This window comes from Lissotriton helveticus, chromosome 3_1 (genome assembly GCF_964261635.1).
Source record: "Lissotriton helveticus chromosome 3_1, aLisHel1.1, whole genome shotgun sequence".
Classification (NCBI taxonomy): domain Eukaryota; kingdom Metazoa; phylum Chordata; class Amphibia; order Caudata; family Salamandridae; genus Lissotriton; species Lissotriton helveticus.
In genome coordinates, this window is record NC_136061.1 from 61,598,235 (window position 1) to 61,860,890 (window position 262,656).

Below are 262,656 nucleotides of genomic sequence, written 5' to 3' on the forward strand. Positions count from 1 at the left end.
TTCGGATACAGTTTGTATGAGAAAGTACCAATTTTATCCAAACAATATTGCCTGTGAACAGACAGGCACAATAACTAAACTTGGCACAGGTTACTACATGTTTCACTGTGGGGAAAATGTCCAGGTGTACGTGTGTAGGTGACAGAGCGACTCAACCTACCTATCTTGATTGGATTACCTGGTTTAAGGAGGGTCTGGGGAAGGCAGGGGGGGCATATCTATGCCGCGGTATGTTGCCCAACGAGACCATACTTCCTATGTTTTTGGTACAACGCAATTTCAGCCCCCATACATCTGTCCATGGCCTTTCTCCACGCACCCATTGACGGCGGGGAGGTCCCCTTTCATGTTTGGGCAATGTCCCGCTTGACAAGAATGAGGCCCAAAAATAGTAAGTGTTGTTTGTAGTGATTTCCTCCTATCCCAGAAGTTTTTGTCAATTGAAAGGAAAAAAGAGTGCTGACTGCACAGAGGAGAAAAACAGAGGAGAAAATGTGACTATGTGGGATGTGCGTTGGTGTTTTGTTTATATTGATCTGACAATCTGACAGTTTACGTGGGCAGAAAGTCTTTTTTTGATGCTTGAGGTGGATAAGTATCCAACAACATAGTGGCATTGGATTCTGTATTTGGAATAACTATTGCTACAAGAAGGGGACATGACTTGATGTGCAGATCTTTAATAGCAAATCCACCTATCTTTGTCTGTTGCAGGAATGTATTTTATGCCAGAACGGTTGAAGTGCCGCAATGCTCCACACCATGCAGTGAGTTCATTTTGTCATATTTTTCTTTCATTCACTCCAATGCCCTTTAATGAGCCTTTCCATCTCTCCCACACATTGGAAGCGATTGTAGTGTGTAGTGTTGGGCCTTAGGCCCACATGGCGCTGTAATGAGGGATGCAGACACAAGCTAGTAGGTTAGTAAAACTGGCCTCGAGCACGTGCACTCGGCCCACTTTATTGACCGGCTCACCTGACTCGTGACGCCGGTGGTGGGTGGGTGTATAGTGTGGGTTACAGGTTGCAGAAAGACTAGAACGTGTCCATCAGGACACTACATTCCTCACAAACTTTAATAAAAATGAAAGGAACAAAGTCTGAACCTGCGGGAGGAAATAAACACACAATACACTGTTGTCACAATTTTTACAAAAGTCTCTTCAGCTGCTTGACGGATGACGACGGTGGAAACTTGCAGCTGGAACTATTAGTTCACATGGGCACGACGTCCTGGTGCTCCGTAGATGTACCCTTCTGGATTTTCAGCCTCGCTCTTGGGGTGACGACAAACAGATGACAAGACGGTAGATTGGATGGATGTTGTTTTTTTACCACTCAGTCCTGGTTTCTTTAGTGTAGGCAGCGTGGCTTCTCTTTGCAAAGGAGGAGTAGTTGAAAGACATCCTTCTCACTAGGACGCCCCTCTCGCGGGTGTTCCCCTGCCACGAGATATCCCGGAGGCCCTCTTCATCAGGTTTCCTGGGCTGGGTGTTCTCCGCAGCGTTGCTCCAACTCCACAGTTTGCGTGTGAATGGAGGAGACGATGAGAGTACTACCTCAGAGTCCGTAGCTCTGCCTGGAGGGTGGTTGTTGACTCCTGCCTTTGTGCACAAGTTCCTCTTCTTCCTGGGACGTACAGGGTAGACGCCGATGGATCCATCTCTCTTGTCGGGACCCTCTGCCACCGGTGTCCCTGAGGCCTTTGCCCCTTGGATATCCACAGGCTGGTGTGGAGTGGTCAGTTCTCCTTCTGCCGGATGTCTGAGCGCTCTCCCCATCCAGACTTCCGCTCAATCCCAAAGGTGGGTGTTGCCAATGGTCCACCCTGTTCATTCCTGCAGCCGACGGGTTGTCAGAGGACTTGTAAGTAGATGCCTGTTTTTCTCCTGGTGCTACCGATGTTCCCCTGGACATGTATGTCCTTGTACTCGATGTTGTGGCGCATGTTACCTTCTCTTCTGGTGCGTGTTGGCTTGCCACACCTCTTCACAACTTCCTGGACGTTATTGTTTCTGGTGGCACCATGCCCTTCGATTCCTTTCTTCTCTTCTTCCTCGCGACGCGGTCCGGTCCTCTTGCTGCTCTTGTCCTCCTGACCAGGCTTCTCCAAGCGGCGTGCACTCCACCCGTTTCCTTCTGGTCTTGTCCCGGCTCTAGGACACTGTCTTCTTTTCACTCTGTGACTGGACCGGTCGCCGCGACCTTCTTCTGTTGATAGTTTTACTTCTGGTTCTTGATGATGTCGAAGTTCATTGGTCCATGCTCGCGGACCATGTCTTATTTGAACTCCTTGCACCTATTGCCAGTCCACTCTGCCGATCTCTGGCAGTGGTGTTGTTTGACGCAGGTGCTGATGGCTGGGGTGATGGTGGTTGCCAGCCATGTGGTGACTCGGGATGGCAGGTGTTGGTGACTTGCTGGGAGTGTTGGATGTCCGGAGAGACTTGGCACCCTGTGCCTCTACCTTGCTGAGGTAGAGTGTCTGTGGTGGTTTGACACGTAGAGTGTGGGGATCCTCTCTTGCCTGTTGTGGGGCCACTGCCGACTCCATCTTGAGGCGGTGTGAGGGTGGGCACTCAGTGCTGATCTTCACCTGTGGCATCTGCGGACAGGAGCAGGGATGCGATTGACTTAGACTGCCGACGCTCAGGGACGGGTGGTCGCCTGGGGAAGCGTTAGGATGAGACGCGGTTGGTGCTTGCTGCGGCTTACGTTCGGCTCATCCATGAGGCTGTATCCAGGGACGCTGGTCCGCCTTGGTAGCTGTCTGGTGTGTCAGGGCGTGCTCTTGGCTGGCTGTGAGTCCTCGGTCTTCTCCCTTTGTTGGCTTGTTCAGCCTACCTGTGCTCATACGGTCTTCGGGGTGACAGGGCTGTCACTTTTCTTCTTTTCTCCGAGGGCGTTGCGTTTGGACATCGAGGTGGCGCTGTCATGGCGCCGGCTTCTGCTTTTGCTCTTGCCTGCTTGTCTGGACTAGTCACTTGGTGACGTGTTCCTTGCTTGCTGGGTGACATGACGTTCGGTCTTGTGTCGCTGATTGTTAGAGTGCCTGGTGCTGTGGCGGCTTGCCACGTGGGGTGTGCGGCTCCTCTCTTGCTGGTCTTGGGTCACGGCCGACTCCGTCTTGAGGCAGTGTGATGGAGGACACCGTGGGTGGTCCTTGGCCTGCAGCAGGGCTTCTTTGTGGAGAGGTCTCCGGGGTGCTGACTGTGCAGTCAGGTGTACAGGCGCGGCTTTCTGCGCGTTTCTGGCTTGGTGTGCTCTTTGCTTACTCGGTTCTCTTCTTGGACGCCTTCCTGGCACGTGGGGTGCCTGTGTTCTGGGAGGAGCAGATGACACGAGGTCGGCGCTGCTGGTGGTTGCGTTGAGTGTCCACGGGTGGTGCTGTTCCACACCGGTCTTTCCTTGCGCTGTCGTTAGGGTATTTCCCTTGAGATATTGCCGTCTTGGCTGGTTGTCCACTGTTGCTAGGGGGGTTGTCGTCGAAGTTGATGCTTGTGTTTCTTGCAGTTCCTTGCAGGGATTTGTCAGTCACTCCCCGTACCTCGTAGAGGTGGCAGGCGGTGCTCTTGCCTCTGTGATGCTGTCTTGTGCTGGCGCAGCTTGGGGCACCTTGGGGCTCAAGTGTGGCATTCACCTGGAGAGTCCGTTTCAGCTGCGGGGCGTGAGCAGGCAGTCTTCCTGGTGATGGTGGTGCGCACTCTGTGATCTGCTGGCTGCTGTTGCCGATCAGTTAGCGGGACGCTGTGTGGTGCCCTGGTGCAGCTGGTCCATGGGGTACAGTGCCACTCCGGTGGTCGTAGGTCTGCAGCCGTTCGCGGTGGACAGTTAGTGGGCTGGGCCGCCACTTCTGGCAGGGTAGTGGGGCGTTTGGGTGTCTCTTATAGCCTCTGGTGCGGTTTGTGTTGATGGTCGCGAGGTACAACTGGCTAGTTGCTCTGGCTAGGCAGTCAGTCCGTCCCTTAGTGTGTGGCATCTAGAGAGCTGCCACGTGGTGCAGTGGTAGTCGCGGTGGCTTGCCCAGAGTGCTGCAGGTTTTGGGGTGTTGTGGGAGCCGTGCCGGGCTCAGTGCAGTAACTGTCTTGCTACTTGGGATGGAGTTACTGCAGATGCTTTTTTTTTCTCGCATTGGCACTCTCCCAGGCCTCGCAGTGTTCCTGTAGGGTGATGCAGGCGCGTGCGGGGGCGATGCTCCCCAGTGGCAAAAGCAGGGTGCCCTTGCAGTGTGGGATGCGAGAGTCTGTTGCTGTAGTGTATGCAACAGCTCTCTCCTTAGAGCGACGACCTGGGATGGGGGCTGACTCTTGCCTCCGCTGGTCCTGAACCTGCCTTAGTGCCTTGGTGTGTAGGGCTTGCTTCATGGGGCTGTATGAGGGTGCAATGTCACAAATGACCACCTGGTGCAGCGCTGTGTGTCTGTTTCCAGGCCTTTCAGCAGTCTGTTGCTGGAAGCTGCGGGCCTTTCTCCGACTGTTTGTTTCTTTGGGGGCTGTACTCAATAAGGAAAATGGGAATTCTGACGCTTCCTGCTGTCTTGCTCTTTTGTGCGGTGCAGGGCAGGTGGGACAGGCAGGTCGCTTCCTCGCCTGGCGCTCTGGTTAGCCGCCTAAGGGGCCGGGCGGTAATGCGCCTTGGTCTAGGCTGGAGGTCGTGTAATGCAGCACTTACACTGGGCCGAGATGCAGGTGCGGCGTGAGACCAGCAGGTGGCGCTGCGGCGACCAGGTCCACGTCTCCGGGTAATGCAGAGCGCTGTGTGTGTTCCAGGCAGCACCGATGGGAGGCGGCATCCTCTGCTTCGGGTGGGCCGTGGCGGCGCTGGGCAGCTGTGTTATGGTTCCCCAACCGCCCTCTCAGTCCCCACGGAGGTCGGTGCTCTCACCAGCCTCGGGAGTTCGCTGCGCCGCCTGGCGTGCGGTGAGTGTCCTGGCTGTCACACGGGGAACCGGCAGGCAGTACCGAAGTGGGACTGCCGGTGCGGGCAGTTTGCTCTGTTGGGCGGTGTTGGGTGGGTGTTGGCGGCACCGGTGAGAGTCAGTGGAACTGGGTTGCACTCGTGGATCGCCGGGCCTTATACACGTACCGGTAGGCGTGGCAGCCGGTACATCGCCAAAATAGCGGGGTTCTGGCCCTCATTAGGGACCCATGTCCTCACCTCTACCTCTGACGCCGGCGGGGGCGATGCGCGGTTGGTCTCTGGTAGTCTCTCCTCCGATACGGAGAGCAGTCACGGGTGGCCGCACACAGCTCGGTGGGGGTGCCGCTTGCCGGGCTCCTTTCCTGCCCCACAAGGAATGAGGAGGTGCAGGGCAGTAGGCACACGAGTCTGGCTACCCGCCTCGTCGCCAGTGTAGTATTGGGCCTTAGGCCCACATGGCGCTGTAATGAGGGACGCAGACACAAGGTAGTGGGTTAGTAAAACTGGCCTCGAGCACGTGCGCTCGGCCCCCTTTATTGACCATGTTAACCTGACTAGTGACACCGGTGGTGGGTGGGTGTATAGTGTGGGTTACAGGTTGCAGAAAGACTAGAACGTGTCCACCAGGACACTACAGTGATGTTGAAAACAGGCACAAGAGGTAGGTGGGCTGATCTCCCAATTACATGCAGCATTAAGGGATGACAGGGAGAAGATATCTCTGAGAGCAAGGCAGGCAAAGGATAATGACCTACAAGAACCTCTAGAAGACCAGAGAGAAGCAGAGAGTATGTGCCTTATTGTAGCTAGCAATGCTAGGTTACCACACTTTCACTTCCTACCCCGCACATACTTTACACCTGTGAAGCTGAGCAGGATATATCCGAGTACATCATCGACATGCCTGAAATGTAAGAGCCAGGATACCACATTTGTACACAGGACCTGGACATGCAGGCAAAAGAGTAGCCAGAAAATGTAAATACCCCCAACTTTGAACCAAAGCAAGTGAAGCAAGGGAACCTGACCCACTCCCACTGTAGCTGGTAAAGTGGGGGGCTTACAACGCACCTGCATGCAGGGGCATGGAGGTAGGCAGTGGTGATGAGATTACAAGATCTGTTAACCATCAGGAGAGAGACTTCTCTCAAACACTGTCTCTTCTAAGGAAAATCCCAAAGCCCAAGAAGAAAATAAGGTAGTATTGATTTGTGGTGTTGAGTTGCTCTTAGCAAAAAAAATGATCACAATACGTTGGTTATCCCCTGAGTGACACAAGATTCAGGCAGTAAAGAGGGATTTGTTGGGGTGATCTCTGTATGAGGAAAGAAGGATAAAGGAAATAGAGAAGGAAGATACAATGGCACATGATTTAGAGATATGGAACAATATGATTGGCATACTAACAGAATATCCATAGAATGACGTGTCGTCACCTAAAGATCAGGAGATACTCCCTGTACCGGAGGAAGTAACTCTGGCGGCAACAGGGCTGGAGCATGTGGCTGAGGCCTGCTGACCCAGAAAAGCCTCAAGGAAGGGTTTTTGTGGGTGATGGAAGATTTAATGGACTGAACTGTGTACGATGAAGATATTCATAAAGATGTACATAGGAGTGAAATGAGATAGCATGCAGAAAAGGCACATTTTCCACAATTACTAAAAGTATTTACATTCAAAATTTTAAAATTATAAATGAGTATTAGTAGCAACTCGATTTCAAATTATAAAACAATATTTGACTCTTTGTGCATTGGTATGCCTGAGTGTGTTGCTATGCTTATATGTGCAGATCTTTTATATGTTTCCATATATACCAATGTGTGTCTATTTGAGTGCCCCGCCTGTATCCCCTGCATGCCTTACTTTGCTTACCATGCCTCAACAAACACATTTTATGTCTGTCTGCCTGCACCTCTGTACTCATTGGTGTCTGTCTCTCTACATGCCTGCTTAAGTGAGTACGCGTCTATATGCCTGCCTGAGTCCCTCTGTGTGTAATTATGACTAACTGCCTTTGTCTTGCATGAGATTTTGTGTGTCTGTGCCTCTGTGTGTGTTTGTTTGCCATTGTATGCTCAAAGGCCTTATGCAGACTGAACAGTAATGTACTAATATGTCTTGGTATGAAAGCAAGGTTGAGCTTGTAGTTTATGCTGGCTGGAATTGATTTAGAATATACAGTAATAGCACAGGGGAAATTATTTGTTGCAATTAAGATGTTCTATTCTGCTATTTGCAGTGAGCTTTATTTGAAAACAATGATTGATACAAAGTAATTTATGGTGAACCTTTTACCTACCACAATTCACTCAAAGATCTGGTAATTTTTTATTTTGAATGTTTTATAGAGCGCGAACAAAACTAATATTTCCAAACATACCCCAACATGATCCCCAAAAAGTAGTTAGCAAAACATGGGTAAATTATTTGATCTGGTCATCATGGCTGCAGGCCCAGTTAGAAGGCAATTTTGGTTGTAGAAACGTTGCGCAGATAATTACCCTCAATCGCCCACAAACATCGCTTTATCAAAGGAATGCTCCAGCAAGTCAAGTCATAGGATTTATATAGCGCACTACATACCCAGAGGGTCTCAAGGCGCTTAGGGAGGGGAAGAGGATTATTTGTCAAATATCCACGTTTTAAGTTGCTTTCTGAATGCAAGGTGGTTCTGGGTAAGGCGAAGGTAAGTGGGGAGTGAGTTCCATGTTTTAGCAGCCAGGTATGAGAAGGATCTGCCTCCCATGGTTGTCTTGTTGAGGCGAGGTACAGTGGCGAGGGCTTGGTTGGAAGAGCGCAGTTGGCGGGAGGGGGTGTAGAAGGACAGTCGTGAGTTGAGGCATTCTGGTCCGATGTCGTAGAGTGATTTGTGAGCGTGGGTTAGCAGTCGGAAAGTGATCCTCTTGTTGACGGGTAGCCAGTGGAGGTCTCTCAGGTGACCAGAGATGTGTTCGTTACGCGGGATGTCTAATATGATCCTGGCTGAGGCGTTTTGGATTCGTTGGAGTTTCTTCTGGAGTTTAGCGGTAGTTCCTGCGTAGAGGGTGTTTCCGCAGTCCAGTCGGCTCGTGACCAGAGCATGGGTGACTGTTTTTCTGGTCTCGGTGGGGATCCAACGAAATGTTTTTTTGAGCATGCGAAGAATGTTGAAGCAGGATGAGGATACGGCGCTGACTTGTCTGTTCATTGAAAGTGAAGAATCCAGGATAAAGCCTAGGTTCCGTGCGTGGTCTGTCGGGATGGGTGCTTTTCCAAGGGCTTCCGGCCACCACGAGTCGTCCCATGCAGAGGGGGATGTACCTAAGATGAGGACTTCTGTTTTATCTGAATTCAGTTTCAGACGGCTGTGTTTCATCCATTCGGCAACTTCTTTCATTCCTTCGTGTAGGTTAGTTTTGGCGGTGTTGGGGTCATTGGTGAGAGAAAGGATCAGTTGAGTGTCATCCGCGTAAGAGATGATGTTGAGGTTGTGTTGGCGTGCGATGGCCGCAAGGGGGCTCATGTATACGTTGAAGAGGGTGGGACTGAGTGAGGATCCTTGTGGTACTCCACAGATGACTTCGGAGGCCTCGGACTTGAATGGTGGAAGGCGGACTTTCTGGGTTCTTCCGGTGAGGAACGAGGTGATCCAATCAAGCGCTTTTCCTTGTATTCCGATGTTTCTGAGGCGTTGTAGAAGGGTGCTATGGCAGACTGTGTCGAAGGCAGCGGAGAGGTCGAGGAGGATGAGGGCGACTGTGTCTCCATTATCCAGTAGTGTTCGAATGTCGTCTGTTGCTGCGATGAGGGCGGTCTCAGTGCTGTGTTTTGCTCGGAAGCCAGATTGTGAGGAGTCGAGGGATTTGTTGGCTTCGAGGAAAGCGGCGAGCTGGTTGTTGACGGCTTTCTCGATGACTTTGGCCGGGAAAGGGAGGAGTGATATGGGGCGGTAATTTTTGAGTTCGGTGGGGTCCGCTGTGGGTTTTTTCAGGAGGGCGTTGAGTTCGGCGTGTTTCCAGCTTTCCGGGAAGGTTGCGGAGTTGAGGGAGCAGTTGATGACGTCTCGGAGGTGTGGTGCTATGATGGAGTTTGCTTTGTTGAAGATGTGGTGAGGACATGGGTCTGTGGGGGATCCTGAGTGGATGGAGTTCATCAGGCGGATGGTGTCCTCCGTGGAGATTGGGTTCCAGTCGTTAAGGGTGTTCAGGGGGGGAGAATGTTCATCGTATGGTTGGGTGGGTTGGTCTCCGGGTTGGTTGTCGAAGCTGTTGTGGATGTCAGCAATTTTGTTGTGGAAGAATGATGCTAGGGAGTCGCAGAGGGCTTGAGAGGGGGTGATGTCGTTGGAGTTGGCTGAGGGATTGGTAAATTCCTTGACGATGTTGAAAAGTTCCTTGCTGTTGTGGGCGTTGTTGTCTAGTCGATCCTTGAATGCTGTTTTCTTGGCCTTTCGGATTAGTTGGTGGTGTATGCGGGTGGCGTTTTTGAAGGCGTCCTTGGTGCTGGTGGTTGGGTTCTTTTTCCAGGCCTTTTCAAGGGAGCGGCAGAGTTTCTTGGACTTCTTAAGATCATCGTTGAACCATGAGGCCTTCTTGCTGCCAGGTTTGCTTTGACGTTTTTTCAGTGGTGCTAAGGTGTCGGCGGTGTTGGATAGCCATAGGGTGAGGTGTGCGGCGGCTTGGTCTGGGTTAGAAGAGTGGGCAGGGGTGTTTAGAAGGAGCGATGAGGAGATCTGGTCGATGGTGATTTTGTTCCAGTTTCTTTGTAGAGTTGGTTGGAGGTGGTTGATGTGTTTCGGCTTGTTGTAGGTGAAGTGAACGCAGCTGTGGTCAGTCCAGAGGAGATCCGTAGTATGGCTGAAGGAGACATGTTTGCTGGAGGAGAAGATGGGGTCGAGTGTGTGGCCTGCGATGTGGGTGGGGGAGGTGACCAGTTGTTTAAGTCCGAGGTTGGCGAGGTTGTCCAAGAGGGTGGTGGTGTTGCGGTCGTTGTTCTTTTCGAGGTGAAAGTTGAGGTCTCCCAGAAGGATGTACTCTTTGGAGGGGAGCGCGTGTGGAGTGATGAAGTCCGTGATGTCTTTACTGCAGTGCAAGCTTCTGTCCCATGCAGAGAAGGGGCAGTGCAAGCTTCTGTCTCACACAGAGAAAAGGCAGTGCAAGCTTCTGTCTCTCACAGAGAAGGGGCAGTTCAAGCTTCTGTCTCTCACAGAGAAGGGGCAGTGCAAGCTTCTGTCTCTCACAGAGAAGGGGCAGTGCAAGCTTCTGTCTCTCACAGAGAAGGAGCAAGTGCAAGCTTCTGTCTCTCACAGAGAAGGGGCAGTGCAAGCTTCTGTCTCACACAGAGAAGGGGCAGTGCAAGCTTCTGTCTCTCACAGAGAAGGGGCAGTGCAAGCTTCTGTCTCACACAGAACAGCAGTGTCACCTTCTGTCTCCACAGAGAAGAGGCAGTGCAAGCTTCTGTCTCACACAGAGAAGCAGGGTAGGCTTCTGTCTCACATAGAGAAGGGCAGTGCAAGCCTCTGTCTCACACAGAGAAGGGCAGTGTAAGCTTCTGTCTCATGCAGAGAAAGGACAGTGTAAGCTTTTGTCTCACACAGAGATGGGACAGTGCAAGCTTCTGTGTCACACAGAGAAAGGCAGTGCAAGCTTCTGTCTCACACAGAGAAGCAGGGTATGCTGTTGTCTCACACAGAGAAGGGGCAGTGCACGCTTCTGTCTCACACAGAGAAGGGGCAGTGCAAGCTTCTGTGTCACACAGAGAAAGGCAGTGCAAGCTTCTGTCTCACACAGAGAAGCAGGGTATGCTGTTGTCTCAGACAGAGAAGCAATGCAAGCTTCTGTCTCAGACAGAGAAGCAGTGCAAGCTTCTGCCTCATGCAGAGAAGGGGCAGTGCAAGCTCCTGTCTAATGCAGAGAAGGGGCAGTGCACGCTTCTGTCTCATGCAGAGAAGGGGCAGTGCAAGCTTCTGTCTCTCACAGAGAAGGGGCAGTGCAAGCTTCTGTCTCTCACAGAGAAGGGGCAGTGCAAGCTTCTGTCTCTCTCAGAGAAGGGGCAGTGCAAGCTTCTGTCTCTCACAGAGAAGGGACAGTGCAAGCTTCTGTCTCACACACAAAGTAGCAGTGCAAGCTTCTGTCTCATGCATAGAAGGGGCAGTGCAAACTTCTGTCTAATGCAGGGGCAGTGCTCTTTTAGTATGTCATTCTTTTCTTATTCTAAGACATGGCAGTTAGTAGTTATGCGGCTTATTGATCTAGAACATCAGTCTAAATCCGTTTCAATCAATAAGTGTACTAACTACATGGATGGCATTGTAGGTGGCACTACTACATTGGCATGGCCACCTGCTGGGTTAGAAACACTGAGAAAGATTGTCTCTTCCCTACACAGCACAAGTCAAGCTATTCGATAATGTAAAGGTTGTGTACCCGCTATGCTATATTCTCCTCAGAGTGTATGTCTTTCTGTCTGGAGTGTATATGTCAGTCAATTCACGTTTGCCACTGATCCCTCTGTATCTACCAGTCTATTACATCTCTGCTATTTTTTAAAGTTTATATAGTCTATTACATCCCTGCCATTGTTTTATATGCATATACCAGTCTATTACACCCCTGCCATTGTTTTATATGCATATACCAGTCTATTACGCCCCTGCCATTGTTTTATATGCATATACCAGTCTATTACACCCCTGTCATTGTTTTATATGCATATACCAGTCTATTACACCTCTGCCATTGTTTTATATGCATATACCAGTCTATTACACCCCTGTCATTGTTTTATATGCATATACCCATCTATTACACCCCTGCCATTGTTTTATATGCATATACCAGTCTATTACATCACTGCCATTGTTTTATATAAATACTAGCAGCCCGTCCCGACCTTGTCCGGGAGCAATCAGGCTTCCCCGACCCCTGCCCGCCCCGACATTGTGCAGCAGCCCGGCCCCCTGCCCGCCCCGACATTGTCAACCAGCCTGGGCCTCCGCCCGCCCCGTCACCTGCCTGCCCCGACCCCCGCCTGCCCGGAGCCTTACCTCAGCCGCCGCTCCTCCCCTGCGCTCCTCATTTCACCGCACATTGTGCAGCAGCCCGGCCCCCCGCCCGCCCCGACATTGTCAAGCAGCCCGGGCCCCCGCCCGCCCCGACCCCCGCCTGCCTCGACCCCGCCTGGCCGGAGCCTTACTTCAGCCGCCGCTCCTTCCCCGCGCTCCTCATTTCACCGCTCCGCCGCTTACCGCTCCTCCCGCCTGTCCGCCGGGCCTCATCGCCATTCCGCCGTTCGTCACCGCTCCTCCCCCGCGCCATGTCCACCGCTCCTCCTTGCGTTCCTGGACGCCGCTCCTCCCCGCGCTCCTGACGTCAGCACGCAGGCCGCGGCCGGCGCTACTTCGAAGGGACTACTTTTTTTTTAATGTTAATTTTTTAAATAACGTTTTTTTTAAAATTTATATAGCCTATAACCATCTACACACCCTGGCGATTCCAACGGTGTATCGGGTGTGTGGATTGGCGCTGTGGTTCCCGAGTTTACCCGCCTCAAAGGTGCAAAGTTCTTCCTTTATAATAGTAGTATAGATACATATGTGCTTGCAGGTTAGGCCGCACCCCATGCCGCACAGAACCACCTGTGTGTTTGTACCTTCAGCCGCTGCAAGTTCGCTGCTGCTGTGAGTCAGCTCCCCCCCCCCTCAGCCTTTTGTATTTTGTGCCTCTTGATTTTTGTATTTTGTTCTGGTTTTTTACTGTTTTCAGCTGTCTTATTCTGTTTTGCTTTATTTACACTGTCCCCTTCGCCTCTGTTTCGCTCGCTAGTTCCTGCCTCCCAGCTGCTCCTCCCTCCCACCTCCCCTTCTATGGCGCACCAAAGGCAAGCCCTTCTCCGCCTGTCCGCGCCCAGCTCCAGAAGCCCTGACCCCGCGAACGCCACAATGCAAGTCTCCGCTATGATGCTAGCATCCTCCTCGCACTCAACAGCATCCTACTCGCACTCAACACCAGACGAGCACACACCTGCTTCCTGGCTGCCCCAAAGCGCACCCAAGGACCCTTCTCCTGTCAGAACTGCAGCTTCACCAGCATCCGATCTACCAATCCACCCACCGGGAAAGAACGCAACCACCTCAGATGCATTCTTCTCAACACCCGCTCCACCCGCAAACACGCCGTTGAACTCTGGGACCTACTGGACTCAACCTCCCCTGATGTCGCCTTCCTGACGGAGACTTGGATGAACCCCTCCTCCGCACCTGACATCGACATAGCCATCCCGGAGGGCTACAAGATCACCCGGGACCGCACTAACGGAACAGGAGGAGGAATCACCATCGTCCACAGAAACACTCTCAGAGTCTCCACCAGCACCGACGACACCCACAGCACCACCAAACACCTGCACTTCCAGATCCACACCGATCCTAACACGACCCTCAGAGGAACCCTCATCTACAGACCGCCGGGAGCCTGGCCACAGTTCAGCAACTCCATCGCCGACTTCGTCAGTACATACGCCCTCGCCTCCACAGACTACATCCTCCTCGGCACCTGAACTTCCACCTCTGGAACAACAATGACACCAACTTCACCACCTTGATTGCCAACCTTGCCAACCTCGGACTCAGACAGCTCGTCACAACGCCCACCCACTTTACCGGCCACACGCTCGACCCCATCTTCTCAGCAAGCTCCCACGTCTCCTTCAGCCACACCACCGAACTCCATTGGTCCGGCCATCGCTGCATCGGCTTCACCTTCTGCAAAACCACCACGCATCCAGCAGAACCCTCTCTGCTGCTAGAGCAAAGTCACCGAAGACCAGCTAACCACCACCCTCGCCCGGAGCTCACCCGCCGACCCCACCGATCCTGACATCGCCGCCCGCAGCCTCAGACAGTGAATCACCGACTGCACCAACACTCTCGTCCGATCAAGAAACCCTCCAACAGACACATCAGCAAGAAAGCCAGCTGGTTTACCGAGGACCTCCAGGCCTCCTAGCAAACCTGCCGGAAACTAGAGTAAAAATGCCCCTTTGAACAGACACCAGACAGTTGCGCAGCCCACAATAATGCCACCCGCAGATACCATCACCTCATCAGATCCACCAAAAGGGGCTCATTCAAAAACTGCCTAGACAACAACGCACACAACAGCAAAGAGCTATTCAACATTGCGAAGGAACTCTCCAACCCCAGCTCCAACACCAACGACATCCCACCTTCGCAAGACCTGTGCGACTCTCTTGCCATATTCTTCCATCATAAGATCAGAGACATCCACGACAGCTTCAACGTCATGACCGCCCCGACAGCCACTAAGATGACCGTCCCCACTGCCACCATCCGCACTGATCCCCCGCTCTCGTGGACCAACATAAACGACGACGACACCATCAAAATCATGAACACCATCCACTCCGGCTCTCCGTCAGACCCATGCCCACACCACATCTTCAACAAAGCCAGCACCACCATCGCACTCCATCTCCGGAAAGCCATCAACATCTCCTTCAAGACAGCAACCTTCCCGGAGAGCTGGAGGCACGCCGAGATCAACGCCTTACTCAAAAAACCCAAGGCTGACCCTAAGAACATCAAGAACTTCCGACCCATCTCCCTGCTCCCCTTCCCGGTGAAGGTCATCGAGAAGACCGTCAACAGACAACTGACCCGCTACCTCAAGAAGAACAGCATCCTGGACCCGTCTCAGTCTGGGTTCTGCAGCAACGACAGCATCAAAACTACCCTCATCGCCGCCACCGATGACATCAGGGCCCTGCTGGACAGTGGTGAAACCGCGGCCCTCATCCTCCTGGACGTGTCAGCCACCTTCGACACGGTCTGCCACCGAACCCTACGCACACACCTCCATGACGTTGAAATCCGAAACAAGGCTCTGGACTGGACCACCTCCTTCCTCTCCGGCAGAACCCAGAGTGTCTGCCTCCACTTTTCCACTCCAAAGCCACCAAGATCATCTGCGGCGTACCCCAGGGCTCATCCCTCAGCCCGACATTGTTCAACATCTACATGGCACCGCTCTACCACGTCGCCCAACTGCACGACCTCAACATCAATTCCTATGCCGACGACACCCAACTGATCCTCTCCCTCACCAAGGACCCCCTCACCACCAACACCATCCTCCACGAAGGAATGAAAGCAGTCGCCGAGTGGATGAAGAACAGCCGTCTGAAGCTAAACTCGGACAAAACAGAAGTCCTCATACTCGGCTCCACCCTCTCGGCCCGGGTCGACTCTGATGGCCTACCGCACTGGGAACAGCGCCAACACCCACCGACCATGCTCGCAACATGGGTTTTATCCTGGACTCCACCTTTTCCTTGACATAGCAGGTCAACGCCGTCTCGTCCTCCAGCTTCATCACCCTTCGCATGCTCTGCAAGATCTATAGGTGGATCCCCACCGAAACAAGAACGGTCACCCAGGCCCTCATCACCAGCAGGTTGGACTACGGAAACGCCCTCTCCGCAGGAGCCTCAGCCAAACTCCTGAAACGACTACAGCGCATTCAGAACGACTCTGCACGCCTGATCCTCGACATCCCTCGCCGCAGCCACATTCCACCCTACATGAGTGACTTGCACTGGCTTCCCGTCAACAAGAGAATCACCTTCAAGCTTCTCACCCACACATACAAAGCACTCCACAACACCGGACCAGCATACCTCAACAGACGGCTCTCCTTCTACATCCCCAACCGCCAGCTACGCTCCACCGACCTCTCACTCGCCACCGTCCCCGGCATCTGAAGAACAACATCCGGGGGCAGATCGTTCACCCACCTTGCCGCCAAGACCTGGAACACCCTCCCACTGAGCCTACGACTTACCCAAGACCTGCTGACCTTCAGGAGGATACTCAAGACCTGGCTGTTCAATCAGTAGCGCCCCCCCCCCCCCCCCCTCCTCCCCAGCGCCTAGAGACCTTCGCGGGTATGTAGTGTACTTTACAAATGATTGATTGAAGATATAATCGAAAGAAAATTAACACTAATGATATATTCTTCAAAGTAGACCAGTTATCCGACTCCCATAAAAAACAAAACATACATTTATTTATTTATTTTATAGTTTTATAGAGCGGGAACTAGACCCGTGAGGGTATCAGAGCGCTTTACAGTATTAAGGGTGGTGTACAAAGCATTGGGAAGGAAGGTATCAATAGGGTAAATTGGGGATACATAATGCAAGAAAACACGCGGTCTAAAGTCCCGGCTACATGTGGGAAAGAAATTAAAACATGTAGATACATTGTACAAGAAGGCACATAGTCTCAACTGTTGGGGGATGCCCAGGAGTGCAGGAATAGGTATCATCCATAAAATGATAATAATGTAATGTGTTCATTAGACGAGGTATTTACTCATTAAGAAGGTTTTGGTCTCCTTCTTAAAGTGTGCCAAGGACGGAAGTCTTCTGATGGCGGGTGAGCGAGAGTTTCAAATCCTTAGCGCAGCCCCAGTGAAGACTCGTTTGTAGGTTTTTTTTCTTCCGGAAGTGTGCTGGTTGCAGCAGTAGGTCTTTGGCATATCGGGAGTTTTTGTGCGAGAAATGTAGGGGAGTTGTTATAAAGAGCTTTGTGAGTAATGTAGGCCAGTTTAAATTGGATTCTGGCCTCTAGGGGAAGCCAGTTCAGTGCTTTGAGGTGGGGAGAGATGTGGTTGAATTTCTTTGAGCCGGTTAGTAGTCTGGCGGCGGTGTTGAGGCAGGCTTTCAATGGAGCCAGAGATTTCTTGGGTAGCCCTGCAAGAGTAGAGCATCCATTTTCTAATCTGGAAATGACTAGAGCCTGTACTGCCGTTTTAACACACAAGGAGATGACAACCTTTTTCAACACCAATGTGCATATTTAATCCATGTGTCTCCACCAATCCCTAAATCTTGATAGTGATGACAAGTGTGAGGCTTTCCACCTTTAGTGGCAGTGTGAATTGTGGGCTTTTGCCCACCACCTGCTTTTGGTGGCAGTGAAAATGATTTGCTTAACCCGCTTTCTATTCTTAGTAGAGAAGAGTGTGAAGTGGGTTGCTCCCACTGTGTGCTTTTGCCGGTCTCAAGTCTTGTACTTATTTCTTCTTCTACACTATTTGTTGATGTCAAGCGTGAGGATTTACCCATCTATCGCTCTTGTTGGCCATGTCAACTGAAGGTCTTGCTGGATCCACGCCGTGCTTCTGGTCAAAATCAACCCGGCAAATGCACTTAAATGCTTCACTTGTCCCACACTTCACCCTGGAAACTTCACCCATGTCCTGCTTCTATTGACAAAGCATCACTTCACAAATCTATAAGGAGTGGTCAATTAAGGCAAATGAGCACTCAAAGCATCCACTGTGGCAGTTGACGAGGATCAAAGGATCACCTAATAACTACTGTATTTGTTTCCTGGATAATTCGTCCTAAACACGGTCCAAGAGTGGGCTTTCTAGACCTCATGGCACTGAGAACTGTGGTAATGTGCCAACCTAAGACAGAAGCCAGTCCGGCTGCTACCACCTGACGACCCATTGAGCCGTCTGCGAATGGGATGCGTTTCAGGTAACAATCAATCCTATGGGATATCACAGGGACGTGTGCAGAACACAAACCATCTTTCATAATGAGAAGTTACACCAACCAACACTAGGAAACCAGGGGTCTAGTTTAATGATTTACTTTAAAATCCTATCCTAGTGCACATACTATGAAGAATGACTACTATGAAAGTCAAGAACATAGTGATGGCAAAATTTACCGAGATAGTGGACAGCAAACAGCACTGTCACATGCTGAAGTTACAAGATTTTTCTGCATTGAAATCTCCTTACCTGTCCTCATCTCTATGGTTTTCCCCAACACCACAGAAAAAGCCTAATTGTGAGTTTTAAGATGATTCACCCCTGCATACCTCCCCTGAACAATTAAACGAATCTTCAGATAGTAGCAATGTCTGCTATTCTTGTCTGCGTTAAAAGGAAGGCCGATAAGCCCACACAGTGAAGGTTAAGTGTGTTTCCCAAGCCTTCATCATAGGAAGGCGATAGGATTCTGTATGTACTCTGTCTCACATCTCTGGCACAGGGCCCCATCTATCTTTTCATACTCTGTTTTTAGGTTTTATACCTGCCTATTCATTGTTGAATTTTTCAGAATCAACAATTAGCAGAAAAGGCCTTGGAACTTTTTCACCAACTTACATTCTATGAAACTTTGAATTTTGTTTGAAAGCAATGAACGAGAGGCAAACTTATCAGTTTCCATGAAATCTTGGCCATCTTTCAAAACAGTAACTAGAAGAAGAAATTTGATTCACATGAAATAACATGAACATACTCAAGCAGACTTGATTATCACATGGCAATGAATAAATATGCTGTTCATATTTCAACATTTATATCTAATAACAAATATATATAATTAAAAAAGGGAAATACCTAAAAGAAATAAACATGATAATCATACCAATAGATGAGCAGAATCCGAGGACCAATCAAAGAGGTCTTAATGGAAGGCGAGCTATAGCAGACAAGGCAATGGCAGGAAGTGAGAGTGTGTATGGATGTATGAGGGAGTAAGCGATGCCTTTGTGAGTGATGAGTGAATCACTGAGTCAGTCAGTCATTGAAGATGTAAATGAGTAAGTGCACATGGAAGTAGGTTGATGAAGTAGTAAGTGTAGTGAGTTAGTAATATGAAAAAAGACTAATCAGTGAGTGAATGGTACTGTGGGTCAGAGAATATGAAGTAGGTTGGTAAGATAGTGAGCGAGTAGGTAGTTTGTTGGGTGAATGAGCAATCAAATTGTCTTAGTACACACTACAGCCTTTTTAGGTATATCTGCCTGGAAACAACCAGTGGTTTTCTCAGTAAAGTCTATTGCTGAGTCTAACTCAGAAAATGATGTAAAGCTAAGATAAACTCCTCAGTTTTGTTTCTTCTGTGATTTGCAATTGGGAGGATGATCCATCATCTACGTCTGCCAACAAACAGCTGTACAAGATTGGTTTGTCTGATGTAAGGCACCACTGGGTATCAGGTGGATCAAGATCCCGGTGCTGGCAGGTATCAGAGTGCTGGGACCCTCTCGATGAACTGCAGGTTAACCGGCCTGTCTGCAGCCAGCACAATGCGTGAGATGTGCTTCACCTCCTCCCCCGTCGGGTCAGGTCCTATTTCAAACATCTGGATTATCTGCAAGGTAAAGACAGAAGGTGTGTTATTACAGAAGGCAGGATAATAGGGCATGCTTATGGCTTGGTCCACACTGAGGTGGCATATTGACACTGCTAATCCATGAGCATCAGGCATTCCTGTGCCAGTGCTCAGCAAGGGATATCAGGCATACATGTGACAGTGCTTTACCAGGGGTTGGGCATACCTCTGACAGTGGTCATCTGTGGGATTCAGGCATACCTGTGACAGTGCTCAGCAAGGATATCAGGCATACTTGTGACAGTGCTCAGCAAGGGATATCAGGCATACCTGAGACAGTGCTTAACCAGGGGTTGGGCATACCTCTGATAGTGGTCATCTGTGGGATTCAGGCATACCTGTGACAGTGCTCAGCAAGGATATCAGGCATACTTGTGACAGTGCTCAGCAAGGGATATCAGGCATACCTGAGACAGTGCTTAACCAGGGGTTGGGCATACCTCTGATAGTGGTCATCTGTGGGATTCAGGCATACCTGTGACAGTGCTCATCCATGGGTATCAGGCATATCTGTGACAGTGCTCATCAACGGGTATGAGGCAGGCCTGTGACAGTGCTCATCTATGGGTTTCAAGCATACATGTGACAGTGCTCATCCATGGATTTCAGGCATACCTGTGTGTTAGATATGGGTTCTCTAGTTGGCAGAGGTATGCACCTTGCCCAAGTAGGGACCACCACTCAAGTCAGGGTTAGCTAGGTGCACACTAAAACATAAATGGTGCTCACCTTCTGGTAGCTTGACACAGAGCAGTTCAGACATATCTAAAGAGGCAATGTTTAAAGTATTTGTGCAACACAACACACCATAACAAAATGAAAGCACCACAAAAAGACTCCACACAGGGTTAAAAGAATATACACTAATTTTATGTGTAAAACAAGACTAAAATGACAAAAATCCAAAAAGTAAGTTATAAATGTATAAAGATTAAATGAAAATATAGTGCTTAATTAAGTTTGAATGAATTCATAAATTTTACTTTTAAGGCGCACAGCTACCCACACAGGGTTTCCCGGCGCCAAGGGATAGCTTAAAAGAATGAAAAGAGAACAAAAAGCAGCTTATTGCAGAAAAAGCCATGTCTTGAGGCCTTTGCGAAAGTTAAGATAGTTGGTTTCGGTTTTCAATGAAGTAGGCAGGGAATTCCAGATCTTTGGGCCTAAGTGGGAGAACGAGCGACCGCCCATTCTCACCAACTTAAATCTGGGAAACACTAAGTCACCCTTACAGGAAGACCTGAGAGAACGTTTGGGTGATATACATGAATGAGTTCCTGTAAATATGAAGGAGCAGTACCTTGTTTGATTTTAAATATATAGCAAAGAGCCTTAAACTTAACTCTGCTTGCAATCCTGAGCCAATGAAGGTTCAGGAGCGACTGGGAGATAGAGACTCTGCTTTCTAAGAGCTTCATGGCCTCCCCCTAGGTAAAGAACATTGCCATAATCCAGGTGCGAGATGACTGAGAGAACAAGATAGGAGTATAGAGGAAAGAAAACTAGGACGCCCTCCACTCAGGGCGGCACTGCGGCCATCATCTTATTGGACCTCAGTGCCGCTTTCGACACCGTAAATCACGATATTTTAATGCAAACTAGGAGTCACCTCTAAAGCAGCAGCCTGGCTCCAGTCCTTCCTCTCAGATCGCTCGTTCCGAGTTTGCGAGGGTAATGTCACCTCATCCAGTAAATCACTCAGTTGTGGGGTTCCTCAGGGCTCCTCCCTGAGCCCCACACTGTTTAACATATACATGCGCCCCCTTGCTGAGATAGTTCGCCCGTTTGGTGTTCAAATTGTGTCCTACGCTGACGACACTCAGCTGGTGGTAACTCTGAATCACCCCTCTTCTCAACCAAGTGATTTGAGGGGATGTATGGAGGCAGTATGTGTTTGGATGACCCAGTCATATCTCAAACTAAACGGAGATAAGACAGAGCTAATGGTACTGGGTAACCCCCCACAGAAATCCATTGACTCCATGTGGCCACCAGCTCTGGGCCCTGCACCTCCAGCCAAAGATACCATCAAGAGCCTGGGAATCTGGATGGATAATACACTGTCTCTCGGCTACCAGGCAACCAAACTATCTGCCACCTGCATGGGCATCCTAAGACTCATCCGGAAGATCCTTCCGCTCCTACCGCTCAAAGCCAGACAGATCATGGTCCAGGGCCTGATTCTCTCCCGGCTTGATTTCGGGAATGCCCTCTATCTAGGAGTCCCTCAACTAACCCTAAGAAACTCCAGTTGATTCAAAACTGTGCGGCCCGCACTCTGTTGCGCATCCCCCGCCGCCAATCCGTGAAATCCGAACTAAAAGATCTCCACTGGTTGCCAGTGAGGGAAAGAATCAACTTTAAAAGCATGTGCATTGCCCACCGTGCCTACTGGAGGAAAGGAGCAAATCTAAACCACACCCTGATCACCCCCTACCATCCTAACAGACAGCGTAGATCAGCCCAGACCTTCCAAGCTACCATTCCCAGGATCAGAAGAGAGAGGAGCGGAGGCAGGATGTTTTGAGTAAATGCGGCAAAACTCTGGAACTCCCTTCCAATCCCCCTCCGATCAGAACCCAACCTCCTGATCTTCCGGAAAAAATTAAAAACCCTTCTTTTTAGTAGATAACCAGTCCCTGCCATATACACCCGTTACTCTTAAGCGCTAGGACGCCTGCGGGTAGCTATCACGCTATACAAATATAAATCCAATCCAATCCAATCCAATGGTGGACTTGCATTTCCCATAGAGGCATCACCTTCAAGCGAGGAACATAAACCGCCTACTCACCCGTGACAGTGCCAAGTGCATCTCCAGCTCTGCGATTCGCCGGCCCACGCAGGCTCGTACGCCATATCCAAAGGGGATGGAGCTGAAGGGATGGTGCTTCATGCCACCATCCCGCAGCCAGCGCTGGGGCAGGAACCGGTCCGGCTCCGGGAAGTTGATCTCATCTCTGGAAAGTGCAAAGTGGCACATGACGAAGAGAGTCTATTGAAAAAGAACAAAATAATGACCACCATACAGTTCCAGAAACTGTGTGGCTACAGACACAGACACACTGCGTACAGAGCCAATTAAGGGCTTGATCAAGAGTTTGGCAGAGGGTATACTACACCACAATCTTAAAGAATATCTCATCCACTGTATCCTATGACACTTGTAATATGGTAGAAGGAATTTCCATCACATTTGTGAAGGAGTAGTCCATCCACTAAACTTAAATCAGGGGGTTGACCTAATTGTTTTAAGCACTAAGCCCTGGTTTATTTCAGCAATCTTTCAGTGAATTTTTTTTTTTTATAACAAATTCTATTGAGTTTTACGGTACATGACGGGCGGTGCCCAAAGCATATATTTCGGATACAGTTTGTATGAGAAAGTACCAATTTTATCCAAACAACAATATTGCCTGTGAACAGACAGGCACAATAACTAAACTTGGCAAAGGTTACTACATGTTTCACTGTGGGGAAAATGTCCAGGTGTACGTGTGTAGGTGACAGAGCGACTCAACCTACCTATCTTGATTGGATTACCTGGTTTAAGGAGGGTAGGGGAGGCATATCTATGCCGCGGTATGTTGCCCAACGAGACCATACTTCCTATGTTTTTGGTACAACGCAATTTCAGCCCCCATACATCTGTCCATGGCCTTTCTCCACCCACCCATTGACGGCGGGGAGGTCCCCTTTCATGTTTGGGCAATGTCCCGCTTGACAAGAATGAGGCCCAAAAATAGTAAGTGTTGTTTGTAGTGATTTCCTCCTATCCCAGAAGTTTTTGTCAATTGAAAGGAAAAAAGAGTGCTGACTGCACAGAGGAGAAAAACAGAGGAGAAAATGTGACTATGTGGGATGTGCGTTGGTGTTTTGTTTATATTGATCTGACAATCTGACAGTTTACGTGGGCAGAAAGTCTTTTTTTGATGCTTGAGGTGGATAAGTATCCAACAACATAGCGGCATTGGATTCTGTATTTGGAATAACTATTGCTACAAGAAGGGGACATGACTTGATGTGCAGATCTTTAATAGCAAATCCACCTATCTTTGTCTGTTGCAGGAATGTATTTTATGCCAGAACGGTTGAAGTGCCGCAAGGCTCCACACCATGCAGTGAGTTCATTTTGTCATATTTTTCTTTCATTCACTCCAATGCCCTTTAATGAGCCTTTCCATCTCTCCCACACATTGGAAGCGATTGTAGTGTGTAGTGTTGGGCCTTAGGCCCACATGGCGCTGTAATGAGGGATGCAGACACAAGCTAGTAGGTTAGTAAAACTGGCCTCGAGCACGTGCACTCGGCCCACTTTATTGACCGGGTCACCTGACTCGTGACGCCGGTGGTGGGTGGGTGTATAGTGTGGGTTACAGGTTGCAGAAAGACTAGAACGTGTCCATCAGGACACTACATTCCTCACAAACTTTAATAAAAATGAAAGGAACAAAGTCTGAACCTGCGGGAGGAAATAAACACACAATACACTGTTGTCACAATTTTTACAAAAGTCTCTTCAGCTGCTTGATGGATGACGACGGTGGAAACTTGCAGCTGGAACTATTAGTTCACATGGGCACGACGTCCTGGTGCTCCGTAGATGTACCCTTCTGGATTTTCAGCCTCGCTCTTGGGGTGACGACAAACAGATGACAAGACGGTAGATTGGATGGATGTTGTTTTTTTACCACTCAGTCCTGGTTTCTTTAGTGTAGGCAGCGTGGCTTCTCTTTGCAAAGGAGGAGTAGTTGAAAGACATCCTTCTCACTAGGACGCCCCTCTCGCGGGTGTTCCCCTGCCACGAGATATCCCGGAGGCCCTCTTCATCAGGTTTCCACCGGGCTGGGTGTTCTCCGCAGCGTTGCTCCAACTCCACAGTTTGCGTGTGAATGGAGGAGACGATGAGAGTACTACCTCAGAGTCCGTAGCTCTGCCTGGAGGGTGGTTGTTGACTCCTGCCTTTGTGCACAAGTTCCTCTTCTTCCTGGGACGTACAGGGTAGACGCCGATGGATCCATCTCTCTTGTCGGGACCCTCTGCCACCGGTGTCCCTGAGGCCTTTGCCTCTTGGATATCCACAGGCTTGTGTGGAGTGGTCAGTTCTCCTTCTGCCGGACGTCTGAGCGCTCTCCCGATCCAGACTTCCGCTCAATCCCAAAGGTGGGTGTTGCCAATGGTCCACCCTGTTCATTCCTGCAGCCGACGGGTTGTCAGAGGACTTGTAAGTAGATGCCTGTTTTTCTCCTGGTGCTACCGATGTTCCCCTGGACATGTATGTCCTTGTACTCGATGTTGTGGCGCATGTTACCTTCTCTTCTGGTGCGTGTTGGCTTGCCACACCTCTTCACATCTTCCTGGACGTTATTGTTTCTGGTGGCACCATGCCCTTCGATTCCTTTCTTCTCTTCTTCCTCGCGACGCGGTCCGGTCCTCTTGCTGCTCTTGTCCTCCTGACCAGGCTTCTCCAAGCGGCGTGCACTCCACCCGTTTCCTTCTGGTCTTGTCCCGGCTCTAGGACACTGTCTTCTTTTCACTCTGTGACTGGACCGGTCGCCGCGACCTTCTTCTGTTGATAGTTTTACTTCTGGTTCTTGATGATGTCGAAGTTCATTGGTCCATGCTCGCGGACCATGTCTTATTTGATCTCCTTGCACCTATTGCCAGTCCACTCTGCCGATCTCTGGCAGTGGTGTTGTTTGGCGCAGGTGCTGATGGCTGGGGTGATGGTGGTTGCCAGCCATGTGGTGACTTGGGATGGCAGGTGTTGGTGACTTGCTGGGAGTGTTGGATGTCCGGAGAGACTTGGCAGCCCTGTGCCTCTACCTTGCTGAGGTAGAGTGTCTGTGGTGGTTTGACACGTAGAGTGTGGGGATCCTCTCTTGCCTGTTGTGGGGCCACTGCCGACTCCATCTTGAGGCGGTGTGAGGGTGGGCACTCAGTACTGATCTTCACCTGTGGCATCTGCGGACAGGAGCAGGGATGCGATTGACTTAGACTGCCGACGCTCAGGGACGGGTGGTCGCCTGGGGAAGCGTTAGGATGAGACGCGGTTGGTGCTTGCTGCAGCTTACGTTCGGCTCATCCATGAGGCTGTATCCAGGGACGCTGGTCCGCCTTGGTAGCTGTCTGGTGTGTCAGGGCGTGCTCTTGGCTGGCTGTGAGTCCTCGGTCTTCTCCCTTTGTTGGCTTGTTCAGCCTACCTGTGCTCATACGGTCTTCGGGGTGACAGGGCTGTCACTTTTCTTCTTTTCTCCGAGGGCGTTGCGTTTGGACATCGAGGTGGCGCTGTCATGGCGCCGGCTTCTGCTTTTGCTCTTGCCTGCTTGTCTGGACTAGTCACTTGGTGACGTGTTCCTTGCTTGCTGGGCGACATGACGTTCGGTCTTGTGTCGCTGATTGTTAGAGTGCCTGGTGCTGTGGCGGCTTGCCACGTGGGGTGTGCGGCTCCTCTCTTGCTGGTCTTGGGTCGCGGCCGACTCCGTCTTGAGGCAGTGTGATGGAGGACACCGTGGGTGGTCCTTGGCCTGCAGCAGGGCTTCTTTGTGGAGAGGTCTCCGGGGTGCTGACTGTGCAGTCAGGTGCACAGGCGCGGCTTTCTGCGCGTTTCTGGCTTGGCGTGCTCTTTGCTTACTCGGTTCTCTTCTTGGACGCCTTCCTGGCACGTGGGGTGCCTGTGTTCTGGGAGGAGCAGATGACACGGGGTCGGCACTGCTGGTGGTTGCGTTGAGTGTCCACGGGTGGTGCTGTTCCACACCGGTCTTTCCTTGCGCTGTCGTTAGGGTATTTCCCTTGAGATATTGCCGTCTTGGCTGGTTGTCCACTGTTGCTAGTGGGGTTGTCGTCGAAGTTGATGCTTGTGTTTCTTGCAGTTCCTTGCAGGGATTTGTCAGTCACTCCCCGTACCTCGTAGAGGTGGCAGGCGGTGCTCTTGCCTCTGTGATGCTGTCTTGTGCTGGCGCAGCTTGGGGCACCTTGGGGCTCAAGTGTGGCATTCACCTGGAGAGTCCGTTTCAGCTGCGGGGCGTGAGCAGGCAGTCTTCCTGGTGATGGTGGTGCGCACTCTGTGATCTGCTGGCTGCTGTTGCCGATCAGTTAGCGGGACGCTGTGTGGTGCCCTGGTGCAGCTGGTCCATGGGGTACAGTGCCACTCCGGTGGTCGTAGGTCTGCAGCCGTTCGCGGTGGACAGTTAGTGGGCTGGGCCGCCACTTCTGGCAGGGTAGTGGGGCGTTTGGGTGTCTCTTATAGCCTCTGGTGCGGTTTGTGTTGATGGTCGCGAGGTACAACTGGCTAGTTGCTCTGGCTAGGCAGTCAGTCCGTCCCTTAGTGTGTGGCATCTAGAGAGCTGCCACGTGGGGCAGTGGTAGTCGCGGTGGCTTGCCCAGAGTGCTGCAGGTTTTGGGGTGTTGTGGGAGCCGTGCCGGGCTCAGTGCAGTAACTGTCTTGCTACTTGGGATGGAGTTACTGCAGATGCTTTTTGTTTCTCGCATTGGCACTCTCCCAGGCCTCGCAGTGTTCCTGTAGGGTGATGCAGGCGCGTGCGGGGGCGATGCTCCCCAGTGGCAAAAGCAGGGTGCCCTTGCAGTGTGGGATGCGAGAGTCTGTTGCTGTAGTGTATGCAACAGCTCTCTCCTTAGAGCGACGACCTGGGATGGGGGCTGACTCTTGCCTCCGCTGGTCCTGAACCTGCCTTAGTGCCTTGGTGTGTAGGGCTTGCTTCATGGGGCTGTATGAGGGTGCAATGTCACAAATGACCACCTGGTGCAGCGCTGTGTGTCTGTTTCCAGGCCTTTCAGCAGTCTGTTGCTGGAAGCTGCGGGCCTTTCTCCGACTGTTTGTTTCTTTGGGGGCTGTACTCAATAAGGAAAATGGGAATTCTGACGCTTCCTGCTGTCTTGCTCTTTTGTGCGGTGCAGGGCAGGTGGGACAGGCAGGTCGCTTCCTCGCCTGGCGCTCTGGTTAGCCGCCTAAGGGGCCGGGCGGTAATGCGCCTTGGTCTAGGCTGGAGGTCGTGTAATGCAGCACTTACACTGGGCCGAGATGCAGGTGCGGCGTGAGACCAGCAGGTGGCGCTGCGGCGACCAGGTCCACGTCTCCGGGTAATGCAGAGCGCTGTGTGTGTTCCAGGCAGCACCGATGGGAGGCGGCATCCTCTGCTTCGGGTGGGCCGTGGCGGCGCTGGGCAGCTGTGTTATGGTTCCCCAACCGCCCTCTCAGTCCCCACGGAGGTCGGTGCTCTCACCAGCCTCGGGAGTTCGCTGCGCCGCCTGGCGTGCGGTGAGTGTCCTGGCTGTCACACGGGGAACCGGCAGGCAGTACCGAAGTGGGACTGCCGGTGCGGGCAGTTTGCTCTGTTGGGCGGTGTTGGGTGGGTGTTGGCGGCACCGGTGAGAGTCAGTGGAACTGGGTTGCACTCGTGGATCGCCGGGCCTTATACACGTACCGGTAGGCGTGGCAGCCGGTACATCGCCAAAATAGCGGGGTTCTGGCCCTCATTAGGGACCCATGTCCTCACCTCTACCTCTGACGCCGGCGGGGGCGATGCGCGGTTGGTCTCTGGTAGTCTCTCCTCCGATACGGAGAGCAGTCACGGGTGGCCGCACACAGCTCGGTGGGGGTGCCGCTTGCCGGGCTCCTTTCCTGCCCCACAAGGAATGAGGAGGTGCAGGGCAGTAGGCACACGAGTCTGGCTACCCGCCTCGTCGCCAGTGTAGTATTGGGCCTTAGGCCCACATGGCGCTGTAATGAGGGACGCAGACACAAGGTAGTGGGTTAGTAAAACTGGCCTCGAGCACGTGCGCTCGGCCCCCTTTATTGACCATGTTAACCTGACTAGTGACACCGGTGGTGGGTGGGTGTATAGTGTGGGTTACAGGTTGCAGAAAGACTAGAACGTGTCCACCAGGACACTACAGTGATGTTGAAAACAGGCACAAGAGGTAGGTGGGCTGATCTCCCAATTACATGCAGCATTAAGGGATGACAGGGAGAAGATATCTCTGAGAGCAAGGCAGGCAAAGGATAATGACCTACAAGAACCTCTAGAAGACCAGAGAGAAGCAGAGAGTATGTGCCTTATTGTAGCTAGCAATGCTAGGTTACCACACTTTCACTTCCTACCCCGCACATACTTTACACCTGTGAAGCTGAGCAGGATATATCCGAGTACATCATCGACATGCCTGAAATGTAAGAGCCAGGATACCACATTTGTACACAGGACCTGGACATGCAGGCAAAAGAGTAGCCAGAAAATGTAAATACCCCCAACTTTGAACCAAAGCAAGTGAAGCAAGGGAACCTGACCCACTCCCACTGTAGCTGGTAAAGTGGGGGGCTTACAACGCACCTGCATGCAGGGGCATGGAGGTAGGCAGTGGTGATGAGATTACAAGATCTGTCAACCATCAGGAGAGAGACCACTCTCAAACACTGTCTCTTCTAAGGATAATCCCTAAGCCCAAGAAGAAAATAAGGTAGTATTGATTTGTGGTGTTGAGTTGCTCTTAGCAAAAAAAAATGATCACAATACGTTGGTTATCCCCTGAGCGACACAAGATTCAGGCAGTAAAGAGGGATTTGCTGGGGTGATCTCTGTATGAGGAAAGAAGGATAAAGGAAATAGAGAAGGAAGATACAATGGCACATGATTTAGAGATATGGAACAATATGATTGGCATACTAACAGAATATCCATAGAATGACGTGCCGTCACCTAAAGATCAGGAGATACTCCCTGTACCGGAGGAAGTAACTCTGGCGGCAACAGGGCTGGAGCATGTGGCTGAGGCCTGCTGACCCAGAAAAGCCTCAAGGAAGGGTTTTTGTGGGTGATGGAAGATTTAATGGACTGAACTGTGTACGATGAAGATATTCATAAAGATGTACATAGGAGTGAAATGAGATAGCATGCAGAAAAGGCACATTTTCCACAATTACTAAAAGTATTTACATTCAAAATTTTAAAATTATAAATGAGTATTAGTAGCAACTCGATTTCAAATTATAAAACAATATTTGACTCTTTGTGCATTGGTATGCCTGAGTGTGTTGCTATGCTTATATGTGCAGATCTTTTATATGTTTCCATATATACCTATATGTGTCTATTTGAGTGCCCCACCTGTATCCCCTGCATGCCTCACTTTGCTTACCATGCCTCAACATGCACATTTTATGTCTGTCTGCCTGCACCTCTGTACTCATTGGTGTCCGTCTCTCTACATGCCTGCTTAAGTGAGTACGTGTCTATATGCCTGCCTGAGTCCCTCTGTCTGTAATTATGACTAACTGCCTTTGTCTTGCATGAGATGTTGTGTGTCTGTGCCTCTGTATGTGTTTGTTTGCCATTGTATGCTCAAAGGCCTTATGCAGACTGAACAGTAATGTACTAATATGCCTTGGTATGAAAGCAAGGATGAGTTTAAAGTTTATGCTGGCTGGAGCTGATTTAGAATATACAGTAATAGCACAGGGGAAATTATTTGTTGCAATTAAGATGTTCTATTCTGCTATTTGCAGTGAGCTTTATTTGAAAACAATGATTGATACAAAGTAATTTATGGAGAACCTTTTACCTACCACAATTCACTCAAAGATCTGGTAATAATGAATATTGCTTCCCTAATGTGGTTTAAAATACATAATTTTTAAACTAATATTTCCAAACATACCCCAACATGAGCCCCAAAAAGTAGTTATCAAAACATGGGTAAATTATTTGATTTGGTCCTCATGGCTGTAGGCCCAGTTAGAAGGCAAATTTGGTAGTAGAAATGTTACACAGATAATTACCCTCAATCGCCCACAAACATCGCTTTATCAAAGGAATGCTCCAGCATGTCCCTAGTGCAGTTTATTTGCTATCCTCAGCTCGCTACAAATAAGTAGTTGAGTTATTACAACATTGGAGCCTGCCCCCAGTTATATTAAACCATTGGAGCCTGTCCCCAGTTATATTAAACAATTGAAGCCTGCCCCCAGTTCTATTACCCCATTGGAGCCTGCCCCCAGTTCTATTACCCCATTGGAGCCTGCCCCCAGTTCTATTACTGCATTGGAGCCTGTTCTCAGTTATATTACCCCAGTGGAGCCAGACCCCAGTTTTTATTACCCCATGGGAGCCTGCCCCAGTGTCTATTACCCCATTGGAGCCTGCCCCCAGTTCTATTACCCCAGTGGAGCCTGCCCCCAGTTCTATTACCCCATTGGAGCCTGCTGCAGTGTTTATTACCCCATTGGAGCCTGCCCCCAGTTCTATCACCCCATTGGAGCCTGCCCCAGTGTTTATTACCTCATTGGAGCCTGCCCCAGTGTGTATTACCCCATTGGAGCCTACCCCCAGTTCTATCACCCCATTGGAGCCTGCCCCAGTGTTTATTACCCCATTGGAGCCTGCCCCAGTGTGTATTACCCCATTGGAGCCTACCCCCAGTTCTATTACCCCATTGGAGCCTGCCCCAGTGTTTATTACCCCATTGGAGCCTGCCCCTGTTCCAGGCCAGTGAGAATTCAAACTAACTCTTTAGGTCGTTCCTGAAGGGTTATTTATCATCCTGGATTTGCAGGGACAGTCAGTGGTTTTTCGCCATCTGTCCTGGAGCATTTTAGTAAATTCAGCATCTGTGATGCAGTTTTAGCAGCCTTTATTAGAAAGCAATACACATATGATGACCCTATGAGTAAGAGTCGACATTAATTACCCTTAAAGTATAATTGACTGAGTATATTATATTGCTGAGTGCTGCCTGTTAGGTCACAGAATCCTTTGGTCGATGTAAAACTTCAGTCCTACTTCTATGTTTGTGGAATGTCCAAGTTTGTTTTCGAAATATGGTCACCTCTCAATTAATAAAAGAAACTCCTACCAAGTAAGTTAGCCAGCATTCTCACCACCAATTCAGAAACCCAACAATAAAAGTTGATCCCTCAGTCACTGAGGAAGAGCAGACTCATCTCTGTACAAGTTCCACCATCATTGCTCAGCCCCAGTCCTGAAGCAAGAATGAAATAACAAATAAAGACTTACATCCTTGGGGAAGTAATAATCTTCAATTACGATATCTTTCTCAATTCCAACCCTCGCGTTTGCAGGAACAACAGGATACAACCTGGTCAATAATGAAAATATGATTGATTAGAGAAATGTAAACTCATTTAGTTTCAAGGAGTGCTTGCATGTAAAATGTTTGATTCCATCCAAGCCCTCCCACTACCTAACAATGTTCATGCTGCTAAATGTCCTCCTAAACACTCACTGAACCGAGATGAAAGTTAAATTATATAAAAAAGAAATGGGTGAGTCTGTAGTGATTCCCTGAGCTTTAATAAGTTGACTTCCGAGTTGACGGATGAAAGAAGCAATGTCTAGATGGAGAAGCCTTAAGGGTGGCATCATCTGCCTGCAACGTGTTTGTATCTTGATGTTTAAATAGCAACATGATCTTGTGCAGCCAAGCTTAGCTGTCTGGTTGAATGGAAAGGCGGTAGCAGCTTGGCGAGACAGGAGGATAGAGCTTGTCCATAAAGGGACTTGTGCAAGAGTCATGTTATCCTGAATTCAATCTTCCTTGTGAGCCAATGAGGCATCTTCATAGGGTCAGCCCAATCCACTCCAAGAAAGAGACTCGCAGCAAAGAATTTGGGGCCAGATGTAGGTAAATGTCATTTACCGATTCGTAAATACCGAATTTGACCGATTCGGTATTTACAAACCGGTAAATGCTATGTAGGTATTTTTACCGATTAATTTAACGAATCTGTAGAATTCGGTAATTACCGAATCGTTTTTTACCAATTTGGTAATTGCCGTTGATTCCTATGGGCCTTGAGGCCCAAAGGAACCAATGGCAATTACCGAATCGGTAAATACCGATTCGGTAAAATTACCGAATTGACAAGGGGGACAGGGTGTCACTTTGACACCCTGTTGCACTCCTGATTAGGGCATGTCTGTGTGCCACATGGCACAGGTGTACATGCACAGATGTGCATGCACCTAGGAATTCGTTATTTACCATCAAATAGTATTTGATGGTAAATAACAAAGTCTTAAGGCCCTGTGGCACTGTTTTCAGTGCCACCTACATTTCAAATTACCGATTCAGTAAATTTACAGAATATGTAATTTTTAAGCCCCCTACATCTGAAAATCCAAATACCGGTCAGTAACGGCCGAATTCGGCCGTTACCGACCGGTATTTGGTGACCTACATCTAGCCCTAGGTATCCATGGTGTTTGAAGCTGACTTAAGTAAAGAGACAAGAAAAAAAATACATTGCATCATAAATTTTATAGATAAGTAGTACAGGCGGGACAGGTTGCTATGGAGTGAAATGTGTTTCCACCGACCTTATTCACTTAAGGATGCATTTTTGGCTTCAGTCAAGAAGTGGACCCAGATTATTGACATTATGGGTTTATTGGGGCCCATGAATGGAAGCCATTGAAATAGGAATGGTGTGTTGTTTGTCTGGAGCTAGAGGCAATATCCTAGTGTTAGAGGCGCCGACGAACAGCCAGTTGGGTGCACCCAGGTTTAAGATTTTCAAGACATTCTGTGACTTCTAGGAGATTTGCTGGATCTTTGCAGACTCTGATGTGAATCTGTAGATTCTCAGCCTGCTTGTGGTTACCCAAATTGCAGCCCTTGAAGATTTTTTCCAGTAGTAGCATATAGATGTTCAAGAGGGTAGGAGACGCAGCTGACGCCTAGGGGACTACGTTGCACATATTGGTTAAGAAGGATAAAGAAGAGTCTGTTTTACCTGGTAAGGCCTGTTTGTTAGGAATGAGTGAGGCCATTTGAGAGCCCATTTCAATGATGCTGCAATCAGATGGGCATCACCCCAAGTGGGTGCTCTATTTGACCATGGTGAATACTGCTGCGACATTAAGGCCTTCCTTGTGAGTGGGACGGTAATTGGTACAATATTAACACACCTGATACAATCTGACTGCACTGAGTCAGACTTTATCAGGGCTCATAAATTCCATACAATTGCAAGTTATTTCCTGATAATTGCGAATAATATGTGGATTTTTTGCGCACTGTACCAAAATGCACTTGTCCTGGTATTTACAGGGCATTTTCCCCCCAATAAATATGGGCATGTTTGACCTGCTGATATTTATCTGGGGTTTGCTACTTTTATAGCAGTACTCTTAATTCCAGTGTATGCAATAGCATGAGTTACCACACAGATCAGAATTGAGCAGCTAAATATCAATGCAAACCTCAGAAGAAACAGCGCACAAGCTTGTCTTCCATACCAATATAATAAAGAGAGAGCCCAAACCTTTGAGGCGGGTAATCTCAGTAACCACAGCACCAATCACAACACCCAATACAGCGTTGGAAAGGGCAGTTGCAGCAGAAGGACATAGGCTATGCAGACGGCCACCATATATATATATTTTTTTGCAGAGTTTTATATAGCGCGAACTTGAGCAGAACTGAATCAGGTATCAGAGCGCTTTACATAGCACCAGTTACGTTACATGAGGACACACATTCATTTTTGTTAGGCACGGGGAGATTCAGGGCCAGATGTAGGAGCCCAAATACCGGTCGGCAACGGCCGATTTCGGCCGTTACCGACCGGAATTTAGGATTTGGCATGTAGGGGGCATCTCATTAACAGAATCTGTAAATTTACCGATTCGGTAAATATACAGAATCGGTAAAATACCGAATCGGTAAATTTACCGATTCTGTAAATGAGATGTAGGTGGCACTTCAAAGAGTGCCACAGGCCCTTAAGAGTCGGTATTTTACCACCCAATCCTATTGGGTGGTAAAATACCGAATTCAGGTGTGCATGCACATCTATGCATGCACACCTGTGCAATGTGACACACAGACATGCCCTTAGGGCATGTATGTGTGCCACATGTCAAACATGCCTGTACTTGGGGTGCTAGAGGGTGTCAAAGTGACACCCCCTTCACCCTTGCAGGATTCGGTATTTAACGATTCGGTAAATACCGAATCGGTATTGCCCATTGATTCCTATGGGCTTCAAGACCCATAGGAATCAATGGGCAATACCGAATCGGTATTTACCGATTCGGTAAATACCGAATTTTACGGAATCGGTTATTCACAATAAAAATTTACCTACATCTCCCTCCTTCTAATTTACCGATTCATAAATACCGAATCGGTAAAATTCAGTATTTATGAGTCGGTAAATTAGAATTACCTACATCTAGCCCTAAGTGATTTGCCTAGAATCACAGGATATTTGGCGTCGTTACCAAGACTTGAACCCAGATCCCCAGGTCCGAGGTCAAGCGCCTTAGCCGTTAGGCCAACTCCTCTATACATTTAAAAGGTGCCAGCAAAGTAGTCCCTTGTGGGCGTGTCTGCGTTGTGCTGTGGGCGTGGGCTGGGGGCGTGACTAACGCTGGGGGCGTGTGGTACGGCCATCACATCGTGGGCTGTGGGCGTGACAAACGCTCTTCATGCCATGTGAGTCGTACATACAAGCGCCAATTACGTTGCTGCGCAGCATCAAGGGGCACGCTGGGGGCGTGTCACGCTGGGGGCGTGAGAAATGCTGGGGGCATGTGTCCGACCTTCATGCCATGTGAACGCAATTGCGCCGCATCAAGGGGGCACGCTGGGGGCGTGAGAAACGCTGGGGGCGTGTGCTACGTTCCGCCCTTCATGCCATGTGGGTCGTACATTAATCAGAAGATCGTCTGCTGTGGCCGTGTGCTGGGGCCGTGACAAACGCATTCACCTGGAGGCCTGGTAAGTAACATTACTGCAGCCTCTCCTGTGCGCTGTTACTGCACTCTCTCATTCAGCGAAATTACACGCGCCTGCTACCATCAACCAGGGCTCTAGCCGGGCTCAGGCGGCGGATCAGTACACTAATTACACCCGCCTGATAACGTCAACCAGGGCTGCAGCTGGGCCTCAAGCGGGGGAACATGCGCCTGCTAACATCAAACAGGCCTGCATCTGGGCTTCAAGTGGGGGAACACGCAAATGAGCATGTCTGCGGGGACAATTACTGCAGCCTCTCCTACTCCCTGTCACTCAACTCTCTCATTAAACGGATTTACCCGCGGCTGATAACTCTCTCATTCAACGACATTACACGCGCCTGCTAACATCAACCAGGGCTGTAGCCGGGCTCAGGCGGCGGATCACTACACCAATTACACGCACCTGCTAACATCAACCAGTGCTGCAGCTGGGTCTTCTCCGTCCCTATTCTAATGAAACAAAAAATTTTGTCTACGGCAAGATTTTAAAATAAATTGCCCTTGCCAAATACACACATTACACTCATTCTATTTCATACCCGGACAACGTCGGGACGGGCTGCTAGTTGTTCTATAAAGAGGGTAGGTTTTCACGATGATCACGCGCAATAGTGTACTAAGTAAACATCGAATGTTGTCCTGTTCACAGATTGTAGTATCTTCAAAGCAGGAAGACCACACATTGGGTGCTTCTTGGCAAAAGGATCTGAGTCAACACTGGTCTTCTTCAATAGGGAAGTAGTGGTGAAGTGTTTTTTCTGCTAAGGGACTGCCTTCCACTGAAGCAACAAATGGGTACATTTAGTGATGAGGGGGTTGGGAACTGGTTGACAGCATTTAGTGACCTTGCACATCCTGCAGGATCATGTGCAAGTGACCCAGCACATGACCTTGCTTGTTTCCAATTGTTGAATGTAGGAAACTTGGATGCATTTGATGGAATAGGAAGTTGTTGCTCTGATTGGACTTGGGAAGATGGGGTGCAGCCATTTATGTTGAATCTGGGGGTAACAAATCTGTCATGAAAATAAGGTAGTCACCTAAAAACTGAGATGAAGCAAGAGAGGAAGGAGTGGAAGGATATGTCATCAATCCCTTGTATGCGTTTAGGAGCTCTTTGGCTGAGGTCTGCACTTTATGCAGGTTTGGAAACAGGCATCTTTGATGGTAAAAGTTTGTGTCCTGTGTGGTGAAAACGGGACGAAATGTGATCGGAGAAAAATCTAGATTTACTCCATTATCTATCCAGGGATCTGCCTTGGCATTTGAGAAAGTTACGGTCATTGGAGAGTAATGTATGATATTTCATTTATTTTTATTTTATTTTTGGAGATTTATAGAGCGCATGGCTGCCCGAGAGCGTCCCAGCGCTAACAGAAATACACTGTGATCTCCAGAGGAGGGGACCGGAGGGGAAGGAAGAGATCAAGGGAACAGCCATGTCTTCAGGGATTTGCGGAATGCTAGGAGATTAGGTTGGGACCGAAGGTCCGGTGGAAGAGTATTCCACATCTTGGAAGCCTGAAATGAGAATTGTCGACCTCCAGAACGTGATTTTTTAATCATGGGTATTTTGGTCAGGTGGGCATTAGTAGAGCGGAGGGTTCTGGTTGTCGTGTGGGGAGTCACGAGGTCTTTCAGGACCGGAGGGGCTTTTCCATGCAGGATTTTGTGGGTTAGGCACATGGCCTTGAAGTGCACCCTTTGTTCCACAGGGAGCCAATGGAGTTCTTTAAGTGCAGGTTTGGCAGAGCAGCGTTTTTTGGTGCCAGTAAGGATTCTGGCAGCCGCATTTTGCACCACCTGAAGCCTGGAGATGACTTTCTTTGGGGATCCAAGATATAAGGCATTGCCATAGTCCAGTCTGGACAGTATGAGGCCCTGCATGACCAGTTTTCTTGACTGGAATGGTAAGAGTGGAAGAATTTTGCGGATGGAGCGGAGCAGGCCATTGACTGAGCCTTTCATGTGGCAGAAAGAGTCATTATGGCAAGGGTGGAATTCACAGAGCATTATGAAGAGCTCAGCAGGGTTCAGAAGACCTAGTAGTTTACCTTGGGACTCGATTTACAAAGCTTTCTTCATCGGTACATTTTTATTACTTCGGGAAATTTAGGAGCATATCACACCTAAGGGGCAGATTACGATGGAGGACAGTCCGTCCGCCATTGTGGTGGTGACCGGGACCGTCTGCAATACATGCGGCGGTTCCTCACACCCAATCAGGATGCGATTGCCACCATGGAGGTAACATTTTGCATTTTAACATTGCGGCGGGTGCTGCTGACAGCAGCACCCGCTGCGATGTTAAAATAGCATGTTGTGCCAAATGTTGAAGAAAAACTCTTCTGCTTTAAACAGCTATGCAGTGCAACATCTCAACATAAGCTAATTGGTTAATCAAATAAATCATTACTCTACAAGAAATACTCTTAGCAGACAAATCCAGACTAGTTAGTACGGTGATATTTGACAAATACTATTCCACCAATAGTTGGTGACTGAACTGTTAATGATTGTACTTAAATACTTAGGGCCCGATTCACAGAACTAATTTAAGACAAAATCCTAAACTTACTACCATTTTGGTATTCACAGAAGGCACCTCCTCATTTTGGTATTCACAGAAGGCACTTACTCATTTTGGTATTCACAGAAGGCACTTACTCATTTTGGTATTCACAGAAGGCACTTACTCATTTTGGTATTCACAGAAGGCACCTCCTCATTTTGGTATTCACAGAAGGCACTTACTCATTTTGGTATTCACAGAAGGCACCTACTCATTTTGGTATTCACAGAAGGCACTTACTCCTTTCAGTATTCACAGAAGTTAGGACTCCTAACTTTACGACTCCTAAATGCCTTCTGTGAATACTGAAAGTCTTAAAGTTAGGATTTTTCTCAGTTTAGGAGTATACCTTTAAGACTTTCAGTTTAGGAGAATAACTTTAAGGCTTTCGGTATTCATAGAAGGCATTTAGGAGTCCTAACTTCTGTGAATACCGAAATGAGTAAGTGCCTTCTGTGAATACCAAAATGGTAGTAAGTTTAGGATTTTGTCTTAAGTTAGGTCTGTGAATCAGGCCCTAAGATCAAGCATTGAAGTCTTCAATTTCTCTTTGAACTGCATTGCAAGCATGTTATTCTATTTCTTCATTAGAAAGATTTAGGAAAGTATTGTGTAACCTGTTTGATACATGTCTGACTTTGTCAACAATATCTCATACACACAGTGCTATTCTAGGAATAATATCCTGATCTCCTTGCTTCTCTTTCTGATGGCTCCCAGTTTAAACATGTACTTGCCCAGGACTGTAGTCTATTTTCTTCATACTGAGAGTTTACCGTAATGTCTCTTTAATAACTGCCTTCAGCAGGGGCATTTTGGAAATATCCTCAGCGGTAGGACTTTGGTCACCTGGTACCACACTGATCACCTCCTTGTACAGGTCTTTCTGAATCTCTGGCTCCCTGGCTAGATGGTATAGGGTCCAAGTCAACGTGTTGGAAGTCTAGGAGAAAGGAGCAACATTTTGAAGTCACAACGTGATCTGCTGCTTTGAGCGATTATATACTGACATGCATCCTGGACTGAAGACAACACACTGTTAAATGTTACCAAAATATGAGTTGTTCTCATCGACGTTTGAAAATATCTCAAACTCAACAGGCCCAATTGTTGCATTGTGTGTGCATTATTTATTTTCATAAGTTCACTTTGTCTTGTTATTTTCCAAATGTCTTTGTTATGCCAGTTCCCCTCCCTTAGTTCTAGACCATTGTTGCAATCAAAGAATGATCCTCTGTAGGCAGGTCACATTGGTTTTAAGATGACGTTTATTAGAAGATAATAGTCTTTGTTACAGGTTACAGATGTCATATAAATGAGGAAGAGGTGTGGCACAGCGGCCAGTGCGATCGATCCATGGCGGCAGCTCAGCCTCGTGTGACTCTGGGTAATAACTCACTTAATCACACTGACCGCCCCATCGCCCTGATACCCTTAAGGGGCTGATATTTTTTCGCTTTACAAATAGGAAGTATTATTATTATTTAAATGAGATATGAATGCCATACCAAAGCCTCCTGCTGCTCAGCTAGCTCCCCAACTCTCAATTAAGCATTTGCTCTTTACACTTGGAAGGTTTAACAGCTTCACCTTCTCAAAGCCTATTGTGTGTAAATAGCAAAATAACATTACTTGGAGTCAAGTTAGCCAATGGCTGGAGTAGGCCTGCCCTCTGTCCCTTGCTGTGTAATGCAGTGGGTGGACGGAAACTGTGAGTATTTAATCTTCCCGACGGCCACCAGCGCCTAGACACCTACGGGTAATTGTTTGCGCTTTACTAATACTGGACATTTACATTTACATTTACATTCCTGATTGTTCAAACATAGTGCAATCCCCTTCTCTATGTCACTTTCTGAACTACACACACACTTGACACACGCCGTTTCCTTACTATTGAACAGAGATACTCCTTTCTTCCTCTCACTCCTACAAATACATGAAACGTGTCCTTTGCACCCACAATTGGTACACTCTTTTCCAACAGCAGGGCAGTGAGGTGATAAAGCCCAATGGTCGACACTGCCACACCTAAAAGATGTAAAAAATTTGTCATGCTTGTTCCCAAATGGTACATTTTTCCGGTCTGCATTGTCCATCACAGCACACACCTCTTCTGAAGATTTAACTCTCTTCACAGCGCTATCTTGCACAGATTTCCTCCAAATTTCTGACTGTTCTATGGCTTTAGCAGTGGCAACTGCGTCTTGTAAATCTGGGTCTCCCATAACCCATAGACGTTCTTGTACTTTTTTATTTTTAACATTCACTATAATCTGATCTTGAATCAATTCCTCAGTGATAGCTCCAAAACTGCTGTGTAAAGCAAGACCCCGCTACGCCGTCAGAAAATCATCAAACGACTCGCATTCCAGTTGAGCTCTGGTGTAAAACTTAAATCTGTTCAATGCCAAACTAGAGGAAGGCTTACACCTAAGTTGCATTCGTAGCAAGGCTTCTTCAAATACATTACGCTCCCCTTCTCCCTGAGGAGGAAATGGTGGCAAAGTTCTAAAAGCCAACAGGCCTTCAGACCCTAAGCAATGAAGAAGTATGCTCCTCTACCTCTCCGCACCCACACGAGTCCCATCAATGGCTTTCATGTATATTGAGCTTCACCTTCCACCTTGCCGGAGGTAAAGGAACATGCCCTTACATTGTAAAAACTTTACAGGGGGTTCAGACTGTATATTTCCACCCACAAATTACAGTAGAACGTGCAAAAATATAGGTACTGAGAAGAATAAAGGAGGCTTTGGAAAATGGAAAATAACACTAATAAGCCTATGCCTTTGCCCATGTACAAAGTAAAAAGTCTGCTGTGTACATCAGCGGGGAAGAATACTACAATGTGCACATTCTAAATAACAAATGAGGGGCTTTTTTATGCGTCTTAAAAGACTTGGATTATATGGTGAAGGTGTTAAACCTCCCAAGTGTAAAGTGCAAGTGCTTAATAGGGAGTTGGAACTTATGGCAGGCTTAGGGGCCCATTAGGATGACGGGCGTACTTTGTCCAACCGCCATCCCATCGTAGAAAGTGACCGCCCGCCATAAGGGCGGGGGTCCCGTGCCTGCAATTAGGATGCGCCCGCCACAGTGGCCGGCGCATCCAGCATTCCTGACATTGTGGCGGGTGGTGCACTCAGCACCGCCCGCCACAATGCCAGGAAGGCATGCTGTGCACTTCCTTGCACAACATGGCAGGCACCGCGCGGTACCTGCCATGTTGTGCATGGAGCTGCTGGGGGGTACCATAGGTACCCCCCATGTGCACCCACACCCCCGGAGTCCCTGGGGCCCACAACGGGCCCCCAAAGCAGACTCCGCATGCCTTTCCGTGGCGGCAATGCCGCCATGGAAAGGCATTGTAAAATGCCAATTCTAATATGGCTGGCGGTGTTTGATAGACACCGCCACCATATAGAACCCTTTACTGCCCGGTCAACATGTCGACCGGGCGGAAAAGCGGTGGACGGTCTTTCTGTCCGCCGCGGACCCCCCAGCCATAATAATATGGTGAGGGGTCATTCCGGCACAAATGGCGGGCGGATCGCCCCCGCCAGGCCGGCGGGGGCAATCCGCCCGCCATCCTAATAGGGCCCTTAGTGTCTCCTTGGACTATAATTATTGAGGAGTATTTCCTACAAAAGTTTGGAGATATTAGAACTGTAGATGGACTAAACGAATCGGAACTTTGGTTTTCATGGGTCTAATATTGAAATGACAGGGTTTATGGAAGTGGAGGTGATGTTTAAGGGTACCACAGCTCATATTAAGTTGTATGTAGGAAGCTCGTCATTATAATAAATCCTCGCAGTAAAGATCTGTACTGATGGTTGGTGACTCAGAGGATTGTCCTGAGTGTTTTCAGGAAAGTTGGGCAAGTTCCAAGGGTACTCTCATTGAATAAGCTTAAAAGAAGGGCTCTACCATTGAACCAAAAGCTGTAGGGTGTACCCATTAACGTGAGAGAGGAGCTTAGTAGTACTCTTAAAGAGATGTTAGTTGGAGGAATTACAGATGCAGAGTCTTCTGAATGGGTATCTTCCCTGGTTTGGCCCGCAAAGCTGATAAAACTTGGAGATTATGCATCGACCTAAGAGCATTAAATGCAAATATTGTGGTGGACTGCCATCCTCTTCCCAACATCAATGAGGTGGTTAGTATATTGGAGGGGGCAGCTGTGTTTTCTACGCTAGATTTACATTCAGCTTACCACCAAATTGAACTCAGTGTAGACTCTAAGGGCTAGATGTAGGTGAATGGTATTTACCGATTCGTAAATACCGAATTTTACCGATTCGGTATTTACAAATCGGTAAATGCTATGTAGGTAAATATTAGGTAAAAATTACCGAATCGTTAAGATTCGGTAATTACCGAATCGGTATTTACCGATTCGGTAATTGCCATTGATTCCTATGGGCCTTGAGGCCAATAGGAATCAATGGCAATTACCGAATCGGTAAATACCTATTCGGAAAAATTACCGAATAGTCAAGGGTGGCAGGGTGGCACTTTGACACCCTGTTGCACCCCTGATTAGTGCTTGTGTGCCTTTAGGGCATGTATGTGTACCACATGGCACAGGTGTACATGCACAGATTTGCATATACACAGGTATTTGTAATTTACCACCAACTTATAGTTGGTGGTAAATAACGAATCCTTAAGGCCCTGTGGCACTGTTGACAGTGCCACCTACATCTCAAATTACAGATTCGGTAAATGTACCTTTTCGGTAATTTACCGAATCGGTAAATTTACCAAATTGGTAATTTTTAAAGACCCTACATCTCAAACTCCAAATACCGGTCGGTAACGGCGGAAATCGGCCTTTACCGACCGGTATTTGCCTACCTACATCTGGCCCTAGGTCTCTTACTGCCTTGTGGTTTATATTAGTTCAAGAGGATGCCGTTGGGCCTAGTGTCGGTGGCATATGTTTTTCAGAGACCGGGGTTTCAAATTTTCAAGGGAATGGAATCTTTTGTCAAATGTTTTCAAGATGACACATTAATCTTTTCTAAAAACAATTGAGGACATTTGGAACATCCAAGTTAAGTTTCCATGGCATTGAGTAAACAGGGTTTGACCTTTAAGGAGGGAAAATGCAAGTTATTCAACAAATCAGAAGAGTATCTGGGACACACATTGTCTAAAGAAGGTGTGGTACCGAAGCAGTCGTTGGTAGATGTCATTGTCAACGCTCCGGCACCTGATAACAAAGAGCAGTTGCTCTCGTTTGCTGGACTCTGTGAGTACTACAGCAAGTTTATCACATTTATCAAGGATTTTGCAATGAAAATGGAACTGCTTAGAGAGCTGACACGGAAGAATGTGGAATTCACATGGTCGGATAGGCAGCAGCACGTGTTTGACTTAGTGAAATCTGAAATTGAGGTAGCACCCACTCTAAAGCCTTTCTGTATGAACAAAGAAGTCATAATTACAGTGGGTGCTAGTCTGCATGGGTTTGGAAGTGTTTTGTTACAGAAGTGTGGATGTGAAGAATGGAATGTGACATTTGCTTCACGCACCCTTGGGGAGGCAGAAAGGAAATATGCTGTGATTGAAAAGGAGCTCCGATCGTGTGTGTGGGCAGTGGAACACTTCCGTAATTATGTGTGAGGCTCACATTTCACTCTTAGGACTGAATACAAACTGTTGACGGAGGTCTTGCCTCCTGGTGGGGAAGTTGTGCCACTGCGCGCATTGCTAGGTTGATGTCTAGGCTTCAGGAGAATAACTTTAAAGTCGAGCGTGTACATTGGAAGAAAAATGTTACAGCAGATTGTTTGTTGAGGCTTCCATGGGATGGTATGGAGGAAAGCAAAGAAGAAGGGGACACTGAAAATGTTGCCAGTATTGCTGAGGTCATGTCTGAAGATTTTAGGGGTATTGATGAGGATATGTTGAACATTGCAATTGAAGAGGATCTGTTGTTGAAGAAAGTGTTTTTGTGCGTCAAAGAACGTTGGCCTAAGAGGTGGAAGATTCCGGCAGAATTGTATCCTTATTGGAGAGTTTCCAAGGAGCTGGAAGTGGATGGAAAAATGTTGTTCAAAGAGGGAAGTGAATACCACCTGATGATCACATTTTGCTGTTAGTTCAGGAAGGACATTTAGGAATTTCATCTAAGAAAAGGTTGATCAGGGCTACCTTTTGGTGGCCAGGTTTAGATAGACTTTTGTGGACAGAGTAGAGTGAGATTTCAGAGTATGTGCAAACAGTGAAAAGATGCTTAAATTGGTACCGGCTCCTTTGAGTGGCCTGAGTTTCCCTGGCGATTATCATTCGAAGTTGCCAGAGGTCAAATGTGTGCCTCATGTTACTACCGCTTCAGTGGTTGAATTCTTCAAACAACTCTTTGCAAGGGAAGGTTATTATGAGATTCTTATCATGGAAAATGGTATATAATTAAAATTACAAGAGATGAGTAGTTCTTTTAATTTTGCAACATTCGTCAAGTCACCACCGCACTGTATGAACTTCGTAGTAATGGTCAAGTGGAATGGTTCAACTGTTTGTTGAAGGAGATTATTTTATGGGCATGTGGTTACGGAGGAGAGTCGAAGGACAAGTTAAGGGAGAAGCTGTGGTCATATTGCATCACATCCCATACCACCTCAGAGGTTAGTTCATTTAAACTCCTTGAAAGGAGAGATCCTATTTCTAAGCTGTGTCCTTGGAGGTTCCAGAGGAAGCAGACTAAAAACGTTGAAGAAAAGGTGAAGGATGAGATAGCGTTGAGGGTGGAAGAGAAGCAGGAAACATCCAACATGCTTATGTTACCAAGTGGAAGACTAAATTTAGGGAGACATCGTTTACCACGCATCCATATCAACGTGGTACTATTACATTGTGGTCTTCACAACGCAAGTCGCTACACCGACTTGCACTGGAGGGCGCTGTTGACTAAGGAATTGTGTAAATTACTGTTTCCAACACCTTCCCTACTGTATGTAGACTGGAGTTGGAATAGTAATTCACACTATTCCTAAGTCCAGCGCCCTCCAGCGCAAGTCGATGTAACGACTTGCGTTGTCAAAACCGCGATCTAACAGTCCGCGTTGAAATGGCCCTAGTTGTATCGTCATACATCCCTAAATTTACTGATTTTGTTGTGGGAGACTGGGTAAGGATGTGCAAACCAGGAGGTTTGTCCAAAAGTGAGTCTAAGTTTGATAAAGCTATTAAAGTGGTTATTGTCAACAGGAACAGTGTGGTCATTCAAGATGGGAAAGTATGGAATGTTAGGAGGGCGGCTAAGTGTAAAGGTGGAGAAAGCATGAAATGGTTGGATGATGTCCATGAGAAGGAACTAGTTGAAAATGTGGCTTCAAGGATCAAAATTAGTAGTCATGTCAAGAGGACTCCTGGAAAATGTGTTGATTTTGTATAGATTGCAGTTTGCGTGTGTTCTTGTCTTTTTGTGGTGTTGTGTCAGTGTTTGTTTTGTAAGAGGATAGGTGTGGTACATTGAGTGTACATTAGTTATTTTCATAAGTTCACTTTAAGAGCCTTGTTATTTTCCAAATGTCTTCTTTATGCCAGTTTCCCTCCCTGGGTCCTGGATCTAGAATGGTAGTGACAGAGGAGTTTGACTGCCAGGCTGAAGGCTGGTACTGTGCTGTTTCTACAATAAAACTTTAAAAATGTTTCCTGCATTGGTAAATTAACTACACCAGTTCATAAAGGTTTGCGTGTGTGTTTTACTCCGTCTTGGTTGTGAATGACATCTTAACTTCTAGGCCTGATTTACAAACCATTTCAGACAACTACATTACAAATCATAAACGATGCCTTCTGGACCACAGACATACCTGCCTCCATCAGGACCTCCACAACCCTGCTCCAATTTAGGAAAGGGCTGAAACTAAATGAAGATGAACTTACAGTTCACCTCCACTCTCAGGATCCAGAATTCTTCCAATCACTTGTTGACTGTATCTTTGCCTTTCACCCTGTTCAGTGCTACGCAGCCATTTAGCTAGGTTCACGCTATCCAAATACCAAGTGCATACATACGTACACATATATTTTATTTTAGACTTTAGAATGATGCACTCATTATATTCCAAGAATCTGAAATTTCAACGAGAGGTCAAATAGGATCTGCTAGTAAATGAACTAATAGTGTCCTATTGAGAGCATTTGTTAGAGTCACTGTTAAAATTCAGATGACATTATAGAGTTTTTCTTCTCTTGATTATGTCTTCATATAAATGAGAATGTTTCCACTGGCTCCAGAATGTCTTAGCCAGGTTGCCTTCACCTCTCATTCTCCCCAACCTTCAACATTGCTCAATTGGCTACCTAGAGTGAAGTGAGCACACAATGTTCAAAATTGCATTATCAAAAATAATGTGTTAGGCAAACAATTACAGAATCCAATTCACAGATATTGACCATGGGCTTGACACAGCTTTTTAATCATGCCTGTAACTTTAGAAATGGTTGGTAGAGGAGATTATCACTGTCTTGAAAGCCGGGGTGGTTCCACAACCTTCTTTTCCTTCTTTATTGTGGTAGTGGCCTAAGACACTTTGTGATATTGTGCAAAGTTCTGCATCTTTTAACAACTTAACGAAAACTGGCAGTGTCACTAAACATTTTATTTTACATTTCTATTAATATCTCACTCTATATTAATTTGAGAATAATGTTATTTATGCACAATCTGCTACAGCTTGCCTGATGCATAGATTATCAGAATTCAATAGCCTATATCATATTCAAGCTTATTAGCATAGAGGGCAATTTATCCATTGATACGTCTGAGACGTGATGATTGACATCTCGCTGGCTATCAAACTTGATTCAGATGGATGTAGAGGGAGATGGAGCAGGAGTAGTGGGGCACTCGGTTTAGGTGATATCACTTGGAAACAGATTGGATTTCATTCAGCCCTGAGGTTCTCTGCTGAAACTGTCTACTGGGGAGCCAGGGAGACTCTAGTCATGTAGCGTGGGCATCTGCTTGAAGGATAATCAGTCATGGCCAGCATCTCTCAGGAAGTGTGTTACAGAACAGATGCTATCATGGCCATGGCATAGGACCTGAATGTGGGTGATACATACCGTGTCCACTCCAGCCAGAAGTAGTTCAGCCATACTCCCACAAATCTCCTTGAGGGTCAGTTTCCCGCTTGACAGCAGGTAGGTCAGGTATTCAGCTTCCACCTCTTCTCCTCGTGCCAGCCGCTCTTGGAGTATCTCCATCTTGTCATCAATAAGTTTTTTCCCTGCAAGTTACAAAATAGGGAAGCTGTTCAAATGCTGTCATTTCATATATGGACACTGTTGGACCTGGGGTCACCAGACCACATAGGGTAGCCTAACACAGAGTAGGTAGGTCTAGTCCAAAGGCAAAACTGTTAAGCTTGAGTCACACTCTCACAGGAACTCAGCGTCCATCCACTCAAAAATGACACTACACCAGTTTTTCTAGAAAAGTAGAAAAGTTTATCTTTTCCTCACAAAACTTATTCTCAGTTGTATTTTTCTTTGCTTAGCATCTCATTACTCCACTTTGTATTCTCATCCATTAGAAGTACACAGCTTTAAAACATATGTTACCCGTTAATCTGGTTTAATTACATCACTATTCTGTTGCTGGGTTGTAGGTCAGTTCTTTTCAACTCTGACTTGTGGGATAACTCATCATCTAGAATGGCTCCCTGGAATATTCAATATTGAAACACTACTAAGCTTAACTCAGCAGTGCACAACCTTCTAAAGTGACTACTAACTCTTAGAGCAAATCACCCTGGCTTCACTTAATTATCGAACTCAGTTCAGTAACCGGAACATATTTTTAGCCAACAATGGGCCACAGTGCATTCACAGATATTTTACCTGATGCTAATACATTTCGACACTCACAATTGCGCTGTTGAAAAATTAGTTAACACATGTCAATTACAATTTTCTTAGATGTTCCTGGGTTTGTTGACTCTTTGCTCAAGAAAGAGATAATTCCTCTCTTCAGAACTGCCCCTTTCACCACTTCTCTACTACGCTATACATACACTTCGGCCTTGATAGATTGGCCCAACTCCCCAGGCTCAGTGAAAGGATCTCTGTGCACCAAACCTCTCCCCTTCCTGACCTTCCAACCCACGATCTCCTCTTACTTCACTCCTCTTAATTGGCAGATACCAGACCGTGAAGCTGCGCCATTATTTCTCACTTCCCTCCTCGGCAATCTTCAGGGCCCAGTTCATAGAGACAGAACTCCAAGGCCGAGTTTCTTTCAGGGATGCGAAGCGCTCCCCGCCGTCAGTTCTCTGCGCTCTCACCTCCCACCACTCGCTGTCGGGCTCCTCCCTCGACAACGCCTCCAGGCTCTCCTCAGCTCCTCTGAGCCCGCCTCTAACCAGCGCTGAGGCGGGGGCTGCTCCTTCGCACTTCCTGTTCCCTGTGCCTTGCTACTTGGGATCGGGCACCCTTCCCTCTCCGGGGAGAATGAAGTTCCCTTCGGCGCCGGACCACAGGCGGGGCTCAACTCTGACTCCCTCCCCTCGTCAGTATACTAGGGCATTATTCCATGGACGCGGCAAGCTCCGTCATTCGAGCCCCGCGTCCCCTTTGATCTCCGGTGACTTCTCAGTCTAACAGCGGCAAGGCCACATCGGCGCAGGGAGGATGCCAGAGATTCCGGAATCACAGCAACGTTAGTAGGTGAGTTTTCTTTCCCGCTTTTGTCACCAGGAAATGCCCTGACAATTCTCTGATTTCATGTGTAGGGTTGAGCATGAGAGCGGGGGCCTACGCTGCCGGGGTCTTATCTCTTCACAGTAGGAAGCCACCAGCGCTCTCACCTGTCAACTCCCTCACAGTTCTAGACTTCACTGCCCCGTTCAAGATGGTCACTTGCTCCTCTCACGCTGACAGATTCAATGACCTATCTTACTGCTTGGCCAGATCAATGGGTGAGGGACAACCTCAGAAGGAGGGTAGCAACCCCGAAAGGCAGTCAGTTCCCTCACAGTGTGTCAGCCTCCTCGCCCCACAGCCTTTACTCAAGCTGGGTCAAGCTTCATTACCGCAGTCTGATCTGAACTTCACCAAAAACTAAAATGGCCGCCCACCATTCCACCTTATATAGGCTGTCCCTAGAGTGTCCAGAGAGGTCCAGAAGGTTCTGGAAGCCCTCACAGTGTCCTATGGCCCTAGATCCTGAGGTAAACAGTTATGGCAGTTACTAGCCACCATTTTGTGTGACTGAGTTTCCACCATTGTAGGAGTCACCTAGGCCTAATAAAAACAAAAAACTATAGGGTCAAGGAGTACCTAACCCCTAGGACAACACCTAAAAATTCCAGTGGACATAAAAATGAAAGGAATTGAGAGGCAGAAAGGGGACAAAAATAAATAAATAATAGGAGGGACCACCCAAAGGGCTGACAGGTCTAACACGCGTCCCCCCCAGCTGAATGTGGGGAGAGCTACCCAACCCCTTGGGAGTTCTCATCACTAAGGCGGAAATATCTGGAGACACCGTCTGCATTGGCGTGGTCCACTCCTGGCCGATGTTACACCCGGAAGTCCATTCCCTGTAGGGCGATAGACCATCTCAACAACTTGGGATTTTCCCCCTTCATTTGCATCAGCCAACGAAGGGGTCGGTGGTCAGTCTGAACCAGGAAGTGCGAGCCAAACAGGTATGGCCGCAGCTTCTTCAGAGCCCATACCACCGCAAAGGCTTCCCGCTCAATTGCACTCCACTTCTGTTCCCGGGGAAGCAGTCTCCTGGACAGGAAGACAACAGGTTGATCCAGACCCTCGTCATTGAGTTGCGATAACAATGCCCCAATGCAATGCTCTGATGAGTCTGTCTGGACAATGAATTCTTTGGAAAAATCCGGGGCCCTTAGGACCGGTGCTGCACACATTGCTTGTTTCAACTTATCAAAGGCTTGCTGACAAGCCTCCATCCAGACTACCCGTCGGGGTTGCTTCTTAGATGTAAGCTCAGTTAGGGGTGCCACAATAGTGCTATACCCCTTCACAAAGCGACGGTAGTATCCTGTGAGGCCCAGGAAGGCTCGGACCTCAGTTTGAGTCTTGGTGGGCTCCCAGGCCATGATAGCCTCAATCTTTGCCTGGAAGGGCTGCACCGTTCCCCTGCCCACCAAGTGGCCTAGGTACACAACCGACCCCTGCCCGATCTGACATTTGCTGGCCTTGATTGTCAAGCCAGCTTGTTTCAGGGCCTGGAGAACAGCTTGTAAGTGACACAAATGGTCCTCCCAACTGCTGCTGAAGACAGCAATGTCATCCAGATATGCAGCGGAGAAAGCCTCCATCCCAGAGAGGACCTGGTTCACCAGCCGCTGAAAGGTGGCAGGGGCGTTCTTGAGCCCAAAGGGCATTACGCAGAACTGGTAGTGGCCCTCAGGCGTGGAGAAGGCTGACCTTTCCTTTGCTCCTTCTGTAAGGGAGATCTGCCAGTACCCTGAAGTGAGGTCAAAGGTACTCAAGTATTGGGCAGCTCCCAGCGGGTCAATAAGTTCATCCGCCCTAGGGATCGGATGTGCATCAGTCTTGGTCACTGAATTCAGTCCCCGGTAATCCACACAGAACCTTAGTTCTGGAGTGGTGCCCGGTGGGGCAGCTTTTGGTACCAGAACCACCGGACTGGACCAGGGGCTACTAGAAGGTTCAATTACTCCTAGCTCCAGCATCTTAGTGACTTCACTGTGGATGCTGGCCTTCACCTTGTTTAACAGCCGGTAGATCTTAGACTTCACAGGTGGGCTGTCTCCTGTGTCCATATCATGGGTACACAGGTGGGTTCTTCCCGGGACAAGGGAGAACAACGAGGAGTACTGCTCCAGGACCTGGCGGCAGTCCTCTCGCTGCTCAGGAGTTAGGGATGGTGAGAGAATCACTCCCTCCACCGACCCATCCTTTTCCTGAGACGAAAAAAGATCAGGGAGAGGCTCGCTTTCCGCTTCCTCTGCTCCATCAGTCACCATCATTAAGATGACCTCGGGCCTCTCATGGTGGGGTTGAGACGATTGGCATGAGGTACCCGTAGGGGCTGCCTAGGGGTCTTAAGATCCACTAAGTAAGTGGCCTTACCCTTTTTCTCCATCACCTAAAAGGGGCCTGTCCAGCGGTCCTGGAGGGCACTTAGCTCTCCAGGTTCCATCACCTACATTTTCTGGCCAGGCTCCAACTCCACAGGGTGAGCGTTGTGGTCATACCACTCCTCCATCACTGCTTGGCTGGCTTCCAAGTAGTCTGAAGCCTGCTTCCACAACTTAGCCATTTGGCTCCGGAAGGCCAGCATGTAGCTCACCACATCCTGGGTAAGCTTCCTGGGAGTCTTTTCCCATCCGTCTTTCACCAGGCTGAGAGGTCCATGCACTGAAGCCCACTCCCTTCTGTGGAACTTCCCTGTAGGAAAACAACAGACAGGGTAGGAGGACGTCCCATTTCCTCCACAGGCTCTCAGGCAGACTTCTTATCATGCCTTTCAAGGTCTTATTGAACCTTTCCACCAGACCATTGGTCTATGGGTGGTAAGGAGTGGTGAACCGGTAGGTAACCCCACACTCCGTCCACATAGCCCGCATGTAAGCTGACATGAAGTTGGTCCCCCTGTCGGACACAACCTCTTTGGGGAAACCCACTCGGGTAAAGATCCCCATCAGGGCCCTAGCCACTGCAGGTGCAGTAATGGTCCTCAGAGGAATTGCCTCTGGGTACAATGTGGCGTGACACACCAGAACCAGGATGAACCTGTGACCAGCTGTAGTTGGTGGATCCAATGGCCCCACAATGTCGATGCCCACCCTTTCAAAGGGGGTGCTAACGACAGGAAGTGGTTCCAGGGGAGCTTTCAGCTTCACCCCTGTTTTCCCACTGGCTTGGCAAGACACACATGTCCGACAGTACGTGTCGGATGCCACCCTCATCTGAGGCCAATAAAAGTGGGGGACAAGCCGGGCAAAGGTCTTGTCCTGACCTAAGTTTCCTGCCAAGGGTATTTCATGAGCCAGTTCTAAAAGAAAGGCTCGGTAACGTTGAGGGACAACCAAGGCCCGTGATGAACCGTGCACGGGTGCCTTAGGTTCACTGTAGAGGAGTCCATCCTCCCAGTAAATATGGTAATTCCCAGTAACGTTTCCTGCTGCCTGGGCTTCGGCCTGTCGCCTCAGTCCCTCAAGGGTAGGGTATTCCTTCTGGCCCTTACAAAACTCTTCCCTGGTAGGCCCTCCTTCCACATGCCACTCGGCAGGGATAGGTAGGTTCTCCAGGGAGACAACATCCCCCTCCACGGACTCCTGGTCCACCACCGCAGGTGGCCTATCTGACTCATGGGGCGTGGATGCCGAGGCAGGCTTCTCCTGTCCTCGGTTCTTTCCCTTTTTGGCAGCTGGCTGGGCCTTTGTTCCAGGCTCCAGCCCAAGCGAACTCCCCCTCCGGGTAGTCGCGGACCTTGTGCTAGCACAGGCCCAGTCAGGTGTACTCAGCATCTCAGAATGAGTCCGGTATTCCACCTCCTTCCAAGCATTGTGCTCCATATCATTCCCCAGCAGACAATCAACTGGCACGGCAGGGCTTACAGCAACTCGAAGTGAACCTGCAACCCCTTCCCACTCAAATGGAACCTCGGCCACAGGGTAGTGGCCCAATCTGCCGTCAGCCATCGCGGCGGGGTGGAGTACATGTGGAATCACCTGCTCTGGAGACACCAGTTGATTCCTTACCATAGTCATACTGGCTCCTGTGTCTCTCAGAGCCTCCCCTATTTGGCCATTGATGGTGACCCACTGCCCATACTTTGTAGTATTTGAGGGCACCTGGATCTTAGGTACCATCTCCCGATCTCCCAGGGATACTAAGGTGACACCCGCCCACTCCCCCCCCTTATCTAAGGGCAACTCCTCCCCGAGCACTACACTAGCTACTCCCGGGGCTTTTCCTCCAGTGGGAGGGGGTGGTCTCTTTGGGCACTTGACATCTCCCTTATAGTGTCCAACGCCACCACACTCAAAGCAGTGGACAACCCTTGGCTGCTGACTTTGGCCAGGATGAGGGTTTCTGGGCGGGTTAGCCTTAGGGGTGAATCCTGTTCCCTTTCCCTGGAAACTGTTTTGGGGGCCTTTTGAGAACTCCCTTTTTTTATCTCCCCCCTCTTTCTTCTGGGGGCGCCCTGACCGGTCCTTTGGGAATCCCCTCCAGTCCCCTTTGAGGACACCCGGATACTAGCCCAGATGTCCGCCTCCTCAGCAAGCTTCCGGGGGCTGGTCAGCTTACTGTCCACCAGATGTTGTCGCAGCTCGGGAAAACATTTCTCGAGTAGGTGCTCCTTGGGAATAAGGTCATACAACCCCTCATAGTCCCTCACCTCGCTGCCTTGTACCCAACCCTCTAATGCCTTCTTTGCGTAGTCCATAAAATCCACCCAATTCTGTGTGCTCAGTTTATGGCTGCTCCTAAATTTCTGCCGGTATTTTTCTGGAGTCAACCCAAACCTTTTTATCAGCACCACTTTCATGGTAGGGTAGTGGGTCTGCTCTCCCTGCTCTAGGGCCAATAGTGTATCCCTTCCTGCAGGAGGCCTGTATTTATACAAGCCACCCCCCCCAGTGTTTCTCCAGTATCCCATGGGCTCTTAAGGAGAACTCATAGGTATAGCTGGCGACTACGTCCTTTGGTAAATAGGGTCTGGGTTCCCTGTTTGTATCTTTGGATTCACTGCCACCATTAGGAGTACTGGGAGTCCCTACTTGCAGGGCCTTAAAGCCTAACTCTCTGAGACTCAACTCATGAGCTAGCCTCTTCTCCTCCCTCTCCTTCTCTAATTTTGCCAACTCCCATCTTAACTGCCTCTCCTCCCTCCTGTCCACTAGTTCAGCTTCAGTTAGACTCCTCATGGAAACACTGCTGCCCTCCCTTGAGAGTGTTCTGGGACCTGTCAGTAGGTTCTCCTCCTCAGGTCGGTACAATACATCTGCCCCGATGACAGTGTCCCGCTCCCCCTCTTCCTCCTCCTTCCCATCTGGGTGCGCTGCCACCCACGCTCTCAAGCTGGTTTGGAGTTCCCCCTTTTTAGCACCACGCTTGAAGAACACTCCCATATTTTGGCAAAATTCTCGGAGTTGAGCCACAGTATAGGTCTCCAATTCTTACAGAGCAAATTCCATTTTGCCAATGAGAGTCAGGGATAGCCACTTGGAAGAAATTAGTGAAGAGGGTAATTAAAAGCTACTTCCACCCACCACCAGGAGAAAAATTTGGAAAAGCAAAAATTTAAATAGGAAGTCCACTTAGAGAAAACTCCAGGTGTAGGCATGTGGTACACACTGCGTTACTATTGAGTGGACGCAAGCACAAGCTCTATCCCACCGCTGGACACCAATTATGTTGGACCTGGGGTCACCAGACCACATAGGGTAGCCTGACACAGAGTAGGAAGGTCTAGTCCAAAGGCAAAACTGTTGAGCTTGCGTCACACTCTCACAGGAACTCAGCGTCCATCCACTCAAAAATGACACTACACCAGTGTTGGAACCTGGGATGTCAGGTCACCTAGGGTAGCCTGGCCTAGGGTAAGACACAATACTAGAGGCACAAGTGTGAAGGTTGCAAACCACCCAGCAGTAATTCCACGCAATAACACATAAAAAGGACACTACACCAATGTTGGAAAATTAAGTACTTGTTTATAAAAATAATATCTTTGCTCTCTTGGTTCTAGAATTCACAGTTCAATATAATACATTCTGTCAGGAGAAGAAACAGTACTTTTAAAATTGCCAAATAATGTCAACACACAGTTCTATGAACTTATCAGCACATTACATTTAGATGTCTTGAAATCAGTAGTCCTGCTTTCAGAGCTGCTAACTTATTTCAGTAATTATCATCGATAATACATTTACTCAGACACCAACATTGACCAGATTTGACTTCAATGAGGTGCCCTAAACTCTTCTCATCAGCACCATTACCTCACCAACCAGGTACACAAACAATGAGGAATTTCAGTTAAACCTGAAGTTTACTTAGACATCAGCAACCTCTATGAGGAACTTATGCCTTTACTTAACCAGCAGATTGCTTCAGCCCTCTATTCGCAGTTGGTTCCCTCAAGCTACTCCCCACCTTGTATCATACAGTGGAGAAAACGACCAGTGTCTGAGTTACTCCTTTATGGGCTCTAGCGCCACTTTCCCCTTGCAGATCACCTCCTTACTTGTAGAAGATCTGGCGGTTGAAGTCTTGGTACACCAGGAGATGGGGGGGTAACCACCTGGCAAGTCAAAGGAACCAAGCGCTGGCAAAGCTCTGTAAGGCTCACGAGCGGAGAAGGACAGAGTAATCAGAATTCCCCTGCCGCTATCAGGCTCCTCAGGTTTCCCTTCCCGCTCACGCCAGCTCCTTCAGGAGGCGCTCGAGCAGGGAAGAGGTGACACCACACGCTTTCAGCCGCCGAAGGGTTTCCGGCGCTCCTCCTCAGCTCTGATCAGGGGAACACTACACCTTCAGGCATGCGCGAGGCGCCCGCGCTGTCCCCGCCTCTCACCTCGCTGGCTCCGATGGTGAGACGCTGCTCTCACGCGCTAACTTCCGAGGGCGAGACGCTTCTCTCTCGGGCCTGCTCGATCCTAGGCCCTTCCTGAACTGTGGAAGTGGGAACGCTGGGGGCATGCGCGATAGCGTTCAAATACCTTCAAAACAATGGCACATCCACCACAACGCGGCCGGTGCCCCCGGGGTCCTGTACACGGCGAGATCAGCGCCGCTTCATAAGAACCGGCACCCCTTTCCTTCCTCTGTTTCCTTAAAAGAAATAGAGTGCTGTCGCCTGCGTTTTAGGTAAGGTCCCACAGGGACACACTGGCCAAAGTCTGCTTTACACCTAAGGCGATGGAACCTAGAGCTATATCTCTTCACAGGTCAGCTCCCAATCTCTATCCTTCAGAGACTTCTTAACCCTTGGTGCTGGCAGGGATTGGGGATGAAGTGCACCCTTTCAAAGGTCTCCCTCACTGGGCAGAGGACTGCGCTCCGCAGCGCTGCAGTCTCCTTCTCCTTTTGACACCCCGCTATGCCTAAGCTAGGGGTTGGTCAGGCGCCCAGGGTCTCCAGCCATCCAAAACAGCAGGGTCAGGACAAATAACCCAAGGGAGGAAGGGTGGTGAATCAGTAAGGCAACCCTCTGACTATCCTACCCCCACCTTTTGCTACAGCCTGTCCTCCAGCTGACTCACTCTGGTTAGACAAAATGGCTGTCCAGCATTCCGCCTTTTATAGGCTGACCCTCAGGAGTCCAGAAGGGACCAGAAGGTTCTGGAACGCCCTATTCTACTCTATGGGACAGGTTCTGGGTTTGGCAGTTAGGACAGTTAGTAGCCACCATTTTGTGACTCCAACTATTTTCCTGTCAGAACAGGCCTCTAGGCCTGAGGTGAAAAACTATGAGGGGGGGAAAGAACACCTATCCCCTTGACCAACACCTAGAAAAAGTTAGTGGACACAAAAATTATTAAAGATATGAGGGGCAAAAAGGGGACAAAATAAATAATAAATTGGAGGGACTACGCAAAAAGCCAGACAGGTCTAACTACCAGTTTTTCTAGAAAAACTTATTTTCAATTGTATTTTTCTTTGCTTAGCATCTCATTACTCCACTTTGTATTCTCATCCATTAGAAGTACACAGCTTTAAAACATATGTTACCCGTTAATCTGGTTTAATTACATCACTATTCTGTTGCTGGGTTGTAGGTCAGTTCTTTTCAACTCTGACTTGTGGGATAACTCATCATCTAGAATGGATCCCTGGAATATTCAATATTGAAACACTACTAAGCTTAACTCAGCAGTGCACAACCTTCTAAAGTGACTACTAACAGACCGGGAAAGGGTTAACTTCTCTTAGAGCAAATCACCCTGGCTTCACTCAATTATCGAACTCAGTTCAGCAACCGGAACATATTTTTAGCCAACAATCGGTCACAGTGCATTCACAGGTATTTTACCTGATGCTAATACAGTTCGACACTCACAATTGCGCTGTAGAAAAATTAGTTAACACATGTCAATTACAATTTTCTTAGATGTTCCTGGGTTTGTTGACTCTTTGCTCAAGAAAGAGATAATTCCTCTCTTCAGAACTGCCCCTTTCACCACTCCTCTACTAGGCTGTACATACACTTCGGCCTTGACAGATTGGCCCAACTCCCCAGGCTCAGTGAAAGGATCTCTGTGCACCAAACCTCTCCCCTTCCTGACCTTCCAACCCACGATCTCCTCTTACTTCATTCCTCTTAATTGGTAGATACCAGACGGTGAAGCTGCGCCATTATTTCTCACTTCCCTCCTCGGCAATCTTCAGGGCCCAGTTCATAGAGACAGAACTCCGAGGCCGAGTTTCTTTCAGGGATGCGAAGCGCTCCCCGCCGTCAGTTCTCTGCGCTCTCACCTCCCACCACTCGGTGTCGGGCTCCTCCCTCGATAACGCCTCCAGGCTCTCCTCAGCTCCTCTGAGCCCGCCTCTAACCAGCGCTGAGGCGGGGGCTGCTCCTTCGCACTTCCTGTTCCCTGTGCCTTGCTACTTGGGATCGGGCACCCTTCCCTCTCCGGGGAGAATGAAGTTCCCTTCGGCGCCGGACCACAGGCGGGGCTCAACTCTGACTCCCGCCCCTCGTCAGTATACTAGGGCATTATTCCATGGACGCGGCAAGCTCCGTCATTCGAGCCCCGCGTCCCCTTTGATCTCCGGTGACTTCTCAGTCTAACAGCGGCAAGGCCACATCGGCGCAGGGAGGATGCCAGAGATTCCGGAATCACAGCAACGTTAGGAGGTGAGTTTTCTTTCCCGCTTTTGTCACCAGGAAATGCCCTGACAATTCTCTGATTTCATGTGTAGGGTTGAGCATGAGAGCGGGGGCCTACGCTGCCGGGGTCTTATCTCTTCACAGTAGGAAGCCACCAGCGCTCTCACCTGTCAACTCCCTCACAGTTCTTGACTTCACTGCCCCGTTCAAGATGGTCACTTGCTCCTCTCACGCTGACAGATTCAATGACCTATCTTCCTGCTTGGCCAGATCAATGGGTGAGGGATAACCTCAGAAGGAGGGTAGCAACCCCGAAAGGCAGTCAGTTCCCTCACAGTGTGTCAGCCTCCTCGCCACACAGCCTTTACTCAAGCTGGGTCAAGCTTTATTACCGCAGTCTGATCTGAACTTCACCAAAAACTAAAATGGCCGCCCACCATTCCACCATATATAGGCTGTCCCTAGAGTGTCCAGAGAGGTCCAGAAGGTTCTGGAAACCCTCATAGTGTCCTATGGCCCTAGATCCTGAGGTAAACAGTTATGGCAGTAACTAGCCACCATTTTGTGTGACTGAGTTTCCAGCATTGTAGGAGTCACCTAGGCCTAAAACAATTCAATAAACTATAGGGTCAAGGAGTACCTAACCCCTAGGACAACACCTAAAAATTCCAGTGGACATAAAAATGAAAGGAATTGAGAGGCAGAAAGGGGACAAAAATAAATAAATAATAGGAGGGACCACCCAAAGGGCTGACAGGTCTAACACGCGTCCCCCCCAGCTGAATGTGGGGAGAGCTACCCAACCCCTTGGGAGTTCTCATCACTAAGGCGGAAATATCTGGAGAGACCGTCTGCATTGGCGTGGTCCACTCCTGGCCGATGTTACACCCGGAAGTCCATTCCCTGTAGGGAGATAGACCATCTCAACAACTTGGGATTTTTACCCTTCATTTGCATCAGCCAACGAAGGGGTCGGTGGTCAGTCTGAACCAGGAAGTGCGAGCCAAACAGGTATGGCCGCAGCTTCTTCAGAGCCCATACCACCGCAAAGGCTTCCCGCTCAATTGCACTCCACTTCTGTTCCCGGGGAAGCAGTCTCCTGGACAGGAAGACAACAGGTTGATCCAGACCCTCGTCATTGAGTTGCGATAACACTGCCCCAATGCCATGCTCTGATGCGTCTGTCTGGACAATGAATTCTTTGGAAAAATCCGGGGCCCTTAGGACCGGTGCTGCACACATTGCTTGTTTCAACTTATCAAAGGCTTGCTGACAAGCCTCCGTCCAGACTACCTGTCGGGGTTGCTTCTTAGATGTAAGCTCAGTTAGGGGTGCCACAATAGTGCTATACCCCTTCACAATGCGACAGTAGTATCCTGTGAGGCCCAGGAAGGCTCGGACCTCAGTTTGAGTCTTGGTGGGCTCCCAGGCCATGATAGCCTCAATCTTTGCCTGGAAGGGTTGCACCGTTCCCCTGCCCACCAAGTGGCCTAGGTACACAACCGACCCCTGCCCGATCTGACATTTACTGGCCTTGATTGTCAAGCCAGCTTGTTTCAGGGCCTGGAGAACAGCTTGTAAGTGACACAAATGGTCCTCCCAACTGCTGCTGAAGACAGCAATGTCATCCATATATGCAGCGGAGAAAGCCTCCATCCCAGAGAGGACCTGGCTCACCAGCCGCTGAAAGGTGGCAGGGGCGTTCTTGAGCGCAAAGGGCGTTACGCAGAACTGGTAGTGGCCCTCAGGCGTGGAGAAGGCTGACCTTTCCTTTGCTCCTTCTGTAAGGGAGATCTGCCAGTACCCTGAAGGAGGTCAAAGGTACTCAAGTATTGGGCAGCTCCCAGCCGGTCAATAAGTTCATCCGCCCTAGGGATCGGATGTGCATCAGTCTTGGTCACTGAATTCAGTCCCCGGTAATCCACACAGAACCTTAGTTCTGGAGTGGTGCCCGGTGGGGCAGCTTTTGGTACCAGAACCACCGGACTGGACCAGGGGCTACTAGAAGGTTCAATTACTCCTAGCTCCAGCATCTTAGTGACTTCACTGTGGATGCTGGCCTTCACCTTGTTTAACAGCCGGTAGATCTTAGACTTCACAGGTGGGCTGTCTCCTGTGTCCATATCATGGGTACACAGGTGGGTTCTTCCCGGGACAAGGGAGAACAACGAGGAGTACTGCTCCAGGACCTGGCGGCAGTCCTCTCGCTGCTCAGGAGTTAGGGATGGTGAGAGAATCACTCCCTCCACCGACCCATCCTTATCCTGAGACGAAAAAAGATCAGGGAGAGGCTCGCTTTCCGCTTCCTCTGCTCCATCAGTCACCATCATTAAGATGACCTCGGGCCTCTCATGGTGGGGTTGAGACGATTGGCATGAAGTACCCGTAGGGGCTGCCTAGGGGTCTTAAGATCCACTAAGTAAGTGGCCTTACCCTTTTTCTCCATCACCTAAAAGGGGCCTGTCCAGCGGTCCTGGAGGGCACTTAGCTCTCCAGGTTCCATCACCTACATTTTCTGGCCAGGCTCCAACTCCACAGGGTGAGCGTTGTGGTTATACCAGTCCTCCATCACTGCTTGGCTGGCTTCCAAGTAGTCTGAAGCCTGCTTCCACAACGTAGCCATTTGGCTCCGGAAGGCCAGCATGTAGCTCACCACATCCTGGGTAAGCTTCCTGGGAGTCTTTTCCCATCCGTCTTTCACCAGGCTGAGAGGTCCACGCACTGAAGCCCACTCCCTTCTGTGGAACTTCCCTGTAGGAAAACAACAGACAGGGTAGGAGGACGTCCCATTTCCTCCGCAGGCTCTCAGGCAGACTTCTTATCATGCCTTTCAAGGTCTTGTTGAACCTTTCCACCAGACCATTGGTCTATGGGTGGTAAGGAGTGGTGAACCGGTAGGAAACCCCACACTCCGTCCACATAGCCCGCATGTAAGCTGACATGAAGTTGGTCCCCCTGTCGGACACAACCTCTTTGGGGAAACCCACTCGGGTAAAGATCCCCATCAGGGCCCTAGCCACTGCAGGTGCAGTAATGGTCCTCAGAGGAATTGCCTCTGGGTACAATGTGGCGTGACCCACCAGAACCAGGATGAACCTGTGACCAGCTGTAGTTGGTGGATCCAATGGCCCCACAATGTCGATGCCCACCCTTTCAAAGGGGGTGCTAACGACAGGAAGTGGTTCCAGGGGAGCTTTCAGCTTCACCCCTGTTTTCCCACTGGCTTGGCAAGACACACATGCCCGACAGTACGTGTCGGATGCCACCCTCATCTGAGGCCAATAAAAGTGGGGGACAAGCCGGGCAAAGGTCTTGTCCTGACCTAAGTGTCCTGCCAAGGGTATTTCATGAGCCAGTTCTAAAAGAAAGGCTCGGTAACGTTGAGGGACAACCAAGGCCCGTGATGAACCGTGCACGGGTGCCTTAGGTTCACTGTAGAGGAGTCCATCCTCCCAGTAAATATGGTAATTCCCAGTAACGTTTCCTGCTGCCTGGGCTTCGGCCTGTCGCCTCAGTCCCTCAAGGGTAGGGTATTCCTTCTGGCCCTTACAAAACTCTTCCCTGGTAGGCCCTCCTTCCACATGCCACTCGGCAGGGATAGGTAGGTTCTCCAGGGAGACAACATCCCCCTCCACGGACTCCTGGTCCACCACCGCAGGTGGCCTATCTGTCTCATGGGGCGTGGATGCCGAGGCAGGCTTCTCCTGTCCTCGGTTCTTTCCCTTTTTGGCAGCTGGCTGGGCCTTTGTTCCAGGCTCCAGCCCAAGCGAACTCCCCCTCCGGGTAGTCGCGGACCTTGTGCTAGCACAGGCCCAGTCAGGTGTACTCAGCATCTCAGAATGAGTTCGGTATTCCACCTCCTTCCAAGCATTGTGCTCCATATCATTCCCCAGCAGACAATCAACTGGCACGGCAGGGCTTACGGCAACTCGAAGTGAACCTGCAACCCCTTCCCACTCAAATGGAACCTCGGCCACAGGGTAGTGGCCCAATCTGCCGTCAGCCATCGCGGCGGGGTGGAGTACATGTGGAATCACCTGCTCTGGAGACACCAGTTGACTCCTTACCATAGTCATACTGGCTCCTGTGTCTCTCAGAGCCTCCCCTATTTGGCCATTGATGGTGACCCACTGCCCATACTTTGTAGTATTTGAGGGCACCTGGATCTTAGGTACCATCTCCCGATCTCCCAGGGATACTAAGGTGACACCCGCCCACTCCCCCCCCTTATCTAAGGGCAACTCCTCCCCGAGCACTACACTAGCTACTCCCGGGGCTTTTCCTCCAGTGGGAGGGGGTGGTCTCTTTGGGCACTTGACATCTCCCTTATAGTGTCCAACGCCACCACACTCAAAGCAGTGGACAACCCTTGGCTGCTGACTTTGGCCAGGATGAGGGTTTCTGGGCGGGTTAGCCTTAGGGGTGAATCCTGTTCCCTTTCCCTGGAAACTGTTTTGGGGGCCTTTTGAGAACTCCCTTTTTTTATCTCCCCCCTCTTTCTTCTGGGGGCGCCCTGACCGGTCCTTTGGGAATCCCCTCCAGTTCCCTTTGAGGACACCCGGATACTAGCCCAGATGTCCGCCTCCTCAGCAAGCTTCCGGGGGCTGGTCAGCTTACTGTCCACCAGATGTTGTCGCAGCTCGGGAAAACATTTCTCGAGTAGGTGCTCCTTGAGAATAAGGTCATACAACCCCTCATAGTCCCTCACCTCGCTGCCTTGTACCCAACCCTCTAATGCCTTCTTTGCGTAGTCCATAAAATCCACCCAATTCTGTGTGCTTAGTTTATGGCTGCTCCTAAATTTCTGCCGGTTTTTTCTGGAGTCAACCCAAACCTTTTTATCAGCACCACTTTCATGGTAGGGTAGTGGGTCTGCTCTCCCTGCTCTAGGGCCAATAGTGTATCCCTTCCTGCAGGAGGCCTGTATTTATACAAGCCACCCCCCCCAGTGTTTCTCCAGTATCCCATGGGCTCTTAAGGAGAACTCATAGGCATAGCTGGCGACTACGTCCTTTGGTAAATAGGGTCTGGGTTCCCTGTTTGTATCTTTGGATTCGCTGCCACCATTAGGAGTACTGGGAGTCCCTACTTGCAGGGCCTTAAAGCCTAACTCTCTGAGACTCAACTCATGAGCTAGCCTCTTCTCCTCCCTCTCCTTCTCTAATTTTGCCAACTCCCATCTTAACTGCCTCTCCTCCCTCCTGTCCACTAGTTCAGCTTCAGTTAGACTCCTCATGGAAACACTGCTGCCCTCCCTTGAGAGTGTTCTGGGACCTGTCAGTAGGTTCTCCTCCTCAGGTCGGTACAATACATCTGCCCCGATGACAGTGTCCCGCTCCCCCTCTTCCTCCTCCTTCCCATCTGGGTGCGCTGCCACCCACGCTCTCAAGCTGGTTTGGAGTTCCCCCTTTTTAGCACCACGCTTGAAGAACACTCCCATATTTTGGCAAAATTCTCGGAGTTGAGCCACAGTATAGGTCTCCAATTCTTACAGAGCAAATTCCATTTTGCCAATGAGAGTCAGGGATAGCCACTTGGAAGAAATTAGTGAAGAGGGTAATTAAAAGCTACTTCCACCCACCACCAGGAGAAAAATTTGGAAAAGCAAAAATTTAAATAGGAAGTCCACTTGGAGAAAACTCCAGGTGTAGGCATGTGGTACACACTGCGTTACTATTGAGTGGACGCAAGCACAAGCTCTATCCCACCGCTGGACACCAATTATGTTGGACCTGGGGTCACCAGACCACATAGGGTAGCCTGACACAGAGTAGGAAGGTCTAGTCCAAAGGCAAAACTGTTGAGCTTGCGTCACACTCTCACAGGAACTCAGCGTCCATCCACTCAAAAATTACACTACACCAGTTTTTCTAGAAACACTTATTTTCAATTGTATTTTTCTTTGCTTAGCATCTCATTACTCCACTTTGTATTCTCATCCATTAGAAGTACACAGCTTTAAAACATATGTTACCCGTTAATCTGGTTTAATTACATCACTATTCTGTTGCTGGGTTGTAGGTCAGTTCTTTTCAACTCTGACTTGTGGGATAACTCATCATCTAGAATGGCTCCTTGGAATATTCAATATTGAAACACTACTAAGCTTAACTCAGCAGTGCACAACCTTCTAAAGTGACTACTAACAGACCGGGAAAGGGTTAACTTCTCTTAGAGCAAATCACCCTGGCTTCACTCAATTATCGAACTCAGTTCAGCAACCGGAACATATTTTTAGCCAATAATGCGTCACAGTGCATTCACAGATATTTTACCTGATGCTAATACAGTTCGGCACTCACAATTGCGCTGTTGAAAAATTAGTTAACACATGTCAATTACAATTTTCTTAGATGTTCCTGGGTTTGTTGACTCTTTGCTCAAGAAAGAGATAATTCCTCTCTTCAGAACTGCCCCTTTCACCACTCCTCTACTAGGCTGTACATACACTTTGGCCTTGACAGATTGGCCCAACTCCCCAGGCTCAGTGAAAGGATCTCTGTGCACCAAACCTCTCCCCTTCCTGACCTTCCAACCCACGATCTCCTCTTACTTCATTCCTCTTAATTGGCAGATACCAGACGGTGAAGCTGCGCCATTATTTCTCACTTCCCTCCTCGGCAATCTTCAGGGCCCAGTTCATAGAGACAGAACTCCGAGGCCGAGTTTCTTTCAGGGATGCGAAGTGCTCCCCGCCGTCAGTTCTCTGCGCTCTCACCTCCCACCACTCGGTGTCGGGCTCCTCCCTCGACAACGCCTCCAGGCTCTCCTCAGCTCCTCTGAGCCCGCCTCTAACCAGCGCTGAGGCGGGGGCTGCTCCTTCGCACTTCCTGTTCCCTGTGCCTTGCTACTTGGGATCGGGCACCCTTCCCTCTCCGGGGAGAATGAAGTTCCCTTCGGCGCCGGACCACAGGCGGGGCTCAACTCTGACTCCCGCCCCTCGTCAGTATACTAGGGCATTATTCCATGGACGCGGCAAGCTCCGTCATTCGAGCCCCGCGTCCCCTTTGATCTCCGGTGACTTCTCAGTCTAACAGCGGCAAGGCCACATCGGCGCAGGGAGGATGCCAGAGATTCCGGAATCACAGCAACGTTAGGAGGTGAGTTTTCTTTCCCGCTTTTGTCACCAGGAAATGCCCTGACAATTCTCTGATTTCATGTGTAGGGTTGAGCATGAGAGCGGGGGCCTACGCTGCCGGGGTCTTATCTCTTCACAGTAGGAAGCCACCAGCGCTCTCACCTGTCAACTCCCTCACAGTTCTAGACTTCACTGCCCCGTTCAAGATGGTCACTTGCTCCTCTCACGCTGACAGATTCAATGACCTATCTTCCTGCTTGGCCAGGTCAATGGGTGAGGGACAACCTCAGAAGGAGGGTAGCAACCCCGAAAGGCAGTCTGTTCCCTCACAGTGTGTCAGCCTCCTCGCCACACAGCCTTTACTCAAGCTGGGTCAAGCTTCATTACCGCAGTCTGATCTGAACTTCACCAAAAACTAAAATGGCCGCCCACCATTCCACCATATATAGGCTGTCCCTAGAGTGTCCAGAGAGGTCACGAAGGTTCTGGAAGCCCTCATAGTGTCCTATGGCCCTAGATCCTGAGGTAAACAGTTATGGCAGTAACTAGCCACCATTTTGTGTGACTGAGTTTCCACCATTGTAGGAGTCACCTAGGCCTAAAACAATTAAATAAACTATAGGGTCAAGGAGTACCTAACCCCTAGGACAACACCTAAAAATTCCAGTGGACATAAAAATGAAAGGAATTGAGAGGCAGAAAGGGGACAAAAATAAATAAATAATAGGAGGGACCACCCAAAGGGCTGACAGGTCTAACACGCGTCCCCCCCAGCTGAATGTGGGGAGAGCTACCCAACCCCTTGGGAGTTCTCATCACTAAGGCGGAAATATCTGGAGAGACCGTCTGCATTGGCGTGGTCCACTCCTGGCCGATGTTACACCCGGAAGTCCATTCCCTGTAGGGCGATAGACCATCTCAACAACTTGGGATTTTCCCCCTTCATTTGCATCAGCCAACGAAGGGGTCGGTGGTCAGTCTGAACCAGGAAGTGCGAGCCAAACAGGTATGGCCGCAGCTTCTTCAGAGCCCATACCACCGCAAAGGCTTCCCGCTCAATTGCACTCCACTTCTGTTCCCGGGGAAGCAGTCTCCTGGACAGGAAGACAACAGGTTGATCCAGACCCTCGTCATTGAGTTGCGATAACACTGCCCCAATGCCATGCTCTGATGCGTCTGTCTGGACAATGAATTCTTTGGAAAAATCCGGGGCCCTTAGGACCGGTGCTGCACACATTGCTTGTTTCAACTTATCAAAGGCTTGCTGACAAGCCTCCGTCCAGACTACCCGTCGGGGTTGCTTCTTAGATGTAAGCTCAGTTAGGGGTGCCACAACAGTGCTATACCCCTTCACAATGCGACGGTAGTATCCTGTGAGGCCCAGGAAGGCTCGGACCTCAGTTTGAGTCTTGGTGGGCTCCCAGGCCATGATAGCCTCAATCTTTGCCTGGAAGGGCTGCACCGTTCCCCTGCCCACCAAGTGGCCTAGGTACACAACCGACCCCTGCCCGATCTGACATTTACTGGCCTTGATTGTCAAGCCAGCTTGTTTCAGGGCATGGAGAACAGCTTGTAAGTGACACAAATGGTCCTCCCAACTGCTGCTGAAGACAGCAATGTCATCCAGATATGCAGCGGAGAAAGCCTCCATCCCAGAGAGGACCTGGTTCACCAGCCGCTGAAAGGTGGCAGGGGCGTTCTTGAGCCCAAAGGGCATTACGCAGAACTGGTAGTGGCCCTCAGGCGTGGAGAAGGCTGACCTTTCCTTTGCTCCTTCTGTAAGGGAGATCTGCCAGTACCCTGAAGTGAGGTCAAAGGTACTCAAGTATTGGGCAGCTCCCAGCCGGTCAATAAGTTCATCCGCCCTAGGGATCGGATGTGCATCAGTCTTGGTCACTGAATTCAGTCCCCGGTAATCCACACAGAACCTTAGTTCTGGAGTGGTGCCCGGTGGGGCAGCTTTTGGTACCAGAACCACCGGACTGGACCAGGGGCTACTAGAAGGTTCAATTACTCCTAGCTCCAGCATCTTAGTGACTTCACTGTGGATGCTGGCCTTCACCTTGTTTAACAGCCGGTAGATCTTAGACTTCACAGGTGGGCTGTCTCCTGTGTCCATATCATGGGTACACAGGTGGGTTCTTCCCGGGACAAGGGAGAACAACGAGGAGTACTGCTCCAGGACCTGGCGGCAGTCCTCTCGCTGCTCAGGAGTTAGGGATGGTGAGAGAATCACTCCCTCCACCGACCCATCCTTTTCCTGAGACGAAAAAAGATCAGGGAGAGGCTCGCTTTCCGCTTCCTCTGCTCCATCAGTCACCATCATTAAGATGACCTCGGGCCTCTCATGGTGGGGTTGAGACGATTGGCATGAAGCACCCGTAGGGGCTGCCTAGGGGTCTTAAGATCCACTAAGTAAGTGGCCTTACCCTTTTTCTCCATCACCTAAAAGGGGCCTGTCCAGCGGTCCTGGAGGGCACTTAGCTCTCCAGGTTCCATCACCTACATTTTCTGGCCAGGCTCCAACTCCACAGGGTGAGCGTTGTGGTCATACCACTCCTCCATCACTGCTTGGCTGGCTTCCAAGTAGTCTGAAGCCTGCTTCCACGACTTAGCCATTTGGCTCCGGAAGGCCAGCATGTAGCACAGCACATCCTTGGTAAGCTTCCTGGGAGTCTTTTCCCATCCGTCTTTCACCAGGCTGAGAGGTCCACGCACTGAAGCCCACTCCCTTCTGTGGAACTTCCCTGTAGGAAAACAACAGACAGGGTAGGAGGACGTCCCATTTCAATTCAATTCAATTCAAATCTTTATTCGGTTTAAAAAACCTTGTAAGATACAAACATACAATCATAATACATCATGTAACAATATAAACTCATCATAATACATAATGAAACAATAGCAGCGGGTAGAAAATCCAAACATTTCATATCAACACATTTCATTTGCATAAATACCTAAAATTCGGTTCATTTTCCAAGCCATCCATTTGATTGACTAGCTCGTGGTTGGCCCCTCCAGTATACAGAACACTAATATTCGAATTTAATAAAAAATAATGTAACTGTTTTGTTAAAAAGAGAATACACATCAGGACAGTAAGCAACAACATATAGCAGCTGACTAATAACATGGAACATAACAAGGTAGCCTGTTTCATTAGGTTTTTAAGTTTTTAGGTTTTTCATCCTCCTAATCAGAGCTACACACAGGAGAAAACGACTTAGGCTGAACACAATCGTTTGTGCAGTGTCACCCTTAAAAATTCTAAGTCCAACCTTGATTTGTCTGAAGCCTAGCCTTTTACAGATTGGCTTGAGCCATTTTTTCCTGGCTCTTAGATAAGCTGGGCATATAAATAAAACATGGGACTCATCCTCTTTCAACCCCATCTCGCATAGCTCACATATATCAGAGCCAGCGACCCCGGCCAACCCCTTATTACAAGTCCAGCTGGTTGTTCTCTCTTTTAATTGTAGAATACCATACCGGAACTTTAGATATACACTTTTGGCAAGTGGGGGATAAATTTCATCCATAAGGGGCTCTAAATACATAGTCATTTTAATCTCGAAGAATTTCGAAGTTAGAGTCCCTATTCTGGGGTTTAATAACACTGAGTCTCTAATATAATCCCAGTACCTTTGCTTCAGAATCTTTTTTGAACTATTAGTGAGGGAATCAGGGTCAAACCAGAAGTCACTTAGTCCTAATTTTTCAAACCATTTCTTGACGTACTCTAACCATGGCAAATACATGCTATTCCTTATGGCCAATATCTCTTTCAAAGCTTCTCTATAATCTGTCAGCTCCTCAACGGACCATAGACGGATCCAATAAAGGAGCGGACGAAGAGAAGCATAGTCATCTGTACGCCTAAAATTAAGGTCCCATAATACTGGTGTCAGTGGTGTTGACCCTGGAATCCCTAAAAGTTGCCTAATAAACAAGTTTTCCCTCACTCGAAAAATATCCTTTGAGGCATAGGCCCAAAGGTCCGCACCATAAAGTGAGGATGATTGTGCTTTATATTTGAATAGTTCAATAGCTGGTGAGACCGCTTTAAAATGGCTATTCTTATGCCTCTTTAAAATCGGACACTGATTTTGGGTCAGCCTTAGTTTTGAGTTCTCCAATTGCGTCTTCCATGTGATATGACGGTCTAAAATGATGCCCAGGTATTTAAAATTTGGGACCTCATCAATAAGTTCATTATTTATCATAAAGACCTTATTGAAACCTTTATGAGGGTTGATTGTCATGATTTTTGTTTTAGAGGAATTAATTTCCAATCCCTTGTCATGACAATACAAACTAAAAGTATTTAAAAGGTTTTGGAGTCCCCTAGGTGTCTGGGAAATTAAAATCGTGTCGTCTGCAAACAACAGTGCCGGAACGGCTTGCCCGCTCAATTTGGGAGAGTCATGCTCGCAGCCCAAAAGAGTTTCGGGGATGTCATTAACGTACAAAGAGAATAAGGTAGGTGCCATTACACACCCCTGCCTTACCCCTTTTGCTATTTTTATTTTCTCGCTAACTTCACCATTAGGTCCCCATCTGACTCGTGCATAATTATTCTCGTGAAGTCTAATTAAAATTTGAAGGATATTTGCAGGGACGCCCATCTTACTTAATGTCTTCCATAGGGCTTCCCTTGGTACCATGTCAAAAGCTGCCTTCAAATCTACAAATGCCACGTAAATATGGGAACTTCTTATAATCGTGTATTTCCAGACTAAACATAAAAATCTAAAAACCTGGTCTATAGTGCTTATCTTTGATCTAAAACCTGCCTGATATTTAGTAAAAATAGAGTGTTCTTCAATCCAAGAGGTAAGCCGACCCAGAACTTGTCGGGCAAAAACTTTTTGCAGCACGTCAATTAGGCTGATAGGCCGATAATGAGAAGGGTTTGACCTATCCCCCTTTTTGAACAGTGTCACAATCTCCGCCCCCTTCCAGGTTTCTGGGACAGGAGCTCCACAAGTAATCTCATTAGATAGTAAATTAATGTAAGGAGCCCAAATATAATTTTCATGTTTCCATAAATCACCTGGTATTTTATCAGGGCCTGGAGCTTTCCCTGTCTTAACTGCCTTGATTGCTAAAATTGTTTCTGACAAAGAGAAAACAAGAGATGTATCATGGGCTACAAGGGGAGGCTGTAGGCCATCCCAACTTTCAATCACGCTTTGACCTTCACAAGAATAAAGTGAAGAAAAATGCTCAACCCATGTTTTCTCTTCTAAAAATTTGTCTTTACATTCCGTAGCCCCCTTAGTACCTCTAGCAATGAGGCTCCAGAAGGAAGTCTGGTCTCTGCACTTGCATGCATCCAACAAATCTGACCAAACCCTTTCATCCCACTCTTTTTTGGCCATTTGCAGGATTCTTTTATACTGAGCTCTCTTAGTTCTCACCATATCCGCTGAGTCCCCCCTAACTGCTTTGATTAGATCTGATTTGGCTTTCCGGCATGTCTGGTTATACCAAGTAATCCCGGCTTGTTTACCTTTTTGGGCGTTTTGTGGTCTCTTTACCGCCCTACTCAAGATCTCGCCAAGTTGGTTGATTAAACATTCATGGGATCTTACCAAAAGCGGTCTTTGAATAACAATGCTATTCCCTAAGAGAGCAGACATGTGCCTCACAAATACATTGTAGATTTGGCTAATAGTTTTTTTGTTACCTAATACCACTGGCCATTTCAGGGATCTACGATTATTTGCCACTAGAGGATCCTGAGACAAGGGTACTGTGTTACTAACCCTTTTATCAGGGGTTATAAAAATCTGGATCTGTACAGATAAAATCAGGGGATAATGGTCACTCTCTGTACGATCATCCACCATTAAATCGATAATCATAGGCCATATGTTTACAGAAACCAACAAATAATCTAAATGGCTATAGGTCACCCCTCTAGTGAAAGTTGGTTTACTGGGTGAGTCTGAAGGCAGCCGCCCATTACAGGCACGTAGGCCCGATTCTAGGGTTAAATTCAATAGTTGTAGAGCACTCACTGTACAGGGTGCTTTATAATTTGTATCAACTAGAGGAATGTTGTTGGCACCGTCCTCCTCCTTGTAGATGTCTTCTAGACCTATAATAGGTTCAAACCCTCTATTGAAGTCACCTCCTATAATTACTCTTGCATTTTGATCAAACCCTGTCACAATATTACTCAAGTGGGTTACAACAGATGATTCTATACATGATCGATGTGGTCTACTATAGATATTGATCACGTAAATGCTGCAGCCCATAGTATTTTTTAGCTCAAGCAATAACAGGTCAGGGTTCTTTGTATCAATTTGCTTGAAAGACAGGCCACTTGTAATTTTTACCCAAATTGTTAGGCCACCAGAAGGTCTTCCCCCGTTTGTATTTACTGCGGGGATAAAAAAGGATCCATAATTGACCTTATAGAAGTTCTCAAGCCCCCAGGTTTCCTGAAACATAATTATATCCCCACTGGTCAGATAGTCGTGCCAGGCCGGATCTGAAAGATTCTTCTTCAGGCCCGCAATATTCCAACTGATGATGTTAATTGAATCCGAAACCCCTGGTTCCATTGTTACCATCTGCGAAATTGTTGGTACATTAACATCTAAATGTAATGTTTGCACCATTGAATCTGCAGAATGCATTGGCTGATGGGGGTTTTCAGCAAATGCAATCTGTTTTGGTGTAACTGCAGGGGACAGACCAGGGTATATATGATTTACATCACATGGCTTTATCGAAATCCCACCATCAAGTCAATCGCAATCAGATAGACCAGCTAGAGCGTCAAACCTATTAGAAGTGCTAACTCCCCAGTTATAAGATGGAGCCCCAAAACCCCAACCATTTGTAGGTGCATTCCATCTAGGTGTAGGTGTGGTAGGGAACGGTGGGTTCAGATAAGTACCCGGCCATCCTCCATTATAATTACCATTACCTATGCATGCTGGGGTATTAGGGTACAATAGACGCTGTTGCATACCTGGCCATCCTCCATTGTAACCAACAGAACCTAGAATCCCACAATTGTTTGGTGGTATACCAAGTCCTTGTCTACCCATTAAATTCGGATTTTGTCCTGGGGTAATGTGACGGGGAATATTATGTTGGTTAACATGCCATAGGCCAGTCCTGTCTATGGAGACATGGTTTGTGTCGCACATTTTAGGTCCCCCATCCCATCCATTTTCTCTCGCTATCCAAGCTGGTTTCAGGGGCTTACAATTGTTGACTTTTTGCAAATCATTATAAAAGAATTCCAAGGTAAGGGGAATTATAGAACTACTTCTTTTTTGTGGTGGTAGTATATTGGATAGAATGTCAGGAAGAACGGATGGAGTTGTGAAAGTTAATATCACACAATCGCCCTTCCATTTCTTTTGTTTTTTGCCTATCCATCCAACCCTCCTTGCCATTTTGATTTCGTTGGCCAGCCGTTGTTCCCCCCCCTGTGCTATCCGCAGATTTTTTGACAGCCAATATAATGCCTTACTTGTTAGCGATGAGGTTGACTCAATTTGACCCGGTGTTAAGATGGGTGTATTAGCTAGCACTAACACTAGTGGTGATGCTTCAACTACAAATTGTGTGGAGTTATCTTCAATCGCCAGGGGCAATACATCATGTGATGGCTCAACAAGTTGGACAGGGGGGGCTTCTAGTGGCAAATCATGAGTATTTTGGCTGGTTTGTGGGCATTCTAAAGGAATTGGCCCTGATGGCGTAGTATCTGATGTTGACCCAGATTCATTATCTTCCTTTGAGCAATCAAGGCCGTTATTAACATTATTTAAAACATTTCCTATGGCATCTGACAATACATTTTGAGTACCTCCCAATTTCTTTATCTCTGCAGAAAGTTTATCAATCTTGCTAATAAGTGGTTTGATAATTGTCTGAATTTTGATTTCTAACAGCTCCGCTATTCGTGAGAATAGGTCCTCGTCCATTACTTCCCTCGAATTGTTCGAATTGTTCTCCTCATTATTCTGATGGGTACTTTGTGGATGTTGCTGAAGTATAGCCTTACTTTTTCCTGAGCGTGGTCCTCCACGTTTGTTTTGTAATCTGCGACAGGCTCTAACTGCCCTTGCAGACTGCTTCGCAGGAACTTCATCCACCACTTCCTCTTTTTCATCATTATCTACAACCTCAATGACAACCTGTGCCTCTGACTCATTTTCCACATGTTGTTCAATGTCCGACGCATTCGTTGTACTGATATCAATACCAACATTTAATGAGGGAGCAGGTTCAAGTACATCACTGTTAAAGTCCAATAGCAGGGACTCGTTTGACTGTGAGGATGTAGGTGGGCTTAGAGAATGGAGAACAGGTGACTGGGACAGACCCAATGATTGTCTGCGCTTGCTGTTTATCTGGTTAACCACTTGAACAAGATAGTTTTCCATAGTGTTTTTAGGAGTTTCAGGTACCAAACGAGGAATTTTTTTAGGCATTATTATGCACAATGTGTGATAGTTCTACACCCGCAACCCAATAAAAAAAAAAACAACAAGGTATTGGTTCAAATAAAAACAAGCAAATCTTACGTCAATACCTTGTGTAAATCTCCAATGGGCTTATTTCCAGATTCGAAGAGATGTATTATCTGCTGACCGCTTTGCAGAAAGGAAATGGTCCCTGGAGCACAAGTGTAAAATTTAGAGGATTGGCCTAGCCTGGCCTCCTAGTGCCGATGAGGGCCGTAGAGGGCCCGCCCTTTGCCCGGGCTTAGCCCCGGCCGTCCCGCTCGCGTCCCGCGACGCGGGGGTCTCGGGGCTTTATGTGCGCCTCCTTCGCGCTCTCCCCGCCTTCGTCGTCAGTTGCTCAGCGCCGCCGCGTGGCCTGCCGGGATTAGTAGTCCCCGGAGCGGCGGCGCGGTAATTTGACCCTTCGTGACTCCTGGCGGCGGCGGCAAGACCCTGGTTCCACTCTGCAAGACTCTTGGCGGTGGCGGCAAAAGGTAAATGTCCTCCCCCGCTCTGCCGGGGTCTCGGGGCTTTATGTGCGCCTCCTTCGCGCTCTCCCCGCCTTCGTCGTCAGTTGCTCAGCGCCGCCGCGTGGCCTGCCGGGATTAGTAGTCCCCGGAGCGGCGGCGCGGTAATTTGACCCTTCGTGACTCCTGGCGGCGGCGGCAAGACCCTGGTTCCACTCTGCAAGACTCTTGGCGGTGGCGGCAAAAGGTAAATGTCCTCCGCAGGCTCTCAGGCAGACTTCTTATCATGCCTTTCAAGGTCTTGTTGAACCTTTCCACCAGACCATTGGTCTATGGGTGGTAAGGAGTGGTGAACCGGTAGGTAACCCCACACTCCATCCACATAGCCCGCATGTAAGCTGACATGAAGTTGGTCCCCCTGTCGGACACAACCTCTTTGGGGAAACCCACTCGGGTAAAGATCCCCATCAGGGCCCAAGCCACTGCAGGTGCAGTAATGGTCCTCAGAGGAATTGCCTCTGGGTACAATGTGGCGTGACCCACCAGAACCAGGATGAACCTGTGACCAGCTGTAGTTGGTGGATCCAATGGCCCCAGAATGTCGATGCCCACCCTTTCAAAGGGGGTGCTAACGACAGGAAGTGGTTCCAGGGGAGCTTTCAGCTTCACCCCTGTTTTCCCACTGGCTTGGCAAGACACACATGTCCGACAGTACGTGTCGGATGCCACCCTCATCTGAGGCCAATAAAAGTGGGGGACAAGCCGGGCAAAGGTCTTGTCCTGACCTAAGTGTCCTGCCAAGGGTATTTCATGAGCCAGTTCTAAAAGAAAGGCTCGGTAACATTGAGGGACAACCAAGGCCCGTGATGAACCGTGCACGGGTGCCTTAGGTTCACTGTAGAGGAGTCCATCCTCCCAGTAAATATGGTAATGCCCAGTAACGTTTCCTGCTGCCTGGGCTTCGGCCTGTCGCCTCAGTCCCTCAAGGGTAGGGTATTCCTTCTGGCCCTTACAAAACTCTTCCCTGGTAGGCCCTCCTTCCACATGCCACTCGGCAGGGATAGGTAGGTTCTCCAGGGAGACAACATCCCCCTCCACGGACTCCTGGTCCACCACCGCAGGTGGCCTATCTGTCTCATGGGGCGTGGATGCCGAGGCAGGCTTCTCCTGTCCTCGGTTCTTTCCCTTTTTGGCAGCTGGCTGGGCCTTTGTTCCAGGCTCCAGCCCAAGCGAACTCCCCCTCCGGGTAGTCGCGGACCTTGTGCTAGCACAGGCCCAGTCAGGTGTACTCAGCATCTCAGAATGAGTCCGGTATTCCACCTCCTTCCAAGCATTGTGCTCCATATCATTCCCCAGCAGACAATCAACTGGCACGGCAGGGCTTACGGCAACTCGAAGTGAACCTGCAACCCCTTCCCACTCAAATGGAACCTCGGCCACAGGGTAGTGGCCCAATCTGCCGTCAGCCATCGCGGCGGGGTGGAGTACATGTGGAATCACCTGCTCTGGAGACACCAGTTGACTCCTTACCATAGTCATACTGGCTCCTGTGTCTCTCAGAGCCTCCCCTATTTGGCCATTGATGGTGACCCACTGCCCATACTTTGTAGTATTTGAGGGCACCTGGATCTTAGGTACCATCTCCCGATCTCCCAGGGATACTAAGGTGACACCCGCCCACTCCCCCCCCTTATCTAAGGGCAACTCCTCCCCGAGCACTACACTAGCTACTCCCGGGGCTTTTCCTCCAGTGGGAGGGGGTGGTCTCTTTGGGCACTTGACATCTCCCTTATAGTGTCCAACGCCACCACACTCAAAGCAGTGGACAACCCTTGGCTGCTGACTTTGGCCAGTATGAGGGTTTCTGGGCGGGTTAGCCTTAGGGGTGAATCCTGTTCCCTTTCCCTGGAAACTGTTTTGGGGGCCTTTTGAGAACTCCCTTTTTTTATCTCCCCCCTCTTTCTTCTGGGGGCGCCCTGACCGGTCCTTTGGGAATCCCCTCCAGTCCCCTTTGAGGACACCCGGATACTAGCCCAGATGTCAGCCTCCTCAGCAAGCTTCCGGGGGCTGGTCAGCTTACTGTCCACCAGATGTTGTCGCAGCTCGGGAACACATTTCTCGAGTAGGTGCTCCTTGAGAATAAGGTCATACAACCCCTCATAGTCCCTCACCTCGCTGCCTTGTACCCAACCCTCTAATGCCTTCTTTGCGTAGTCCATAAAATCCACCCAATTCTGTGTGCTTAGTTTATGGCTGCTCCTAAATTTCTGCCGGTATTTTTCTGGAGTCAACCCAAACCTTTTTATCAGCGCCACTTTCATGGTAGGGTAGTGGGTCTTCTCTCCCTGCTCTAGGGCCAATAGTGTATCCCTTCCTGCAGGAGGCCTGTATTTATACAAGCCACCCCCCCCCAGTGTTTCTCCAGTATCCCATGGGCTCTTAAGGAGAACTCATAGGCATAGCTGGCGACTACGTCCTTTGGTAAATAGGGACTGGGTTCCCTGTTTGTATCTTTGGATTCGGTGCCACCATTAGGAGTACTGGGAGTCCCTACTTGCAGGGCCTTAAAGCCTAACTCTCTGAGACTCAACTCATGAGCTAGCCTCTTCTCCTCCCTCTCCTTCTCTAATTTTGCCAACTCCCATCTTAACTGCCTCTCCTCCCTCCTGTCCACTAGTTCAGCTTCAGTTAGACTCCTCATGGAAACACTGCTGCCCTCCCTTGAGAGTGTTCTGGGACCTGTCAGTAGGTTCTCCTCCTCAGGTCGGTACAATACATCTGCCCCGATGACAGTGTCCCGCTCCCCCTCTTCCTCCTCCTTCCCATCTGGGTGCGCTGCCACCCACGCTCTCAAGCTGGTTTGGAGTTCCCCCTTTTTAGCACCACGCTTGAAGAACACTCCCATATTTTGGCAAAATTCTCGGAGTTGAGCCACAGTATAGGTCTCCAATTCTTACAGAGCAAATTCCATTTTGCCAATGAGAGTCAGGGATAGCCACTTGGAAGAAATTAGTGAAGAGGGTAATTAAAAGCTACTTCCACCCACCACCAGGAGAAAAATTTGGAAAAGCAAAAATTTAAATAGGAAGTCCACTTGGAGAAAACTCCAGGTGTAGGCATGTGGTACACACTGCGTTACTATTGAGTGGACGCAAGCACAAGCTCTATCCCACCGCTGGACACCAATTATGTTGGACCTGGGGTCACCAGACCACATAGGGTAGCCTGACACAGAGTAGGAAGGTCTAGTCCAAAGGCAAAACTGTTGAGCTTGCGTCACACTCTCACAGGAACTCAGCGTCCATCCACTCAAAAATGACACTACACCAGTTTTTCTAGAAAAACTTATTTTCAATTGTATTTTTCTTTGCTTAGCATCTCATTACTCCACTTTGTATTCTCATCCATTAGAAGTACACAGCTTTAAAACATATGTTACCCGTTAATCTGGTTTAATTACATCACTATTCTGTTGCTGGGTTGTAGGTCAGTTCTTTTCAACTCTGACTTGTGGGATAACTCATCATCTAGAATGGCTCCCTGGAATATTCAATATTGAAACACTACTAAGCTTAACTCAGCAGTGCACAACCTTCTAAAGTGACTACTAACAGACCGGGAAAGGGTTAACTTCTCTTAGAGCAAATCACCCTGGCTTCACTCAATTATCGAACTCAGTTCAGCAACCGGAACATATTTTTAGCCAACAATGGGTCACAGTGCATTCACAGATATTTTACCTGATGCTAATACAGTTCGACACTCACAATTGCGCTGTTGAAAAATTAGTTAACACATGTCAATTACAATTTTCTTAGATGTTCCTGGGTTTGTTGACTCTTTGCTCAAGAAAGAGATAATTCCTCTCTTCAGAACTGCCCCTTTCACCACTCCTCTACTAGGCTGTACATACACTTCGGCCTTGACAGATTGGCCCAACTCCCCAGGCTCAGTGAAAGGATCTCTGTGCACCAAACCTCTCCCCTTCCTGACCTTCCAACCCACGATCTCCTCTTACTTCATTCCTCTTAATTGGCAGATACCAGACGGTGAAGCTGCGCCATTATTTCTCACTTCCCTCCTCGGCAATCTTCAGGGCCCAGTTCATAGAGACAGAACTCCGAGGCCGAGTTTCTTTCAGGGATGCGAAGTGCTCCCCGCCGTCAGTTCTCTGCGCTCTCACCTCCCACCACTCGGTGTCGGGCTCCTCCCTCGACAACGCCTCCAGGCTCTCCTCAGCTCCTCTGAGCCCGCCTCTAACCAGCGCTGAGGCGGGGGCTGCTCCTTCGCACTTCCTGTTCCCTGTGCCTTGCTACTTGGGATCGGGCACCCTTCCCTCTCCGGGGAGAATGAAGTTCCCTTCGGCGCCGGACCACATTCGGGGCTCAACTCTGACTCCCGCCCCTCGTCAGTATACTAGGGCATTATTCCATGGACGCGGCAAGCTCCGTCATTCGAGCCCCGCGTCCCCTTTGATCTCCGGTGACTTCTCAGTCTAACAGCGGCAAGGCCACATCGGCGCAGGGAGGATGCCAGAGATTCCGGAATCACAGCAACGTTAGGAGGTGAGTTTTCTTTCCCGCTTTTGTCACCAGGAAATGCTCTGACAATTCTCTGATTTCATGTGTAGGGTTGAGCATGAGAGCGGGGGCCTACGCTGCCGGGGTCTTATCTCTTCACAGTAGGAAGCCACCAGCGCTCTCACCTGTCAACTCCCTCACAGTTCTTGACTTCACTGCCCCGTTCAAGATGGTCACTTGCTCCTCTCATGCTGATAGATTCAATGACCTATCTTCCTGCTTGGCCAGATCAATGGGTGAGGGACAACCTCAGAAGGAGGGTAGCAACCCCGAAAGGCAGTCAGTTCCCTCACAGTGTGTCAGCCTCCTCGCCACACAGCCTTTACTCAAGCTGGGTCAAGCTTCATTACCGCAGTCTGATCTGAACTTCACCAAAAACTAAAATGGCCGCCCACCATTCCACCATATATAGGCTGTCCCTAGAGTGTCCAGAGAGGTCCAGAAGGTTCTGGAAGCCCTCATAGTGTCCTATGGCCCTAGATCCTGAGGTAAACATTTATGGCAGTAACTAGCCACCATTTTGTGTGACTGAGTTTCCACCATTGTAGGAGTCACCTAGGCCTAAAACAATTAAATAAACTATAGGGTCAAGGAGTACCTAACCCCTAGGACAACACCTAAAAATTCCAGTGGACATAAAAATGAAAGGAATTCAGAGGCAGAAAGGGGACAAAAATAAATAAATAATAGGAGGGACCACTCAAAGGGCTGACAGGTCTAACAGACACCTTCTAAACCAAGGCGCCTGAAAGATCTTTCTAAATGTTAGCTGATGTGCAACTCAATGACAATGTAGTACGGCCGGCTACATACCATCAGTATATGGAAATACACTCCAAAACAGTTGCAAGTATTACTTAAGCACCTCCTCAACTGTTCATGAGGAATCTGGAAATATGTTCCCAAAAAAAGTTGACAGATGTAATGGAACCAAAACCCCAAAGTTCACTTCAAAGCAGAGTCATGGATTTTGCTGCTTCAGAGTAGGCACCGACCCCTAATTCAAGAAGCGCAGAGAAGCAATGCAGTGTATGGTCATTGTGTACAAATAAACTCACATTGCCACACTGGGAGTACCTTATGTAAACATCCAACTGTTTCACATACCACATACCTGCATCATGCCCAGCGCTACGACCCCTGGCCCCCCTGCACCCTTAACATACACCATCACTGAGCTCTACACGCTCGACCTTGGACACCGCAACAAACACTGCCACCACGCTGACCCACACTCCACGATAGGACCTTTCACATGCACCCACTGCCACTTCACCTGTCACTGCACACACACCAGACCAGGGACCAGCCCTACCCCATACACACCACAGACACCACCTGAACAAAAAAAACAACTCGCTTGTGCCCTAATCAACACACGCTCACTATTCAAGGATTCCACTGAATTATGGGACCGCATGGCCACCCTCGGACCCAACATCGTCTTCCTCACTGAGACCTGGTTCAAACCCACATCTGCTCCAGACATTGGCACAGCTATCCCCGACATATAAAATTACTCACCAGGACCGCACCAACAAGAAGGGAGGAGGAACAGCCATCACCCTTAAAGAGACCAAGCAGTGTACCACCACCACCGACAATACCACCACCCCCAAGGAACATCTCAACTTCGAGCTCCACACCGATGACAAGACAACCATCAGAGACACCCTCACATTCTAACACCCAGGCCTTCTTTCCAGCTTCTGCAACACCATTGCAGTCTTCATTGCGGCTCTAGCCATAGACTCCAAGGACTACATCTACATCTTCTTCAGTGACCTAAGTTTTGACATCAACGACCCCAATGACAACAACACTGCACACCTCCTTGACAAGATGAGCAGCCTCAGATTGACCCAGATCATCCACGACCCTACACACATTGCAAGACACACGCTGAACCCAATTTTCAATGTCATAGAACTCACATGGACTGATCACTCCATCATCCACTTCAGCATCTCCAGCCCCCACACAACTATCCCAAAGATGACAAACGCCCCCCACCAGAGGTGGAACAAAATCTCAGAGACCAGCTGGCAAATGCCCTCAACACCTCCAACCCTGATACCTCCACCAACCTCGAACAGGGAGTGAAAAACTTCAACGCCTGGATAACCAATTGTGCAGACAGCATCATCCCCATCCTGAGCAATTCCTCCAAAATCACCAGCTGGTAAACCTAAGAACTCAGAGCAGCAAAACGAGACAGGAAAGAGTTGGAGAGGAGATGGCGCACCAGCACGGACACCTCCGACAGGGCAGCTTTCAAGACCTCCCTCAGTCTCAAACACCGCTTACTGAGGGTAGCAAAGAAAACAGCCCTTGCTGCACACATAGAAACAAATGACAACAACACCAAGGAACTTTTCAACATCATTAAGGGTTTCTCCAACCCAGCAGTCAGCAAAAACAACATCAAACCCTCAAAGGGGCTGTGCGACAACCTTGCCCACTTCTTCCACAACAAGATCGCAACCATTTGCAGAAACTTTGAACCCCAAACCACACCTACGGACTGTGTCAACAGATATGCTGACCAACATGAACCACGCACTGACCACGTGTAATATCCTCTCCACCGAGACACCACCTCCACATGAAATCCATCCACTCGTGAGCTACCACAGATCCATGCCCGCACCACATCTACAACCTCGGAAACCAAAGAACTGGCCAGGAACTCGTCACCCTACTCATCACCCCTATCACCACAGCAACATTTCCCAATACCTAGTAACACGCTGAAGTCAGACCACTACTCAAGAAACCCTCCACCGACTCAAGTGAACTCAAAAACTACCAGCCAATCTCCAAGCTCCTATTACCATTGAAGGTACCTCAAAAGATCATCAACAATCAACTCTTGACGCACCAGGAGCAGAACCAGCTACTCGACCCCTACCAATTCGGCATCCGCAGCAATCACAGCGCAGCGCCCTGATCGCAGCCACGGATGACATCCGAACCCTCCTCATCTGAGGAGAAACAGCAGCTTTGATCCTCTTCGACCTCTTGGCTGCCTTCAACACCATATCCGACCACACACTGATCGAAAGTCTCCACTACATCGGCTCCAAGGGGACACACTCAGATGGATCACCTCCTTCCTCACCGGAATAACCCAGAGGATCCACTGCCCACCTTTCATCTTTGAACCCGGAGAGATCACCTGCAGTGTGCCCCGGGGCTCATCCCTCAGCCCCAAGCTCTTCAACGCATATATGACCCGGCTGGCCGATTTCGTCAGAACCCACGGTCTCAACAACATTTCCTATGCAGACGACGCCCAACTCATCCTCTCACTCACCGACAAGCCCACCACCACCAGAACCAACTTCCACAGTTCAATGACTTAACACAGACAAAACGGAAGTACTGATATTTGGCAACAGCATCAACACATAAGGCTCATAATCGGGAATCTGCTTAACCTCATCTCTCTGCATTGGTTGCCGGAGGCCGAAAGAATCTTAAGGCAGTTTAAGGCTCTGTGCATTGCCCGCAAGTCTTTCTCTTCTAGGGCTCCCCCGATTCTCTGAATTATCAACCATCCATGCCTCCCTAAAAGAGCATTAAGATCCGAGAAGCAACACCTGGCAGCCGTACCCAGAGTAAATTGAGCTCTGAGTGGGGGACGGCTGTTTTCATTCATGGTGGCTAAGGTTTGGAATCATCTACCAGACCACGTTCGGCTCGAGGCTATCTGTCCCGTAAATTCCTAAAGACTCTGTTGTTCCCTTAATTCCTTTGTTGATTTTCGGTTGTTGGGTCTGTCTCTAGCGCTGGGAGGCCTTTGGTAACCATGCGCAATATAAGTGTACATTCATTCATTCACATGGCACGATTCCTGGTGGCCATCAAACCTAGAACCCGCACCCAATCACTCCAACCATGCCAGGGACTTTGGAATCATCATTGATAACAAGTTCACCATGAAATCACATAGCAACGCTATCTCCTCCACCTGCTTCCTCACCCTATGCATGCTACGTAACATCTTCAGGTGGCTATCCCTACACACGAGACGCACCGTGACACAAGCCCTCATCACCAGCAGATTGAACTATGGCAATGCCCTCTACGTAGAAATCATGACACACCTTCTACTGAGACTTCAGACCATAAAAAACGCTGCAGCCAGACTCCTCCTTGGCCATCCAATACGAACCCAGATACCACTCCACCACAGGAAACTCCACTGGCTCCCCATACATAAGAGATGCCAATTCAAGCTGCTGACCTACGCACACAAGGCTCTACACAACCAAGGACCCTCCTGCATTAACCAGCGCCTGAACTTCCATCAACCATTGATAAGACTGGGGGCGCTAAAGGGCGGGAGCAAGATGGCCGCATTTTAGCGCAGCTCGGCCGACTGGAGTGACCATGCTTAAAGTATCCTGCGAATCCAGCAAGTAATCACCGCTGAAAAGCACGGAAATTGCCAACGATCTGCCGGCGCCATAATATTCGCCGTAAAATATCGGCATTTGAACAACTGCAAGCGCACCTCTCTGCGGGCCCTGACTCTCAAAATGCCGGCCTAGACATTGCAACGGAGCCTGGGACATTCATTGCAGTGGAGCTGGGCGCTGCGATCACTGTGCGGCATCGGAGACTGGGGGTCCGGCCAGAGGACCTTGTTGACTGCGGTGCGCTGGTGACTTTTGGGCTGTGCAGGCGTGAGTGGACTGCCTGCTGCGCTGCCTCTCGGCTGCCAGGCGCGGCTGGCCCCCTCGGTGATTGGGCGCCCGTAAATGGTGAGGCGCGCTGCCCCTCTCAGTCTATGCTGCTGGCGAAAAGTTACATCGATGTGCCCGACGACATTGCTGTTGTGCCTGGTGGTGGCGCCTTTGGTCTAGCGCGAGTGTGGGCTGCCGATCCAGAGCTACATTTGACGGGCTGCCTCTGGGCCTAAATTGGCCTCCTCGGCCAGCTCTACATGTGAGGAACTATATTGTGCCCATAAATGGTAGGTGCTGCAGACTCCTCATTGCATCTCACATTGTCGGGTGCTAGTGGATGCTTGCCCCCCGGACGGCCCCTTGGTGTGCCCCATGGTTCAGTAGCCTGCAACAACGCTACAGAGGTATACTATCCTGCTGTGAGACTTGCTTGCTGGCGCACGGTGCTACAACTGTCCATGGCCCTTTGGGAGGACATTGCTGTGGCACTGCTGGCCCAACTGGATGTCAGTTCGTGTCTGTGTGGGCTAGAGCACCTCGAGGCCCTACTGGTGACGCTCTTCAACCTCAGTCACTCTGAGGGTTGTGCCTGAGGGTTGTGCCTGCTCTCCATTGCTGTTGACTCTCTCAGGTATATTGCCTCTCCTCCCTTCATCCTTGTACAAGAAGTGTATGGACTCCAGTTGCAAGATGGGCAGGACAGAGCGCGGTCAGCCCCGTCTCACTTTCGAGCCTCATAAATCCAGCAAGTCACAGCAGCGCGCCACCTCTAACTTCGAGGTGGACAGCCATCAAAAAAACCCTTGTTTCAGTCCAAAACAGTCTAGTCTAGTCTAGTATAAACGGCAAAATTGATACTCTAAATGTGAGAATGGACCATATGTCAACTAAACTGGACAAACATGCTCTGTATCTCGGTGAGGCAGAAACACGCATATCGGACACTGAGGACAGCTTTCAGTGCGTGACGGCGAATGTGGCGACAATGGAGAAGGTGCTCGAGGTTATACAGGCCAAGAATGAAGCTCTTGAGGCTCGATCGAGGCGCAACAACCTGCGCATTGTGGGGCTGCCGAATCCACGAACACGGAGTGCCTTGAGACGTACGTAGAGTCCATCCTGCAGGCGATTTTTGGCGCACAGAAACTGTCACCTGTGTCGATAGTTGAACGTGCTCATCGCACCCTGTCTGCCCGACTGCCACCTGGAGCTCCAACACGCCCCATAATCGCGCGTCTCCTCAATTATAGAAACCGAGGTGCAGCCCTCCGGATGGCCAGGGAGAAGGGGAGCATTATTCACGAGGGCAACTCTCTGGCTTTTTACCCGGATTTCACCGTGGTGGCGCAGGCGTCAGGTAAAGAATTCCAACAGGCAAAGAAAATATTATTGGCAGAAAAGTTACCTTACGCAATGCTATATCAGACCAAACTACACATTGAACTACACGGCAAGTCTAGATTTTTCACCATGCCGAATTCTGCACTGGACTATGCCAAAAAACTTAATCGCAAACCCAGGGCCTCTTCCAATTAAGACGGTGATGGCGCCGCTGCAGGCTGGCAGGGCACCAAGGATTGACAGCAATGCTGGACAACTATGGCTCTAACTGAGGATATCGGTGCGGCCCTACCCCCTGGTACTTGATCGTGGGCAAGCTTGGCCTTGAATTGCAACCATATTTCCATTTGTCTGGCGGCTTGACAGAATTTTTTTTATCTTAACTGTTTTGGGCCCTTTGGTTGTTATTCCTGTTTTGTGGTGACTCCCTTATCATTCGGGACTGGAAAGTGAAAGTGAAATATATGACTCCAGTCACCTCCCAATACATCGGGGAGGGTCGTTGCGCTCCTGCACTTCCCCAGTGGGTGTTCGTCATTGTTGATATGACAATTTTTTCTCTTTGCAGGAAACTGTTTGGGGGGTTTTGGGATGGCTTTGGCTGGTTGGGAATACTGAAGTGGGTGGGGGGTTTGGGTGGGTGGGGGGATAGGGAGTTTGGGGCGTTGTGGCTGACAACAACTGTGTTAAATTGGTACATGCTTTGTAATGGTACAGTAATTGCGAAATGTGGTACTTATCACCTGTTATCTGTGCGCAAACTGGATGGCCCATGAGAAAATCGTTTGTCTAACATGGATTGTGAGGGGGCTCAACTCTTCCCAAACAATTTGACAGACACTAGCGTACCTTGACCGCCACAACATCAAAATTGCATTTCTGCAAGAAACTTACCTCACTTGCATCCAGGGGCGCAACTAGGTCTTCATTTCGGGGGGGGCTAACATGGCAAAAGAAGGGGCGTGGCTAATGTTAATCAATGGGGCGGAGCTAAAATGGCAGATAATCAGGATCGGTTAATGCCCCCTCACACCTTAAAACCCATACCCGCCCTGAACCCTAAAATTACCCCCGGCACCCCAAAACCCATACCCATCCTGATCCCTAAAATTATCCCCCCCTGGCACCCCAAAACCCATACTCACCCCACACCCTAAAATTACCCCCTGGCGCCCCAAAGCCCATACCCACCCTGAACCCTAAAATCACCCCCCTGGCACCCCAAAACCCATACCCACCCTGAACCCTAAAATGACCCCTGGCACCCCAAAACCCATACCCGCAGTGATCCCTAAAATTACACCCTTGCCCCCCAAAACCCATACTCACCCTGAATCTTAAAATTACCCCTGACACACCAAAACACATACCCACGCTGAACCCTAACATTAACCCCCTCACACCCTAAAACCCATACCCGCCCTGAACCCTAAAATTACCCCTGGCACCCCAAAACCCATACCGATCCCTAAAATTGTCCCCCCGGCACCCCAAGACCCATACCCACCCCACACCCTAAAATTACCCCCTGGCACCCCAAAACCCATTACCACCCTGAACCCTAAAATCACTCCCCTGAAGCCCCAAAACCCATACCCGCCATGAACCCTAAATTTACCCCTGGCACCCCAAAACCCATTCCCATGCTGAACCATAAATTCCCCCTGGCACCCCATAAACCATACCCAACCTGAACCCTAAAATTACCCCCTGGCACCCCAAAACCCATTACCACCCTGAACCTTAAATTACCCCTGGCACCCCAGAAACCATACCCATGCTGAACCATAAATTCCCTCATTGCCCTCCAAAACCCATACCCACCCTGAACCTTAAAATTACCCCAGGCACCCCAAAACCCATACCCATGCAGAACCATAAATTCCCCTCTGGCACCCCATAACCACCCTGAACCCTAAAATAGCCCCCTAACATCCCAAAACACACACCTGCCCTAAACCCTAAAATTACCCCTGGCACTATAAAACACATACCCACGCTGAACCCTAAAATTAATCCCATGGCACCCCAAAACCCACACCCACCCTGAACCCTAAAAGTATCCCCCCCACCCCTAGCACCCCAAAACCCATACCCACCCCACACCCTAAAATTACCCCCTGGCACCCAAAAACCCATACCCATGCTGAACCATAAATTCCCCCGGCACCCCATAACCCATACCCACCCTGAACCCTAAAATTGCCCGCTGACACCCCAAAACCCACACCTTCCCTGAACCCTAAAATTACCCCTGGCGCACCAAAACACATACCCACGCTGAACCCTAAAATGACCCCTGGCACCCCAAAACCCATACCCACCCTAAACCCTAAAATTGCCCCCTGGAACTCCAAAACCCATACCCGCTCAGAACCCTAAAATTAACCCCTGGCACCCCAATTTGTAACCCACCATGAACCATAAAATTACTCACTGGCTCCCTAAAACCCACACCCACTCTGAACTCTAAAGTTACCCACTAGCACCCCCCAAAAAAAAATTAACACTACAAACTTACATTACAGTTGCATATTTGGAGGGGACTGTCCTCTTTGACGTTTCTATGCATGTAAGTCAAGAACAACATTCACAGTAACCTAGATATGCAGGCAGTATGTAATGATGTGCTGAAAAATGCATTAAAGTTACTAGAACTTACATAAAAAACTGCTGCCTGCTCCTCTGATACTATACTGTGGAGTCGGGCTGATCAGCAGCACTGCGTCCTGGCATCCAGCCCCTCGAAGGTCTCAGAGTAGATAGGTCTCCTGGATTCTCCTTGCCTGGGTCCCCTCTGCTTCTTCGCTGCTGCCCTTGGATGCGAAAATAGAAAGATCCATGGCCCTGTTCACCATTGATCTAGTGAGCAGTGCAGTGGATGTGAATTCCATCCAAGTGCACAGACAGCAGGGTGAAAGGGATGGCCAGTGCAGGTGCTGCTTATCCTTTGTAAATTAATTTCTGCTGGCGGCATAGCCCAGGGTTTGCTGTCTGTGCACTTGTATGGAATACACATCTATACAAGTGCACAGACAGCACACCCTGGGCTATGACGCCAGCAGGAATTCCCATACAAAAGAAAAGCGTCACCTGCACTGGCCATGCCTTCCCCCCTGCTGTGCACTTCACACCCCATGCTTATAACCCATCAAGTGCTTAGGTGAAATCCCTGCCTTCAGGCAAGGATTTCACCTCGGCGGCGCCACTCTAAAGGAAATCAAGAGGTGAGGGCAGGGGGCGTTCACTCGAGGAAACTGTTCAGAGGCTGGCTGTCTGCTCGGGCTGCTGGGCCTCTCAGAATGCATAATAAAAATCACATTCTCGGCTCCGATGCGCAGCGTTAGTTAATGATTTCAGTGCGTGTCATCTTAGCCCGGGCAGAGGAGGCGAGGGGGGGGGGGGCTGAAGCCCGGTGAGCCCAATGGGTGTTGCGCGCCTGCTTGCATCACTGCAGCACAGATAAGAACCAGATGGGCAGGTTACCCCCAGGCCTCCTCATACTTGCCCTACGCTAGAAGGGTCCTCACCCTCATCAAGAGAAACTTACCCTTCACACTGATCTGAAGCTGCACAAATGGGGCGGGCAGATACGCAATAACACACGGTAAACTAGCGGGGTTGCTCATTACATTGGTGAACGTGTATGGTCCTAATGTGGAAGACCCTGATTTTTCTCCATTCTATGGGAATGGCCGGAAGCCACCATACTATGGGGCGGGGACCTGAACACTCATTTAGACCCGAGCAGGGACAAGTCAAGTGGGGTAGCTGGTCACTCGCCTATGTCTGCAGGAGTTATCAATGAAGGAATGGCAGAACTAGCACTGTCTGATGTATGGCGCCTGCGTAATCCAAATAGTCTGGCAGGTACACATGTGTCTACTGCTCACGCTAGCTGGTCCCGCCTAGATTACTGGCTAATGAGCAACGTCAGTACCACCTGGGTTTTGGATGTGGAAGTGCTTCCCAGAACACTGTCTGATTACAATCCTATTAGACTCGAATTGCACATTCCACAATCCTTTGCCCGGCAGTTCACGTGGCGATTTCGCAGTGATGCACTGCTAGATCCTCTCTACATGCACACTATACGTGAGGCGATCACACAATACTTTGCATTAAATGAGGGATCAGTAGATAGCGGCACCACTCTCTGGGAGGCCTTCAAGGCCACGATACTTGGGGTGTGTATTAGTACGACCGCAGGCATTCTAAAAGACTTACGTGGACAATTACCTCAGACTGAACGTAGGCTGCAGTGTCTTGAGCGTGACTATGACCGTTCCCCTAGACTGGCACTCCTCTCCCATATTCAGGAATCCATCACCGGATATAATAAACTAGCAGGTGATGAAATTCGTTACCTGTCCAAGCACCATGTTGCTTGCGTATACAGCAAGGTGGGCAGACCTGGCCACACACTAGCGATTAAAACCAAAACCAGTGAAAACACACATACCATTAGAAGGATAACTGACGACTCTGAGACAGACCATTATTCCACAAGAGACATAGTCCAGCAGTTCCAAGCTGCTTACACTGACATGTATACATCAAAAACTGGTGCACAGGCTGCGGAACTCGACGACTATCTCTCCGATGTTGTGCTGGCGTGGCTATCGGACGGTCACAGAGACTACCTCCGACTGAGGACAATATTAAAACTGCGATAAAATCCCTTCCAAATAAAAGAGCCCTGGGTCCTGATGGACTCACCAGCGAGTTCTATAAGGAGTTCGCGGAGGAATTGACACCCTACCTCTTTGAAATGTATGCTGAGGCATACGATGCCGGCTCCCTCCCTGCGAAACTCAGTGAGGCCCTTATTATAACTCTGCTCAAAAAGGATAAACCACCTAATCGGTGTGATTCCTATTGCCCGCTCTCCTTCATAAATACAGATGCAAAACTCTTGGCAAAGATACTGGCTACTAGACTCTCACCATTGATGCCCCTTCTAGTGTTACCGAACCAGTACGGCTTCATACCTGAGAGATCCACTTCGCACAACCTTCGTATGCTGTTTGCAATGTACCACATTCTCAACCCCGATCTTCAGGCTGTGGCTGTGATGCTCGATGCTGCCAAAGCCTTCGACTCCATAGAGTGGAGTTATCTTTTAGCATCCTTGGACAGATGGGTTTTCCACCGCTGTTTACTAATTGGATAAGACTGTTATACGTCGCCCCGTCGGCAAGGATCCATATTGAAGGCTTCACCTCAGACCCCATTCCCATTCGCAGAGGGACAAGGCAAGGCTGCCCCCTTTTGCCATTTCTCTTTGCACTAATGTTAGAACCAGTCGCTTGTATTATCCGGCAGTGGCGTAGAGCAGCATCGCTGCAATCCGCTCACCGCTCTTTGAGCATCTCGCTGTATGCAGACGACATGCTGCTGTTTGTAAGGGAGCCATGGACTTTTCTATCCACTGTGCTTAGAGAATATATCCACTTTGGTCGTTTCTCTGGGCTCACCATTCACTGGTCTAAGTCACTCGTTGTACCACTCACTCTTTCCACCTCTCCTCATGTGCTGTAATTCCCTCTATCGTATAGTGTATGTTATCACCTGGATCATCTTGAGGCCCTTAAATAAATTGCTATTATACATTTCATTGGTGACACCTTTATCTTCCTCAAAAGACTACAATGCTGAACTGACCACACCAGGCTCTGAAACCAACCCAGATGTAACAGGCACTTCAACTATTTAATAACAATGAACTTTTTGGTAGCGCGTAATACAAGGTCCAAGTTGACTTTAGCTGACCTGACCCTGCTAAAAGGTTTAATCGGGGGATCACCATCGATCACTATGGAAGGCAACAGGAAGAGTTTAACTCACACCACCATCTTAGCAGCTTGTTTAGCGGCTATTTTCTTCGCTTTCTTGCACTTCCTCCATGGACCCAAGCCAATCTCCTTCCCTTTTGTATCCACATAGCTGGCAGCTTGAGACTTACCAAATGCAAAGATGGTGTCCCAGCTCTGCAGATAGCGTTTCCAGAAGGGCAGGATGTCACGGGTCCAGGTGGGCAGCAGCATGGTGAAGATAGAGTTCCGCATCATGCGGGCGATGGAGTCGATGAAGTTCTGCGTCTCAGGTGGGATCCGCTCCTCCAGGCAGCCCAGGCGCGTCTCAAACAAGATGGCTGAGATGCCTAGAATGGAGGCAATACATAAGAGAGGTGTGAGGAGGGCAGTAGTGGACATATGTTTTCCTTCATCAAGACATCCCGCAGAAGCAACAACGTAAATTTTAACTCCTGAACACCTTTTCCTGGGTAATTGTGAGCACTACAAAATAGCATTCATTCATATTTTCCATTTGTTTGTTTTTTATTTTTCCATACCAAAAGTAGTACTATTATTTTCTAGTTTTCTATTGCAAATCCTACTTTTTAGAGCAATGGCAGCTAATTGTATTTGCAGATTAATGATGCACATTTATTTGACGTTAGCAAGCCTTTCTCTCGTTGTCTGTGTACTTCCATCTCAGGAAAACCATTGAAAATGAAGCCTCAACCGAGGCGTCTGGAGAAACATAAACTGTAATATCTGAGTTCTCTCCAGGAAGCAATGCTCAGGATGTTCCTTTATTTTGTAACTTACCAAGGTTGGCTGACAAGGTCCTATGTAAGTCAATCATTCGCTGAAATAGCCATTGTATTTCTTTGTTACATAGAGTGTCGATTTGTTTCCGTAATAAGTTATGCATAACCCAACCAATGAAAAGCATTGGGAAGTAGATGTCTCAAGAATCATGGTCATCAGAATAATTATTGGTCTCTGTGTTGGTAACATTACTAGCCCAACCCTGTTATGTCATATCATCCCATAAAATAAGGGTGGGTTCTGTACCCTGAAACATGATAAATGCAGTGTTATTCTGGAGATGACCCAGTTGTTTTTAGGCTTCCTAATTGAGCAGACCCTGCCCTAGTCTGTTTATTGATCTATACTTAGACTCTTTGTGTCTTTTCACACTTGCATAAGGAGCAGCCTTCACATTAATCTGTTTACTGATTTGCACTTAGTTCGTTCCTCAATTTTATGCAGAGATAAAACCTTATGTTATTCTTTTTGCAGAGTTATACTTTGATGTTCATTAGGGTGTTTCCTTCATTGACTAAGTAATTACTTTTTACTTTCTGTAATGACCATCGTCTTGAATAAACCCATGAGGTTTTAACCTGAATCTTGACAAATGAAAAAGAAAGAAAAATGCTAACTAAAAGAGAAGCCATTGTATGTCAATTCATCATACAAAGACCCGGGTACCTAGATGCAAGAGAGAAAAATAAAGCATTGCAATCTTTTCAGAAATACTTTAAATTTGTCTCTTACTACAGACCAGGTACAAGTTAGCGTGAAGTTCTGCCTGCTGAGTCAGACAGTTGTTCATCACGCTGGGCTGATGCAATTATAGTGCTACGGGGCATATTACCAATGGCCGGCAATACAATTATCGCTGCTTTAGCGTCTGTTTTTCGGCCGCAAAGCGGCGATAAATATATTGCATTATTTACAAGGACGCGATAGCGCGTGTATTCTTGACTTAGCTCCCGTTTTTCACATGCCTCGCATCGCATCGATAATGAGATGCAAAGTAGGCGTGGCTGTGAAAACAACATGGGAAAATATCACGAAGGCAGCTTTGCGATATTAACAATGAGGCGTAGCGATAATTTAAATCACGCTAACTCTGCCTTAACTCAGGAATTTAACGTCTGTTAAATTCCTGACTAAGGCATACCTAACATGGGAGGTGGATTGTGGGGCTAAGGCCATTGGGCCTATCATCAAACTTGTCGCCGTTTTCCATGGAACATCGCTGGAAAACCAACGATGTTCTATGGAAAACCCCGCTATCGCTGGAATATTTATCGCCATAGCGCTAAGCGTTGATAATACAGCGCTAGTTGGGCGATATATTCCAGCGATAGCCGGCGATTATTAAAAGCGACCCAAGCGCACTTAGTGATAATTATCGCTGGGGCTTGATAATATGCCCGTGGTTGGCGGGGCAGCTCCTCTGTCCCTCCCCCCCTGGCAATCTCCTTCAGCCGGGTGAGTCCAGCCTCAGCTCTCTGTGACTGACCAGATCTCCCGAGGCTCTGCCGGGAGCAACAACGCTGCCTAGGCGTGGCGCAACTTCGCTTTTTAATCTGCTACAAGACTGAATTTTAAATACCTTGCCTTCACTTGTTCAGGGGCTGCGCTCTGGATATCGCGCACCCCTTGTCGCCACCTGACTCCCTTGGCTGCCGCCGCCTAAGCGCCCCAAGCTGATCGTTCCCTCCCCCTCTGACGGGCAGGTCACGAGGGCGGGGACGGGCGTGGCTACCATCTCGGGCTGCTCTGTGGTTGGCGGGGCAGCTCCTCTGTCCCTCTACCCCCTGCCACGCCCCTACTACTTCTGGTGGCCTATTTCATGGCACTGCTATCCCGGCCGCGCAGCAGACGAGCGCAGCGGGCGCGACGAAGGCGCGCCGAAGTTGCGCCTAAGTTAAGCCCGTCTGCGCCCGTCCGCGACAGGCCGGGACCTGGGGCCACACACCCTGCCCCTTCAGTGGCATACACATCTGCACAACTACTCTCCTGCACTGCTGACGTGCCCCTATCTCACACTCTTACGCAGTACCTTACTTCTTTAGGTATCTATCTCCCCCACCTAGGCTGTACTACTTCTCCGCGGCCTACTCTTTCCTTGCCCATTCAGGACACTAGGCTTTCTCCCACTACAACTGTACTACCACACATTGCCTCTGCCTGCCTTCTCAACACTCGCTCGGCAGGCAAGCATCAATTACAACTTTTCAACCTTCTTACCTCAGACTCCCCTGACATTCTGTTTTTAACGGAAACATGGTTCTCTGAGGCTTCTCTCCCTGACCTCCTGGCCATCCTCCCCGATTCTTATTATGCCATCCGGGCAGACCGCCCTGACGGCAGGATCGGGGGGGGTGTAGCCATGATTGTTCGGACTAGTCTCCATTTCCAGCTTCTTTCCCAACCTTCTATAGCTGGGGTGGACTTTCTGGTTGCCCGCTCCACTAATCTTCCTGCACCTCTCACAGTCGTCCTTGTCTATCGCCCCCCCCCTGAGCATGCCTCTGTTTGTGGCTTCCCTGCAAGAACTCCTTGCTACCCTCGTAGTTAATAACTCTTCGGTTCTCCTGCTGGGCGACTTCAATTACTGGCCTGGCGACCCCAGGGAGGACTTGGCGTCCAAGGACTTCACGGCCACCCTCTTGTGTCTTAACCTTAAGTCTTATGTATCTGCCCCTACCCATAATCTTGGACACATCTTGGACCAAGTCTGGTCATCCCAGGACATAGTCTCCCCCCCCCAGTATCCTTCCTTGCACTTGGTCCGATCACTCCCTTATCTTCTTCACTATCAACCTTGGTTTCCCTCACAAATCCCCTCGCCCCAAGAACGTTTTTGCACGCAGTTGGAATCACGCGGACCTGCTCTCTCTTTCTCATTCCCTTGCCTCTTCCTCACCTGACCTTGATGGCATTCCCCTTGATTTACAGGCCGCTGCAGTTAGCACTTGGTTATCTTCCGCCTGCGATCAAGTTGCCCCTTTTAAGTTAGTCAGGTCCATTCGTCCACACGAGGCCCACAGATGGTTCAACTCTGAGCTCAAGGTCCTCAAACTGGAACTTAGACGCTCTGAGCGCCTCTGGCGCCGCAGCTACTGCCCCGACCTTAAGGCCAAATACAAATCCCTCCTTAATGAGTACAAGAAAGCCATCCTTGTGTCCAAAACCAAGTACTTTTCCGAGCAGGTAGTTTTATCTGCCAACAAATCTAAAGAGATCTTCTCCTTGGTTAACAACTTGGCCACTTCTGATCGCGCTTGCCCTAACTTTATTCCTTCCCAAACCCTCTGCTCCTCATTAAACGACTTCTTTATCGAGAAGATCGTCAAAATTAAATCCAACATTTCTATCACTCCCTTTATCCCACTTCATCCTGCCCCCTCTGCGTCTAATTTTTCCTTTTCTTCTTTCCCGCCTCTTTCCTTGGACTCCTTCCTAGCTCTGCTCACAAAAATCAAGTCTGGCTCTCCCACCGATTGTGCCCCCGCTTGCATCTTGAAAACTCTTTTTTCTTTCTGCCCTGCCACTCCTCTTTCCCTTCTTAATGCTTCTCTTTCTACTGGTTTGGTTCCTTTGTCATTTAAATCTGCTATTGTTTCCCCCATTCTTAAAAAACCTGGTCTTGACTCCTCCCTCCCTTCTAATTTCAGACCTATTTCTCTTCTCCCCTATCTTGCTAAAATTCTTGAAAGCTACGTCACTTCTTGTCTTTCCTCTTATATCGAGCAGAACCATTTCCTTGCTTCCCATCAGGCAGGTTTTCGTTCGGGCCATTCGACCGAATCAGTGGTGCTCGCCGTCCTCGACGAGCTGAAAGCTAAGGCTGACACCAACTCCCCTCAAGCCCTGATCCTCCTCGACTTGTCCGCTGCGTTTGACACGGTCGACCACAACATCCTTCTTGACCGTGTCAGCGCAGCGGGCATTCGGGGCCCCACCCTCTCTTGGATCACGTCCTTTCTAACAGGACGTTCACAAGCTGTCCACCTCCCCGGTTTTTCTGCTCCCCCCCTCCCGGTGCCCTGTGGGGTCCCCCAAGGTTCCTCCCTCTCTCCTCTTCTCTTCAACCTTTACATTCACCCCCTTATTTCCTCTCTCCTTGAGCTGGGGGTCTCTGTGTATAATTACGCAGATGACCTCCAGCTCGTCTTTGATCTTTCTTCTTCTTCTCACTCCCTATCTTTTTTTCGTTCCACTATGGTTTTCATTTCTGGGTGGATGAGCGCCAATCACCTCAAGCTCAATCCAGACAAGACTGAGCTTGTCCTGACTGGCGGCTCATCCAGCCCTTGGTCTTCCGCTTTTTGGCCCCCTATTCTTGGCCCCCTCCCACCCCCGTTCCTTCCGTTAAAAAGTTGGGCATTAAGGTCAGCCAGGACCTGTTTATGCACGGCCAGGTCAGTGCTGTAGTGTCCTCTTGCTTTCTTTCCCTCCGGCTGATCCGAAAAATCTCCCGTTTCTTTTCTCTTGACTCTCTTAAAATTATCATTTCTGCCCTCATCACTTCCCGCCTTGATTATGGAAATAGCTTGTTCGTAGGTATCCCTGCCTACGAAACTCGCCGTCTTCAAGCAATCCAAAATCAGGCTGCCCGTCTTATTTTTCACTTCCCCAAAACTCACCATATCACTCCTGTCCTCAAATCTCTCCACTGGTTACCTATCCTGCAGAAATCCTTGTTCAAACTAGGGTGCCTTGTCTTTCGGGCTGTTGACCGCTCTGCTCCGGCGTTTATCAACTCCCTGATCTCTACTCACACCCCTGTTCGCACCCTCCGATCATCTTCCTCTGCCCTCCTCACTGTTCCCTGTTTCCGTAAAACTCGCACTGGTGGAACCAGATTCTCTGTCCTTGCGCCCCGGTTTTGGAACTCCCTCCCTCTTTCTATGCGTTCTATCCCCATCTTCTCACACTTCCGTAAAGCGCTAAAAACATTCCTGTTTGCCCAGGCCTACCCCTGCTAACTCCTTGGCCCTGTCTGTTCTGTTCACTAGAGCTCTCAGCGCCAGGAAGCCGTTTGGCCACCGTGCGCTCTATGAATACTTTCATTCATTCATGCCCCCAAATCTTTACTGCGGGAGGAAATACAGGCATCAACCAATAACTTGTAGCTCCAGTCAATTCTGAAAGCATAAGGATAAGATGATTACGACCCAGACATGGCTAAAATCGCTTTAGTTGGACTACTTAGCACATAGTTAATAAAATATACCAAACTTGGTTATTCAGTCCTACTTGGGCAAACTTTTTTATCAGGCATTTGTCACAGCCAATTGCATACAAACCAAAAATAAATACCTAGGCTGCATTAAGTACATTTTGATATAGGTACATTTTGGTAATTATGGAAATGCCGTCACAGGCTAAGCCTCCTGCATCAGTACTGTTACTAATGTCATTCTCTGAGTTGTAGAAAGAAGACAGATATCCTACTCATACATTGGACAGGATGATCTTTACTTCTAGCTTCTGAGAGTTTCCGCCTAATCTAGTTTCAACTGTGCCTGAGTTGATAAATGTCATGTACCCTTTGGTTTTTGGTGCACTGGCACAAATGTTGTAAACCAAGCGATGCCAAGCATGGGGATCTGAGGTCCATCCCTTACCTTCAAAAGCAAATCTGTAGAGCACGTTGACCATGTCGTCCACCATCACACCCGATGGGCTTCTCTTCCTCACCTCCTGGAGCCGGGTCAGCAGGTCCGTCACCACCTCGTTGATGACCCCGGTGTACCGCATAGCCTCCACTGGCTTCAGCATCCTTTTGTTTAGGACGGTGCGGAGCTGGTGCCATCGCTCGCCTTCTCTGACCCAAAAGGAAAAAGAGTTTGATTCAAGCCATCTTGACGGGGAACATCACACGCTCCTTATGAAAGGGAACCCACTGCATTCTAAACACAAGGTACCATACACAGAATGCAGCTGCATTTACACAGTGCCGTCCAAAAACCAATGGGTAAGACCAGCAGAGGCGTGAGTGCATGCATAAATATATACTATTCATTGGATGACACTTACAATACTGATCAGCATTAAACCTGCAGGTCACAGGCTTGAATGCTGAATCCTCAGTCTTTCAACCAATATTAATCGGTTGTCTATTCCACCATTAGTTCGCCCGATGCGATTCTCTATTCCATTGTATAACAGATTTCAGTGCTTGACTAGGATGGAGGATAATGATTGACACAAAAACCCAGAGGGGGTATCCTATAGACTTCAATATGGTGTGTAAGAATGCTGGTACCAGTGAGATTGGCAACCCAACTATAATAAAACCTGTCGAGTTCTTGGCGAATGTGGGTGTGTCCACACATTCAAATTTAAATGACAATCAGGGATTAGAAATTGTAACGCAGGTAGGGTACACACTAACAACCTGGAATATTGCAGGTTTGAGAAAAGAATTGGATACGCCCTTCTGGCAGGATTTTATCACTCATGGTAGTGACATTATCTGTTTACAAGAAACTTGGAGTACAGAGGTGGTTGCAGTGGAAGGTTATACATCTTATTGTTTAAATGCTGTACCCTCCCCAACAGGAAGAGCTAAGGGTGGATTGTTGTTACTTATATCCACCAAGCTAGTTGGGTGTAAAATTACCAGCTATTCACCTATTGATAATTATAGCCAAGTTCTGAGACTAGCGTTCCCAAAGGGCAAGGATTTGGTTCTAATTAATCACTATAATAATAATTTTACTAAAGATAGGGAAGCTCCACTAGATCCATTAGAAAAAGAGCTAGATAGGGTATTGAAACTCTCCAGTAAACTGGTAGTTATTCTGTGGGCTGGCGATTTTAATATTCGAGTTTGCCCAGCGATATTGTCCAATTCATGTGGATTTATAAAAGCCCCTATTACTACCACTGAGACTGACAATGATATACTACATTTTCCACATTGTAGCTATGGCATGACTTTAAATACCCTTATGGCCAAGTTTGACCTTGATCTGTTAGACTGTTCCATGAAGAAGGGCCATATCAAATGTCCAACTTTTACTGGGAGGAATGGGAACAGCAATATAGATCACATTTTAATTTCGAGGAACAGTTTCTTTTCGGACCTCTGGATATCAGAACAGGTTGTTAGTGACCACAATAGTAATTCTATAGTACTATTAGACTGGGGCAACAAATTATCTAACACCGAGGACCGACTTCTGGATATTCTCCCTGTTAGGCCTAACGGGATGAGAATTAAGTGGGATGGTGTAGACCCACCAAAGATTCAAACAGAAGTGGTCATCAGATGTAGGGAAGCTATTGATTATTGCCTTAGTGAAGAGGTCATCCCTGACACTTTATTAACTACCTTTTCTGATATAAACAGCGTAATTAAGAATGTACTAACAAGGAATACTAAAGGGCAGAAACAGGCTGGTAAGAGGTGGTTTGATCCTAAATGTACCCAGGCATTACACAAATTGAAACTGGCACTGGGGACCAAGCCTCGTAACCAATTGCTTGTTCATGAGCTTCGAATTGTTTATAAGCAAGCCTTGTTGGCACACAAAAAAGAGCTGAGATCAGACGCTTGGAATAAGTTAAATATGGCAGCCGACACTAATAATAGTAAATTGTTCTGGGAAACTGTTAATAGCCCTTTTTTAAAGGATAATTGTACTCCCGAATTGATGTCTTATGTGAACTGTACCGATTGGATTGAACACTTTTCTAATATATTTAATCCAGATAGGTTGCTTTTAACTCCTTTTTTAGATGATGATTTTACGTGGCCTATATTACCACTGTCAATTAGTGTTGAAGAGGTGCAGGAAGGGATGGTAAATAGTAAAGGGGGCAAGGCACCTGGACCGGACAGCGTCCCGATTGATTTATATAAGGATGTAATGGGTTTATGGGCACCAATCCTGACAAGGATTTTTAACACTGCAGCTCTGGGGAGTTTTCCCACATCATGGGCCCAATCATTAATTGTCCCATTACACAAAAAGGGTTCGCGTTCTGAAGCTTGCAATTACCGCCCAATATCGCTGCTGGACTCTTCTATAAAGGTGATGAGCAGGGTGCTTTTAAAAAGACTGGAAACATGGGCCTCAGATTTTAGAGTTTTAACTCCAGTCCAATATGGATTTAGGAAGGGCCTAGGCACTATTGAACAATGTGTAAATCTGGATCTACTTCAACAAAAGAGGGGGGGACCAAGGAGCTTTTTAAGGTCCAGTGTCCATGCTCCTTAATTATAAATGTATACCAAAAAAGGGAACACTGTTCCTAATGCAAGGTGCAAAAGTCACCCATGCAAAAGGGTGCAAAAAGTCACCCGTTTAAAAACAGGGGAGAAAAGAGAAAGAACAGGGATCCTAGGTAACAGTCCCCACTAGTGATAGGAAAACCATATTGTTGTCCTCTGTTGCCCTCACACACCCCGAAAGGTGTCATGCTTCATCATTGGGCAGTTGCTCCTCGTAGGGCCGGCGCTGCAATTCCCTACGGGTCCCCCGAAGGGTCTCTTTATCGGAGATCTTTTTATAGGACTGCCGGTTGATGCATGTGGGTGTGTGGGGTGTGGGGAATGGGTTTTCCATGTTTAATTGAGGGTAATAGATTGACGTGCAAGTGTGATATAAAAATAGGGTCACCATGCAGCGAAGGTAAATTGGTGTACCCAAAGTAGACTCAACTACTAATTAAAATCTAGCCCCACTGGCATACTATGCCCGGGAATAGAACAACATAGGTCAACATGTTTCGCGCCTGTATTGCCATAAGGATCGTTGGCGCTTCTTCAGGACCAGAGCTATAGTGTGTAAGGTGCACGTGAAAGAAAACTAAAAAATACCCTCACATAAATCAGGGCGGCGCAGTAACCTGTATGCCCAGCTTCTGGCTACAACTGCATGATGGAACCGCTCCTGATCAGTACCTAGGAAAGAAAACCAGTACAGGGTAGGTCACATGTATTAACATCAGGAACACCTTGACGCTACATAGTGTGCCACCATTGTGTGCACATCCAATACATTAAAACAAAAAGAACTACAGATACATGAGAACCAAATACAGCTGCCTACCAAACAGTATCCGTGCCCCGACATAACATAGTTAAGTACAAGTGTATAGGCCCCCTAAGAAATGAGAGGAACTCCTTTTATATCAAGGTGCAGAGTCACCGAGGGACATGCTTGCACCTCTGCTTGATCTGTAATCAGGGCTAAAAAGCGCTCATAAACTTGAAACACAAATGGTTCCAGCAATGGTGGGTGCCCTTAAGGTATAATCTCATGATGGGCGCTTACCTCGTCATGTCGAGGAAACCAACGCTGGCACAAGCATTGTACACCACCAATATGCCGGGCTGTAAAAATAACAGAAGTCAGCGGGAATTTAGCTGTGGGGACCGGGACAAGTCTTGTGAAGCTTTCAGTGCGGGCGTATAGCCCGTTTCAGTTTGGCGAAAGCTACTCACGTATTCCCCGCGTGCTGATGCCTCCGCACCTACCCCTCCAATGCGTCTGCCGAGAGAGTGAGATGGAGAGTCACGGCAACTAGTTAAAAAGTGATCACTGAGGTCAGGTGTGCTGGGCGTTACCCCCTTCCGGAGTTCCCGTCTGAACATGAATATAACCGCGCATGCTCAGGAGAACAGACTTGCTAATCATGCGCAATGTTAGAGATAGTGCTCCCCAACACATGCGCGTTAGAGGCGCTTATAATACAAGCGTGGTAAAGTAAAGAACGCTGTTCAACCATGATTATGGTAGGTCTGGAATACTCAAAGAAGTATGGTGTACTGTTTATCAATCTAGTTAGAACAGAGGGGTCACATTTAGTGAGGCCTACACATGAAGATATTGGAAATAACAGGTTGTTCATACTGTTACGGTGGTAGGTCTGGAATACTCCTTTGAGTATTCCAGACCTACCATAATTATGGTTGAACAGAGTTCTTGACTTTAACACGTTTGTATTATAAGCGCCTCTAACGCGCATGTGTTGGGGAGCACTATCTCTAATATTGCGCATGATTAGCAAGTCTGTTCTCCTGAGCATGCGCGGTTATATTCATGTTCAGACGGGAACTCCGGAAGGGGGTAACGCCCAGCACACCTGACCTCAGTGATCACTTTTTAACTAGTTGCCGTGACTCTCCATCTCACTCTCTCGGCAGACCCATTGGAGGGGTAGGTGCGGAGGCATCAGCACGCGGGGAATACGTGAGTAGCTTTCGCCAAACGGAAACGGGCTATATGCCCGCACTGAAAGCTTCACAAGACTTGTCCCGGTCCCCACAGCTAAATTCCCGCTGACTTCTGTTATTTTTACAGCCCGGCATATTGGTGGTGTACAATGCTTGTGCCAGCGTTGGTTTCCTCGACATGACGAGGTAAGCGCCCATCATGAGATTATACCTTAAGGGCACCCACCATTGCTGGAACCATTTGTGTTTCAAGTTTATGAGCGCTTTCTAGGCCTGATTACAGATCAAGCAGAGGTGCAAGCATGTCCCTGGGTGACTCTGCACCTTGATATAAAAGGAGTTACTCTCATTTCTTAGGGGGCCTATACATTTGTACTTAACTATGTTATGTCGGGGCACGGATACTGTTTGGTAGGCAGCTGTTTTTGGTTCTCATGTATCTGTAGTTCTTTTTGTTTTAATGTATTGGATGTGCACACAATGGTGGCACACTATGTAGCGTCAAGGTGTTCCTGATGTTAATACATGTGACCTACCCTGTACTGTTTTTCTTTCCTAGGTACTGATCAGGAGCGGTTCCACCATGCAGTTGTAGCCAGAAGCTGGGCATACAGGTTACTGCGCCGCCCTGATTTATGTGAGGGTATTTTTTAGTTTTCTTTCACGTGCACCTTACACACTATAGCTCTGGTCCTGAAGAAGCGCCAACCATCCTTATGGCAATAAAGGCGCGAAACATGTTGACCTATGTTGTTCTATGCCCGGGCATAGTATGCCAGTGGGGCTAGATTTTAATTAGTAGTTGAGTCTACTCTGGGTACACCAATTTACCTTCGCTGCATGGTGACCCTATTTTTATATCACACTTGCACGTCAATCTATTACCCTCAATTGAACATGGAAAACCCATTCCCCACACCCCACACACCCACATGCATCAACCGGCAGTCCTATAAAAAGATCTCCGATAACGAGAACCTTCGGGGGACCCGTAGGGAATTGCAGCGCCGGCCCTACGAGGAGCAACTGCCCAATGATGAAGCATGACACCTTTCGGAGTGTGTGAGGGCAACAGAGGACAACAATATGGTTTTCCTATCACTAGTGGGGACTGTTACCTAGGATCCCTGTTCTTTCTCTTTTCTTCCCCTGTTTTTAAACGGGTGACTTTTTGCACCCTTTTGCATGGGTGACTTTTGCACCTTGCATTAGGAACAGTGTTCCCTTTTTTGGTATACATAAATCTGGATCTACTCATTAATAAATATACAGTAGCTAAAGAGGGTAATTTGTTTTTATGCTTCGCTGATTTAAGCAGCGCGTTCGATCTAGTGAACCATTCCCTTCTTTGGACAGTGCTGCTGGAATCTGGGGCTCCAAAAGAGATAGTGTTCTTTTTAGCACGGGTATATGAGAAATTATTCTGCAGCGTACGATATGGGCCAACAGGCGAGCGAACCCCATTTTTTGCTGTGCAAAGAGGTATTAGGCAAGGGTGCGTACTGGCCCCTCTTTTATTTTCCCTCTTTATTAATCAAATAGCTACGGTATTAAACAATATTTCAGCAGATGCACCAATAATTGACGATATGGTTGTGTCGGTATTGTTATATGCCGACGACGCTGTTTTAATCTCCCGTACCCCATTAGGCCTTCAACGGCTTATTGATGAATTCGCAAATTTTATCAAGGGTAGGAAACTTTTAATTAATAAATCGAAGACCTATACTATGACATGCGGGAAGAAAATGAAGTCATCAAGGCAGTTCTTTTTAGAATGCTCAAAAATACAAGCTGTAAAAATATTTTGTTATCTAGGGATTACTTTTGAAGGTAATGGCAAATGGGCAGATGAGCAAGAGAATATTAGATATAAATTGACCAGGAATAGCAATGGCATTTTTAGTTTTGCAACTAAATTAGGGGACCGCAGAATAAAGGACATGGTGGCCATATACAATGCAAGATGTGTTTCTGCAGCCTTGTATGGAGCTGGATTATGGGGTTATTCCTCAACAGTTCAAGTCCAAAAAAATGAAACAGCTTCCTCAAACGGTTGCTGTGTGCCCCTGCCTCGGCATCCATTGTTTTAGTTCATCAAGAAACTGGCCTTAATTATAAATCTTACCTGGCAGCCTTACGGCCATTACTCTTATAGCGTTCTATTTGGCATAAGAGTGAAATCGAGTTTACACAGTCTATAATTAAAGATTGCCTTAAATTAGATTATTGTTCCCGTGTTCCATGGTTGAGTTATATTATTTATTGGTTCAGCACATTTGATTTTAATATTCTTAAGGAGTCTGAATATGAAATAACTTTTTCTAAGAAAGAAATAAAAGACTCGTTCCTGTTTTATAAGAGGGAGGAGCGAATAAAACTAATCAGGACCCAAAAGACCTTTGCTTTTTATAGGCAACTCGAACTCAAAAGTGGGTTCCAGGCATATTTGGTGGACGTGTCAAGAACATCACACCGATTCGTATTAATACGTTTAGGGTTAGGCATTGTCCACCACCTTGTATCCTTCCCAGTAATGGGGGAAGGCTCTACTATGAAATGCCCTTGTGATGATACCTCCAAACAGAGTTGCTGTCATTTTCTACTATTTTGTAAATTCTTTTCATCTATAAGGAAATTTTATTTGAAGCCTATCCTTTTAAAATATAACACTCGTTTAACAGTAGATGCTATGAATTTGTCATGTTCTCTTGAGAGCCCAGATATTTGCTTCCATGTTGCACTCTTTATACTAAAATGTAGAGCAGCTAGGAAAACGATAATATTGTGACATTTTTGTTATATGTCTGGCTAAATTTGCACTTATGCATATGTCACTTTATATTGTGCTAAACAGCTCAATGGATAACGGTCGAGTTGCTAAGATGTGCACATTACTTTGAAATTCCTGTTTACGGCTAAAATTTGTACTTATGCACAAGTCACTTTATTCCAGGATGGGAATATCCTCACGTACTGTAAATCTAATGTTTACTATTTTGTTGAAAACTGCAATGTAACAAAGCGCAGAGTAAATGTATAACGGATATTTCTGTGTTTTTCTCCGTTATAATTAAATTGTAATTCTTGAACTTATGCATACGTCACTTTAAAAAGAACTATTTTAGTTCGCCAATTATTGGAAAGATAACTATTTAACGACGGGGTCTTCGCATTTTTGGATTCTTGCACATGACACCTTTCAGCACTACCCACTTTTATATGAAGTATTAATATAAGTTGTACTCAGATTATAACTGATTGCTGCAACAACTTTATCTTTTTAAAGTATTTATATATCATGGTGTTTCTCCATTCGAGTATAAATGTCATCTTGAGAGCCGGTTCATGGAACAATTCCTTTTAATATGTTGTGTTAGTGGAGCTTAATATATTTGTGTTTATGATGATTATTTTGGAAATGTGTAATAACATGTTTTCTTGTGTTTTTATTGTTCTGCTTATATGGTTGTGTAATACAAACCGAATAAAGCTTTTGAACTGAACTGAATGGATTTCTTTCTTACTTTTTAAATTATTTTGTTTGTTGTAAAATTATGACACTGATACAATCAGGGCCAGCTTTAGGGCAGAGCGACCTGTGCCACCGCACTGGGTGTCGAGCTCGGGGAAAGGGAGTGGTTCTCTGTTTGAAATATCTTATATGTTTAAAAGCACCTGCTGTGAAGTTCCTTGTGTGCCCAACAACTTTTCGGCAACAGTAAAAATCACAACATAACCCTGGTGATTAAAAAAACTGCTGAAGACAGATCAGATTTGACTCATAATAAAGTAGTGCAGAGAGTTAATGAGCCTGTTGCAATGAATGTCTGCTATGCAGATCACAGAATTGTATTTTATGTGGGTAGCTCAGTGGGTTACTACTTTTGTCACAGAGCTCTTTTTGTGACAAACACTTCATAAGTTACGATCCTAATATAGTACAGTGATCTATGAACTGTCATCTATGAGCTGCAGGCAAATTGCATGATGTAGGTTATAACATTTTGTTTTTTCCCCAGTATTTTATTATCCTATAATTGCTAAAAAAAGGTTTGTATGAGTAGAAATAAATGTGAATTAATAAAAATAACCTCAACCACTGTGGTACGTTTTAAATGCTGAGTTTGTGGTTCTCCAGACCAAACACTCTTAAAATATACTGCCTCCTAGTATGGATGACATACGATTCCGACACCTTCTAATCCTCATTGTTTTATGTAACATTTCCTATACACGTGTGATTTACTGTCTCTACTTAATGTGTGTGCAATGTGAAATGCTCTGACACCCTACACTGGTATAAGTGGTGCTATAAAACAAATGAAATACATGTGAGAGGGGGGCTATGGAGAGATGAGGGGCACTGTTAGAGGGGGGTAGTGAGGAAATAAGTGGAGAAGGGGGAATCTGCGGGCACCAACAAAGATATGCTGCACAGGGCACCCCTAGTGCAATAACCGGCCCTGGACACAATCTATTTCCAATATACAATTCATCACAGACGAGTTTAACTGAGTGACTGTAACATTACAACATCTGGGATTATCAGTCTAAGCTTCGAGAGAATAGCTCATTTGATTGATATGAAAACAATGTTCATTGAGGCTGTCCTATAGTTAACGGATGCACCAGATATAGAAAGTGCATCCGGAAAGCCAAAGGATAATAAACAGACCAGGCTCTGAAAAACTGTATTTATCACAAACATGGTAATCTAAAGGAAGTAGAGACTAGACAAAACCAAGCCAGGCATCTCAGAAATGAGAGAGTTATTTCCTGCATGGGGTGTGAAAGATTAAACATAGAACAGAAATGTAAAAAATGCAGGGCCTCATTTATGAGGACTTGTGACACTTTTGTGCCGCCATTGTGTCACTTTTGTGATGCATCGGTGGTGTAAAATGCACCATGTTGCGCCATATTTACAAAGTGACGCATCTAAGCAGATGCATCACTTTGTAAAAACAAGCGCTACATTATACCTGTGTTAGGTATAATGAATGCAGGATGGGTGTTCCCCCGTTTAAAATCTATTGGATTTCACTGTGCCACTTCTAGGACGCCATTGCGTCAAAAACTTAGGCCCGCCTCACGACAGATGCAAGACTGACGCAGGCACATATAACATGGGACTTGCACATGTGTAATGACGCATTGCTGGAGTTGAGTCACTTTTGAGACACTCCAGCAATGCGTCATTACTGCACCTACAGATACGTCAGACATACTGACGTATCTGGAACCCCTTGCGACATTGAGCGCCGTACATTAAATACGGCGCATTCATCGTGTCGCAAGGAGGGCGCAGTGAAAACTGTTGCATCGCTGTTTCCACTCAGCCATGCAACACTTTTCATAATTGTGGCCCTGAAAGTGAGAACTGGAAACTGGCAAGGATAGGTTGCAGATTTTCTTTGCCACCTGTAACCTCTGGGTATGCTAGAAAGTTGGTATTCAAAAGTACACAAGTGGTTTGGGAAGTATCTGGCTGGGGGCTGGTGGGTAAATCCATCCGGGTGGCAGTAAGTGAGAGCATAGAGCAGGAGCGGCCCGTGGTGGGAGTGCTATCGGGTGCTGCATCGCATTTGCCCCTCACGAACAGTGTCTGTCAGGCTGACCTTTGTTCAGCCTGACAGACACTGTTCACATTCAGTGCAAGCAGCCAGGAGCCAGAAATGGACATTTAGCGCTGGCTCCTGGCTGCCTTGGCTGAACTTTGCTGGGCTGAGGAAGTCACAGCTCCCGTGGAAGTGACATCCTCAGCTCAGCAAAGGTCCCTGAGGCCCTCACCTTAGTGACAGGGGTAGCGTCACTGATTGCCTTGCACCTGGGTGCTTCAGTGTTAAGCCCTGAAATGCCCAGGGTTGAGTGTCTGGATTACCTGTGCCGCCGACGGAGTCACATCCACCAAACCAGCCAAAACGCACAGACCTAACAAACGAACCTACACCCCAGAACTCAGCGCTGTGATATGCAGATGGAAATAACTGGAAAGAAAATGGTGTTCCAGCAGAAACAATAGTGAACAAGCCATCTTGAAGTCTGCCACCACCACCTTAAAACCGCGAAAGAGAGAGCCCTGGCACACTGCAGCAAGGCCAGCTCTAACCAGACCAAGGAACTCTTCGATATCGTCTGAGAGTTCACCTGCCCTTCAGCCACAGAAAGCTTGACTCACCCCTCACAGGAACTCTGCGAACCACTTTCACAACAAGATAGTCACCATATATAGAAATGCTGTACCCCAAGCCTCCAATCTCCTCAGCATCTCCACTCCCTTGAAGACAGCCACTGACCACCCACTCACCACATGGAAACAACTCAGCACAGCTAACACCAAGGCATTAATTAACTCCATCCACTAAAGAGCACTTAATGACCTGTGCCCCTATTGCTTTTCCACCTCAGAAGCAACAAGATCATCCACCGGCTCACCACCTTCCTCAACTCAACCATCTCTACAGCCACCTTCCCCGACACCTGGAAACACTCAGGGGTCTGACAGCTCCTCAAGAAACTCTCTGCAGACCCCAAAAACCTCCAGAACTACCACCTCATCACACCGCTCCCATTCCCCACCAAAGTCCTGGAGAAGGCCAGCAACCTACAACTCACGGAACACCTGGAGAGATACAACCTTCTCGACTCCTTCCAATCAGCATTCAGAACCAACAACAGCACTGAGACGGCTCTGATCGCCGCGACAGACAACATCTGTACCCTACTCAACAGAGGGAAATCAGCTGCCCTAATGTTTCTCGACTTCGACATGGTCTCCCACCACACACTCATCAACTGTCTGCACCAGATCGGCATCAAGGACGACACTCTTAGATGGATGGAATCCTTTGTCGTCGGGCGCACACAATGGATTTACCTCCCTTCCTTTACCTCAGAGCACAAGCACACCATCTATGGCGTCCCACAAGGCTCATCCATCAGTCCCACCCTCTTCTACATCTACATGATGTTGTTGTTATGTTATGTTATGTTATGAGGTATTTGTAGAGCGCGCGGCTACTCCAAGGAGTGTCCCGGCGCTGTCTCAAAATCCTTGACAAAGCAGTGTAAACAGAAACAGCAGACGCCTCCTTACTGTTGGAAGAGCCAGGTTTTTAAGAAGGCACCTAAAACCAAGAAGGTCGTGCACCTGTCTCAAAGACGGAGGCAAGCTGTTCCAAAGCTTCGCGGCTAGTACCTGAAAAGAGCGTCCCCCCTTTCGATACCGAACGAACTTTGGCACGATTGTCAGGTGCTGTGTCGAAGACCGCAAAGTTCTAGATGGAGTGTAGGACTGAATTTTATTCCTGATGGAGGGAGTTCCAATATTGTGTAAATCCTTGAAGGCTAGTACCAGGGCTTTAAATTTAACCTTTTTTTCCACTGGGAGCAGGGACTTTAGGCAGGGAGTCTTGTGTGTCCTAGAACCGACCCTAAGTGCGGCCCTGGCTGCCGCCTTCTGTACAACCCGTAGGCGGCTTAATAGGTATTCCGGGAGGCCCAGGTATAGCACGTTAACATAGTCCAGCCTTGACGTGATCAAGGCCTGGACTACAGTCTTCCTATGCGAGATGGGAAGCATGGGGAGAAAGTTCCTCATCTTTTTTAGCAGCCCAAAACAGGTGCCTGCCATGGATTGAACCTGGGACTTCATGGACAGATCCATGTCCTGTTTCACCCCAAGGTTTTTTACAGTGGTAACTGGGCTTACAGGGGGAGACAAATTCTGGGGCCACCATTGTCGCCATTCGTCGCCAGGAGTGTAACCAAAGAATATGATTTCAGACTTGTCAGAGTTACATAACAGTTGATTTTGTTTGAACTAGGCAAACACCTTAGCCAAGCACGTGCTGATATCATTTCCTCTTAACCACTTGTCTTTCTTACAGGTAAACAACAACTGGGTGTCGTCGGCAAACGATATAACTTTAGCTCCGTGCTGTTCTGCTATGAGTGCAAGGGGGCCATATAAACATTAAACAGGGTTGGACTTAACACAGAGCCCAGTGGTACTCCTACATTCAACGGAGGGATGATGGCCGAGAAGGGGGGGAACAAACTGTTTGCTGATGGCTATCCAAAAAGGAGGAGAACCACCTAAGAACAGTGCCCCCAATGCCTCAGTCCTGGAGTCTGCGCAGAAGTAGCTTGTGGGGCACGGTATCGAAAGTTGCTGATAGGTTTGATAGTATCAATACAGCCTTGCCTCCTCTGCCGAGAGTCACTTTGATCGTCTTCAAGACTTCCAGAAGGGCTGTCCATACTAAAGTTGGCTCTAAACCCTGACTGGCTAGGATGTAAGACCTGGGTAGTCTCTACGAAGTCAGTGATGACGACATTGACATACTTCTCTAAAGCCTTGGAGAAGTAAGGCAGCAGTGATATTGGTTTGCAGTTGCTGGCTACAGAGGGGTCCGCTGAGGGTTTTTTTAGAAGCGAGAGGATCCTCCCATGTTTCCAACTGTCTGGCATCAGACCTTCAGATAGGGATAGGCTCAGGACTCTGTTGACGGCTGGGTTTAATACTTTGGCAATGGATGCCAGAGTTTTAACCGGACAAGGGTCCGCTGGGGAGCCAGATTTCAATGCCTTCATAATTTTAAGTGACGTGGCCGTGGGAACGGGAGGAAACTCCAAGAGAGTCTCCTCCAAAACAGGGCAGGTGGGGGAGGACATATCAGAAATGCCCTTGTTGACAGAGGGCGAATCGCCAAACGAAACCTGGATGGTTTTTATTTTGTTATAAAAGTATTGCGCGGTTCGATTCGTCCATTCATAGGTGGGGGTGAAGGGACTTTTTATGGCATTAGGGGAAGAAAAGTCCTTTACAATCTTGAACAGGTCCCTGCTGCGTTTCCCGGCTAGTTCAATTTTAGAGGCCAGAAAAGATTTTTTTCCCTCACGAACTTGGACATAGTGGGCTTTCAGTGCAAATTTGTAAGTGGCTTTGCTCAGAGGATTGGAGTTTTTCCTCCAAGAACGTTCAAGAAATTTACATGCGCTTTTACTCTTTCTTAGCGCCTCCGTAGACCACGGTGCAGAGGCTCTGCCTTGTTTGGCTACTCGGGTTTTGAGCGGGGCTAGTTGCGTCGGCCACTTCTGAGTGTAGCGGCTAAAGCCTCCGGCGTTAGCTGCTCAAAGGATCGAAAACTACTGGCCTGCTAATTGCAATGGGACTGTGACCTTCCAAGTGCCTTGCCTATTTTAAAGGTGAGTAAAAAGTGGTCTGACCAGGTAATGGGAGGGGGCACAGCTGTTTCAATCTTGGCTGTTGAAAAGATCTGGTCCAGAGTATGGCCCTTTTCATGAGTGGGGAGCGAGACGTAGGGAGTCAGATTGAAAATACCAAGGGTACTCACACAACTTTACGGATTCTGAGTCCGCTGATTGATCTAAATGTATGTTAAAATCCCCTAGCATCAGGCACTGACTGAACTTGGCCGCAATAGGGGAAATAACATGGCCATGGGATTCCAAAAACTGACCAGCTGGCCCTGGAGGATGGTATATTACCGCCCCAGCAATACACTGGTGAGCGGAAACCGTCATATGGAACCCAGGGCTTTCAGCCCCCTCAAGCTCTGCAATGGGTAGTAGCAAGCAGGGGAGGGAGTTCTTATGTATAATCACCACACCGCCTCCCTGAACACAGGGTCTGCCCTTCCTCATTATCATATACCCCAGGTAGGATGGCAGTGGTGATGGTAGGGTTAGAGCCTTCATTGAAACATGTCTCAGTGACAAACATAATATCTGGTTGAGTCTCACTGAGAAGGTCAAAGAGCTGGAGCTCATGTATTTTTTATAGACCTGTTATTTAGAAGGACTGCCTTCAAATGATTCCCCATTACAGCATTTCGAGAGGGGAGAAGGCACTCCATGGGATTACTCCCGCATGAGGTCCCACCCACGTCGGGTTTAGGGCGGGTATTGTTCCAATTACAATCACCACAAGAAAGTTGGTATGAATCTACCCAGAGAGCAAAGAGGGAGCGGCAGCTGGCACTCTTACCCATCGCTAGTAGGCTTTCTCTACTGTAGCTTACTTGATGTTTTTAGTGATGCGGGTGTGCTTCTCCTGATGATGCATCGGTAGCGTTGCCGGCACCGGCCGCCTCCGGGACGTGAACGGGTGCAGACGGGCTTGCCTTTGGCGAGCAGCGGCACGCCCGCTGCGCACTAGTGCAGCGTCCATTTTAATCTCCCCCAGAGTGACAACTAGACCACACCCCTGGCGAAAATGGTGGCCAGGGAGTGTTTGGTCCCAAGAAAACCAGGATCGAATCCCGCCAGCCCCCACAAGTAATTTGAATTTAAAATACAATTCCCCACAGTAAAGTTAAAAAGAGGGTCTAAAAATCAACCTTCACATTAAAACGTTAAAAGAGGAACCGTGTCACTGTTTAAAATTTCCCAGGTTATGGCAAAAAGTGCAATTCAGAACAGCGTTTTAAGACAGAAGCAGAGTAACTGACAACTGCTCTGTCAAGGGTCGAGCGTGCAGCGCAGCGTCCCTTTTAATCTCCGTCAGAGTGACAACTAGACCACACCCCTGGCAAAAATGGCGGCCAGGGAGTGTTTGGTCACGAGAAAACTGGGATTGAATCCCACCAGCCCCCTCAAGTAATTCAAATTCAAAATGCAATTCCCCACAGTAAAGTTAAAAAGAGGGTCGAAAAATCAGCCTTCACATGCCGCTAGCAAACATTGTCAGAACTCACAACATCAACATCATTTCCTATTTGCTATCCTGCTCTTCCCCTCAGTCTCAGTGGACCACACTATGATGAAATTCAACTTTCACAACTGCATTGAGAACATCTTAGCCTGGATGAAAGAGAACTGCTTGAAGCTCAAAATGGACAAGACCGAAGGGCTGATTTTCAGCAGCCACACCTCTTTCTGGAATGACTCCATGTGGCCTCAGACCCACCCCCACTCTGAAAGATTACACCCACAAACTCAGCATCAACCTCAACAGCTAATTCCCCATGAAATGACAGGTCACCAACATATCCTCAGCCTGCTTCCACGCACTCCGCAGAATCTTCAAGTGGCCACCCACCAGCACCAGGAGAACAGTGACACAGACTACTGCAATGCACTCTATGCAGGCAACACTAGTGGACCCATGAGAAGACTCCAGACCATCCAGAACTCAGCAGCCAGGCTGATCCTGAACCTGCCCAAAAGAACCCACATCTCCCAGCACCTGAGAGCTCTTCACTGGCTCTCCATTCAGAACAGATGCTACTTCAAGCTCCTGACCCTTGACTACAAAGCCCTCCATGAACCACCGCCTGAACTTCCACCAGCCATCTAGAAACCTCCGCTCCACTCATCTCACCCTCGCTCAGACACCGCGCATCTGCTGCACTGCAGGATAATCCTTCTCCCACCTCACCGCAAAAATCTTAGAATGCCCTTCCACTCCACCTTACGAACAGCACCCTTGTTGGCAGATTTCAGGGAGGGGCTCAAAACCTAACTCTTCGACTGAGATCCACAGCCCAGTGCATAGATACCCTCATGGGTGATAAGCTGTGCTTTATAAGTAAAGTTTGAGTGATGGTATGATTGATTTCTGATTTTGATTTAGGCAGAGAAGATAAAGCGATGCATCTTCCCAGTTAACTTCGAGGGAGAGGAGGGTTAGCAATACTTTTTACGGTCTGTAGGAACCTTAAAAAGTTTGCATTACAGGAATTTACTGGTGCTGTGTTTCTAGAATTTTCCCTTCAAACAACTAGTTCCCACACACTAACAGGTATTATTGGTCACTGACCATCCGGTCTCAGAGGCAGATTTTGTTGAGCTACTGGTAGATTTTTGTTATAATTATGTATTGGTACATTCCATTCCCCCTTCTGTCCTTTCCCAGTGGTATGTACCTGGACTGTTGGGTTCTGAGAGTGTGTAGGTTGTTGAACAAGAAACTCCACTTGAAACTAAGCTGGTATTCCAATTGTAGAATGGCAATGAAGCAATGGGGTTCCCTTCTTGTAATATAACATTAGACAACAAAATAGTTAAGATGTTAGCAGACTCTTGCTCCCCTATACCTTGGTGGATGTGAACCTTTTTACTAAATTGTTTCCTGATTTGCAGAAGAATTGACAAACTCAGGACATCAAACCAGGTGGTTACAATGGTGACCCCAAACCATTATTGGGTTTGATAACCATAGAAATTGGCTTTAAAGGGAGAAACACTGTGGGTAAAATGTATGTCACAGAGAATTAATTTACTAGGTTGAAGGCACCAAAAGGAGCTTGATATTAAATTTGACCCTAACAGTCCCGGTCAAGTTCTTTTGGTGGATCGGTCAGTGGGGGGGCAAGGATGTCTGCAGTGATTTTCCAGACGTATTCACTGACAAGTTGGGCTTGCTAAAGAATTACCAGCATTGCATTATTTTCAAATCGAAAGCAAGTCCCGTTTCACATAAAGTAAGGCCAACACCTCATATGATGCATGCCCCTTTGAGAGATAAATTAGACAGATTGTTGGCTTTGGGTGTCATTGAGCCTATTGAAAGCTCACATCAGTTGGCTCCAGTAGTTCTTGAAGCTAAAGCATTCAACAAGGATATACAGCTTTGTATAGATCCTATATATCTCAATGATAACATGTGGGTGGCTAGGCATCCCATGCCAAGTATGAAATACTAACCTTAATTAAGGGCACAAGTTGTTTCAGTGTTTTAGATTTCTCCTCTGCTAATCACAATGTACAGCTACATCCGGATTCATGCCATCTGACTTCTTTTATCACTCCTGTTGGTGCATTCCAGTACTTATGCATGCCTTTTGGTTTGGCATCCACAACGGCTGCCTTTCAGAGGGTCATGCAACATGTTTTGAGAGACATCCCTGGAACGTTATGTTTCCAAGATGGCATCTCATCTATGACAAGAATGTGGATAAACACAACTTAATGCTTAGGAAGGTTTTGACAAATCTACGGAAAGCAGGGCTCCCTTTGAAGAAGCGCGACGCAGCTCCAGCAAGGCTTGGGGTGCCCCTATGCCTAACATGCTGCGTCAATCCTTACGCCTGCTTCAAGCAGCCACAGGGTTTTGACGCAGCATGGCCGTAAAAGTGACTGAGTGAAAGCTTGTAGATTTCATTCAGCCACTTTTAGGAGGCGTTCCTGTGCCGGAACGCCCCCCCCTCCCTGTGCATGAACGCCCACATGTGGCGCAGGGCTTTACAACGTGAGCATTTCCCTAGATGCGTCACGTTGTAAATACCCCTCAGCATGGCGCAAAGTGACGCAACGGCGGCGCAAATGTGGTGTACGGCGCTTGTAAATCTGCCCCACTATATCCCTAGACAGCACAAAACTTAAGTTGAATATTGTTAAAGCGATTCAGAATACGGTAGCCACAGCCAATATTGGGGATCTTCAATCCTTCTTGGGATTGTCAGAGTACTATTCAAAATGTGAACGGAACTATGCCAGCATTATGGAACCTTGGTGTGGATTACTAAGATCCAAGTCCCCATTCATTTGGAATAAAGAGTGTTAGGATGCTTTTAATTCTCTGAAAGCTGGTATTGTAGCATCTTCATCCCGAGGTAGATTCTATCCTACCAAATCTACCCTTGTGAGCACTGATGCTAGCTACAAGGGGTTGGGTGCTAGTTTGACACAGCGGGTGGATGGAAAAGAACAAGTTGTAGTTTTAGGCTGTAGGACCCTACAGGGAGCTGAGAAGAACTATTCGATAGTTGAAAACAAGGCCCTAGCATGTTTTGGGCAGTAAGGCATTTCAGATTTTTTTTATGGGGTATACAATTCACCATCAAAACTGACCATAAGATTAATGTATGCTTTCACCACGAAGGGGTTCCCTTAGAACTACACCCAGGACAGCTAGATGCATCCTGGGGTTGGAATGGTATAACTTTAAAGTGAAATATTTACCTGGGGCATAGAACGTGGTTGCAGATTTTTTGTCCCATTCTCCTACAGTACTGGACGAAGAAACTGACATTGAGGAAGACAAAGATCTCATTCTTAAATTGACAAGTTTGAGCAAAGAAAAGTGGGAGGAGTGTGTTAAATTTGACATTGTAATGGGATCATTGAAGGAATACATAAGGAATGGTTGACTAGTTGTAACAAATGAAGTTCCTGTGCTAGTGTCCAAATACTGGGATGTGAGGTTGGAGCTCAGTACACAGGATGATACTGTGTGTTGAGGCGAGAAAATAATCCCTCCAGAAAAACGCAGGGAGAACATTTTCAAACTGGCACATGTGGGCCATTTAGGACGCAGCCATATAAAAATATATATGCTTAGATTACTGGTGGCCGGGAATGGATACCATGGTTGAGACCAAAGTGAGAGATTGTATGGAATGCAGGATGAGTGAGAAAGTCCACCAAGCCAGGAAGCCACCCCTTTCTCCTGTGGAGGTCCTGAATAGCCCATGGTCTTAATTAGCACTTGACATAATTGGCCCCTAAATCTGGAAATGTAGAATGAACGTTAGATTCATGCGTTGGTGGACTATCACACTTGCTGGGTGATGTTCAAATGTGTACATCAAATTAATACTAGCTGTCTTATCAAGTTCCTGGAAGGGGTATTTTTGATGAAAGTATTTCAGATATTTTGGTATCGAACAACGGTGTGCAATTCACCTCGGAACCTATGAAAGAATTTTTGGCTGATCTCAAAATCACACGCCACAATACTGTGTTGTATTGCCCTCATGCGAATGGTTTAGTTGAAAGAATGAATCAGATGATTGGAGAGTGTTTGCAAAGGGCAGAAACTTTGGGTACCCCCGCTGTAACTGCCTTACGTGACAGTTTCTGGGCGTATCGCACCACACCAAACTGTGTTATGGGCATTGCTCTTTTCACATCTTTAAAGGGTAGAGTTGCTAACACCAAGCTATCAACTTCATGGTTAAAGAAAAAGGATGTGTGTGCAGTGGACAGAAAGGACATCTCTATGAGAGTTGCCATGCACCAAGACAAGTACAAGAACAGATATGACTGGACCAAGCATGTGAAACATTCAAACTTCCAGGTGGGGGATTGGGTCGGCATAGACTTTCCAAAACCACAGTGGAAAGGTGCCATCAGGTATTCTGAGCCCTTCCAAGTAACCAAGGTAGGCAGAAACGTTGTTCATCTAGAGAATGGTCAAACCTGGGTATGGACAAAATTGTTCCACACAGATCCGCTTGTGTGCCCAAGGTACACCCTGTTTCAGGAAATGTGAGTATGGATGCATTTGCTGATGTTCCCAGGAGATCCCCAGGGAAAGAAATGACCTCCGGTTTGGCAAAATGATTACAGTATAAGGTGAATTGAATCTAGTTCTACAGTATAAAGGGTATATTCTGGTCCTGCTCAACCTATTTCTTTTTCTGCCCCCTATCCTTTCCTTTCTCCTCTTCTCAGGCAATCAGCTACTTATTGTTTACCACTGCTGTGTATCAGTTTCCCTGTTAGCTTTACCTTTGTTTTATTGCTCTCCTGTGTATGGGAGGTGTGTTATAATTATGTATTGGTACATTCCATTGCTCCCCCCATCCTTTCCCAGTTGGTATGTACTTGAACTGCTGGGTTCTGAGAGTTCCACAGCTGTCTGGAACCTGTGGTGGTGGAGAGATGGGAAAAAGGTTTCACCGATGTTTTCCAGAGTCTTCTCTTATGTAACAATTGTATAACTCTGTTGCTCCTACCACTCTGGGCTTTATTACTATTAGCTGGCTTGAGCGTTTTGGGAAGGCATCTCTGCTGTCTCACAGGCAGAGGATTTAACAATATCAGTAGCTGACATAGGACTTGATAATGTTTTCACTGGCCTGGCACAAAGATGCTCAGTTGTTAGGCTTAATTTTTGGTACAGCTCATTCAGTGATCTTAGATGGCAATTCACCTCTGGCATTGACAAATAATTTCCACGTCCAATGCCGTATACATCCATCACCTGGATGTCCACAACCTTGGTCTGAAAAAAGGCAACCCTGTTTTCGTTCTGCCATTGGCCAAATTGGGATCTTTTATCCTAGCGAAATCCCTGGCCCGCACAGATCTCCCTCAGCCTATGACTAACGGGTCAACTAAGCCCCTGACACTGTTCTCCCCATAAAACAGTGTTGTCCACGTAAGCGACCATCAGCCCTATGTTGCAATGACGTGTTGAGATCCCAGAGTTTTTGCAAAGTTATGAATAAACGCTGGTGCGATAACTATCCTCACAAAATTAAACTGGAGTTCAGGTCAGCTCTAAAAACAAAAAAAAGTCTTGTGCTCCTAAAATTGTTTATGAAGTTAATCCGAGCTAAAGACAGTGGCAGCCGGTGAATTTTGAACATGTTGGGCGTAAAAGTAATTTGTGGCTTCCACCTAGAGAGCAAAGTGAGTGACACCAAGCGACCCAACAGGGTGTCTGGCTGAAGAACATTTTCTCCACATTCAACAGGGAGGCAAATTAATGCTTATGTGATCAACATTAGCACAAACACAACAACATAACTCAGAACTAGTGGAGGCAAATTGTAAGTGTTAGGCCAAGCTGCATAAAAAGGGAAACAATGAAATACATTTAGCATTTTGTAATAATTCACATGGTTACTGCAAACATTTGCCAGTCTATGCTATTATTTGCAAATTCACTCTTTACCATTCTGGCTACTGAAATCAGCTGGCAGCAAGCGAGTCGAACCTGGTAGGAAACGGCAGCCTGTGCTGTAAACAGCAAAATCAGCCGGTGTAATTACAAAAAGTAACTGATCATCTCAAACTTTAAAACACATGAATAGATGCCAGCTGTAAGTAAAAACAAATGGCCACATGTTTTGCGTAGCTCGGAAGTTCACATCTGGAGTTCTGAGTTCATTTCTGAGGGCCACGTAAAGAGCATTATGTGCAGTTCTAGGCGCCACACCCAGAGTACTGTGTCCAGTTTTAGAGGTCATTTGTATTTGTATTGTATTTTGTATTGTTTATTTGTAGAGCGCAGCTATCGCTCCGGAAGGAGCATCCTGGCGCTGACGAGACAATGTGCAAACGGTTGCAAGTGCAATACTAGATAGTGGCCATTACGTAATTATCTGGTAGATTAAAGATCCAGGTTTTAAGATGCTTCCTAAACTGGTTTTCCTGAGTCAGAAATCTGAGGTTCTTAGGCATTGAATTCCAGGCTTTGGAGGACAGGAAGGTTAAGGTCTTACCCCCCCTTGGTTTTGTAGTTATATTTGGCCAATTTTATCAGGTTGTCACCTGAGGATCGTAACGTCCTGGAAGGGTTGTAATGGAGGTAACGCCTGATGAGATACTTCGGGCCTGTGCCATTAAATGCCCGAAAGGCGACGATCAGGATTTTAAATAGTATCCTCTTATGCAGAGGCAGCCAGTTACAGTATGGTATGGTGTACGTACAACCTTATGCAGGCCCCGAAGATCTGTTTCAAAAGCATGGCTAAGGTTTTAATTCGGTTTACTGAGACAATATAGCGCCCGAAAGCAGACTTTCTTAAATGTGCTCCAACCTTGAACAAACTTTGGCATAGCCAATAGGTCTCGCCTTTGGTACCTTATAAGTGTTTAGCCGTGCAACAATTGATGTTGTTGCACCAAGGATATTGTGCTGGATAACTAAATACTTATAAGGTCCCAAAAGCAAGACCTATTGGCTACGCCAATGCTTGTTGAACATTGTATCTTTCAGGAAAACTCCAGTGGCATAACAAGGATGCGATGCAAGGGACGTGGTGCAAGCACGTGGTAATCTCTACAATACAGACATCATGTGGTGCATTGGACCCCTCATGCCCCTTTGCCCTGGTACCACTGCGCCTGTTGCACTACTGATCGCTACTTCCCTTGAAAAATCCTCCCTTTTTTTGTATTTATAAGTTTACTCTGAGGTTGGTTCTGCCTCTGTGTACTCGGAAAACTTTCTTCACTTGTATCCCTTGAGACCAAGTTGCAAGAGATCCTTCACAAACTTCCTGGCATGGGAGTTACAGGCCTACTACAGCTCCTGCTGGCCAATGAGCTAAGTCTGGTCGAAGATTCCCCGCGCGACACAGGTACCCTACGCGCCTGCGCAGACCCTCTGCACTGTTGCGCTGCTGCCATCTGTTGCTGCAGGATTACGAGAGCGAGCGCCGGGCCCTGCTAGTACGGGGGGCGGGAGGGGAGAGACTCTCTGAGACCACAAAACGAGGTGTCAAGGCCCGAGCCCGCAGCTCATGGAAAAACACAGGAAACAAGCTAGCATGGACGCTGAGGAGAAGCGGTGACTATTTTTCAGGTTTTAATGAGCAGTATTCAGTTATTTGTGCCTGAGCAGGAAAGCTAACATTCTGTACAGTAGATCACTGTTTACATACAGCTGGTGAGGGCCGCGGATGCACTGCTCCCCCACGCATTGGAAAAATAAGGTCAGGCCACAGTGAGGGTAGGAAGAGACAGTAGCGAGGCCAGAAAGATCGACCACAGGGGGGTCGGCTGGAACAAGCACGTCATAGAAAAGCCAGATATGAGAGCAGGATAAAGAGAACAGACATATATAGGAGGAAGAGAAAATCAGGTTGGAAGAGAAACTGCAAGGAACCCGAGACTGTAGTAGATAGGGGTGGGAGGATTCCAACAGAGAGAAAGAGTGGGCCTGAGAATACGTGGCAGAAGATATGTTGCATTGAAGCCGAGCCGGTGAACGAGAGATTGGACGACATGAGGCTAATTTGAAACAGATGGCCCCTGCGCGCCACTGCTCGCAGCTTCTCGCTCCCGCAAGATGGATGCCGCCGCAAGCACGAGTGCTTGAAAAGTGCAGACCGATTCCAAAAGGTCATCTCGTAGAGCAGGCCATGTGCGATGCGCTAGGCTCAGCCTAAAAACCCAGACAATTCTATTGGTGGATAGAATTGCTAACACAGAGCTGCACAAATTAGCTTTTGAATACTTATACATTGTATGTTGCGTTAAAGAATTGGATATCTTCTGAATTTGAATACCGTTGAACTGTAAAGCGCTCTGACACCCAAGTTTTGGGCCTTGTTCATGCTATAGAAAACACTGAATGAATAAATAAATAAATAAATAAAATATCTCGTGGAAGCTGGAAGTTCTTACTCTATCTTTAAAGCTAATGTCAATAGTTGTCTAAAAGTTATTTCCTTTGAAGAAGAATAACACATTTTTTGTACATGTGGTTGATTGGCTTTTTAAGCCAAGATAGCTGTTTCTTGACGCTACACCGCTGATAAAAAACAAGCTCATACTCCTTGATTTCGGCCACAAATCAACATATACCTTTTGCCAATGTGGAAGGATCTCCTGGGACAAAAATCACGCAGATAATGTAAATACAGACTTGGGTCCCTTACTCAGATTCTGTACAATTCACCCATTTTGTCGCCGCAATGAAAGAAATAGCCCGGACACTGTTTACAAAGTTTGAGCTGCAAAAAATGAACTGTATGTACAGCATTCAAACTGTTTCCTTCTGTTTCAAGGGAGGGGCTGTTTCAGGTTGTGGCAAGAGTCATGGGATGTATGAACATAGAGCTAGGATATTTACGTTAGCCTCAGATGAATAAAGGGATGGTGCTTGGAAGTACCTTTAAACCAAGAATCCGCGGCAAGTATAATGATGAAACGGTACAGCCAATACCAAGAGGCGCAGAGACAAAAAGAAAACTTTAATAAAAGTAGCCGTGGCAACAATAACTAGTTTATTGGCAGAGAAGCACCTCCTTGGATCTGGTTCTCTTCATGGTGGGCAGCCACCAAGTTAGGATGGACATATACTGTAAGGCAAACGTCCCCAGAAGGTGCTTATTATAAAAAAGTAATATTCTCTAGAAAGATGAAAGTGTCTATGGGGACCTGAATATTTCAGTGAGCAGTACTGGAAAAGGTTACCATGGCCTTCCTCGTGAAACCCACTGTGCTACCTTGAGCACCCACAGGGGGGCATGGAAAGCCTGGAGCATGCAGGGAAGGTGACAAGACTCTGCTACTGTTGGAGATGTCCAGGTCTATGGTGATCCCAGGTGCCACACGCACACAGCAGACAGAGAGGAAGGACTATCCTCATTCCATCTGCCAGGTACCACACAGTAAACACAGAGGAAGGACTGTATAGAGAAGATCCTTCTCAGGTCACAGGTAGGACTACCACCTTTCCCAAAGAACAATGCTGGCCATTTGCTCGTGGTTTAAGACTCTGCAAGGGTTGAGGATGACACGTAAATAGGATTTTAGGTATCATCCCCTATATTTGTCTCCAACCTGTTTTTTTCTGTCTTTCGTTACTTTAATTATCATTCGGAGACCATTGAGCAGGTCTAGAACACGTTTTAAAGCTTTGACTATGTACTAACCAGGGGAAAAATTCCTGCTTTAGGTCATTTCCCTAAATTTATTTTTACCAACTCAAACAGTAAAATGCTGGTCATGCCAGAAAAAGCAAAAATAGGCAGGTGACAACCCTTGCCACAGGAGAAAGAGTGGGTGAGATGATGCAAGGAGGAATCAAACCATTGACAAAAACAAAGCAGTGGGAGGAGGTAACGAGGAACAGACACACCACGGGGGGAGGGGGGCGTGAAAGGATTGGAAGGAGCAATGAGGAGCAGACAAAGGGAGCAGCAGAAAGATGTAAAATAGTCCCTATTGAATTGTAGGTGAAAGGATACATCCAAACAGCCAAAAGAATGAGGTGAGAGAAACACTGCTCCGGACTGCGCCAAGATATTTCGGCAAATTGTCGAGCCAATGAGTGAAAGAGGCGGGCTGAAAAAGCCCAATGGTTGAAGGGAGCTCACCCAAATCCTACTCTATATACATTTTAATAGCACATCTAGTTACCCTGCTGCGCGGTTAAACATGTCAGACATATAAACACTCAGCATAGAGAGTGGAAGGGATAGTGAGGATACTGGTGAAGACTATGAAGGGTCAGGTTGTACGGGTGTTTAGTTTTTCTGTGAGTTCTCTGAATTGGTTAAAATTCATCAGTTGAGTCTTAGGGCCTGATTTAGACTTTGGCGGATGGATTAACTACCGTCGCCATAAGCTGAGTACTTTGCTCCTACCATGACGAGGTCACTCTGTCTGCCAAGGTTGGCGATGTCCGCCAGCCCAGTGGACATGTATTGCATTTGCAGGGACCGCCATCACAGCGGTGCCTGTAAATGCATTGACAGTCGACATGATGGAGATGTACGTCAAACTTTTAATATTTTCAAAAAGAAATTCCTAAAGCAGGATTTTCGTATTGAAAAAACAAACAAACACTAAACCTCTCATCATTTCTCACATGGCGTGGGGGTTGTTGCGCAGTTTTCACTGCCTGTTACTACTGGTTCTACCTGGCAGTGATGTACAGTGAAAACCGTCCTTGTTTATGTAGGCGGTGGAGACGGAGTAGTCTCTACCATCTACTTACTGAAGTTCCACCCAACTTTAAATAGGGCAGAACATTGCTTTGGTGGAGAGAGTACCATTTCCCTGTCTGAATAAGGTCCTTAAACGTCATGACTTTGTCAAGTTTAACATCACTGAAACTCTTTATTTTTCTCACTGGTCAAAAGTAGATTGAAATTGATGCCTTTGTCTTTTGACACAATACTATAAGCAAATGTGATGTGCTGTTGTGACTCCGTAATATCTTCTTTAGACAGTAGCTACCTCGACCCGTACTGTATGACTTTTGTGTGATTGTGGTTTGTAGGTTTGTGTGTGGCGTACCCAGTTCTGATGATGGTCCAGTTGAATGACTAATGAACCAAAAAGCTATTTTTGGGCTACAACTACTTCTATATCTATTGTGCCTCACCCTTTTATGACTCACTTAAAACGTTGTCACATGGATCAACAATGATTTTCATCTTAACATTTATTTTATGCTATTACTGAAAATATTTTCAGATTTTTTGTGTGTAGCTTGTTAAATTATATATTTGTTTGAACATATGTTTGAAATAAGTGCTGTGCTGATTACATACTTTCTGGGCTTCCCTCCCTGTTATTTCTCCTTCTCTGGTCTATTGTGCTATTTATAGTTTAGTTTCATGTGATTTTTTATTATTTTAATATTAGAGTACTCCTCTTAGGGATAACCTTGTTGATTATTTGAAGATCATGACAGGCCAATGTTTAGGCAGGAGGTTGGAATGACCAGACTGGATGGGGCATAAAGGTCTTATCTAAGGCCACAGTGCATGCACCTGTGGGGGTAAGATCCGGCATTCCCTTTCTTATCCTTTAAAAAGCAGTAGAGAGATGACTAGCATTATCTGGCATACAAATCCCACTCTTACTCAGTCAGGGGCCCATAGGCAAACTCTCTCAAGTCCCTGTGTTCTTTCCAGAGGGCCATGTCATTCCTCATGGGGTATTTCCCTTCGTGCCTCAGCACCCACTCCGCAATCTCCGGCGACGCGATGTTCATGTTCTTGTACTGTCCGAATGTGGACTTCCACATGGTCCCGTACATCTTCTTATAGACCAGCTGCAAGACACAAGCAAGTCAGTGGACAATCAGTGGCAGAGCCCATATGGCTGATAATGGTAACTTTAATACATTGTGTAATTTCTGAGTGGTCTAAATAGCAGGTTTTACTCTTACCCAATTTAATGGTACTCAATTTCTGAAGCCTGGAGAATGGAAGGCTAAGTGGACCTTGCTAGCATTTAAACTATTGGCCACCCGAAAGGTTTCTGAAAATATTTCACCACCCTTTAGAAAAGCAATAAGACATAAAAATAGACAGATTCTAGAATCAAGAACTACTGTCCAAGTATGAAGACAATAGAGCCAAAACTCTAAATGAAGCCAAAGTAAAGGGCGGGATGTTACAGTTTACTTTCCGCAGACGGTAGCTGTAATTGCCAGTTGTTTTTAGTGGAAGTTATGAGGGCCTGTGCTGCTCCTACTACTGCAGTGTATGAGTGCGGAGTATGCATATGGACTCTTTCAATCTTGTTGTGCTGAGGAGTGTACACAAGTGGTGAAGAGGATGGTACCACATGCTATGATAAATAGTTTCTTCAGCTCCGAGAAGTAGGTGTTCTAGGAGATCACTCGCTAACTGGCGAAGAATCAAGTAGAAACTGTGGAATGTGTCCAAAGAAGCCTGATTGAATGCTAATTGGTGAACTGGCAAGTCCCCAAAAATATATTTGATGAAAAACTAAAGTTTTGTCATCAAAGGCATATATTAAGTGATCCTCAACCACTGATTGACCCAATAATTGACCTACAGAAAAACAACGTATTGAAAAAACAAACAAACACTAAACCAATGATGCCTATAAGTGAGGCAGTACACAGAAAGGATGGAGCGAAGTGGAGTGATCAGTGACACTGCTAAGTGCAGAGACAGCCTTTGGCGCGGAGTGGAGGACTTCAACTTTAGGAGGCTGAAGGTATGAGCTTTGGTGCCGTTATGGAAAGTGGAAAGTGGAAAAGGATGCTACAGGGCAGACACACAGCCATAATTCAGATGTGTAGAGTGATGTACAATGTTTTGGAACACAGTGGGATAGGGGTATCTATTAACACTTCTTTTTTTTGCCATTGCTATAGAGCAACTAGCTTGTTTACAGAGGTAAGCAAGGGACAAGAGACAGATATGTAGCAACGATTTGTTGGTTAATGTGGCCAGACCAGTCGAGATTGTCAACCACATCCTGGAGGAAATTGAAACATTTGGAATGATTTTAGGGGTTACAGTAAATTGGGTCAAATGGTACATCCCAGCTCTATTTGAAAATCTCTTCCCTCAAAGACTGCAAGAATTTTGCTAAAGACCTTTCTGGCATCTAACCCTGGGTACAAGACTTAAAACCCAACCCACCTACAAGAGTTCCTTTTAATTTCTTCATTTAAATGCACAATCTAAGTTCAAACCCGGCCTAATACTCTGTGCTAAAGTTGCAGACACACATTTTGAAAGAAGCTAAAGCACTAGGGGCCAGATGTACTAACGTGTTTTGCGGGTGCAAACAGGTTTTAGAGGCGTTTGCTACCGCAAAAAACATGTAGCCCAAGTTATTACTAATCCTATTTTGTGAGTCGCCAATCAATTTACAACTCACAAAATAGGATTAGCGACTCGCTATTAGGAAGGGGCGTTCCAAGGGCATCCCTTCCTAATAGCGACTCCTGAAGCTATGTATGACTGTGCAAAACAGTTGCAATTTACCACCCTTTAAAGAAGGGTGGTAAAAAACCACTTACAAATGGGGAGGGGTCACCAGGGGACCCCTTCCATTTGTGAGTGGCTCTCAAAATAGTTTTAAGGGCAGGCAGTGGTCCCAGGGACCACTGCCTGCCCTTAAAATATGAAACTGAAAAGTTTCCTTTTTATTTTTTAAATGCCTCCCATTTTCCTTTAAGGAAAATGTTCTGCATTGAAAAAAACTGCTTTATTGCTGCATTTAAAAAAAACTGCATTATTTAAAAGACATGGGGCCATATGTAGGTGGCCAGATAATTACCGATTCTGTAAATTTACCGAATCTGTAAATTACCGAATCAGTAAATGTACAGAATCAGTAATATGGGATGTAGGTGGCACTGGAAACAGTGCCACAGGCCCTTAGGAATTCGTTATTTACCATGAAATACTATTGCATGGTAAATAACGTATCCTGTGTACATGCACATCTGTACACATGTGGCACACATACATGCCCTAAGGGCATGTATGTGTGTCACATGGCACACAAGCCAGAATCAGGGGTGCAACAGGGTGTCAAAGTGACACCCTGTCCCCGTTGACAAATCGGTAATTTTACCGAATCGGTATTTACCGATTCAGTAATTGCCATTGATTCCTATGGGCCTCAAGGCCCATAGCAATCAATGGCAATTACCGAATCGGTAAATACCGATTCGGTAATTACCGAATCTTAACGATTCGGTAATTGTTACCGAATAATTACCTACATGGCATTTACCGATTTGTAAATACCGAATCGGTAAAATTCGGTATTTACGATTCGGTAAATGCCATTTACCTACATATGGCCCATGGTGGCTTGCTGACCCCTAGCAGGCCACCATCCCTTGCAGTGGCAGACATTCCCAAAGGGGTCGAAAATTGCGACAACCTCCTTAATATATGCATGAGGCATGCAATTTGTGGCCCCATTGGGAATCACAAACAGTGTCTCAGACACTGTTGTGCATCCGAGTTTGCGAGTCACAAATTGCGAGTCGCTAATGCGATGCAATTTGCGACTCACAAATTGATGGGTCATACATTTGGCTCTAGACGTCTTCCTTGATAAAAAATATTAAATCTACAAACGGGACCAACGAGTTTGGACTCCTGAATGGTATCAAATCCTTCATCCCAGAAAATCATTTCAAACAAGTTATTCATGCACAGGCTCGACTGCGTGAAATCAGTTCTTCTAGGAATTCCGGAACTTCTCCTCGCCTTCTCCAACTTGCATTACAAGCAGCGGCCAGACTGTCCACTGGTGTCTGAAAGTTTGATCAGATCTGTCCAAACTTCATCACAATAGACTGCCTTTCCTTTGAAGCAAAATGAGTTACCAATTAGGCTGCATATTGACATGGCCCTATTTATCTGGGAACTAGTCATTTCCTGATTTATGGCGATCCTCCATCTACCCGTGTGCGCCTGTGTGGCCCGTCCGTCCGCTACCCCTGCCCGCTCTACTCTTCTCCACTTTCCTGCTACTGACCTCTGTCCTCACCTGTCCTGGCCCTTAGTCCCTACCCTGTTTATCTACAAATTTTCCCTCGTCAATTGAGATCTAGCTATTTTGTCTGATGCCCGATGGAGCTACCTAGTTTAGCTATATCGGAGACAGGTCGGGGATTTCCCTCCTTGGATGTCACCTACCCAGTCGGTCTTTAGCCAGACTTCCTTCGTCTCTCCTGTCGTCTCTTCCCGCATCCTCCCTCTATTTAGGTCTCTCCTTCCCTCCTCTCTCAAAGTATTGAGACTGAACTATTTTGTCTGATGCCCGATGGAGCTACCTGGCTTAGCTATAGGGGAGATGGACCGTGGATTCCCTCCTGGTCGTCACCTACCCAATCGGTCTTTATTATTATTATTATTATTATTTTAATTTATAGAGCGCGTAGTCACCCATGAGTATCCCAGCGCTAAGATCAATACAACTGAGGTTCACCAAGGGGGGGGCCTAGAACGGGATTAGGGGAAGAGGTGTGTTTTCAATCGCTTCCTGAACCGTAGGTAGTTGGGTTCAGATCTTAAGTCGAGGGGAAGGGCGTTCCAGATACGTGCAGTGTGAACCGAGAAACGCCTTCCACCTGTTCGGGCTTTCTTAATTCTGGGGATGATGATGAAATGTTCCTGGTCGGATCGAAGGGATCTGGGGGCTTTATATGGCTTAATGAATTTTTGTAGGCTTGGGGGGGCCTTTGTTTTGGAGCAGTCTGTGCGCCAGGCAGAGGGCCTTAAATTTCACACGCTCTCTTACCGGGAGCCAGTGGAGGCGCTTCAGCGCTGGTTTGGCTGAAGCTCTGACAGAGGTGTTAGTAAGGATCCGGGCAGCTGCATTTTGGACCCTTTGTAATTTGTTCAGAGTCGCCTCCGGCGCTCCTAGATAGATGGAGTTACTGAAGTCGAGCCTAGAGAGTATCAGGCCTTGGATCAGCAGTTTTTGAGAGTTGGGGGGGAGAAGGGGCAAAATCTTACGCATTGACCTGAGGAGCCCAAAGCAGGTCCCGGCTACCTTCTTTGCTTGTGTTGCAAATGAAAGGTCCTTATCGAGCCAGACACCCAGGCTTTTTACCTCTGGTTTCGGGTCTGGAAGCAGACCCAGAGAGGATGGCCAGATGTTCTGAAGTAGAGAGGGCCCCTTCTGGCCAAGGAGGAGAATATCAGTCTTTGAACCGTTAAGTTTCAAAGATGATTTGTTCATCCATCCTTGTATCTGCGAGAGACAGTTGTACAGATCCGCAGGTTGTTGGCTAGGGTGAGAAAGAGACACCACTAGTTGTGTGTCGTCAGCATAGCTGACGATGCTCACCCCGAACGGAATAACAACCTCCTCCAATGGGGACATGTAGATATTAAATAAAGTGGGGCTCAGGGAGGAGCCCTGAGGCACGCCACATTGGAGGGGCGTGTCGGGGGAGCGGGTGTTATTTTCCCAAATTTGAAAGGAGCGGTGACTCAGAAAGGACAACAGCCAGGAAAGCGCGGTCCCTTCAACACCTACACTCCTGAGTCGTTGAATTAGGAGCTGGTGGTTGACGGTGTCGAAGGCCGCACTGAGGTCGAGGAGGATCACTGCCACTGATCCTCCTTCGTCCAGAAGTGCTCTGGCCTCCTCCACCGCCATAAGGAGGGCGATGTCAGTGCCCTGTCCAGGGCGGAATCCCGTCTGCGAGCTTTTAAGCCGGTTATTGCTCTCCAAAAATTGTGAAAGTTTCCTGTTCACAAGTTTTTCCGCGATCTTACTCGTTCCCGGAAGGAGGGAGATTGGTCTGTAGTTTGCCAGGTCGGCAGGGTCGAGGGAGGTTTTTTTAATAATGCTTTGACCACTGCCGCCTTCCAGCTGGGTGGGACAACTCCCTGTTGAAGAGAGGCGTTAATAAGGTGGGTGAGGGGGGGAGCAATCGAGGGTGCGACCTTTTTTAGAATCCGTAAGGGGGCAGGGTCCCTAGGTGATCCGCTTTTAATAATATTCAGCGTATTTTCGACCTCTTCTTTTGTCACTTGTCCCCAAGAGGTGAGACAAGGGGGGGTCGGGAGGTTATTGGATTCTTTTTCCTCGTTCAGGTTTGTAGCCGGGATGGAGTCGAGGATTTTTTGGATTTTCTCCTTAAAGAAGTTGGCTAGCTTGTGGCATTTTCCTCGTCTGCCTTGGGATCTGGTGGACCTCTCGATCCGGGATCGGGGACTTTAAGGAGTTCCTTTAAAATGGTGAAAGATTCCTTACTGGAGCTAGCGGAGTGTTCTATTCTTTCTTGAAAGAACAGACTTTTGGTGTTACGAAGGGCGGTTTTATAATTTTGTAGTGCGGTATGGTAGGCGTCCTTTTTTTCGTTGGATTTATTCTTCCTCCAGGAGCGCTCGGTTCTCTTGCATTCGTGTCGTAGAGATTTGAGCGCCGGAGTATACCAGGGAGCAGGGGTCACTCTTTTCGTTTGTTTAAGAGTGGTGGTATTGGGAAGGAGTTTATCCAATGAGGATATGATCCAGGAATTGAATTGTTCGTCAGCCGCCACCGGGTCCGTGGGGAGCGCAGGTGTGGAATCTGAGAGCATCCTGGCCCATTCAACTGGTACAAGCTTATGCCAGCGTCGGTCTGTCACTCGAATTTTCGGGGGTTGAGGGGGTGCTATGACTAGGTGCCAGGAGAAGGGGACTAGGAAGTGATCTGTCCAGGGGAGAGGGATGGGGGGGCCCGAGGTAATATCCATGATGTTGGTCAGGACGGGGTCCAATAGGTGCCCCTTAACATGGGTTGGTTCGTTGTTGATCATTCGGATGTTAAATGACCTAAGGTCCTGAAGGAGATCCGACGCTGAGGAATCTGTGGGGTCATTAAGGTGAAGGTTGAGATCGCCTACGAGAAGGAAGTTCGAGGCGGAGGATGCTAATTGAGACACCGTATCAGTGAGGGCGTTGAGGAAATTCCCTGGTGTCCCCGGAGGAGGGTAGATCAACAGTCCTGAGAGGGAGTGTGCCGGGGAAATTTGAAAGGCGAAGTGACAGCTTTCGCAATCCTCAACATTGGCATTACTAGTCCTACAAACCAGGTGTTCTCTGTAAATGATTGCCAGCCCCCCTCCTCTCTTTTTGGGCCTATGTAGGGTTTGAATGAGATAGCCTGGGGGTAGGGTGTTGACAATATCAGCGTCCGTGCTAGCAGAGAGCCAGGTTTCTGTGAGAAACAGAGCATCCAGGCCGTGATCCAGTATCAACAAATTGATTTCATGCGCGTGCTTAGGGAGGGAGCGGCAGTTAAGGAGGCCGAACTCAAGTCTGGGTTTTCGCGAGCAATGTTCGGCTGGGTTGCATCGTGCACAGTTAACAAAAGGTTTACCTTCAGCATGGATGTAGTGGCACTCCTGATTTTTTTCCTGATGGAAGGCCCAGAGCATGTCCCGAGTGTACACCAGACGAACGTGTGGTAAATCCGGCAGAGTACTTGGGCCTGGGTCCGGCTGGGCCCGGACGGGCCCAGACGGGCTTGCCTTAGGCGCGCCTTCGGCGCGCTGACGGCGCGCCCGCTGCGCCCGTCCGCTGCGCGTCCGAGAGTTGCACATGATTTTATGCAGGGAAAGGGCGTGGGGGGGGGGTGGCCTCAAGAAGTGGGCATGGCCTGTGAACAGGCTCGCTCGCTAATAGTGATGCTGGCGCTTTCTTACCCCGTGGCAGCGTTCAGGTCAGCTGCCCGGGTGTTAAGATACAGAATGAGTGCCCCAACCAGCCTAGCAGGTGAGGAATAAGGGTGAAATTCGTAAAATCAATTCACACACAAAGTTTTAAAATACAGCAAATTCAAACAGAGCTCCCGGCTGTGCCTCAGGAGTATAGGATCTGGGGAAGGCTGGGCGTCGGCGCTTTATATAAACAAAGGGGGCGTGGCCTCACGAAGTGGGCGTGGCCTGTGAACAGGCTCGCTCGCTAATGGTGATGCTGGCGCTTTCTTACCCCGTGGCAGCGTTCAGGTCAGCTGCCCGGGTGTTAAGATACAGAATGAGTGCCCCAACCAGCCTAGCAGGTGAGGAATAAGGGTGAAATTCGTAAAATCAATTCACACACAAAGTTTTAAAATACAGCAAATTCAAACAGAGCTCCCGGCTGTGCCTCAGGAGTATTGTTGTCTCTTCTCTTATCCTCCCTTTCCCACCTCCCCCGCCCCCTCCAATACTTTTCTCTCTCCTTTCTCCCCTCTCCTAATGTATTGTTTGATATATTGTGTAATTGTTGATCTTGTCTGATACATTGTTGATCCTCATGTAAAGCGCTCTGATACCTTCGGGTTGAGCCAGCGTTATATAAAACTCTATAAATAAATGTGAGAAGTTGGCCTGATGTATGATGTCTCCAGTTCTGGGGGCACCTTATATCAGTCCAAACAATCCCTTATGGTGGTGGTTGTAAGTCAACCTTAAAGACAAGCTATCCTAGAGGTAGCATGGACTAAGCAGCCTAAAGGCTTAACTCAAGAGGACATGTGAAGCCAGCTGTTTTACCATATGCAATCCTGTAATATCAAATGAAAGGACACCACACAAGTTATATATTATAAAAATATATGTATTTATTCTCAGAATAATCCCCACTACTTTTTAAGAGCAATGTAGCACAAGCGTTTAAACAAAAGCACAGTATAACATATGCAAGTTGCACAGTTATGGATGAGGCCAGTGGCCACTCAAACCATATATAAAAAAATGGTATAACAATCACTAATCGATCAGGGGTAAGGCCTAGGGCCTTGAGAATCGCTGGGACTACACTGGACTAACAGCAGTTAGGACGGGAGTAGCCCGCGGGATTCGGGTGCAGTGCAGAAAGCACACGCATGCACCAATGCAAAGTCAATGGTGCGTAAAAGTTATCGAGTTACAGTTTTAAGAGTCTTCCGACTGGACTAGAAGGACAAAACTTTAGACTTAGACACTAGAGGTGTAAACCACTACAGGAGCACCGGCGTTCAAAAGTTACCTCACCCACAGGAAGCGGGTGCACAGGTGCAAAGATGTGTCGGGTTTCGTCACGAAGATCTAGGGGGCCTGGAGATGAAGATGCTGCAGGCGTCCAGAAGAGAAGTGTCCGGTGTGATCCAAGGGTGGATCGAAGATGTAGAGTACCTGAAAGCAGAGGGGACAGAGTCTGGGTTACTAGCCAGTGACCAGGAAGGAACCAGGAAGGAACCAGGCAATGTCGGGCGCAATCAGGTGCTTGTCGTGAAGCTTGTCTCCGCTGCCATTTGGACTCTGGGGCACCGAGGATGTCCTGGAGTGAATCACGAGCTGTCCCACAAAGGCTCTCGCTGTCAGCGGTGTCGGCTTCCGGATCGGAGTCAACAGGCCTTGGCAAAGGCAACCCACGCAGGATTCAAAGATCGCTTCTCACTCGGACCAGCAAGGTCTGAGTGGGTGCTCCTTTTCAGGGGAGCGAGGGCCAGTCTGGAGCAACCAGACTAGCAGAGCAAATTCAAAGGTTCGTCGGTACCGGGGCCACTAGCCAACGGGCAAGCAACCGGACCAACGCGTCGAGCAGGAAAATGCAAAAGGGCCCCATGCAGCACTCGATGAGTGTGGAGGGGTGAGCTTCGGTGCAAAAGCTGCTCGGGGCTGGAGCTTCTCAAACTCCAATGCACAGCTTCGAGGGAGCCTCGGATGCTGCACGGTCAGCGCTTCGTAGTTTTTCCAAGATAGCCGGCCCCACGCTTCAGGTCGCCTCCACGGGTCTCAGCTCTGCAGGGACTGTGGATCGGGCTGTTAGAAGGCAGGCACGCTGGATCTTGTCGATCTCTGTCGCTCGAGTTCTGGCGGGAACTGCAACAAAGCAAACGTTGAGGTGCTGGATGGTGCCTGTTTGCACAGGGTGGTCATTCCTTGACCACAAGGGAGATTCTTCAGTCTTCCACTTCGAGTGGGATGTCGAAGGGTCCAGAGTTTCGTGTCATAAGTTTCAGTCAGGATAATCTGATGTGCATTGGCACTGCTCCCACCTTTATTCCAAATCTGGGGGCTGGATTACCTGCTAGGTCCCTCCTATGGGTGGGACCCAGGAAGGGGGTGGTTACACCCCTTTCCCTTTGTCTAGTTTCGCGCCAGGACTGGGGCAGGATGGCCCCAGAACTGGTTTGACTGGAATCTACCCGGGGACACCTTGTGCGCCCCAGGCAGTGTCTAGTTTCTTTCAACCCTCCCTGCTACAATTCACTATCTCCTGTCTGGGGTGGTGTGACACCTCCCTGTGACAGGAAACCCTTTTGTCCAGGCGTCCTCTGCCAAGTTTCGGTCAGCAGCAGGAGGCCAGACATGTGTCTGTGGCAGCAGCATCCATTTTATGATGCTGGGACTCTGGTGAGGATTAACCGCGTTTTCAGTAAAGTAACATGTCTTCTCCCTCTAGAAAGGTGGAATGCTACCCCCGTCGCCAGAACTGGCGAGGGGGTAGTATTCCAAAGTGTATGACACCAAACACGACATGTTTTGATAAAGCCAAACCAAAGTTAGCATTAACCGCGAGGATTATAATGCACTTAAGAGTATATGGTATGGCAGTATCACTGGAACAGCTGCACGGAAATGGTTCCGACCTCTGCAGACAGGCTCAGCTCATTCTAGAGCACCATCTCACATAAAACCAAGCACTCTGCCTCCAGGATTGTTAAGGCCTGCCATAGGAGTGACTGATAGGTATATATGTGTCCAGATAGGTTTAGATACAGGTATACTATATCTAAGCAAGGGGTGATTACACCACCTTGCCCCAGCTGAGGGATCAGCCAGTTGTGTCGATTTAAGTACTAGCCAGGGGTGGCAAAAGATATGCTGCAGCCCCTGGTAGGCCTTGGATGCACCTATGCCCTGAGCACCTATAGTGCATGGTACAGGGGCTGACAAGGTGTCCAGTACCAAATTGGTGATGTACCTATAGTACATGTCTGTGAATTTAGAGAGAGAACAGCAGGCTGTGGGTCTGATTAGCAGGCCCACAGCCACATTAAGTCGAAAACCAGTGAAGCAAAAAGCAAAAATTGGGGTGACCATAGGATAGCAGACCCAACTCTCCTACAATAAATAAATAAATAAATAAATAAAATATCAGTTTCATAGAATCACATCTTTCAAAAGTTCAAAACTCTAAAGCAGTTCTTTTCCGAGAGTGGACCAATGATCTGTAACTATACTTTTTTGTGGTGAAAAATAACAGTGGGCCGTAATACCGCCCTGGGTAATTACCAGTAGCTGAAATAAATGCAAGTAGTACTACAACACGTTTTTGTACACTTCATTGCAACGTCTTAAGTGCAACGGGTATGCCCAGCCAGAGTTAGAAAAGGCTGTAAGTGGGTGTATATCTTACTTGGGGCATCGGAGTTTGAAACAATACCATCCCATCTCAAATTTCTCCTGTTTTTAGAAACAACTAAGGCCCCTGAGACCGAATCTTTGGCCAGGTTTACCTGTGTAAGGCTGCCCCCAAGAGGTAAGAGGAAGGGGAAGTGGCCACTCTCATATCTTATCTCAACCCTCATGTCAATCAATGTAGCCCAAGAGTAAAGATCTAAGAAAAAGTAGTCAATATTATTTCTCTCAAGGCCCCTTCTGACAGTAGGATGCCTCTTTAGGCCATTTCAGGTTCTCGGTTGGCATGAGAGTGATATGCCACAGCTGCATCTGCCATTAGGGATTTAACATCCACTGCTGACTATAATCTGTTTCACTTCCCTGCTCTTTTGTTATCTTATCTATACCCTCCTTTTCCTTTCATCAACAATGGTTACATGGGATGTAGTGATCCACCCGGACACATGACATTACAACCACGCGGCACGCCCCCGAGGGCTGGGTGCAGCCCGGTGGATAAATAAAGAACGCCTGGGTGGGCTCCATATATGGCTGCGGGTAGACCTGATCTACTCTGAGGGGCCCAAGGATTAAGGCCGCCACCACATGAAGCTAAGCGCTAGACTACAAGGCTCCCTGGAGAGAGAAGAGAGACCCAACATAGCTCATCTGATCAGCTTATTAATGATGAAACTTGGTAATAGCATTGACCTCATTCGCCCAAAGTACATTTTAATGGCAAACACGGATCAATGATAAAACGTCAAGAGTGGATAAATGAAGCCACAATTTCTCCTGCATCACTGAGGACTCAGGAAACTGCCCAAGCTAAAAATAGTGTTCAGAGTCAATGTCAAAATGTCTGCAGCACAAACAAGAACAAACAAGGGCACCAACAAATGTCACTTAAAGAAGATCCGGCATTACACCCAGTCGCAAGATCTCAGATGGAAACAAGGGGCTGTGGCGGATTGTGAAACGGGGAGAATCCACTGCGGTCAGCATTCGAGGCAGCGGAAAACAAACCAAAGGCCTGATTACGAGTTTGGCGGATGGGATACTCCATCACAAATCCCGTCCGCCGTCTTACAAGTTCGATAGGATATCATGGAATTGTAATACGGCAGACGGGATCTCCGTCACGTTTGTGACAGAGTAAACCAGTCCCCCAAACTTGTAATTAGGCACTAAGTGATTCCACACTTGACTTCCACCCGACCAAAACTAATATCTTGCCATCAGCACACGGCATCAAGCAAAGCTGTCCTGGGGGGCTGCAGGGCTTCGACCTTATATGATCGGCCACCATGCAGAGGCTGTTTGATTCTCTTGGTTTAAGGGTTGTGCAACTAACATGTGGAGTCAAACATGCAGCTAAACGTCCACAAGTCTCTGCATGCTCAGTGCTGTTGTCTAGAAAGCCAAAACTGGGTAAAGGGGTTTCTGACAACACCAGGATCAGTTGACCCCTAGCCTTTCATGCATTAGATGACAATACCGTAGAGGTTTGGAAGTGGATTCTGGAAATGGAATTTAATGGTACCGGATACATCGTTGAGACCTAATCTTATATGTGGTTCTGCTTTGGGGTGCCCTGTGTCAAACGTTACCCCAATTTTTTCTTGTACTACCGTGTGTTAGTCCCCAGGGAAACATCAATCTAGTTCTTTGCCCCACTGTGAACCTCACGAGTTCCAAAGTTTTGGCCTGATGTACTATCCATGTTTGCAAACCAGGAATGTGCAGATTGCACACAAATATTTGGCAAACGGGGATGTAATTTGTGAAGCGACAGATGTACTAATAAATATCATCACAAACTGCCCAATCAGAGAGGGCTGCACATCGAACTGTGTCATGAATATTAATTAGGGAAAACGTTTAGCGTGGCTGGACAGGCGAGAGTGGGCGAATAGACTAGTCCTGGTCCTTCATGATGCTTCTGGAGCCGATATAAAAGAACCTCAGGAAATAGCCTCTCAATTCGCCACATATCGGGACTGTCTATAGTACTGGGACGCCATATACTGAGCCAGATTGTTGACTGATGTTAACTTACCCACTCTGGCACCGGACGATAATCAATTATTGGACAGCCCTCTGAACGCAGATGAAATCGCTCAGTCCATTAGATCGCTTCAATCCGGTAAGGCATCAGGCCCAAATGGTTTGCCTATAGAATTATATAAACTCTGTCCGGAGAAATTATCACCATACCTCAAGCCATGTGTGAGGAAAGTAGGGAATAAGGGGAGCTCCCACTTGACCAATGAATAGTAAACATAGTGGTAATACACAAGGACGGCAAACCAAAGACGGACTGCGCATCATATCGGCCCATTTCTCTTCTGAATGCTGAGCTGAAAATCCTTGCAAAGGCCCTCGTCAATCGCTTAGCTAAGGTCATATCTAACCTCATACATCCAGATCAATCCGGCTTTATCCCGCACCGGAATGCGCACTGATTCTCCACCGTGTTCATGGGGTGCTCGGTAGGGCAGATACGATACGTGAGCCAGCGTTCCTGGTCTTCCTTGACGCAACTATGGCATTTGACATAATCGAATGGCCCTACCTCTTCGCAGTACTCCAGAAATTGGGATTCGGCCCTGAATTCACCAGCTGGGTCTGTCTCCTTTACGCATCGCCTTTGGCAAAGGTCGTAGTTATTAATAAACAATCAGACACATTTACCTTAACTCGGGGTACCCGTCAGGGTTGCCTGCTCTCCCCTCTCCTATTTGCTTTGGCAATAGAGCCACTAGCAGCGTGGATTCAGCAAGATTTGATGATCAGGGGCTTCCGTTGGTCAGTGGATTGGGAAGATCGAATATCGCTATATGCTGTTGATGTCCTACTTTACTTAACAGATCTACGGAAGTCTCTGATTGCCTTGTCAGATATCTTAGTGGTGTTTGGGAGATACTCCGGATTCCGCATTAACTGGACTAGGTCTTATCTGTATCCCCTCTACGGGGAAATACCGGCATTACCCTCTAATTGCCCGATCCAAATTAGTACATCGGGCTTTAAATACTTAGGCATATTCATATCCGGGAACCCTACACTTCGTTATACTAATAATTTCCTTCACCCTCTCCATCGTCTGCAGAGAGACATTGCCAAGTGAAGAACTCTCCCGTTGTCCCTTCTCGCGAGAGCCGCTCTCTTCAAAATGGTGTCCCTCCCCTGCTTTCTGTACGCCCTACAAAACTCATTAGACGTAGTCCCCCTGACTTACTTCAAAGAAATTGAGAAACTGCAGAGGAATTTACTGTGGGACGGACCGCCGCGCATAACCCTTACTAAATTGACTCTGAAGTGGTACGACGGAGGTATTGCCTACTGGGCCGCCCATCTGGCTGCCATTAACCATGGCACTTATGGCATACCAGACAACCCTGGGTATAGAATGGAGAGATGGCTTCTTCCGAGTGGGAATTATATTGTACGCTAAACCTGTTCGACCTGCTCTAACGGGTCCTACCGTACACTCTATAGCTATCTGGCACACTGCCACCAGATCGTTGGGATGGGAGGGCAAACTCACATTGGCCACCCCCTTATGGGACTTGGAGAAGCTAGGGAACCTGTGGCAGACGAAGCGATTTCATAACTGGGACTTAATAGTATCTCCCAAGTTCAGGACATGTGGAAAAAAGAGGACATAAAAACTTTTGCTTACCTGCAAGAACAACATGAACTGGCTGACTAAGAGCACTCCTGCTACATACAAGTTAGGCATGCCCTCCGAGCTACTTTCCCAGTCGGTTCCTCACCCCGAGTCCTCCCCACTGGAAAATAGAATACTGGACGGACACATTCTTGAGAAGGCTATATCCCTGATCTACAACAAGCTGATAAATAATATGGAAGAGCCCCTCACACAGCTCCAGCAAAAATGGGTAGCAGATGGTGTTGAGTTAGATGATGTGGACTGGCGGGAAGCCGTGTCATCTCCCACAGTTGTGGCTATTCTTTCACGACAGAGACTTGTCCAACAAAATGTTTTACATAGAATATACATGACAGGGCCAAGGCTGGTGTTAATGGGAAGGGCACCGACTGGGGACTGTCGCAGGCGATGTGGCCAATTGGGCACGTTTCTACATATCATCTGGGAATGCCCGCATGTTCAGTCATATTGGAGGGAGATCCATGGTCTGTTGGGGATGGTCTTGGCATTCCCCCTACTCCCAGAGGCGCGGAGATGTTTGCTTAATATATGGGAACCTACTGATCTGACCGTAAACCAAACACAGTGGGCCAATTTAGGATTTCTGGTTGCTAAAAGGAACATTAGCCAAGCATGGGGGACGGCTGCCCCACCAACGCTGAAAGACTGGAAGATGTGCTCGGACTGGTGCATGTTCCGCGAAAAGACTCTATTTGTGGCCCGCGGCTGCCCTGGGAAATGGTCCCGAGTCTGGGGACCCTGGAATCGATACAGAGGCAACATATGTATGCAAATGCAGGGATGGTGGCCCCAAATGCACAGCCGGCTCCCCGGAATGTCCATTAGAATTCTCAAAGGGGAGGCGTCCCAAAGCAACACTTCTCCTTTAAGAATTAGATAACATCCATTTGAGGAGTTGATAAACGTCTTTATGAATTGCAGCTAGCAAGACCCCTTCTAAATGTGGTTCGTGAAGACTCCAAAATGCCTTTTGGCGGTCGGGGACGCTTTTATGACTTGCACAAAGGGTTTTATAATTTCAAACCCCTCTTTTGTCGTTTTTATCCCAGTGATTGTGTACGTGGTTCCTGTAGACCCCGATCCTGTCCGCTCCCTCCTCCCTTCCCTGGTGGGCAGCGGAGCAGGCTCCGACCACCCGCAGCACCTGCACGGACGCACCCCTTGGGCAGGCGGAGTGACAGCCAGGCTGTGCAGGCTTCAGGCCGCATCAGTGGTGGAAGGTGGGGTCGGCCAGAGAGGCGGGATGGTGAGAGGGGCCTGTGTGATGCAGGCTGAGGTCAGCCCTGCAGCCGGCCTTAGAGAGCTCCATGGAAAGCACACAATCAGATCAGAGACATCAGCAAAGCAAGCGCCCGACCAAGCTTCACTCATGCTGTGGTAACAACCCCCTGGGGTTGGCTTTGTTGTGAGAAAAGGCTTGCCAAATGTCTGTGCCACACACACAGCACAGCACAGCACAGCAAGAGCAGAGTAATCAGTAGTGCACTATTCCCTCGCATACATATACGAGGTAGAGCACACACATATTCAGAGGCAGAGCGCTGATAGATGTAGTGCAAGCTTCCCTCACACACATACTAAGAGGTAGAGCACTGGTAAATGTACTGCAAGCTTCCCTCGCACACATATAAGAGGTAGAGCGCTGGTAAGTGCACTGCAAGCTTCCCTCACACACATATTAAGAGGTAGAGCGCTGATAAATGCAGTGCAAGCTTCCCTCACACACTTATTAAGAGGCAGAGCGCTGATAGATGCAGTGCATGCTTCCCTCACACACATATGAAGAGGTAGAGCGCTGGTAAATGTACTGCAAGCTTCCCTCACACACATACTAAGAGGTAGAGCACTGGTAAATGTAGTGCAAGCTTCCCTCACACACATATAAGAGGTAGAGCACTGGTAAATGTACTGCAAGCTTCCCTCGCACACATATAAGAGGTAGAGCGCTGGTAAGTGCACTGCAAGCTTCCCTCACACACATATTAAGAGGTAGAGCGCTGATAAATGCAGTGCAAGCTTCCCTCACACACATATTAAGAGGCAGAGCGCTGATAGATGCAGTGCATGCTTCCCTCACACACATATGAAGAGGTAGAGCGCTGGTAAATGTACTGCAAGCTTCCCTCACACACATACTAAGAGGTAGAGCACTGGTAAATGTAGTGCAAGCTTCCCTAACACATATAAGAGGTAGAGCGCTGGTAAATGTAGAGCAAGCTTCCCTCACACACATATTAAGAGGTAGAGCGCTGATAAATGCAGTGCAAGCTTCCCTCACACACATATTAAGAGGCAGAGCGCTGATAGATGCAGTGCATGCTTCCCTCACACACATATGAAGAGGTAGAGCGCTGGTAAATGTAGTGCAAGCTTCCCTCGCACACATATAAGAGGTAGAGCGCTGGTAAGTGCACTGCAAGCTTCCCTCACACACATATTAAGAGGTAGAGCGCTGATAAATGCAGTGCAAGCTTCCCTCACACACATATTAAGAGGCAGAGCGCTGATAGATGCAGTGCATGCTTCCCTCACACACATATGAAGAGGTAGAGCGCTGGTAAATGTACTGCAAGCTTCCCTCACACGCATACTAAGAGGTAGAGCACTGGTAAATGTAGTGCAAGCTTCCCTCACACACATATAAGAGGTAGAGCGCTGGTAAATGTAGAGCAAGCTTCCCTCACACACATATTAAGAGGTAGAGCGCTGATAAATGCAGTGCAAGCTTCCCTCACACACATATTAAGAGGCAGAGCGCTGATAGATGCAGTGCATGCTTCCCTCACACACATATTAAGAGGTAGAGCGCTGGTAAATGTAGTGCAAGCTTCCCTCGCACACATATTAAGAGGTAGAGCTCTGGTAAATGTAGTGCAAGCTTCCCTCACACACACATACTAAGAGGTAGAGCGCTGGTAAATGTAGTGCAAGCTTCCCTCACACACATATTAAGAGGTAGAGCTCTGGTAAATGTAGTGCAAGCTTCGCTCACACACATATACTAAGAGGTAGAGCGCTGGTAAATGTACTGCAAGCTTCCCTCGCACACATATAAGAGGTAGAGCGCTGGTAAGTGCACTGCAAGCTTCCCTCACACACATATTAAGAGGTAGAGCGCTGATAAATGCAGTGCAAGCTTCCCTCACACACATATTCAGAGGCAGAGCGCTGATAGATGTAGTGCAAGCTTCCCTCACACACATACTAAGAGATAGAGCACTGGTAAATGTACTGCAAGCTTCCCTCGCACACATATAAGAGGTAGAGCGCTGGGAAGTGCACTGCAAGCTTCCCTCACACACATATTAAGAGGTAGAGCGCTGATAAATGCAGTGCAAGCTTCCCTCACACACATATTAAGAGGCAGAGCGCTGATAGATGCAGTGCATGCTTCCCTCACACACATATGAAGAGGTAGAGCGCTGGTAAATGTACTGCAAGCTTCCCTCACACACATACTAAGAGGTAGAGCACTGGTAAATGTAGTGCAAGCTTCCCTCACACACATATAAGAGGTAGAGCGCTGGTAAATGTAGAGCAAGCTTCCCTCACACACATAATAAGAGGTAGAGTGCTGATAAATGCAGTGCAAGCTTCCCTCACACACATATTAAGAGGCAGAGCGCTGATAGATGCAGTGCATGCTTCCCTCACACACATATGAAGAGGTAGAGCGTTGGTAAATGTAGTGCAAGCTTCCCTCGCACACATATTAAGAGGTAGAGCTCTGGTAAATGTAGTGCAAGCTTCCCTCACACACACATACTAAGAGGTAGAGCGCTGGTAAATGTAGTGCAAGCTTCCCTCGCACACATATTAAGAGGTAGAGCTCCGGTAAATGTAGTGCAAGCTTCCCTCGCACACATATAAGAGGCAGAGCGCTGGTAAATGTACTGCAAGCTTCCCTCACACACATACTAAGAGGTAGAGCGCTGATAAATGCAGTGCAAGCTTCCCTCACACACATATTAAGAGGTAGAGCGCTGGTAAATGTACTGCAAGCTTCCCTCACACACATATGAAGAGGTAGAGCGCTGGTAAATGTACTGCAAGCTTCCCTCACACACATATTAAGAGGTAGAGCGCTGATAAATGCAGTGCAAGCTTCCCTCACACACATATTAGGAGGCAGAGCGCTGTTAGATGCAGTGCATGCTTCCCTCACACACATATTAAGAGGTAGAGCGCTGGTAAATGTAGTGCAAGCTTCCCTCACACACATATTAAGAGGTAGAGCGCTGGTAAATGTAGTGCAAACTTCCCTCACACACATATAAGAGGTAGAGCGCTGGTAAATGTACTGCAAGCTTCCCTCACACGCATATAAGAGGTAGAGTGCTGGTAAATGTACTGCAAGCTTCCCTCACACACATATTCAGAGGTAGAGCGCTGGTAAATGTACTGCAAGCTTCCCTCACACGCATATAAGAGGTAGAGCGCTGGTAAATGTACTGCAAGCTTCCCTCACACACATATTAAGAGGTAGAGCGCTGATAAATGCAGTGCAAGCTTCCCTCACACACATATTAAGAGGCAGAGCGCTGATAGATGTAGTGCAAGCTTCCCTCACACACATACTAAGAGGTAGAGTGCTGATAAATGCAGTGCAAGCTTCCCTCACACGCATATAAGAGGTAGAGCGCTGGTAAATGTACTGCAAGCTTCCTTCACACACATATTAAGAGGTAGAGCGCTGGTAAATGTACTGCAAGCTTCCCTCACACACATATTAAGAGGTAGAGCGCTGATAAATGCAGTGCAAGCTTCCCTCACACGCATATAAGAGGTAGAGCGCTGGTAAATGTACTGCAAGCTTCCCTCACACACATATTAAGAGGTAGAGCGCTGGTAAATGTACTGCAAGCTTCCCTCACACACATATAAGAGGTAGAGCGCTGGTAAGTGCACTACAAGCTTCCCTCACACACATACTAAGAGGTAGAGCGCTGACAAATGCAGTGCAAGCTTCCCTCACACACATATTAAGAGGTAGAGCACTGGTAAATGTACTGCAAGCTTCCCTCACACACATATAAGAGGTAGAGCGCTGGTAAGTGCACTGCAAGCTTCCCTCACACACATACTAAGAGGTAGAGCGCTGATAAATGCAGTGCAAGCTTCCCTCACACGCATATTAAGAGGTAGAGCACTGGTAAATGTACTGCAAGCTTCCCACACACACATATAAGAGGTAGAGTGCTGGTAAGTGCACTGCAAGCTTCCCTCACACACATATTTAGAGGTAGAGCGCTGATAAATGCAGTTCAAGCTTCCCTCACACACATATTAAGAGGCAGAGCGCTGATAGATGCAGTGCATGCTTCCCTCACACACATATGAAGAGGTAGAGCGCTGGTAAATGTAGTGCAAGCTTCCCTCGCACACATATTAAGAGTTAGAGCTCTGGTAAATGTAGTGCAAGCTTCCCTCACACACACATATAAGAGGTAGAGTGCTGGTAAGTGCACTGCAAGCTTCCCTCACACACATATTAAGAGGTAGAGCACTGGTAAATGTAGTGCAAGCTTCCCTCGCACACATATAAGAGGCAGAGCGCTGGTAAATGTACTGCAAGCTTCCCTCACACACATACTAAGAGGTAGAGCGCTGATAAATGCAGTGCAAGCTTCCCTCACACACACATTAAGAGGTAGAGCGCTGGTAAATGTACTGCAAGCTTCCCTCACACACATATGAAGAGGTAGAGCGCTGGTAAATGTACTGCAAGCTTCCCTCACACACATATTAAGAGGTAGAGCACTGATAAATGCAGTGCAAGCTTCCCTCACACACATATTAAGAGGCAGAGCGCTGATAGATGCAGTGCATGCTTCCCTCACACACATATGAAGAGGTAGAGCGCTGGTAAATGTAGTGCAAGCCTCCCTCGCACACATATTAAGAGGTAGAGCTCTGGTAAATGTAGTGCAAGCTTCCCTCACACACACATACTAAGAGGTAGAGCGCTGGTAAATGTAGTGCAAGCTTCCCTCGCACACATATTAAGAGGTAGAGCTCTGGTAAATGTAGTGCAAGCTTCCCTCACACACAAATACTAAGAGGTAGAGCGCTGGTAAATGTACTGCAAGCTTCCCTCACACGCATATAAGAGGCAGAGCGCTGGTAAATGTACTGCAAGCTTCCCTCACACACATATTAAGAGGTAGAGCGCTGGTAAATGTACTGCAAGCTTCCCTCGCACACATTATAAGAGGTAGAGCGCTGGTAAATGTACTGCAAGCTTCCCTCACACACATATTAAGAGGTAGAGCGCTGATAAATGCAGTGCAAGCTTCCCTCACACGCATATAAGAGGTAGAGCGCTGGTAAAGGTACTGCAAGCTTCCCTCACACACATATTAAGAGGTAGAGCGCTGGTAAATGTACTGCAAGCTTCCCTCACACACATATAAGAGGTAGAGCGCTGGTAAGTGCACTACAAGCTTCCCTCACACACATACTAAGAGGTAGAGCGCTGACAAATGCAGTGCAAGCTTCCCTCACACACATATTAAGAGGTAGAGCACTGGTAAATGTACTGCAAGCTTCCCTCACACACATATAAGAGGTAGAGCGCTGGTAAGTGCACTGCAAGCTTCCCTCACACACATATAAGAGGTAGAGCGCTGATAAATGCAGTGCAAGCTTCCCTCACACGCATATTAAGAGGTAGAGCACTGGTAAATGTACTGCAAGCTTCCCACACACACATATAAGAGGTAGAGTGCTGGTAAGTGCACTGCAAGCTTCCCTCACACACATATTTAGAGGTAGAGCGCTGATAAATGCAGTGCAAGCTTCCCTCACACACATATTAAGAGGCAGAGCGCTGATAGATGCAGTGCATGCTTCCCTCACACACATATGAAGAGGTAGAGCGCTGGTAAATGTACTGCAAGCTTCCCTCACACACATACTAAGAGGTAGAGCACTGGTAAATGTAGTGCAAGCTTCCCTCACACACATATAAGAGGTAGAGCACTGGTAAATGTACTGCAAGCTTCCCTCGCACACATATAAGAGGTAGAGCGCTGGTAAGTGCACTGCAAGCTTCCCTCACACACATATTAAGAGGTAGAGCGCTGATAAATGCAGTGCAAGCTTCCCTCACACACATATTAAGAGGAAGAGCGCTGATAGATGCAGTGCATGCTTCCCTCACACACATATGAAGAGGTAGAGCGCTGGTAAATGTACTGCAAGCTTCCCTCACACACATACTAAGAGGTAGAGCACTGGTAAATGTAGTGCAAGCTTCCCTCACACACATATAAGAGGTAGAGCGCTGGTAAATGTAGAGCAAGCTTCCCTCACACACATATTAAGAGGTAGAGCGCTGATAAATGCAGTGCAAGCTTCCCTCACACACATATTAAGAGGCAGAGCGCTGATAGATGCAGTGCATGCTTCCCTCACACACATATGAAGAGGTAGAGCGCTGGTAAATGTAGTGCAAGCTTCCCTCGCACACATATAAGAGGTAGAGCGCTGGTAAGTGCACTGCAAGCTTCCCTCACACACATATTAAGAGGTAGAGCGCTGATAAATGCAGTGCAAGCTTCCCTCACACACATATTAAGAGGCAGAGCGCTGATAGATGCAGTGCATGCTTCCCTCACACACATATGAAGAGGTAGAGCGCTGGTAAATGTACTGCAAGCTTCCCTCACACACATACTAAGAGGTAGAGCACTGGTAAATGTAGTGCAAGCTTCCCTCACACACATATAAGAGGTAGAGCGCTGGTAAATGTAGAGCAAGCTTCCCTCACACACATATTAAGAGGTAGAGCGCTGATAAATGCAGTGCAAGCTTCCCTCACACACATATTAAGAGGCAGAGCGCTGATAGATGCAGTGCATGCTTCCCTCACACACATATGAAGAGGTAGAGCGCTGGTAAATGTACTGCAAGCTTCCCTCACACACATACTAAGAGGTAGAGCACTGGTAAATGTAGTGCAAGCTTCCCTCACACACATATAAGAGGTAGAGCGCTGGTAAATGTAGAGCAAGCTTCCCTCACACACATATTAAGAGGTAGAGCGCTGATAGATGCAGTGCATGCTTCCCTCACACACATATGAAGAGGTAGAGCGCTGGTAAATGTAGTGCAAGCTTCCCTCGCACACATATTAAGAGGTAGAGCTCTGGTAAATGTAGTGCAAGCTTCCCTCACACACACATACTAAGAGGTAGAGCGCTGGTAAATGTAGTGCAAGCTTCCCTCACACACATATTAAGAGGTAGAGCTCTGGTAAATGTAGTGCAAGCTTCGCTCACACACATATACTAAGAGGTAGAGCGCTGGTAAATGTACTGCAAGCTTCCCTCGCACACATATAAGAGGTAGAGCGCTGGTAAGTGCACTGCAAGCTTCCCTCACACACATATTAAGAGGTAGAGCGCTGATAAATGCAGTGCAAGCTTCCCTCACACACATATTCAGAGGCAGAGCGCTGATAGATGTAGTGCAAGCTTCCCTCACACACACACTAAGAGGTAGAGCACTGGTAAATGTACTGCAAGCTTCCCTCGCACACATATAAGAGGTAGAGCGCTGGGAAGTGCACTGCAAGCTTCCCTCACACACATATTAAGAGGTAGAGCGCTGATAAATGCAGTGCAAGCTTCCCTCACACACACATTAAGAGGTAGAGCGCTGGTAAATGTACTGCAAGCTTCCCTCACACACATATGAAGAGGTAGAGCGCTGGTAAATGTACTGCAAGCTTCCCTCACACACATATTAAGAGGTAGAGCACTGATAAATGCAGTGCAAGCTTCCCTCACACACATATTAAGAGGCAGAGCGCTGATAGATGCAGTGCATGCTTCCCTCACACACATATGAAGAGGTAGAGCGCTGGTAAATGTAGTGCAAGCCTCCCTCGCACACATATTAAGAGGTAGAGCTCTGGTAAATGTAGTGCAAGCTTCCCTCACACACACATACTAAGAGGTAGAGCGCTGGTAAATGTAGTGCAAGCTTCCCTCGCACACATATTAAGAGGTAGAGCTCTGGTAAATGTAGTGCAAGCTTCCCTCACACACAAATACTAAGAGGTAGAGCGCTGGTAAATGTACTGCAAGCTTCCCTCACACGCATATAAGAGGCAGAGCGCTGGTAAATGTACTGCAAGCTTCCCTCACACACATATTAAGAGGTAGAGCGCTGGTAAATGTACTGCAAGCTTCCCTCGCACACATTATAAGAGGTAGAGCGCTGGTAAATGTACTGCAAGCTTCCCTCACACACATATTAAGAGGTAGAGCGCTGATAAATGCAGTGCAAGCTTCCCTCACACGCATATAAGAGGTAGAGCGCTGGTAAAGGTACTGCAAGCTTCCCTCACACACATATTAAGAGGTAGAGCGCTGGTAAATGTACTGCAAGCTTCCCTCACACACATATAAGAGGTAGAGCGCTGGTAAGTGCACTACAAGCTTCCCTCACACACATACTAAGAGGTAGAGCGCTGACAAATGCAGTGCAAGCTTCCCTCACACACATATTAAGAGGTAGAGCACTGGTAAATGTACTGCAAGCTTCCCTCACACACATATAAGAGGTAGAGCGCTGGTAAGTGCACTGCAAGCTTCCCTCACACACATATAAGAGGTAGAGCGCTGATAAATGCAGTGCAAGCTTCCCTCACACGCATATTAAGAGGTAGAGCACTGGTAAATGTACTGCAAGCTTCCCACACACACATATAAGAGGTAGAGTGCTGGTAAGTGCACTGCAAGCTTCCCTCACACACATATTTAGAGGTAGAGCGCTGATAAATGCAGTGCAAGCTTCCCTCACACACATATTAAGAGGCAGAGCGCTGATAGATGCAGTGCATGCTTCCCTCACACACATATGAAGAGGTAGAGCGCTGGTAAATGTACTGCAAGCTTCCCTCACACACATACTAAGAGGTAGAGCACTGGTAAATGTAGTGCAAGCTTCCCTCACACACATATAAGAGGTAGAGCACTGGTAAATGTACTGCAAGCTTCCCTCGCACACATATAAGAGGTAGAGCGCTGGTAAGTGCACTGCAAGCTTCCCTCACACACATATTAAGAGGTAGAGCGCTGATAAATGCAGTGCAAGCTTCCCTCACACACATATTAAGAGGAAGAGCGCTGATAGATGCAGTGCATGCTTCCCTCACACACATATGAAGAGGTAGAGCGCTGGTAAATGTACTGCAAGCTTCCCTCACACACATACTAACAGGTAGAGCACTGGTAAATGTAGTGCAAGCTTCCCTCACACACATATAAGAGGTAGAGCGCTGGTAAATGTAGAGCAAGCTTCCCTCACACACATATTAAGAGGTAGAGCGCTGATAAATGCAGTGCAAGCTTCCCTCACACACATATTAAGAGGCAGAGCGCTGATAGATGCAGTGCATGCTTCCCTCACACACATATGAAGAGGTAGAGCGCTGGTAAATGTAGTGCAAGCTTCCCTCGCACACATATAAGAGGTAGAGCGCTGGTAAGTGCACTGCAAGCTTCCCTCACACACATATTAAGAGGTAGAGCGCTGATAAATGCAGTGCAAGCTTCCCTCACACACATATTAAGAGGCAGAGCGCTGATAGATGCAGTGCATGCTTCCCTCACACACATATGAAGAGGTAGAGCGCTGGTAAATGTACTGCAAGCTTCCCTCACACACATACTAAGAGGTAGAGCACTGGTAAATGTAGTGCAAGCTTCCCTCACACACATATAAGAGGTAGAGCGCTGGTAAATGTAGAGCAAGCTTCCCTCACACACATATTAAGAGGTAGAGCGCTGATAAATGCAGTGCAAGCTTCCCTCACACACATATTAAGAGGCAGAGCGCTGATAGATGCAGTGCATGCTTCCCTCACACACATATGAAGAGGTAGAGCGCTGGTAAATGTACTGCAAGCTTCCCTCACACACATACTAAGAGGTAGAGCACTGGTAAATGTAGTGCAAGCTTCCCTCACACACATATAAGAGGTAGAGCGCTGGTAAATGTAGAGCAAGCTTCCCTCACACACATATTAAGAGGTAGAGCGCTGATAGATGCAGTGCATGCTTCCCTCACACACATATGAAGAGGTAGAGCGCTGGTAAATGTAGTGCAAGCTTCCCTCGCACACATATTAAGAGGTAGAGCTCTGGTAAATGTAGTGCAAGCTTCCCTCACACACACATACTAAGAGGTAGAGCGCTGGTAAATGTAGTGCAAGCTTCTCTCACACACATATTAAGAGGTAGAGCTCTGGTAAATGTAGTGCAAGCTTCGCTCACACACATATACTAAGAGGTAGAGCGCTGGTAAATGTACTGCAAGCTTCCCTCACACACATATAAGAGGTAGAGCGCTGGTAAGTGCACTGCAAGCTTCCCTCACACACATATTAAGAGGTAGAGCGCTGATAAATGCAGTGCAAGCTTCCCTCACACACATATTCAGAGGCAGAGCGCTGATAGATGTAGTGCAAGCTTCCCTCACACACACACTAAGAGGTAGAGCACTGGTAAATGTACTGCAAGCTTCCCTCGCACACATATAAGAGGTAGAGCGCTGGGAAGTGCACTGCAAGCTTCCCTCACACACATATTAAGAGGTAGAGCGCTGATAAATGCAGTGCAAGCTTCCCTCACACACATATTAAGAGGCAGAGCGCTGATAGATGCAGTGCATGCTTCCCTCACACACATATGAAGAGGTAGAACGCTGGTAAATGTACTGCAAGCTTCCCTCACACACATACTAAGAGGTAGAGCACTGGTAAATGTAGTGCAAGCTTCCCTCACACACATATAAGAGGTAGAGCGCTGGTAAATGTAGAGCAAGCTTCCCTCACACACATATTAAGAGGTAGAGCGCTGATAAATGCAGTGCAAGCTTCCCTCACACACATATTAAGAGGCAGAGCGCTGATAGATGCAGTGCATGCTTCCCTCACACACATATGAAGAGGTAGAGCGCTGGTAAATGTAGTGCAAGCTTCCCTCGCACACATATTAAGAGGTAGAGCTCTGGTAAATGTAGTGCAAGCTTCCCTCACACACACATACTAAGAGGAAGAGCGCCGGTAAATGTAGTGCAAGCTTTCCTCGCACACATATTAAGAGGTAGAGCTCTGGTAAATGTAGTGCAAGCTTCCCTCGCACACATATAAGAGGCAGAGCGCTGGTAAATGTACTGCAAGCTTCCCTCACACACATACTAAGAGGTAGAGCGCTGATAAATGCAGTGCAAGCTTCCCTCACACACATATTAAGAGGTAGAGCGCTGGTAAATGTACTGCAAGCTTCCCTCACACACATATGAAGAGGTAGAGCGCTGGTAAATGTACTGCAAGCTTCCCTCACACACATATTAAGAGGTAGAGCGCTGATAAATGCAGTGCAAGCTTCCCTCACACACATATTAAGAGGCAGAGCGCTGATAGATGCAGTGCATGCTTCCCTCACACACATATTAAGAGGTAGAGCGCTGGTAAATGTAGTGCAAGCTTCCCTCACACACATATTAAGAGGTAGAGCGCTGGTAAATGTAGTGCAAACTTCCCTCACACACATATAAGAGGTAGAGCGCTGGTAAATGTACTGCAAGCTTCCCTCACACGCATATAAGAGGTAGAGCGCTGGTAAATGTACTGCAAGCTTCCCTCACACACATATTCAGAGGTAGAGCGCTGGTAAATGTACTGCAAGCTTCCCTCACACGCATATTAAGAGGTAGAGCGCTGATAAATGCAGTGCAAGCTTCCCTCACACACATATTAAGAGGCAGAGCGCTGATAGATGTAGTGCAAGCTTCCCTCACACACATACTAAGAGGTAGAGTGCTGATAAATGCAGTGCAAGCTTCCCTCACACACATATAAGAGGTAGAGCGCTGGTAAATGTACTGCAAGCTTCCCTCACACACATATTAAGAGGTAGAGCGCTGGTAAATGTACTGCAAGCTTCCCTCACACACATATAAGAGGTAGAGCGCTGGTAAGTGCACTACAAGCTTCCCTCACACACATACTAAGAGGTAGAGCGCTGACAAATGCAGTGCAAGCTTCCCTCACACACATATTAAGAGGTAGAGCACTGGTAAATGTACTGCAAGCTTCCCTCACACACATATAAGAGGTAGAGCGCTGGTAAGTGCACTGCAAGCTTCCCTCACACACATACTAAGAGGTAGAGCGCTGATAAATGCAGTGCTAGCTTCCCTCACACGCATATTAAGAGGTAGAGCACTGGTAAATGTACTGCAAGCTTCCCACACACACATATAAGAGGTAGAGTGCTGGTAAGTGCACTGCAAGCTTCCCTCACACACATATTTAAAGGTAGAGCGCTGATAAATGCAGTGCAAGCTTTCCTCACACACATATTAAGAGGCAGAGCGCTGATAGATGCAGTGCATGCTTCCCTCGCACACATATGAAGAGGTAGAGCGCTGGTAAATGTAGTGCAAGCTTCCCTCGCACACATATTAAGAGGTAGAGCTCTGGTAAATGTAGTGCAAGCTTCCCTCACACACACATACTAAGAGGTAGAGCGCTGGTAAATGTAGTGCAAGCTTCCCTCGCACACATATTAAGAGGTAGAGCACTGGTAAATGTAGTGCAAGCTTCCCTCGCACACATATAAGAGGCAGAGCGCTGGTAAATGTACTGCAAGCTTCCCTCACACACATACTAAGAGGTAGAGCGCTGATAAATGCAGTGCAAGCTTCCCTCACACACATATTAAGAGGTAGAGCGCTGGTAAATGTACTGCAAGCTTCCCTCACACACATATGAAGAGGTAGAGCGCTGGTAAATGTACTGCAAGCTTCCCTCACACACATATTAAGAGGTAGAGCACTGATAAATGCAGTGCAAGCTTCCCTCACACACATATTAAGAGGCAGAGCGCTGATAGATGCAGTGCATGCTTCCCTCACACACATATGAAGAGGTAGAGCGCTGGTAAATGTAGTGCAAGCCTCCCTCGCACACATATTAAGAGGTAGAGCTCTGGTAAATGTAGTGCAAGCTTCCCTCACACACACATACTAAGAGGTAGAGCGCTGGTAAATGTAGTGCAAGCTTCCCTCGCACACGTATTAAGAGGTAGAGCTCTGGTAAATGTAGTGCAAGCTTCCCTCACACACAAATACTAAGAGGTAGAGCGCTGGTAAATGTACTGCAAGCTTCCCTCACACGCATATAAGAGGCAGAGCGCTGGTAAATGTACTGCAAGCTTCCCTCACACACATATTAAGAGGTAGAGCGCTGGTAAATGTACTGCAAGCTTCCCTCGCACACATTATAAGAGGTAGAGCGCTGGTAAATGTACTGCAAGCTTCCCTCACACACATATTAAGAGGTAGAGCGCTGATAAATGCAGTGCAAGCTTCCCTCACACGCATATAAGAGGTAGAGCGCTGGTAAAGGTACTGCAAGCTTCCCTCACACACATATTAAGAGGAAGAGCGCTGGTAAATGTACTGCAAGCTTCCCTCACACACATATAAGAGGTAGAGCGCTGGTAAGTGCACTACAAGCTTCCCTCACACACATACTAAGAGGTAGAGCACTGACAAATGCAGTGCAAGCTTCCTTCACACACATATTAAGAGGTAGAGCACTGGTAAATGTACTGCAAGCTTCCCTCACACACATATAAGAGGTAAAGCGCTGGTAAGTGCACTGCAAGCTTCCCTCACACACATACTAAGAGGTAGAGCGCTGATAAATGCAGTGCGAGCTTCCCTCACACGCATATTAAGAGGTAGAGCACTGGTAAATGTACTGCAAGCTTCCCACACACACATATAAGAGGTAGAGTGCTGGTAAGTGCACTGCAAGCTTCCCTCACACACATATTTAGAGGTAGAGCGCTGATAAATGCAGTGCAAGCTTCCATCACACACATATTAAGAGGCAGAGCGCTGATAGATGCAGTGCATGCTTCCCTCACACACATATGAAGAGGTAGAGCGCTGGTAAATGTACTGCAAGCTTCCCTCACACACATACTAAGAGGTAGAGCGCTGGTAAATGTAGTGCAAGCTTCCCTCGCACACATATTAAGAGGTAGAGCTCTGGTAAATGTAGTGCAAGCTTCCCTCACACACACATACTAAGAGGTAGAGCGCTGGTAAATGTAGTGCAAGCGTCCCTCGCACACATATTAAGAGGTAGAGCTCTGGTAAATGTAGTGCAAGCTTCCCTCGCACACATATAAGAGGCAGAGCGCTGGTAAATGTACTGCAAGCTTCCCTCACACACATACTAAGAGGTAGAGCGCTGATAAATGCAGTGCAAGCTTCCCTCACACACACATTAAGAGGTAGAGCGCTGGTAAATGTACTGCAAGCTTCTCTCACACACATATGAAGAGGTAGAGCGCTGGTAAATGTACTGCAAGCTTCCCTCACACACATATTAAGAGGTAGAGCACTGATAAATGCAGTGCAAGCTTCCCTCACACACATATTAAGAGGCAGAGCGCTGATAGATGCAGTGCATGCTTCCCTCACACACATATGAAGAGGTAGAGCGCTTGTAAATGTAGTGCAAGCCTCCCTCGCACACATATTAAGAGGTAGAGCTCTGGTAAATGTAGTGCAAGCTTCCCTCACACACACATAATAAGAGGTAGAGCGCTGGTAAATGTAGTGCAAGCTTCCCTCGCACACATATTAAGAGGTAGAGCTCTGGTAAATGTAGTGCAAGCTTCCCTCACACACATATACTAAGAGGTAGAGCGCTGGTAAATGTACTGCAAGCTTCCCTCACACGCATATAAGAGGTAGAGAGCTGGTAAATGTACTGCAAGCTTCCCTCACACACATATTAAGAAGCAGAGCCCTGGTAAATGTAGTGCAAGCTTCCCTCACACACATATTAAGAGGCAGAGCGCTGGTAAATGTACTGCAAGCTTCCCTCGCACACATATTAAGAGGTAGAGCGCTGGTAAATGTACTGCAAGCTTCCCTCACACGCATATTAAGAGGCAGAGCGCTGGTAAATGTAGTGCAAGCTTCCCTCACACACATAATAGGAGGTAGAGCGCTGGTAAATGTACTGCAAGCTTCCCTCACACGCATATAAGAGGCAGAGCGTTGGTAAATGTACTGCAAGCTTCCCTCACACACATATTAAGAGGTAGAGCGCTGATAAATGTAGTGCAAGCTTCCCTCACACACATATTAAGAGGTAGAGCGCTGGTAAATGTACTGCAAGCTTCCCTCACACACATACTAAGAGGTAGAGCTCTGGTAAATGTACTGCAAGCTTCCCTCGCACACATATAAGAGGTAGAGCGCTGGTAAGTGCACTACAAGCTTCCCTCACACACATACTAAGAGGTAGAGCACTGACAAATGCAGTGCAAGCTTCCCTCACACACATATTAAGAGGTAGAGCACTGGTAAATGTAGTGCAAGCTTCCCTCACACACATATTAAGAGGTAGAGCGCTGGTAAATGTAGTGCAAGCTTCCCTCACACACATATTAAGAGGTAGAGCACTGGTAAATGTAGTGCAAGCTTCCCTCACACGCATATAAGAGGCAGAGCGCTGGTACATGTACTGCAAGCTTCCCTCACACCGTTACAAGCAAAGACTGAGTTATCATCACATACACAGACCTCGCACAGGAGGAGCAGCAGTGCCAGCTATCCTGGCACCCCGAAAGGGTACAGTACTTCCAGCCTGTGTACCATCTCCCCTCACTCACAGGGGGGCGACTGCACCGCTTAGCAGCAGTGCAAGCTCCCAAATTCTATAAATGACATATTTTAGTGGTAAGTGCTCTTTTGCGGTGATTTGTGCTGGTTGTGTGATAGAGGCACACATGGCTAAACCACGCTGGCCTCTAGACTGCTGCCCTAACCACAAAGGTGTCTGAAAAACGCATCCCTTTACCACACTTGCCTTTACCATGAACACCTTTACCTACGGGGAAAAGGCACGCGTGGCTGAACCTGCGCTGTAAAGGATGCTTCTGATTTGGGTCACGCTCTACGCGCCGCTTAGGTGCACAGCACGCAACAGCATCAGAAGGCAAACGTTGTAACAGCATGGAGCTGAAAGGTGAATGGAAAATCACTGCCTTAAAGGGCTGTCACTGAATTTAAAGGGATGTACGTTGTTACAACGCATGCTTTTTCCACGCATGCCTTTACAACGCAGGTATTACAACACAAGTCGTTACAACGACTTGCGTTGGGGGGCGCTGGATAGTGAATAGTTTAATTTACTATTCCAACTCCAGTCCCCGTGGATAGTAGGGAAGGTTTTGGATAGTAAATTAAACTATTCCCTATCCTACAGCGCCCTCCAGCGCAAGTTGTTATAACGACTTCGGTGTAATTCCTGCGTTGTAAAAGTACTGCGTGGAAAAAGTTTCGTTGTAAAGGATGTTTCCCAATTTAAAGTAGTAATCCATCTGGAGGGGACTTGTGGGCAGTGCAACTCCCTCATCATAATCTTTGCACCATTTGCTCGGAGCTTCCTTCGTCCACCTCAAAGTGTCAGCGAGACAGTGGTGGGATCCCGCGCCCCCATAATTTCGCCTCCGCAGCTTTATCACTAATTGTCATCAGAATACATCTGGGTGTCCCACTGCCATCACTAAACAAGATGGATCAAGCAGCCTTTAAACAAAGGGGCGGGGGGGGGGGGGTGGGGGGGCAGTGCTGAGTCGTGTCCACAATTCAAGGTGCACACTTCTGACAGGAACAGTCAAGGGTTTACCTCTTGGGACAGGTCTAGGCTGGTCAGTGTCATTAAGAGTATCTCAGATTCCTAGCTCTGTCTCCAGTCCATCCAATAGGATTTGAAGTAGAAAGCATCCAGCACGTGCAGTAGCCCCACTCAGATCAGGTCTACTGCTCTGAATCATTAGCCCATGAGAGTCTTTTTAGACTTCAGAGAAGGCCGACTCTGCTATGACCTGAGCAGACACCTCCCGAGTGATGCTCAGACAGGCCTGTCTCCTTCAGATGTTTCCAAAGCTGCTCTTGCACCAGGCTTCCATTACCGAAGGGGGATGTTTGATATTGATAAACTGTTTTCTATGCATTGCATTGAAGGCACTTCATACCCCTGACCAGGCACCGAGGCGCTTGGATTTGCATTGTTTCCTGGGACCCTTCCAGGGTGTGTGGTTGGAAGGGTGTTGGGTGTCGTATGTCCTACATGGAGGTGATGGTTGAAATGGTGACATTTACTGATTTGCTGTAACCGTGGTGCAACAATGCATCCCAGTGCATAAGCAGACAGTGATGCACGGAGTGTGAGAACAGATGCAGCTGCGCATACTGGGAACGTTTTGTACAGGTCACACTCTGCAACTTGTGTTTATCATGCTTTGTGGAATAGCTGCTAGTAGTCAGTTCTCCTGATGTGAGTAAGTATACAGTCCCAGAGTTGAACTGGCTGATGGAAAAACAGGTTCCACCATTTGTTGACTTTTAGAAGAGAGGTACAGCCAGCAATGCAATGGAATGGAATGCACTTCTTACACGCACATTAACCAACCCATGCTTCTTGTTGTATGAACAACTGTCAAGAAATAAAAACATAGGAGAGCGACATATAGTACAGTTTGCAGAAGAGATTTTAGGAACGTTTCCAAAAGCTAGATGAGCCTGGATGGATGTAATACCAAGATGGAGACAACTCCAGGGTTGAGGACCAGGTGCAGGCAGGGGGCAGGACCACCAGGCCTAGAGGCTTTGAAGTACAGGAGAGAACAGCCTTTGGGAGAAGAAGTGTAAATGTCTTTTTGAATTATAGTGGAAGAAGTGCTGACTAAAGAAAAAATGTTTCACCCCACTTGTGCTAAGAGGTCAGGGGGTCCTACCCTGCCCCCTTAGAAGCTATTTTTACATTATCAGGACACAGGGATCAAGTCCCTAATCCTGTAATGACAGCTACAAACACTTTCTCTGGTTTGCAGCCAGCCAATCAGATCGTTCACTATTGTCAGAGCACTTTATATCACACATATTACACAGAGACAATCAATCATATGTGTGTATAGGAAATGTTACATACGACAAAGGATTAAAAGGTGTAGGAGTCACATGACAACCATACTAGTAGGGAGCATAGTTTAATAGTGATTAATCTGGAGAAACACAGACTCAGAATTTAAAATGTAATACCATGGTTGGGGGTTCTCTTTAATAATCAGAATTGATTTCTACCCAAAAGAACCCTATTTTGCAACATTAAGATAATCAAAGACTGGGGGAAAAAACATAACGCTCTCATTAATACCTTGCAGGTTGCATGACACTTAATACCTCAATGTTCTATGTTAGGATTTTAACTTATTAACTGCAAGTAACAATAGGGTCTCTCTGATAAAGCAGTAACCCACTGACCTATTTACATGATGTGCACTTTGTGATCTGCATGGTACATGTTCTTAGCAGTTGGCACATTAACCGTCTGTGCTTCCATTACATGAGTCAAAACTTCCACTAGACATAACACCATCTCACTCTACTAAGTACATAAAACACTGGCGTTATCATGAAATTTTTATTGTTGCCAAAACTTGTTGGAGGCCAGGTGGGAGTCAGCAAGTGCTTTTAAAACCATATTATACTTGCTAACACGACGCCCCCACCTGAAGTCAGTGCCGGGTGCGGTCGCACTGCGCTGCAGCCACCCTGCTCAAGGGTCCTGTGACCTCAGTGACAGAGTCACTGTCACTTTAAGGTGTGCTGCTTCATAGGCCTGCCAGCAAGACTGGAGGTGAACTTCAAAATGAATTGTGGTGGACAGTCCTTCAAGGTTAACCCACACTTGTCACTGCTAGGGTCCACCAGGTGGTGCTAAGACACCAGGGTTTTTAAGATCTTGCGAAGCCTTCTAAGGTCCAGCATTGGAATGTGCTCCCTTAGGGGGGAGTGGTCTGATGGACTGGTCATGACGGCTGAACCTGGTTGCCCAGTTCCAAATTCAGCAGCTCTGACCATAGTGCCACATCCTCTCCCCCAGTGAACACCATACTGCCCCACTGAGAGAAACTTGCACTGCACTGACCCGCTATAAACACCTGGATGTGACTCAATTCAAATTACGCACTAGACAAGAGAAATATGCTGCCTAAAAAACAATTAATAATATCCTGGAAAAAGCTAACACTCATAGGGAATGCAAGATTAAGTAAAGCATGTGAAATGTAAGCATGGACAACATGGTTACCTTTATCCTTTTACACTCATTATTCAGAAATTAGAGAGTGCCTTTGCCTGAAAAGTTAAGGCAATGACTACAGGGCCCAGAAGGGACCCTTTTCAATGCCCATTGCTCATATCGTTACAATACAATACAATAAAATACAATATCCTTACAAAACATAAGCAGTATGGTTTAAAAACACACAGCCACTGCACACATTTTGTTTTCCAATTCACCCATCAAGCAGGTATTTCAGTACCTCCAGGAATAGTGCACTTTCCCACTCAGGGAAAACAATGTTGTTCAAAGAGAGACTGGAATATAACTAATGCCGTTTCTTGACGTCTCGGTTTTCACAAAATGTGGAGGAGCGAGAAAGAAAGAGACAGAAGAGGGGGACACAGGGAGGGAGAGAGGTGGGGCAGCTGCCAGCGGCAATAGAACTAGACACTGTCCTTGCCTTCTCGGGCACGAGGAAGGAAAAGACAGAGTCCTTTTCCTTTTCTGCCCAACCCCAAGAGCCGAGCCTTGGTGATTTCTGCCATCCGGGACACATATTTGAAATAAGAAAGTAGGGGAACGGATTTTATAAAATTGAAGAAGTAGGGGCACGTCGTGCCCTGCCGATCCCGCCCACTTTGACCACTGGTTCTAGGGTACTGAAAGGCTGATGGGAGAAAAAGCAATCTCGGCCACCCAGAGGGCCCGTACTATGGAAGTCCTGCTGAACCAACTGCCCTGATATACCTAGCTTTTTAGCCCCATCCAATCCAACCTGAGCACTTCTTTCTCGAAAACAAGTGAACGGATATACAATTAATAATAATATAAAGTGCACTTTCTGGGTAAAGTTCCAGGCGCTTCCAAATTTAGTGTCATTTTGTTCAATCATCTTTTTTCTGTACTGCTTCCCAAAATTTCCTTTAGGAAATAACATGGGAAAATGGTGTTTTTAGAGCCCCTCCTCCCTTTTGTCCTTGGACCCTGCTTGACAGATCAACACAAAACTTTCCATGAAGAAGTCAAGGTGGATGAACTTTTTATTTAGACAGTTTCATGCAGCTTCGTCAAATGGCACACAGTTTTTAGCAAACCTATGGAAACACTGAAAAATCTATAATGACACAGTGGTGGCTCCCATTGTGTAATGCATATTTGCACTTACATTTTCGTGGGCTCAGTATGATACCATAAAGCACTTAGAGCATGCCAGAAATATCTGGTTTTTAGGTCGAGCATTCGAGACCTCTTGTATATACTTTAGTAAATACTTCTATGTGTATGTACTTTGTGGGCTCTGGAGATTAGCCCTAGGACTTGTCTGCTTCCGCTTAGGGACTTTTTTTTTCTGTTCAACTGCCTCTATTTAACTGTCTTGATAGAAAACGATCAGCAGAGGCCAGTAAAATACCAGAATTGCTTTCTGCTTGTTCAACTGCCTCTATTTAACTTTCTTGATAGAAACGACCAGTACAGGTCAGTAAAATACCAGAATTGCTTTCTGCTGAGGGACTTTCTATTTTTTATTTTTCTGGCAACTGTCTCTATTTAACTTTCTTGATAGAAAACGACCAGCAAAGGTCAGTGAAATACAAGAATCACTTTAGCATTCTCTAGATTCCAGTCCATAGAAATTGTCTTCCACGAGCACCCATTGACAATAATATTTTTTTTTAATCTTGTATTTTCAGTGATATGACTACAGAAGGCCATGATTTTATATTAAAAACAAAGCTTTGGACTATACCATTTCCAGCTGAAAGGCAAGATTTCTCTTCCTGTGTTTCCATACCTGACGTGTCAACCAGTTTGGAGCTTACTTTCCCTCCATGTTAAAGAACAGTAGTTGTTTCAGCACCCAGGCTAATGTGCTGCATAGCTAAATGCATATAACGTCCCAAATGCGACACTGATTACATTGCAAATGCTTGTTTATGGATGTAGTCAGTTTCATCCCCTATTAAGGAGGTAATGTCCCTAAACACGGGGAGAAGCGTGATCCACTGGTAAAACTGAGGAGAAAGAACGAGTAAAAGCGGGACTTGGATACAGTCAGGAAGTGAAGGTTGGCCGATCAAAGTGATCACATTGGGCGGAAGTCAGCAATTAGTGAAGGAAGAGCAACGCCATGTCTTAAATTACAAGAATATTGATGTGGGAGGGCGGGCTTGATAAACAGGCGCGGAGGCTTAAGTATGGGTTTAGAAGTAGATTTATTAGTAAAAGTAGAGGAAGTAGATTGTTGTGATACAGTTATCGGTGGCTCTTTCTCTTCATCTGATGATTCCCGTGAACTGGTCTGGTCTGATGAGGATAGGGGGTTTGTCCGGTCTTCTGGTGGTCCTTGGCCGTGGTGTTCACCCCGGAGGCTCATAAGAGAACAAAGAGATGGAGAAAGGGGCTGTCAGAATGGTGTATGGTACTGTTTCGGTGGTATACTTTAATCACCACACCAGGTGCACTGGGATTGTTTAGGGTGTCTCGAGCGAGAAAAGTGCCAACCACCAAGAATAAGACAAATATAGTGCCAACCACCAAGAATAAGGCATCAAATATAAGGTTCTAATAGGAATAATGTAATCTACGAAAACAATGGCATATGTCTGTATGGCATTCAGGATAGCAAAGCCACGTTCCGTGTTCGACTGGAAAAGGGAGGGTGCACGTTCTCAGGTTGAAAGTTCGAAAGTACGGGATCAATTAGGCTAGGGCGTATGTATTCACAAGGAGTAGCCCATGGGATGGTCCCTCTGTTATACGCTACCGCAAAAATCCCTCCCGCTCCTTCTCCACCCTCTCCTACTTCGCTCCCAAGCCACAGACACTAACCTGCCTCCGCCGTAACTCTCCTGAGTCACGGCCGCTCCCCAGCCACCTCCGGACACCACCAGTCTTCGGACCAGGTTTCTTCACCGTCCTCGGTGTTCTCCGGCATCCAGGTCTTCTCTGGGTCGGGTCCCGCGTCTTCTCTCCGCTGGTCGAGTCCCGCGTCTTCTCTCCGCTGGTCGGGTCCCACGTCTTCTCTCCGCTGGTCGGGTCCCGCGTCTTCTCTCCGCTGGTCGGGTCCCGCGTCTTCTCTCCGCTGGTCGGGTCCCGCGTCTTCTCTGTCTGCCTCACGCTCTGTTTCCCCTCCTGTTATTGGTCCGGCGGCTCCTCTTCCGGTTCGCGAGGCCGGGACTTCCGGGTTACAGCTCTGTCCGCGATCCTGTGGAGACAGAGCAGAGGAGTCTGGATCTCGGGGTCTCGTAAACCGGTATGGAACCGTCATCCCTTGGGTAAGGATACCCGCTCCGCTCGGTATCCGTCTCACAATGGAGCACCAGCTCTCCAACCTCCGTCCAACCGCCCCTTGCTTCTCCTCTTGCACTGCTCTCTGGAATGTTCACCCCAGAATTTTAACACCCAAACTTCCATCATTGAATAGTCACGGTTCCACATGAATATAGCACTATGTTTCGTTTTGGAGACCAAGGTAGGAATTTCGAGATGTGTGCTGTTGGCTAACGGACAACCGATATAAAAAGTCTAGGACACAGATTTCAGCAAAGAATGCTCTGCATGATTATATTGAGTAAAATGAATTCCATAGGCATAAGGCGATGGTTCTGTTAATACACTCAGGTGCTTGCCTGTCAGGTCAATGTTTTCAAAACATCCAATAAAACGTTCTACCAACCTCCAGGAGAAGACAGGCCACACTGAGTATATCCGAAACATATAGAATTGGAAGGATCTAATTACATATACTTCAAGTGACAGGGAGTGGTAGAACACAAAAGAAGACAAAAACTAAGAAAGCAACTTCTAGCAACCAAAGCAACTCAAATCTTAATAAGAATCCTGTTTAGCAGGTGCTCTTTTGTTTGGATGTGGAAAGGGGTGTGTCCATGTGGCACAATCAACGGATTAAGTTGACAGCAACCGGAGAAAATGGATTAAGTCTAGAATTTCTTGCACACTACAGGTTTAGAAAGAAGGAAAGTCGACCCATCATAATCAGACTAAGCTGAAATTAAATACATTAAATGGTTTGGAGTTCTATAGAGCTGCAACGAGGCCTACAAAGTGCAAACCGTGCTGGGTTTGCAAACCTTCAGAGATGCATCGGACCCTTGGATGATCACTTTGTGTATTTTTGAAAGAAATTAATAAAAATCTTTAAGTGTTAAAGACAGCTTTTGAAAGAACATGGCCAGATAGCATTCTGGAATGAGATCCTTAAGGAGATCAGTTCGAAAATTCTTCAAGAAAACGAATTAAAATTGGATACATGCATTCAAATAATTGATTGTGATTGAACAAAGAGGCAAAAACCACAAAATGCTGTATTGTGCATCTGCTGGTCGTTGCTGGAGATGCATGTAATGAGTCAAAGGCTTTTCTGGTCAATTATCTGTCATATACCCAATTATGACACGGATTTTAGTAGGATTTATGCAAAAAGAGAAGTCTGGTTTGTGAATCTCTCTCAAAAAGCAGTACAAAATTATGTTTATTGATCCTTTGCAATAAGATCAAGCAGCACGAAATATATGGTGCTTACCTATAGCCTAGATAATTGTGAAGAAAATAGTGCTGTGTAGTTTGAAGACTAAATTGAAGATAGACTCATCTAAGAAGCGTCAAACCTGGCCAAATGTAGGTAAAAGCTTCCTGGGAAATATGAATGATTTTGGTGGAATTTCCTATATTTTTGCTTTACCAAAGAGATGTAAATTTCAAATGACTAGTTTTAGAAATGAGTCTTAATTTGAGGGTGTGTCGTTATAATGTACAGCCACCAAAAATCTCTGCGAGTAACAACCTCTCTAAAATCATCTTCACCCTGCTCAAGGTTATGAAGAGCTCGGCGTTGAAGGTGGACTCTGCTATCGTCTCTAATTCTCAGTGTGATGACTTGGCCCGTTATTTTGTGAACAAGGTGGAAAAGATTTATAAGAGTCTCCCTCTGGCCACTGGCAGCACGGTTCCTATGGAAAGGCACGGGAATACTGGATCCACTGGGATCGGTGTTCTCTCGTCTTTTCCCTTACTGTCCCTCTCTGATTTTCAGTCCTTCTGTCTGAAAATTAAATCTGGCTCTCCAGCCGACCCTTTCACACCTGTTCATTTTCGCCAGTATGACACTCTTATTGCGCCAGTGAGCAGGGATTTGGTCAATTAATCTCTAACCACTGCGTCTGTACTAACTGCGTGGAAACACAAGTCATACCCCTTCTGAAGAAACCGTCCCTGGACCCAGCAGAGCTTGGTAACTACCGTCCTATTTCTCAGCTGCCCTTTCTTGCTAAGACGGTAGAATCTCACGTAAATACCATCCTTTATAAGTTTATCGAGAGAAATAGTATTCTGGACTCCTCGCAAAACGGTTTCAAGTCCAGCCACAGTACCGAGTCAGCTCTGTTGGCAGTGACAGAAGAAATCCGTGGTAACCTTGATGTCAGAAACTCTGCAGCCTTGGTTCTTTTGGACTTAAGTGCCGCCTTCGACACTGTCTCCCATGGGATACTTTTAAATCGCCTCCAGGAAATAGGAATTAGAGGATCAGCCTTGGCCTGGCTGCGTTCTTTTTTGGACTGTAGATCTTTCCAGGCCCTGGTGCCCCCTTTTCGCTCTCGGGTTTATGCCTTGCAACAGGGGTGCCACAAGGCTCAATTTTGAGCCCCTTACCTTTTAATATATATGTTCAACCTCTCCCTGCGGTGATTAAAAGCAAAGGGTTGTCGTTGGTGTCGTACACCCAATTGGTTATCGCCTTTTCAAAGAAATGTAACCACAACCTTATGAAATTTAAGGAGGACTTGATAGTGATTGCGGACTGGATGGCTTCAAATATTTACAGCTGAATGCCAGTAAGTCTGAAATTCTGCTGTTTGGGAGGGACCATGATATGTGGTCAGAGCAATATTGGTCAGATCAACTAAAACCAGCACCCTCACCGAAAGAGGCAGTTAAGAATCACGGTGTGTGGTTTGACAGTGGTCTCTCCTTTGATACCCAATCAAAGTCAGTAGCTGGGACCTCTTTTGGGCTCCTGCAAGGACTAAAACCTCTACTAGGCTTCTTTGATTCTAAAATTCGTCAGACCATTGTGCAGGCTACGATCTTATCTAGATTGGACTACAGCAACTCTCTTTATTTAGGCGCCAATAAGTCCAGCACTCGACGTTTGCAGAGAATACAGAACGCAGCAGCCCGTATTCTCCTGGCACTCCCCAAATCCTGTTCTGTGTCTAAATTTCTACCCAAACTCCACTGGTTGCCAGTGGAGCAAAGAGTTCAGTTCAAGACACTATGGGGCCCATTAGGATGGCGGGCGGATTGCCCCCGCCTAGCTGTCGGTAGCCACCGCCAGCCTGGCGGGGGCAATCCGCCCGCCATCCGCACCTATATTCCCCCCCCACCATATTAGGATGGCAAGGGGGACCGCGGCGGATGGTATTCCGCCGCTTTTCTGCAGGTTTAATATGGTGGCGGTGTCTATTATGATGGGCTGCTTTGGATGCCTTTCTGCGGCGGCGATGCCGCCACGGAAAGGCATGCGGTGTTCACTCTGGGGGCCCCCTGCGGGCCCCCAGAGTGAAGGAGAGGTGGAGGGTGCACACGGGGGGTACCTGTGGTACCTCCCTGCATTTGCATAGACAAAGCGGCAGGCACCACGCGGTGCCTGCCGCTTTGTCTATGCAAATGCATTAATGCATTTTTAGCATTGTGGCAGGCGGTGCTTAGAGGACCGCCCGCCACAATGCTAAAAATGCAGGATGTGCCCGCCACTGTGGCGGGCACATCCTAATACCCCCCACGGGACCCCCGGCCCTTATAGCGAGCGGTCCAAATACCCATGAGGATGGCGAGCGGGCAAAGTCCGCCCGCCATCCTAATGAGCCCCTATGTGTGGCCCACAGGATTCTAACTCAGCAAGCACCTCCGGGGTTGGCCTACCTATTGGTTCTCTATGTACCTCGACGTTCTTTACGCTCAGCTGACCAAGGGCTGGCGTGTGTTCCCTGATTTTTAAGAGCCAGAGCTGGTGGCCGCTCTTTTAGAGTGCTTGCGGCCAGACTATGGAATTCACTTCCTGCCTCAATCAGAGGGATTCAGAATCATCTTGCCTTTCGCAGAGCCATAAAGACCTGGCTTTTCCCGGCCTAAATCCCACTCAACCTGCTACAGTCTTGAGTCTTTGGTTGCCCTGGGACGCCCCGTTGCTGGGGCAGCCATGGGCACTACAAATCCGAAAATAATAATAATAATTTACAGAAGCCATGTATAATCACGGTGTGCTAGTTAGAGCCTGCATAGCTTTCCACTTCAAAGATAGGCTGCAGATTAATTTTCAAGAATATTTTAGTATTTGTATAACTTTTTGAGGGACAACTTGATGACCAGGCCTCTCTTTTGAATATTGTGGGAACTGTCATGAAGGCATCAGAGGTTTTAAGAAACAGGATTATAAATTACCAATAACTATCTACACATCACTGAATAACCTTTCCACTTTTTTATACTGTAATCTAAGCAGAATTAAACCCTTTATATTTTTGATTGTTGTTATTTAAAAAAAAAAAAAAAGATATTTGTATGTGTAACAAATACATTTCTGTTGTAATGTCCATTGTATTTGGCATAATTTGTGGCTATTTATACATACATCTACACTACAAGTGACCCAACAGATCTGTAAATAAAGTGATATGCAGGCACATTCATTTCTCCACCTTCCTGCTGAGCGCCCCACAAAATATTAATTGTAGATCCCATTTATCAAGTGAAACCCACACTGTGGGCCTATGACGGACTACCCTCTCACCCAAGCACTCGCCTCTCCGCCCATCTGATTTACAGCGTAGTTCGGCTCCATCGCTTACCTACTCCTCTTACAGGAGTACCGCAGCGGCTGCCGGCACAAGTAAGCACTGTGGGGTGGGGCATCGTGCGGCGGGGGGAAGTCGACAGACGATGGAATAGGTATTATTCACCCCTCCCCTGCCCTGACTCAACGCGTTTCCCTGTGCCGGCCGCCGCTGGATGGGCCATTGGAGGTTTTTTGGGTCGTTTGACCGCCTGCCTCATTTTGAGTAGGGGTCGAATGGCCAATTTTCCCTCTCCCTCTCCGCTGTGAAAAACCTGGCGCTAAGGGGCAGTGAAAATGTTTAAATGACTCCCACACCATGGGACGGGGTGGGCTCATAAGTTTTTGTTTATTGTTTCGTCCTGTTTGATGGAAGCCTCCATCAAACTTTTAACACTTTGACAGGCACCGCCGTGACATCTGTTCCTAATCCTGCCACTGATAAGAGATGCCCGCCTGGCTGGTGCATGCCTTTTAATGTTGAGGACGGGCACTTCATCAGGGCGACAGAGCCCTGGTCGAGTACAGCCTGTCCTCCTCGATTCAAATCAGACACTTAGGGGCTCATTAGGATGGCGGACGGACCTGCGTCTGTCCGCCACCCTAGAGGAGGAGGGACCGTCCGCAGGGGCAGCGGCGGTCCCTCCAGTGCAATTAGGATGTGACCGCCAGCCTGGCGGTCACATCCTCAATATTTAACATTGCAGCGGGTGCTGCTTAAAGCAGCACCCGCCGCAAGGTTAAATATGCATGCTTAGCATTTGCATGCACAAAGCGGCAGGCACCGCGCGAAGGAGGGACCGTCCGCAGGGGCAGCGGCGGTCCCTCCAGTGCAATTAGGATGTGACCGCCAGCATGGCGGTCACATCCTCAATATTTAACATTGCGGCGGGTGCTGCTTCAAGCAGCACCCGCAGCAAGGTTAAATATGCATGCTTAGCATTTGCATGCACAAAGCGGCAGGCACCGCGCGGAGGAGGGACCGTCCGCAGGGGCAGCGGCGGTCCCTCCAGTGCAATTAGGATGTGACCGCCAGCCTGGCGGTCACATCCTCAATATTTAACATTGCGGCGGGTGCTGCTTCAAGCAGCACCCGCCGCAAGGTTAAATATGCATGCTTAGCATTTGCATGAACAAAGCGGCAGGCACCGCGCGGTGCCTGCTGCTTCGTGCACGCAAATGCAGGGGGGTACCATAAGTACCCCCCATGTGCACCCCCCTCCCCCCCACTCACCCTGGGGGCCCGCAACGGGCCCCCAAAGAATTCACCGTATGCCTTTCCACGGCGGAGAATCCGCCGCGGAAAGTCATCTGTTTTTCGCCATCCTAATATGGCTGGTGGTGTCTGAGAGACACCGCCAGCCATGTTAGAGCTTTTCCGCCGCGGTCGGAAGGCGACCGTGGCGGAAAAGCTGCGGACCGATTTTGAGACCCACCGCCATCCTAATTTGGCGGTGGGTCTTTTGTGCCTCCCCAGCGATTTTCCCGCATCCTCCGGGCCGGCGGTGGCTACCGCCGGCCCGGAGGATGCAGGAAAACCACGATCCTAATCGGCCCCTAAGTTAGAGTGACCTCTTCCGGTCTGGCCTTGGTATCATACCTAGGGCCATGTGGAATTTGAATCAAGCCCTTTTGTATGAGTGATTTTGGGGGAATTTTGTACTTTGCCTCAAGTGCTAATTTTCCCAGATCTGTTCCACTATGTGACGTCATTACAATCTGGCAATCCCTACAGCCTGATGTTCCCCCCACCAAGACAGGCTGTGAGTATTTGAAGGCCATATTGTGCAAAGGTATTTGTTCCCTGCTGCTGGGGTCTTGTTCCACCTCCCTTCCAGCTGCTAAGCAAGCATGGCATCTGGGCATTATATTTGACATTAATCTTTCATGCACTCCTCTGATCTTTCTAAACTCCCCCATCTTTACTGCATCACACAAGGAACTCTGCACATGATTCTTCCTGTGATTTGCTATTGGAAATCAATCAGTCAAGCACTTATTTAATGGAAGTAGACGACGGAAATGCAGTCCTCCGCGACCTCTCATCTCCCCACTGAAACGTAGACAAGTTCTTCACAGGATGCGGCACCGCAGGCCCTGAGCCTCCCAGGCAATATCATGCTGTGCGTCACCTTGTCGCCCTCCATTGGCTCCCTATTAAAAAACAGATTTGGATTCAAGCCCTGTGAGTTTCTCAATTTTTATTTGTAACAAACTTTATTGAGTGTCGCATGGTATTGGCCAATGGTTACAGACATTTCACTTTGGTATTTCTCGTTTTTATACATCTATTTCGTGATAAAGTTACTACTTGATGTGGATGGAATTGCACCTAGAGTTCAACATTGATGTAGTAACAGTACTTATGTGACTGCTGTACAAAATAAATATTAACTTATAGAGAGCACACAACACATCTATGAACAATTACCCATTCACCCCCCCCACCCATCACCCACGTTCTGGTCCGTGTGGTCTGCTAGCTGGCGTATTAGTTGCGCAGTTGGATAATAGTTGGCGTCCCGATTTGCTGTGTGCAGGGGAGTTTACTCTCTTCTACCCTCAGGTTACACTGCCCATTGTGGCACAGAGCACTAGCTATGGTGTGACTGGGATAGCGTGTTGCGGATGAAGGTCTACAGCCTTAAAACCCTCTAGTATGATATCCCACTCCATGGAAATTGGGTGTTTCCGCAGTCCCCGAGCCTCTTCATGTCTAATTACCGCACTTTCTGCTCTGCCCCATCGAATCACCTCGTCGCTCCAGGTGGATAATGCAGGGGTCTAGTAGATTTCCACCTCATCGTTATATTGCGTATAGCTAGACCCAGTGCGTTCCTCATAAGGCCATCAACAGCTTGGGATCTTAGTTCCTCAGGTCTCGCTTCTATAGGTACCAATCCTCAGGGTTGTTGAGAGTGACCTTGGCCCTTCTACAGATGCCCTGCATTGGAAGATCTAAGACAGGAGGTGGGACAGTCTTCCATCGTACACCAAAGTACCTGAGACTCTGAATACCTCCATATACAGCAACTTCGACCCTCAACTAGACCCCGTTACTTTTGCAACTCAACTTCACATCACAGCTGATGAATGTGGACTGTCAACACCACTGCTGAAATCACTGTTACCAAAAAGGCCATCCACTCCAAGGCTCCATCGACCTTTGGCCCATTACTCCTACAAATCAGTGAAGCACTAACACTCATCCTCAATGCCTGCATCGACTCACCTGCATTGCTTGGCACCTGGAAACTTGCCTGTGTCATGCCCCTGCTTAAGAAACCATCCTCTGACCCAACCACGTTTTCCAACTACAGACCAATCTACCCATAGCCATACCTGGCAAAGGTCTTAGAGAAACTAATCAACCAACGTCTCACTGACAACCTCAGCAACCACCAGCTTGTTGATGCCATGAAGTCTGGATTCAGGCCCAACCACAGTACAGAAATAGTACTTATTGCTGCCACAGAGGTCATCCTCATGATCCTTAACAGAGGAGGCCCGGCAGCCCTCATTCTCCTGGACTCTCTGAAGCATCCCATCCTCATCAGCCTGCACGAGATTGGCATCCAAGAATTCACTCTCCGCTGGATATGCTCCTTCTTAACGGATGGAAACTAGGCTATCAGCCAGGCACTTTACTCCTCAAAAGCTTGCAAAGATCAAAGCACAAATGGGCTCAATTTAATCTCCTGACACACACATTCAAGGCACTCCAAAAATCAGGCTACAGCTACCTGAACAGTTGCCTCTACTTCACCAACTATCCAGACACCTGCGCTCTGCAGGACTCCTACTCGCCAACATCCCACGCATACACAAAACCAAAACCAGTTTCTCTTACATCACTCCTAAAGCATGGAACGACCTCTCACTCCACATCGGAGCCTCCTCCTCTCTTCTTGAATTTCACAAGAAGTTAAAAACTTGCCTTTTAATTAACCTATCTACCATAGGCAGGGATAGGCACATAGACCTCCGCAGCGCCAGGATACCCTGGCAGGCGATAGATTACTTTATGAATACACATAGCATAACATAACATTAAAAAGAAAGGTTTAGGCCCCGTAAAAAGTTTATTTTGCGGGGCGTGGTTTAGGCGCTGTACGGAAGGGCCGCCTTCCTTGGAGGCTCGGAGAGTGCGTGAGGTGATGGGACTTCTCCAGGCGCTCGCAGTGCCCGCACGGCCGTGAAACTGCTTCTACATGCGGCTGAACTACTACTCCGGGCAATGTCAGTGGAGCGGAGGCATGGGGTGATCTAAGAAATGTTTGTTTGGCGATTTCTACCGGCCGCAGCTTGGTATTAAGTTGCGGCCGCCATCTTGAATTCCTGAAGCTCCCCATGCATCCGTGTCTGCTTTTATTAATCCTTCGCCCTGAAGCGACAGAAAGCATTAATAGAGGATTATATCAGAAATGCTCCCATCAACTTCTGTACTTTGTGCAAAATCTTGAGGAAAAACGCATTTTCTGGCTTTAAGGAGACCTTCTCCATGTCTCCTCAGCATAACCATTTTATGACTCCATTTAAGCTTGGCAGCTTCTCTTCTCTTCTTTACTTACCACCATATCTGCTGCAATTTAACCTGGTCTTCAGCTTATTTATCCTCGTCAATGAACTTACAGGAGTATATTTTGGGAATACATTTTATTTTTGGCTCTTATTAACTGAATTTTCGTTCACCTCATTTCTAAGACGCCATTTTGAATCCTTGTACTTGCTTGCCTACTTATTTATTTATTTATTATTTTCCTCATTCACAATCATGGTAAGGATGGCTCGCTCTAATCGCAGCAATTCTCATCATATTAATGCTAACTGCGTGCCCCCAAAAGACATCAACCCATTCAGTGTTTTACAGGATACTATGGATGAGACAGTTAATGACTCTATCGGCGCAAAAAAATCCTCTTCTTATTCTGCTTGCGCAAACACTAAATCTAGCTCCACGATACCTTCCACCTCAGGAAAGCGGGCAAAGACAAATCCTCCATCTCCCACTAACACACCCTCGTCCATTTCCATGGAACTTCTTCTTGAGGAGATACGTTCACTTAAACCATATATGGTTGAAACAAATGCTCGTCTTTAGAGTCTAGAGGATAATTGGTCTCATACTGAACAGCAGGTTTCGGACCTTGAAAGGAAAGTGACCTCAGTCCAGGTAATCTCTGACCAGGTGCCAGGAATGCATAAAGAGATTCTAGCCCTTAAACAACAGGTCGAAAATTTGGAAAACCGTAATAGACGTAATAACCTACGTATTTACGGTCTTGCGGAAGGCCTTGAAGGTTTCAATCCTATATCTTTCTTCCAATCCTTCCTGCCGACTCTTCTAGGTCTCCCGAGTTCTCCTCCTTTGAATATTCAACTAGCACACCGTCTAGGTCAACTTTCTCGCTCTGCCAATTTCTCTTCTACCCCGACAAAACCTAGAGGCGTCATCATGTATTTCCTAGAGTATACAGATTTGCTTAAAGTTATTCAAGCTGCCAGACAAAAAGGGAAGAACACATGGAATGGCTCTAATCTCTTCTTTGCTCAGGATTACGCTAAAGCCACTGCAGACCGTCGCAAACAATTTCTAGATATGAGGCCTGCTCTTCGCTCCCTGAATGCGCGTTATGGACTGTTTCATCCGTGTCTCTTTAAAGTGACTTATACCAACAAAACAACAAACTAAGAAGATCCTGCACTTCTTCAGCAATTCCTCAATTCCTGCAGAGATGACTCTATGGACACTCCCAGTTTATAATTGAACTGATTGTTTCATAATGTCTTGTCTATCATTGTCTATCCTTATTCTCACTGCTATGGCAGTTGTGGCGTCTTGAAACTCCCTCTTACTGGTTTTTCCTTTTTTGTTACCAGGTGCAGTTTTGTGTCCCTTTTGCTGTTGAACTACTCAACTCATGCCCGGAAGATGTCCTTCCCTTTGCCGCGTCCTCTTGGGGTCTTCCGTTTGGTGTGTTATTCCCTTTATGAGGCTCCTCCATCCCCAATCTCATTGTCCTTTTGTGGTATGTCTTTTTGACATTTATATGCTTCTTCACTCAATGTTTGAAATGTGTTGTTTTCTTGTTTTGTGTTCTCTTCTGTCCTACTTTCCTCTCCTCCGTTCTTCCTTCTTATTCCCCCTTCTTTTCCTTTGCTCTTATTTCTTCTTATTTTTGATGACAGCCTCTTTATTCCAATTTCTTTTCTCTTTTTATCCTGGCTTTCTTATTCCACTTCTTATTATTCTAGTATCTGTAACCTTTTCAGAAATACATTCAGTTTTCTTAATGTTCATATGCAATTGTTTTGAAGTAATTCTATTCAGTTACATACTTGTTCTGATTTTAAACGATTGTCTAATAATATGATTCGCTTTATTAAAGTCTGCATGCTAAGTGTTCAAGTTTATCTAGCTGGTTTTATTTAGAGTTGTTACATGGAACGTTAAGGGAATAAATAATCCTATAAAAAGACAACACATTTTAACCCATTTAGCTAAATCAAATGCGGACATAGCTCTAATACAAGTAACTCACCTATCTGACATTGAAACATCTAAACTGAAAAGAGGTTGGGTAGGTAATGTTTTTTCCTCCCAAGCCCTAGGAAAGAAAAATGGAGTGTCTATTTTATGTCATAAAAAATATCAAATATCGGAGGAGGAGCTACTCAACGATCCAAGATGGCTGCTTAAGCTCCCGGCTCCGTCGACCTCCGCCGGCAGCTCGCATATCCTGTCATTTATCCTTTACCTACGCCGGACTCCCGTGTGTATGAAGCTCGCCTGATACCGGTGGTTCAATCCCGGACTCCCTAACATACTGGGTGGTGGAGTTATGTTGTGTTCCGTTTTCGGCCTACTCCAGGGCTGAAGCCGGGACCTCGATTTCTAGCCCATCCGGGCTGGAATTGATCAACAGCGGCTGTGGAACCAGTGTTTCGTCCGGTCTTCCGTACTCGGATCTTTTTCTGCATCTCCGATCTGCAATCCAGTTACCAGCTGGCACTGAGGACTCGGTCTCGTGACACAGGGTGTGCATCGTGCGCCGCGGTCGGGGGCGCTCGCCCGGAGACCCTGCTGGGGACGGCGGTGTTGAAGGGGGGGGCCCGCGGCCGGTGAAGGTGTCGTGATCACCAGCTGAGGGAGCGCCTGCTGTTGCCATCGGCTTCGTGTGTGCCTGGAGCCTCGGAAGTGAGTCTGGGGCTCGAGTCCTGCTTCGTCTCTTTGGGGGGGGGAGATGGAGAGGACCGATGGCGCACCATCGTTGAGGTCCGTGATGGCAGCCATTGGGGCGCTCCACTCCCAATTCACAGTCACGTATGACCTAATGTCAGAAACGCTGGGAAATATCTGCTTGCGACCGGACGATGATGCTGCGACACACGATCAGCATTCTGTGGTTCCAGTGGAAGATTTGGCCTACTGTTCTGAGGTTCCCGCGCGGCAGCCTGATTCAGCTCACGTCGATGATTTTGGCCTCGTGAATGTTGCACCTAAGACCGTAGTTAGCTTTCCCGGTATGACTCCTGCTCGGCGAAACATCGTTGCCGAAGGTTTTGATCGCCAAGAACAGCTCTTTAGTGACCATCGGAGAGGTCTGCTTATCTCCTTCATCTTTCCCCGTTGGTCCTGTGGATGCCGCCATCTTGTATCCTGTCCTCGGTCCGATTCAGCTGCTTCGAACTGCTATGGACGTTTCGATTACCACATGAATACTGTGGCTTGGGTGGCATGGGTTTTCATAAAGAATCGCACTGGTCAGGGCTGACTTCATCTTGTATCCTGCCCTAGATCCGATGCCACTGCTTTGTACTATCTGGGACGCTTCGCTTTCTGCGAGATTGCTGGCTTTGGCGACGTAGATTATCGTGAAGAACCGAACTGTCATGGTTGTCTTTGACTTTTGGGGTTAGCTCCGCTTTGTGATCTATGCCGGGATTGTACTGTGTATCTCACTGGGAGTCGGGTGGTTTTGGTTGAGGTCCTCCCCATATTGGTGCTTAATACTTGCTTTTAATAATGGACAATATGTTTTGGGGAGGTCGCTAATGGCGGGGGGTATAGGTGGCCGGGAGTATGTTTGTTCTTCTCCTCCTCCGCTTTCTTTATTTCCCTTCTTTGGGTTGTTCCGGGGCGACAGGCACGCTGTTAGTGGGGTAGGCCGTAGCCATTACAGGGGTGCAGGGTGGCGGGTGTTGGGGGGGTTTGTTATTTTAGTTTGTTTTGTTCTATGGTCCCCTTTCTTTCTTTCCTCTTTCTTTGGGTAGGGTTTTTCCTCCCTTACAGTAGGGTTGGCTGTCTCTCCTTATCTTTTTTCTTTCTCTGTTTGGCGTCTATACTTGCCTATACCTTACTGTCTCCGGAGGGTGGGTTTTCGGGAGGGTGTGCTCGCTAATCGCTTGCTATTACATTGTCTTTTATTCCTCGTCAGCCTCGGCGGGCATAGTGTGCCCAAGGTTCATATTGCTCATCACCTGGACTTGTTTGCACTGCGGGGTACCTCCCCCCCATCTCTTCTTAACTTCATGTTATGGTGTGACGCCACCGATAGTACAGCCACTTCTGCTTCTTTATAACTTTAAAATTAAACCTTTGATATCCTTCTGCGTTGAGGCATATACAATCACATGCTGTATCTGTATTGTCGATATTATTTGGTCGTATATACGTGCATGACTCCTGATCTGATTCCTGTGTTTGCGGCCGGCCTCTGTGGTTGTAGGCCTGCGCTTGTCATACTTTAATTGACTCAATAAAGGTTTTAAAAAAAAAAAAATATCAAATATCAATTACTCATCAGGAATGTGATTTGGAAGGTCGTTGGGTTATAGTTAAGTTCCTCATAAATCAAAATACTCTTAGTCCTTTTTAATGTCTATGCATCAGTTATAGTTGACAACACTTTTTGGTCTCATATTTCTGAGAAACTCCTGTTGTTAGATGATGACTATATTATCTTTGGGGGCGATTGTAATCAAGTTTTAGATCCCATATTGGATAGACATTCATCCGTTATATTTTCTAACACCAAGATGCACTCTCAATTTACTTCCACTATCCAACGCAAAGCTTTGGTTGACATTTGGAGGCTTTGTAATCCTGATACTCAAGAATATCGTTTTTAATCCCCCTCTCATCACTCGCAATCTCGCATAAACGAACTTTTTCTTAGTAAATCCCTATCCCAACAAGTTTCCCATTCCCAAATTGGTTCCATTCTAATTTCAGACCATGCCCCAGTTTTTGGTGATTTTGATTTGTTACCCCCTACTCCACATTCTCGTAGATAGCGTTTCAATAATATTTTATCATCTGATCCCAATTTTACCAGTCAATTCAACTCTTTTGCTTCTGAATTCTTTTATTTCAATTCTGTTCCTACTTCTTCTCCAGTTATGGTTTGGGACTCATTTAAAGCAGCTGCCAGAGGTTTTATTATAAAATATGTCTCTCATAAGCGGAAATCTTTTCAGATCAAAACTTATCAAATGCTTGCAGACATTAAACAACTTGAATATATTTATTACCATTCAAAATCGGAGTCTTCATTAAAAAAACTTATTGACGCAAAGTTCAAGTTTAACAAGTCCTCCACTGAAGCTGCTTCTACCTATCTTTTAAAGAGTAGTGCTCGTTATTATGGTGGTCAAAATAAAATGGGGAAGTTGCTGGCAAATTATTTGAAAATATGACGAGATCGGACTAAAATTGAGTCCATACAAAACAATGCTGGCATTTCTTTATTTAAAGATTCCGACATTTTAAACGAGTTTGTCTCTTTTTTATAAAAATGTATATACTCCCGAACAACAACCGACTTTAACCAATCTTTCCTCTTATTTTCACACCATCCCTCCTCCTTCATCTCACGATGCTGACTTTTCCTCTTTAGAAGGAGATATCACTCTTTCAGAAATTACTCATGCTGTCTCAGTACTAAAAAGGGGGAAAGCCCCAGGTCCAGACGGCTTTACCATTGAATTGTATGCACACTTTGCTAACATTCTTTTTCCTCGTCTTCTATCACTTTTCAATTTTTTTTATCTCTAGTGGCACTTCTTCAGGCACTTTCCAGGAAGCCATGATCTGCTTAATTCCCAAGGATGACTAGGACCGCTCTTTTTGTAAAAATTATCGCCCTATTTCTTTAGTTAACCTTGATTACAACATTTTTGCAAAACTTCTTGCTCTTCGCATTGATCTCATCTTACCTGATCTAATCGGATCTGAGCAATCAGGTTTTGTAAAAGGTCGTTTATCCTCAGATAATTCTAGAGTATTTTTTAATATTCTTAGTAAGGCCTCCTCTCTTGATTATCCCATAGCCGCCATTGCGTTGGATGCTGAGAAAGCATTTGACAGGATTGGTTGGGATTTTATGTTTCAGGCACTTAAATGGATAGGAGTCCCCCCTAAAATAATATCCCTTATTTCGCTACTATATTCGGGTCCTACAGCCTCTATTTTTGTTAATGGTAACATCTCAGACTATTTTCCTCTTCTGAGAGGAGTACGTCAAGGATGTCCTCTACCTCCTCTTTTATTTATAATAGCTTTAGAACCTTTTTTAACTAAAATTAGGCAAGATACTCAAATTACCGGATTTCAACTTGGTACTTCCCAAGTTAAAATATCTGTATATGCAGATGACATTCTTCTATATTGCTCTAATCCCGCTACCTCTATCCTGGCCTTTATGAAACAGGTTGAAATCTTTTCTCAATTATCTGGCTACCGTCTTAACTCAGATAAATGTGAGGTACTTCCCCTGAATGTACTTTGATTCAAACATGATTTCATCTTTACCGGTTTTTGTTGGCAAACTTCTAAGATAAAATATCTAGGTTTGTGGTTTTCTTCAAACATTCCGGACACTCAAACTTAACTTTGATCACATAACCAAGACTTTATCTGATTCTATTGATCGCTGGCATCCACTTTTTCTCTCTTGGTGGGGTCATCTTGATTCCATTAAGATGATGCTCTCTCCCATAATTCTATATATAATCTCTATGATTCCTATTCGCATTCCTAGTTTTTATTTTTAAAAAAATTGATACTCTGTTAGCGAAATTCCTATGGAAGAATAAACTTCCCTGAATAGCCTTATCTTCTTTAAAGAAAGACAAATCTTCCGGCGGTCTCAAGTTTCCAGATTTCAAACAATATCATCATACGTTCTCACTAAAACAATCTTCCCATTGGCTCACTCCTGATCAGATTATACATCCACCCATTTGGTTGACTATAGAATGCCATTTTTTATCACCCTTACTTTTAATGAATCTCTTGCTTTTACCAAAAATATCTCTTCTTTACGGACTCCAGTCCTTTCTCACACTCATAAAATTCTTGCTTCATTTTTACCCTCCTCTTCTCCTTCATTTTCCTCATTGAATCAACAGTCCATTTGGCATAATAGTCTATTACGTATTAAGAATCATCCCTTTTACTGGAAAGCCTGGAGAAATAAGGGTTTGCTTTGGATTTCACAATTTACACTAAATAAAACTCCTTTACCCTTTTCAGTTCTTCAAACACTATTTTCCTTACCATCTTCTTGTAGGACTCAATACGATCGTTTATATCCTGCACTTTGCCAATATCTTCTTTCCTTACCGTTGACTTCTACACCGTCCTCCAGTTGCTCCTCGCTTTACCACTTACTATCTGGTTCTTCTTCTGCCTCCTCTATCCATAAATGTCTAACTCTTTCCACTGATAGGAATACATCAAGGGTTGAATTGGCTTGGGAAAATGATCTTTTGGAATGTTGGCCAGTTCCTCTTTGGGATAAGCTATGGCTCAAACTCAATAAAACGTGACGTCCAGAGCTGCTAACACTTCTCAAACCCTGTATTTTGTTTGCCAACGCATTTTATTCACTCCTGCAAAACTATCCTCCTTCAATTCAGATGCTACTCCTACCTGTTGGTCCTGCTCTTGCTCAAATGCTGATTTTCTTCACATGCTTTTTAACTGCCCCCCTGTAAAATGTTTTTGGCAGTCAGTTTGGTCTCAAATTAACAAGATTTTTTAATCGAATATCCCCTTTTCCCCTTTTAATGTTTTTCTAGGCTCTTTAACACCACTTTGACCTCAATCACCTTCTCACTTTAAGTTGGTAGATTTATTATTAGCAATAGCTTTTCACTCAATAACTTCTAATTGGAAACATGCAGATAAAATCACCTTTAGGGCCTGGTGGAATGCAGTCTGCTTTCATCGCAAACTTGACACCAATTTTGTTACCCCTGTCTCTTTATCAATTAAAAGGGACCTTTTGTGGCTCCCCTTATCCTCTTATGTAACTTCTATTACCCCACGTAGCACTTCAATTATCCAAACCTCTGATGATGTCCGGAAACCTCCATGATACATTTGTTGTCTTTTGCTTACTTTAAACAATGCTCTTGATGATTTCCCTTTGTTCTGCTTTTTCCTATTACTATTTGATTAATAATATTGCCTTTTCTGTATGCAGAGATTTATCATATTATTATAAAATATTTTTTCTTGAATTTTATAATAATGTTATTGGTTAGACTAGTTTTTTCTTTTGTCCCGCTCTCCCCCCTTTTTCCTCCCCTTTTTCCTCCCCTTTTTCCTCCCCTTTTTCCCCTTTTTCCTTCTTTTTCATGAACTATTTTATTGACTTTCTTATTATTTCCATGTATTTCTTTTTTTTTTACTTCAGTATTATTGCTGTTTTTTAGGTCTCGCGACCTATCGATGCGCGCATGCGCATCGAGCGGAGCGAGAATTCAAGCGGCGAAAACATCATGAAACCACCAGCTTTTTGCTGGCGTTTTCATGCAGTTCATGTGAACCACGTGTTCAAACATGAACGCGCATCAGCCTCCCTCCATTTGCCGCACAGCACATCACAGGGCTTCGCCCAGCGTGCGCTCTGCGGCTTCTCGGCTTCTCCTCCCCTAATTAGTCATTTTCGCCGCTCCCCTGCCCGCCGTGTCGCATTTCTCCTCCCCCCTCCCCTTCTCTGCCTTCTGCCTTCCTTTCCCGGCGCATTCTTCTTGTTGGTTTTGGTATAGATTAAAGATGTGTCCTGTTAATTAAACTGTTACATGTAAATCAAGAACGGCATTCAAAAGACACTTAAACACGCTAAAGATGTGTCCTGTTAATTAAACTGTTACATGTAAATCAAGAACGGCATTCAAAAGACACTTAAACACGCTCTCTCGCAGTGCTCCTTTCGACATCCCGGACACAGAACGGGTTACTCTCTCTCACTAAGGCGCAAGGCTGCCCACTGCATTTTAGACGCAGAGACAACCCCCTTCTCCGTTCCATCTTAGGCGCACAACATCCCGATGTGCTGCAAAAGAAATTTGCATCCAAGACGGAATCCCAGCTGTGGTGCAAATTGTGCACTAAGGGTTTCTACTTGTTGATTGTAACGAGTATTCAACCAGTTTTCAGTAATTGGAAAACATCTCTGTAGCGAACATCAAAGCTCGGTGTTGTGCCTGTGTATGTGTGCGCATCTGTGTGTGTGTGTGTGCATCAGTGTGTGTGTGTGTGTGTGCACTCTGGGACGTGTGCGTCCCAATGTGTGTGTGCCTGTATAGGTGTGCGCATCTACGGGTCAATCTAGCGCTATAAACAACTTTAAAAATAAAATAAATAAATAAATCTGTGTGTGTGTGTGTGCGTGTGCGTACCTTGGCCTGTGTGTGCATGCCTGGGCGTGTATGCGCATCTGTGTCTGTGTGCGTGCCTGGGGGTGTGTGTGTGTATCTGTGTGTGCATGCTTGTGTATGTTTGCCTATGTATGTGAAAGCATCTGTGTGTGTTTGCCTGTGTATGTCAAAGCGTTTGTGTGTGTGTGCGTGCGTGCATGTTCCTTTACTTTCCACTTTTCGTGGCCACCAATTCCCCCCCACCCCCACCGCCACCCCCGAAGTTTCTCCGCTTTCTTCTTCTGCCGCCTGGGTGTTAATCTCCCCTCCGACCGTAAACACCGGCCCCCCATCAGTTTATCTGTGGCCTCATAGGAGCCCCTGTAAAATTCGAGAGCGAGAGGCCTTTTCCACTCGATGCGTCTGTATTTTGTTTACCATCTCTCCAGCACCCATTTTGTTCCACAGCAAATACGGAGCCTTTTAAGTTGTTTTCCACATATTCATCTGCGAAGCGGCCATCATGTCAGAAAGCTATACACGGGTGAGCATAATAGCATTGTAGTATGCAGTTAAATACGTAGCACCAGTGCTGAATCGGGAATTCTTTTTAAAAGCGTTTGCGCTTTATGTGGAGTATTTTCAATGCACTCGACTTGCTAATTCAAAAACAAATCAATGCAGTCCACAGGAAGTGGGGTCAGCTTTCATGCTGACTGCAGGCGCTCTTTTTGGAAGCGCTTCAGCCCACTGGCGCGTACACGTCACCAGCCACATCCCATACCATTTGTTGTCTGAGCCTCGGCACCAGACTTCAAAGGGTCCGCTCCGCTCCCCCTACGCAATGCAGAGAGCTTGTTCTGAATAGAGTCGAGATGCCCACTTGACCGGATCGGTGCATAATAAAACTACAACAAGCATTGGCATTGCCAATAGGTCTCGCTTGTGGGACCTTATAAGTATTTAGTTTTGCAGCACAATATCCTTGTTGCATAATCGGATATTGTGCTGCAAAACTAAATACTTATAAGGTCCCCAAGCGAGACCTATTGGCAATGCCAATGCTTGTCTTATCTTGTATTTTATTGGATTTCTGACAAATAAAACTTGATGTTTATTTTGCCGGGTCAAAATAGTAGTTTGAGAGTGCACACACAGGCTGTAATGACAGACCTGTGACATGTTTAAAAGGCTATTAAAATGATTGGCACAATCCGTGCTGCAGGCCCACTGGCAGCGTTCAACTTACAGCACTGGGTATATGTAGTACCGTTTTACTAGAGTAAATTAAATGTGCCAATTGGGTGTAAGCCCATTATACCAGGTTTAAGGGAGAGCACTGTAGCACTGGTTAGAAGTGGTACGGTGTGCAGAACCCTAAGGAGAGCAAAAATGGGGTCAGCAAAAACTGGAGGATTAAAGACAAAAGGTTGGGTGGAAACCACGCCAAGAATGTCAGGTCCAACAGTCTTCCTCCTTATTTCGCTGTTTTACATTTTTCCTCTCACTTACTCTGGGTCAAAGTCTGTTGAGGAGAAATAAGTGCAGGTCCCCAAAAATGATGCGCCAGTACGCCCCAGCTGCAACCACTGAGGCACATTAACCACTGGGTTTGTCCTTTCTCGCTGTCTCTTGAGACACTACTCATGGTGTCTGGTCTTTTTAGCATTGCTGGTTTATTGTTTTCACAGAGGTTATCTCTTCCCCCTCGCCCACTGGGAAGTTTAACTCGTGATTGCCTACAAGAAACAAGGCAGAAGATCAGGAAGTACATTTTATTTTGCATTTCACTAATCTGCCAAATGCCACAATGACATATGAAACCATTAGCTATTCCCAGCTCTTCAGTCAACAGTATGTTGCATTGTGGGGCACGTGGTTTCATTTTCAATGCTGTTGTTATTGGTTCAAACCCCCAGCATGCAAAGTGCTAATATGGCAGAATTGGCAAACGGTGGTTTTTTCATGAAATTAAACCAGTTGACTGCTGTGTTTTATCATTTTACAAAGTCATCAGTCGATTTCAAAACGTATTGTTCGACAAATAAAACTAAAGTAAAATCTCCTCCCATATTTTGTGAGAGTTCACTTTCATTCACATCATTTATTAAAACAGGCACTGGCAAGTCAAAACGTTTTGTCTCTTGTGTAGTTAAGTTTTATACTGAGCTTCAGAACACAACAAAGATGCACCAAGGAGAGCTATAGTACTACTTTTCCTAAAACAATGAAGAAGGGTCAGGTGGCCCTGACAGTAGGAACATCACTTGATCCTCTCACTCAATCAAAGGAGATACAACTCAGGCAGATAACTCACTTATGAGTCAGCGGGAAGAGTTAAACGACCATTGTACACTCTCTGTAAACAGATATAAATTTAAAAAAGCATAAATATTCTGGAATAAACATCCATGCCTCTAATGGAACTACCAAAGATCCATGTACTCAGTTACGCTGGTGAACCCTTAACTGCATAAGGACTGATTACGAGTCTGGAGGTCTGAGGTCCGCCAGACTCTCGGTGGTGATCCAGCCACCAGCGGAGTTGACCACTGCGTTATGACTTTGTCGGTGGGACTGCCTTGGGGTTGCCGCAGCGGCCAGGGAGCCGCCGTTCCCTGGAAGTGGCGTGGTGGTCAAGAGGCCGCAATATTGTTTGTGGGACAGCCGCGGACCCGCCAAGCTTAGTAGGAGTTTCCCCACCGCTGGAGGTTTCATGGAGGTTCCACCTCCTTATAAGCCTTGGCGGAGAGGAAGCAGAGGGGGCCCTGGAGGGCCCCCGTGCCTCCTCCACATAGGGACGAATGCAGGCGGTCAAATGTTGTGCCCCCTGTGTGCATGCTCCCCATTTCCTGCACTGCATGGACTTTTGAGTCCATGCCGTGCAGGAACCTTGTTGAGCCGCCCCATTGCAGTGCCTGTTTTCTAAGGCACGGCAATAGAAAACAGGCACGCTGCCCACCCATCAGACCACTAACGACTTTCCCAATTCCTTTTAGCTAAGCTATCCAGAATCAGAGATTGGCTCCTCCCCGGATAGAGAGGTGGGCAGTGCAGCTACAGGTGTTTAGATTCAAGGTGATATTCCGTCCTGGGGCACACAACCCAGCGGATTACCTCTCGAGACACCCTGAAGCGATGGCCATGCAGCACTCACATTGAGACGAAGAACACACCAAAGCCCTGGTCCGGAGGATCACTCGGGAAGCGTGCCCCAAAGCCATAACACTTGAAGAGTTCAGGCATGCCACCGCCATGGACGAGAACCTGGCAAGGGTAAAAGAAGCACTCCTCGCCATAGGGTGGACTCACTTCATGGATGGCGTGCAGGCGCTCAATACCGACGACCAGCTAGCGTGACAGCAGCTCTGGAGAATTTGCAGTGAACTCAGCGAGGGAGAGCACGGTGTCGTGTTAAGAGACCATGTGATCGTAGTCCCGAAGAAGCTGCAAGACCAAGTCATGAGTCTAGTACATGTGGGTCACCAGGGTATGGCAAAGACCAAGGTACATCTACGGTGCAAGGTGTGGTTCACCAGCATGGATACTGCAGTAGAGGAGATGATCAGAGGCTACCACTCATGTGCCACGGCGCCAATAATCATGGAGGAACCCAGCGAAGCACCCTGGTCTACAGTCAGCATCGACTTTGACAGTTTTCCAGACGGACACTACACTCTGGTGCTAATGAACTGCTACTCAAAATTTCCAGTAGTGGAATTGGTTACGTCCACAACATTCACTCCAGTACAAATGGCACTCGACAGGACTTTTGCACATCTGGGCTTCTCGGAGGAACTAAGATTAGACAACGAATTCCATTTTCAAGGGCGAGAGTTTCAGGAAGATCACACCCCATTGGCCCCAAGCAAATGGGGGGGTCGAGCACTTCATGAGAACGCTCAATCAAATACTGCGCATTGCTGTGGAACAGGGAGAAGATGCTGAAAGAGCCCTGCATCAATTCCTAGACGCCTATCGGCAGACACCTCACACCACAACTCACTGTGCACCATCTCATTTACTTTTCAGGAGAGCCTCACGAGACAGCATTCTGACAGACGCTGTTTGGAGGCCACCTGAGAGGGACAACGCAGTAGTCCAGGCCCGGAGAGAAACAACGAACAAAAAGGCAAGACTCACCGAGGTACTAAAACACCATCCATCACCATGGGAGACTACGTGGTAGTCAGAGACAGACACCTTGGCTGGAAGTTTCGGACACCCTACGAACCGGAGTTGTGGAGAGTCACTCATGTCTGAGGTACCATGATCTCAGCGAGAAGAGGACAACAAACGGTCATGAGAAATGTGTTGTGGTTCAAGAGGGTGCCAGGACCCTGCCAGGCCACCATGAGAGATCCAGCCCCACTGGAGGAAGGAGGGAATCCAATGCATGATGAGCCACCAATGCCCTCCACTCCTGATCGAGACTCTGAAGAAACACCGGTGGGCACAGCTGCGCGAACCCCAGGGGATCCCAATGCATGCTTGCCGAGCGGGACGAGAAACCCCGATTTGGAAGAAGCAGGGACCAGTTCCAGCTCCCGGAGCCAGAGGCACGGTCTCCGGCCGAACCCTGCCCCCAGTCAACGGTTCAAAGACTTTATGTGTGCATTACCCTAATAAAAACGTCTGCAGTGTTAATGCGAGCTAAAGAAAAGGAGGGATGCAGAAAGCCATCCAGGCTCCTCAATACATTGTAGCTAGTGCATGCACTCCTCTGGGCAGGCTCGTCCCGAGAAGATAAACAAGCATTTACAATGCAACGGTTTCGCCTTTGCAAAAGTTAGAGCTATTGGCATTGTAAATGACAAATTTTTTATTTATGTGTTGGTTTTGAAAACAGATAAATAAATGGCATTGTCATTTACATTGCCAATAGCTTAATCTCTCGCAAATGTGAGACCTATTGTACCCTACTGGACGAGCTCAGCAGACAGCAAATACTACCACACACACACACCCAGAGCCACAGACACCCAGAGCCACACACACACAGCCAGCCACACACACCCAGAGCCACACCCACACACACACACACACCCAAAGCCACACACACATACCCAGAGCCACACACACACACACACACACACACACCCAGAGACACACACACACACACACACCCAGAGACACACACACACACACCCAGAGCCACACACACACCCAGAGCCACACACACACACACACCCAGAGCCACACACACACACACACACCCAGAGCCACACACACCCAGAGCCACACACACACCCAGAGCCACACACAAACACACACATCCAGAGCCACACACACACACGCCCAGAGCCACACACACCCACCCAGAGCCACACACACCCACCCAGAGCCACACACACCCACCCAGGAGATCAAGCACAGCGAGGGGGCAGGGAAGCAAGCACAGCCAGGGGGCAGGGAAGCAAGCACAGCCAGGGGCAGGGGAACCAGGGGGCGGGGAAAAGGTTTATTGGTCACCTTTCTATTATTTATTACTATATTTTAGAGCTGAGCTTGCATTAATGAGGTGCAACCTATGCTCAGACATTGTTAACAAGTGTAAAAACTGCAAAATAATAAAGTAATACTACAGCTAAGTGTATCTCACTAAATCGTTATCATGCTCTATATTTTTGTAATCGTGTACAATATTACATGTGTAACGCATGACTGTGATGCCATCCAGGCGACCATGTAACAAATCCCCATTCCTCTGCCCCCTGGCCGGAGGAAGCAAATGGTTTAAGAATTTATGCTTGACAAGTTTGTAATTCGTGCAAGAATAAAACCGATCGACATGGACTGAAGTACGCACCGCACCCCTCCAGAACACGAATGTACATTGCCTAGGTTTGTGATTTATACAGCGCTTCCATGTTTCTAGAGTAGTAATCCTCAACAAGAGCCCAGAAACTTTCAGCGTTACACATAGCACTACACCAGCGGCCCAAAAACAAGTTAACAGCAGTTTTAAGAATGCAAGTTATGAGCGCTATTTAAATGCTAAATGCAGTACAGTTGTGGCGTTGCAAAGAACAACGAACTTACAGTGGTCACCGCCAGTGCCTGGACGCCCAGGGACAGGCCGAGAAGCACACAGAGCAGCTTCAGCGCCTTCATTGCAAAATAGATAAGGCAGACGCCACTCAGCAGACTTCGCCCCCGGCAGCGGGCTGATCCGGTCAGGGAGGTAATGCACCGCAGGATTGTTCTCTTATATATATAACCCCTCAAACAATGGCTGTGTTCATAAAGCAATAGTCAATGGAAATTCCACTTCACGCTAATTCCGCTTGCGCCTTCCCTGATTTTAGATGCTAAATGCAGTACAGTTGTGGCGTTGCAAAGAACAACGAACTTACAGTGGTCACCACCAGTGCCTGGACGCCCAGGGACAGGCCGAGGAGCACACAGAGCAGCTGCAGCGCCTTCATGGCGAATTCCGTTCCTCTGTGGTGAGGAAAGGGTGTGCTCTTTTCAGACACGAAACGCAGGTTTAATATTTAACCCCTCTTAAAATACTTCCGAGGTGCTTCTTTTGAAAATCAGCAGCCCTGGAATGTGTAAATAGCCTGAACCCGAAGACCACCCCCAGGAGCCTGGTTTTACGGGAATCCGCAGAATTGCAAAAGAGATAAGGCAGACGCCACTCAGCAGACTCCGTCCCCGGCAGCGGGCTGATCCGGTCAGGGAGGTAATTCACCGCGGGATTGTTCTCTTATATATATAACCCCTCAAACAATGGCTGTGTTCATAAAACAATAGTCAATGGACATTCCACTTCACGGTACTTCCGCTTGCGCCTTCCCTGATTTAAATATTCATAGAATTAGTTTGATAACGTAACAGCTCGTTTACCTGTCAGCATTGTATGTAGCATTTGTAAATGTATTACTATGTTGGGCACTTGGCTACACGGATAGCAAAATATAAATAAAAATCAGAACAAGCCCGGTCTTGTTCCTTACGAAGTGTATAATTATGAACAGCCACACGACGGTACAGGACACGAAGACAACAGCCACGCACACGGAGACGACAGGAAACAAAGCGCAGCCCACTCCTGCAAAAGGCAGGACGAAAATAACAAAAACATGCCGAGACAAAAAAAAAAAAATACGCTCACCGCCGCATGACGTTTTAAAAGGGGCGGAGAGGGAAAAAATTTACGGAACGCCCACGAATCACCTCGGACAATGACGGACGCCTCTCTCTTCCAATGGCTAGCCTCCATTTATGGAGCTAGCCAATGGAAAAGAGAGGCGGGACAAAGCCACATACTATTCTCAAAAGATTTCGCCTGCGCGAACGCTGCTGTGCAGCGGATCGCCAGGCGAAACCTAATAAACGGCGAGGAGACCGTTCGGGGTCTTCCTACCAACAGAGAAGTGACCTGTGTGGGCTCCCGTTACTTCTTGCACCTTGTGCGTCACCAGGCCCCCCAGCACCCCACTCTAGGGGGCTAGCACAGATAGTTCAGAAGCTGCGTATTCATTCACTCCTCTAAGTGTGTCAAGTCCCGCTCCTGAGACTTCTGTTGCCAATGAAAGCGTTCACCGGTCTGTCCTCTGGGGACGAATGCTGTATTTCCTGCTTTTTTCTGAGCGGGGACGCTTGCTTTGCCTCTGTCATTCTATGTCTGTTCTGCAAAGAAGCAAACCTGCACCGCTGCTGCTGCCAGAGGTGTCCATGTCTTGTGATGGGCAAGGGGTTTGTTGCTGCCCTAACTGATCTGACATCGAAGGAGGGAAGCTTGCAATAGTACTGCCCGAGCTGTGCATGTCTTGTGATGGGCAAGGCGTTTGCTGCTGCCCTAACTGATCTGACATCGAAGGAGGGAAGCTTGAAATGCTGCCGCCCGGTGTGTGCATATCTTGTGATGGGCAAAGCACGTGCTGCCGCCCTAGCTGACCTGCCATCGAAGGAGAGAAGCTCGCACCGCTGCTGCTGCCTGAGCTGTGCATGTCTTGTGATGGCAACAGCGCGTGCTGCCACCCTAGCTGACCTGCCATCAAAGGAGGGCAGCTTGCACCGCTGAAGCCCGAGCTGTGCATGTCTTGTGATGGCAACAGAGCGTGCTGCCGCCCTAGCTGACCTGCCATCAAAGGAGGGAAGCTTGCACCGCTGCTGCCGCCCTTGCTGACCTGCCATCAAAGGAGGGCAGCTTGCACCGCTGCTGTCCGAGCTGTGCATGTCTTGTGATGGGCAAAGCGCGTGCTGCTGCCCTAGCTGACCTGCCAACGAAGAAGGGAAGCTTGCAACGCTGCCGCCCGGTGTGTGCATGTCTTGTGATGGCAACAGCGCGTGCTGCCGCCCTAGCTGACCTGCCATCAAAGGAGGGCAGCTTGCACCGCTGCAGCCCGAACTGTGCATGTCTTGTGATGGCAACAGCGCGTGCTGCCGCCCTAGCTGACCTGCCATCAAAGGAGGGCAGCTTGCACCGCTGCTGTCCGAGCTGTGCATGTCTTGTGATGGGCAAAGCGCATGCTGCCGCCCTAGCTGACCTGCCATCGAAGGGGGGAAGCTTGCACCGCTGCTGCTTCTGCCCGAGCTGTGCATGTCTTGTGATGGGCAAAGCGCGTGCTGCCGCCATAGATGACCTGCCATCGAAGGAGGGAAGCTTGCACCCCTGCTGCTGTCCAAGCTGTGCATGTCTAGTGATGGTAACAGCGTGTGCTGCCGCCCTAGCTGACCTGCCATCGTAGGCGAGAAGCTTGCACTGCTGCTGCCCGAGCTGTGTATGTCTAGTGATGGTAACAGCGCGTGCTGCCACCCTAGCTGACCTGCCATCAAAGGAGGTAAGCTTGCACCAATGCTGCTGCCCGAGCTGTGCATATCCTGTGATGGGCAAAGTGTGTGCTGTCGCCCTAGCTGACCTGCCAACGAAGGAGGGAAGCTTGCAGCGCTGCTGCCCGGTGTGTGCATGTCTTGCAATGGGCAAGGCGTGTGCTGCTGCCCTAGCTGACCTGCCATCGAAGGCGAGAAGCTTGCACTGTTGCTGCCCGAGCTGTGCATGTCTTGTGATGGGTAGAGCGTGTGCTGCCGCCCTAAATGACCTGCCATCAGAGGAGGGAATCTTGCACCGCTGCAGCCCGAGCTGTGCATGTCTTGTGATGGGTAGAGCGTGTGCTGCCGCCCTAACTGACCTGCCATCAAAGGAGGGAATCTTGCACCGCTGCAGCCCCAGCTGTGCATGTCTTGTAATGGGCAAAGCGCGTGCTGCCGCCTAGCTGACCTGCCATCGAAGGAGGGAAGCTTGCACCGCCGCCGCCCTAGCTAACCTGCCATCGAAGGAGGGAACCTTGTACCGCTGCTGCTGCCCTAACTGTGCATGTCTTGTGATGGGCAAAGCGCGTTCTGCCGCCCTAGCTGACCTGCCATCGAAGGAGGGAACCTTGCACCGCTGCCGCTGTCCGAGCTGTGCATGTCTTGTGATGGTAAGAGCGCGGGCTGCCGCCCTAGCTGACCTGCCATCGAAGGAGGGCAGCTTGCACCGCTGTTGCTGCCCGAGCTGTGCATATCCTGTGATGAGCAAAGCGTGTGCTGCCGCCCTAGCTGACCTGCCAACGAAGGAGGGAAGCTTGCACCGCTGCTGCCCCAGCTGTGCATGTCTTGTGATGGGCAAGGCCTGTGCTGCCGCCCTAGCTGACCTGCCATTGAAGGCGAGAAGCTTGCACCCCTGCTGCCCGAAATGTGCATTTCTTGTAATAGTAACAGTGCATGCTGCCACCCTAGCTGACCTGCCAATCGAAGGAGCGAAGCTTGCACCGCTGGAGCCCGAACTGTGCATGTCTTGTGATGGGCAAAGCGCGTGCTGCCGCCCTAGCTGACCTGCCATCAAAGGAGGGCAGCTTGCACCGCTGCTGCCCCAGCTGTGCATGTCTTGTGATGGGCAAGGCCTGTGCTGCCGCTCGAAGGAGGGAAGCTTGCACCGCTGGAGCCCGAACTGTGCATGTCTTGTGATGGGCAAAGCGCATGCTGCCACCCTAGCTGACCTGCCAATCGAAGGAGGGAAGCTTGCACCGCTGGAGCCCGAACTGTGCATGTCTTGTAATGGGCAAAGCGCGTGCTGCTGCCATCGAAGAAGGGAAGCTTGCAAAGTTTCTGCCCATGGCGCTCTTGCTCTATTTATAAAGAAGGGGCGTTTCCACTACTCTTGTTCCATCTCATGAGGAGGTGAAAGATAACTGAATGCACTTTCAGAAAATGTCCTGTGACCAGGGACTGCTTTACATGTTATTAGCTGGCTTTACTGTCGCTCTTATTTGCTTGCATCCTGTTCAATGGCTTTCCTTCTTTCAGCCTGTCCATCTTGTTGCTTGCATCCTGTTCAATGGCTCACCTTCTTTCAGCCTGTCCATCTTGTGGGTTGTCCCTCCCATGGAGCATAGCCTCTTTAGCACCTCCTTGACTGTCTGGATTCTATTCTTCCTTTGCTCGCTTTTAGAGAACTACTACGTTCTTTTTGCTTAAACACTTCATGGGAGGGCATGTGTTTCCAGCTGTCTCTCTTGCCTACTTCTCTCTACCCTCCTGCACATTGTGCTCTTTTTCATCTCCTCCCTGCCACTTCTGCCGCTTGCTCCACCAACCCCTCCTCGCTGTTCTCTCCCCAACCCCAAGCCCTTCCTTCTCGGTTTCCATCAGGCCCAACAGTTGCAGTTTGCTGCCAGACCGAACAATCGGCTATAAAGTACAGAGAGCGCGCGCCATTGACAGGGCACAAACTTCTCACGTTTCCTCAGTTCCCGGGCTTTTGTTTGTGAGCCCCTCGAGGCGTCCATTCGCTGCTTGAGGCTGAGCCTAGAGAGGCTTCTTTGTCAGTGTGTTGAATCACAATGACGTTAACATTTGCTTCACAGGTTTTAGTTACTGTGGCAATAAAAAAAAGTAGGGAGCAAAGAAATGTCCATTAGCCAGGAAAGAGAATAAAATGCCAGATCACACTGTCACAATAAGTCTCCTCACAAGACGTCCTTAAGGGCAGACATCCAATAAATGCTTCATCAAAAAGTCAATTAATGCAAAAACTGTATATAGTGCTTCTCTTGTCATCACAGCAAAGCAGCATTCCATGTCCTAGAATCAATATTTGTAGAGCTCAAAATCGATCATAAGTTTGTTACAAAGTCGAGAATTACCCCACTTGGAAGAAAGCTTTGGAAGCAATCAAGACAAAAAAGTGTTTTCTGACCACGAAGAGTCCAAATGTAAAATAATGGTGACGCTTTTCAAAGCATTTTCATCTACATGAAAACAACTGCCCTCTCCTCCTAATATTCTGTGGGCTAGCTCAGCGGGATAGCAGCTCCCCTTGGATGGGGGAGGGGCGGGGCTCGAATCCCAGCAAGGCCCTTTCAGGCGTACGATCGCTATAAAGCGAGATTTATTGACGTGGGTAATGATAATATACTGTGGGGCAGATTTACAATAACTGGCGAATCCCTGCATATCAGCAAGAATGCACCAGTTATTGTGCGTCACGGCTGCGCCACCATGGATGGGCCGCCTTTACAATGCAGCGCATCATGGGGCAAAAATGGACAGATGGGTGACGCATCTGCTGCCGTAAAGGCGGCGCATTGCTGGAGTTGCGTCACAAGCGTGACGCAGCTCCAGCAAGGCTCGGGGGTGCTCTATCCTTAAAATGCTGCCTCAATCCTCACACCTGCTTCAAGCAGGCGCAGGGTTTTGACGCAGCATGGGCTCAAAAGTGACTGAGTGAAATCTTGTAGATTTCACTCAGCCACTTTTAGGAGGCGTTCCTGCCTCGGAAAGCCACCTTCTGCGCCGGAACGCCTAAATGTGGCGCGGGGCTTTACAACATGACGCATCTCCCAGATGCGTCACATTGTAAATACCCAGCAGCATGGCGCTGGCTTTGCGACGCCGCTGCATCACAAAAGTGGCGCAACGGCGGTGTAAAAGAAGCACAAGGGGCTTGTAAATCAGCCCCATAGTTTAGAATTTGCTAAGAGGCACGCTATAAAACAAGTGATTATTACTCTGCAAAGGTTAGGGGTCCACCATGTTTAATTTGCCTACAATAAATATTAAACTTGCTGCAACTCAGTTGAACTTATGAGGTGATGACAGCGACAGTTCGCATTGTTTATCATATTTAGTTGCTGCTGTTCTAGTTCTCTGCTTCTCATTTAATCAAACACCCTAAATGTGTCCTCAATTCTTTCAAGTTTTATTCCTCCAAGCCCCTTTTATGGTTGTGCAAAATGTTTGCTTTCCTGCAAGTGCTATCGCTCTGGCAAGAATTACACGGTGCAGCAGCAGTGCTGCAACCACGTTAATATCCCAGACTCTATGTATAGATTGGGGTTCACCAATGCAAATCATTTTCAGGTTCAGCCTGCCACACAGTGCAAGCTGTCTGGTTGCGAAACACCAACTGTGAACTTACACCGGGCGTGTAGCCTGCCCATTGCTTACCATTGGCTGGCTTTATTGCCACTCTCATTAAGTTGATTTGTTGCTCTGTATGAGCGTGTCCTCTTCTGTGCTTAACTTCCATACTTCCACGTGGGAAACATCCTTTACAACGCAACTTTTACCACGCAGTGCCTTTATGACGCAACTTTTACAACGCAAACCATTACAACGCATTGCGCTGGGGGGGCGCTCTAGGATAGGGAATAAGTTTAATTTACTATCCAACACCTGCCCTAGTGTCCACGGGGACTGGAGTTGGAATAGTAAATTAAACTATTCACTATACAGCACCCCAAAGCGCTATGCGTTGTAAAGGTTTGCGTTGTAAAAACCGCGTTGTAAAGGCATGCGTAGTAAAAGCATGCGTCATACATCCCTTCCACGTCCATACTTGCCCTTCTTACTATTCAGGAACTACATTTTTCTTATTGAGTGAGAGCTCCATGAGATTGCATGTGTTTTCCAGCTGTCTTCCTCATGTCATTCTCTTCTCCCATCTTCGGCAGCTTGTTGTTGTGCTATTTCACTCATTTCCTTCTATTCTGCCCCTCCATGTTGCACTAACCATTTGTGCTTATCCCCCCTCGTTGCTCACCCTCTTGCTCCCTACTGTTGCCCTCTCCCAATCCCACTCGCTAATGCTCATGCACCATCCTCCGGCTCCCCCTTGCTGCACACGTCCTTTGGTCTTTTTCTCTTTTTATGTGGAGGAACAATCAGCAATTTGCTGCCAGCCCAACCACCCACTTTTTTTTTTTTTATGTTTTTATTAAATGAACAGGTAGGGCGACAAAGCATCTTGAAGCATATACATTGCAGGCATAATCAAGCCAATCCAGTCATTCAGTTACACAGTATTAGGACACAATCTGAGGTAGACACAACAGTACAGTATCATCACACAGGAACCTCAATGAATCCTCACTCTGAGGTAACCTCATCTTCAACTAGATGTGGTGGCTCGCATATATAGCCTCTGAACTTATTCCAGGCACCCCATAGTTTCTCCCATTTCCCCGGACATCCGCGGTGGACAAACACCGCTTTTTTCACCACCATTGCATCATCCATGTCCTTACACCAATTCCTGAGCTTAGGCCGCACATCTGAACCCCATAGCTTGGCAACATTACGTTTCGCTACCATCCTGCCCAGCATGGCCCAATCCTGTTGGCGGTGTGTTACGTCATTAGGTTCCCACACATTCGATAAACAGCGCCGGGGATCAGGCAGAAGGGAAACAGCCAGAGTTTGGGAAATGGTACGCATTACTGCCGTCCAGTACATTGCCACGCGACCACAGCTCCATATAGTATGGTAGAAAGTCCCCTCCTCCCCACACCCACGTAGACAATACACATGGGACGCCTTCCCTATCTTGTATAGTGTCGTTCTGGTGTAGTACATTCGGTGCAATATTTTAAGTTTGACTAGTTTGAGCCTGGAGAGTATAGCCGTTTCCTGAGGGGAGGAAAGGGCCTCTTGCCACTCGGAGTCGTCAAATGTGCCTTCGTCTCGGGACCAGTTCAACCTCAGTTTGGACGTCATATCAGGAAGATTGTTAACCAACTTTCGGTATGTGAAGGATGTTGCCTTAGTCGCCATATGCTCCGTTAGTAGCCTATCTTCAAGAGGGGTGGATTCCCGCAGTTCAGCACCCACCGGTATGGCTGTTTGCAACGTATGCCGGATTTGAATGTATCTGAACCATTCCAACTGTGCCATATCATATTGCGTTTGTAAGAAGGAGAAGTCCACCACTCTGCCTTTCTTCCAAAGGTCTCCTACCACTGAAACGCCTATGTTGTCCCAAACTTGGAATCCCTTACTACTGCGAAGGGAACCCAACCTGCAAGAGTCCCTTAGTGGTGTCATAAGGGTGATGACACCAGAACATTGAAGGCGTCTGTGTGCCGTGTACCAGAGATGCACTGTGTGACGTGTAGGGCCTATTAAATCCGACGGCATCCGGCGGCTGTAGAGATTGCCCATCAGTCCTCTAGACTCCAGGCATTGTCTGTCTCCAAAGTAGGCCGGCTCAGTCTTGGGGGCATGAAGCCAGTAATTTATTTGCTTGAGGTGCGCCGCCGAATAATACAGTTCGATATTTGGGAGTGCTATGCCTCCGTCATACCAGTCTTTTACCAATTTGTCTTGTGCAATGCGAGCTGGTTTTTCATCCCACAATAGGCCGGAGACCGTCGCAGCTATCGCATTAAAATAAAATGTCTGGACCACAAATGGAGTATTTTCTAGGAGGTACAGGAAGCGTGGAAGTGATATCATTTTATATAGGGCCGCCTTACCTAGGAGCGTGAGGGGGAGAGCCCGCCACACCTTTACGTCACGCTTGAAACGGTCCAGCGGTGGCCGCAGATTCAAAGTATAGAATTCATCTTGGTCCGATGTGACATATATACCCAAGTATTTGAATGCTGCCATATTAGGTCGCAAGGGGCAGCTCGCGGGGAGCACAGGTGGGGGGCCAGCGAGAACAAAGAGGACCGATTTGGACCAATTAATCCTGTAACCTGACACTCTTCCGAATTTATCACAAACATTTAGCAGTTCCAGAATGGATTTTTTGGGGGAGGTGAGATACAGAAGTACATCAACATCCTCCCACACATTAGACCAACGAAGTCCTTTGATTGAGGGTTCCCATCTAATCCAGATCGCTAACGGCTCTAAAATTAATGCAAATAGCAAGGGGGACAACGGACATCCCTGCCTCATCCCGCGGCCAAGCGGGAAATCCCTTGAGATGTGCCCGTTGGCAGCCACATGAGCCAGGGGTTTGGTATAGAGCAGACGGATCCAGGCACAGAATTTAGGGCCAAAGCCCATGTGTTGAAGCACAGCGAACAAATATGGCCATTCTACTGTATCGAACGCCATCGTGGCGTCCAGGGAGAGGAGGACAGCAGGTTCCCGTATGTACGACCTGCGTGCCATGACTGCCTGCAATCGGCGTAGGTTGAGCTCCGTACTACGGTGCGGCATAAAGCCAGATTGATCTGGGTGTACCAAGGTGGCAAGGTGTGGGGTCAGGCGCGACGCCAGTAATTTGGCAAGGATCTTGGGCTCTGCGTTTATTAAGGATATCAGGCGATAGGAGGCGCAATGCGCCGCAGGCTTGCCTGGTTTATGGATAGCAACAATCGTGGCAAGGCGTTGATCTCTAGGCAGTTCCCCAGCTGCAAGACTATCACAGAACATATTCAGCAAGTAGGGGGCCATAGTTTGCACCGTCTTCTTATATAATTCCACTGGGAGCCCGTTAGGACCCAACGCCTTGCCAGACGCCAGCGAATAAGTCGCCTCTTGAATTTCATCAGGAGTGATGTCCGCCTCCAGTAGGAGTACCGCATCTGGGGAAAGATGGGGGATCGTCAGATCTTTAATGTACTCGTATGCTTCCTCCACCGTATATGCCGCCTGGGGAGCGTAAGTTTTTTCATAGTGATCGGCCAGAAGGCCAACTATAGCGTCAGGATCTGAGGTAATGGAGCCCCCAGGGGACGACAGCTGTGCAATGACTCTATTTGCTTTTTCCCTTCTGTCCAGCCAGGCCAACATCTTCCCTGCTTTGTCCCCCATCTCATAAACTCTATGCCGGGTCGTTTGGAGTATGATTATTGCCATTTCTCTCTGGTATGTTACATATGTGGTTTGCTTAAGGCGGACCTCCTGGGCGGCCCCCGGCGAGTGGGTGAATCTCGTGCTCCGTTATTGCTGCGGCTAGATCTGCCTCAAGGCCGTCAAGTTCAGCCCGCTGTGCTCGCTTATGACCGGAAATGGAGGCCATCGCCTGCCCGCGCAGGACTACTTTATAGGCCTCCCAGAGAATACTGGGGGAGTCCACCGAGCCAGTGTTTTCTTGAAAAAATTGTTTGGAGGTTCTGGTAAGGTCTGTCATAATGGGGCCAACTTGTAAGTAACCAGCATTAACAGGGAACATTCGTCGCCTATGAGTTCGGTGGTGCGTATACTTCAATAACAGTGGGGAGTGATCGGAGATACCCCTAGGACGAATATCTGCCTCCTCTATTCCCTGTAGGCCATCTGCCGACATCAGAATATAGTCAATCCGTGTGAGATAATTATGTACTGGAGAATATTGCCTTTCGCTGGGGTGCTTATACCTCCAGCAATCTGTGAGCCCCAGGGCATCCAGAAGTCCAAGCAGTCGCCCCCCCACCACGCACCCCAGGTCTGGCAGGATATCTGTCTATCTCGTCATCAAGGACATCATTAAAGTCACCGCCTATCACCAGTGTCGCGTCAGGTAGAGTAAGGAGGAATGTCGAGAATGCAGAGTGCGCCGCAGCATGCAGGGCAGGTGGAATGTACACAGAGACAAAATTAAACAATCGACCTTCCCAGGGGCGTAACACAGGACCCCGCAGCCCACACGGTGTGGGGGGGCCCCTAGCTCCAAGGGGCCCCCTCGGCACTGAACTCTGGCCGGGAGAGATCCTGATTGAGCCCGGAGGGGGCCCCCTAAGTACTGTGCAGGGAGGCCCCCTCACATTTCGTTACGCCAGTGGACCTTCCCATTGACATGTAATTGCTGCGAAGCGGCCCTGGTCGTCAACTCGTGTCTGCTGGAGAACCAGTGGGAAATTTTTCCTGACAAGGATCCCTGTCCCCCTGGAGCCGGAGGTGAACTCCGCATGCGCCGCCATTGTGTATCCCCACCTATCCATTGCTTTTGTAGAAGAGCCCATTAAGTGTGTTTCTTGCAATAGCACTATCGCGGGACAGCATTGTTTTAAATATTGCAAGACCAGGCCTCGCTTCACCTTATCTCCCAATCCCCGGACGTTCCATGTCAAAATGGTTAAAACTGACTGGTGAGGTGGTTTTGCTTGAGGAGTCTCAAGTTCACGTGTTGTATGTGTAGCCATCTGCGGTGAAAAGTAGTGTTGTGTAATCAAAGACAAACTTAACATGCAATGTGCCTTCACTAAGACTGAGTGTCACCCTGACAACCATACAAGCAACAAAATCAATGAAATAAAACAATCCCGTTACCCCCCCCCCACCCTGGATCCCACCCACCCACCCTCCCTGCCTCCCTGCTTGGCGAACCTTCAACTGCCCGCCACCCCAACTCAGCAGAGCGCTTTGTCCCTCCCATAACTATGATACTTGCTTGTCGGGGGGTAAAGCTCAGCGAGGCTCCAGCCCTTTAGAGCCCTACAGGCCAGCCCCAGTCTAGAACCACATAACAGCGGAAGTCATCAAAAGGACCGTTCTAGGCAACAGGAACAATATCGTCTTGGCAGTGTTCATTCCTCTTCTTGAAGTAGGTCTTGGTTCGCCTCTAGGCTTCCGGGGCTCAAAGTTGCTGAAACATTTCCTCCATCTCGATGACGGTGAGGTCTGGGTCTACGATCTGAACGGCCCACAGTGCGCCATCCCTCCAGCCAGTCATGCGCCGCCTCAGGCGTATCGAAGAACCAAGTCCGGTCATCAGCCACTACACGGAGTTTTGCGGGGAAGAGCATAGAATATGGTAGGTCCTGTGCCCGGAGTAACTTCTTGACCTCAAAAAAACTCCGCCGCCATCGAGATACAGCTGCCGTGTAGTCCGGAAAGAAAGTTATAGTGGAATTCAAAATACGGATGGGGGGAGACCCTTGCTGCTTGTAAAATTGCATCCCTGTCCCTGAAGTTGAACAGTCTGGCGAGCACTGGTCGCGGGGGCACTCCCGGCTTAGACTTGCCACCAGGGACCCGGTGAGCATGTTCCACTGAGAAAAAATGGGAGAGTCCCTTAGGTTGCAGCTTAGTCTTAATCAAATCTTCCACGTACAGGTCCATTGCTTGGGCACCTTCCGTCTCTGGAATACCAATAATTTGTACGTTGTTACGTCTTGCGCGCCCTTCCTGATCATCTAGCTTCTCTGCAAGTAACTTGTTCTCCTTTTCAAGCTGGACGACGGAAGTCTGCAGCTCCGACGTGTCTTGAACTAGAGATTTAGCAACTATCTCCACTTCTTTTACCCTGTCCGTCATCTTGTGGAGGTCAGCCCGCAACAGAGAAACATCTGTGGAAATTGTGCCCACGGTGGTTTGCACGTTCGCCAGAGCCTTCATGATGTCTTCAAGAGTGACATTTGTTGCTCCCTCACCGTCCTGTGCTTTACCTTGAGAGGGCACCCGCGATGATCCTTTACTATATGCAAACTTGTCCAGTTTTGCCTGCGCATTGTGATGTCTCGGCCTCTGCTCGCCATGCCTTCTTAATTTGCTATTTTATGGAAACAACAGTGGTCCCATGCTTACGTAATACAACACACCAAATAAATATAGACGAAATCGCTTCTATATTTTCAGAAGGACATGTCCAGCCGGACAGAGGTCTTTCAGGTTTACTTAATAAACAAAATTCTTCAAAAAATAGACGTAAGGAATACCTTCCACAATGCCCCTATGTGGTACACAAGCCTGTGCCCAACACTAACGGGGTGATCACAGTTGAAGAAAATAGGAAAGGTTCAAGGCAAAACAAACGTTTTTCTGTTTCCATATAAATTGTACAGAAAATATCAAGCTGCACCATTACATAAAATCAACCAATCAGATTTGTATCGGGTGCATAAGCAAGTCATCCGATCACCCCGTTAGTGTTGTGTTGTATTACGTAAGCATGGGACCACTGTTGTTTCCATAAAATTGTTCCCCGAGGTCCCTGCCTGACTTAATTGGGGTCCCTTGTTGTTTAAAAGTGAGTTCTTAATTTGCTAAGCACACGGTGTTTGAAACTAGACAGGACTCACGTTTCCAAGTGGCAGCAGTTCAGCAGGTGCGCTGCAGTGACTCTATTCCGCTGCGTCAGTACTTCGTGCCTCACCGCTGGCATGGCGGGCTCCAAAGCGATCGAGGGGTCCAAAAACAGGGGATGGAGGGGGGGACGCACAGTTCCTATTTCTACAGGAGCGGGGGGAGAGCGAATCCTTGTCGGGATCTGCGAGGCAACAGCAGGCCTTCCCCCTTCAACGAGATGCAACGCCAGTTACGCGGCAGCCTGTGGCACCAGCTTTCCACCAGGGTGCACCCCCAGGCCCCCGCGCCACGTCCGTTCCAAGGTGGGCGCTTCACAAGGTCACAGTGAGTGTCAGGATTTTCCGCGCCGGGTTCAGGGCGTCCCCCCGAGGGGCTATGTCTCAGCATGGAGCAGCGTGGGTGCCAGGATCGCGTCGTCAGCCGTAATTGATAGATCTGTTATGGTCGGTAGGAAAAGCTTGAAACGCACCACCGCAGTAGCAGCTGCCGGTGCCTGGTAACCCCTCTCATGACTGGCAGTGTAAACAGGACCCTCAGGCTCACACAGGGAGTCCGACGCGGTACAGGGCACCAGCCACCACACGCCGTAAAAGGTACCCACAGCTGGGTCAGATCAGGTGAGGAGCGTGCACGGTCTATCCGATGGTGTAAGAGAGAGGGGAGGGCTGTGCCGTCTCACCCCCAGAACGCAGCGGTGAACAGCTCCAAGAAGCGACCGCGTCTTCTCTGGGCGTGACCAGCCACGTTAGACCCCGGTCTGCTCGCTCCCTGCAGGCCGTACCACCACAGGCGTCAGATCAGGGGGAAGGCAGCACTCGACAGTCACCGGAGCTCCTCCGGTCGATGCCGCTTGGGTTCTGACGTAGGCTAGAGCCTCCAGAGCATCAGAAATGCACGGATAATTGACTGGATTAATTAAAAGGGCAGTGGTGTCCTCTGAGCTTAAGGACTAAGCGGCCATCTTGCCGGCCGGTAGCCACGCCCCCTCCACCCACTTTTTAAGCCCTTTTGCTCTACTACTATTTGGGTGTTTTTTTATTTACTGATCCACCTCAGATGGGTAATTATAAAAAATGTTGGCCTGGGCATCATTTTGTAGATGTACATGCATAATGAGCATGGTTATCCCCACAAAATTATGCGGCTGCTTTAGAGCACCTTTATTTTTTTACGCTTTTCTCTACGCTGCAGGGGGGTCAATGGCTTGTGGTTGGTCACTATTTGAAATTCCTGGGCATAGAGATATAGATGAAAATGCTGGCATGCCCACTTTATGGCCAGGGCTCCCCTCTCGATCTGGGCATATCTCGATTCAGTATCAGACAGTGCGTGGCTGGGGTATGCATCAGGCACCGATGTTTCATGATCTCGCTCTTGGAGGAGGACTGCTACAAGCCCTACCGGGCTGGCATCTACCACCAACTCGGTGCGCCTTCCTGGATGGAAGTAGGCCATGATCGTTTTGTCCACTAGGGCTGCTGGAATGCGGTGTTGGCTTCGGTGGTCTATTCCCACAGGCGACCACTGCCGGTTAGGACTCTTAGTGGCTTGGACAATAAAGCCAGATTTGGAATAAACCTGCCATAGTAGGTGGCCATTCCTAGGAAGCTGCAAACCTCTGTGGGCGAGGTAGGGGTTTGAGCTTTTTGATGGAGGTAGCCTTCTTAGAGTCCACCCTCAAACCTTTCCTGGAGAAAGAGTCGCCAAAGAAATCCACAGACTCTTGGTAGAATGAACATTTGGCCTTGTGGAGTGTTAGACCGCAGTCCGCCAGCCGTTGCAGGGTGGCACGTAGACGTGTGTGGTGGTCTTCTGGGGTGTGTGAAAACACCAAGATGTCATCGCACAGATTGTTGACGCCTTGTAGGCCAAACAGGGACAGGGTCTCCCGGATGGAGTTTTGGAAGACCTCTGCCACCAAAGATACCCCAAAACTCAGCCACTTGTACCAGCGTAGCCCCAGGTGGTTGGAAAAAATGGTGATGAACCGACTCTCTGGTTCGAGTTCTAGCTGATGGTATCCAGCATTCAGGTCGAGCTTTGAGAACCACATGGCTCCATTTCGGTCTGCCACAATGTCATCCATTGTGGGCGTGAGATGATGCTCCCACTTGACTGCTTGATTAGGGAGGCGCATGTCCACACAGAGTCTTATGGTGCTGGGCTGTTTTGGCTTTGACGCAATGATTAGCGGTGACACCCACGGAGTAGGGCCTGATACCTTCTTGATGACGTTGAGGTTTTCCAGCTTCTTCAGTTTGGCTTCCACCTGCGGATGCAAATGAAACGGAACTCTCCGATGCCTCAAGGCAGTCGGTCTGATGGAGGGGTCAATTTGCAATTTGCACTGTTTGCCTTTGAGTTTGCCTAGACCTTCGAACAGTTCTGGGAATTTGTGCAGTATGGTGTCGGTGCGTGAGTCGTGCACCTGAGTTGTGAAAAAGACCAGGCAAATGTCTTCTGCGGTGTGGCAGCTCAGTAAAGTTCCTTTCTTCCCTTCAGTGATGTGGAACCGGTCTTTGGTTGTGTGTTTGTTGCATGAAACTTCCGTTTCAATCACCCCTCTCAGGGGGAGGGGTGTGTTCCTCCATACGTGTACATCCTTGCCTCTGTGGGAGCAATTAGGGGTCATGGAGAGAGCCGTTCATATTACTCAGAGTCCATGACGTTCACAGACGCCGCGGTGTCAATCAGCACTCAGACGGTCGACCCTGCCACTTTGTTGGCGCACATGGGAGGAGTCCTTTTGTGCTTGTCTGACTGACTCACAAAGAATATGACAAAGACATTGTCATCATCTTCATCCATGGTGAATTGATGCCCTTGTGCGACACCCTCCTCTTGGACCTGAAGATCATCAATTGACATCACCTGCTGCTGCCTTTGGTGACACCTGTCCTCTGGAGCAGCCTCGCCTGTGCTGTGCACGTGCTCGAGGAAGGCGCACAAGTGAAAAACAACCTCTCCGGAAAGGTCTGACTGCACGCACACCAGGTGCTGTGGGATCCCAGCCTGGACCTGCCCTCAATGTTGAGGGCCGCCACTGCGGCCAGTCCATCTGAAAACTCCCTCTCCACCCTACATCCTCTAGTTCAGTGAAGAGCAGATAGTGATTGTTCGATGTATTGTATCTATCTAAAGTTGCGCGTTACTGAGTTCTTAAATGTCTCAGCCAAAAAGCTATCTTCACATAACCCCTGCATTAAAGAAGTTCCCAAACCTCCTTGATTTTACAAATACAGTTGTTTTAATTAAAATGTATCTTATAGTTATAGAATAATTCAATGTAGTAGGAACTCCTATGCATAACTGTTGTTTTTTTGCATACAATGACTAGTATGGATGTTATAACCCTTTTTCGCATATAATGACCAGTATGGATGTTATATTTCGTCCCCCTTCTTTTCTATCTTTCCAACCCCTTATCTTTTCTTTCTATGCTCCTTCTCCTCTCCCTCGATATTTTAGCTGTATTAATCTGTACTTATGTAGTATTCTTTGATTACTGTATTATATATTATTTTCTTAGCAAATAAACTCCTTTCAAACTAAAGTTTAACGCAGTTTATTTTCAAAAGTTTTCGCAAGAATCTCTGCAAATGACAGGGGGGCAGATTTGCAAGCCCCTTGCGCCACTTTTAACATGGGAAAAGTGACACAAAAGTGTAGCAAGGGGCTTGTAAATCTGCCCCAGGGTGTTTTTAGTTCTCGCCTAAGTCATCGCGTTAGCGATGCTTTAGCGAGATATTAAGTAGGGGCTTTCAAAAGTGCTCCCAAAGTGCGGATCGGGTAGAGTGCATGTGCGCCAGTCGCGCGCACCATTTGTCTGCCTGCTGATCACTTTCGCGGCCGCTGTGACATCAAAGCAGCCGCGAAAGTGATCACCATTTGCCACCCCCTCCCTTATCCCACTTCATGCTTGTTTTGAAAGCAGTCAGCTGAGCCGGCACAGTGTATTTTATGTTCACAAACGAGTGCAAAAGGAACTAGTATGTTATGACTTTTACCACTAGCCTCTTTCTGTCTGGGTTACCTGTTCTTTAAGAATTTGGGCTTGGTAGCCCTTTCTACCATTAGTAACGTGGCAGTGCACTCTCCGGAGTAGTCATTTTTGTTCTCATTTTCACTTCTAATAAAAGCGTTATATAATCTGCAAACAAGTGGCGTGGTATTCTCATTTATCCAGCGGGGGGCGCTATTGTATTATTGTTGTGCTTTAGGACTGTTCTAAACCTCGGAGTTCATTACAGTACCCGGGTCTTGCGGGAGGGGAGCATTACCATTTCTGGGCTTAATCCTGAAAATGTGTGACTTTTGTGCTAGGTTTATTCTCCATGTTCGGTATTTACTCCTTTCACAAACCCCAGCTCTCTCGCTGTATGGCCGTAATAACGCTAGCGCTTGCTGCCAGGGGCTTTGGAGCCCTCACGCCCTTCAGGATTTGCTGTCGGTGCCCTCGGGGTCAGCTCCTGTCTCCAGGTTTGACACATGGACACCTGACGTGCCTTGTTCCTGTCTGGGGGGTGGAGGGGGCTCTGCCTTTCAGCAAAGAGGGCGCCGTTCATGAAATGAGCCACTTGGAATGGTTCTTTCCTCTGTTGCAATCAATGTTTAGGATGCCAGTTCTCCCACAGGTGAGTCAGCGCGGTCCCATCTGAATGCCAGGTGTGTGGGTTTTTTGTGTTTGAAGGGACCGGTGGGTGCGTGACTTCATGTGTGTCTCCCACACATTGTGGTCTCCTTTATGTATCCTTGGTGCTGTCTTTATGGATTTTTCAGCATTGCATTTGCACAACCTGCCCCTCTCCCAAATCATGCCTGGTTGGGAAACATATCCATCCAAATCCCCTTTGAAGGCCCTCCGTTTTCTTTCCAGAGGGACCCACCCATCTTTTCTTCCTGTGCTAGTTTCAGCAAGGCAGATCTTGTGAAATTGGAACACCAAAGTAGGAAGAATGCTTAAGCAAAATTGGAGGTATAGCTGAAAAATTCTGTTGGGCATCCACACACACAACCACACACACAACTACACACACAACCACACACACAACCACACACACCCAACCACACACCCAACCACACACCCAACCACACACACACCCACCCACACACACACAACCACACACACAACCACACCCACACAACCACACATACCACCACACACACAACCACACACACAACAACACACACAACCACACACACACACAAACACACACACAACCAAACACACAACCACACACACACACACAATCACACACACATACACAACCACACACAACACACACACACACAACACACACAACCGCACCCAACCGCACACAGAACCACAAGCAAACACACAACCACACACACACAACCTCACACAACCACACACACAACCACACAAACCCCACACAACCGCAAACACCACACACACAACCACACACACAACCACACACACACAATCACACACACAACCACACACACACAACCACAAACGCAACCACACACACAACCACACACACACAACCACACACACACACAACCACAACCACACACACAACCACACACAACTACACACACAAACAACCACACACACACACAACCACACACACACAACCACACACACAACCACACACACACAACCACACACACACATACACAACAACACACACAACCACACACACACAACCACACACATAACCACACACACACAATTACAAGCACACACAACCAGAAACACAACACAAACAACCACACACAACTACACACACAACCACACACACACACAACCACACACACAACTACACACACACACAACCACAACCACACACACAATCACAACCACACGCACAACCACACTGTCAGTGCACACTTTCACCAGGCACAAACATCATCAGCCGTCAGGGCACGCTTCCATCAGGCACACACCACCAGCCGTCAGTGCACGCTTTCACCAGGCACACACACACCACCACCAGCCGTCAGCGCACGCTTTCACCAGGCACACACACACCACCAGCCGGCAGTGCGCACTTTCACCAGGCACACACACACCACCAGCTGTCAGTGCACACTTTCACCAGACACACACACACCACCAGCTGTCAGTGCACGCTTTCACCAGGCACACATCACCAGCCGTGAGTGCACGCTTTCACCAGGCACACACACCACCAGCCGTCAGTGCACGCTTTCACCAGGCACACACACACCACCAGCCGTCAGTGCGCGCTATCACAAGGCACACACACACACCACCAGCCGTCAGTGCACGCTTTCACCAGGCACACACACACCACCAGCCGTCAGTGCACGCTTTCACCAGGCACACACACACCACCAGCCAGCAGTGCACACTTCCACCAGGCACACACACCACCCGCCATCAGTGCACACATCAATTGTTAACGCATCCACAATTAACTATTGTAGCTATCGCAGTAAGGCACACTTTACTTTTAAACATATTCATCTGAAGCGCAGCATGCCACCATTGCTACAAAAATAAATACACACTTTTTTGGCCTACAATTAATAGACTTTTGTTGTAATTGGAGTTGCAATATTTGTGCTCCTCTGTTTCTTGGCGCTTTTCCAGAAAGAATGCGGCTTGCTCCGTGCTCTTAATTCTAATGTGGCCTCCCAGGGCGGTGCTGAGCGGAGCGCATGTTTTCAGGTCCAGGCCCGTTCTCCTGGGGACCAACTAGCGCTGCGTGGGGTGAAGAGGCGCTGCGTGCAGAATAGCATATTTCCCTTGACGTTTAGCACGTGATCGAGACGCCTCAGAGCACGGCGGCGGGAGGGGCGGTGCTGCCAGCCTCACAGAGAGCGGGATGTATATATTTAAGGACTTTTCCTGGAAAACAGAGCCTGCCCTAGTTGCAGAGCGGCAGTTCCAGGAATCCGGCTGTACTGCCCGGAGCCAGGCCCTGCTGCCGGAGGGGGGGGGCGGGGGGGGGGGGGGGGGTTAGGATGTGGGAAGGAAGTGGAAAAGAAGTGGAAAAGGGGTACAAAATAAAGGAGGACAGAGATGCCGACAGGATGGTGAGAGCAGGCGGGCCGGGCAGGAAGACGAATGGTAGAGGGGGGGGGGGGGGAGAAAAGTATGGGGCTGAGAAGACACAGGGACGGTGATGGATAAATGCGGCATACTGAAGGGGGTGAAGGAAAGAGTGTGAGTGGGGGTGAAGGAAAGAGTGTGAGTGGAGGGCAGGAAAGGAAGAGAGCGATCAGTGAGAATGGACAGGAATGGAGAGGAAGAGGGAAGGAGGAAGAGGAGGAAGAGGGAAGGAAGAAAAGAAGGAAGGGGCAAAAAGAACACTCGGATGGGAGAGATGCAAGGAGTGACATCGAAGAGCGAGAGAAGTAGGGGGGAGAGCAGTGGAAGAAACAGGGAAGCAGCGAGGGGAGTTAGCTGGTAAAGAGGTAGAAGCAGGGATGAAAGGCGAGATGGCAAGGAAGAACGAGAGAGAGATGAAAGAGGGACCATAGAGAGGCGAAGGAAGACACCCAAGAGTGGGGGATAATAATGGAATGTGGATGATTGGCAACCTTTCGGCCAGTCCCTATTTTGGAAGGGGGTGGGGGACACACAATGAGCTGCCCTGGGAACCAGCATGTGCCACATTTTGTCACTCAAGTCATGCAAGAGAGGCGAGTCGGAGGTGCAAAGCCAGACACGGGAGGGGGGAGGAGAGGGGGGGGGCAGACGGTGCGCCGCTCCAGAGGCGCAGCTTCCATTGGTGCAGCAGGTGCAGTTAACCCAGATAACTGAAGCGCTTACAAGACCCTGATTATTTCGGTTTCACAGTTCAGACAGCGGCCAGGAGGCTACTTCCTTCCTTGCATGGGGGCCACGACACACTGTGTAGCTCTCACCCATTGAGCCCCACAAGTGCCTGTGGTGGGGAGGGGAGGGAGGCGAAGGGGATGGGTCCTGCGCCTGGCCTGCCATGCACTGCTACCTCTTCCATCAGGGGAGAGGTTGTTGCCTTAGTTTTTTATTTTATTTACGCGTGTTTATATAGCGCGCACTTTACCCGAAGGTGTCAGAGCGCTTCACAATAGGAACAGAACTGATACATGAGAACATTACAGAGCGGCCAACGTAGAAGCGGGGGAACCGGGTTCGAGTCTCGGCTACGACGCTCAACATCCTGTAACGAAACTGGTGCTCATGTAAAGCGCCTGATACCCGATGCCTTCGGGTCAAGTTCGCACTATATAAAACTCAACCAAAAAAAAAGCCTGCTTGAATGGGCTCACATGTTGTCAGACAAGAGGACAGAGGCAGAGAGAGACTTTGCTGAAGATCAAACAGATTTCATGGAGTCTAGAAACTGCAACACAAACTACGTTCTCCAGAGACGGTGCATTTACCACTATAATTCGATTTGATGACACCAGGTACTGTCTCCTCCCCCAAGGAAACATCTCGCCCAGTTCTCGTTTTAACCACATTGTAGAAGTTTTTATAAACATTCTAAACGCAACAAATATTGCTAAATAAAAAAGAGAGCAGAGACATAAGTTAAACAAGCATTGAAAATGCAATAGGTCTCGCATTAGGAGTTTGACTTTTTTTTATTTATGAGTTGGTTTTGAAAATAGCAAAATTAATACCTTTGTCAGGTGGATGTGGTGGTGGATGTGGTGGTGGATGCGATGGTGGTGCATGTGGTGGATGTGGCGGTGGATGTCGCGGTGGATGTGGTGGTGGTGGATGCGGTGGTGGATGCGGTGGTGGATGTAGTGGTGGTGGGTGTGGTGGATGTGGTGGCGGTGGATGTGGCGGTGAATGTGGTGGTGGATGTGATGGATGTGGTGGTGGATGTGGTGATGGATGTGGTGGTGGATGTGGTGGTGGATGTGGTGGTGGTGGATGCGGTGGATGTGGTGGTGGATGTGGTGGGTGTGGTGGATGTGTTGGTGGATGTGGTGGTGGATGTGGTGGTGGATGTGGTGGTGGATGCGGTGGTGGATGCGGTGGATGTGGTGGTGGTGGATGTGGCGGTGGATATGTCGGTGATGGTGGATGTGGTGGTGGATGTGGTGGTGATGGTGGATGTGGTGGTGGATGTGGTGGTGGTGAATGTGGTGGTGGTGGTGGATGCGGTGGTGGTGGTGGATGGTGTGGTGGGGGTGGTGGATGTAGTGGTGGTGGGTGTGATGGATGTGGTGCTGATGGGTGTGGATGTGGTGGTGGTGGGTGTGGTGGTGGATGTGGTGATGGATGTGGTGGTGGATGTGGTGGTGGATGTGGTGGTGGTGGATGCGGTGGATGTGGTGGTGGATGTGGTGGTGGTGGGTGTGGTGGATGTGGTGGTGGATGTGGTGGTGGATGTGGTGGTGGATGCGGTGGCGGTGGGTGTGGTGGATGTGGTGGTGGATGCGGTGGTGGATGCGGTGGCGGATGCGGTGGATGTGGTGGTGGATGCGGTGGATGTGGTGGTGGTGGTGGATGTGGCGGTGGATGTGGCGGTGATGGTGGATGTGGTGGTGGATGCGGTGGTGGTGGTGGATGGGGTGGTGGTGGTGGATGGGGTGGTGGTGGTGGTGGTGGATGTAGTGGTGGTGGGTGTGATGGATGTGGTGGGTGTGGTGGTGGATGTGGTGATGGATGTGGTGGTGGATGTGGTGGTGGATGTGGTGGTGGATGTGGTGGTGGATGTGGTGGTGGATGTGGTGGTGGTGGATGCGGTGGATGTGGTGGTGGATGTGGTGGTGGTGGGTGTGGTGGATGTGTTGGTGGATGTGGTGGTGGATGTGGTGGTGATGCGGTGGTGGATGTGGCGGTGGATGTGGAGGTGATGTGGATGTGGTGGTGGATGTGGTGGTGGTGGGTGTGGTGGATGTGTTGGTGGATATGGTGGTGGATGTGGTGGTGGATGCGGTGGTGGATGCGGTGGTGGATGCGGTGGATGTGGTGGTGGTGGATGTGGTGGTGGTGGATGTGGTGGTGGTGGATGTGGCGGTGGATGTGGCGGTGATGGTGGATGTGGCGGTGGATGTGGCGGTGATGGTGGATGTGGTGGTGGATGTGGTGGTGGGTGTGGTGGTGATGGATGTGGTGGTGGATGTGGTGGTGGTGAATGTGGTGGTGGTGGATGCGATGGTGGTGGTGGATGGGGTGGTGGTGGATGTAGTGGTGGTGGGTGTGATGGATGTGGTGGCGGTGGGTGTGGTGGTGGATGTGGTGATGGATGTGGGGGTGGATGTGGTGGTGGATGCGGTGGTGGATGTGGAGGTGGATGTGGTGGTGGTGGGTGTGGTGGATGTGTTGGTGGATGTGGTGGTGGATGTGGTGGCGGATGCGGTGGTGGATGCGGTGGTGGATGCGGTGGTGGATGCGGTGGTGGTGAATGTGGTGGTGGTGGATGTGGCGGTAGATGTGGTGGTGGATGTGGTGGTGATGGTGGATGTGGTGGTGGATGTGGTGGATGTGGTGGTGGTGGTGGATGCGGTGGTGGTGGTGGATGGGGTGGTGGTGGTGGTGGATGTGGATGTAGTGGTGGTGGGTGTGATGGATGTGGTGGTGGTGGGTGTGGTGGTGGATGTGGTGATGGATGTGGTGGTGGATGTGGTGGTGGTTGATGCCGTGGATGTGGTGGTGGATGTGGTGGGTGTGGTGGATGTGGTGGTGGATGTGGTGGTGGATGTGGTGGTGATGCGGTGGTGGATGCGGTGGTGGATGTGGTGGTGGATGTGGTGATGGATGTGGTGGTGGATGTGGTGGTGGATGCGGTGGTGGATGCAGTGGTGGATGTGGTGGTGGATGTGGTGGTGGATGTGGTGGTGATGCGGTGGTGGATGCGGTGGTGGATGTGGTGGTGGATGTGGTGATGGATGTGGTGGTGGATGTGGTGGTGGATGCGGTGGTGGATGCAGTGGTGGATGCGGCGGTGGATGTGGTGGTGGATGCGGCGGTGGATGTGGTGGTGATGGTGGATGTGGTGGTGGATGTGGTGGTGGTGGATGTGGTGGTGGATGCGGTGGTGGTGGATGTGGTGGTGGATGCGGTGGTGGTGGTGGATGGGGTGGTGGTGGTGGATGTAGTGGTGGTGGGTGTGATGGATGTGGTGGTGGTGGGTGTGGTGGTGGATGTGGTGGTGGATGCTGTGGATGTGGTGGTGAATGTGGTGGTGGATGTGGTGGTGGATGTGATGGTGGATGTGGTGGGGGTGGATGCGGTGGATGGGGTGGTGGTGGATGTGGTGGTGGATGTGGATGTGGTGGTGGATGTGGATGTGGTGGTGGATGTGGATGTGGTGGTGGATGTGGTGGTGGATGCGGTGGATGTGGTGGTGGATGCGGTGGATGTGGTGGTGGAAGTGGTGGTGGATGTGGATGTGGATATAGCGCATACTTATGGCATGCCTAAAAAAAAAGCAAGCTGGTTCTGAGACGCTGTGGGCTCAACGACAGATGAAATCAGCAGCATTCCTGGATTTCTTAAAGTTTGTCGGAGGGGAGGGGGGCCGTGGGCTTTGCAGCACTCATGAGGAGGTTTTATACATGTTGGTTATCCATTCGTTGTGGGCAAGAGATGGGGAGATTACCAGTGAGCGCATTCAATTAATGAAGAAGAAAAAAAAAGAAAAGGAGACACGGCCGGCCGGTCGTGAAACTGAAAGCACGGCCGGCCGGCCGTTACATGTTGGTTATCCATTCGTTGTGGGCAAGAGATGGGGAGATTACCAGTGAGCGCATTCCAAGGCTGTTTCCATACGCTTCATGTCCCCAACATTAATACTACAAGGCAGGCAAATAGTAGTTACTTAATGCAAGCATTCTAAGCATTCTGATTAGAGGAGTCAAGCTCAGGATGCCAGCAAGATATTGCATCACATTAAAAATGTATCTCTGACATCTTCCATGATCCGCAGGTTATGAGATTGAATCTCAGTAAGACTTATTTAGGCGTTCATGCTTCTGAGGTTGGGAAATTCAGTACAAATAAATGATAACAGTAGAACCTGTGATTGATAGAACTTAGAAACGGCAAAACTATGATAAGAAGTGTTATAAAGCAAAGCAAGCAGATATCGTTATTATCAACATGCAGCGGATTAAAAAAAAAGAAAAGGAGACACGGCTGGCCGGCCGTGAAACTGAAAGCACGGCCGGCCGGCCGTGAAAAAGCCTTTGATGCAGCAGGGGGTAATTAGGGGAGGAGAATGGCTGGGCTGAGGCAGAGCGCCAAGCCTTTGATGCAGCAGGGGGCGGAGCGGGAAGAGCAGCTGGCGGCACTAAGCTGACGATTTGATGCTGTGCACGCGCATTTTAACTAATTGCGCTTGCGCATTGAGTTAAAAGTGCACATGCACTTCATCAAATCGCCAGTGAATCGCCAGTGTAGGTAAGCTCTGTTTAAGCCTCTATAGTCTCGCTCTGCTCAATGCGCATGCGCATTGACAGGCGAGACCTAAAAAATGATTGTCTAAGATTTGGATAAATGGTGGGGGGGATGGGTTCAGGGGGGCGATATTTAAAACCCACATGTCCGGAATTCACAGTTTCCAACTAACCTACTAGTCCACGACTGAGGTGTCTATGATTCTGATGGCAAGGCCAATAGACAATGCTTTCCTGGTAAATATGCATTTTGCGGTAAATTACCCTATTGATGTAAATGGGGTTAAATAAGTTTGCAGAGTGAGAAAGGTTTGCAGGAAGGGTCACGTCAACGAGGTTTATGGAAAACATTTGTCTTGTTGGAAGAGGCAAAATGACTCCAAAATGATGACATGCTCCAGAGGACTGAGCACTGGGCACTGACCCTGTTTGATGAACAGTGGCATTGGCCCCATGTGGTTGGCTGTAATGAGAGGGGTTTTAATACCTCAAGAGTTCTGTGCTGAAAGGAATACATGTATATGCCTACATGTGAAGGATGTATGCAACTTTATCCTACTCTAATCTGTCCTGCCAGGTAATCAATAACGAGGCAAAGATTTTCTGGAATCCAAGTAAAATAATATTTTGCCATCAGGGCGCTCCCTTTTAAATAGCAACAGGGCTATTTTAAAGTCTTTCTTGCAATCTGGATTCCTCATTTGGCTTCCTCTGGTGCTCTAAGGGCATCTGCCTCCCGTGCCTTAATGCAGACTCCTTCAGGCATTGGTACATTTTAGTAATCCCATCTCTTAAAGAAGGTGTCATTCATATGTAGGATAAGAGCTGAGTAGTCTCACCATTGACCATCGGCTAATAGGGACGTAAGTCTGCCTTCCTAAAGAGTGCTTCCCAATGCAGTGTATGGACAGTAATATGAAGTATCTATGCCAGGACGGCACATTTGTGCTCCTAGAGATACTTCCATATTCCTGTTAAAGCATCACCAATGGTAAATTTACAACTAAGGGGCTGATTTCGATGTCGTTCGCAAAGGTTCCGGATGGGATTTGGTATTGCAGGCTTGTGTTTCCAAACGAACGGCACACATTCCCCAACGACCGATTACGATGTCCAGAAACCGTTCGGGCAGTCCAAATAGGTTCTGAAAGGCATTCGGACAGCCGGTGTCTTTCGGAGCCGAATCGTACAGCTCTATGGACACAGTTTCCGAACGAGCTATTACGATGACCGATTCGGACAACAGTTCCAATTCCGTTTGCCCTATACAAAACGGCTGTCCGAATCTGTCTGAGGGGGGCCGTTGCGGGCCCCCCTTTACCCAGAGCTACCCGATTGGGGCCCGTTGGGGTACCCAACGGACCCCTCTTCCCAACCATGCACAATGTGGCAGGCACCATGAGGTGCCTGCCACAGGGTGCAAGCTTTTCCCCAACCATCCCTTTTTTCAATGGGAGCCTGTGTTCTTGTTCGGAACACAGGTTCCCATTGAAGTCAATTATTTATCTCCTGTAGTCATTCTAGACAGAAAGCAATCTTTTTTCTACTTTTTCCACTGCATTGTCATATCCAAGAGGGCTAACTTTATTGTGAAACACAGCATTCCAACACAAACATTGCTAAAAAGCACACTCATAATTGTCTCACCCAAGACACATCTCATCGTCTCACTAATCCTTTAAATACTGTAACCCAGTCTCAATCACACTTACTATCAAACACACAAATTTAACAGTGCACAACACCTTATCACACAGCCATCCACCTTCACATGACCTCAATCGCCTAATTTAGAAATGTAAAATCCTCAGGCTCCACCTCCACGCCTGGCCCACACACCATCCACCATCAACAAATGTTAAAGAAGCACAAATACTAGTGCTGTTGCCGGATACGCATCTCCTTACCTACAACATAACAAGTCCCATTGCTTCCTCAACATATCACCAGACCACGATTATCCATCAACATCTTCTTCCAAGACACACAAAGACTCCTAATCACCCCCCCACAAACATCCCACTAAATCTTTACTAAGGGTCTGATTTAGATACTGACAGACCGCCAGCCATTCCGCCATGGGGACAGCGAAAATCACTGTCTCCATGACGAAGGCACTGCCCGCCAACCATACAAATAACCACCATGCAGGCAGTCATTCATAAAGCATTGGCAGGAACCACCATCATGGCCATTCCTGTCAATGCATCTGGCTGTTTGGTGCAGGGCTGCATCAGCATGGCGCAACCCTGCACCAAACAGTAATCATTTTTTTTTTTTTTTTTTTAAATACCAAGAGGGTATTTTCTTATTGAAAATAAAAACAAGTAATGCTCCCTCGCCAGGGTGGGGGGAGGATTGTTTGGTTGATACTGTACCTTCTGGTGGTGTGCGACAGTAAAAGAAATGGCTAAATATCTGCCCATCCTGATTGGGTACGAGCACATGTAGCCATTTGTCCGACCGCCCTTACTCCATTGGGCCATTGGGAGTAGTCAACTCCGTAGCTGACGGTCCGCACTCATTAATATTGGGCAGGCAGACGTTCATATTGGCGATATGTATACTCCGTCAGGGCAGAGTATATATAATACCAATATTTAAATCGGGCCCTAAGCCTCTTTGCACAGGACAGTGACAGCCCAGAGAGCCACCTAGCCCATAAACACCTCACCCACCCAATTAGTTTCATTAGCCTCTAAATCACAAGAAGACAAATATCCAAAGGCCAATCACAAAACATTCATCATGACCATAAATAGATATACAATACTAACCTAGCTCCAATCCACTCTGCCTCTGAAGACACCCCACTCCAGCTAAACTGCTTGCTGATCAATGCTCGCTCAATGAGCAAACCTAATTGGCCTGATTCCCAAAAGTAATACACTTTTGAGTAAGTTTACTACTTATTGGTAATTACAAAACCTGGGAGTAAGTTACTACTAAAAAAAAAAACAATGCTAAGTCCAGCACTACAGATGGCCAACCACATGCATTGCAACACCCTCCCCTAGAAAATAATGCAGGGAGGGGCTTCAAATAGAACCCCCTTGGAAATAATGCTAAATTAACTTAAACTATTTAAAACTGTTAATTTATGTTAAAAAATATCTAAAAAGGTGCATATTTATTATCGAATTATAAAATATTTTAAGAACCTATTTTGAAATAAAAAATAAATTAACAATACATTTTATAATAAAATAATTAAATTAATTTCTTAACTAATTCAATACATCACTTCTAATAAGTATTAATGCCCATTAAAAAAACTCTTTAGGTGAGAATGTCTTTTTCATACCAGAACATTTTTTTTTATTTCATTTAATATATATTTCCATTCATTAAAGCTTTAATTAAAAATTAATGTAATAGCGCTGTAGCATTTGTTTTATTATGTGCTGCATTTAAGGTAAATATATCAAATTAACTTGCATTAATATTTCAGATGAAAAAGTATTTTAATATTTATTTTTGAGTTTTGAGGAGGGACTATAATATAGTATTGAAGGACAGGAAGGTCTCCATAAGAAGGGAGGCTTGGGATGAATTATGTGCGGCGTCACAATCCAAGGATCCGGCAGCTTTTTGGAGGGTTATTAATACCCCCCTTCTATATGAAAAAAAGGCACGCATGGAAATCGCCATCCCAGAAGATGAGTGGGTGGCGCACTTTTCCTCCCTTTACAGGGCTGTGGAACCAGTCCTCGATACAGGCCAGGACCCTACGCCGTTAGACTTAGATACATCCAAAGTCTTGGTTGTAAACCTTCCTGAAGTCCTTGCGAGCTTGAAGGCAACTAAGGGGGGTAAGGCGGCTGGACCAGATGGAATACCAGCAGACCTCTATAAGGCCAATACCGAATTATGGGGGCCATTGCTTGTCCAGCTTTTTAATGTTGCCTTGGCAAAAGGTTTAGTTCCTACTTGGTTTACATCGACTATAGTCCCAATCTTCAAGAAAGGTGACAGGCAGAATTGCATGTGTTACAGGCCAATTTCTTTATTGGACTCTTCTATAAAAATTTTGGGGAGAGTGGTTTTAGATAAGCTGCAAATCTGGGCAGAAGATAATGGGGTGCGAAGCGATTTTCAATTTGGGTTCCAAAGGGGTTTAGGGACTATAGAGCAAGGATTGAATTTGTTTATCTTGCAACAGAAGTATATAAGGGTTAAAAAACAACGTCTATACCTCACTTTTGTTGACTTATCGTCAGCTTTTGATTGTGTGTCACACAATAAATTGTGGGCAATTATGGTCGAATTGGGGGTAGACAATGCTATTATATGCTTTTTGCGAGATCTATATTCCAGGGCCACTGCAAGTGTCCGTCATGGGAAAGATGGAGAATGTAGTAGACAATTTGGGATTGGCCGGGGTGTACGCCAAGGGTGCGTTTTAGCCCCCTTTTTATTTTTGCTATATATAAATGGCTTGGAGAAACGTCTCGTGCAGGAGGGTAGGGACATGCCAATGGTGGGTGGAAGGTCTGTCCCTGCCCTGATGTACGCTGACGACGCTGTTTTGATGGCACGAACCCCAATGGCACTACAAACCTTGGTTACATCTTTTAGCACCTTAGGAGCTAGTAAACAAACCTCCCCAGTGCTGCGCTGTCCATTATCCAGTGCTGAACTGGACGTCCAGCGGTCGCACGCAGCACTGGGGAGGTAGTGCCCGTGACGACCGTTGGCCGACGGCAGCACCTAAAGGGTTAATAGTTTCATGCTTGGCTTAGACTTGAAAATCAACTGCTCCAAAACTCTGTCTATGTATTGTGGGTCAAGAACAAGCAAGCATTCGAAGCCAATTTTTATAAATTCCAATCCCTTAGAAAAGACCTCCACCTTCCCATATCGGGGAATTCTGTTTCATGAAAGTGGCTCATGGACTAGTGCAATCTATGCTAGATCCCTGTTGTTTTCCAAAACTATTATGGCCTTACAATGTTTCATGAAAAAACTAGGGAAAAAACCCATAAAGGAAATTTTAACTATTTATAAGGCAACTTGTTTAGCTGTAGCCACCTATGGATCAGGTTTGTGGGGTTACTCAAATATTAGCTCAATTCAAACTATGGAAAACAAATTCTTACGTTACATCTTGTCCGTGCCTGAAAGTACTGCAACTATGATATGCCATGTTGAATTGGGAGTACTTTATGTTACCGATACGATTAAGATCCAGCCAATCCTTCTTTGGCACAGGGTTTGGACAAATGATGAATGTGTGGTTAACCGGGCCATCTTAAAGGACATTTTAGCATTGGACAATATTAATGATTTTAAATGGATATGTTATGTCAGAAACTTTTTTGAGGAATTAAATTGTGCCCAATACTTTGAGGATCCCTTATCAATGGCATACATATCAAGAAGGGACCTGAAAAATGTGTGTATTACTTATCTCAGGGACAAAAGACATTTAGAGGAGGCAAGAAAAAAGACTGTTTCTGCTCATCAGGATATTTTATGTGGAGAGAAACTACAGCCATACTTATCATTGTATATGTCCAACCATGAACGTTTTCTTTTAACCCGGTTCAGACTCAACATTGTCTTTAGGGTTTTATCTTTTCCTGTGATGAATTGTTGGTCAAAAGAACTATCCTTTTGTCCATGTGATGATGTGTCCCCACAGTCTGACATACATATTTTATTCTTTTGTAAATTTTATACCTTCTTCCGAAAGAAACTTATCATCCCTATTCTTAAAGATTTAAATATATACAGATGTCGCTTAGCGTTTTTAGAGTGCCAGAAAATGGAAACTGTTTTTATGGTAGCCTCACTTGGTGAATTTCTTAAATCTGTTTTTAAATGTCGTAAATCGATTCAAATGAATTAATCTTTATGTTGTACACATGTATTTTAAATAATGAACCATGACTCCCCTGTAAACTGTATCTTTCATGCTACTTTTATGGTTATTTTTCCTTTTAACCGAATAAAGTATTTTTTGAATCTGAGTTAAATACATTTTTTCAATGTTTTCTTTATACCATAGCATAGGGAGAATCCACAGTTGGGTCGGAGATCTCAGCGTGGTAAAGTGTAGTGAAGAATAAAAAATGTATTTAACTCTAAAACAAATATTACCTTATAATACCCAATAACAGCCTTTACTGATACCTTGTAAATGCAAACATCAGACCAGGCCATAGCCCACTCTAACCTATGCATCCTTGGTGATGTAAACATCTAGTTTGTCAAACCACAAATGCTTCTACCAAGTATCATTTTATCAGACTTGCCCATTCTTAATCTAATCCAGGTTATAACTAAACCTACCCACATAGCAGTCCATACATTAGAGCCAGTATTCTGCAACTCAAACATTACATCAATTCATGGAAACACTCCACTCACTGGGACCACTTATCATCTCATCACCTACTCACTTAAGATGCATTAGGGGAGCTCAACTATTTTATCCAATTCACTGGCAACCTACAACTCTAAAATACGCTGAATGTGGACGACTTTAAAATTTCCTCTAGGCACAAGCACACAACGGGAGACAATATACTCTGATAGGAAGCTAAGTGCCTAGATGACTACAGTCTTTGACAAAACAATCCCTCCAAAAACATTTAAATGCATCAACAAGAAAAGAAACTCTTGGGTTGCTTGTATTCTAGTTTTGAGAGGATCTGGCTTGGTAGTTTAGGCTGGACTGTCCCTTGTGATTTGTATATGGCTTGGTCTAATCTGAGGTGGCATGGTGGGCAAATAAATAATGGACTGGGATGAGGCCTTGAGTAATTGCCAGTCGCTGGCATTAATTCAGGCATTATATCCATCACTTGTTTGTATTCTTCACAGCTAGGCGGACGGCAAACAAATAATACTTGTATTGGAACCCAAAGACACATGAAAATCAAAACCCAAAAGCGGTCTCAAAGCTGCCAACGAATGGATGATATAGAACCATCTTAAAACTAAATGCATGGAAAACAGAAATACTCACTTGTAGGGACTGGAAAAGTTGTGATCCATTAACACTCTAGCTGGAAAATATAGGACCACCACCAAAAATATCAAAAGAAACACAAACCTTTGAAAGTGTCATGGACTATGCACTCAAATGGACAAACCAATCAAGAGGGCCTGAGGTAATATGAAATCACTCGATCACATTGTTCCCATCTTGGATTCCCACAAAATGGTTCAAAGAACATCACTCAAAAGTTGGTTTCACAAATTATCTGTAAAACAGGATTCCGCTCTCAACTCCAGAGGATGCAGTAGTCTGCTGCAAGATTAATTTTACTTTTAAAGACAAGCACACATATCTCCCATGCCTTCAAGGCTTGTCAGTGGGTGCAAGTCACAGGAAGATCTTCATTCAAACTAGTATGTCTCACTCACAAGCAAAGCACAATAAAGAGCCTACGTTTCTCCAGAACAACATCAACAACACATCGAACATAGGAACTTACAAGCCAGACTTGCACCACAATTAATCATTTCACCTCATGAAAAGGAAACAGTAGGTGGCACACATATTTCAATAGAGATTGGCACATTATTGTAATTCCATCCAGAATGAAATAAAAGCCAGTTATAACCATCTGGAATTTAGAAGAACAGTTGAGTGCTAATATTCCTGCCCCGATCTGTTTGTCTGTCTGTCTGTCTATCTATCCATCTATCTTTTGGGGGTGTTGTAAAACACTCTGCTATAAAATGGAAATGGAAACATCTTTTTTCTGCTTTTACCTACTTATGACTGCATGACATCCAACGAGCGCCCTCCCACTAAACTGCATAATATCTACACAAAACATAACATCTTTTGATGTGTGACCATAGAATTTCTACCATCCTCTGCGAGCATAGCCTATCACCCCTTTCTTCTCTTAAACTGGTAATCTCTTGCCTGCAATCTAACAATCTTGTAAGCTTCCTTTTCCGTACCTATTCAAGGTAATTCGCACTAACTTATTTACCCCATCCCCGCTAGCGCTGACCTTAGACCCCCGATTCCACCCCAAACAAACTGGAGTAATGCATATAAGGGTTTCGTCTAAGAAAACAAGAGTAAACTCACTAACCAAAAACCATGTTATTAACCACTAACCTTAGGTTCCGCAAACACTTAATTTTGACCACTTTCTGAACGCAAGCTAGGAAAAACAAATTACATTATTTCTGATGAAAAGTGTATTCTGCGAGAAAAAAACACGAAGTGCTTGAGCAATTTTTTGTGGAACTTGAACCAGTGTCACTTGGGGTGAAGGGATATCACTGCAGATTCCACGTTAAACATTAACCAGGGTTCGCTTTTTTGACTTGCATAAATGGCCATAAAGTGTTAAATCTGCCTTCTGCACTCAGTTTCCTGGACACGTGTCAATAGTTGACAAGGGACTGAAAGTGCAGGTGTGCAGGGGTGGTACACAGCCTGGGAGAGCTCTCAGTGACAAGTTAAGGCACCGTACAGCCTTAAAAACGAATGGGGCTGCCTGCTGAGCGATGCTGTGCTGGCCCCTCTCTGAGGACACACCTGAGAGGCCAGGTGACACACTGCACAGTGCACTCGAGTGCGTTATATTTGCTTGGACTTTGGGTAGTGCCATCGAAGGGCCCTTTGTACTACTTACCGCTCACAAAATACCGGTCGCAATCTGTGACCAGTAACTGCAATCAGGAAAGATTTTTAATAACCAACCTAAGTAGTAATAGGTCGGTTCTTAAAAAAACGACCTCATGCACATTAATGAGGCGGGTCACAAATTGCGTCCCACTATAAATCGTTGCCATCACAGGGATGTTGTCCTTCTGGGGTCAGCAGACCACCATTTCCGTGATTGTTTTTAACCCCTTCGATGCGCCCGTCGGCCAACGGCCGTCTCGAGCACTACCTCCATAGTGCTGCGCACGTCCGTTGGCCGATGCGGCCAGGGCCGGGTTGGCAAAGTGCTCAGCCTGCCCCCTGGGGGTGCGACCGAGCTCTTTGGCGGGGCCGGTTTTCAGCCGATTTTGTTACAGGGCCGATTTTGCAGCTTGCTGCAAAAACGGCCCTGTAACAAAAACAACCCCCAGGGCCCAAAACCTGCCCCCACCCTTGCGGCGCACCAGGGGATTTCCTGGTGCCTGCAACGGCCAGTCCGGGCCTGGATGCGGCACCACCCACTCAAAAAAAAACGCCGCACCACGGCGGAATTGCCGCCGCGGTTAAGCGGTTAAATAAAGAAAACTTTTTTTTTTAATGCACCTTCTTTACCTTAACGATAAACGTGCTATGTTTAAAAAAACATTTTAAAGTTTAGAAGCTTTTTGTAATAGCAGACAGTGGTCACGTGCACCACAGCTTGCTCCAAACTTTTTTTACCTTTCCTTTCACAAAAGGGAAGAGCTCTTTTGGAGACCCTTCCTTGTTTAGTAATGAGATGATACTACTTTTTAGTAATCGGTATAATGTTAAGCCCCCTTCAAATCTGTACAGGGACCCGATTTGCTTGGAAAAGGACTCTTCTGCTCTGTGGAATGCATCCAGTCCTTTTACAGTCTGAGGAAGTGCACAAACTACATGCTCTCACTTGTGATTAGTGACACAGATTGACAGTGCTGTAGGCATAGTGTAAAAGGCGCTTGACACTTTAGGCTGGCCCAAAGTCCCTCTATATTTGCATGAAGCACATTATAGAGGGCAAAACATGTGACGAGACAATTAAAGCTGTCTTGATTGCCACACATGCCCTGACTTGAAATATTTGTTTTGCCGGGGATGACCACATTGTGCAAAGTCAAAATGCTGTCTCTCACAATATGAGCAAAAAGAACAAGGTGATGGATGGGATGCTTGAATTAATGTCAGTCATTGGCAATTGCTCAGGCCGCATCTCAGTCCATCGTTTTTTTCCCTCCATGCCACCCCAGTTTTGACCCAGCCATATGCAAATCAATCTTGACCATGCTCCTCATCGGAACAGTCCAGCCCGAACTGCCAGGCCAGGTCCTTCCTGAACCGGAACACAAGCAGCCCAGGACCGGTTTCGCCCTTATCAGGGCTCTTCAGCCAGATATAGATTGGTTCCAGTGGCACAGTTAGCCCGGGACCTACATCTGGGCATACCTGGTGCACACAGGGCATCACATGAAAATATCTTGCTGATAAGCCCCAAATAGGGCAAAAAAACGGTCCCAGGATGCATGTGTTCCAGTTCGGGGAGGACCTGGCTTGGCATTTTGGGCTGTACAGTTCCCATGGGAGCAGGGTCAAGACTGATTTGCATATGGCTGGGTCCAAACTGAGGTGGCATTGTGTGCAAAATAACAATGGCATGTGTTGCGGCCACAAGCAATTACCAGTGGCTGAAATTAATTCAAGCATTCCATCCATCACGTTTTTGTATACTTTACTGAGTTGCCCTAAGTGGGATGGGTATGCCCAGACTTGGGTCCCGTGCACCCTGTGTCACTGGAAAGAAGCATTACCTGGCCAATGAGCCCTAACAAGGGCAAAACCAGCCCCAGACTGCTTATGTTCCGGTTCAGGGAACACCTGCGTGGCAGTTGGGTCTGGACTGTTCCCATTGGAGCAGGGTCAGGACTTACTTGCATATGGCTGAGTCCAAACTGAGGTGATTTGATGAGCAAGAGAATAATGGGTTGGTGTAGTGTCCTGCTAGACACGGTCTAGTTGTTTTAGGTGATGTAACCCACACTCTACACCCACCCACCACTGGTGTCACGAGTCACGTGACCCAGTTAATAAAGGGGGCCGGGTGCTCGTGCTCGAGGCCAGTTTACCAACCCACTACCCTGTGTCAGCGTCTCCATGAGCGCCGTAATGCGGGCCCAGGGCCCAACACCACATTGGCGACGAGGCGGGTCTTTCCCGCATGTGTAGCCGCTGCTTGTCGGTGAAAAGGAAAAGGGGGAGCTGCCTGCAGCAAGGGCACCCTCCCGTGAAGGATCGCCGGCCGCCGTGAAGCCCGCGGGGCGTGTGCAGTGCCCAGAGCCTGGGTGCCAATGAGAGAGTGACCGGGAGCCCACCCCGCACCTCTCGTGCCCGCAGAGACACACACCGAAGAAGCGGACCGACCGGAGCCCACCCGAGTCGGCCGCTACTGACCCCCGCCACGGAGAGGCCAGGCGGAGCCCACCCGCACCCGCGCTGATGACAAGGCCTGCGAGCTGGAGGTGAGCCAGTGCGCTGATAATGCCCTCGGAGGTCGCGTGAACCTGAAGCGACCCCCCATTGAAGCTGTGACTATAAGCGGAGCCCACCCGCTGTTCAGCAACACACTCGGCCCCACCAGCGCGACACTGACACTGGAGCAGGCCAGCTCTTCCCCCGAGGTAAAGCAGAGCCAGCGGAGCCCACCCGCGGTCTGCCTGCAGCGTCCGCCCTCCCCCGCAGCGCGGCGCGTGTGGTGTGCGGAAGCGTCGGCAGGGTGAGTGAACTGGAAAAATAAAGGAAGCGCCCGCAGCGAGTGAAGTGCTGCCGGGCGGAAACTGAGTGCAAGCGGAGCCCACCCGCGAGGAAAAGTCATGGCAGCCACCAGCTAGCGCAACCAAGAAACGCCCAGCAAGCGGAGCCCACCCGCGTGGTGGTTGAGGCCGGCAGCAATGCGTACGAGTGCCCACCTCGCAGGGAGAAAAGCGGCAGCGACGATAGCCCCCGCGCGTGTGTAGGAAGAAGCTGCTGCGGGGAGAGTGAGTCCGGAGCATTGACCCCCCCCCCTCTCCCTGCAAGCACCAGTGCTACAGGAGGGGAGATAGGACACTTACATCGGGGAGAACGGCCTACAGCCTGGAGAGAAGTCCAGGTGAGGGGGCATGAGCGGCAGCCAGCCTGGGAAGGCGCTTACGGACCGGCAATAGGGAAGAAACTACCAAGAACAGAGAAGGTAGGCCCAGACGAGCCAGTGCTGCCACCTAGTGGCCAGTTCCCATAACTGCAGGCTAAAAAGGACAAACAAGCCTTTATCAACCCCGGACACACTGCATTTCAGCCAAGCAGACTCCCTGCAGATGAAGCACACACAGCAGCACAAGACCGGCACAGCAACGCCACGCAGCTGCGCAAGACTAGCGCACAGACGCAACACAGTCAGAGAGACGCCAAGCCACCGACAAGTGAGCACAGAGGAACACGCCAGGAGTGAAGGAACTCCACACACACCAGGACAGCACAGCACTGCACAAGCAAAGCGCATGGAGTGAAGGAACTCCACGCACAAGGAAGGACGGCTGAGCAGTAGTACAAATCACTGGACGCACTAAGCCAAACGGAGACCGACCAAAGGCGGAGCAGCACCTGATGGCCACAGGTTTTCGTTGCGCCGCAGGAAAGGAAAGGAGCACCACCACATGAAGACACAGTGGTCCCAAGACTCCCACCGGGCAAGTGCGACACAGTGAGGAGGCGCGACGACAGCCGACACTGCTCCAGTATCCCAGAAAGTAGGCAAGCACACCCCGTGAAGCAACGGGAAGCGACCGGAACACGGAGAAGCAAGAAGCACAGCCATCAGCACGCGAAAAGAAAAGGCCAACGGAGCGGTGACTCAACCCTCCTGAAGCACCATACGGACACCAAAGCCTGGAATCCCACACGGAAACGCCAGCGAAAGTCACAGGAGCGGTGGCGCAACCCTCCGGACACAGTGAAGCACCCGAAGAGCACAGGCAAAAGCGCGCCAAAGCAAAAACACCGCAAGCAGCAAAGTGCAAGAACCACACAGCGTCCCGCCAACCGATCGGCAACCGCAGCCAGCAGATCTCAGAGGACGCCCCGCCATCACCAGGAAGACTGCCTGCTCACGCCCAGTAGCTGAGATAGACTGCACACAGGACACTCAGCAGAACGCACAGAAAAGTGCGCCCAAGGAATCCAAAGCGCGCCAACGCAAAAGCATTGCAACGGGAAAAGAACAGTGATCACACAGATCACCGGAAGCATCCAAGAAGAAAACCGAGTACGCAAAGGACACGCCAAGCCAGAAGCGCGCAGGAGGTTGCGCCTGTGAACCTGACTGCGCAGTCAGCACCCAGGAAAACCTCTCCACGCAGAAACACTGCTGAACGCAGGTCGGAGAACACACACGTCTCCACCGCCACACCGAAGCCCTACAGTAGGCCGAAGACCACCCACGGTGTCCTCCCTCACACTGCCTTAAGACGGAGTCAGCCACGACCCAAGATCGGCAAGAGAGGAGTCGCACACCCCACGTGGCAGGCCGCCACAGCACCATGTGCTCCAACAACCAGCGACACAAGACCGAACGTCATGTCGCCCAGCAAGCAAGAAAAGCCTCACCAAAGTGACTAGCCAGCAAAGCACGCCAGAGCAAAAGCAGAAGCCGGCGCCACGACAACGCCAGTCCAAATGCAACGCACTCGACGACAAGAAGAGTGACAGCTCTGTCACCCCAAAGACCGGATGAGCACAGGTGGACTGAACAAACCAACAAAGGGAGAAGACCGAGGACTTGCAGCCAGCCAAGAAGCACACCCTGACACGCCAGACAGCCACCAAGGCGGACCGACGTCCCAGGATACAGCCCCACGGATGAACCAAACATAAGCCGCAGCAAGCGCAGTCCACGTCTCATCCCAACGCTTCCCCATGCGACCGTCCATCCCCGAGCGTCGGCAGTCTGAGTCAGTCGGCATCCCTGCTCCCGTCCGCAGATGCCAAAGGCGAAGATCAGCACTGAGCGGCCGCCCTCTCACCGCCTCAAGATAGAGTCGGCAGTGGCCCCACAACAGGCAAGAAAGGAACTGAACACGCTACGTGTCAAGCCGCCACCTAAGGTCAACATCAACAAAGCGGAGGCACATGGCTGCCAAATCTCTCCGGACATCCAACACTCCCAGCAAGTCCCCAACACCTATCATCCCGAGTCTCTACATGGCTGGCAACCACCATCACCCCAGCCTTGAACACCTGCGCCAATCAACACCACTGCCTGAGACCGGCAGTGTGGACTGGCAAGGGGTTCAAGAAGTTCGAGTAAGACGTGGTCCGCGACCAAGTAACCAACGAACTTCGACACCCTCAAGAACCAGAAGTATAACCATTAACAGGAGAAGGTCGCGACGACTGGTCCAGTCACAGAGTGGAAAAGAAGACAGTCTCCTAGAGCCAGGACAAGATCAGAAGGAAACGGGCGGAGTGCACGCCGCTCGGAGAAACCTGGTCAGGAGGACGAGAGCGGCAAGATGACCGGACCGCGTCGCGAAGAAGAAAAGAAGATGGAGAACGAGTGGCACGACGCCACGAAGGGAAGGAGAAGGAGAAAGTAATCAGGTGGCACGACTCCATCAAGAACAGCAACATCCAGAAAGGTGAGGAGAGGTGTGACGAGTCTGCACACCCACCAGAAGAGAAGGTGACACGCACCACAACATTGAGTACAAGGGCCTACAAGTCCTCTGACAACCCGTCGACTGCAGGAATGAACAGGCTGGACCATTGGCAACACCCACCTTTGGGATTGAGCGGAAGTCTGGATGGGGAGAACGCTCAGACGCCCGGCAGAGGGAGAACTGACCACCCCACACCAGCCCGTGGATATCAAAGGGGCAAAGGCCTCAGGGACACCGGTGGCAGAGGGTCCTGACACGAGAGATGGATCCGTCGCCGTCTACCCTGCATGTCCCAGGAAGAAGAGGAACTTGGCGCAAAGGAAAGAGTCAACAACCACCCTCCAGGCGGAGCTACGGATGCATGGTAGTAATCTCATCGCCTCCTCCATTCACACCAGCTTGTGGAGTTGGAGCAACGCTGCAGAGCACACCCTGCCCAGCGGAAACCTGAAGAAGAGGGCCTCTGGGACATCTCGTGGCAGGAGAATACCCGCGAGAGGGGCATCCCAGTGAGAGGGGTGCCTTTCAACCTCTCCCTCCTTTGCAAAAATGAAACCAAGCTGCCTACAGTAGAGAAAACCAGACGGACCAGTACAAGACAACCTCCATCAAGTCCACCACTGGTCGTCCCATTCAGCATCACCCCAAAAGCAAGATCTCAATGGACTGAATAACACACTGCCATGGCGCAAGTCCAGAAGAGCACCCCCACCGAAGATCAGGACGCCGAGCCCAAGAGAACGAACATTTCAGCTGAAAGTTTCCACCGTCGTCATCTAGCAAGCAACTGAAGAGACTCTTTCTAAAATTATGAGTTTGCACATTTTGTGTTTTTCCTCCCATAGGTTCGGACTTTATTTTGTCTCAACTTTTATTAAAGTTGGGGAGGAATGTAGTGTCCTGCTAGACACGGTCTAGTTGTTTTAGGTGATGTAACCCACACTCTACACCCACCCACCACTGGTGTCACGAGTCACGTGACCCAGTTAATAAAGGGGGCCGGGCGCTCGTGCTCGAGGCCAGTTTACCAACCCACTACCCTGTGTCAGCGTCTCCATGAGCGCCGTAATGCGGGCCCAGGGCCCAACACCACAGTTGGGATGATACCCCGAGCAATTGCCAGTGACTAAGATTAATTCAGTGGTTCCATCAATTACTTTATTGTATACTTGAGTGTCATACACAAGAAGAGCAGCAAATGCCTGGAGTGGACTGACCCATTGACCCATGCACACTGACCCATGCACACTGACACATGCACACTGACACATGCACACTGACCCATGCTGTAGCTGTAGAGGTAAAATATGAATGTCAGCTGAATACACCAATGGAGGAATAGGGCTTGCTGAAAGCCTATATATATATATAGCTTTATCTGTATAACCAAGACAACTGTTTTCTTTTCTTTTTTTTAAATAAATATAATAATACATTTTTTTTTTAAATCTTTTTTGTTATCCTTATTTAATTTAAAGAAAACAGGTGTTTTGGTTATTCAGCTACAGCTGTCTCTGCACCCACCAGAAATTAAAAAAACACGTGTACCTAACAAGGACAGAAGCCATAATAGGATACCCCGGTGACCCGGAACTGACCTGCAGCTCGTGGGTGCGCAGGAGGTAGCCCCTGACGTAGAGCCAGTAGAGGTTCTGCAGGAGGGAGGGGCCCGGGAGGTCCTCGTAGCTCTTCAGCCCCTGCCCCCCTGCAGGGACAGTGGCCCCCGCGGCGGTGGCTTTGGTCCTCCGGGGGCAGGAGCGGGTCGCGGGCAGCAGCAGGGTCCTGGTGCCCCCGAGGAGCCAGCGGGCGCCCAGGGCGGCCATGGGTGCGCGTGAGGGGCAGTGCCAGGGCGGGCGCCGCTCTGTGCGCTCTGTTCGCCGCGTCTGGACTCGGCTCTGCCTCCAGCAGCTCCACAGCGGCCAGACTCCGCCCGCAGCCACCGGAGGCGCCGCAGGGACCAGGCTTCATCAGCCGCTGCTGGCAGAGCTCAGGGTTCACAGCCAGGCTTTGGAAACGAGAGACTCGATGGGAAGGAATGGGCGGCGCGCGGATTACAGTGTTTACAGGATGAGAAATAATAAATGATTGGCAAGATGAAGATAAGGAGGAAGGAACTGAACAGGAGAAGCTGGGGAACCAGGTCCACGGAGGGCACAAGTCCTAACAAAACAAACATTTGTAATGCAATAAATCTCGCATTTACGAGACCTATTGCATTGCTATTGGCATTTGTGGTGTCCTGGTCTCGGCCTAATTAATTGAGACGCAGGACACAATGCTTACTGTTAGTGGCGGTAAACTAACTTGCCACGCCCAGCTCCCTGGGCCTTTTATTGCCTTATCACAACGTGTCCACGCTTACGCTTGGACTCATCCAAACGCCCCTGCGTTCAAGGGGTGGACCCTGCATTCACAGTGGGAGGGGCGTGTGCTCCAGTGGTACACCCCACTGGTAGCAACACTACATTCCTCCTTTACCTAGGGATAAAACAACAACAGGGAAACATAGTAAAACACAAAAAGTCACTCAGGTCAGCGAGGGCGCTGAGACAGCAGCTCAGCTGTGTTTCGACCAAAAGTCCGCTGGACAAGTCTCTGACGCAGCATCTGAGTTCACTGACAAAATATCATAACATCATATGTAAAACAGAACAGTCTTACTTCATTCTCGGCGAGGTCACCCAACTGGATCAGTTCAACGCCAGCACTGGGCCACAAAGTCCCGGTATCTCTGGGAAGGCTTGGGGCACGGGCGCAGGCTGTACTTGGCTTGGCTGCGGTTTTCTGCCGTGGCTGTGGGTGTTCCTTCCGCCTCGCTGGTCTCAGCAGCGCCGGGAACTTCAGGTGGACTCGCTGTCTCCGGATCACTCACTGTGAGATCGCCTGCTGGGGGGGTCGTGGTGCCTGTTGTGGTCGGTCCTGATGATGCACTCGGTGGGCAAACGTGCCAGTCATTCTGTTCCGTGTCCTGCCTTCTCTCTGGCACTTGCTTGAAAAAGGAAACGTTTCTTGTGACAACTTCTCCATTCCTGACAGCTGTAATCATAGTTCCGTTTACCTCGGTGACCTTCCAGGGATCCAGCTCGAATGGTAGGCGGAATTTCCCGCCGGGATGGCGGTCTTTCACTAGGACAGTGTCTCCAGCTTGAATGGGGCTGTCCGCGGCTCTCCGTTTACGGGATGCTTCCTGATTGTTCTTGGTGCGCTGTTCCATAGATTTGTTGTTGGGGATTGGGGCTAGCTCCCACGTGGGGTGGTGTGGGATGGTGTCTGCAAACGCCCGGTTGAAGGAGAGTCTATTCGGGGCAACCCCTGTGGTGCAGTGTGGGGTCTGGCGGTACTCACGGAGGAATTGGTATATAGCTAGCTCTATACAGTGACCATCAGCCACAGCAATTGGATTGTCTTGTTCAGAGTTCTCATTATCCTTTCGACCTCCCCGTTGGCTTGGGGCCATCTTGGTGTTATCCGCTTGTGTTTGATGCCGTGGCTCTGCAGATAATCTGTAAACTCGCTGCCGTTGAACGGGGGTCCATTGTCTGTGCGGACCTCTTTCACAATCCCGTGGGTGGCGAGGATCTTTTCGAACTTTGGGATCACCTCTGCTGCTGCAGTTGACATCACAAACTCTACCTCGGGGTAGCGGGAGAAATCGTCCACCACGACAAGCATGTACTTGCCCCCTGGGAGGCTGCCAAAGTCTGCACTCACTCGTGCCCACGGGGTTGTTGGCCCATCTTCGGTGATTATTGGTGCCGGAGGGTTTGGAAGGCTCGTTGCAAGGCACACCGGGCAGCTCTGAACGACTTCTTCGACAGCCTTGTCGAGGCCAGGGAACCACAGTTTGCTCCTGAGTCTGTTTTTGGATTTGACGATCCCTTGGTGAGATCCATGAGCCAGCCGGGCAGCGTGTTGGGTGAGGCTGCTGGGCAATACCAGGCGCGGGCCTCTCAGGAGACATCCTTCGGCTGAGACAGACAGTTCATGTTTGACCTGGTACAGGGCTTTTAGGATGGCTTGGGCGTCCAGAGTGCGAAATGATGCGGGGCATTGCAGGGCTCTCCAGTCGCCGGACTCAATCGCTTGGATCGTGATCTGGAGGCAGTCATCGTCTTTCGTGGCACTCGCAACTTCCTCTAGGGACATTGGGCGCGGCCTTGACCGTTCGACTATGAGCCGGACGTACTCCTCCGTGGCTGCCGCTTCCGCAGCTTCCGCTTCTGTGACTGGGCGGGCGTGTCTTGATAGGTAGTCTGCAGGGTTTCGCGTGCCTGGTTGGTATTCTACGGAGAAGTGGAACTCCTGCAGTTGCAGCACCCATTTTTCGATCCTCGGTGGTGGGCGAGAGGACGAACCTTGGAAAAGCGGTATGAGGGGCTTGTGATCGGTGACCACTGAGAAAGGGTGTCCATAGAGGTAGATATGGAAATGGCGGCACCCCCATAGGATGGCAATCGCTTCACGTTCAATTTGCGAATACCGTTGTTCGGTTGGTGTCAGCGTGCGGCTGGCGTACGCTACGGGGGCCCACTCACCACATGTTTGCCGCTGTGATAAGACTGCTCCTAGGCCGGTGGGGCTGGCGTCCACTAGCAGTTGTGACTCATGTTGTGGGTTGAAGTAAGCCAGGGTCGTTTCAGCTGATAGGGCTGCTTTGGTCTTCACGAACGACTCTTGCTGTTCCGGGCCCCACACCCATGCGGCGTTTGACTTCGTGAGTTCGCGGAGAGGCCCTGTCAGGTCCGACAGGTCTTTTATGAACCGTCCGCAGTACGTTACCATACCTAGGAAACTGCGGACGGCTGTCACCGATGTGGGGGGTGGAGCATCGTGGATGTCCTTGACCTTGTCCGGGTCGGGGCCAACTCCTTGGTCGGAGAACTTATATCCAAAGAAACTGATGTTTCTGCGAAGGAACTCACATTTGTCCTTGTGGAGTGTTAGCCCTCTCTCCTTCAGCCTGTTGAATACTGCTTGGAGGCGTGCTATGTGATCTTCCAGTGTTGGGGCATGAACCAGGATGTCGTCGCTCACATTGAGCACTCCGTCGAGGCCTTGGAGGACATTGTGAATGATGTTCTGAAACACCTCTGCCGCACTCGAGATGCCGAAATTAAGCCTCGTGTACCTCCACAGGCCTGCGTGGGTGGAGAACGTTGTTATCGGGCGGGAGTCTGGGTGGAGGGGGATCTGGTGGTACCCCGATCGCAGGTCCATTTTGGAAAACCACTTTGACCCCGCTAGCTCTCCGATGATGTCGTCAATGGTCGGTGTCAGGTGACGTTCCCTCTTAATCGCCAGGTTGGGGATGCGCATGTCCACACATATCCTTACAGCATCGGGTTGCTTTGGCTTTTTGGCCACCACGATGGGGGACACCCACGGCGTGGGGCCAGTCACCCGTTCGATGATGCCAGCGTGTTCAAGCATCCTCAGCTCAGCTTCGACTTTCGGTCGGAGGTGAAAAGCGATCCGTCTGTGTCTGAGGGCTACAGGGGCCACCGACTGGTCAATGTGGAGGCGGACGGGGGGGCCACGTAGGCATCCTATGCCTTCGAACAGCGAGGAGTGTTCTGTGACCAGATGGTCCAGACCCTGGGCTTGTACCGTCAGGGCAAAGTGTATGAGTCCGAGTTCCCGTGCTGTTTTGCAACCAAGGAGGAAGCCAGATCCTTCCTGGGACACGTAGACCTTGGTAGGCAGCTGCGTTGATTCGTGGGCAACCGTCGTCTGGAACACTCCACACAGGCGCAATGGCCGTCTGGTTCCGTAGGCAAACACTTGTACTCTCGTGGGGCGAAGCGCGGGGGCATCTTCGAGGCACTGATACACGCCGGCGGCCATGAGGTTTATCGTAGCGCCGGTGTCGATGAGGGCTCTGACTGCTTGGCCATGCACCTGGACAGTGCACATTGGCTCGGTGGATGACGTGGCAGCTAGGGCGTTGAGCATGCGCACCACATGGACTGTCTTCGCGTCCTCCTCGTCGTCGTCCATGTCGCTGCTGTTCGACGTGTCCGGCACGGGCGCCACCTGCCGTACTCTCCTGGGTGGGCCGCTCAGCTTCTTCCGCTGGGACGATAGACAGACGCTCGCAAAGTGATTTGCCTTACCGCACGCGCTGCAGATTTTTCCTTGGGCCGGGCAGGCGCCTTTGTGGGGGGTAGCACCTCCGCACCACATGCAGGCCTGGTCTTGGGCGGACTGGCCTGATTTCGGTCGCCCTTTCTTGGGGAGTTTCGCCCGGCCGTCTGTGGGGAGCGGCCTGATGGCACACACGGGCTCCGTCTTGATGGTTACAGTTGGAGCTGGCTCCATGTGGGCGGCACGTGCCTTGGATAGCTCCTTGGACCGCCCCAGGGCTAGGATGTCGCGCATGGGCATCGCGTCCGTCTCCAGTACCCTCTCTCTCAGCTTCAGGGAGGCACAACCTTGAATAAATTGGGCGCGAATCTCATCAGCCGCATCCGGGAGAGTGCACGTGCTGGCTAGTTTTCGGAGCCGAGCGTAGAAAACGTCCACAGACTCGTCCGGGAGCTGGCGAGCTTGGCGCAGAAGAAACCGCTCGTAATCAGCACTGGTGAAAGGCTCAAAGTATCTCGTGATGGCGTCTCGCAGGGTCGCATATGTGTGTGGCGGGGCACCCTCAGTGACGTCCTTGGAGATATCGTGAATGGCTTCACCTCCGAGGTGTAAAAGCATCGCGCGTTGACGCCCTACCGCAATGTTGGCTGCGACAAAGTAGTTCTCCAGTCGCTCAACCCACTTCTTCCACTTGGCGGCTTGAGAAGGGGGGCTCCCGGTTACAGCGAAAGGCTCCAGATGTGGCACGGTGGCCATGGTGGCAGAGGTATGGTCCAATAGGTGACAGAAAAAGCTGCACAGGGCCCCTGGGGCGGCTGAAAACACGTGGGGGTGGACACTAGCAGGCAGGAGCAGTCACATGCGGTGATCCGCGAGATGCGTGAGCCTTGGCGGGGTCCGCGCTCACGCGAGAAGCGTGAGGAACGGCGAGCGGGAGCGTTGCGCGCCTGGCGTGTGAGACGTGAACACACTGCGCATGCGCGGATGAGCAGATCGGCCGACTGGGTCCGGGGCCGGGTAGAGTGGAGCAGCCAGGGCCAGAGGCAGCGCGGGGCAGTGGGGGCACACGGAGGTACCTGAAAGGCGGCGGCCAAGAGGACAGCGGCTCTGGAAGCAGGTGGAGGCCCAGACCGGCAGCGGACAGTGGAGCGCTGGGACTCTGGTGAAGCGCTACGTGTAGCGGTGCACGCGAGGTGCAGCGAGGTATGCTCTGGTCGCTGTGGTGCCGGAAGGGCACGCAGAAGCGTTGTGGGGTGGCTCGTCGACCACCTCGTCGCCAGTGTGGTGTCCTGGTCTCGGCCTAATTAATTGAGACGCAGGACACAATGCTTACTGTTAGTGGCGGTAAACTAACTTGCCACGCCCAGCTCCCTGGGCCTTTTATTGCCTTATCACAACGTGTCCACGCTTACGCTTGGACTCATCCAAACGCCCCTGCGTTCAAGGGGTGGACCCTGCATTCACAGTGGGAGGGGCGTGTGCTCCAGTGGTACACCCCACTGGTAGCAACACTACAGCATTGTAAATGACGTGCCTTTTATTTATGTTTTTGTTTTTAAAACCTAAATAAAAGGCATTGTGATTTACAATGCCAATAGCTTAAACTCGTGTAAATGCGAGGCTTTTTGCATTGCAAATGCTGCCTTTTTATGAACTTCGTTCCGATAGTTCATCTTTCACACTTGGTGCATTATTTACAACGTTTTAACTATCTTGTTACTGGAAAGATTTCTTAGGGCAGCTTTTTATCCTGAACCCCACGGATATCCCTTTACAATAGGTCAATTTCTGGACCAATGCCATCAAAGGGTAAACACGAATGCCAGAAAACGTTCTCATCCCTCGCTTCTAAAGGTTTTTGGGCACTGTAAAGAGCAGTTAGTCCTATCAAATGAAAAAGTATTGAATTTAGGGTCGAGGATTCAAACTTCTAACTGACATGCAGATGCCTGCAGCGAGCGTTTACCTCACCGACTCAGAAAAGGAACCCTTGTGTTGTCTCTGTTGGGTTTGCATGGCAAAAGTGTTGCTGGAGCTGAGCCACAGAATGTGAAAACACACTGACCCTAATTCCACAAGCTATCAGGTGAATGTCTTACACCTTGTTAATCAGACACATGAGCTGTTGAGCGTGATCTGACTGTTGTGTGACCAATTTTGGGGGTGAGAGAGTTTCTGTGCGTATTGCATGAGGCTAGTGAAACAAGTACAACTGTCTCTAGGCCAGACCTAACAAAGAGCACTGGTTAAGCTCAATAGTTTCACCCCAGAGCCCCTCCCCTTGAACTCTCGGGACATTGTTGTGAGTCGGAGCCTGCTCTGCTGCCATTGTGCAGCTACTTACTGTCTCTTTAAAAGCTGGGCAGGGAGCCAGTTGGAGGAAGGAAATGGTTTATTCTCTGCTCAGCTACAGAGCGTGAACCCTCGGGCACTGTACACGAGCTCTCGGATGAGCTGCCTGGGCCCGTGACATCTTTATTCAGGCCTAGCTGTGAACTCAAGACAGAGGGCCGAGTCACAAAATTAAAAAATACAAAATTGTATATTTAGCAACACCTGCAGCATTGCTCCTATGTGTGGGTGTAAGATGTGGATTTTTTAATTTTTTATTCTGAAAACATTTCAGGTGTACTGAGAATCTGTGAGGGCCTCAGCTTTCAAGGAGAAGTCGCAAACCTAGGCAGTTACACATGCCTAATGTCACACAGTGTGTTTGCAAATAGAGCATTTCCTAATTTGTTTGTTTCTAGAGGTATCATATTTTTGCCCAGGTAGAAAAGCATTTCTAATTACAGCCCCTCAATTTTGCAGGTGATCCGTTCCTCTTCACCGTGAAATGACTTAATCTTAACCTAATTGTGGAATGGTCATCTGCAAAGAATTGCCAGTAGCTCACAGGGCAGTAAGAGTTGCAGGATGCGTACTGTGCCACTCCACTCACACGTACAGAAGCACGGATGGCGACAGTCATGTCATCATCAAGACAATAATTTGAAATCTGGAGTACGCAAGTCCCAGTGTCTGCAGCCTCAAATCCTGAGCACTGCGTTGTGCTTAACTGCGCCATCCCACCACTCCACTATGGCGACAAATCTTCCAACGCAATGCGTGCTGTTCATCGACAACTGTGTAGCGGCCTCTGCAGCCCGGGAGCATGTAACAGACCTCGCTACTCATGGAGCTCTGGTTTGCATTTCTTTATTCTTCAGCATGCAACCGTTAACTGCACGCACCGCGCCACAAATTTTATTAACCACACCCAGTCACACCCATCAGATTACGAAATACTTGTAAGGAGTCTGCCAAGGGCCACTAGAGACCTCATACATATAAACACAGCACACAGCAACCTCCACACTGCCGGGAAGCAGAGCCCTGCCTGTTCTACACTCCTGCACTGACCTGACTTCATGCGGCCCGGGCACTCCTTCCATCGGCCTCCCACGGCTCTCCTGTTTCATCCTCCGGCTTCAAGTTCCAACTTTCCACTGCTTCAGAAGCCGCCCTCTTGATACCATACATTGTTCTACAGTACAAACTGAGTGTCAATGGGAAAAACCTCCCCTTACATCCTTGTTATCTTACCATAGCATTGCTATGGCTTTGCCAGGGATGCTGAAACTACTGAACACAGACTACAGATGCCCATAAGTGAGTCAAACTGCAGGCTGTTCGTATTGCAGGACATTTTTCTGCACATTACATATCACTCTTGCTATTTAATTCTCCAGTAAATGCATGTAATCTGAATGCTAGGCAAGTCAATGAGTCTCACATGTGCCACAGAGCACCACATCAGTGCGTTCTGCCACACAGGTGCCTCTAGTGCTGGTCACCAGTGTTTTCTTGGGCAAGCATGGATGGTGGACACTGGTGCTCTGCAACTGACTGTCCTGATTCTCTGCAGATGGCTACAAATCAACCTATGATGACCCAAATAGTTGCACTGGTGTGCCCATTGCCACCAGTCATCTGACCCCCTGCGCCACGACTAGCAGCGGCCTGCTGGGCTGTATGGATCGGTCACCTCAATAACAGCTTCAATGTCAGGGCTCGAGTCGGGGTACCATGCGGGTGGACGGCGTCCCCCCACTTATTTTACCGGGTGGACGCCGTCCCCCCTGCCAAACAGCTGGACTTCACTCTATAGCCTCTCTGGGACGAGATCGGAGCGCACCTTTCGTGACGTCACTTCCTGTCGTGACGTCACTTCTGGTGACAGCGTCCCCCCACTTCTCTTTTTAGGACTCGTGCCCTGTTCAATTTCACTGGAAAAACAGACCCATGAGTAAAGTGGGCCCTACTCCAACACTGAGCAGTCTAAGAAATATTTAAGTAGTTTCAGAACTTCATTAGTAATAGGTAGGAGAATGACTATGATGCAGCGGTTGCAGGAACACTTTGACCCGCAACAAAACCCTGACTACAACTGCTATGTCCTAGGCAAGCACAGCAGAAAGAGGGTGAATCCATACTCTGGTTTTAGACCAGTTTGAGAGAACCTGCCAGCTCGTGCAGGGTCAATAATGCTGATAAGGACGTGTGAGCATAACTAATTCATCAGTCTACAGGCATCTCATTCTCCTTAGACCCCAAAGACTTTGAATAACATTCTTACTCGAATGACAGAGTGGCAATGATATAATGAACTCTGGCCAGCATTACTTGGAAACAGAAATTCCAAACCCATCAAAACTAAAATGGGATAGCCATAAGAAGCAGACTGAGAGGCATGGACTCTGTCAGCAGAAGGCAAAGCAACACAAGTGAAAAGGCATTGGGAGGTTACAGTGGAGGCAAAATCCCTCAGGCTGACGACTGTTCAATACTTGGCAAAATGTACTCCTCATGTGGGTGACAAACCCACTTCATTACAGTATGTTGAGGGGGGCAAAATGCTGCTTCAACAGAAAAGGCATGACCACGTGAACTGTGGATCACTTAAAGGCCATATCTCAAGAAACAACAAAATGGTCGAACACCCAAGGCAAAAACAATTCTTGGACATTTCAAAGGACAAGGAAGCTGATGAAGAAGAAATATTTTTGATTTCTTTTGTAGAGGACGTGTGTAGGGTCGTTTGTTTGTACTTATCTGTGCCTAGACCAGCCCAGCGCCAGGACTCCTTGTTATCTGCCTTCCTGCCGCTACCATGCTGTGACCCTCTGATTCCTAAAGTTGGCCGCTGATCTACAAGCTACTGTCTTGCAGCACCACCCAAAACTGTAGGAGTGTTCTCCTGCACATCCTACAAGCTTTTATGCACTTGCCTACCCCCAACAATTACCACACAGACAGCAACCTACTCTCTGAAATTCACATAGTCTGGCAACCTCCCACACAACACTTCACACTACTCGCAAGCATCCTTGTCAACACCTGCTCACTCACCATACATGCCTCAGAAATCTGAAACCTGCTGCATGACAATGCCCCATACCTACTTTTTCTCACGGAAACCTGACTGAACTCAGCATTGGTGGCTGTCATGCCACAGCCATCCCCCGGCTACAAGATGGCTAGGCAAAACAGACTTCACAAGTCCAGAGGCCAAATCACCATCCATCCTCTAACATGGAACACCAATGGTTCAAGCTCCATGTCACAGTCAACTTCACCTTAAGTGGCACTCTCATCTATAGACCACCGAGATTGCACACCAACTTCACAACAACATCACATACTTTGTCCTAATACTCTTCCTCAATGCTAACAATTACATCCTACTCAGAGACCTGAACTTCCACATAGAAGACCACACTGACCACAACTGAAGAGCACTCATTAAAGATCTTGGACACCTGGATCTCATCCAACGAGTATAGGGACCTACCCACATCGCTGTACACATCCTGAACCCTACTTTCACCAACGAGTGCCCACCAGTTCAATGAAAAGACCACACCCTTGTTAAGTTCAGGATCCCAGTCCCGGTCTAATGCACATGAACCACCACCAGACCAGCCCACCGAAATTGGAACAGCATCACTGACAAGGACTGGAACACTGCTCTCAACACCCACTGACCGAAACACATCAACAGTTTTACCAAAGTCAGCAAAAATTTCAACAATTGGATCATCTCCTGTTCCGACTCCCTGGGCCGCCTCAAACACAACAATGCAACAAGAGCCAGACCCCAGGTCAGCTGGCACACAGAGGCACACAGAGGAACTCGGACAAAGGCCACTGCAAACAACTGGAGCAAAAATGGAGAATGAGCCAGGACAATAAAGACAGGACCACGTTTAAATCTGCCCTGAGATGCTACCACCAAATGACCCGGACCACCAAATGCACCACTCTGGTGAACCACATCAATACCAGAAAAAAAGAAGCAAAGAAATCTTCACCATTGGGAAAGATTTCACCTCAACATTGGCTGCCTCCAACCTGATCAATCCCTTGCAGGACCTCTGCAACAATCTTTCTCAATTCTTCAGCAACAAAATCACCACCCTTTGCAGCAACTTCAGCCTGCAACTGGACCGGACAGTCCTCGCCAAATGCAAGCTTATCCAAAGAACCAGTGCTAACCACATGGCCTATCATCAAACCAGAAGTAACCACCACCACCATGAAGTCCATCCACTCAGGGACCCCATTGGACCCCTACCCTCACTATGCCTACTCTAAAGGATGTCACCCATTAGGGCCATGCTCACACTCATTCTGAATGCCTCCACCTCAACTGCGACCTTACCAGATGCTTGGAAACATGCAACTGCCCTCCCATTGCTAAAGAAACCCTGTGCGGACCCTTCAGCTCTTACTAACTACAGACTGATCTCCCGCTATCATTCCTGGCCAAGGTCTTAAAGAAACTCATCAACAGACACCTCACCAAATACATCAATGACCACCAACTCCTCAACAACATTCAGTCTGATTTTGGACCCAACCACAGCACAGAAACTGCCCTCATCAATGTCACAGATGACATCTGCATGACTTTAGACAGAAGAGTCCTTGAGGCCCTTATCCTCCTGGACTTCTCTACAGCATTTGAATGTCTCCCACTCCATCCTCATACAATGCTGACATGACATTGGAATCCAAGGACATACACCCCGATCTGCTCCTTCCTGACTGGAAGGACCCAGTCAGTCCGCCTGGCACTGTACACCTCAAATGCCTGCGACCTCATCTACGCGGTTTCATAAGGATCCTCCCTGAGCCCAACCCTCTTCAACAGATACATGATCTCTCTAGCCAGCACTATCCGTTCTCATAATATTAACACCCTCTCCTACACTGATGGCAGGCAACTCATTCTCTCTGTTGGAAAGTGGGTTATTGGTAGGGGCAAATGTAGGTCTGCTACTGGCAATAAGGCCACTAACACATGATAGGACTTAGCATAGTTCTTAGAAAATTATTCCTATGCTCAACCCTTGGTAACGTGGCTGCAAGCAGACAGACTTAACTTCTAATACAGGTATGTAAAGCATTTAAAAGCACCATTTCAGTACAAAATTATGATACAACACATAATAAAAACCCAACCCCAATTTATACAAATAGGAAATATATTTAAAATGTTAAAATCTTTAAAATTACACCAAAACAACAAAAATCCAATGTAGGGAACCGGAGATATGAATTTTCAAAGATTTAATGAAATATAGCACTTAGAAGACTATAGCACCATATTGTGATACCTGCTCGCGATAGGCCGGACCAAAGTCAAAAAGTTTCAGGCCGGGCGCGATGGAGCCCTGAGCGGCTACAGCTCGCGGCAGGTCCCGGTCTCAGTTTCTACCTTCACACTTAGAAACTTTTCTGGAGCTTTTCTCCTCGAAGCTCCCAGCCAGTCCGGATTCGGTGAGGGTTCGCCGGCTTGACTTGTAACGAGGTCCCGGCCAACTTCCCAAGAGCGGACCTAGAACATATTTCAAGATTGTTTCAGCGGGACAACCCAGGAATCCAGGTCGACAGGCAGTGGAAGGCAGGCGGCTTGGCTCTCGCGGTTGCTCCTGGTCACCTTTTCTACGAGCGGACTTGGAAACTTTTATTTGGAGCTTTTTCTCGCTGGGTCTCCCGATGCTCCTCATGTACCCGGATCTGGTGAGGGTTCGCAGGCTTCAGATTTTCTCTAGTCCCAGTCAATCTCTGGAAGTTCGAGCTACGGAGATTTTAGCGGGACAAACCTGGTTGGCTGGGCCAGTTAAAGACAGGCTGGCCAGGTTGAGTCGTTCTCTCTATGGAGCTTTTTTCAAAGTTGGTCCAAAGTTCTCCAAACTTCTTGAACTTCTTCCTGAAGTTCCCCAGGGGTCCCAAAGTGTCTCAAACTCACTCCAAGGGTCTGGAAGCTCCAAGATGGTCCTTGAAAGTTGAGGACGTCAGTTCCCACAATCCACTGGTAGAAAACCCTGATGGTTCTCCAAGGTGTAGATTCAGTTGGTGATGTTCCGGGTGAGCTCTTTTAACCTGTAGCTTTCAGGCAGTCTACTCTTTAGTTCTTTTCCAGCAAGATAATCCACAGGGCTGTAGTTTCAGATGGTGCAGTCTTCAGAGGACAGGCCTTGGAAATCTTTGGACAGCAAAACGTCTCAACAGGGCACTTCTTGCTTCAGTAAGTTTCATGCAGCAGATCTGAAGGGCTCTGGCCCTCTCAGATACTTATTCCAAGTTCTCTGGGTCATGCAGGAGGTCACTTCTGACCAATAGGAGCAGGGTAACTCCTCAAAGTTATGACCACATCCTGTAGAGTGTGGCATTATTTTGTCCCAGAGTGCCTCAAATCTTCCAAATCCATAATGGCTGATTTTCCAGCAAGGAGGTAAGAGCTGGCTAAACACACTCCTAGGATTGCTAATTTACTTAGACTCTCCTCCCTGCATCTGCTCATACCTCCCTTAATCCTACCATCTGCCTAAGGTGGGAAGTTCAGAGCTGTAACTGACAATGGTCTCTGCTCTCCCCTTTGAAGAGCATAGTTTACGACCCCTCGTCCTGGCCTGGCATTCCTATGGAACATCACACTGCCCTGTTAACCCCAGGGGCTCTTTATCACCTCTTCAAGGCAGCCTGCCTAATCCATTTAACTCTGACCAATCCGGACAGACCACTGGAAGGCTGAATTTGAACCTACAAACAATAAAGTCTTATAACTTCTTGTATGTACACTTTAGGAGAAATTCAACAATATGATATTGTTGGATTTATTAATACCATTCTGGTAAGTCATTGAATGGCATTTTTATCCCTCTCCTATCAATAGGTATTAATCAATAACTTTCTATCATGATACCCTATGTAAGAAGGGATTTGCAATGGGAAAAATTACTTGGGCCATTTTTCCAGCACCAGGACTTACAAAAACTTATTTTATAAGAACTTGCCTTATATCTACAGGAACCCCACCCCATGTGCAACTAGGGGAGATTTTAGGGGTTCTGAATCTGGAGAAATATTACAGATTCTCCATTTACAGTGTTCCTAACATCAAAGTCAAATTTGAGCAGTACTTTACCACAATGTGGGGAGTGAAATGTGAAATTTCACTTTACCCAGGCATATAAAAACTCATTTTATAAGGGTGTACCTTATAAATACCTGACCCCCCACCCCGGGGATACCTAGGGGAAACCTTGGGGGTCCATAATATGCCAAAACATTGTAGGTTATTCATTTTTAAGTGCCCCAACCACCAAAGTTGAGCTTGGGCACAATTTACTTTTTAAAAGCAGTCCTGGAATACAAGGCTGTTTTTAAACTGACCTCAGGCTTCAGCAGTGCACACATGCAAGTGCAGAAAAAGGCTGCTGGTCTCTAAACTGCCATGCCCCAGGTTACTGGGGACTTCAAGGCAGTTTCAATCCCCTGCCCTGTTATATACTAAGGGTCTATAGGGGGGTCATGCCAATCACAGGGGGCACCCTAGTGTATGTAGATATCTTTACTGTATTCTAATGTGTCTCTTTCAACATAGCACTGGCCCTGGGCCTGGTTAGGCAGAACCCAGAGTCAGTCAAAATCAGTTACCACCAGTATCAGCCAGCAAAAAGTTGAGGGGTTGCCCAGGGCACAGGATGACTTTGCAACATAGCTCCCCCCCCCAACGAAAGGTAATGGGTTACTAACCTACACCCTGGTAGTCCTCATCAGGGGTATACAGTCAAAATATTGAGTAAAAAATATAGAATTGCAGTAATATCGAATTCAAAATATAGAATGGACAAAATATCGAATGGACAGAATATAGACAACAAAAATATCGAATTTAATGGACAAAATATCGAATGGACAGAATATAGACAACAAAAATATCGAATTTAGGGTAAGTAAGTTAATATCGATTTACATAAATATAGAAAGTCAAAATATCAAAGTATATAATATAGGTTTTAAATATATACATTTTTTAATAATATCGAATTTTTTAATGTGTTTTTTATGTTAGTATATGTGTGAAAAGTGTATATTTATTTTATAATTTATTTTAAGTCATGAAATTTATGGTATTTAATTTTTGCGTAATTTAATTCTGTAGCGGGTCGTGGGTTTATAGGGGAATAGGGTGGGAAGTAATTTAATTGTAATTAATTATTTTTGTAATTTATTGGTATGTATTTTGAATTAATTAATTATTTTTCAATTGCTAATTAATTACTTGTTAATTGGTAATTATTTTTTATTAATAGGTAATGATTTTTAATAAATATTTTTTATTTGTATTTTTGATTGATTAATTATTATATTATATTAAATTGGTAATTATTTTTTATTAATTTGTAATTGGTATTAATATTTAAACTATTTTAATTAATATATGAAGTATTTACTTCCCCTACTGTTGCACTCACTGGAGTGGGAATAGTAATTTTTACCCCTACGCTATCCAACGCTTTCCCTACTGTTGCACTTCTTGGAGTGGGAATAGTAATTCTTACCCTCCCCCTATCCAACGCTTTCCCTAATGTTGCACTCACTGGAGTGGAAATAGTAATTTTTACCCTCCCACTATCCAACGCTTTCTCTACTGTAGCACTCTCTGGAGTGGGAATAGTAATTTTTACCCCAACACTACCCAACACTTACTCTACTGTTGCACACTCTGGAGTGGGAATAGTAATTTTTACCCCTACGCTATCCAACACTTTCCCTACTGTTGCACTCTCCGGAGTGGGAATAGTAATTTTTACCCTCCCGCTATCCAACGCTTTCCCTACTGTTGCACTCACTGGAGTGGGAATAGTAATTTTTACCCCTACGCTATCCAACGCTTTCTCTACTGTTGCATTCACTGGAGTGGTAATAGTAAATTTTACCCTCCCGCTATCCTACGGTAAAAATATTGTATATTTTTTATTAATATTACGTTCATATATATATATATGTATTAAAAAATCAAATTGTATGTTTTTTTAACTTACATTAATTATTTATTAATTTAATGGTTATTTAAGTATTTTAAGTATGTTTAAGTTAATTATATTTATTATTTCAATAATTTTTAATTACTTTTAAGACATTTTTAAAAAATTGATATTTTGACTAACTATATTTTTTACAACGATATTTTTGATTCAATATTTTTGTACTTACCTGTTTGGAGATAGGAATTTGATATTTTTGCATTCTATATTTTTTCCTCGATATTTTGGTAGTTCTATATTTGTGTCATCGATATTATGTCAGTGATCCCTCATCAGCTAAGTGGAAAAACCTGGAAAGTCCATCTGCGTTTGCATTGGCAACCCCAGGTCTGTGCAGTCGTGGCCGGTGGTGGGAGTACCTGCTTTTGGTGACGTGGGGAGGGGGAGGGGCACAGTGGGGGGTAGTAATGTATGGATTACTGAGTTTAACAGGTAAGTAAACATATAAATAAATAAAACGAAATTAGTTGTGCGCACTGCATCACATTTGGTGATGCAGTGCACGCAACTAAATTTGTTTTATTTATATACATGTTAACTTACCTGTTAAACTCGGTAATCCATACATTACTACCCCCCACCCTGCCCCTCCCCCTCCCCACATCACCGCCCGACAGGTACTCCCACCACCGACCGCGGCTGGGTCTGTGTTCCACTGTAAAGTCCATTCCCTGTAGGGTAATGAACCACCTTAACAGCTTGGGATTCTCCCCTTTCTTCTGCATGAGCCATCTGAGAGGCCTTTGGTCAGTTTGAACATGAAAGTGAGTCCCAAACAAATATGGTCTCAACTTTTTCAGGGACCAAACCATAGCAAAAGCCTCTCTCCCAATGGCACAGTGCTATTTTAATGTCCTGGGCATTAGAGAAATTAGGAAAATCACATTAAGGCAATATTTTGCCCCCTTATCAGTATATACCTGGGAGAGCTAATATATGAAGAAAATACTTTAAAAGTGCTCTACAGCTTTCATAATGGTCCCTGACTGATAGGTAAAGTAAACAAACCGGAAAGGTCATGTTAGAAATGAATATGACTTTTAAATGAAGTTTTCTTATAGTATCACATTCGTGCCTCTGCAGACTCTTTGAATATGAACAAATGGCCAGCATTTTTCTTTTGGAAAGGTAGCAAGCCCAAAGCCACTGTCAAGGCAGGTGAACAGCTGTTCAACAAGACTGGAAACATTATTGGTAGTAACAGGGCATGCCTAAAACCTCCACTTGTTGAAATACTGACCTTGACACAAGCAAACTAGGCAATTGTTGAAGAAAGTTGAAACACATATGCTCAGTGAGTAAATGTTAGACTTAGCCCTCTCTACAGGAGCCTCCCAAACGTTTGCCTTCACTCCTCCTGTTTTTTGAAATTTTTTTGTTGTTGTCATTGGGACTTTACCCTTGCTAACCAGTGGTAACCTGCTTGTGCTTTCCTACTAAAACATGGCACAAACAGCTTACACCTAATTGACATATATTTAATTTACTTACAAGTCCCTAGTATATAGTATTACTTGTACACAGGGCCTGTAAATTAAATGCTAATATTGGACTTGCGACACTCATGTGTAAAACTCCAGAAGGAATGCCTTGTTCCCCAGATGACTGTCCTGCTGCTCGAACCTTGCTTGGACCCCCTGATGCCTGCCCTGCTGATTGATGCATGCCTGTAACCCCAGAGGAATATCCTGCTGCTTGGGTCCTGCCTTGATGAAGGAGGACTGGAGTATCTCCTACTTCGGAGGAAGACCTGAGTACCTCCAAGGATCAGTTGGTTGACCTCCTGTTCTGAGTTACAGGGCCACAACAAACTCCAGAGGCCTCCCTTCAACTGCCCAGCTGAGCTGCTGCACGGGACCTGCAACTGGATCTGTCTGAGCCCTGCTGGCCTATACTATAGTGAGTATCTGAACCCCAAAATGTGCCGCCCCAGCTCCTGAACCATTGGTTGGCATCAGAGGGAACTACTCCTGGCTTAACTAAAGGCTCAATCAAATATAGTGCAAAGCAATGGGAAGCCCCACAAAGTCTCGCCCCACAGCTGAAAGCTTCAGCGAAATGGATGCTGTGTGATGCAAAGCTTCACAAAGCAACATGCTCAGACCTTGCATTAAGGACATAAGATACAACACCCAGCTAGCCAAACTTGGTCTTGCGCTCCATGATGGTTGACCTGAACGTGTGACTTTGTCCAGGTCCAGTGCAACCAGATACCCTCTGTTGGTGCTTTGGCTTTTAGGCGCGATGTCTACTTAAAACCTTAAAATTACATATCTCCTGTTCTACTGATTGGATTTTGTCATTTTTGTATCATTTTGTTTATGAAGATTTAGTCTCTTTATTTAAATTGGTTTGGGATTTTTTTGTGTTGTGTTTTCACGTTGTTACTCTTTGTGTGCTCCAACAATACTTTACACATTGCCCTTTAAGTTAAGCCTGAGTGCTTTAGAGCCAAGCTACCAGAGAGTTAAACACAAGTTAGTTTAGTAGGTTCACGCTGACATGGATTGTAGTTGTTGCATAGGATGGTTTCTTACCTCCCACAGGACATGGCCCAGTTTCTTACAATAAATATTTATTTTCTACATCTTCAGGAGTTGTGGCTCGTTTATACTCCCATTTAGCACAAAGTACGTTGTTTGTGAGTTACAAAGAAATTGTTTAATATTTTCCATGCTGACTCGGCTTACAGGCTCGGCTCGTACTAAGAGCCAAGCCGGATCGCTGGCATGGCTCTTCCCATGGATTGTCTTGCATGTCCATTTCTATTTGAGGCCTTCTCCTCCATTCCTCATACAATTCTTTTCAGTTTCTGCAGGTTGTCTCTGCATCCTGCTCCATGAAAACTCTACATTAGCGGAGCTAGGAGGATGAGTGCAAGCAAAAAAACTGTTTTGAGGCTATAACGAGCTGCGGTCCACCCTCTATTTTGTATGTTTTGTTATGTTATACTTGTAGCAGCAGGTCATTCCATGCTTTAGAAGCTTTGGGGGAGAAGGCTCAACTGCCAGCTCATTTGATTTATATTCTTTGAGATTCAAGCAGGAAAGGCCGGCAGATTGAGCTAGTGGCTATGTTTCTGACAGTAGGATGGGGAAACCTGGATTCTAATTTTGACCACCTTGTAAGATCCTGAGCCGGTCTCTTCTTTTACCTGTGCCTTTATTCGCTTTGGTACCAAACTGAAAGTACTTGGAAATGGGTTAAAGGTAGCAATTAAAGGCTACATAAAATGATGGTATAATATAAGCCTGTGAAGGTTTATGTTGCATTAAGTATTTTTTTTTTTAGGGGGGGGCTTATGGAAGCCATGACCACTGAGAAAGGGCTACCTGATATGACAGGGGAGGCTGGTGATCATGTTTTTCAAACATACTAAGCAACATGAATCTATTCCTTTTCATTCAAAGACTCCTCTTACTAGACCCATTAATGCACTTGCTGTGTGGGTTTAATGATAGTCCATACTGGTTCTAATAATGCATTCGCTATGTAGGACCAATGACAGCCCATACTAGACCCACTGATGGTTTCATTGTATAGAAGCAGGTGTAGGCCACACTAGATCCATACATGTGTTTGCTGTGTGGGACCAGTTAGGGTCCTCACTAGATCCATTGATGCTTTTGCCCTGTGGAACCAATGATGGCCCATACTAGACCCATTGATCTAATTGTTGTGTGGACTCAATGATGGTCCTTAGTAGACCCACTGATGTGCTTGCTGTGTGGGACCAATGATGGCAATTACTAGAATTAATGATGTGTTTGCAACTCCTCTCCAATGATGGTCCTTACTAGAACCATTGATGCATGTTCCGTGTGCTGCCATTGACTCCCCATAAGAAATTAAGTATAGCAATGTACTTTACAATGGGATTTCCAACTATCTCCTATACGACTCCAAACCCTCCAGATTGCCACAGCGAGAATCATCCTCCAATGATGCACTCACATTTCACCACACCTCAGAGAGCTCCGCTGGCACAAAACCACAAACGCAGTCAGTTCAAACTCCTCACACATGCATGCAAGGCACTGCACAACATTCGACCATGCCCGAACAACTACTTTCACTTCCGTCAACCCATCAGACACCTGCGCTCAACCACACTCTAACTCTACCTCGAGCATACACCCTGAATTCACAAAAGCAGAACAGGAGGTCTAACATTCTTTTAAATTGCACCCAAAACCTGGACAACCTACACCCGTCCTTTGCCTACACGCCTGCTCAAGCGCCTGATACCCTCACGGCTGATTATCAGTCCTGTACAAATCCTAATAACATAACATCACACAACATATTGTGCATGCTCTCACTGGAGCCATTGGCACTTGATAGTAGGTTCACCAAAGCATATACTTGTTGAAAGCACTGCTGCTCCCCAATTAGGCCCATTGATGCATGCGCTGGGATGGGCTACGGATGTCTATCACTAGAGCGATTGATGCATCCACTCTTGCTTTGGGCTGGGCAAATTCCAACATCTTCCCACAATTAATGCTCACCTCAGTTAGAACACACCTATTGACCATTTCAGTTTTTGTTTTAATCTTGTACGAGAACACAAATACACTTAATAAGTTCCCACATAATATATGGGCACATTATTTCAAACTAATAACATAAATACACAATATTTCACATACACATAATTAAAAACTCCAAACCCCATACATTAGTTTGAAAGCTATCATGTAGTTTTACTTCTAAAACCAAAGCTAATGGACACAATAGGAGTTAGGAGGGTGGATGGTTGCAATTAACAGTTGCAAATTAAATGAGCTCACCATGCTGTTGTGCAATTGAACATAAGGATCTATAAATTAACTCCTTATTTCCACAGATATGGGTTTGGTGTCACAAAAGGAAAATGTCCTTGTTCAATAAACAGCGTCATAATTTAAAAGCATCTCTCAAAGTTATGCAACCTTCACTGACACATTTAGCCTGGCATGGCGGCTCATCACTGTGATTTTGTAGAGTTAGTGGAGGGTACCAAAGCTTGAGGATTGCATCTAAAAATGTGAACATGCAACAGGCAGTTCATAAAGTTATGGATTCATAAAGTTATCCCAGGAGCAAAGTAATGATGCAGTGTTTAATGCAAACAGAAGGGCCCTCCAGCCTTTCAGAAGACCATTGAGGTTGTAGGTTGTCAAAGTTGCACCTTAAATGACACAAGGGGGAAGGGAGCACACTGCCTGTCATCCAACACAGTTCACCCTATTGCATTCATGTAAATGCAGTACATTTACTTCAAAGTTGCTGTTGTTTTTTTTACCAAAGTTGATGCAGGTAGTGCTGTTATCTCTAGACACGTGTTTCTGGGTTTAGCCCCCATCAGTAGAGAGCAAAAGTAGTATAGAGCAGCAGAAAGTCATATGGGTTTGCTGAATGGCTGCCAAATTCTTCACAGGTTACAGTGCCACTCACCAGGCACACAGGTGAGCTCATAAGCTTGTTGGCTCAAGGGACCCTTTTAACACAAGGGGGAGGGAGCACACTGCCTCTCATCCCAGCACGATTCACCCCATTACGTTCTGGTGAATGCAATATGCTTATTTTAAAGTTGCTGTAGTTTTTCACCAAAGTTTGTGCAGGTAGTGCTGTTATTTCTAGACGCATGCTTCTGGGTTTAGCCCCTCATCAGTAGAGAGCAGAAGTAGTAGAGAGCAGAGAGAAGTAATCCGGGGTTGCTTAAATGCTGTCCAAGTCTTCTTGGGTCACAGTATCACTGAGCAGGCACATAGGTGCATCCCAGGTGAGCTTGTCAGCTTATTGGCTCTAGGGTACTTTTTAACCCCATGGATGCTCAGCATATTCCCCTCCTGTGCTGAGAATTTGTAAATCCCATTATTCATGACGAGCTGGGCTCGTCATGAGCGTGCGAGGAGGCTACTTCATGACGAGCCCAGCTCGTCATGAGTGTGGAAGGGGTTAAACAAAAGGGGGGAGGGAGCATACTGCCTCTCATCCCATCACAGTTCACCCCATAACATTCTGGTAAATGTAGTATGCTTACTTCAAAGTTGCTGTAGTTTTTCACCAAGTTGGTACCGGTAGTGCTGTTATCTCTAGACACGTGTTTCCGGGGTTAGCCCTTCATCAGTCAAGAACAGAAGTAGAAGAGAGCAGAAAAAGCCATATGGGGTTGCTGAAATGCTGCTCAAGTCTTCACCGGTCACAGTACCACTCCACAGGTGCATTCCAGGTGAGGTCGTCAGCTTGTTTGCTCAAGGGAGCTCTTTAAACACAAGGGGGGAGGGAGCACACTTCTATCGCCAGTATGTATGTATGTATATCCTATTGGTGGTCGCCAGTAGGTAGTTATAGTTAGGACCTAGGTTCCATAGGAAGAACATTTTTTGTTTTGCCAATAACGTTGGCGCCGTATGACGAATCTTGATGGCATTTTCAAAACGTATACATTAGTCGCTTCAGCTGCCGTTTTAAAAGCTTCAGGGTGATCCGTCAAGTGGGGGCAGAGAAAAAAGGGGTGTCCCAAAATGCGTTTTTCCCATGCATATTCCCATAGAACATGACTACAGCCCAAACAGCTGAACGGAATTACACCAAATTTGCCAGAAAGCTAGATGATGGTCCAGAAAGTATGCTTTTTTGTGATTAGGTGTAAATCCATTCCATAGTTTTAGAAATATTCAAGGTAAAAAAAATATAGATATCTAGGGACACTTGCAGTGGACTAGTGGATCCACAGTCCCCCTGGTGAACAATTTGATTAGCTGCCAATATTTCAACCAGAATGTGTTGGCAGCCATCTTGGGACTCGGCTTGGAGCAGATTGCCACAAAAAATGAAAAAATAAAGAAAAGACGGCAGGGTAGGAATACCCTGACCCCCTAGGTATGGTGGGGGGTGGGTCACACAGGGACCCGGCCCAGGATTAAAAGCATTTTTTTAAATGCAATTTTGCCAGTGCCAGTGGATCCACTGCAAAATTGAAAACAAAGACGTGCAGGCTTCCACAAGTCTTTTTCTGGAAGACTCCGGGTGGGCCAAATCCCTGGGGCATGTAAAAATAAAGGAGTGGGGGCCCCCTTCTAGGGTTTATAAAACCCTGCGGGCCACCACCTCCACTGGGTATTAGGTATAAAGTACCCACAGCACCAGGGACCGCCACCTCCCTGGGCCTAATCCTAAATAAATCCAGGGGGCCTCATAGTCCCCGAGCCCTGGGGACGACCACCTGCCTGGGTATTTTTAGTTTGCATTGGGGGACATCAGGGACCCTCCCCCTAGGGGCCAACACCTCCTTGCGGCTAAAATATATTTTTTTAATGGGAGGGAAGCCACGTGGCCCCCCCCTCTTGAGCTGTTCTTGGCCCTGGAGACTGCCACCCCCCAGGGCCGGCTACTGCTATGCCCAGGGGTGCCACCACTAGGACATAACTGTTTGCTATGGCTTAGCTCCTTTGATATCACTGCATTGGCACTGTTTCCATTTATATGCTACAAAGGATCCTGACTCCGGATTTGAACCCTTCACTCTCGGTGTGTGTTAGACCTGTCAGCCCTAGGGTGGTCTTTCCCTATTTTTTTCGCCCTTGCCTCATTTTTTCCCACCTTCTTTTTGTTGGCCTTAGGTCTCCGGGCACCTTTCCATTGCTAAACAATGCTACGGTGCAGGAGCTCTCCCCTACCAATATGGCTGCCACAGGCCCTTGCTACTGCGGAGTGGACTTGATAGCAGCACCCTAGTTGCCAGGAGCTGGCTGGAACCCTTAAACATTGTTGCCATACCAGCCTGCCTTCCCTGCCCATAGCTAGAGTAAGGAAGCTCCTGGAACCTTCCGGAATAGGGGAGTGGTCACCAACTGCCATCTCAGAGAGTGGTCACCTGACCTGGGACTATAAAAGAAAAAGGAGGGAAACTTTCCAGTCAGTTGGGGCATCACTGACCTGGGGGACCCTATGCAGGAGACTTAGGTGGTAGGGCCTAGTCAGAAACCTATACCACTGGGGGTGACAGGGTTTAGGCGCTGTCCACCAAGCTGTGTGAGGAACATTGAACTAGCCCACTGATCTGGCCCGGCGGGAGGGGAACCCAGGGACCACCTACAGTGACCTGCTGAGGAAACCTGTCAGCAGCCTTCAACTCAACCCCCCCCTCTTCAAGCAACCAAGAATCTGCTTCCACAAAAAGGGCGCCAGAACCGCCAAGTGCCAAGAAGAAACCTAACTGACCAGGACTACTGGGGATCAACCAGGTACTGGGCTGTGCCATCTGTGCCCCCTCTGTTTGCACCTGTGGCTCCTGCGCTGTCCTGCCTTCACTGCCTACCCAGCGCTCCCCTACCGTGCCCCCTTGAGAAGCGCTGAGGTCCTGGAAGCTATTGTGCCTTGAAGCGCTGTACCTGAGAAGCGCTATTACTCAGACTGCCTGTCCTGCCAGAACTGCTGTGACTGCCCCCATAGCGCATGTCACTCAAGCGCTGGGCCCCCAGGAGAAGCGCTGCGAAGCCTTGCTAGCTCTGTGCTTTGAAACGCTGAGGAGAAGCGCTGGTGGCCCTACTCACCGCTGCGGCCCTTGCCACCCCGCCGGAGCCTCAGGCGCCGTTCGCGGCCTCTGCCGGCCCAGAAGCGCCGACCTCATGACCCCCGGGATCCAGGAGAGGGCTGCCGTAAATCTTAGTCAGGCCGCGATCTGAGGAGAGGGACGCGCTAGGCCCTGAAGCCTGCCTCCACCATCACGTGATGGGGGCGTCGTCCTGGATCCCGCCCCTGCCAAGCGCCGCACAGCCATTGGTCCTGGCTGGCGCACCCCCATTATCTGCGCACCTATTGGCCGTGAGAGCCAGGTCCTTCCTTGTCAGCCTTTCCATTGGTCCCCCACACCGCTGACATCACGACAGGCCCGGGAACCAGCAGCTTCACCATCGGAGGGCTCCGGAAGAGCCTGAGAGCCCCTCCGAGTTGTGACGCCCTTGGGGCCGGCCCTACCATCAGCGCGGGGCCCGTGCCAACCTGCTGTGCCTGCGGCCGGCCCCTCTCACCCCAAGGCCTTCTGACATCGCCACAAGGGGTCGAGGAGGCCTGAAGAGACCAGGTAACCCCCGGGGAGGAGGGCGGAAGGCTACAGGAGGCCTGAGTTCGCCCCTCCCCTGGGGAATACTGTTGTTGGGCCCCGTTGGCCCTGTGAAATCCTTCCCAAGTACTGGAACTGGGCCGGAGCCCCAAGAGACACCTTTGGGGCCTAGGTTGGTCCGAGTTAACCCCTGGTTGGGGAAAGTAGTTGGTTACAGGCGACTGTTAGACCCTACTACCAGGAGTGTGGTGATTGCCTTACATAATGTTACTCCTGAGTAAGGAAATGTTTATACCTGCCGTAAGAGGAGGTTCACGCTGAGTTAAGGATGTTGCCTAGTTTTTAATGAAAATGTCTATCCTGGCCTGATGTAATGTTCATACTGCTTATTTATTGAGAAGCTGATTGCGACCTCATGCACCAGATCTGCCCCGGCTAAATGCAATATTGATGGATGTTCCCACTAGTGAATTCCTTGCAGGGGGTGATACGATAATCTTGACAAAGAGGTTATTACCGTGTATTTTCTTACAGGTGCTGACTAGGAGCAAGGCTGATGCCAGGCCTACAGTTATTTACTAGTTATTATTTATTTATTTATCTATTTATGGCTGAGAAATGAAAAGTATACTCTTTCAAGGAAATGTGAATTGAGTTAATGCTATCTTGATTACCTGATCGCCCCGAATGGTCTATCAGCCGTGACCTTAATCCAGATAAATCCAGATAAAAGTACATTGTTTTAATCAATCTCACTGATGTGGTCTCAGTCATTGTGTGTGTTACCCATCTCAGTGGATGTGTGTGCTGTGTGGTCACTTTACACCTAAGCTTCGGGTGCCTACCTGCTCGAGCCAAGCTACCCCCCAGGGAACTGGTGACCCCAGTGCCTACATTTTAGTGGCGAGCGGTGGGATCAGGACCTGTGACTATAAGGCACCCTCCAGTGGGACAGAGTGCGCCGCAACTAGACTAGACACCTATCGTGCATGCAAGCCTACTCAATTGACTCACCACTGTCTAACCTGAGTGTGTAGAGTCCTGTTTTGACCCAATCCTGTTACCTACGTCCTAGTATCATTCCCTTGATTTATCTGGGTCCCCACCTGTCAAAATGGAGTTCCAGCTAGCCGACCTGGAAGAGTACACAGTGGTGCAGCTAAGGGAATTTTGTCAGGGGATGTGGTGCCGGTTGGGCGGAGAGACGCAAAGGAGGAGCTCCGTACTGCTTTGAGGGCATGGGTAAGGGCCCACCCAGAGGGGAGAGGGGATGGGGAAGAGGAGGGGCAGGTCATACAAGAGGAGGCGGGTGCTTCAGGAGAACTAGACCTACTAAACATTGATGGGTCTGAAAATGTGTTGCCAGGAAGACGTTCCAGGGCAAGTAGTGGTGGGTCTAGACGGAGTACGTCGTCGCAGGAGTATGAGGACAGGAGGGAGGAGAGGCAATTGAAATGGGAGCTTGCCAAGCTAGAGCATGAGAGGGAGAGAGAAAGGGAAGATAAAAAGTTTGCATTGGAAGAGAGGAAGTTGGCGCTTGAGTGCGCCAGGAAGTCCTAATGGTGGCAGCGTGCCAGGGGCTCAACACGAGCCTAGGTTTTTTTTACCGAAAGAGGTGATAGCGAGTTACACTCAGGGGGATGACATCACCAAGTGGTTGGAGGCGTATGAGGTGGCCTTGACAGCCCATGGGGTGAGTTAGAGCCACTGGGGAGGTGGCTTGTATCGATACATACCCCCCAATGTCCGGGACACCCTCTTGTACTTAGATAAGGCGGACCAGTTCAGGTATTCCCCCATGAAGGAGGCGCTACTTAAAAAGTTTGGCCTCAACCCCGAAAGGTATCGCCAGAAGTTCCGTGGCAGCCATAAGCTGTCCACACGGAATTGGGTGGACTTTTTCGATTATGCCCGTAAGGCTCTGGATGGTTGGGTGCGTGGCAGCGAGGTGCATGATTACGAGGGCCTGTACAATCTTTTTTTGAGAGAGCACCTCTTGGATAAGTGTTTTCCGGAGCTGCGCCAACATCTGGTGGACCGCAAGCTGACTGATCCCCGTGAGCTTGCGGAGGAGGCGGATACTTGGGTTAGCACCCGGGTGTCTCACAAGGGCCCCGGGGGAGATGGTCCGAAAGGCGGACAGGGTTTCCCCCAGAAGAAAGAGGGGGGGAGATAAAAAGAAGGAGTTCTCACGAGGCCCACAAAACAGACAGTTTGGGAAAGGAGTAGGTACCCCACCTCAGTTCAGTTCCCCAAAGCCCACTTACCCTGACAAGAGTCAGCAGCCAAAAGTTGTCCAGTGCTATGAGTGTGGAGAGGTCTGACACTACAAGGGAGATGCCCAGTGTCGCAAACGACCCCCAGCCCCCACAGTTGGCAAGAGTCCCGGGGTGGCTAGTGTAGCGCTTGGGATGGAGCTGCCCCTAGATAGGGAATGGGAGTGGACAGGCCAGACCCTGGTTTCACTCGGGGACAGAGAGATGGTCCCAGTGACGTCCTTACCATCGAACACTGCTAAGTACCAGCAGAGGGTGAAGGTTAACGGGGAGTAGGTGGAGGCTCTGAGGGACACAGGTGCCAGCATGACCATCGTAGTGAGGCGGCTGGTGTCCCCTGAGCAATTAGTACCTGATGTGTTCCATCCGGCCTTGTTGGCTGACAGCAGTCTGAGCTACTATCCCGTGGCTCAGGTTCCCTTTGAGTGGGGAGGAGTTAAAGGCCCGTTGAGAGTTGCGATAAGCCCTGCCTTGCCTGTGGACTGTCTGCTAGGAAACGACCTGGAACATACCGCCTGGAAGGAAGTGGAGTTTATGGCCCATACTGAGATGCTGGGGTTACCAGGATGGACTTGCGTGGTCACGAGGTCCATGGCTGCCCAGCAAAGAACTCAACCTGGGTTGGCGGCTGAAACTACGGCCCAACCCAATGCCGGTCCAGAGGAGAATGGAGTGGAGGACACACCCCGTGTGATGGATGGGGAGCCCGCGGAGGTAACCCCGTAGTCCGTGGAGGTGGAGGTTGTTCCCGTGGGGGACTTGCCGACCCTGGCCGAGTGGCATGTGGAAGGAGGGCCTACCCGGGAGGAATTCTGTCGAGCGCAGAAGGAGTGCCCTACGCTTGATGGCATGCGGCCGAAGCACAAGCGACCGATCAGGAGACCGCCAGTTTTCACGTGTACTGGGAGGATGGCCTCCTTTACAGTGAGCCTAAGGTTCCGGTGCATGGATCCTCGAGGCCTTAGTGGTCCCCAAATGCTATCGGGCCTTCCTATTGGAATTGGCGCATGAAATACCTTTACCTGGACACCTGGGCCAGGACAAGACCTTTGCGCGGCTAGTCCCGCATTTTTATTGGCCCAGGATGAGAGTTGCCTCTGACACCTATTGCAAGACCTGCAAGACTTGCCAGGCGAGTGGCAAGACTGGGACTAAAGTGAAGGTCCCTTTGGAACCACTCTCGGTAGTCGGGACCCCTTTTGAGCGGGTCGGAAATGACATTGTTGGGCCGTTGAACCCTCCGACCTCTGCGGGACATCGGTTCATCCTGGTGTAAGTGGACCACGCCACTCGGTACCCGGAGGCTATTCCTCTGAGAACCGTCACTGCACCTGTGGTGGCGCGGGCCATGATGGGGATATTTACCAGAGTGGGATTCCCCAAGGTCGTGGTGTCAGATAGGGGCACGAACTTCATGTCGGCCTACATGCAGGCCATGTGGAAGGAGTGCGGAGTGACCTATCGGTTCTCCACTCCATACCACCCCCAGACTGACGGGCTCGTAGAGCGCTTTAATAAGACTCTGAAGGGGATGATCCGGAGCCTGCCAGAGGACTTGAGGCGGAAGTGGGACGTCCTCCTCCCTTGCCTGCTGTTTTCATACCGCGAGGTACCACAAAAGGGAGTCGGGTTCAGCCCTTTCGAGTTGCTCTATGGCCATCCCATTAGGGGGCTTCTCAGTCTTGTCAAGGAGGGATGGGTGATGTCGTCAACTACATGCTGGCATTCTGCAGCCAGGTGGCCAAGCTGGGGAAGGAAGCCTCAGACAACTTGGAGGCTAGCCAAGCCGTCATGAAGGAGTGGTATGACTGCAACGCTCGGACGGTGGAGTTGGACGCTGGACAGAAGGTGTGGGTCATGGAGCCTGGGGAGCTTAGCGCCCTCCAGGACCGGTGGACTGGTCCGTATGAAATTGTGGAGCGTCGAGGCCAGACCACCTATGTCGTTTACTTGAAGACCCCCCGTCAGCCCCATCGGGTGCTCCACCTCAACCACCTGAAGCCTCACCATGAGCGATCTGAGCTTGCTCTCCTCATGGAGACGGATGGGAGTGAGGAGGAAGAGAGCCTCTTCCTGACCTTCTGGCGGCCTAGGAGAAGGATGGATCGGTGGAGGCAGTTGTCCTCTCCCCATCCTTGTCCCCACAGCAACAGAGGGACTGCCGCCAGGTGTTGGAGCAGTACGCCTCGTTGTTCTCCCTCACGCCTGGAATTACATATCTGTGTACCCATGATGTGGACACAGGGGACAGTCCGCCTGTAAAAACCAAGTCTTACCGGCTGTCCGATAAAGTTAAGAACAGCATCCAGGGTGAGGTGGCCAAAATGCTGGAGCTGGGGGTGATCGAACCTTCCAGCAGCCCTTGGGCTAGTCCGGTTGTGTTGGTGCCGAAAGCGGCTCCACCGGGCACCACACCAGAACTTCGGTTCTGTGTGGACTATCGGGGATTGAACTCTGTCACCAAGACAGACGCTCACCCGATCCCACGGGCAGATGAGCTGATTGACCGGCAGGGAGCAGCCCGGTACCTCAGCACCATCGACTTAACATCAGGGTACTGGCAGATTGCCATGGCCGTTGGAGCAAAGGAGAAAACAGCGTTCTCCACACCCGAGGGTCACTTTCAATTTAGAGTGATGCCCTTCGGGCTCAAGAATGCTCCGGCCACTGGCCAGCAGTTGGTGAACCAGGTGCTGTCTGGCCTGGAGTCCTTCTCAGCGGCGTACCTGGATGACATAGCTGTCTTCAGTAGCACCTGGGAGGACCATCTGCAGCATCTCCTGGAGGTGCTGCAGGCTTTGCAACGTGCTGGCCTGACCATTAAGGCTAGCAAGTGCCAGATTGGACAGGGATCTGTCATCTACCTGGGACATCTGGTGGGCGGGGGTAAGGTGCAACCCCTCCAGGCCAAAATTGAGACCATCTTGAATTGGGAGCCCCCCAAAACCCAGACTGAGGTCCGAGGTTTCCTCGGCATCACTGGCTATTACTGCCGGTTCGTCAAGGGATATGGTACCATCGTAGCCCCCTTGACTAAGTTGACGTCCAAGAAGCAGCCACGAAAAGTGATCTGGACGGCTGCTTGCCAAGAGGCATTCGAGACACTGAAGCACGCGATGTGCACCGCCCTGGTGCTTGCAAAACCTGACTTCTCGAAAGAGTTCATCGTGCAGACGGACGACTCTGAGCACGGCATAGGCGCTGTGCTTTCGCAACTCAACAACGATGGCCAAGACCAACCTGTGGCCTTTATCTCCAGAAGACTCCTCCCACGGGAACGACGATGGAGTACCATCGAGCAAGAAGCCTTCGCTGTGGTCTGGGCCTTGAAGAAGTTGAGGCCATACCTGTTTGGCTCTCACTTCCTGATTCAAACCGACCACCGACCCCTTCGCTGGCTCATGCAGATGAAAGCCGAAAATCCCAAGTTGCTAAGGTTGTCCTTTTCCCTACAGGGGATGGACTTTAGGGTGGAACATTGACCCGGAGTTGACCACGCCAATGCTGACGGTCTCTCCCAGTTTTTCCGCCTTAGTGACGAGAACTCCCTTGAGGTTGGCTAGCTCTCCCCACTTTCAGCTGGGGGGGACGCATGTTAGACCTGTCAGCCCTAGGGTGGTCTTTCCCTATTTTTTTCACCCTTGCCTCATTTTTTCCCACCTTCTTTTTGTTGGCCTTAGGTCTCCGGGCACCTTCCCATTGCTAAACAATGCTAAGGTGCAAGTGCTCTCCCCTACCAATATGGCTGCCACAGGCCCCTGCTACTGCGGAGTGGACTTGATAGTAGCACCCTAGTTGCCTGGAGCTGGCTGGAACCCTTAAACATTGTTGCCATACCATCCTGCCTTCCCTGCCCATAGCTAGAGTGAGGAAGCTCCTGGAACCTTCCGGAATAGGGGAGTGGTCACCAACTGCCATCTCAGAGAGTGGTCACCTGACCTGGGACTATAAAAGAAAAAGGAGGGAAACATTCCAGTCAGTTGGGGCATCACTGACCTGGGGGACCCTACGCAGGAGACTTAGGCGGTAGGGCCTAGTCAGAAACCTATACCATTGGGGGTGACAGGGTTTAGGCGCTGCCCACCAAGCTGTGTGAGGAACACTGAACTAGCCCACTGATCTGGCCCAGCGGGAGGGGAACCTAGGGACCACCTACAGTGACCTGCTGAGGAAACCTGTCAGCAGCCTTCAACTCAACACCCTCCCTCTTCAAGCAACCAAGAATCTGCTTCCACAAAAAGGGCGCCAGAACCACCAAGCGCCAAGAAGAAACCTAACTGACCAGGACTACTGGGGATCAACTACTGGGCTGTGCCATCTGTGCCCCCTCTGTTTGCACCTGTGGCCCCTGCGCTGTCCTGCCTTCACTGCCTACCCAGCGCTCCCCTACCGTGCCCCCTTGAGAAGCGCTGTGGTCCTGGAAGCTATTGTGCCTTGAAGCGCTGTACCTGAGAAGCGCTATTACTCAGAATGCCTGTCCTGCTAGAACTGCTGTGACTACCCCCATAGCGCGTGTCACCCAAGCGCTGGGCCCCCAGGAGAAGCGCTGCGAAGCCTTGCTAGCTCTGTGCTTTGAAGGCTGAGGAGAAGCGCTGGTGGCCCCACTCACCGCCGCGGCCCTTGCCGCCCCGCCAGAGCCTCAAGCGCCGTTCGCGGCCTCTGCTGGCCCAGAAGCGCCGACCTCATCACCCCCGCGGTGGCCCCCGGGGGCCAGGAGAGGGCTGCCGTAAATCTTATTCAGGCCGCGATCTGAGGAGAGGGCCACGCTAGGCCCTGAAGCCTGCCTCCACCATCACGTGATGGGGGCGTCATCCTGGATCCAGCCCCCCGTCAAACGCTGCACAGCCATTGGTCCTGGCTGGCGCACCCCCATTATCTGCGCCCCTATTGGCCGTGAGAGCCAGGTCCTTCCGTGTCAGCCTTCCCATTGGTCCCCCACACCGCTGACATCACGACAGGCCCGGGAACCAGCAGCTTCACCATCGGAGGGCTCCGGAAGAGCCTGAGAGCCCCTCCGAGCTGTGACGCCCTCGGGGCCGGCCCTACCATCAGCACGGGGCCCGTGCCACCCTGCTGTGCTTGCATCCGGCCCCTCTCACCCCGAGGCCTGCTGACATCGCCACAAGGGGCCGAGGAGGCCTGAAGAGACCAGGTAACCCCCGGGGAGGAGGGAGGAAGGCTACAGGAGGCCCCGAGTTCGCCCCTCCCATGGGGAATACTGTTGTTGGGCCCCGTTGGCCCTGTGAAATCCTTCCCAAGTACTGGAACTGGGCCGGAGCCCCAAGAGACACCTTTGGGGCCTAGGTTGGTCCAAGTTAACCCCTGGTTGGGGAAAGTAGTTGGTTACAGGCGACTGTTAGACCCTACTACCAGGAGTGTGGTGATTGCCTTACATAATGTTACTCCTGAGTAAGGAAATGTTTATACCTGCCGTAAGAGGAGGTTCACGCTGATTTAAGGATGTTGCCTAGTTTTTAATGGAAATGTCTATCCTGGCCTGATGTAATGTTCATACTGCTTATTTATTGAGAAGCTGATTGCGACCTCATGCACCAGATCTGCCCCGGCTAAATGCAATATTGATGTAGGTTCCCACTAGTGAATTCCTTGCAGGGGGTGATACGATATAATCTTGACAAAGAGGTTATTACAGTGTATTTTTTTACAGGTGCTGACTAGGAGCAAGGCTGATGCCAGGCCTACAGTTATTTACTAGTTATTATTTATTTATTTATCTATTTATGGCTGAGAAATTAAAAGTATACTCTTTCAAGGAAATGTGAATTGAGTTAATGCTATCTTGATTACCTGATCGCCCCGAATGGTCTATCAGCCGTGACCTTAATCCAGATAAATCCAGATAAAAGTACATTGTTTTAATCAATCTCACTGGTGTGGTCTCAGTCATTGTGTGTGTTACCCATCTCAGTGGATGTGTGTGCTGTGTGGTCACTTTACACCTAAGCTTCGGGTGCCTACCTGCTCGAGCCAAGCTACCCCCAGGGAACTGGTGACCCCAATTCCTACAGTGTGGTTCCCCTTTTTTCATTTTCTCTCCCTGTTAGATTTGGGGGTCTCTAGTTGGCATAGGTAGGTATTTGTGACAAATAGGGACCCTTGTGTCTAGTCAGGGTAAGGGAGTACACTCCTTAAATAACCCCTGCTCACCCCCTTGGTAGCTTGGCACCAGCAGACTGGCTTATCTCAGAGGCAGTGTGTAAAGCATTTGTGAAAACATACAGTAATCCAGTGACAACACTACAGATGGACACCACACAGTTGTACATTAAAAATAAGTATTCTTTATATAGATTTAACACAAGACCACAAACGACAAAAATCTACAATAATGTACTTAAAGTGGTAGAATTAGCTTAGTTCTCTTTAGATCTTAAAATTCGACACTTTGAGTCAATGTACCTTAAGATGCGACGCGCAGGGCAACTAAAGTGTTGCAGGAAAGGTGATGCGGTAGTCCCTTACACGCAAGGACGGTGATGTGTTGAAGATCTGGTGCAAGGAAATAAAGATGATGCTTTCTCCTTGATGCGACATGCTTCCTGGTGATGCGGCAGCGTCTGCTGCGACGTCGATCCTCTCTCCGGCGATGCTAGATGCTTGACATGATGCGAGCCGTGACAGGCCCTGCGACACGCTTCCCAGTGATCCGGCGGCATCTGCTGTGACGTCGATCCTTTCTTCTGGCGATGTGAGTTGCTTCCACAACGATGCGAGCCGCGACAGGCCCTGCAACACTCTTCCCGGTGATGCGGCAGCGTCTGCTGCGACGTCTATCCTCTTCTCCAGGGAAGAGCTGTGACAGGCCCTGCGACATGCTTCTCGAAGATGCAGCGGCGTCTGCTGCGACGTCGATCCTCTTCTCCGGTGATGCGAGGCGCTTCGTGTTGTGATGCGGCAGCGGCAGTTCGGCGACACGCTTCTTGTTCTTGAGTCGCGCTTCCCGCTCCTTGCTGCATGCAAGTCCTCAAAAAGTCCAGTACAACTGCAGGCACTTCCGGGAAAACTCTTGGGGAGCTGGTGGGTGAAGTCTGTGCCTGAGACTTCAGCAGGAGGCAAGTTCTGTTCCAAGCCCTTCAAGATCCTTACAAGTTGATGAAAAGTACACAAAGTTCCTCTCTCCTTTCTTTGGCAGTCAGGCAACTACTGTAAGCCAATCCCCCAAGCAGCACTTCAACTTAGGGGTAGTCTCTCCTCAGTCTCTGTGGTTCCACTCCTCAGCAAAGGTTTCTTCTTGTTGTCCAAAAGTGATCTAATTTCTTGGGATCAGGATCCGAATATTTATACCCCAAAATCCTTTGTCCTCCGAGGGCAGATAGGCCTTTGCCTAGTCCAAACCAGTTCTGGAGCACTCTGTTTATATGACTCCTTCTTTTCTTTCCCAGTGCAGGGCAGAAACATCAGACGCCCCACAGGAGGTGGAGCCAGCATTGTGGAGGGCAGGCACAGCCCTGGAGCACTCTGTTGACATGATTCCTTCTTTCCTTTCACAGTGCAGGGCAGATACATCAGACGCCTCACAGGAGGTGGAGCCAGCATTGTGGAGGGAAGGCCCAACCCTGGAGCACTCTGTTGACATGACGCCTTCTCTCCTTTCACAGTGCAGGGCAGAGACATCAGACGCACCACACAGGGTGGAGCCGGCATTGTGGAAGGCAGGCACAGCCCTATTCAGGTCCCAGGTGCAACTTCTCCCACCCATTTAGATGCAGATCTCTCCATTCACCACTGGGCTGACTCATGCTGTCTCCTGGAAACCCCCAGCCCTGTCACTCCAGACAAGGAATACACAACCTAGCAGAGGCAGGTTTGTATAGTTAGACAAGAAAATACCTGCTTTCTAAAAGTGGTATTTTCAAACACAGAATGTTAAAACCAACTTCACTAAAATATGTATTTTATCATTCTGAGTTCAGTCATACTAAACTCGAATTTCTACAATATTCCCTGAGTCAGTTAGGATTATAAAATGTAGTAATCGAACTGCCCATTCTGGTCTATGGACAACAGGTAGCCTTGCAATAGTGAAAACCGAAAATGGCTGTAATTCACTATTAGGACATGCCACACACACCAGGGCATGCCCTACCTTACACTTACCATGCACCCTGCCCTTGGGCCTACCAAAGGGGTGCCTGATACAAAGAAAAGAGAAGGTTTAGGGACGGGCAAGTGGGTGCACTTGCCCAGTCAACATGGCAGTACCAGACTGCACACAGGCTCTGCAATGGCAGACCTGAGACATACTTTTACAGGTTGCTTCTGTGAGTGGCACAACCAGTGCTGCAGGCCCACCAGCAGCATTTGGATTTACAAGCCCTGGGAACCCTCAGTGCACTGTACTAGGGTCTGACAAGTAAACCAAACAAGCCAATCATGGAACCACTAATCCATACATCAATTTATATTAGGGAGAGCATATACACTTTAGCACTGATCAGCAGTGTTAAGGTGCCCAGAGTCATAAAACCAACAAAAACAGGTCAAACAAAATACAGCAGGAAGGCAAAAAGTTCAGGGATGACCCTGCAAAAAAGAGCCCAGTCCAACACTCCCCGACTGGCTTTAATTGGTCCCCGGGGTCCCTTGACAGACCTTGCCACCTCTGGCCTAGTCTTTTGTCCCCTCGTCACTAGCGTCACCTGACCTGCCGGCACGGCACTTACTGCCATTCTCCTTTCTCCCAGTGCTGCTGGACGCGTCATTCGTCCCCCGCCAGGCTGCAACACAGAGGTTTTGTTCCTCTACTGCAGCATCTGAGCACATCAATCGCCATTTAGCTGCTCTGCTATTGGAATTACTCCGCTACCTTCAATCAAGTAAGTCATG

At 48.2% G+C, this 262,656-nt stretch overlaps 1 protein-coding gene across 1 annotated transcript; it reads right to left on the reverse strand.

The window, feature by feature from the left end:
• Positions 1 to 18,312: 18,312 nt before the first annotated feature.
• Positions 18,313 to 227,005, reverse strand: LOC144822103 (sterol 26-hydroxylase, mitochondrial-like). The gene is made up of 9 exons (XM_078679228.1): positions 226,615 to 227,005; positions 123,012 to 123,202; positions 96,143 to 96,342; positions 89,888 to 90,085; positions 46,563 to 46,726; positions 38,252 to 38,418; positions 31,154 to 31,235; positions 21,919 to 22,119; positions 18,313 to 19,103 (listed from the first exon to the last, which is right to left on the reverse strand). The coding sequence occupies exons 1-9, from the start codon at positions 226,837 to 226,839 to the stop codon at positions 18,978 to 18,980; spliced, it is 1,554 nt and encodes a 517-aa protein (XP_078535354.1). The 5' UTR covers positions 226,840 to 227,005; the 3' UTR covers positions 18,313 to 18,977.
• Positions 227,006 to 262,656: the final 35,651 nt, after the last annotated feature.

Bases quoted from the DNA above. Each gene is read 5' to 3' on its own strand.
- LOC144822103 (XM_078679228.1), bottom strand. From the start codon at position 226,839: ATGGCCGCCCTGGGCGCCCGCTGGCTCCTCGGGGGCACCAGGACCCTG. The intron at 38,419-46,562 runs GTATGTATCACC...CCTTTCTCCTAG, and splicing joins TTCTGGCTGGAGTGGACACG to ACTTCCAACACGTTGACTTG. The intron at 31,236-38,251 runs GTAAACTCTCAG...ATTATTGACCAG, and splicing joins GTTATTAAAGAGACATTACG to GTTGTATCCTGTTGTTCCTG.